Genomic DNA, 241,039 nt, shown 5'->3' with positions numbered 1-241,039 from the left:
TTAACGTTATTGTGAGAACAAGAAGTTTACAGAAGAGTTTCATTTATTTTTATTTTTTATTTTACAATGTGCTTCAGTCTCCTGCAGGCAGCTACAGCACAGATCTGCACAAAGGTGTCAACTGATGACGTCACCATATGGAGGTACACAGACACAGCGCACCTCTGCACAAAGGTGTCAACTTATGACGTCAGCAAGTGGATGATACACAGATACAGCGCACCTCTTTACAAAGGTGTCAACTGATGACGTCAGCAAGTGGATGATACACAGATACAGCGCACCTCAGCACAAAGGTGTCAACTGATGACGTCACCATATGGCGGTACACCTCAGTCAGCGCTTCTGTCAGCAGGAAACCTCGGCAAGGCCCATGGATGCCTTGTACTGTCTGTGTATTATGCAGGTAAGCCGGTATAACATGAGTAATCAGTAGACAATGCGTAGCTTACGCCAGGGGGTTAGAAACATGGTGGGGAGGCTGGCCCTTTATTCTCGTCGTGTGTGTTTTAGCATTGCTCCACTTGTTATCCATGTAATGTTAGCCGCTAAGTTAACGCGTGTGCTTCACTTGTTGGTACTCAGACATAGCCTACATCGTACTATAGTGGCAATAGAAAGTATGGACAGGAACATGCAACCATGGTTGGCTTGCAGTTTCTGTGTATTTTGCAGAAATACCACACAAAAGAAGACAAATCATACAGTCACACCTCGTCTTTATTCAAGAGTGCATCAGAAACCTGATGTCTGCAGTGGGATCAGCGGTGCTCCTGAGAGGCAGTGTGAGACTGAAGCCTCACCACACAAACAGTGGACAAGACGTGAAGCTGCTGATTATGGCTGGGACTGCATGCTTATCTCCTGATTCAGCACTATCTTGATACTTGGGTGCTGATCAGAAATCCTAAATATTTCATTGATTCCCCAGGAGAAATTGGGTAATTTGATATGTGATATGTGATTCGATATGTATTATGATTCTACAAGTGTTGCGATTCGATATAACAATTTACTACGATTTTTGTTTTTTGAATTATCCTCTAGTTTGTGTTTGTAAAGTTTCACGGGGCTGTGGTTATCCTAAAGGTCAGAGTAGGTCATTTGATACAGTGATGTCAAGTTTCAAACAGTCGTCTCACTACAATGAAATGGCTACTATGGGAGCTAATGTCATCACACATGAATAAAATTGGGCTCACTGAATCCATGAGTCAAACCCCATTTATGCAAGAAGATGGAGATAGGGTTAGGATGGAGGATGGAGGTGAGTGGGCTGAGTGTCTGGCCTGGAGGTCATAGAGTCCCTGCAGTATGGTCTCTTTGTACCAGGGGCACAACACCCAGCCAGAGTACCAGGGGAACATGGTTTTTCTGCCCAGTACTCTGAATTTCAAAGCTTAGGGTTTTTCGCTGAAGTCCAAGCACCAGAGAAGGGGAGATAGGCTGCCAGTGTCTCTGTGTTTTTCCTTCTCCCAGTAGGCAGAAAAAAGGATCAGGAGTTATCTTTAGACTATCATCATTGTTATTATCGTTGTTATTGTTATGTGACAGTTGTGATTGTGATTGATATTCTTTAAACAAGAGTTATCTTTAGACTGTCGTATTTGGAGGCTCCATAGTTCACATCATTTTAATATAATTTTAATATAATTTCCTTGGGATGAATAAAGTATCTAACTAACTAACTAACTAACTAACTAACTAACAGAAAGACAGTGTAAGATACAATAAAACATGCATTTAGTGAAGTAACACTGTTATTAGAGCTGTAAGGTAATAACTGAAAATTAAAATTAAAACATCATATGAAACATGATCTCTTCTGTTGCTTTATTTTGAAACGTCGTAGTAGTAAAACATTCCTATGTAAAGCTTTACTCCCAACACTTTGAATCAATGCAATTCATTCATTCCATTTAATATAGTGACACAGACATAGAACAATAGGCAGTGAATTATTTTAGAGATGCATTTGTTTGTATTTTTAATTGAAGAAAAACAGAGGTAACTGAGTGAGGGAGTGAGTATGAAGGCGTCAGTGTGTCTCCGATGGACATGAACCGTTTGTGTTTCTTCTTTTGTGGGGTCAGGCCTTGTAACACGATGTGAAAATGTGGCTTTTTTACTTTGACCTACTTTTAATTACATCAAATAATATTTAATTGACTAGTGAATTGACTAAAACTGCTTCTACAGCATGGCTGGACTTAGGCACCAGCTCCTCATCCAAGCCTACAGAGGACTTGTTGAAAGCGTCCCCACCAGCGCCATCACAGTGTGGCACGGCAATCCCACCCTGAGACAAGCTCAGACAGCGCAGGCCAGTGAGGGTCAGTGGCCACAGGACCGCCTCCACAAGAGCTGCTTCCCAGCTGCTGTCAGACTGGTGGCACAGGACATTAAGGAAGGAAGGAACTACTTCATGCCACAACTCACTCCACACTACAGATAACTTATGATGACAATGTGCAGTATTCTTACATGTACACATTAATGATGTGCAATATGGGCAACATTGAACTGTTTACCTTACAGAGTTGCCTTCCAGCATTTATAATGTGTATTTTTCATTTTTAAAATTTAAGTTATTCCTTATGACTGTTTACTTTCTTTTTTGTTTGTTTGTTTGTTTGTTTTAGTGTATTTAGGTTCTCTTGACTCAGGGAAACACACAAGAATTCCTACCTGTACTGTGATGTACCTGTGCAAATGGCAATAAATTCTGTTCTCTTCTATTCTTGAAGGAGCTGGGCAGATCAAGCAGGGGCTCGTCCAGTTCTGAACCCGAAAAATGTCCAACTCTAAGGTAAGTTGGAGTTGTGTAATTGGGTTGGGAGGCCCACAGTGACAGTGTCCTCTGGGTTCAAGATAAGCAGATAGGCTTGGGGCAGTAAAGCTCTCTGCCATGTTAATTCTGGGATAGCCTCGGCCACGAAGGATACACTAGTTGTGTCCTCCAAGTTCAGCCAAAAGAGAGCCACATTTCTGCACCGCGTTTGAAGGAGCCTTGGAAATCATTTCAAATGGGACTTTTCAATTGAAACAATGGAAACCAGCCATATTTGCACATCATCACCGCAGTGGCGGATACAGAACATGGCTAATGGGTGGGCCTAAAAAATTCTGGATTGGCCTGTTATTTCATTTTGTTTATTTTTTTAGATAGACATGTATAAAATGATATGATGAAAGAAAAAAAACCTCGGTAAACGAGCCGAGAGGTTGTAAACGAGCATAAAATACACGTTGGAAAAAGGACATTAAAACATTTATTTGTTATTTTTTGGTGTTGAATCTGATAGGGTGGGCAAGCTGTCAATCTGGGTGGGCCTACGCCCATCCAGGCCCACCCGTAGATCCGCCTCAGCATCACCCTAACAGGCTCCGTGATGACAGGTGTGATCATCCATCTAAGATAACATCCAAACGTCAAATAATAGAAAAAACATGTAGAAAAAGGCAATAATGGCAGAAATCATACTTCCCAATGTCAAATATACATCTTATGTATCAGCATTGTTTCAGTATTATATATCCCAAAATCTACATCACCAGTGTTATGTAAGAGGCAGCCTTCAGTTATGGAGCAGAGATTGTGTCAGTAGACAATCATCTACATAAATGTAACTGATTTGAATAATTATGGGAAATTGTGGCCACTGACCTGGCAGACAACTGCCTGTGGAAAAGGAGCCACTTTTCACCTCAAAGACAGAATGAACAGAGTGATAGGGCTTTAATAAGGTGAAATGACACCACTTAGGAAGGTCTATTCTGGGAAGATGGACAGAAGTAAGTGGAAAATAAAGGAAACTCTGGGAATGGGGAGACCATATCTGAGTGACTGGGGTCAGGATTATTTCGAGCCTTTGATCACTGTCACAGGATCTTAACTAGAGCCCAAACCCAAATCTCTGTGAAGCCTGACCTCTAGTGGTGAGAAGTGTTAGAGCAGCAGGTGATGTCACCTCCTGTTCACACATTTGCACATCTCAGTACATACTGTAAGTGCTGATCTAAATCACACGTTTGCAGACCTAATGTCTTGGTATGAAGACCATATAAATTCATTGTCAGTTTGTTTCTGTTAATGTGGATACAAAGGCCATATGCCATTTAAAGGCACTCACTTGGAAAATAAACCACAGCTTGCACCTAAGAAAAAAAGTATGTCCTGTTCCAGCATTTTATCATTTTTTATATGGACCGTATTGGTGTTTATGCAGGAAAGGAGGAATAGAATTTTGCCATTTATGGATATAGATTACTAAAACTAAAATAAAGTACGATGTACCTCTACATGAATGTAAGTTGGATTGTGATGTTTTTTTTTTTTTTTTTTTTTTTTTTTTTAAGAGATTACTTATTTGGCATTTCTGCTTTATGTGACAGTCACAGCAGAGAGAGACAGGAAAGGCAGGGCAGAGAGAGGGAATAACATGCAGCAAGGGGCCTGAGATTGGATTTGAGCCCAGCACTCTGCGATCAGGACTCAGCCTAAACACATGGTACGTGCTCTTATCCGGTGTGCTACTGGGGTACCCCCGCTTGTATCATTTTTAAAAAGTTGGTTGCTAAAAAACCTTGAAAAATATTTACTGACAAAATTGTGTGGGATGAAGACACACCCTGACTTGATGGGTGTGTTTGATATGATACATGAATACTAGGAATGCTCCCTACATGGTTAAGATATAATTGCTTTGCAGAAAACACAGTATGACATCCAATCAATTTGACCCCAGGATTTTTTAGCTGTATAAAATATAAAATAAATATCGACATTTTACACACACTTGTTTTAGTTGTTTTGGACACTGAAGAACTACAACATGCCATTTATAATATTCAAAAAACTTTCCTCTGCTTTAGAACATAACCACACTGTAGTAACGTAACCACTCATGTAGTCGTGTGAGGACAGTCCAGTTCATACACAGTTTGGGAGGGAAAAACATGATTCCCATCAAAACTTACATGTATACGGGTGGGCGGCGAATGAGGGAGGTTATGTTTTATTTAGAAGCTGTTCAGGTCAAAAAGACACATAAAGCACCTGGCACATAAAGTTGGGTAACATTTTTTATTATCATCATTTTCTTGAAGTTTTAATCGCTGGACTCAAATTGATGCGAATTTATTTTTTAAAAAAATGTTAATTTGAAGGTAACAGGAGGGTCAGTTTGACTGGACTCTACCTTTTGTGCCAGATATGAAAGAAAGAGAAGGCAGGGTGAAGCTAAGGCCCTTGGTGCCAGCCAACTATTTAGTGTGTATGTTTGTGTTGGTCAGCTGCTGAGTAGAGTGATAGAGAAACAGACAGATCTTTTACGTGTGTGTGTGTGTGTGTGTGTGTGTGTGTGTGTGTATGTGTGTGTGTGTTTGGAGTTGGCAGGTTCTTATCATGTGTTACACATGAAGAGTTAATTGTCGTCATATTTGTGATGCAGATGAAGGCGAGATGGACAAATTCAACATACAGTACCAGCAGCTCCATGACGAGCATGAAGCTGTGAAAAGAGAATAACAAAACTGAAGGCTCAAGCAGCCCAACTTCGGCTTGGATCCTGTAAAGGACATGTTGGTTTTTTTTCCACTGGTCTACAGTCGTTTCAAGTTTTCGTGTGGCTGTTGAATCTTGTAAAAAGAGGCAGAGCCGTGCATAAGGCTCAAGGGTTAAGCTGGGAGAACCAGCTCCTTTTGGTTGTAATGAAAGTTAGACTTGGACTCATCAACACAGATCTGAGCTTCCAGTTTAAACTGAATGAAAAATCTACGAGAGTGGACACCCGTGTTGTCCTCAATATTGAACCCTTTGATAATGTGGCCCCATCAGGATGCAGAGAGAGCAGACATAACCAAGTGCTTTCAACATCCATTTCAATACTGTTGTTGTATTCTAGACTGTACAAAGATCTTGTGCCTCTGACAACCTACTGATTTTAGCTTCTCGCTTTTTGGGAAACGTTTTGGGAAACTAGGCCATGAGGTCCTTGCAGATGCAGCTTTCCTTGTCAGAGAGGAATCGTCTGGTGTTGGAGCAACATTAAGAATCTCAGGTTTCATTAAGGGCACAGTAAGTCTCAGTTGCCTGATTTTTGTCTTGACTCCTCATCCCAGTTGTCAAGTGTGCACATATATCTAATTTCACATTGGTTGGGAGTTCATGCATGCACTGACAGTATGTTTTACATGAGTTTGAAATGCAGTTCAATGAAAGTAACATGTCAAAATGAAACATACACTGTTTAAAAAAGGTTTTTAACAACGACAAATAGGAACAAGATCAATGGAGAAGCCAGTCCTGATGTACTGAGAGAGCCTCTTGCAGTCTCTACACCACCAGTGTCATTCTTTGGTATGAGGAAATCCAAAGTGGAAAGCTATTGTAAGATGACTCTTTGCTGTCTTTGCTGTTGTTGCAGATGCTTTTACAACTTCTCCTTATTACAATGAATGATTTACATTGTTTGAATCTAGACACACCTGTCCAGCTAGCTTGCTGTATCTCAGAGGTTAGGGTAAGAACTATGCCATAGTGGGGATCCACTTTTCCAGACAGCTTGAGTGGAAGGGCAGCCTTGGTGTTTCACTTGGCCTTGGTGTCGAACATAAGGTCGTTGTGGACAACCAAAGCAATGACAACACTTGAGATAATCCCCTCAATTTGTCATTCTTCTTTTTTCTTTCCTTTAAAGAATGTTTCTCCTAAAGAACGAGTTAATGTGTTAACATTGATGTATCAGTGAAATGGCATCAAATAATGACCAAAAATTTTACCAATTTGAGATCAAATGAAGAGGTAGTTGTATGTTTTTGGGATGAATAATAGTCATGGCAGAGTGAGAATAAAAAAAAATATCAAAGCAGAATTTTATTTGTAATTTATTTGTGGTGTAATTTCACCATGTTTAAACAGTACCTAGAGTAAGAAGTCTCTACATGAGCTGACAGCAAGATTTGACAAGAAGCACAAAGTCATTCAACCACCTTTTGACTGAACTACAAAAACACTTGTAAATGAATTTCTTCAGTACCCTATAACCCACCATTTTATGATTTTACATAGTGGCAAAATCATAATATTAAAACATTACCTCATCATGGGGGGGTGTGGCAGGATTTTGTCACCAGGAATGTGGAACATTGCTTAACATATCTGGTAAGGAAATTCCTTAAGGAGTCTTAAAGAGAGCACTTTGTTTCTGACACGTTTCAGGACAACTTTGCAGAAAGGTGAGTGATAGCTGATGAACATTGAAGTGTAATGTTTAGAACGCAGTGCTAAAAAGCACTAGTTATTCTAGTTATGCATAATTGTTTTGCTATTATTGTTAGTTTTCTTACTGTGTTGTAATGATGGCTAATGATGTAAAGTTGAATTTTGTGAGTGCTGGGTATTACCTCGAATGTACAAAATATGATGAACATTTTCTGTTTTTATGCTTTGCAAAATCAACATATCCTTATCCCATGACTGGCATAGATGTAATAAGGGGTAATCACTTTCACCTGATTAATGTTATTGGTGTTTTTCAAGAAGAGAAAATCCACCTAATATTTTGTGCATGCAGCTTACTTTCTCAGTTCCTGATTCATTAGTAAAGGTTGACACATTTAACAGATGTCAGCTGCCATGAAATCATCCAAAGGCCACCTGATCCTTCAGATCTTGGGATTCATGGCTCTCATCGTGCTGTCCATTTACCATTGGGACATGTTACAAGGGAAGAGAGGTACAATGTGTACAGGCTGTAGGCCACCTTGTGTTTGAGTTTGAGTTTGCCATCGCTGACAAGCATGGTGAAGACAAGAAACACAAAACTATAAAAAATGTTAGACCACTTGTTCAATTAGATTACATGACTGACATCTCAGCACTGTAAAAAATACAGTTGAAATTTTCAGGATCTTTATATTTTAAAATGTACTCTTTTTGAAAGTGATGTCTATTAAAAGCTGAACAGTTTCTGGCAAAGAGCCACAAATGGCTGGTGAGTTATTATACTGTCTTATATTTAACTGATACAAAAATTAATTTGTAATTTCTGACGTGTTTGACAGTACAGTTAGCTGCTGAGTTTTTTTTTGTAATTACTGCTGTCATTGTAGTTGTTGTTGTTGTTGTTTTCAGGGTTAGCTGTTCTGCAACAGCAGCAGGAACAGAGAAAGCAGTTGCTAAGAGAGATGTGTGGTGACAGAGTGACATCTCTTGACAAGGAACAAATTTTAGCAAACATGCCTAAAAACAAGCTAAAGAACCTGATAGTGGATGACAAACATGGGATCATCTACTGTTACATTCCCAAGGTAATGTAGGTGTGGTTACATACAACAGAGGTACAGTATATGTCTGTTGACATAATGTCTTGATTTTGAGTTCCACCAGCTGATCTGTCCGCTGAAGCCTTGGACATTCTGGTTTGAAAAATGCTAATCAAATTTTTGTTCCTTTCTTTTTGGTCATGTACAGGTGGCATGTACCAACTGGAAGAGGGTTTTGTTTGTCCTGAAGCAGACTGAGCCATATCAAGACCCCATGAACATATCTGGAGATGTAGTCCAACACCCAAACACATTTAAATTCCTCAACAGCTTCCCTTTACCAGAAATGAAGGTCAGTTCATATTGCATTTTATTAAGGTATAGAGATTTTACTCACCTCTTTGTGTGGGTCACAGGAATAAGCCTACAGTTGCCATGTCTATGTAATGAGGGGTGGTGGTTGGTTGGACCCAAACGCAGAGACGAAAACTACATACATACATGTAATAAACCATTATGTTGGATTTGTTTTTTGGCATCAGGCAAGGCTGGAACACTACACCAAGTTCTTGTTTGTTCGGGACCCGTTTGTTCGTCTCATCTCTGCCTACCGGGACAAGTTCCAGAAGAACAATAAGTACCACTACCATAAGTATGCCTGTGACATGCTGCGTAAGTATAGCAACCAGTCCAATCCACCAAAGTCAGCAGACAAGGCCTTTGCGTTAGACATTCGCCCATCCTTCTACAACTTCATTCAGTACCTGCTGGACCCGCGGACAGAGAAGCATAGACCCTTTGACGAACACTGGAGGCAAATGCATCGGCTGTGCCACCCCTGCCTGATAGAGTAAGGCTCACCGACTTGATTCACATTCCTTTGATACATTGTTGCATTTAAAACCAATAATAATATAATAAAGTAAGCCAATAAGGCCATTGACAGGAAGACTGTCAGCCTCTGCTGGCCTCTAAGCTGCATTTTACATTGTGACTCCTCAGATTGGATTTCATGAAAAGTCTCCTGGATTGCTTTTTGGCACAAAACAGGACGAAGGTCCCTGCTCTTCCAGTAACAACCTCAATAATATCACTTTTCTTAACAATGATCTCATTTTCCACGGAAATTAGACATATTGTAATTAAGTTGACAATTTTTTGTTTTTGTGTAAAAGTTCCACACATGGCACCTTAAATTAATTTACAGGACAATGCCAGTTCTTTGACATGTGACTTTGTCCCATTGTCTCCATTGTTTTTCTCACTGACGTTTTAATCTCTCTTGTCAGGTATGATTTTGTGGGTCATCAAGAAAGTCTTCAAGAGGACGCAGAACATCTGCTCAGGATCTTGAAGCTGCAGGATGTCATCAAGTTCCCTCCGTCCTACGACAACATGACAAATGCCAGTTGGGTGTCGGACTGGTTCAGAGTAGTGCCTCTTGAGGCCAGGAGGAAACTCTACAAGCTGTATGAGATGGACTTCAAGCTCTTTGGCTATGGCAAACCAAGCACACTGCTGAATGACTGACATGAAGTTATGGTTTGGACAATCCTTGTCTTTCTCAGAGCAAGGATTAGGATGTTTGCCTTTAGAGCTAAATGCTAGATAATGATTAGCTTAGACTCAATTAGAATCCTAACAAGTTTTCTGCTCTGCTTCAGCTAAGGTAGTTGTAAGAGAAAATGCTTCTTGACATATTTTATAATAAGCATGCTGAGATTATGTCCTGAACAGTTATCAGACACAGTACATGTCCTAAGTATTGTATTGCTATACAAAGGGAACAGGGAATGGTGTACTTTGATTAGTTACCATGGCAGCTTGCCAATTTTGTTTTAAAGCCAACCAACCTAACCATGCCTTTATGGAGCTTGATTTGTGAAGTGGGGTACAGTCATGCTGAAAGAGAGAAGGGCCTTCCCCAAACTGTTCCCACAACGTTAAGTAGAGAATTGTCCAAAATGTCTTGGTGAGCTGAAGCATTAAGATTTCCCTTAAGTTTTACTAAAAATTCATGCAGGATATATCCCAGGGATGTAAAATGTCCCAAAATTATAGAATGACCCAAGTAGAGAATTGTCCAAAATGTCTTGGTGAGCTGAAGGGTTAAGATTTCCTTTCACTAGAACTAAGGAGCCGAAGCCAACCCCAGCAAAACAAGCCCATTATCATTACCCCTCCTCCACCAAAGTTTACAGTTGGCACAATGCAGTCAGGCAGGTAAGGCTCTCCTGGCATTCACTCAACACATCCAGAAACCAGCTGTTGTGCGTTCCTTTAACAACCTTTGCACCGAAACTGCCTGTCATTTTTTAGGTAATGTGTAGTTGTTAAATGTCAAATAATGTCAAAATCTGTTGGGTAAAAAATAATGTCAAAATCTGTTGGGTAAAAAATACCTATTTCTATTTTCCACTAACATTAGTTATTGGTTCAAGAGAACTGACTCCAAAAATCCAGTTGTATCCTGTTGCTCGTTTTATAAATTTTGATGTATGGCATTAATGTGGGTGCAGGTAGTATTTTAGATTTTTAGGTTCTGGTGTATAAAAAGTTTTGTGTGACATCATGTGTTAACTGTAGTTTGATTATATATGTAATGGATATATTGTGTGTGCTGCTATATTAATTATGTTCTCTTGAATGCCCAAGACAAATTTCTCCTAAGGGAGACAATAAAAGTGAATCAAATCTAACCTAAAACTCCTCGGGCAACACACTGGATATAATCTTTTAATACCGTGTCTCCACACAGTGAAGAATTTGATATGAGACCTTTCCCGGGGTTGTTGAACCTCTGCTTTGTGCTGACTCTTTGCCTTAAATGGCTGATGAGCGTTTTTCACTATTGATGATTGTGTCTTCACCTGTTACTTTTCAGTTTAACCTGACAGGTTATTCACCCAAGTTAATATTTATTCAAACATGCATATACTTATTCAACTTGTATCTAACACTTGTGTTATTCTTTGGTGATTTGTACTTTGTACCTTTTTGTACTGACTCTCCCACTTTGTATATACTCATAAATAGTGTAAAAATGTTTATTTGAAACAATTAGTACCAACACCTGAATGGTTTTGGGTGGACTCTATACAGGGCCGGCTCTGGGCATAGGTGGTGTAGGCGGTTGCCTAGGGCGCCATCTGCTGGAGGTGTGCCGCCAGTGCCTGTCACTGTCGGGAAAAATATTGTTATGTCGGGGAGGAATATGTAAGGGCGCCAGGGAGCAATTTCACCTAGGGCACCAACATGGGTAGAGCCGGCACTGAGTCTATATATAGACCTGCTGGGCCACAGTCTTTACTAATACCTGATGAAGACTCCATGTTGAAACATCATATCTATTTGATGTTTAAATAAATGAATTGGGAACACTGACGTATTGTGTGGATTTACTTTATCTTTCTTTTTTTATAACTACACGCCTGGCTAGTGTTGGGATGTGTCTAAACATAGTCCCATTTCTTGTTCAAGATGTTATAGCCCAAACCAGTTTTTCATATTAAATACTATGAATATGCCATTTCTTAATTTGACGGTTACACTCTGTTGACAAAAGCATTGGGCCACCTCCACCTACAGGAGCTTTATGACATCTCAGTCTAAATCATTCATTCATCTTCTAAACTGCTTATCCTCTGGTGCTGGAGCCTATCCCAGCGCTCATAGGGTGAAGGTAGTGAAACACCCTGGACAGGTTGCCAGTCCATCACAGGGCAGACAGACAAACACTGACATTCACAAACACCTAGGGGCAATTTAGCTTCTCTAATTCACCTCTTTGGACAGTGGGAGGAAACCCACGCAGACACGGAGAGAACACGCAAACTCCACACAGAAAGGACCTGGGGTGGGAATCGAACCCAGGATCTTCTCACTGTGAGGCGACAGGGCTAACCACTGCACCACCGTGCCACCCTCAGTCTAAATACACAGGAATTAATATGGATTTGGTCCCTCTTTTGCTGCTCTAACAGTCTTCTGGGAAGTCTTTTGGGAAGGCTTTCCACCAGATTTTGGAGTGTCTGTGGGAGTTTTTACCCGTTCATCCAGAAAAGCATTAGTAAGGTCAGACACCGATGTTGGATGAGAGGGTCTGGCTCACAATCTCCATTCTAGTTAATCCCAAAGGTGTTGGATGGGGTTGAGGTCAGGCTCTGTGCTGGCTGGTCAAGTTCTTCCACACCAAATTCAGCCAACAGAACTGTGCCATCATGTTTCTTACCTTTTATCCAGCCATTGGTTTCCATTCATTCCACTGTGATAGGAAAATGAACTTCCAGAGATTTCCACACATGTACTCCATCTCTATAATAAAGTCATCATATAATCAAAATCAAGGGATTTTGACTATATGTTGTGAAATCTTTAGAACCCCTCTTGATTTACAAAATGGTTTGTTGTAATGTAAAATGTGGGTAAACTGAAGTAAACGGGCCAAATATTCAAAATCACTGTTGTGGTCCTTTAAATCCCCTGTTCATTACGTCGTTATTCAGATGACTGTCCCAAGCCAAATATTTGCATATTACATTGTGTAGCACTTTAGGCATGTAGATTGTACTTTTACATTGTGAATATGAACAATACACTGATCTGCGTATCATCATCATTTTACTCACATGATTATTGTTCATTGCCCTGATGGACTGGACTATGGCAGCAGCAGGAGTGACTGGCGGTGTGTTCGGAGTCAGACATGTGAAATCCATGGACTATAATGCTTCGTAGAGAACCCTACTGATTTTGGTGAGCCCAAGCCCCAGTCTGCCACAGTGTGAGAGGGCTTTTGCTGGAGAGTGAAAAATAGGAGGCAGACTCAATGTTTCCCATCAAGGATGGAGTGATTTAATGTTAATAATTAGTGCTTGAAAACATCAAAGATAGAAGAATACAATAGACACATTTCATGTAATCAAAAACTAACATGGCATTTTGCAAAATAAATACATAAATAAATAAAAATAATAATAATAATGATAAAAGCCAGGTACAGGCACTCAAGTTACTTTTGCAGATTAAAAAGTGCTAAATTCATTCATAAAAAAACAGTAATTAATAAAATAATAATAATAATAATGATGATAATAATAATAATAATAATAATAATAATAATAATAATAATAATTAAAGCTGCAAGCAGCGTTGGACGGGCCCTCGCCCCCCCGTGCACGTCGGGGACGGCGCGCGTGTCGAAGCGCAGACAATTCGTCCATGTGTTCCAGTTTTAAGGGTATTTTTCGGTGCTTTTATTGTGAAAGAGTTTTGGGCTTTTATTTTGAAAGGCAGCGGAAGTCCTAGTGTGTGACCGACAGGAATACTGGCAGCTGCTGCATGATCACACCAAAATGCAGGCACACACACTCACTCACTCACTCACTCACTCACACAAACACACACACACACACACACACACATACGCACGTGCACACACACACACACACACACACACACACACACACACACACACACACACACACACACACACACACACACGACGCCAACAAAAACCCACTGGTAGTACATTCGCTGCTGGTGCCCCTCTGGCCACTAGCAGCGCCCCTCCAGCAGATGGCGCCCTTAGCATGTCCTAGTGTGTGACTGACTTGAGTACTGGCAGCTGTGGCATGATCACACCAAAATGCAGGCAGACAGAGAAATCCTCATTCAATCTAATGGAGAAATCCATAAAACCCACCCCTTTTTGAGGTGTCACAGCTCGGTCACCGTTTAAGTGACAGACTTGATTCAAAGTTTAAACGAGTCATGAGACTTGAATCTATAAATCTCCCATTTACATGATTTTGCTATCTTTTACCGTTTTTGAGTTATGGCAGTTTTAGTTTGAGAGTGTTTTCTGCTCCCTCTGAGCTCTTACAATGGGTGTGTATTGCGCATTCCTGAGGCAGCTAGAGTGAGTCACATGTCCAGGCAGAGTGCAGAGCAGAGCACACCAGAGTCAAAAACGTTTGAAAACTCTTCACAGCTCCCACAAACTTGGTCCAATCCATATCAAAACTACATATTTTTGTATTTTTGTCCTCTTTCCATCTGCATAGTTTTCAAAGCTGTCAGACTTTTACTTTAGACTCCAGGGGCTTAATTAGTGCCAAGTGTCAGCCTCTTCACACCAAACTCCATGGGAAAAAATGAGGTTTTGGCTCTGGCCACTCCGACTTTGAGGGCTTATAAAATCCAAACGAATCGAGTAATGACGGAGTCTTTAGCAACTGTTGTTCAGCACTGTGTCCTCTGTCATCTGTTAAATTTTCAAGCCGCTGACATTTACGGCCTGGGAGGAGATAGATTTTGTTCAAAGCGGAATTTTGTGCGTGAACGTGAACATTCCAACGCAAATTGCGGACTTCCTGTTGGTTTTAGGTCGGGGGTGTCAGCGCGTGATTTGTCGGGCTTGATGAGACCTACATTTCGGTGTTGGTTTGGTGTTTCTATCACATTCCTGTGGGCCGCAGCGGCTGCCTTTGTATGCCTAGGTGGCGCTACCGAGCCCATTTTTGCACTTAGGGGGTCCGTTTGTCCATTTTATCAAATTTTTCACCAGACCTGGCCTGCGTGCCGAATTTGGTGAGTTTTGGAGCATGTTTAGGGGGTCAAATTAAGGGTTATTTAGACGTAATAATAATAAGAAAGGAGAAGAAAAAGAAAAAGAAAAAACACTACAATAACAATAGGGCTTCGCACTGTTCCAGTGCTCGGGCCCTAATAATTAATAATACCAAATGAACACATATTAAATGTGTCAGTCTTCATTTTTAATATGCCAGTGGCTTCTCTCAGATACACTGGCAGAGGAGAGGAGGTGATTGAAATCCCCTCTTACTCCTGAGAGAAAGTCTTTACATTTTCACTGTCCAGAGCCTTACACCACGCTCTGACTGGAGAACATGAGGTGTGTGACGACCTTAGGCCTTAGGCTAGTATCTGCCTCTGCTTCCCTCTGCACGCACTTCCCCCTGATGGTGGGGGGCTGCGGTCACCTGCTTGGAGCCTAAATTCAGCGTTCACTTTAAAAATACTTTTAAAAAGAGTCCTTTAAAGGAACAACAGCTTTTATTGTGCAGAAGACCAGGAGTGTGGACATTATCGATTCTTTCTTTCTTCCTCTCATTTTCTTTCTTTCTTTCGTTCTTTCTTGCTTGCTTGCTTCAGTCATTCGTGTAAGAATAATGTAAACTACAGCCTGTTGTACATACTCCGGTGCAATAGGTGGCAGTATTGCAAGCCGCCCTAAACGAGAAGAAGAAGAAGTCTCCGACTAATGCAGCGTGAGTGAAAAAGATACAGAACAAGCAAGGAGGTTGTCGCGGTACCCGTGTTCATTCGAGGTAACCTTTTATTTCTTATTTCAGTTCACTTTGTTCAAGTTGTCTCCGACTCCATATCGACGACATGTGTTATTGAGTAAAACAACAGTTCATTTAGAAGATGTTACTTTTGGCTAAGTTTGCCGAAAGTCCTTCGACCCGATATGATCTGTTTCCTCGGGGCAAGCTCGACAAAATTGGTGCATTTTATTGATGATTTACTTTGTGGCTAAACTACAGTCGTGGTAGAGGATGACTCGACACCTTTTTGTGAATGGCTGGCAGCTGTTGGTAATTTCTGTTTCGATTCACCATTGGGCTGAAAGCAAAGGAGACGCGAGCGGCACACAAAACTTGAAAACATTTTGATTGTATTAAAGGCGCTCAGAAGGTCACGTGATGTAGGTCACATTACATGGACTTATTGATTCGTTTTTTTTTTTTTAGTAAGATCAGTTCTTTATTGCTCCTCAAGGGGAAATTTGGTTTGCAGTGCAGTACAACATTCAAGGAACAGCCCTGACAACCAAGACAATGACATCAACAATCACAACCACAATACAGTCATGAATAAAATGGATCAGATCGAGCTGTCCATAGAAATAAATCAATAAAAAGAATTATAACAATACTAATAATTAAGTTTCAGGACCTAATGGAGTGCTTTTAGTCAGTGCAGGCAAATTGACTAACTCTGTCAAGGCTCAGTGCAAATTGAGAAAGCTTATCGCACTAGGAATAAAAGAAAATTTAAATATATTGTTTCTGACCCTGGGGAACTTATATCGCTGCCCAGTAGGAAGAAGAACAAATTCTTCTACAAGTGGTTGGTCATGGCTTGCCAAAATCGTCTGCGCCTTCCGCAGGACTTGTCGATTATAGATATCTGACAGTGAAAACTGTTGTGTGCCAATAATCTTGCTGGCTACCTTGACGATATCTGACAGGCGATTTTTGTTCTGCACCGTGAGGTTACCATACCAGCCAATAATACAGAACGTTAAAATAGATTCAATAAAAGATTTATGAAATAAAACCATCAGAGTCTTATCCACATTAAAAGTGTTTAGTCTGCACAGAAAATAAAGTCTCTGCAAGCCCTTATGGCAGATTGCAGACGGCTGCAAAAAGGGCTTGCAGAGACTTTATTTTACGATGTAATATTTTGGATTTCTGTCATACAAGCTGCCACAGCAGTGCACTGCACTTTAGTTATAATTCAGGTATTTAGTGCTGAACTTGAGCTATTCAGAGTGTGAAGTTGTAAATGGTAAATGCATTGTTTGTTTTGTGTGATTTTCTTAAAAGTGGGCTTTGAAGGTGTTATTTCCACCAACTCACCATCAACTTACAAAACAGATTAATGCTGAAGTTTAACCATCTAATGCAACCCAGTATTAGAGTATGTGAACTCTTTGATAAGTTGTGCATGTGTACACAGGGGAATATATGGAGCATGGACATCCTTAATGGGTTTGAGATCTACATCCCCAGAGAGGCTGAGGTGAAAACCATCGCCCTCTGGAGTCTGCCACGCTCAATGTTAAAGTCGATGGGCCTTCTCCAGGCTGACAGGGAGAGCTCCAGGAATCTTGCACCCTCTCCAGAAGCCACATTGATTTGTCCAGCGGTCGTACAGAGGAGAAACAGCCCATCAGCTGATAATACAGCGGAGGCAGCCAAAGAGCACATGTCAAACCTGCTGAGCAGAAAGATTCAAACACCGCAGGGTCCTTTCCAGATGTCTTTTGTGTCCTCCAGCCAGGCAGCCTACAGGGTGCTGGACGACGTCCTGCGCGGGAAAGACATTACCAAACGGATCGGCAGCAGCTCCCCATTTCCTCTCGGGCCCAACCGCCAAGATGCGGTCGTCATTTACTGCAGCCGGGTTTACCTGTCTGTCAAGAGGCCCAAGCGAGTCAGAAGTCAACGAGAGACACATGAACTGAACCCCGCTGGCCAAGCATCACCCTCTGCTCCCGAGAGCCAGAAGACAGTAAGACGACTTGTTTTCCATTGCCGTGTAGAAGTTATTCTTATATATAGAAACAACGGTTATACCTTAATACAAGGCCAGCCTAGGCCCCCGCCTCGCTTTTTGGATTCAGTAGAGCCTTTTTACAGCAGCCATGGAATAGAAACCTAAACACAGGTGTTACTAATAGCACCTGTATTTAAAAAATGCTCTGAAAAAGGTGTATTGTTGGGCATTATTGGTTGGCCATACAGTGAAGTAACTGGAAGCCTATACATGGTTTGCTGTGCTATAATTTACTTTTTGTTATAATCCTCTGTGTTCATGGCAAATAAATAAGGCGTTAACTGCCAAGGCACAGCAGAGTGGTGAATCACAACAGATTTGAAGCAGACAGTTTATGTCTGGTTATGGATATTTAATCTATTGTGCACCCTTCATTGCTTTTAGCTGCATCTATAGAATATGAACATGAACAGCAACTGTACCATTTGTAGGAAGGGCTGGGTGATATGGACAAAATCAAACATCACGATATTTCTGACGAAATACCTTGATGATGATATTGTGACGGTGACTATTGGTGCTTTCACAAAATATTTACACAGTGAGATTTTTGATAACTAATCATCAGTAATCCCTATATAATAACTAAGTGGATAGAGGCACATAAGAGAATAGTCAGGTAAGTTTAGAAAATTACATCATTTGACTGTAATGCAGTTTTTAAAATCAGGACAAGACACCACTTATGTTATATCACAATATTACGATATCTATAATCCCAGCCAATATGAAGTCTCATGTCATGATATCAGTATAATATAGATATAATGCCTAGCTCTGTTTGTAGAGTTATTGATGTTATATAATAATGAGTGTTTTGTTTTTACCTCAGGAGCTGTTGAGGAAGAAAGATGGAGTAACAGCTGCTGAAAGCAAGGAGGAGTTTATGAACAAGGACAGGAGTTTGTTCTCATCCAAGGCAGCATGTTGTAGCCCTCATCACAAAGTGGACAGCCTCTGCCGTCAGACTGCTAGAAAGGATCTTCGAGGGAAACGGGCGCTAGACAAAGATGTCAGGGAGCCAGCTGGTTTTCAGGAAAAAGGAGAGCCGGAGGAGGTGGTGTTGCCCAACAAAGCCGGTGCTGCTGCCATACCCACAGGTAGCGGGGAATCTCAGACGGATGACTCAGGCTGTCATGAGGCTCGGAGTTTGGATGAAAACAGCGAGATGGATTTGGAGGTCAGCCGCAGTGAAGCCAATGATGCGGCTGCCGTCAGAGAGGGCAGTAACGTGCAGAGCTGGACTGGGGCAGCGTCGTTTGGATTGGCTTTCGCATCCACACATCAGGGATTTGACTTTGAGCAGCTGGCACAAGAGGAAGAGATTTCCAGGATGAGAGCCAAAGTGAAAGAGAGTGAAGCTGCTCTGAACACTCTGCAGTCCTCAAAATGACACTTCTGTCTGAGCTAATCACATCGTGACTGTAAAACTAGTATGAGTTGGAAATGAGACCACTTTTGTTTTCAAAAATATATAAAAACCAGCTTGCATAGACATACTGCTACACTGATGAATACAATCCATCATTTTCAAAATCAATGACTGTTACGCTGTTTGCAAACATGCCCACGCAGTAGAGCTGAATATGCTTACAGAAAATCACATTGTGATTAATTTTACAGATATTGCAATTGCAATATGATGAAAGATGTTAGTTTTTATTAGATGTTTATTTTTTCATCATGAGTTTCATTTTCACTTTAAAATAATATTGAAATGATGTGAAGATTTTATTTCGTTTTATTTTTTGCTGGGGTCTGAATCAGTCAAACATGATTTCTTACATCCGGAGGATACAGTTTATAGGCCAGGGCATCTGTGGAGCACCACCATCACTCATTTCATCAATAGTATTTTTCCCACATTGTACCTTCTTCATCTTTGCATGCAATTCCTGCAAAATGAAAGAATTTGTTGTCTTTTATTCTGGCATTCATCCTTTATTAGACAGTGCAGCAGTAAAGATGTGTGGTGTTGGGAAAAAAAGAAGGAATGACATGTCAGGGCTGCATTTTAAATGAGGATGTACAGGTTACATTGTGCGTGCCTGAGATCACAGAGCCACCAGGGTTTCCCAAAATACAGTTATTTCTCACAGGACAGTAAGTACACTGACTGACACTCTTAAGTTGTGATGCAAAATTATAATAGTTGTCTCACTTAAAATGATGGGATTATGTTCTTCTGTGCAGCAGTATATCTCTATGAGCTGTTTTTAATGGAGTTTTGGAAATGTTGGGATGATTTTCCTACCATTTACTCTAGGCATTAAGGTGACCATTTTATTATTTAAAATGACTTGCAGAGATTGCCAAAATCGCAGGCCAAGCCGGTGTGCCCTGACACTATTCCTGCAACTGTAGAGTGTGATCCTTCAAATGAAAGCTAAAGGGAGAGTTTATTTATTTTTTATGGATGGAGTAGAGGAGAGGGAATGATTTCTGTCAAGTGAAGTGGCTGGGGGCTTTTGGCCTGGAAGATAACATGCATGTTGCCTTACTTAGCTCTTTCAGATGTTTTTTTTTTTTTTTTTTTTAATTTAAGACCACAACCAGTAAGCACCAATTTGCGACAGACATGCATTTGATTGTGCAATATGTGAACATGAAGGTGTTTAATCCACTCAGTACCGTGACCATGATTTCGAACTGATTTCATTTTCATGACTCAAATCCAAAAAGTTTATACCACACACAAACAAGTCAAAGCAAACTGTTCACTTTGGAGATCACCTGGTTTCACCAAATTGGCAGGCTGCATGTGCTCTCCATCTCCAGCTCACGTGTTGTTATCAAAACTTACTGTATATGTCGAGTATAAACATAATTTGTGTTGTAAGTTACATTTGTAACATATTTACATTACAGTCATACTGTTACATTTTCAAATTGCACAGTATTTCATTAGTTTCAATTTCTGCAATAAAGAAATATGCTTATAGCATAGTATTGCAGCAACTGGCTTATTGATTTCCTGCATGTTCCTCTTGTTACTATTAATGTGCATGCTTTGACAAGTCATACAGTTACCATTTCAGCTATGTCAACTCCTCTAACCACTGCTTCCACTACTGCTATACTGCCACTGCTTGTTCAGCTCTTTCAAGTGCAACTTCAGACCATTCCTCCACAAAAAACAGTGCTACTCGTGCTTGCAGTGGTAGTATTTTGTTGAATGCAAACTTAAATGTCCATCTTCACCTCTATCAAGGTACTCATCACAGTCCGCATGATTACAGCATTCATTACAAACCATATTATCAATTTCCTCATTGCAGATCATTTCATCAAAGCTCTCATTACAGACCATATTAATAAGGCACTCGTTTCAGTTTTATTGATTGCCATATTATGGAGGATAAGCAAAAGTGAATTAAAGAAAAACACAATACCTGCCCTGGCTGAGGTTATAAAGATAAAAGCTTATTTTATTGCATTAGAAACACCATGAATGGACTCCATCTCTTCAATAAATTTGGGGTTTTTGAAACCTCAATCAATGTGCTGTTTGTTCCATTTCAATTGCCACAGTTTTGGTGACAGGCTAGTTAGCGGGCGTGTGCTTCTATACAGTGTAATACTGCTGCTACAAACAGAATTTAGAGGAAGTAATTTTGACTCCTTCCCTCCATCCCTTCAGGTGTCAGAATTTTGGCTCTTGTGGGATGTCAGGATGCACTATTTCCCTACCAGCTTGGAATACATCGTTCCAATATATTTTTTTTTTTTTTAGTTTTGAGCAGAATGGATGCGCGTTATTGCCCACCTCTGTGCTCCACACAATTCCTCTAGCAGTGTCTGGAAGCTGGGGGGTTAATCTGCAAACATTGCCTTACATGCCTAAATAATGCCTCATTCGGATTTAGACACCCTCCCGCCCCTCATGTACTGTGGCCCTAAAACCACTAGGTGGCACAATTTCTAATTAGCCTCCTATAAAGCCACCGCAGTGATGACTGGTGAATAGTGAAATACATAACCTCACATCTCTATGTTCAGTCTTCCCTGTCCTGTTTATTGTCGGTTTTAACTGGTTTAACTTTAACTTGTCGGTGAACCAGTGTATCTCAGTTTGGTTGTTTGGTAACTCGTGCGGCACTTGGAGGTCATGACCTGGCCATGACGCCCTCTGCAGCTCCCAGTGGGCCGTAAGCGAATTATTACAAGAGTGTGTGTGATTGGCCTTCCAGCTCGGCCACACTGCATCAATAAATTAGTTCAATTCATAATATAATCAAACGGGGGATCGTTTCCAACGTGATGTGCACCGGGCCGGCCACAGGACACACTCTGTCCGGCGGGGATAGCACTCACGTGGGTCCTACATGACGACATCAATGGTTGAAACATTGTTTAGCAAACATTATTAGTCAATAATTGATTTAATCGGTTAACTTCCCGGATTGAAATCCAAAGTCACTAAGCCACATTACATTTGAGGCACCACGTTTCAAAACACACTCCCTAAACCATTGTTGTCACACGTGCTGTGTATTTTCCTGGGCGAACTATTTCAACGACAAATGCTCCGGCGGCGCACCGGGAGGGCGGAGTTGGCCTTAAATTTTGACGGGTAAATCAGTTGTGAGGTGCCGCGTACCCAGTCTGGACAGGGCGGGTACATCTGAGAAAGACCACACAGAAGAGAAGACATTAAAAAGACAGCCGGCATGGCACAAGGGGCGGTGTTCATGTAAACTTTAACTTTTGGTTTCATATATGACACCAGTAGGTTACGGTAGCTTCCTCGCCCGCCTGGGTAAAAACCGGGCAGGTCGAGAGTCAAATCGAGCGCCCCCTCAGACGGTCAGTGGCAGCTGAGCGTTAGCTTACTTTGCATATACTCAATGTCATAACATATAGCGACATAGCTATCAAGCGGTGATACCATCACACTGATAACTGCATATCTCCGTGCGAGGCGCTGAAGACACACAGGTATTGGGACAGCATTATTTTCATCTATGTGTGTGTGTGTGTCTGTGTGTGTGGGAGAGAGAGAGAGAGAGGGAGAGAGAGAGCGTGTGTGCTGCTGAATAACCAAACGGAGGCTCTGTCTCTATTTGTCAGAGAGACACGAAATTTTTAGATCCGAGTTCATCCGAGGTAAACGGTGGAGCTAGCCCCATTTTACCTTTTGAACGTAACTCATTGTGTTTTCCCATGGTTTATGTAGAAACCGGTTTACTAACGTCATTTTATGGTAGCGGTGATATGTACCAGTTATGGTAATACCTCAATTTTAACACTGATACAGGCCTATAGATACTTTATGGCATCTGCACCAGGTCAAGTACAGCATTTTTGAAAGGTATATTTAGGTAATGATGATTAATTAGTAGTACTGTGGAAAAACAGCCATGGTCCAGAAACCATGGTTTCCGTCTAAACCGACTGGCCCTGGGCTGAGGGGGGTTGATTTACATACCACACAGCCTAACCCTAACCCTAACCCTAAGTCAACCCGCCACACTGTCCAGTTAACAAACTCAGCCTAATGATAGGGATGCGTGGAGCCACTCCACAGGTATCACTGCGCGGGTACAACATTTAACCTTGCAGTAGAATAGTATGAGGAAAAATAGTGCCTGTCTTGAACATGGAATATAATGTTTTACATACATAACATACAAATGAAAACGTTTTCACAACAAGTGGATGTCTAACATGCTTTTAGTTAATGTTTAGGTCTCGTGAATGATCCAAACCAGCAGATTTGATGGGGTCTGTCAGGCTCAACTTCATAAACATGATTGATTGAGCCTTAAAATTAGTGCAGACGCTGCAGAACTGATGAATGTTGAATGATGTCCCTCACCCCCATTAATGGAGATGCTAGTCTGACATTAACTTTAACCAACATTTACAAGCTCCCTTGTTTCATAAAAGTTAGTCAAAATATGGCAAATATCTTGCAGCTGTAAGCACACTCATGATTATGGAGGACCCTGGCTTGAATCAGGGAGACCAGTACTAGGCGTACAGGTTTAATCGGACATGAATAGGAAGTTCCAATTTTTAAAAAAATCATTTAAAACACTTCAGTCAGAGTGCACACCTAATACAGGCTGCTAACCATCGGATAAAAATCACAACGTCAAACACATTTTGTTATCATCAGATATCTGACACTGAAACAACACTATCACAGTAACTAATAAGGCAGCGCTGACATGCAGTAGAAAGTGTTTCACTGTTACGTAGTTCTGCTGGTTATGCTACTTCACTTCCTTCTGCAGCAGCTTGGCAACTCCCAACACATTTTCTGAGTGCATTTGCAAAATTTGCATCATTTTCACAGCACTGAATTGCAGAAGATCTCCACACATAGCACCAGCCTTAGTTTCTAAGTGCAGGCAGTCTGCTAAGACAGACCAGGTTAAGTGTTCATTCAGTTATCATCATATCAAATATTTTTGCCTGAGTGACTCCATCATTTTTTTGGCCTAAAGGCAATAGTGTTTGTATAACTGCCAAAATTGTTAAATATTTAGCCAACTAGTTAGCCAACTATAACTCTGTGAGACATTGGTGTTCTCACTCAGCTCCTGTTAAAAATTTAATGTCCTAGACTATAAGCATGCAAGTTCACGGAAAAAAAGTTTTACCTCTGTAGTTTGCCTTCCCCCCCTTTTTTTCTGTTGTGTTCCTTCAATCTTTTCATATTTGTTGCCTAACAGGGTGTCCTCGCCAGCTGTAACATTTTCTTTGAAGAACAGCCTGTTAGAATTTAAATTTAAATTGAATGAGCCATTTGAATTCTCTAACAATTTTGAAAATCATTTTCCCTATCATTTTCTAGGACCTTACCCCATTGTAGGGTGGACATTTTGCAAATGTTAAATGTGAAAATGAAAGAGTCAGTCAATCCAAAAATTTAAGACAATACAAAAATTTTGTGGGTCATATTCTGAACAGATGGGCATTTGATCTTAATGAAGATTCATGTGATCGAAACAATGATCAGAATCATTAAATCCTGGAGCTTTCTACATTTCAGTGTACAAACTGTGTTTTTCATATTTTGAATTGAGCATCAGGGCCACCAAGGATAATGTGTCTAAGCAGGGGAAATGAACTGATCTGACTTCTGGCCTATCAGGTCATTTATGATCTGCCATTCATGTGATCTTGGAGTGGGACAATTTCAAAGTTATGTTAAAAAATATCAAGGCTCCAGGAAGTGCTCTGGATCATGCAGCACAGGCATGTTCTGAAGGCGTGTCAGTTCCACACTCCCTTTCACAGAAATTATTGAACCAGCCATTGTAACCATATTCTCGGACACCACCGCCAGTCTTGGTTTAATTCACCAAGACAGCAGTACATCAACCTACCACTCTGAGGTAGAGCATTTTGTGCATTGGTGTGCCTCTAACCAGCTTGTGCTGAATATGAAGAAGACAGAGGAGATGGCATCTGAGTTGGCATCTGTGGTGGATCACAAGCCAGTGATCATGTACAAATAACTCATTGCTCAGGTCTCCCTGTACAAGTTCCTCTGCAATGCATATTGATAGCACACATAGCTGGAGGGTAGGCTACGGGATGCAGTTTCTAGGTGTGCTCAGGGTCTTCAGAGTCAAACAGAAAATGGTGCAATTATTCGACAACACTAGAGTATCATCAGATATTGGGTAACAGTGTGCTATGGAAACCTGTGTGTGTGTGTGTGTGTGTGTGTATAATTTTTTTTCCATTGCTACAGTGTGTTTATGTGTTATAAACAGTCTGAGATCAGCTGCAACTCTGGTGGGAGATTCAGTATTTCCCAGAATACAGCAAACACTCATTCCTGCTGGTAATAGGCATCCTAAGACACTATTGGCTTCAGAGGTTGTGCAATAAATTGGTTAGTGACTAAAACTGTTACACAACAGTTTTTTGGGGTGTGGGTGATTACTGATCATGTGTGGGATTGATTGCTTTAAAATACTGATTGTTGACTGGCCTTGTTTTTTTCTTGTTTTTTGTCTGTCTTGCTGTTTTTATGCTGCTGTGCATGGAGTCTGATAAAGTTTCCCCACAGGGATGTAGCAAATTATATACAATATATGCTCTCTGAACTCTTTAAATGATCAGGCTTTACACCATGAGGATCAATATGTTTAGCAAAAAAAAACAAAAGCTGCTCCGAGTGCACTCAACACCCTGTTTTCATGAAGGTGCTCTGCACCAAACAGGGCCAGTAAGTCACTGATGCAGTGACATTGTTGTGAAGTGCAGTGATGGATTCTCCTCATTTTGTTGCATTCGGTATTTTGGAGATGTGTGGTATGCTGAGGTGGTTGGAGAGGTGCAGTATTCTTTATTAATCTAGTGAAACATTTGGAGCATTTCTGGTGCCATGGATGATTTGCATCCCTTGATGCCTGGCCGCTTGGACCAGATCAACAGTGTGACACTCCGGATTGTGTGTAGTTAGTAGAGGCACATCCAACTGCACGTCTCTGAAATCAGAAACTGCCAGTTTTGTGTTTTTTTTTTTTAATCTTTCATTTGATACGAACCTCAAGATGAAGAAAAATCTGCTTTAAGTGAACACAAATGTGACGGGGGTTAACCTGGGTCCTCACAGAACATAGATTAACTGATCTGATTCTTTTTGTTCACCATCAAGTGTTACACATCACTTGATTGAAGGGAATCTGGACTTAATTCCTGATAAAGCAGTTAAGGGTTCAGTGTCTTGCTCAAGGACACTTTGACACGCTCTCTGGAGGAGCCGGGGATTGAACCAGGAACCTTCCAATTACCAGACAACCGCTCTATCTCCTTAACCATGCTGCGCCGTTGACCGTGTTTGTGGTCTGGTCTGCATGTGCAGGGTGGGCTGGGTTGGAGTTAGATTCCCAGCCTGAATTGCTGTCCCAGTCCAGCCTTCCAAACTGCAAAAGGCATATACCCCTTACCTTTAGTAAGGGATATTTGCCAATGGTAAGGGATATGTATAAAGTTGAGTGAAACAAACCAAAAAATACTCTCTAAAAGGACAAGAACCACTTTTGCTTTGGGCATTTTGCCAAATTTGATGTCTTTTGGTTTTGTCTCATCAGCAAAAACATACAAAAGTACACTGTAGAAGTTGAACATTGAATGATGTTTTGAAATTCTAGACTACAAATATTTAAATACCCTTTTTACTTTTGTTACCCTTTTTATTGACTGAAGTAATATATATATTTTTTAAATAAAATTAAAACAGAAGTTTGTCAATTAAATTATTAAATTGTGGTCCCAATCATATTATCCACTCAGACAAACACAAATATTTGTCCACAACATTTTCAGGGAATAACAATCCACAGTGCACAATTCGTAGTAATCCATGTCCACATTTGTTTTGTGTGCTGCTTGAACTGAGTGTCTACTGAATGTGCCATTCTCTGCAGAATGAAGAGAGGTACCTTATCTCGGTTGCTCCTCCTATCTGTCAAGAACACACAAAGTTTGTAACTGTTGTCTTCTAGCAAAATGTTTAGGGATGTGGTGGGTGTTGCTACATCAGATATGAGACTAAAAACAGTAGTGGAGGTCAGAGCCAGGAGGTGGGTTCAAGGCAAACGCCAACACTATGGCCAACCCTTGTTTGGGATTTTAAATAAATTAAGTTCCTTCAGTGGCTGCTTCAAATAATTTTTGCTGCTAGTGGTAAGGTCTACCAATAACTAATAATTTTCACCATTTGTTGGCTTTGTAGGACCATTGAATCTTGTATTGTGCAAATGTATTGACACCATGGCTTTCCAATGTATTGTTTGGGCCTGTATTGTATCATGTTGCATTGTGTGTCTATATAGCCCTGTGTTTGTACTGTATAGACCTGTGTCCAAGTGCATTTAATAGTAGTCTTTATCATCCCTGTGTGCAGTATAAGACATAAACATGCAATTACATCAAAGCATAGCACATGACACAAGACATCACAACCACAAGGCTAGACAAAACAAGTTTAATTAAAGAAAGAACCCCCAAAACAACAAGTGCTTAATTGCAGAAAAATAACAATAAGATATAAAGACACAGTGAATGAGTCAAAGCCGTCCATCACTGCAAAAACAGCTGTGTTTATTTGCCTTGTATTTATAAATATCTATTGTATTGAGAGAGATTTTTTTTTTTTTTCGTGGAATTTTAGTTGCTTTTGTAAAGTCCTGACCAATGACTATGTCAACTGTGTGAATTGTATGTGTTTTTTGTGCAGGTGGCCCACCCAGTTTCTTCTACTGGGCATAGATAAAGTGCAGCTACTGTATCTGACACTGTAAGGTCTGGTAACGTCTTCCCATTTCTCCTCTCAGCATGTCAGGAGCAGTGGTAGTTGGCGTCGGCATAGCAGGCTGGGTGAGGATCAGAGACTTGCTGGCACCGCTGCCTGGCACCGCTGCAGAGACACTCAGTATCAAAGGATTCATATCCAGGTAAAACACGCACAGACACACACACACACACACACACACACACACACACACACACACACACACACTCATGCACATACTATTTAGCATGGACAAAGGGAAAAGGGAAAACCCCAGCTTGGGAAGTTAAAGCAATAGCCTACTTACCCATACCCATAATGCATAATTTCTGTATCAAATACTCACCATGTTCTGCCTTTAATCTCCGACAGAGAAAGCATTGCAACCCTTCATGGTAAACAACACTTCTGTCCCACCATAACATTAACATATCCCAAATCGCAGGCAATACCTATCACCACACTGATGTAACATCAATTTATTGTACAGCTCTACATTTAATATAAGTTGAACTGCCTCAGAAGTTTCCCCTTGTTTTCCCCTGTATGTTTTGGTCATTTTTCCTAATATTGTGTGATGATGATGTTTTTGATTGTTAGGAGAGACTTGGAGCCTCAGCAGGGGGTGAATCGGATCTCAGTAGAAGAAGCTGTGAGCAGAGAGGACATCCATGTGGCTTTCATCTGTACGGAGAATAAGGCGCATGAGGACGGTATCAGGTACACATTTTCATATTACCATATCCAAAATCCCGGTTGATATCTACAATACAATATCAACAACATCAATATATTATTGCCCAGCCCTGGTTTTAAGCAGCGCTGTATCCAGTTTCTCCATAGAGTCGACTACAAAGTTACACTTACCAAGACTAACCAAACCCAAATACAGAATACTTTAACTGCCTCATCTGCTTCAAGTCTGTTTTATTTAACTCAGCTGCCGCTTCAGTTACTTTAATCTCTTAAACTGCTGCTTCGCCTACTTCAACTTCAGTACTGATTTTCTTTGGTAATGTAGTCCTTCCTAAGTATTTGCTTATGTAATTACGTCTGCTTTGCGTTTTCTCTCATCTCCCATCTTTAAAAATATCCTCCATGATATAATTAATATATGTATGAGCATTTCTAATTTGACCCATTAATATCCACTTCCCCTTCAGGACTTTTCTGCAGGCGGGGAAGCATGTCTGCGTGGAGTATCCCATGACCCTGAGCTACAAGGCTGCTGTGGAGCTCTGGGATTTGGCCCAGCAAAAAGGTTATATTAATTTCTTGCAGTATTCATTGACCCTAATGTGCGCTCCTTTGAATAATGTCCAAGTGGCAATTACCTCTTGGACAGACTTAAAGGTCGCATCTTACTCAGTTTAAAATGATTTTTGTTTTCAGATAAATTATGGCAGAGGATAAGCAATTCTTCATTACCTTAACAGTGTCTAACATAGCTGTGATAAATCCTTCAGAGGACATCAATTTGCCTATAAATTGAGAAGTTAATGTTCTTTTCTGATGAGCTCTGCCCCTGTGTGCAACAGACACTGTTGAGTTCAATTAGTCTGTAGCTGAAACTTATCAAAATAGGGCACATGACAACATTAGAGAGATCTTTGTCATTATGCTGCTATGAGTGTTGCTTTTAATTTGAATTGCTAGCAAGAGTTTCAGTCAATTCAGTATCAGTTCAGTCTTTTGGAGGTTCTATATACATATATAATGTAGTATATAAATAAAAGAACAGGTTAGGCATTCATTAAGAAATCAATATTGATTAAAACTTAAGAGTTGTTTAGTCAGTGTGATGTAAAACTTTTAAAAACCTGTTTGAATCCAAAACAAATCTGTATTGAAAAAAACTGATCTTGTGTGTAATGATGATGATTATGATGATGATGATGATGATGTGTGTGTGTGTGTGTGTGTATGTGTGTCCAGGAGTGATTCTTCATGAGGAGCACATAGAGCTGCTGTCTGCAGAATACAAACAGCTGAAGAAAGAGGTCGCGGGCAAACGACTGCAGGAAGGAACCCTTCATTTTACTGGTAAGTGCTATGAAATACTTTTGTCCATCTGTTAGGATAATATAGTTTTATTTTCATTAGTTTGTATTCTGATAAACTGAAACTTTCATTTCAGTGTAGTTTCCTATAGTGATAACTGTTTTCTCCCACATTTATTTTAGTTTGTATTTTTCATGCTTGATATGAGAGTTTTATTATGGGGTCAGATTTGAAATAAATAAATAGATAGGTAGGCAGATAAAATGAGATAAACACACAAAAAGGGGCAGTTTTTCTTAAAAAGATTTGTCTTTTTAAGACTTGGCTTGCATTTATTTTGAGTATTTGAAGCAATTCTGGCAACATGTGCAGAGAAATCCCCCTTTTTTGTTTTAACTGGGTTTCTCTTTTAACCAGACATTTTTTTTAAAACATACTTCTCACTACCAGCCACATTACTCTGACCAATCACAATCATGGATATCACAGCAGCTACAGGAGATTTGTTCGCCCAGTAATGATCTAAACAAAAACAGCAGGGCTCCAGTGCTGCATGCCTGGACCGGTTCACATGCAGTAGAGCAGTAGGTTGACTGTTCATAACAATCACTCTGATAAACATTGGGAAGACCTCGAGTGTGTTAGCAACAGGTTGCTTACAGCAGTCACCCTGATAATAGGTGTTTGTGTGTTTTCTAGGTGGCGCTCTGAAACCCGGAGCTGGTTTCTTGGGCTTCAGTGGCATCTCACGCCTTACATGGTTGGTTGATTTGTTTGGTGACCTGTCAGTAACCGCAGCAACCATAGAGGAGGATCCCAGTAACAACTACAGCAAAATGACTGCAAAGCTCGTAACCTCCGATAACAGGTGAGAAAAAAAATGCTGCATGCATATTAACCAATTCAGTGGAATCAGCTATCTTTCTCATCACTAGAAACAAGAGCAACACAATTAAAAGTGAAATGTAATAATGGCTAAAGATCAGCATGTTTGAGGTTGTGAGCGACAGATTATCACCAGTCATGGTAATAATGATGAAAACAGACCACATTGACCAGTTATTTTTATGTGTTTGCAAAGCCTCTGCAAAAGTCTGTAGCTGGAGCTGGAGTGATCCACATCTCTCGATGTAAAAGGGATGATAGAGGGATGCAGATGCATTCAAGTGGATAATTTCATGTTGTTCATGAGCAATGAATAAATAGATAAATACAAACTGCCTCACAAAAAGTTGATAATGGACAAGAGAGAACCCTGACTGCACTAATATGCCATGTAAAACGGTGAGAGCAGTTCCCCTCAGGTCATGGAAAATGCTGGAGAATTAGGAAATCCTATCACACGTGATAGGATTATTTTTTTTTTGTATTGTGCATTTTTGATTTTGAAACACAACACTAATGTTGCATGGCAAAGCTTTGTAGAAGAAATGTGATTTTGTGTTTTTCCAGTAGATTACTGAAATGTAATGCACCAAAAGGTTAGTGTCACTTCACACGTATAGCTGATACTACAAAAGCTCTACAGTTTCCCTTTTGTTGGGTGACTGCTCAATTTATTTGGTGCATCAGTTTTTCACAAGTGTGACCCATATGTTTAATAAGTATGTGATGATTCATACCTACAGTGGACCAGTTTATGAAGGCTCTAAATGAGCCCAGCCTTAGTCAACCTCTAATGATTTATTACATTCAGCAATGACAGCTTGTCTTTACATTAAGGTATATAATTACAAATTTCTAGTTTTTCATATCCCTTTACCTTAAAAATGATACCATTTAAATTTGACTTTTTCACTTTATTTTTAACAAAGTAACCATTGGAATCAAGGTAGAGCAAAATTTCTCACAGTGTATTAAAAATGAAAAACTGAAACGCTTCGCTTACTGCAGGCCCATTTCATGCACCATGGAGTAAAGGCAAGTTATAAAAAATGACAAATGATATGAAAAATGAAAAATGATAATCTTGAGATCTTTATGAACTGCACCTCTTCAATCATAGTGGTGAGGACATTTCTGCATTTTCTCCACCAGCCTGCCCTGCAAACCCCTCATGACTGAAATAACAACAAAAGGAACACAAAAAAAACACTTACCTGAAATCATCTGTGTAGGCAATTAGTTTGCTTTTTCATAGCAGTATAGAACACATCATACTCGTGGGCCAATGAACCAAACACTGCTGTGACAAAAGACGCGTGTCTGCACTGTTTCAGTTTCATAGGAGGTGTACAACAAGATTATGTTTTGCAAGATGTTCAAAATTAAGTCAACATAATAGAAAGTGTTTGTATGTATGTTGGTCCTACATTGTATAAATTAGCCTTACTTTCCCATTTCTTTATAATTTACCTGTTTAATGAATAAACAGATAACTTGCTCACATCGTAAGACTTTATTTGATGATTTAGTGAAACTTTAAAATGTGATTGTTTGATCTGTGGACAAAAAAAGAACATGTCTGTTTCATAGTCTGAAAGCATCCTGATGGTGTGTGTCCTTACCAGGCCTCTGACGTGGATCGAGGAGCGGGCGCCTGGCCTTCCCAGGGCCAAGAACATCAACTTCCACTTTGACTCGTGCACCATGACCCAGATGCCGTCAGCACCCAGGGAGCCCGTGGGCCTCTTCATGCAGGACCTTGTGCTCTTCTCTGGGAAGCTAGCAGGCCACGTTCCCCCAGAGGAGCTCCACAGAGAGAAACGCAGGATTCTTCACTGTTTAGAGCTTGCTGAGAAGATGCAGCAACTTTGCCAAGGTTAGATAGGAACATGTATCATTTTTAATGTTACCAAACTAAATTAAGTTTCCGTATGATTGTTTCTGTATGAGATGTCAGTCAGAGGGGGGGAAAATAAAAATGGTAGTATAACTTCTTCACACAGATGGGGACTGTTAGCTGGAAGCTAATAAGTCAGTGATTTGAATAACAAACTCAAACATTTTGAGCATATCGAGAAATAATAAAAGAAAAAAAAATAATTTAAATGTTGTTGCAAATGGCAATGTATAAGGTCCAGCTAGCATGAGAACTTAAGGTAGCTTTGATGCTCATTGAAGAGATTGTGAATTCTGAAATTTGTGATTGTAAATTTCAGTGGAGAAACAAAGCCTGGGTTCTCTCAGAATTTCAAATCACAGTGTGAGCCCACATGTGGGATGGTTGAAATGTAGGTGAGTAAACACTGACACTGTTCACACATAGGACTTGAACCCAGGACATTTGTATCCTCAGGTCAGGTGGCTTACACTATGAGCCATGGAGAAAATGTTTTTTGTTTGCCTTTTCACATTTTGAATGATCATATGTTGACACAGAATGTAAGAATGTTGCTACAATATTTTATTGTGTGTAATGCAAGTTGTCATGTATATGGAATATTCTTTTCTTTGGTTTACTTTTTTGTTTAGCTTTTAACATTTTAGGCTGTTCGTTGCCTAATGTGCCTATTTGCTTTCCTTGCTGTTGCCTCTATCAAGGACCACAGTGGAAATAAGTCTGGGACTGTATCCTTGACAGAAGTTTAAGATATGTAAACATCTTGCTGATATTGTCTAATAAAGTCAAACTCGACTGAAACTGGCACCTAGTTTTATGATATGGTTTGGACGGACGCCAGCTCTATATACCCTTGACTCTCAACTACCTTTTTATTAGTTTTCTAAAAACAGAGCAACGTATTACTTTGTATAACATAAACATTAAACTATGATTAACATCTCTTCTAGTGATATTCATAAGTGAGACATTAAAAACTAAAAAGAGCAATTTTACAATTCCTCTTAAAGTAAATGTTTACTTTTTGACACAGTGTATTTATGGGCGCTGGCCTGCATTACTATAAATCCCACTGGAGTTCTGAACAAGATGCACCCATCAGCGCTGTGATTGGTCACAGATTTCGCTGGCCTGATGCCTATTCCTTTAAACAGGTTTGGCATACAGCCTCTCCCAAACATAATGTGGGTTTATCTTGCCCTGAACTCTGATGGGCTTCATAATAACGCAGCTCACTTTCCTCTTGTCCAATAGTAAACAGAGCAAGTAGCTCCCCACCACTTCCTCAACCATATTTATAGTAATGAGTAATTCTCAGTTATTTCATTAGATGTTTTTTTACGTCCAGATGGATAGTACTGCACTTTTAATAATGTTTCAGTTTCTAACTGTACAAAAGAGAAAATAGGTGTTCATTCTGTTAAGGCACATCATCTTCATGTCACCCTCTCTGGTTGTGAAAGGGTTACTGAATTGATCTTATAATAACAATATCTGGAGGCTGTGCTTTAAATTAAAATGAGGTCACACTTTCTATGGATAAAGAAACACATCATGTTCTTGGAATAATCACATGGAGTACAGGCTAGGTCTCATGAAAATAAAAGAGGCATAATGTAGTACTTAATTTGGTGAGACAACACAACACATGAGCTTGAAATGTTTAATGGAGTAATATGGAGTAATTAATGGAGTAGTACAGTAATATCACATCAAGCAACAGCCATGGGGAGCACTTTAAACAAGTCTCAATGCTTTGCTGTTACCAGCAACGAGTTGTGAGCACAGGGATATTGCTTGACAGATATTTATGAGAGCAAAGGAGAAAACAATAGCAGTGTATGGTCACACAGATATGTATATACAGATACATGTAAAACCTAAACATTAGTTGCATGGTTGTTATTCAAACTGACTGAACAAGTCTGGCCATTCAAGAGCTTAGTCATGCTACCCTTTTCCCTTTTCCACTACTTGTGGAAAAAGATAGTATGACGACAAATGGTTTTTGACATTGACAGAAAACATTTACATACGGCAACATTTACATACATACAGCACACAGCGAAACACAAAATAATATAGTTTTGAGAGGAAAGAAGGCTCCATAACACAGAACAATGATTTATCACTGTTTTCAAGTCTTGGAGAGGATAATGTTTCAAATTTTTTTTTATGCCTTTGTAGAAAAAAAGCATGGGATGATATTCAAATTGTTTTATTGTACTTTTTTCCTTTCTTGCTGTAAGTAGTCCATCATAATGGTGAAAAAAAACAGCAAGCAGTAAGAACTTCTAATATCTGGCAATAGCCTATAAAAAAAATTGGACACAAAACTGCTGAGCATAGTTATAAACGTCCTCATTCACAAAATGCTTCCTTTTTTTTTTTCTCACAACCGAGCCTTCGGTGAATAAAATCCAATGTCACTGATCCACCCTGCAGTAAAGCAGTCACATTGACATGAGACGGGTTTTTTATGCAGACATCCTCTATTTATCCAGGTTTCAAATAGTTTTAGCTTTATCAGCAAGTGCTTTTTGTCTCTTCACACTGTGAGACCTTGACCCTGACATGTGGTGCCTCTTCTTTTCAATCACTCTCTACCTGCCAGGGTCACATGCTTGCTTCACAGTGTGGCGTTATGCCTGTTACACAGTCTCCACCAAGGACGCATACACCAGCTCTTTGCTTACATAGTACATGCACAGTTTGACTTCCACTGCTCCAGCTTGAGGTTATACAGATTTCTTTTTTTTTTTTTTTTACACACAGCGGAAACAATGGTAATGTTATGGTAGAGATGGGGATTTAAAAGTGGCTACCGTGGATGAATATTTGGTTTTACATGACTGCCAAAAAACAGGTTTGCAAAAAAGATGGTAAAAATAAATCTGCCAAATTGACAAAATATGCTACCATTGCCGCTTGATCATACAGGAACAAATTAAATTACATCTTCTTTTTTGGTAGCTGCACTTTACTAACAATTTTCATTTGGTTTCTTTGCCTGAAATGCGTCACATTCTAAGAGATGTTTGCATTGCGTTGCGTATTTCAGATTCACATTTTGGCTACAGAAGAACATGTGGAACAGCCCTTGCATTGCCCTCTGTGTTTCACGTAAGCGTTTCTTGCATGGACTATGTAACAGGCTTTATGCAAACTTGGCACAGCCAGGCGGTCTCCTGAGTTCATCTTCATTTGGCTCATGAAACCACCTGGCGATGCCCCAGGTGAAGTGTCATTGGAAGTCCCAAAACAGCCAATCAGCATCCTTTGAGGAACTGCAGATGTGGCTTTGGAGATGACAACAGTGAGAGGATACAGTGCAATCAATTTGAAAACAGAAGCAACAGGACATCAATGTAGATTTTCCTTACAAAAGCAGTAAGAATCTTGTACCAACTTGCTAACAAGCTGGCAAAATGCTTACCAATAAGCTTTTATCTTCACAGTTGCTGTTGTTTGTTTAGCTTTGGCGCTCTTGTACTACATCATATAGTTCATTTTTTTCTGATTAGATGAGTTAGCTAATGATAGACAAATGGCTGATCCTATCCCCTGCTACACATTTTTGTAAACGGCTGTTGCTGCCAACAGTTTGAACACAAGAGTGCCAAAACTCTGTTTCGTGAAGTGAACAACAGAAAAGAAATCAGAATAGCTGTGATTTTCTTCGCTCTATGCTGCACCCTCTCCTTTGACTCCCTCCTCCGGTGCAGACTCCTGGGTGCTGTTGAGACGACTGGATTTAGGTGACATGGGATGGCACTGCAGCCTGAACAACCGTCAGACCTCTCCATGTGATTCTTTCTCCGGTGGCTTAAGCCTGTGAGCTGCTCTTTCACCTTCTAAGCCTCTGGCCACTGTGCCCTCCTCTCACCAATCAGAGCTGCTTGGACTTGTTCTTGACAGATTGCTAGGCAGGGAATGGAGTTCACAGGAGCCCCAGTGGAGACTTAGTGTCCTGCATAGTAGTGCTAGGAGCCACAGAAAACCAGGAAGCTCTGTCATCAGACAGTCCCTGGAACAGCTTCGCTGAGCCAGTGGGGGCTGGGGTTACCTTTGAGAGCTTTCATCTTCTGTGGGGTGCTATTTCTGTAAATGTTCTCATAGTTCATCCCAAATCTTTCCACACTCTGTGGTGCTACACACACATCTACACGTCCACTGCTGTCAGGATGGCTGGAGACAAACTCATACAGCCACTCTTCAAGGATAGTCACTGGCTGGAAGCTCTTGGAACCCCTGCGCACTTCCACGGTGCTGATCTGACTAAGATCGAGGGGAAGGGGGATGGGCTCGGGGTTGGGGGTATGCTGGTGTTAAGAAGCTTGATCTATTCTGACACTGTCTTGACCTCTTCAACACCAGGAAGCCGGGAGTTTCTCTCTCCTTCATCACCAGAAACCCCCCCATCCCCACATGAGAAACTACCAGCAGGGCTTACCTCAGAGATGACTTGTATTTTACCTTGAGGTTGCCCGTCACATGAGGAGGCCACCACCTTCATCTCCATCTGATCCTCTATCCTCTGCTGCTCCAGGCCAGTTGTTGCCATCTTATTATAATTGTCTTCCAGGCACTGTACATTAAGGTGTAGCGAACTGGCTCTGTTAGAATTGGGCTTGTCCTGGTCAGGAGAAACCAGCTCGGTCAATTCGTGGTACGGTATTCGCTGAGAGCGGGCTGGGCTAGCCCCTTGTGCATTAGCGTAGTGTTTGTGGTAGCTCCAGCGGCTGGGTGACAGGTGATTGTCCGCATGACACTTGTCCTCTGCCTTTTCCACCAGCACATCTGTAAACTCCATACTGCGGGCAAAGGCATCCTTAAAATTCACGGAGACGATACTACCGGTCCTCTTCGCTCTTTCAAGAGCTTCTCTCCTCTTGATGGCCTTTTCCTGCCTCTTCTGCTCACGGTAGAATTCAGAGAAATTGTTGACAATGATAGGAATGGGTAGGGCAATGACTAACACACCTGCAATGCAGCATAGCCCCCCTACAATTTTCCCCAGCAAGGTCTGTGGGCAGATGTCTCCATAACCAACAGTAGTCATGGTAATGGTCGCCCACCAGAAGGAGGCAGGGATGCTGGTGAATTTGGTGGCATCCTCATCCTTTTCGGCAAAGAAGACCAAGCTGGAAAAGATCATGATACCCATGGCCAAGAAGAGGATCAGCAGCCCCAACTCATTGTAGCTCCTCCTCAAAGTGAAACCCAGAGACTGGAGTCCTGTAGAGTGTCTGGCCAGCTTCAGGATCCTCAGGATTCTCATGATGCGGAAGATCTGAACGACACGACGTACGTTTTGGAACTGCAGCACACTCTTGTTGGACTCAGTGAGGAAAAGGGTAACATAGTAAGGCAATATAGCCAGCAGATCGATGACGTTCAGTGGGGCTTTGATGAAATTCCACTTGTTGGGTGCCGAGAGCAGCCGCAGCACATACTCCATGGTGAACCAGGCGATGCAGACAGCTTCCACATGAGCCAGGCTGGGATTGTCATTGAACTGGCCAAATTCATCCACCACCTGCAGCTCTGGCAATGTGTTGAGTGACAGTGAGATGGTGGATATGATGATAAACAGGATGGAGATCATGGCCAGGACCTAGGAGAAAAAGATAGAAAAGACTTTTCATTTGGTGGTCAATTGCATCTTTAAGATTTTGATATACTCATATATTGAAACTGTTGTGATATAGATTTTGATGACATGCAACAATGGTCGTAACCTATGTTCAAACTGAGTGGCACCTGTTCTGGGATTAAAGTCAGAATTCTGACGTTTTTTCTCAGAATCCTGACTTTAATCACCCAAATCTGACTTTATTCTCAGAATTCCGAGATTAAATGAGAACTCTTTTTTATCATTACCATGTGGCTCTGCCTTAGGGTCACGTTTTTTACTGTAAATACTGCAGAACATTTTGTTAAAATTATTATTTATTGCCAGTTGATATGTCAGGATGTCCCACCAGCACATGACAACAGCATAATAGTTACGACTAATGGCTGCTAATGACAGAAACTTCAGAGATCTTTGGGCCAAGGGCTTCTGCAGCTCTCCACCACATTTCTAACACGTCCAGCCTGAACTTTCAAACTTATCTTGATGGAGGACACACAGAAAAACAGCCAAAACAGCCAAATATGAAAACATAACTTTTTATTATGTTCGGCATAAGTTTTATAAAAAAATATGGTCTTAGATGGCATGTCACAAGTTTGAAACATAACAAGTCGCCAATAACTGAGGATCTCCAAAATATCCTATCCACCAAAGTACATCACCTGAAAACCCTCTATATCAGTCCATCCAATCAACATCCACCCATCCATTCATCTGCAGTAGTAACCTACAACAAGTTATTAAGAGTTTTGGCTCTTGCATTTGCATACCTGTACTTTATGTCTTGCTATAGAGGACCACTTTCCAGACATAAAAAATCATATACTACTACTCGTACGTGTGTGACCAAGGACATAAGTCATAAGAATACTATTTACCATGAATACCATTTCAACACATTCAGCAATTTCACTGCTTCTGGTGCAAAGAACACAGGAGTGATGGTGAGAGCCTACTGAGTTGCTGCCTGTTCAGAAAGACAATCTGTTATTTGCAGAGGTGGAAAACGTACTGACATTCTGTACTTAAGTAGAAGTAAAGATACTTGTGTGAGAAAAGACTCTGGTAAAAGTAGAAGTACCACTTCAACTTCTTTACTCAAGTAAAAGTAAGAAAGTAAAAAGTAAAAAGATTTTTTTACCATTAATGATACATATACCTTTTCGATAACTTTTTGACGAAAAAAGTTCAGGGCACACAAAACAGGACCTTTTCCTCTTTTATTAACAACCTGCAAAGTGCTGGTACAGTTTTGCTGCAAGCCCACTTTCACACAATAATCAAGACTGAACTGCCCAGAGGTCTTGAATGAGTACCTTGATAATAGCTTTGGTACTCTCAACACTATACCTAACATATATGACTTTTAAGAGATTTTTTCTTGCTTCTCCGACTCTGTTTTTTTGTCGGCTAATGTTATCTTCCCTGGCAACTGTCTTCCTCCATGTCTCCAGATTTCTCTTTATGGTTTTCTTTTTCTTAACTGCTCTCACGCCCCGCGCCCTCTCTCCCTTTCCCTCTCTGTGCAGGGTTTCCTCCAGGATTTTTGGAAACTGTGGGGGAGGGCTTCAGCGTTAATGTTAATAATTTTTACCACGGATCTTTTGTAGCACAGAGGAGATATGCTGCTCAAACACTCAGTATGTAGTGTTGGTGTATGTTTATGAGTTGTAGAACATAATAAATTACCTTGAAGGAGTAGATGTTTACCAGTAAGCTTGACTCCAATAATTTAACAATATGTTAAATTATTATTTGTTTTAAAAATGTAAATTACTTATCAAACAGACCTAACAATTCAACTACCAGTGAATGAGCAGTAGTATGCATGTGATAACATAGAATGAAAAATAAGCCAAAGTGATACCTCTTCTCTGAATAGACAAGCTAAGCCAGTGTGCTGCTGTTAGCCAGTGAAAATATTTCGGAGTGGCGACTCTTCACTTTGTTACACAATCTATGTCAGTGCGCTGCTGTAGCCTGGAAAGTTTCTCTGCTTTTTGGACTCGTACGGTGCCGGTGCAGGTGTTGTAATGTTTTTCTTGGTGGTAAGGAGCCCGCCCGCCCCCACCAAAAAGAGAGAGAGAGGGAGAGAGAAGTAACTGTTTTGACAATGTAAGGAGTAAAAAGAACAGATATTTGTGTTCAAATGTAGGGAGTAAAAGTAAAAAGTCGGCAGAAAATTAAATACTCAAGTAAAGTACAGATACCTGAAAAATCTACTTAAGTACGGTAACGAAGTATTTGTACTTCGTTACTTCCCACCTCTGGTTATATGTATCAACTGGTTATTATTTTCTGGATCTGTGCAGCAGCTATTAATCTCTGCTCACAAATACAAACCCTAACACACACAATTGGAAGAGAAAGCATGAAGGGAGGTAGGAAACATGAAGACAGAAAGATCGCTAGAGTCTAGAGTCCTCTAATTAGTCTTTGTAATACATAAGGCTGTAATTAGCAAACCAAACAGACTGGAACCAGCTCCAGTGTTGATTTGGGGAACCGCTCTGTAAATGTTAAAGGCTCCTCAATGCTTCCACCCATCACAAGGCAATCTATTTTTGGTGCTCACAGAACCAGTTTTATGTAAACATATTATCATATGTTTACATAAACTATAATGACATTCACTATGCAAACACAAACACAATCACAAATAATTATTTGTGAAAGTACTATCAGGTTGTTTCTTCCTGGTGCAAGGTTACGTTTCACAAGTTCCTGGCTACTTGCAGGATCTACTTTCCAATTCAAATAGGAAAATAAAGAAAAGAGATGCTTAATTTCCTCAAAAATTAATACCGGAACTTGTTGGTTTTTAATATCGGCATAATCCGCTTTGTTGGCGTTTTGTTTATATACTAAAAATGTTTTTTTGGGAGCTGTTATGCCGCATTATGGAAGTGAATGGAGAAACAGAAACACAGTATTGTGGATTAGCAGCCCCAGGGGATCACAGAGCAACTAACGAGGATATTTCACCACCATGTGGACTCAAATAACACCCAGTGAAACTACATAACCCAACACTCATCGAATTGTTCAAAGTTCAGTTTTGCCTCAATGTTTGTGGGCCCCTCTTTGGAACAGCCTGCCAGAGGATCTGAGGAATGAGGATGATGAAGAACCTAAAGCTGATTTTTTTTATCCTAGCTTTTACCTAAGGAGTGGTTTTATTATAAGAATTTTTAACAAAAAAATTATAAATATTGTATTTATATATTTATTTTAAAATCCTTGTTAGTTTTTGTTCCCTCTCTACTTCTTTTCTTCTCTTTATAATGTCAATTTTTATTGTATTTTGTAAAACACATTTTATGGACTGACTGACTTATGTTGATTGAAGATTATTGGAATATTCATGGTAATAATTGGCAGTCTGATCACTAGTTTCATGTACCATGTGCAATCTGAGCCTGTAACCTTTTCCTGACACCTTACTTCTCCTGCTTCCGCCCATCCCTCCCTCCTTCCTGGTCAGATGGTGTACAGATTATTCAACCTGGTAACAGTTAGTCTATTTGCAGTAGCCGCCCTGGTAAAAGCCCCAAAGGAGATTAAGTCACAGTCCTACCTCTGACTTTGACTCCCCGTCTGTGAACAGTCATATTAGGGATAAGGGCAGTTTGCAGTTGGTTTACACCCAAACTCACTCACTCTGCTGGTTTCTATTACAAGAACACATGAATCCAATCCAAGTGTTTATCCACACGTTGTGATTTAGGTATTGTACACAAAAGCTTGGATTTTTTTGTCAGATGTTTCTTACTTCTGTTCATTACAGATTTGATCATTTGTCCGTGCGTTGAAAATTCCTCTTGTGCTTAATGTGATTTACTTTGGATCGGATGAAAAATATCACTGTGTTAGTTTGTCAAATGTCAAATGGAATCTATCGCCATTTTTAAAATGATTTTGACTTGTTTAAATGGGGCAAAGAAACTGAAGCTACTTAATCCACCATCATGTGATTTCAAACCAAACTAATCTTACAGTTTAAATGAGTGTGTGCGTGTGTGTATGTGTGTGTACACCTAAAATGGTTCGCTGCATGATTCGCAAAGCATTAAAAAAAAATCTTACAGAGAAAAAAAGATTACACAGATTAAGTGAATAATACTTATCTCTGTTAAATGAGCATTTAATTCAGACATTATCTTAAAATAACAGCTATTATGAATGGCAGTCCATCTGGAGTCTAGACTGCATTGCATGTGTGTGTATGTGTGTGTGTGTGTGTCTATGTGTGTTCTGTACTCAGTGCCATGTTGCTGCCAATGTCCAGGTGATGTTTCCATTCCTGTCAGCGGTAGTCACATGCTGAAGAGACCGGCCTATTGGCTAAAGCCTGAGCTGCATCACTGCGACTGCTGTTAACTCAAATCTTCCCAAATACTGATGAGGACACGCACCTATTTGCGTGTCCAACTTAAAGTGTGCATTGTTTTGCTGTTTGTCTTTGCAGTCTGTTGTTTGGCAATGGCTGCTTGGTGTTGTAGGCCCTTGATTCATATTTAAAAAGTAACAAACGGTCAAGTCAACACATGATTGTTCAACATCGATAACACTGCTAGGTCCTCCCGAAGGTCCCTGGTACTCAGGGTTTAGTGTCACCTCCTGAGCAGGGCCCAAATCAGGCTCCATGAACTGTACCTGGAACTGTTGTTGCTGCCAGTGGAAATGATTCCAGGATCTGTGAAGCAGCCTTGATTTTAATCAATTTAAATGAAGTCTATTCCTGCCAAGATGCATCTTGATGATCACAATGGCAAGCAGTGCATGCTCATAGTGAGACAGTATTCCCATAGTACTCCTATGATATTTGCACAGTCATTCAATAGTGCCACTACTGCTGCAAATATGCACCCCAGATCATGCCCTGCCATAAAGAAAAAAAAAACATTGATTTAAAGACATTAGTACAACACTTGTTTCAAATCAAATTTTTCCTGTCTGAACCAAAAAATAACCTTAATCCACTCAAACTATTAAATTAACAAAGTTTGAGTTTAATAATGGGTAGCTGAATTATAACAGCACAAAATGGTATGAAAAAAAAGCTGCTCATTTACAAATACATGTCGGCTATGTGCTGGGAGGTGACAGGTGCCTGAAAGATTTGTGAAATGTGTGTAACTGAGGTTAGCAGAGGAAAAGAAGCTAACCACAACATTACTTGCCAGCTACCATTGAGTAGCTACTCTGGAGAAAGTTGTTATTGTTGTCCTCCAACATGCATCCATGTGATAAATGAAGAAAACAAATGAAAACAAATTCCTTTCAACTCTTAATCTTGTTATATTTATGTATGACGATTGTAAAGGGTAAAAACTGACAATTAGTAGGATTCATTCATTTATATTCCCTCTCTTTCAAACTAGATCCTGAATGAGCACATCCTAAAGTCTCTCATCTTGTCTTATTTTGTTTTGTCTCCTCTCCTGTGCTCTTACATCCTGGCAGCAGTACCTCCAGTTCACTTTATCCAATGCATCTTGTGTTTTTATCTGAGAAAAACAGGCAAAAGACAAATGCTTTGCATTTTGCTCAGTCTGCTAAAAAAGAGAACGATTTATATGAGATAGTCAATTTACTAGTAATGGAGCAAAGTCCACTGCTATCCCATCAGTTCATTTGGAGATAGATAAATGGTCTGCTTTCCTTGTGTTCTGGGAAGCTGGATAGTTGCTGGCTGCTGTGCAGCAGGCAATAAAACATGTACAGTTACTGCGCTGGACAAGCAGAACCAGCGGTGCCAAATGCTGTCAGACATTTTACTGAGTTAGCACTGAGCACTGTGCACTATACAAACGCTAAAATACATGAATGGCAGCGGCACAAGATCAAGCCTGACATGTCATGATATATCATGATGTACAAAATGTGTAATGGACTAAGTCCAGGGTTTTATTTTCATTTTCATCTTGCATTGACAGTTTGTGCATAAATTTTAATCCAGATTGTACGTGAAGAAAGATGAGCTTCTCGATAAACAAATGAAATACTATCAGTGCCAAAAATGAAAAAAAAAAAAAAAAAATCATGGATGAGAGTATATTCCTTTATTCCAAGACTAAAATTCACTACAAATCAATCTCCCAGGTAAATTCACTTATGTGAATGTAATTGGTAATGTCCTGGTAACCTGTTTTTCATTATTTGTTCTATACCTAGACTGCCAGAGAATCCACAACTGTAATGGAAAATTACTGATGCTACACTGTATGATGTTACTTAGCCTTTGCCTCTGCTGGACTAAGGTTCAGCCCCTGTCCTGTATCGTCTGTAGCATCTCCTCTTTGTCATTTTACTGACTGACTCTGTTCTGTATTGATTTGCCTCCTTTGCAAAGGCTTGAATACTCAAAGACAACTTGGTTTCTCAACCCTCATTTCAGATTTCCACAACACATCATTAATAAAAGGGTAGCTTCACATTAATGAAGCCTCCACTGTAGTACATACAATACAGTGCCTGCAAGCAAGTACAGAGGGAAGCATAAGAAAAGGTAATCAATCTTCTTTTCTCTCTCTCTCTCTCTCTCTCTCTCTCTCTCCCTCCCTCTCTCCCTCTCTGTAATTACTTAATAGGTAAAAGAGGAATAAGGTCTTTATGGCCTGTGGGATTTTCATTTGATACTTGAAGAATACTGCACACACTTGATGGATGTGCATAGTATTGGTAATCAAAGCTCAGAAGACAGCAAAAGACAGCAGAGCAGGATGGAATAGAATAGAATAGAACAATACATATTTCCTTATCTTTTGTTCAGTCAGTATTTAAACATAAATCCTGCAACCTTGTGGACGCCGGAAATTGTATGAAATTTTCCATCCAAATGAGCCTTTTGGTGTTGCAGTGCAAGGGGAATAAATTGGAAAACACTCTTAATCAGCCATTAAAATCAGCCTGGTCAACATGCCTGTGCCCACAAATCACTGCTATTGATAGTGGTAAGAAATCCTCCCTTGTTTCCAGCTTGTCACAGACGTCTTCATGGTTTACCATACACACTGTTCTCAGGTCATACACACTGTATTGTTCAGATGGTAAATCTAATTTAGCTATCAATTTTTTTCCTTTCAGTATATTTGTCGGACTGCCCGATCAAGGCGGGCCCATGCCCTAGCCATGATTTTCTTTGTAATTTTGTACCTGTGCACATACACACAAATACACACTGTAGGACCGGGAAGTTGTTCAGAACTTTCATTGATTCGAGTTGTTGTGGTGGTCTGGTTTCAGCTTGGTTTGCCCAGTCTTGATTTACCTTTGAATGATCCAGGTAAGTGTCATTTCTTGTTTGTAGCTCTGAAAAATACTGGGTTCTATTTTAGAGTGTGTGCACAATGTGTATTTTTTTTGTTTGTTTGTTTGTTTTTTGTTTGTTTTGTTTGTTTTGTTTTTTGTTTTTTTTACCTTTGCAGCTACTGATGAACTGGGTTTCTCCAGCAGATCCCAGAGCTTCTGCCTCTTGTCGGGACAGCAGCCGTGGCTCTCCTCCTCCCCGTCCTTGTCCCTCAGCAACTCAGCCTCCCTCCTAAGCTCCTCGTTCATCTGCTCCTTCTTCTGGTGATACCGAGCTTGGCAGCACGACTCCAGGTAGATCTCATCGATGCCCCAGTAGTCCAGCTCCTGGCCGAATGATAGGGCGCACATCTCCTCCATCATGTGCAGCTTTCCTGTGCGGTAGAAGTTTAGGATGGAGGAGAAGGCACCCGGGTGCCGGTCAAAGAAGTACTCATTGTCATTGAGGCTGTAGTCATCACAGATCTCCAGCAGTGACTCGTGAATGTTGCAGTCTCTTAGCCTTCCCAGGCGGGTTCTGGGCAGCCGGTCCAGTGTTCTCCACAGAACTTCATGGATTAGGCCTCCAACATTAAGCCTCACCCGTCGGGAACGGGCCTTCATGCGGATGATGTTGATTGGCTCAGGAGGAAGCACAGGAGCCGTCTGCTGGTTGGAGCCGGGCATACCGAAGGTCACTCTGTCTGTCATGGCTGCTCTGTATGCCGGCGGCGTGGTAGGGGGTTGGTGGGTGGAGGGGCGGGGGCAGACTAATCCTAACCCAGAGCACACCCCGGGAGGGTGCTGAGTCCCACCAAGCTCAGACCTGCTAGCTCTGCTCAGACCAGTCTGCAGGTCAGGTCCATGGCTAGGGAAACAGGACAATATACAACGTCATAAATTATACAGGTGAGAATCTTGTCATGGTCAAAATGCTGGCACAACTAGAGATGGTAAACTTGGTTCAAATTGGCTTTTTGTTAATTAATATGGTACTGGAGACTTTTATTAATCAACCAACAAGATGTGAGCACTCCTAAAAACCAATAACTGTAATAAAATGAAGTTCTAGGGCTGCATTTTCTAAAGTAATCCTTTCCAACAGGATAACGATATTGTCTGGACCAACTGTCAAGCAAAGTGAAAACATCCTACTTGTTGCATCTGAAATAGCTGCGTCTCTTACTCTTGCTGCAACAATATGTCAGCAAATGTTTTCCTTGCAAAGACCTGCTAAAACTTGCTAAAAATGTACAATGGAGGCTTGTAGTAATAGAGGTGATGTGAGGAAGTCCATGATTGACACCATCACTAATTAAGATCCATATTAGATTGAAGCTCTTTGCCAGCCCTCGCCTCTTCTGATGTAACATTAGATTGGTAAAATAATACTCCAAGTAACAGGCTAACGGGTATTGTTACTTGTTTAGACGTGCACTTGAAGAGTCAATCAAAAGGGGGCGGGAGGAATGAAAAGTGAGGTTGTATTCTGATTGGATCACTCTGATCTTACATGTGAAAATAGCTTTTAATCTCCAGCGAAGCCACTGGTTTGACTCAGGAGAAATCAGCTGATACTCTCTCTCTCTGCACAGAAAGACTTTGGATCCTCACAGTTTCATGATGTCACATATTTTAGTTTACCATCCCTTTAAGGCTGCATAAATGCTAAAGAAATTTAACACAATGTTATGTATAGGCAGCAATAAGACACAAACAACAGTTTTTTACTTCTCATAAGGTTGAAATAGCCTGGAATGCATATTTATTGCTGCAGTGCAGGAAATTGTTGGAGGTAGATATAAATACCAAAGCCTCTTCTAAATATTCCAGTTTACAGCAATGTTTAGACAGGCCTATAGACTACTGTAAATGCTCCTTGAGTGGCAAGCCTTGACACATTTTGTATTGTAATGGTGTTCCTTTTACTGACTCAAAATTGATGGCTGGAAAACACTCAGTTTGATTTGATATCACAATATGAAAAAGAAAAAAACAAAACAATATTTAATATGGCCATTTGTAAAGAACATCTTGGTGATTAGGAGGTGTAACAGAAGACCTACAGGGTTTCAGACCAAAAGAAAAAATATGTGTATTTATATCCCAATGGCAGTACATATCAAAATAAAGGCCCAGTGTTATATCAGGTTGATATCAGGTTGCCCAAGCTCTTACTGCTCTCTAACTCCTACATTTCCCTGCACTTCATCAAAGTCAAGGAAACATGAACCTTGAATATATTCAGTCAATGACAACATCCTGGACATATCACTTTCATGAAGTCATTTCAACATGAAAGGACACGTAAGAGTGATCAGGTTCTCATTCGATTCATTTTCACAAAATAAATGTAATGTCAACCATGTTTCAAGTTCTCTGCTGGGCTATGAAGGCCTGTGTTGCTCCTCTGAGGCCTTCTCTCACCTGGTTCTAGCCGGGCTTAGATATTTATAGATCTCTGTCTCCTCTTGGGACACCCACAGGACAATTACGTCAGAAACCAAGTGCCTATACAGCTAATAAGGAAGATATAGGCCCTTACCACTATCAGCAACAGTTAAGACGACGTAATACTCAATAAAACATTTACATTAAATTCTTTGACTTATCAGCGTACATTTTGCACTGGACTGCACTGATTATGGATACGTTATCTTGTAATACCTTAAACACAGGCTATATTTGAACAAAGGGGATGAGTCTGCTTATTAAGGCAGACTAGAAGGAATCAGGACCTAATACAGAGTTTGAACCTTGATTAATATGCCCACCTTTTACAGTCTAAAGTAAGAACATTAATTAATCACTTGTCAAGATGTCAGCTAGTTGTCATTAAATAGTTGTTAAAACAAGAGATGTACAGAATTTTGAATTATGAAAATCTCTGACCCCACCTGTCAGCCTTAAAAACAAAAATGGAAATGTTGCAGGTTAACAGGCTTTACAGAAAGTTACAAATCAAACTTACATTCAGCTCAGCTCAGTGCTGATCTTTTCTGTTTCTCACAGGTGTCTTAGAAGTTCATAAAATAAGATGTAAAGCAACACAACAAAGTCGAACAGATTTTTTTTTTTCTGTACCTCTTTGCAAATGTTAATATTTCCTCTTCCAGCAGGTCACACCACTGCGTCCATCTGTCCCAGTTCGTACGGCTTCACCTCCCATCAGACCCCGACTGCAAGCCTTCCGGTAGCGGACACACTCAGTGGAAGGATCCCTGCTGAGGAGGCGACATCCCCCGGACTGCGGCCGGAACACCGAGCGCCACATAGGCTGCGGAAGTGCGATGAACCGGCTGCCCCGGCGAAACGGCCAGCGACTACCGGCTCAGCCCGTGAAGCTAAACGGATGACAGAGTGATGGAGGGGGGTGTGCAGGGGGAGGAGAGGGGAGGGGAGGGGGGGCTAATTGGATTGAAGCTTTCAGCACCAGGGACAGCTCCAGATCAAGCAGCGCGACTCTTCCTTGAACTCCCCGTTGCAAGGCTCACGCTGTTATTCAGTTCATTGAATTTCATTTTATTTATTAATATATATATATATTTATTTTTATTTATTTATTTATTTATTTTATTTTGGTGTGTTTTTTAACTTCTCCTGCAAATGAGTATAATCTCATGGCCACCGTTTTAGGTCCAGAGGAGCCTGCTGTAACATCCAGACTCCCTGGACTGACTCATGTGATGTCCTTCCACCTGTGTGGGTGGACAGGAGATTACACAACTTCCAGCCTTGTTTTAAGAAACTGCGTTTCCCTGTCACAGGACTTATAAATGGACCAGTTTTTATATGTTGTTAATGTACGGCAGTTGTAAAAGGGGTCTTGTGCCTGGTGGTCATCTGTTTGTGTTTCCAAATGCTTATTAAGAAAAAAAATAATGCTGTTCTCAGGTCGTCCAGGTGAAGAGCTGATTTCCGCTCCGGTTGTCCTTGAACGGACTCACTACCGTGTCCCTGCCCTCTGACCGCGTGGGCTGACCGGCGGCCGTCCGGTGGGAGGGACTACGGGGCGAGTGTGAGGTTTATTTTATTTATTTATTTATTTATTTCGATTCATTGAGAAAAACCTTTCTAAAACAGTACACTTTGTATGCAAAACAAAAAGAATGTATTTCTTCCACTTCAGTGTAACAGCCTTTAGAAAGAGGGAAAAAACAATTAAGACTTGAATAAAAACTCTTCTGTGATAGGAGCACAAAATATATTAATATCTGTACATTATGTGTTTAATGTAATGAGAAACTTTATTAGGCATTTATTATTAGATGCTGTTCCATTATTGATTAAAATGATCCAACTGAAATTTCAGTAACACAAGAAAGTACTTTTATCTCATCTTGCCATCTTCTCATCTTGTCAAGAATAATACCGGAACAAATAATACAAGGCAACAGTGCACATTTCATCTCTCTCTCTCTCTCTCTCTCTCTCTCTCTCTCTCTCTCTCTAATTAATTATATACGGTATATATTATAATCATGTCACTCCTGTATAAAAATAATAAACATATATAAGGGGAGAAAAGAAAACACAGACTTAATGAGGTAATCTAATAGATCTGGTTACATTATTGTCACAGGTGTTTACATTTAGGTGTTTCAAGATAGATCTGGGGTTTCTGTGAGTGTCGTGTAAGGCTGTAGTGTAAGATGGCAAGTTCCTCAAGAATTTCATTTTATGAATGCAAAAATTGGCTGAAATAATGAGAAAATTAATTATGTATCAGTCATTGCTGAAATTAGGATTATTGAATATTAATAACACATCAAGGTCTTAAAGTAAAATTTCCCCACCAATTTCACACTCCAAATTTAAAAGAAATCATTAAAAAATCATCTGTACGTCCTGGAGACTTGAAAAATTCAGGACACGTTGGCTTCAGTGAGACAAGGACCCACCCTGATTCTGAGTCCAGCACTGTCGAGGTGGGCAGCAGAAAAGTAAACCTTATGGCAGAACAGTTGGATTGGATTGTATGAGATTGTGCAGGTGGACCTAATAAAGTGGCCACTGAGTGTGTATTAACATTATTTTCAAAATGCACATCAGATTGTGTGAAACCAATTAGTTGGTCCTCATGTGGGCTCCAGCAGTGCCTCACTGCCACAACTCAGTCAGAACTGCTGTGGATAAGAGGTACTTGTCCTTTCTTTAGACTTTTGGTTTCCTAGTCCTATAACCCAGGACTTTGGTCAGCCTCGACTTAGACTTGTTCTTATTAACCCCATTGAGCCCTGGATTCACACTTAAGAAGCAGAACCCAGGGTTCATGTCCTCTGAACATTTGCAGGACAGTTTTTATTGGACACCAAATTTTCTGCTGCTTTTCTAAAGTATTTTATTGCTGCTGTTCTGACCTTTTCTTGACACTGCAGACCTTAACCCTGACTGTTTAAGAATATCCCCAGAAATCAGGGATAACCCTGCCCTGGGGCAGGGTTTAGTTGGGCTATGAGTGGGTCATGTGGGGTAGTGAGTGTAAAGACAGTTAGCCCAGGGCCCAGGGTGTTTTGCATCAAAACTTGTGCTCCTTTCATTCTTATAAAATAGTGTGTATTCCAATCATGTAGTAATTTAATATTATTCCTAGCTAAATGTTATTTTTTTCTGTTTTCCTCTAATTCTCCTGTTCATTGTGCTTCTCATTCTTTTTCCTCATCTTGTGTTCTTCATGTTACTATGGTGCAACAGAAGTCTGTTAAATCAGTGATACATCAAAGCCACTGAGCACACACCTGTTACCTTTCCTCTAGTGCCACCCTCAGGCCAGACATGGTTTGTACAAAACCCATTCTCAGTGGTTCAAATCCCATGGTGTCCAAGTTGTGCTGCATCTGCTTAAGTGCTTGTACTCAAAAACACTGCCACTTGCAGCTACATTTAATTTTTCTGTTTGGGATCTCTTTGCAAACCCTGGCCCCTAACCCTATGCAAACGTTTGCCATTTTATTCATCCAACTTTAAATTCTGTATTTTCATTAATTCATCAATTATTCTAATTTATTTTGTTCACTTCAGTATAAAAAAAGGAAAGAAAAGAAAATGTGTTCTCACAGAATTCTCCACATTTAAAGATTCTCAGTATCTTCACTTTTTGGTGGTTTGTCCTGCATGGTAGCAGAGAAATGTCTCCCTCTTGTGTGAGGTGCGTTTGTTTTCTTCTCCTGTGTGGTGTGCTTCTACTGAGGTGCAGCTTTCCCATAGCTGAAGTTCAGATCAGATCAAATCTGTTTGCTTTGACTGTTCACATTCATTCATTCATCAAGTCATTAAAATGTGCACCAGGCAGATTCCTCCTCTCACCTCTTTTGACTGAAAACTGGAAACTGGAAGGTCACAGAATTTGTCAACCAGTGACGGTCCAGTTTCTATTGCTTACAGAGAGCTGACAAAACCGGAACGCTGTGATCAGTGTGATTAAAAATGTATTAAAGTATAATACAAAAATACGCTACTAGTAGTATCAGTAGTACTGCTATCCAGTCACACTAATATGAGTAAATGTAAATAGTCATGTGCTTGTAGGTGACCGACATCTCACCTTAGAGTGAACACATTACACATCTCACCACATCTCACCTGAGAGTGAACACATTACCTGCCAGTTATTATGGTAAAAACAATCCCAACATAGCCCTGACATACTATAATATGACAATAATATGATATCATCAACTCACAAAATGAAAAGTCAAAATAAATGGATACGATACCCTTAATTGGTTAAAAAAATTAAATTGACAGTAACAGTACCTCTATATGACAGGTGGAATACATCTACAGTTGTTTATTGTCCCATTCTTCACTACAGCAATTTTTTTCCCATTTCATATTGTGTTGTACTATTTTGTAATGGTTTGTAGTAATTATTCCCAAAAGAAATTGGCTCTGCTATGTGTAGAATAAGTAGGAATAGAATTAGTCATCATGAACAGCGTCCATAAGCCCTCTTTATCCACTTTTTACCTGAAACAGTTTGTGAATAATGATTGTGTGCTGTTGTTTCAAAAAATAGGATCTTTTCTGTTAATATTTGCAGGTTGATTGTATCAAAACAAAGTATCCATTAGCCTGGCTCTGATTACTGCAGCTCTCCCTCAGCTCAGCTAGATGGCAGTAGACTGTCACAGTTTCCTACTGGGCTCAGCTCCCAGGCCACCTGGCGCCCAGGTGATAAAACACACGGTGTCAAGGCGTGTGATTGGCTGCCCCGGGGCTCTGTCCTGCTGGGCTGCAGAACACACACCGGGTCAGGGATGCTCTTTCCCCTCAGTGGTGCACAGCCAGAGCCTTCCTACGTTTTCTCTGACTTGACATACAAACTACAAACTGGGTGAGAACAGCTTATCGTAGATCAGTGGCTTTCAAAGTGAGGTCTGGGGACCCTCAGGGGCTCTCCAGGGTCCTACCAGGGGATCCTCCGCAAATGAGGCATAGTTTAATGCTTGTTATTTAAACATCTGATTTTAATAGCTGTAAAACTTTATTAATACAGCACTCTTTTATTTTGAAAAGTGCTGTATAAATAGAGATTATTATTAAATATAGCTGTCTTGTATTTTTTTTAAATTTTTAGGTAGTTTTTTTTTGCTAGTTTTCTGGTATTTGTTTCTCATTTTGTTGGGGTATTGTTTTTGTTTATTTTATTTTATTCATTTTTGGGCAATATTTTTGAACTTACATTTTCCATTTTTTTAAATTTCTAAAAATTTTCTTTTTTCTAATCTTCCTGTATTTTTTGTTTTTAATGTTTTACTTAACACCTGAAAATCTTTTGTTTATGTTTAATGAGTGTCCTGATAATTTGTTCAATGCCTTTTTCTCCATGTTCCTGATAGAAATTGAGTGAATTTGCTTGGGTTTCAAATGGTTAATTTACTAGACATTGCAAGACACAAAAAAAATTGTGAGTGATTATTTTACAATTATGTTTTAATGTCACCACTTCTAATTTATTTGACAGGTACGACACGCAGATAATTCCATGATTAACACAAACTAAAGTATCTTTCATATCAGAGTCCTGTGGGCAAAATCACTTTGAGGGCTTAACGAGAGGATTCAGAGCAACATAAAAAAGTTTGAAATGCCCTGTGTTAGACTGTGAGCAAAATATCTGAAATTAGCATGCTTGAATCTGATCTCCTTGAATGTTTATTTAGTCAGTTATGTAGGTCCTATGAAAATGAGCTCTATTTAGTCATTTTTATTTACATTTAATTAGTCAGTTATTGCCAAATTCCCCACGGGGGTCATTAAAGTTTCATCTCATCTCATCTTATTCAGATTTATGTAGTTAAATCTGATGCCAAGGTTATTGGTGGTCCATTAGTTTTTATTAGCATTTACAAAAAAAAGCGATTGAAACTCACAGTTTGAATTTTAAAGCTCGTTTTGTTGTCGGAGTAAAATGACTGAGCATCAAATGTGAATTCTGCTCTCATGGGTGTGGTGAAGAGAGCGAGTGTGAGTGATTGTGCATGCATGTGCATGTGCATGTGTGTGCGTGTGTGTGTGTGTGCGTGTGTGCCTGTGTGTGTGTGTGTGTGTGTCCATTCCTGGGGTGCAGTGGACCATTCAGGGAGTTGATAGGAGCTGAAGTGTAATTGTGTCAGAGCACAGACCCAGAAAATACAGAGAGAGAGACAGATAGATAGAGACAGGGAGAGAAAGAGAGAGAACGAGAGACAAGGTGATCGAGATGGTAAGTCAGCGAGAGAGAGAGACAGGGAGAGCAAGAGAGAGAGAGAGACAGGGAGAGAAAGAGAGAGAGAGAGAGAGAGAGAGGCAGAGAGTTTCCTCCACATCTCAAACTTCACTAAATGTCATCCATCAAGACATTTTACTGTTTTGCAATACAGTCTGCTGCACATACAGTCTGCAGTATTTCACTTTTATATATCTCTGATGAAGTCTGAAGAATGTGCCAGCAAATATAAATTTTTCTCTTTGTTTTAATTAAATAAATTTTCCTTTTTATTGGCATGATTTGATACAGTGAAATTGGGTAGAACAAACAAAGGCCAATTTCAAAGAGAACATGCACAAGGTAAACTCCTAAAACTAACTGTCTAAAATAATGAGAATATACACAATTATTACAGAAAAAAGAAAGACAAATACACAATATTGCTCTCTTAACGTTCATGCAATAGAAACTGGGTGTGGATGCAGAGACTGAATTGTTCTGAGTTGTGTTGAGCTGGTCATGGAACAGCAGCACATACGTACGATGCAACGATTAGAGCAATCTCTGCTTGCCCACACAATCAGATGTCACCCGCTCTCAGGGATGCACATTTTCACACGCAGTCTTAACGTTCAGATAACAGCGCTGACATGATTTTCTACCTCCACATATTCTGATCAAATCTGATTTCCAGTCTGGTTGTTTGGCCTTGGCAAAGCAACCTCACTGGGTTTTTAAATTGCATGAGAATATCATGGAGTTAATTACACACACACACACACACACACATACGCACACACACACACACACACACACACACACACACACACACACACAAAGCACACACTTTTGCTAACAGGGTCATTATGTGTTCCCATCAGCTCGTATCGATCTGCTCATGTCTGAGAAAATAGAAAATACATGATGAAAAGAGAGGAGGGAGGGTGCAGAGAGGGAGAGCTGAAATGATTTTTTCCCTCTGCTAATGTGTAGTGGAGTAATACCAGCCTGACTGCAGCCTTTGAATATCTGTGCAAGACAGAGAAAAAGAAGGACAGCGCTTGCAAGAGAGTGGGATGACAGAAGTAGGCATGGAATGACAGAGGCAGTGAAAAAAGAGACTAATAAAATTATGTTATTGACTTACATTATTTATCTGTTAATATTTCCTTTGGTTATTATGGGGCCATCTACAGCTTCATTTGAAAGATCAAATTGGGAAAGCTTTGGCAACAATATAAGCAACATCTTGATGATATCAATCTTGCCCCAGTAACTGCAGTTATAATAGCTAGATGAGACAAAATGAGACAATAGGAAAGGTGATTTGATTGCTTCAAAGTAATACAAATTCAGCAGGGTGGCATAGAGAGTGGGGAGAATGACTGTCAAGAGAAAAGGCAATTTCATTACAGGGATAAAAAGAGGATCACGCTGTGCAAATGCATGCCAAGTCAATGGAAGAAGGGGAATAGAACGAGATGGATGCAACTTTGCACTAAACTGTGACAACTGAGGCAAATGGGTGTTCGCTCAGCTGAAATTTTTCAGTTTGACTGAAAGCCAATCAGCTTCAAGCAAGGCTCTGTCCAGGCTCTGTAAACCTCTCTCCTCCTGTAGTATTTACAGTGGGAACATGTCCACTGGGTATTTGTGACATAATATTGACTGCACATGGCTGGTGCAGCCACCAAGCCTGCTGCAAAAGGATAGAAATGTGGCATGAGAGAGAGAGAGAAAAACAAAAAACATCTAATGTTGAAGCAGATGTCAGCCAAAACATTAAATCAAAATGAATATGATAACCCTGCTGCTTTCCATTGCTTGCATGTTGTCAAACCAGTTATGATTTTTCAAGCCAAGCAAGCAAACCTTTGCAAAGTGAAAGTTTGCCTTGCTTCTTGTCTGACTGTAGTATTGTGAGTGTCCTGAGTAAGTTTTCTGCATACATTGTTCACCCTGCCTGGGACAGACAAACATGGAGAGATGAGGCTGAACAGGAAAACCTGCCAGTTAGATAATGACATATTTGCTGTTTCCCATCTAAACTGGTTGTAGATTGAAGATCTAAATGTATATTTACTGTAGCAATAGGTAATGGTACCCAAAAAAAAAAAAAAAAAAAAAAGACTGAAAATGTCCAAAAAATTTGCATCCCTTCCCCCCAAAAAAGGCATTACCACCAGCATTACCAAACGATGATCAGAATATTAAAATAAATTAACAAATATGCACAAATTGCCATAAAATGAGCAGAAATTTCATGTAAACATATTTACATGAAAACTATTTTTAGAATTATTCTAATTTAAAATTAAATTGCAAGAAAATTATCATTTGAAAAACACCCCCACCACAAAATGAATAAATGAACGAATTAATGAATGAAAGTACAGTACAATAGGTAAATAAAAGTACAGTACAATTAATAAAAGCTATTTTTATGCTTGAGTATGTAAAACAAACCATACACAGTCAGCAATGTATCATAGAGTAGACCTTTATCTCCACGGCTCTTTTGCATTGAAACAACATGGTGTTTATAATGTCAAACGTTCTGCAGTAGAGCCTTTCCAGTGAGCCAGCACCAACAGCACCAGGATCATGCTATGTTAAATATGGATAAATTAAACTATAATATAACATTAAGAAATGTGTTGTGGACAAAAACTCTTGTTTTTCTCAGAATCACAAGAGATTTAGTGATTTATCTTTATAGCAGACAAAACCAAGCTGTTATCTCCAAGAGTTTATCATCAAATAACTGATGATGAAACTTTGATTTTTTCCTCATTATCAATATGAAATTTAATGTCATATTTCAGGCAAATAACATGATCAGAATTTTGACATTTAATGACAACTTATTTGTTTAAAATCATAATAAGTAATTGAGAAGATCATGATTTAGTTCTCTATTGAGAGTTGTTGAATCTCTATTTGAGACAAAAAGGTTGGTGTCATCTGCAAAGAGCAATGGGAATGTAGTTTGACCATTAACAAAAACATATTGTTCTGTATTAAGATAAGAGAGTGAACCACCAGTGTGACTGTCAAATAAAACAGAAACACTAAAAAAAAAAAAAAAAAAAAAAAAAAAATCTTTAAAAAAAAGAACATAGTTACTGAGCCACATATCAGCATCCTGGATCACCTACTTTAAATAGTGGAATAACTTAAGCCATTTTTAGGTTAGACGGTATGATGCTGGTTTCCATGGATAATACAAAAATGAATGTTTAAGGCTCAATGAGGAGTCATAACTTCTTACATTAGGGAGGTGCAAATTCCATCATGACCTAAAGCTTTTTATATATATATATATATTATTCTTATGTAATGTCATTCACCTCCTTAAAGTCAGGCAAATCAAAAATACTAGAAATGGGAAAAGAACCTTATATAATCCAATGGATTAACTTTACTCTATATCAAACGGATCAGTGAAAACAGAATTTCATCTGTAAATTTCCTGAAGGAAACTTCCTTTTTTAGTAGTAGCAGTAGTGTTGTATTCAGTCATCACACACAATATGATAAAAATAAACAGCATATACAATATACAGTCTGTTATACAGTAGGTATAAACTGCAGTAAACTGCAGACAAAGTAATTGAGAGTAAGAGTTAGGCAATGCCTGAAAAGGCCAGGTATAGAAGCATAATGCTTATATATGCCTGTCCCTTTTTCTTTGAAGTAGTTGATTAATAACTTTCCATGAAGCCTTTAAATTGCTTTCAGATTTTTTAACTGGTCAGTGAAGAACATTTTCTTGGCTGCTGTAAGAAGATTAATGTATTTGTTTTGTAAGAGCCATAGGTAGATAAATTTAAGGGAGCTGGAGATTAAATATATTTTTGGTAGAAAGAAAGTATGTTGATGTTCAAATACCGGATGTAACTGCAACAGCAAAGCTTGTAATTTCAGAAGATGACATTGGGCCTCATTCACCAATATCTTCCTAAGTTTTTTCTTAAATTTATTCTCAGGAAAGATGTTAAGAAAAGTCTTCATGGGATTCATGACGAGCTCTTAAACCGCAGAGTTTTTTACACCTGTGCTCTCATATGAATACCACTGCCTTTGTAAATTGAAAGCTGTGTTCCAGCTCACCCTAATTAGCACAGGGAAGGACATGAGACTGCAGGGCTGTGTGCACACACACAAACATACACTGAATCTGATCAAGGTTAGAGAAATCAAGAAAGTCCAAACGCAAGGGCATTGTGTGGGGCTGTCCCACTGGACTGCAAAAAAAAAAAAAAAAAAAAAAACTGTCGTACCGAAGAAAATGTTGGTGAATGCCACAATTTTCTTGAAAACTCTATAAGTGGGTTTCAAGAACAAATAAGAACAAATTTGGTCCTAAGAACAGTTGGTGAATGAGGCCCTTTGCTCTTTCTCATCATTGTCTTTCATTTGCTGCCACTGTAGCTTTCCAATGTGATATCTGTGCAAAAACACAATATGGACATAAACACAGACAACTGATTTTTTGATCTGAAAGTCTTGAAAATGCTGAAGCTGCATCTTATTTTCCTAATACATCAAATACAAAACAGAGATTAAACAATTGACACAACAAAATAAAACAAAACATATTGGTAGGCAGAGCCTCCTTTATAAAAATAGTTTTACATGTTTAGAAATATTTAATAGCAATACCACATCAAGCACCAGCCCTTGGAAAAAATGCAAACAAGTCAAAACACGTGTATTTGGGTTGATGATGCACCTAGCAATCTACACATGGTCAGGAATAATCATACATCTGTGATCATTTTAAAGAGCATCTTAAGTTAAGAGGGTTTTGGGAAACCTCTCTTAAGCAAAGAATTCTTATGTTAGCTTTCTAAGACGAATTCTACGATTCCAAGATGCATTCGTCTCAGAGTCTAACAGGACATGCTAACAGCAGGGGACTAGTTGCCGGAAGTGTGTTATTTGTCTGTGAGAGCCGGCAGCTACTTGTGCTGAACTTTCAGACGAGATCACCCGGGAAGAGCCAATCAAATTCACATGTTGCTGTTTTTATCACCACAGCATACCAACATTTGGTTCCTATTTCTGACATGGTAACAATGGATGACAACAAGCTAATACCAGCTGTCTGCAGTATCCCCATGGTTTATAATGTAAACCTGCATGAGAACAGCGACATGTTTGTGTCCCTGGTAACTTTTGAATTCAAGTCAATTCATTTTCATCAACTGGTAATGCCCACTGGAACCTCCGCCACCCAGCTGCAGCTCCTGCACTAGCTGATGATACTCACTGTACTGCTGGCGGCGCTGTAAAATGCGATGGACCCACACATTGTTAAAAAAACTGATTCTCCCCGCAAATATATGATATTCAGAGGGGACAAATGTAATTGGACATAAAAAAAAAATTCATAAGCACATCACAACCACTTCAAGGAGACAATTCAGGCATCACAACACATGGGAGGAACACCCACTTGTTTTTAAAAATGTGATAATATTTCAGTTCCCTCTAGCTGTTCTGTAGGACAGTAGTGGTGCTATCTTCCTCTCATTGTCACTGAGTGCTGGATCTTGGCTGGATGCTCCAAATGCTAACTGTTAGCCTCCTGCCATTGAGGTGGACTTCCCCCCAGCTAACAGTCTTAAAGGTTACTACTTTAATCCACTCAAAGATTTAACATCACTTTACAGGAGTCATTTTCTGAAACTAAAATGCACATACATTTATCAAGTGCACATGGAAGACAAATTCCAGTTTTATTTTGCTGTCATATGTTTTCTTTATTGAACACATGTACACATGTTACAGGACAAAAACTTTCTCCAGAGTGCTAAAAGATAGCTGGCTAACTTCTTCTTCTCCTCCGCTCCCCTCTATCACACACATGTCACACACCTTTCAGCACCTGCCAGCAGCATGTGGAGCATCCAGCCAGCACCCAGCACTGAGAGGAGGATCGCACCACCCCTGTCCTACAGAACAGCTACTGCACAAATGAAATAATATCCAATATTTCAAACTATCTTTTTAAGAGGATTTTGGGTCACAAGGCCCAAGTGGTGTGTGTAAATCATGACATATCCTTCTGTCACCATTTCTACTTTTCTACACACTAACAACAATGGAAAAGCCCTTAAGCTATAAATAACAGAATATTATGTCTAGATAATATTATATAAAAAAAAAAAAATAATAATAATAATAATAATAATAATAATAATAAAAATAAAAATACAACCACAGCCCCTCTATCCTTTGTACTGCTCTCCTCCATGATGTTATAAATACAACTACTGAAATGCACAGCTTGGAAAAGCCAAAAGACATCTGGCTAAAATATTGGCCCCCAAAAAAGGACAGACTGAGAAGCTATACATATAAATGTGTTAAGGGGGCTGTTCCTACTTTTTAATATTTTTATTAAACAGTGTGCAGAAGGTTTCCCCCCTTTTTGTTATGGTTGCCATCTTGCCATATTCATCCATGGTTATCTTTCCTATGTCTACCATGACATTAAAGTGCATTTGAATTTATTTGAAAGAGAGAGAGGGAGGGAGAAGAGGAAGAGGGGGATGGGAGGATGTTGCCATGACAACTGCCATAATAATCATCCTGATGATTGATGTGCTGCGCTCCATTTCTCTCTGTTTGGACTCTCTTTCTTTTTCTGTCAGTCTCTTTCTCATTATATATATGTACAAATATTCTTTCTCTGTCTGTTTCTCTCTTGTTCCTTTTTTCTGCCTTGGTACCATTATATTTGGAGATAGTCATCTGGTTATCAACAAACTAACAAGCGAGATAACAAACAAACACACCCAGTGATAGTGTGGTGGGATTGGGAGAAGAGAAGAGAAGAGAAGAGAAGAGAAGAGAAGAGAAGAGAAGAGAAGAGAAGAGAAGAGAAGAGAGGGCATTATTTAATATGAAGGGATGTAGCCTGAATCAATCTCTCTGTGTCATTGTGTTAGACCACTCAGGCGTTAGATATTTGCGTGTGTATATATGTGTGTGTGTGTGTGTGTGTGTGTGTGTGTGTGTGTATACAGTGTCATATTAAATAGCCCTGCAGTAGACTAAACACAGTAAATTGCTCCATAAATGTTAAAATGTATGAATTTCTGGCCAGTCTGGGCCAGCATCTGGAAAAAATTGGAATAAAATGCAGCACATTTCAGCCCTATGGCTTATTCTCAGATTGTGCCTGTATACTGATTACTTTCTATAGCATTTTTTTTCTTCATTTTCTTTTCTTTTCTTTTTTCTTTTTACTTTTTTGTGTTGCACGTAAGCACAATTTTTTAGGCAGTTCATTGTATTTTGATTAATTTTCTTTCAATGTCAGTGTATAAAATCTTTTCAACAGGCATTTATTCCCATCCATGCAGCGGCCAGGAGAAAATGTTGGCATTTTACATTTCTGCAAGCCAGGGATGCACTGAAATATCACATTTTAAGGTTTTGCAACGTCGAAAGCGAGGAAAAAAATGCTGACGTAGGCTTGGTGGTGGAAGGCACAATCAACAGGACTGTGAATCTGCAGATTTTTTTTTTAGTTAACCATGTCCTTTTCCTAACCTTAGCCATGATGACAAACCTTTTCCTATCCTTAACTCTGGCCTTTTCGTAAACATAACCAAGTAATTCTGGTGACTCGCTAACAACAGTAGCTAAAGGAGCTAATGTGCGCATGTTAGCCGGCATATGTGCATGCATGAATGTTAACATGCCAGGCTCCTGCACACTGGCTGTCAGTTTAAATGTTGATTTGCAAAGTATTTTTGGTTCATAAACATTGATGTTTCATCACAGAAATGTAAAATGGCAACATTTTATCCTGGCGACTAAATTGTTTATTCTCATATTAAGTCTTAATGAGATCGTTCACCCATTTTGGAAAAATCTGATGTTATTTCACTTCCTCCCAGCTGTTCTGCAGGATAGTAGTGGTGCTATCTTCCTCTCATTGTTACTGAGCGCTGAATACTGGCTGGATGCTCCAAATGCTTTTAGCCTCCTGCCATTGAGGTGGACTTCCCCCCAGCTAACTTAAAAATAATCACTTTAATCCACTCAAATTCTTAAATAAACAGTTTATCTGTGTCATACATGCATATCTGTCTTACACTGCTTGTGTCTGTCCTGCATAGCAGCTATGGGGTACGTGAAATAATATAATATTATTCAAAATGTGTGTAGTGTCCCTTTAATATCTCATTTTTGTCATCATTAGACAGAACTGTTAATGATAATGTTAGATATAGAACATAGTTATATTGTTTTTGAAATTTTTCTTTCAAAGATATCTTTCATCTAACAGCACCAATATCTTTGTTTTGCTTCTTTCGATTGGTTTATCTCTTTTTTTTAATTCTCTACTAATCCACCCCATCCTATAATGCTCTCAAAATAAGAGTCGTCCTCCCCACTACTCTGTCACCTTAACTACAAGCAATTACTTTAAAGTCATATAATCCCATTTGGATTTTGTTTTTCTCCCTGTTTTGTTCTGCATGTGTGTGTGTGTGTGTGTGTGTGTTCACATGTCAGGCGACCTGTCAAAACGGGGAAGACCTCATCACCACATTGTTGCCTATACAAGCTGACAGGCTGTCGGCAGCACTATCTCCTCTCTCTCTTCCTCTCTCTAACTTCTCTCGCTCTCTTTCACACACTTCAATCAATCCGTTTATCTGGCGATGTCAACCACAATGGCATCATTATTTCCCACTTTTCCTTTTTTTTTCTGCTCTTTCCATGTTGTTATCTATGTCTGTTCTGATTGGATGTTGTCGATGTTCGCCGTCACCGTTGTACAGTGCTTGGAGAGAGTGACCTGTTATCAGGAGGTCTCAGGTTTGATCCCAGGAGCAGGCACGTTGTGTCCTTGAGCAAAACCCTGAATTCCCTCTTGCTTGATCTACATCATCACAGATGTCACTGTATGGATACAGGGTCGTAGGGTTGGCTGATTTTAAATACAGAGAATTGTCTATACTCATCTCCACCTCTTAGTGGGGCGGAAACTTTTAACCTTAATCTCTTCAAATCTGCCGGTCCCATCGGCGTGTTTGTTATTGCTGTACGGCCAAACTTTGCTCAAACCCACAGAACTTTATTCCAAATTGTAGTTGAGATCACAAAGATCTAAAATATATCCTGCTGAATCACAGGGAAATGTGTGTAAAATGATGTAAAAGAGGTCTAACCTACATGCTGTATTTTCAGTTTGATGAAATACTGCAGTCATAAAACAATGGCATCATGGGTTCGAATACTTTGCAATACAAGTGCGACGTAGCCTCAATGAAACGCTGCTACCAGATCCAGGATATGTATGTGACATTGTTGTACAATACAGAAAAGAGTACAACTTTGAAGTTACTTTGGGAAAATTTAAGGGAACATCTGAGTTTCACGTGCCTTCTTTGTGATAGCCAGCAGGGGGCGACTATGCTGTTTCCAAGAGGGGTCCAACTGAATGGAAGTCTATGGGAAAAAAAAAACAAAACATCACTTCCCTCTTGACGTACTACAACAATAAACATAAATGTATTTATTTAATATGCAGATGCTTTAACAGCCATTTCTTCAAGTGTCCTGATGACACTGACATTTAGTAAATACTATACCATTATCAGCAAAGCATAGACTGAAGTAACCGCTATAGCTAGTTTGACACAAAATCCAAAGAGTGATATGACATGAACTTAATTTGTGCTACAAATATTTGACACAATGTGCGATTTTATTCTTAAGTTAAACACTTCACATACATATTATACTGGAATGTAAAATTAGAATCCAACACATGATTTTGTTTATTTATTTATTTATTTATTGTTCAAGTAGATTTCCTTTAGGTGAGGAAAGCAGGCTGAGGCAGTGGGCGTTGAACTCGAAGAGGAGGAAGTGGACTCCCTCAAGCGCTTTCTGTCTGTGCAGCCAGCACTTTGAGGAGGATCAGCTCAGCACAGACATCAAGACAGACAGATAAATCTGATGTACACATCACACAGTAAAATTTCTACATGCACCGATGTTTATTGACCTAAATTGCTGAAATTCAAACCCATAGTGCCTAATCTCTTATCTCCTCATCTCACTTTGCTCTTATTTGGCTCAAAAAAAAAAAAAAAATCTTTAAAGCTCTGTCAGTGGCTTCACACGCGCAAAGGACGACAGAGATGCCAATCTGCATTCGATACATTTTACTGAGGCAGAGGACATTTCACCACCCAGGCTTTCATCATTTTCCATACACAAGACTTCCTGATCCCTGCAAGGCTGTATGGAAACCAGGTATGACTGCATTCCTGATGACATTAGAGAGGAACAAAACATGTGTGACACAAAGTTACAGCAAAACATACAGAAGCATATACAAGAGCATTTATACACATACCCCATAAATCATTTTATATATATATAAAAATACAGATAGGTCAAGTGTTATAACAAAATAAAATATATATATATTAACTAAAAACTAGCTGTCACCACATAAGGCAAGGCTTTCTGGGTTAGGCTTAGCACTTAACAAACCAACAAAATCCTTTTAAGATCAGCTCCAGTATTGGGGAAAATAGAGTTTAAGGGACTCAGCAAAACTGTCATTTTCTGTTAAAGCAAGGTTTATATGTGTATTCATAACTGATCACATATAACTCCAAGATAAGGATGAAAAATATTAGGATTAATATGATAAGATTAATGTGACAGTAAATAATTGAATAATTTTGATTAAGGTTTATAACAATTTATTTGCATATAAAGATAAATATGATTGATAATAATAGGATATAATATCAGAACTAGTCCAAATAATGAATTAATGTATGCTTCATATGGAAAAGGAAGCCTAACGATAATAATATATAATTGACTTATGGACGAGTGGTGGGACTAGATAAGTTTTACTTCTTCCCACTCCTTTCCGGATATGTAAAATTAACTCATTATGTGTTGTTTTCATTTTTATGTTTATTTATTTTTATGTCTGTCTATTACTGTGTGATAACTTTTCTTTTTTATTTTCTTTTTTGTTTGCTTTTACTTACTCGGAATAAACAACTACTATTACTACTACAAACTGTGAAAAAATAGGAGTCCCGAATCCTGTGTGAGGGTGGTGCACAAAGCTGCCACTTAAACAATGGACAAATAAATTTGGGCTTTCTGTTTTCAAGGACAGTGACGCCAAGTTAAAAACTCACAGCTTCAAAATAAGAGTTCATGGGCGCCCTGGTGGCTCAGCTGGTAGAGTGCGTACCGTGTATCAAGAGTGAGTCCTTACTAAAAAAAATCTTAAAAAAAAAAACAACAAAAAAAAACAAAACAAAAGCAACAAAACAGCACAAACCGGTGGGTGACATTAAAACAGCCCCATCCACCTCTTTTATACAGTCCACGCTTTCACCGGAGGAGTCACTCTGTGCATTGGCGATCGATGGAGCTCTGGGCTCTTTGTTGGGGAGAGGTGAAGGTTGCAGCAACCTTGCAGCAGCTCAGTTCAATAACTCCACCTCTGGAGTTATTAAAGGAGCTGCAAGAATGGTATGGAGACCCAGAGGCCTGCCAGTACATACCATATATCAATTACTGTTTACAGTTCTTGGGGGTCTGGTGATGAAGTTATTACCTGACAACATCCACTACAGGAGACAGTTTGACCCTGACAAGAACAGCCATGTCACTGATTTCCTCTTCACTTGCCCTGCAAAAAATCCCAGTAAAATGACCTTGATATCCATTCATTTCCAGGGGACTCTCTTAACTCACTTCATTGAGCCAAGAGCGGCAAGTGTGAATGGGCAGTACACATTAAAACAATTAAGTGTCAAAGAAAAATCTCACTGGTGATAAAAGTACTCATTCAAATATATATGTGTTTTGAAGTAATAAAGTAGTGCACGGCTACACTTCAAAACTCAAAGGGGTGAATAGTTTTAATAACCACTGTGATAAATGTTCAACACCTGCAGTAGCAAGGCAGACAGTGATTATACTGTATATTCCATATATCAGTTCACAGCAGGCTCCATAATGAAGTGACTGCGAGGTCACCAACACTGTCCTGTTGACTCCAGATTAAACTTTTGCCACCTGAAGGGGAATAAATCGAAATAAATGACTCCATTATAGTCTTACATTATCTATGTACAGTATGCACCAACTGCACAGACTATGCATTTTGTTCTCCGCCATAAGGAACACTGAAAATGACCATCTCCATAGTTTTAAAAATTTTCTTATTTAAAAGTCTGGGAAAGTGAGATATGTGATTTTGTTCATTTAACACATGAACACATATTTGCATTCACTACTGGCATTCCCAACTAGTAAACTGATCATGCTCCTCAAACGAGGTGATCTGACCCGGCATAAGCAAAAAGTGGCAATTTGTTGGATGCATGAGCACCTAAATGGGGAATAGTGCATGGTGCCAGATATTAGTCAGGCAGTGACTGCACTAGCTATGCCACTGTGATCAATGTGCAACCAAATCTTTAGTCCATTTGAAGCACCAGAGGTGTGTGGGTGCCCTAAGGCCAGACCCGCCACATGTTGCCACGTGTTGCTGTTTTTGATGTCATCCGCAAAGCTAGCAACTGTTGTCATGGGAAAATATTACAATGTGTTACAGCTAAGACATGAATATTAATGAGTGTATATATTGAGTCTGAATCTGCTAACCAAGAAAATCACGCTGTTTATATTTAACAGGAATGGTGATAATTGCCTCAAAAGCCAGACACATCAACAAGTAATTATATTTTCATATCTGAGCTGTATAGTTCTATTTAGGAATTTTTTTTAAAGACTTTTAAGGAACAAAGCAAGTCTTTGGGTGATTGTCCCATTAGTCAGCCATCAAAGGACCATATCACTGATTTTGCATGTTAAGCTTACTATCTACAAAATGTACATACCTCAGGTTTCTGCTAGCTGTATTTTAGAACTCTGATATCATATTCACACCCTTTTATCCAGCCATTGGTTTCCATTCACTCCACTGTGATACGAAAATGAACTTTCAGAGACTTGAAACTTTTGGGCGCACTGGTGGCTCATCAGTAAAGAGCGCGTACCGCGTACCAGGGCTTAGTCTTGATCGCAGCAACCGGGGTTCGAATCTGACCTTAGGCCTTTTGCTGCATGTCATTCCCCCTCTCTCCCCCTACCTTTCCTGTCTATCTTCACTGTGGCTGTCAAATAAGAAAATGCAGAGACTTCAAACTTTCTTCACACCAGTATTCCATCACCATAATAAAGTCACCCACATTAGTTTTCCTAAAAGCAGCAGCACTGTTGTGTTTGATGACCTGAAATTGTGCGGAGTGAAAGTCACTGTGTAAGAAAATAGTCCCCAGGAAAACATTTGCTTTGCACAGCCGGTTATCAGTTCTGTGGTTTATGAACAGTGACAACTTTGTTCGCTGCAGAGGCAGAACATTATAAGGTGGGTGATTCAATGAAAAAATTATATTTGAAAATCTAAGGATTTTGATTATATGTGGCGAAATGTTTGGTATGCCACCTGATTTGCAAAATGACTTGTTGCAATGTAAAAATGTTGGTAAATTGAAGTTAATAGGCCAAACATCCATAATCACTTATGTGGTCCTTTAAGTTATGACATCAGACACACCAAAATCAAAAACGCCCCCATTAGCTCCGGTGCAGGATGCTCACTAGTAATGCCCCTTGCATTATCCAAAGTAAGAAGAAGACCTTCTAGTGATAAAAAATTGAATGTCATTTAATGAACACTGCAAAAGTGAGCAGGTTTATTTGCAAAGTATCTAAAGGTTACCAGCCATGTATTTATCTGCTGCATTAAACTCATCATTCAACAGTGTGTAAGCTCAAGGGTCAACGTAAAACACAGGAACCAATAATCTACCAGGGACACATGGTTGATTTTGGTGTCTATGTTCTAATCACTGGGCACATAAGTTATAGTCTTATGTGATAGTCTTCCAGAAAAGTGCATATTCCTTTAATCATTCCTTGTCATAATCATGCAAGCTCTGACAAATGACCTGAACCCATTCAAATCAGCTCTCCCCTCTGCTCTGGTAGCCTTCACGCTGTCGGACAGGGACTGACAGATGTAACGATCCTTCAGAGTCGGCCATCATTATGCACCTTTATTTATTCATATGAATATCACACAGTATGAAGGCACATAGAGGATCCAGGCTATGTTTAAGTAGACAAGAGGCCTTATCCATAAACTATTCTTCTGCCCATCATTACTCAAACATAATCTAGAAATTTTAGCAATATTGAAAACATACATATATATTTTAAAAGAACAACAACAACCGTTTTTGAGTCTGATTAGTCACAGCAATAGCATAAGACGTGTTTTCATCCAATGAGGACAAAATGAAAAGCCAATGACCTCAAATGTTAAAGCTGAATAAGAGAATTCAGCCTCAAATGTGCTTTTTATCTTACAGCAATATATCTACCGCTGTGTGTGTGCATGTGTGTGTGTGTGTGTGTGTGTGTGTGTGTGTGTGTGTGTGTGTTTGCAGTGCAGTGGCATAATAAATAGCCTAGTATGAAATAATGATGAGATTGGGTGTAAAACAGTGACAGCGGGGAAAAATAGCCCTGAATGATGCATCGACCCTCGGCTAAAAATGTGCAAATGAATTCAGTGGACTTGACATTCATCGAATACGAGATTGTCAGATCACAGGAGCTGTACTGTGTGCGTGTGTGTGTGTGTGTGGTTGGGTGGGTGTGTGTGTTTACAGGGATATAAAAGCTGAAATAAGAGAGAAAGAGAGCAATGTCCAGAGAGAGAGAGGAAGAAAGAGAGAAAATATGTGGCTTTGTACAGGGATCATAAAAGTTAATAATATGTGTTTGTCTGGACTGTTTTTTCACTCTAAGATCATCTCCTCTTCTCCCTCCCTTCATCATCCCCTGTCACTTTTGTCTCCTCTCCCCCACCCTTTTACTCTCTCCTTTCCTTTTCTTTCCTAAATTAAATTATTGATCTGCACTTGTAGCTTATAAACTTGATATTGACTAAATATCAAATACAGTTGAACCAGATGAATCCCATCTAAAGCGAATGTGAAGTGTGTCCAAGCTCAGTGGAAATATGCAATATCTGATGATTGCAAAGTTAATCTGAGTCCAGATTATGGACAGACATCAGTCTTCTTTAAACTATGGCTTGGGACCAAAAAAAAGGTGGGTGCATGGGCCATATTACAAAATATTAATCTCATGTTAAAGCAAAATTTAACTTTGGTAGCTGTGTTATATAGTTAGCTGGATGTGGTGTGAGTCTACATGGTGGTGAAATATCCTCATTAGCTGCTCTGTGCTGTCCTAGGCTGCTAATCTACAAGATTTTATTTATGACTCTATTCTCTTCCATAGCAAAACAGCTCCCAAATTAACACTTAGCAAATAAACAAAGCTGAACAAAGAAAATTATGCCTTATAAAAAACAACAAGTTCCAGCACCCATGTCATTTGTGTAATTATAATTATTTCTGAAGGGATTATGCGGTCGTTTCTTCCTGGTGCAAGGTTACTATGCAGAAGTTCCCTGCAGACACTACCTGCCGGATCTACTTTCCAATTCAAATAGAACAACAACAAGAAAAGAGACATTTTGTCTCCTCAAAAAATGGCTGCTGGAACTTGTTTTTCATATTGGCATATTCACTTTGCGTTCATTATGTGTGGAAAGTGATATTCTGGGAGCTGTTTTGCAGCTTCAAGATAGCAAGAGTCTAAGATAGAATTTTTCACTATTTCATGTTACAGATGCAAATCCTAACTATCTTCATGAATTCCATCTTATCTCCATCCTTAGCTCAAGTTAGGAAATCCTAAATTCTCAATGCCACATTGATTTTCAACTTTTATGTCTGTTAACAAGCAGCTGATGTTATTTTTCTCATCTTGTGGAGCTGAACATGACTTTGTTACTTAACCGATGGTTTTTCTCATGCCAAGAAACTTCACAGTTACAGGTAAGACTTTGGTAAATACTGGTGCTACCTAACTTCAATTTCTTAATATAATGGGCTGAGATATTTTGCTCTGTCAGCCACTTCACTTTGGAAATCTCCATTTGCAAAAAACACTTAGTGCATATATAAGTCGCAGCACAGCCAGGAGAGTCTGGTCGGCCTCTCGAAAGTGCAGGATCACAGCTCAGGGCAGGAGCCTGGACCTACTAATGAGCATTTTGTCATTAAACCACAACACACCGTTCAGTCTGCCATGAGCCTTTTGGTTCCTAAGTTTCACCTGTGAACATTTTGCTGTTTGTGCAACAGTTAGAAGAGTTTTGTTAGTGGTTGGGGATGTTAGGATTCCTGAGTAATACTCTTCCTGTCTTAACTTAGGACAGGACCAGTGACTAAGGAACTGTTAATCTGTAATGGCCTAATTACCATGGTTACCAAACATAGGACCCCAGGAAAACAACAATGCAAAAGCCCTGATGTGCACCATGACCAACTACAATGTCTGAGCAGATGCTAACATTATTCACATCTACAGTCCGCGGGACAAAATACCTCCAAGGGAAGATATTTGTTGTTGGTTATTTGATTTTGAAATATATAACAGCCTTCTGGAATCCCTACAAGATCCTTTGGAGGTCCCCGAATCCCGATTGGCTTTAGTTTATGGCTTATATTATACATTTTTTTCTGTGTATTTTCTGTGTAGCTTCCACGGCGTCTTAAAGATGAACAAGCTGTACAAACTTGAACCTTTATAAATCAAATGATAACACTCCTCCTTGCTTACACTGAGTTTGAATGAACCAGCCAGGATTTTCATTGCTTTAGCAAAGGAGAACTGCTTTTTTATAGTGATGATGGGCTAAAAACAAAACAAAAAAAACAACTTTATTTAAAGCAGTAAAACACTTCTTGCGTGTCAGTTGTTAACCACACAAGGTCCAAAATTATAAGCTCCAAATCCCTGTAACATTTTTGCAGACAAATAAACAACTGTGACCCATTGCACTGGCTGCTCAGTTTTTGAGATGATGACATCTCAAAAAGATGACAATAATGACAATAATGATGACAATAATGGCTCTGTATCTAACACTGGCTGCCTGTTGCACCAAACAGCTCTGAAAATGGATCAGGTGATTCAGGAACATTTTCTCCACCCTAAAACAGCACAAGCCCATAGACACTCCTATGAAAATAAAAATACAGAAATCCAAAATTTGGGTAAGACAATAATACAAGCTACACATTTAAAAATATTCCAATAACTACACAGAAATATTGAGCTGCTGAAGAGCCAAAGAGCTTCATAATAATTTCCAAGCTTTAAATAATCCAGTCTAATGATTTTTCCGCTTCAGGATTTCTTAACACACCACTACTACTCAAAGTTGAGGGTGCAAATGCTTCACTATTTGGATATAAAGATTATGTTTGTCATACAGTTCTTCTCTTGTTTAATATAAATGGTGCCACTTGTCATGCATAGTAAATAAAGAAATCTCCTAGTATTCCTGTTTCTTTTTCTTTTTTTTTTTTTTTTGATATGCCAGGTTTTTCCTCCCAGCAGTTCAGACTTAATGCACCTCTAACACCCGTTCATTTCTCAATGGATTCCTTGTTGCTGATTTTTTTTTTTTTTTTACTCTCTCCCTCTCTTTTTTTTTCATGCTTATCCAATTCCGTACAGCCATATCCCTAAAGAGCTGGCTGTTTTTTGCCCAAGAGTGGAATGCTAGCTATGAATCTATAATGTAATCCCCGACATGAGGAGACACACATCCTTCAAACATTACAGTGCATCAGAATTTCATCCCAGAAATGTTGGAAAGCCGAGGCATGGAAATCTGAGAACTGTGGAAGGTGCACAGAGAGAGAGAGAGAGACAGAGGGAGTGTGTTTGCATGTGTGTGTGTGTGTGTGTGTGTGTTTGCATGTGAATGTGTTATGCATGTCAACATTAGCATATATAATACAGAGTAGACTCAGTGTACAGTTTTGTGTGTGTGTCTATACATGCATCCGTGCCTCTGCATATAGACATGCATGTGAATATGATTGTGATTGTGATTGATTGGTTTAGTGTGTATGTGCACATAGATTAGTGCGTGTGTGTGTGTGTGTGTGTGTGTGTGTTAGAGTTTTGTAGAGAGGAAGTGTGTGTGTGGGGGAGGAGAACGTGGGAGTGAATTATGCCTTTTTCAGTGGGGGATGGGAGGGGAGGGGTGGATGTATGTATGTGTGTATGTGGGGGATGGGTGAATCACACACTGTATGTATGGATACTGACTGTATATGCATTAGATGGTGTGTGTGTGTGTGTGTGTGTGTGTGTGTGTGTGTGTGTGTGTGTGCGCAGAGAGAGCAGGAGAGAAACACAGAGCGAGAGTGAGGGAATGTATGAGAAAGAGAATGCATTGTATAATTTGTTTGTGTATCCATGTGTACATTGTGTGTGTTTGTGTGTGTGTGTGTGTGTGTGTGAGAGAGAGTGTGTTGGGTGGGTGCGTCATCGTGTGTATGGACATCTGCATGTAAGCACACGTGTAAGCTCATGTGAGTTTATATTGCCTGTACTTTTGTATGACTATGTCCATCTGGTTGTGTGTGTGTGTAAATCTAGATTCACATGCATATCTTTGTGTGTGTGTAATATCTATTTGTGTGTGCCTGTACAGTATGTGTGTGTGTGTGTGTAGGCATGCACAAGAGTGTATTTGGTTGCTGCTGATAATGGAAATGTTTTGTTGTGTCATTAAATGTCATCCAGACTCCAGACTGACAGAGAGCAACATTCAGCACTCTGGATGGGTTTGTACTGGAATTAATTCTCTCTCTCTTTCTCTCTCTCTCTCTCTCACACACACACACACACACACACACACACACACACGCACGCATGCACGCACGCACGCACGCACACACACACACACACACACACACACACACACACTTTTTCATCCCCTTTATCTCTACCCTGTTAGCCCCATTCACTGTCTCTCTTCCTCTTTTGAATTCAATTCGGTGACTATGACTTTTGAATTAGGCAACTATTCTTTTTGTTAGATTGAATTATGTCCGTGCAGCTTTATTTATTAGATTATGTATGAGTGGGCGGGACCGTAAAAACACATGAGTGAGTCAGTGAAGGAGAGACATGCCAAATATCTCTAGCAGTATCCGTACCTCTAAAAATTAAGGATGCATGGTACATTGTGCATCTTTGTATGTTTTTTTTTTTTTTTTTTTAATGAAAAAAGCTCAATCCCACCTATCAAAATAAAAAGGCTAGTGTATGATCCAAAGACTAGGGATTTATAAACTGTGAATCTATTCACTGTCATTTTGTTTCTGTTACTCTTTGCCCGCACCACTTCAACAAAATCCCTAAACCAGGGATGGGAAAACTTTTCGGATCAAAGCCAGCACACAGCTTTGAAGAACAGGTGAGGGGCTGCATTCCAAGTTGAAAATGTATTATGTTAGTCTGTGCTCAGCAATCAGCTGTTGTTATCATATCGATCTCTCACAGCCAGAGTTTCACAGCCAAGTATATTTTGCTTCAAAACACACCATCTCTGGTTAAATCTTATGACCATCTCTGCTTAAATCACAATACTTTTCCATCTTGTATGGATGGCACTGTTCAAAAATCAACATTTTGTTTTCCTTGAAATGTGTATTCTGCAGTGTTGTATTCTGTTATGAATTATTATTTATATCTACAGGCTGGATTAAATTGTCTGGTGGAGCTTCAGTTTGCCCATGACTGCCCTAACCTGTCTCTGAGGGGGATCTTGGGAAACTGGAGTGGCACTTTAAAGTTGCCAATCCACAACTTTAGTACATAAATAAATGCTCATTTTGCTACTGACTCACCCCACCTTCATGAAAGCTTTCTATTTGCTGCTCTAAGCACCTGCGACGAGTCTCTTTCACGGTAAAACCCCTCTGCTGTGAAGGAAGTGATACGTTTTACACTGACAGAGACAACAAGCAGTTTGTTGGGAATAAACAGGTATAGTAAGAGATATATAATGCCACAGCACTCACTGTCTATACTCACTGTCTTTATCATTACTGTATGTCGGGCCAGTGTCTTCAGTGACTGCAGAACACCAAAGTGATGCCTGCCGATCACCAAAGATGTCACTAAAATTAAGAAAAGCAGGATGTATTAATGCATTTATGTTGCTTCAAACCGTGTTTACGCTAACATCTCAGACATATTGAGATGAAACTGAGCAGACTGCTGTTTTCATTGTGAAAACAGTGATGCTTAGATGTCGCAGGTCTGGTTAGACTCAAATGCAGAATGCCCCCTACACACACACACACACACACAAACACAACAGGAGTAGAGTAACAGCTGTAACTTTACTTGAGGTAGAATAATCCAAGGTTCAAAACGCAGAGGCAGTCCAATAAGGCAGAGGTACAGAACTGAGAGGTAAGAAGTTAAATTGGATTAGAGGTGGAGATCATAACAGGCAGTGGCAGACAGGAAACACAGACAGAAGTGCAAGATAATTTGGGACTAAAGAGGAGATGATCCACAGGTGAGTTGGTGTCACACTGGGTCACTTACTGTGTCCAAGAAACACCTACAGTGTGGCCTAGATTTCATTTCAACTCCAGAAAAGTAGATTGTAGGTTGTTTCATTCGTGGTACAGTACATGGCGGTTTGTTATAACTGAAGTCATGGCTAGTTTGAGTTTAAGTTGTGTTTTGACGCTCTGGAAAAGAGTTGTTCCTGTTCACACGTTCACTGGACATAGGCAATAAGAATATACTAATAGCCTAGTTTTTAGAGTGTGCTTTATTGAATGACGTAGTGTAAAATGCATACCAATCAACCCACCACCCTCCTTAATACCACCTAAAATGTATAAATGCATAAACCCAAAATCAGTGTTGGGTAAGTTACTCAAAAAGAAGTAAGCAAATAAAGTTATTCATTACTTTCTACAATTTGTAATCCCATTACTTTATTATTTTCTCTCTCTAAGAGGTAATTAAATTACTAATTACTTTACTTTTATGTTACTCAGCTAATCACAATAATCTGAATGATAGTAATTACTCCCAACGCTGGCCAAAACGCAGTTAACTGTTTTAAGAGACCAAAAAGACAAACAAGCACATACATGTATAACATAAAAACTAAAAGGAAACACAGGTTCAGTCATAAAACTCAGTGAACAGCTGCCATGGCATGAGCTGGGTTTACAGTGACTCCTCCTCTAGGTGGAGCGCGTCCTCCCGGCCAGCTGCTCGGGTGGCCTCACGGGTGACAGTCTGTTTTATTTAACGTAATATTTCACTATAGAAAAATGATATTAATGCTGATAAATAATTTCCTTGAACTTTTTCATTTTATAGGCTATGACACATTTATACATAAATACAAATGGTCTGGTAAATTCAACCCCCCAAAATAGAATACTTCAAGACTAAAATGGACCCCACGGGGTTTCCTTAATGTAAAATCAATGCATATCTCTCCGTTTAGTGTGTTCCTGTTGTCTATGTTCATCATGTGTTAAATCGTTGGCAAGTAAAAGAAAGAAAAAAATAGTATAAAACTAGCTAGTCGGACTTTCAAAATAAACAACCTATTTGACTAACATAGTGAAATGCTTTCATTATTGGAAACAAAGCTCTATTTTCCGCCACATTTAATTTAATAATTAAAGCGTCGCATCTTTATCGTTGTATTTTTTCTTTTTCTTTTCTTTTCCCTTTTGCTTGTTCTCCCGATGCATATTTTCTTTATTTTTTTTCGCCCACCGACAAATTTTGTCGTTTTAGTTTGAAAGCGGAGTTGACCTGGTTTCCGTTTCGCCGTGTCTAACAATGGCGAGCTTCACGAGGCTCTTTGTATGACTCCGCGAGGCAGCACAGCAACGAGCAGCGGCGGCACAAACAGGGCAGCCGACCGGGTGACAACCGCTGGACAGACCGGGTCCAACCTCCTCTGTCCGAAAAACAGTGTGCAGCCTCTGGATACGGATAAAACGTCGTTTAGACGATTCCAGCCTTTTAAAGTATCTCGGTGACTCTTTTTTTAGTCTAGTAAAAGCGCATTTATCGCGAAGTTTTGTCCTCAAAGCAGCCGTTACCGGCGCGCAGACCCAGGGCTTGCTGTGGGGAGAGAGCATCCAGCAAAACTTCAGCGACACTTTCTGCCTCTTTTCTGCTTATTTTGCCGACTTAAACATAATTACTGACCCAAAGCAGTGTTCTTCAGTGTCAAATTATCTCCGTTCAGCCCCAGTCTTTCTTTCTGTCGGACAGCGGCTGTGTATCTTTTCTGTGTTGTCTCGAAAAATATTCAACTTTGCAAAAACAATAGTAAAGGTACCTTGCTGGCTCCTTCCCGCCGCGAAACGACCCGTCCTGGCTGTGAAAGTCGAAGCTGAAAGAGTAAAAGAAGAAAGAGAAGAGAAAAGGAGAACGGGAGGAGAAGTGGATGTATTTGAGCCATGGATGTGAGAGTTTACCCGCCTCCTCCTCAGCCGCTGGCCGCGTCAGACCCCACCAGACTGGGGCAGCTCTCCTACCCTGACTCGGCCTTCGGCACCAACAAGGTAAGAGGAAGAAAAACGCTTTTATTTTACTCAGAGATTAACTTAATGATTCTATTTTCTTTGTTTTATCAGTTTTTTTATCAGTTTATCCCCCGTCTTTCCAGCATTGTGAATTGAGTGGTAATTAATTGCTTAATTAGGCTCCAGCTAATGATTACAGCTCGTGTTAACTAGAGACTGTTCCCTTCTTGCCTGTCCATCTATCATATCCACTCATTAGGTGACGGACAGAAAGTAATTTTACTCAGAGCTGGATGTCAGTAATCTAACGTCAGCCCTGTGAGCTGAGTGGTAAATTAATTGCTGTATTAGTCTGCAAAGGATAAGTGCGGTGAACTGTAGTAAGAGTAAGAAAAATACATGACTAGAGAGGGTAAGACAGAGGGTATAAGCTTCAGATTTCATGGTATAATGGGATGAAAAATATGTTTTTGTTTGCCTCTTTTTGATATTTTACACCAGTGGCCCAGCTTTCTCTGATAATGCAATACACATGCAATAATTGGCCTCTGTAGAGAAATTTTGAGAGATTTTTGCCCGCTGTAGAGGGGGGTCAGAGGTGAGGTGATGCTACAAGAGCAGCCTGTCTAACGCTCTTTATCTCTCTCTATCTCTATCTATCTATCTGTTCACTTTGATGTGGAGTTTGGTGTTATGATGAATCATGCTCCAAGGGATGAGAGTAGCTATAAGTTAGGTACAAATGATTAACTCTCTCTCTCTCTCACCCTCTCTCTCTCTCCCTTTATGTAACATATAGTAAGCTTGCTGACTATACAGAGTTCATATCCATATCATATAGTGGATTTTTCAGCTTTAACAGTCAAGGACCCAAAATGAGTACTCTGACCACTATCTGGTTTTTAATCCCAGCCTTAATTCTCTGGCAGAGCTAAACTAGTCTCAGTAATGTTAACATAACTTGCCTGTTTTCTTCTGCACTTTATGACTGATTGACTGACCCTATCTTGTTAAATGTACCGATTGCTGTCACACATTCTGGTTTTAGCTGGTTTTAGTCCTTCCATGTGCTCTCTGTATCTTCTTCTAAATCGAAAATCGGGGTTCAGCCCCCTGTGCTGCCGGCACCCATCCACGTTTAAGTGTTAGACATTCGGTGCTTTGCTTAATGCCTGTGAATCCCTAACACTTGACCCTGACCTCTGATATCGTGAATGTCCTTTTGGGAATGAACAGAATATCACAGTGTTTTCAGACTGTTTTTTTTTTTTTTTAACTTCCCTATCATTTGATAAACACACCGACCGAGCTGACTGGCTTTTGCTAAGCATTTGCCTGCCTGCTAATTTTACTATGAGTCTATTACATATGATTCATGCTTTTTACACTGTAGCTATCATATCAGTATCTCTACACTGTGTTTCAGTGAGTGTGTCAGAAAGAAAGGTGGTAGATTGAGGCTGGGGATGCAGAAGGGAGAGAGAGAGAGAGCTAGTAGGTTGGGGGTAGGGATTGGAGCAAGAGGAGAGAAGGAGAGAGAGAGTTGTTGGGGGGTAGGGATGTTGTAGATGAGAGAGAGAGAGAGAGAGAGAGAGGAGGTGTAGAGGGGGTGGGGCTGCTAAGGTTTGTACTATATTTCTCTCCGTGTGTCTTTTGATTCACGGCTCTGTCGGCCTGATAGAGGAGATCATATTACTCTGCTGGGGAAAAGAGAGAGCGAGAAAATAGAGAGAGGGAAGGAAAAGGCGCATGCAGGAAAAGAATGAAAGAAGGAGAAAGAATAGAGAGGAGACGAAACAGAATGAGGAAAGAGAGAACACAGAGGAGCGAGAGGCTGTGTGGAAGACAGAGGGAATGTATGTGTGTGTGTGTGTGTGTGTGTGTGTGTGTGTGTGTGTGTGTGTGTGTGTGTGTGTGTGTGTGTGTGTTGGAGAGAGCAAACATGAAGTGAAAAGGTAGACACAGACCCAGAGAGCCCAGAATATGTTTGTGTGTGTGTATGTTTGTACTAGAGAAAGGGAGAGAGAGCAGTGTGTGCGTATGTTTGTGTAAGAGAGAGAGAGGTGTGGGGCATGTCCTATAGATATGTGAAATATAAAGATGTAATGCCAATCTTTTCCATTTAGACAATGTTGCTCTACATAATTGTAGCCTAGTATTGACTATAATAATGAACTACACTTCATTATTTAAAAGAAAATGAGCTTCCTGGACATTTTTGCATCTCAAATCAGCATCAGCTTTGCAACCCTCTAAATAAGCAGTGTTGCCTTACAATATTACAGCAGCAGCAGGTAGCAAGTCTCTAAATCAATTTTACTGTGGTCTGTGTAGACACTCCCTTAATACTATGGACTGTACTTTTCCTCAGGCTTGTTTTGATTTCACTGTGCCTGTAGAAGCCTGATTGATAGGGAGACACGCTATATTATATTTCTGTTATATATATTTCAGTGTGTAGTGCAGAGAAGACAGAATACTGTTGCTGCCATGTCCTTTGCACACTCATTTTGTCACTGATTAAATGAGTCTAACTGAGGCTACATCCACATGCAGATTTTCTGTCAGCTTGTCCACACGAAAACAGCGGCTTGGTAATTGAAAACGCAACTTTGGAAGACACTCTCTAGAGAGGATTTTTTTTTTTAAAAAAAAGTTCCTTTTTGGCATGTGCATGATGAAAATGAAATAATTTGATAATGCTGCTGATAATAATGCTGGCGTTACTTTGATCATGCAGTTATTTTCAACAACTTATATACATTTGTGACTTTTAGGAGGAACTTAAGCTCCTCTCTCCTCCTCTGTCCATACAAACCATTATCATTATCTTTCGACTTCTGCAGAGTTTTTGAAATTGTCAATTTTTTTTGTTAATTTTTAACCATATTTTCCAGAGATAGTTCCTACAGGGAGACATTCCACCTACAAAAATATGTGAGGCTACCTCTAGTTCACACCACAGCTCCACAGCAGTTCATATTACTGATGTTGAATTTAGTTTAGGAACCATCTTTTCTGGGTTGTCAATTATATGCTGCTGTGTTGCCAAATAAAAAGGGGGAGGGACTGGGGCTGGGTGTTGTTCAGACATTTTTGATACCAGCACCAGTAACAGTACCTTGACTACAATACCAGATCCTGAGCAATCATTTTTTCGATATCAATTTTAAAATAAATGTTATAACATCTCTGGGTGTCATGTAGTGTTTTTCTTGCATGCCTCTACGGTGTGTAATGTTACACAGCCAATCGCCAGCATTGTTAGATTTTGGTAGCATGCTGCATGTTTATAGGCTCACTTGAGATGGCTCAGATTTCGGTACCATGGCATTTTTTGATACTCGATAGTATTGAAGCAATTCAGTCAGTGCTATAAAAGTATGTACACTATCCAACCCTAGGATGGACAGAAATCCAAGTACATCCAAGACATTTCATCTATTCCTACAAAAGTTGTGGGCAGAGGAGCATCACTCAGTGGTAGAGCATAAGTTATCTGTGATGTAAATGTGAATAAGCTAAGTGCTGGAGTAGCTGTTTCTCCTGCCAGCAGCCAGCTCACTGTCACTGTCTGTAATGCTTGTGCACAGTCAAGTCACATGGAAAGCTGGATGTGAATAGAGGTGAATGAGCTGCACACTGAGCACTGATGGGTGACAGCGTTCATGGTGAGAAGCCACGGACGCCAATGGGAGCACTTCGTTTGAGATGAAGAGAAAATTAATTAGGTCTAACCATTTCAATATCAGGAAGTTCAATTTAGCATTTGAAATCAAGTCAACTGTTATTAGTAACTGGAGCTAAAAGTGAAGAATATAATTCTTAAATGTGTAGCCTTGAGAGTGAGGAAGAGAGAGGCAGACAAGAGGTGAATCAGAAGGAGAGAAGGGGAAGAGAGAGAGAGAGAGAGAGAGAGAGAGAGAGAGAAGGTCTAATGTAAACATGTGATTGTGAAAGCTGGGTGAGGTATTTCAAAAGCAAATAGAGAGGAAGAGAGAAGGGATAGGAGAGAGGAAGGCCTCAGAAAAGAGCAAGAGATAGCCTAAGATTGAAGGAGAGCAGTGAGAAGATTCACAAACAAGGAAAGGAAAGCATAGAAAGACAAAGAAGGGACAGAAGAAGAGGGATTGAAAATAAAGAAGAGACTGAAAAAAGAAAGGACTATATATTCTGTGAGATTAAAATCTTTCAGCTCTCAAAACCTGGTTGAATGGTGACAGCAGGCCAAGAAGACAAGTGGCCGAGTTTCTCAGACATGTGTATTGGTGATACTCACATCAGCAGACAATACGTTTGTAAGTGATTTTAAGTGAAAAGGGATTTTCTCTCTGAAATACAACTACAATAATGTTGTATCCTCTCAAACTGCAGCCACAATCATGGACGGTGTTCACAAACTACTTGGCTCAGTAGCTATATGTATTAGTCCATACACCCAGTTTTGATAAAATTCTTTCTGGAGCTAAAAGTAATACTGGGAAATGCAGGAAATCACTTGCTGTATTAAAGCAGAAGTAGCCAAAGCAAGTTGTGGGACAGGTAATAGATACACCAAAAAAGGAAAAAAATTGTACACTTTGTTGTAAAGAATTTCCTGGAATTAAACATCACAAATTGTTGATATCTAACATTTTAAGAAGATTGTAAAGCCCTTTAATTGAGGGCTCTAAATGAACTTGAACTTAATTGTGGATTTTCCCTTTAGGGATCCCATTCCAAAAGCACAAAAACTGTTAAAGACTGCTGTAAAAAATTATTCTGTCACCCTGTGTTTCTGGTCCTTGAGGGCATTGTTATTCTTGCCACTTGCCACTTGCTAAGACAAAAATACAACCATTTCTGGTCCACAAGACAAGACTGAGAAATACTTGTTTAATCGGGAGTGTATTGAGTTTTTCTCAGCAGTGTCATCTGCTTTCATCAGATTTTCTCACTGTTTTATGAAAAATTCCAGTTTTGGTGTTTACATGCATAGTAATTGATATGGTCTTGCATGTAAGCATATGCTGATTAACGCCCATGAAAACCCTTTAAAATCCATAAAATATTGAAATGAATATACAGAGGGGGGTCTTAATCCATGACAGGCATTTCTTTAGTGGCAGTGCCACACTTTGTGTAACACTATCCACCTCACCTGCACCTGGAATGTTTTATTTCTGACTTTGATTTTTCTTTACCCTCTTGGTCCTCTTCAGGGTTGCTGGGGGCTTGAGCCAAATCCACCATGCACTGAGCAAAACACATGTATTTTATGAAGGGTAGAACTCCAAATATTAAATCATAAAAATAAAGATAAATGATGAAAAATGAGTGATAAAAGTGCAGTTGAATTGATAGCTTTTATTAAATCAAATGTGTTTTCATTAAATCACGCCTGTTTTTTTAAACATATTTATAGACTGAATTTATCAAAACAATTACACTTTTATAACTTTAACCATTTATCCACAATATTTGCGTCACTGAATTTTTGTGAGTTCCACCCTAAAGATAAACACGTTGATAAAGTATGGATTTGATGAAAACACACTGCTAAAAGCAAATGAGTGCTTGTTTTGATAAAGACAGCAGATGCGAATGTGAACCTAAAAAAGGAAGAACAAATAAAGAAATACAGTGGGTTATGACCTTTTCAATGAGCACAACTCTGGTAAAAAAAAATACTCAAAGTATAAGCAAAGGTTGGTATAGGAACGGAGCAATGGAATAGGCTCTTCTCGTCACAGCTGTCTCCTCCTTGTCCTTCAGCCTGTTTTGTGGCCATCTAGAGTCTGAGCACCACTTTGTTGAAAACCAGAATCAAAGGCCTCTTTTAGCAGCCGTGGTGGCAGGAAGAATGCTTATTGCATAACATTTGAAAATGTTTGTTCCAGTCATTGTGTGTGTGTGCAGGATGTATATGTGTGTATTAATTCATGCTGATATATGGGGCCTGTATTTGTGTCTGATAGTGTGAATGGAGAGGAGCAGATAAATAGTTATCCAGTGATGTTGAGCAGAAGCTCCTTGTACTCCCTTTTCCCTGTTTTAATTTTCTGTGTTCTTTACTACTGGGCTACCAACAACAATAATGACACAGGAACAGGAGTGACTTAATTAGCTTTTAAACCAGGGATTCACTCATAGGGATGCTGCAATCTGATGCAGAGCTAATGCCAAGCTGAATAGCAGTGGTGGAAAGAATACCGCCATGTCCTATTTAAGTAGACATATTATTACTTTGCGGATAATCTGCTTAAAGCAAAATTCAACTTTGGTAGAGTGTTGGGTTATACACCTACCTGGGTGTTACAGTCCACATGGTGGTGAAATATCCTCATTAGTTGCTCCATGCTCTCCTGGGCTGCTAATCTACAATATTTTATTTATGTCTCTCCATTCTCCTCCATAGTGTGACAAAACAGCTCCCAAAATAACACTTTTAGCACATAAACAAATGCCAACAAAGTGGATTGTGCCAATATAAAAACAAACAAGTCCCGGTACCCATTTTTTTCATGTAATTACAGTTATTTCTGGAAGTACCAGGTCCAAAAGTCAGGTCTTTTCTCTCTGGCGCAAGGTTACTGCACCAGAAAGAAAAGACCTGGTGCTTTCTGGCGCATGCACCATTTAATTTACTAAAAATGTGGAAATTACCTGCAAACACCACCTGCCAGATCTATTTTCCAATTCAAATAGGAAAATAGCGAGAAATGCACCATTAAATTTACTAAAAACTATGGGCACTCGGACTTGTTTTTTATATTGGCATCGTCCACTTTGTTTGTGTTCGCTTGTGGAGCTGTTTTCCTATGGACAAGAATGAAGAGATAGTAGCACAGCATTCTGGATTATCAGCCCAGGGGAGCACAGAGCAGCTAATGAGGATATTTCACCACCATGTGGACTCGTATAACACCCAGTTAACTATACAAACCAGCAGTCTCTTCTCATTAAGTAGAGGTACTGGTGTAAATGTACTCAGCAAAGTACCCAATAAAAGTTGTTGAGTTACTTTTTTGACAAGATAACATTTTTGTCTTGTCTTAAAAAACAATGGCAGGGTCAGTGCATCAGTCTGCAAAATCGTCTAAAATTAGATCATCTGTATCACAAAACTGTTTTGGTCACCTGTTCCTCAGTCTCTTTGTGTGTCACACGCTCCCACCCCGACTGCAACTTTCTAAACAGCCAAAGTGTCGGCATCTCATCTAATTATCTGTCAGAACACAACCAGTCAGTCTGTCTGTCCGTCTGTTCATCTTGGCTGTCTGTCCTGCAATCAAACCCGTCGCCAGGGGATTCCCGCCTTCAACCCCCACGCCCCACACTCCCAGCCCTGACGCCCACAGACGATTGGGTGACTTTCAGCAGCACCGCTCGAGTCCCAACGTGGCCGAACACTTTTCAGTTGGCCGAGTCGTGGGGACCAGGCGACCGGGGGCTTCTGCCTTGTGGAGGGATGCCAAATGGAACAGATGGGTGGAGATAGAGCACTGCCAGGAGAGACTAATTATCAGGATTTCATTTCCAAAACAAGCATATTGCAATCAAATCACATATTGCAATCATTTCTACATTGTTCAATGTGTGTGTGTGTGTGTGTGTGTGTGTGTGTGTGTGTGTGTGTGTGTGTATCAATATCAGTGAGAACAACTTGGATCAGTTTACTGCTGGTGGAAGATTTTGGACCAGTTCCTGAAGCACTAAGGATTCAGGAGTTGTTGTTTTTCACTTTACTTCAGTGCGTGGCTTTTGTTCATGATCATGTAATCACAGCTACAGCATTCAAATCTGTCGCATGATAGTCCTAATTATTCTGGGTAGCTGGAAAATTGTCGCTTTTGTAGTGGTGCAAGGGAGGGCTTGTTTTGACCCTGCCTCTTACTCCCATAAATGAACCTTTGCCTTCAAACAGAATGTTAGCAAGTTGTCCGATTGTCTGTGATTTCTCTGCTGTTTCTGTTCAGTTTATACAGATGCAATTTATCTATGTATCTGAGGTAATAGACAAAGCAGCAGGTCATTTTTATTAGACCACAAAGAGCTAGTTTCTAAATTTGAGATAATTTTATTGTTGGGCCAGACGGGTCAAGGTTTTGACCCACAAGTTTATTTGTAAATGGCTGACATCTTAGTCCACTTGACCAGACTGTGTGCCTGGAGCTGCTGGATAGGTACCATGTGTTCAGCAGGACGCAGTTCATGTTGGAACTGATGGAGTTAAAGTGGGTAGGGGAAAGGAAGGCTGTGGAGGGAGTCTAACAGAGGTGCAATGATGGTAATGTGAAAAACACCACAATTCACCTTTTGATGCTCCACACCTCACTGATCTGTGTGTGTGCAAGACAATAGGAAAGACAGTAGATTTTGTTGTGTGCGTGTGTGCTATTGTTTCTGAACTGTGTCTTTGTGTGTGTGCGTGTGTCACATTTCTTTCCTTAGGCAGGTCTTTTTTAACTGTAGGTTAGAGGTGTGGCAGCTGTAGAACAACAGATATCTGGGTTTGGAGGAGCAAAGACATCACACCAAGCTCTTCTGCCTGTCTCACCGTCCCTCACTGGCACCGTTTCCATCCAGTTGTCACAAACATTTAAGGAAAGTTTTAAAAATAAAAGAAAGAAAAATATGAAAAATACATGTTTACATAAATAGAACTGCAAGTAATATACTTCCAAAATAAATTAAATAAGAGTGTTTCAAGAATTGGTTAGTATTAAGCAAGTCCTCGTTCTTTGGTGGACAGATGGTAGAATCATTTTACAGAAAGCATTTCAGAAAGTCCAAAGCCGTTTTTGAACTGCCTTCCATTAAGATTCGATCACTCGCAGGACCAGACATGACAAGCCGATGCCATTATTTATTCACCAAATGCATTTCTTACTCAAAATGTCCTGCCAAAAAACTTTGTGCCATCAGCATACACCTGATCAGTAATACTTGACTTTAATGGTTAGTTTTACACATTATAAGCAATATACACATGATGTGATGCAACATGAATCTGGCATGAGCAGGTTATGAGACTCTTATAATATATTTAACACAGGGACCCAGGCTGCATGTTTATTTGGCACTAGCCGTGGTTGCTTTGAGCCCTGTGATGTAACTGCACTAGGTCTCTTTAAAGTTTGAAGCCCTGCCATCAATATTATATGCATAGATTTTTTTCATGTTTCAGCTGAATCAATAGAGCACAGTAATTCATGGTGCTGTTAAAACCTGGCCCAAAATCATGTCTTATTTTTATAACTCATAAACTCATAAAATAAAATATCAGGGGCACTAAGTCTTTTCATGAAGCATACTGATGAGATGAATCCAGATAAAAGCTATTATAAAAACTATTCCTTTTTTAGTTTCCATAATTAGATTTATAGCAGTCACAAAAAGGCAACATAGGTAAAGAGAAGCTTGAGACAGTTGAGGTGTGGACTACGTAATAAAAGGATCTGCCACTAAACATTATTAAGATGTACCTAATAATGTTGTACATTCACTAGTCATAACCTGCGCAGGTCAGAGTTTTGATGATTAGTCATTTTTTTTGTAAATGTTTTGTGGACTAGCTTAGAGTTAGCAGTCTCCACCATTTCTTCTTCTTCTTCTTCTTCTTCTTCTTCTTCTTCTTCTTCTTCTTCTTCTTCTTCTTCTTTTTTTAAATGTTGAGGCGTGTAACCTGTGTCTGTCGTTGACATGTTGACAGTGTTTATTAGTGTTAACCAGCTAGCTTGTTAAATACCAGGCAAGACAGTGTGTTATAGTGTGTTGTGATGTCTGAACATCAGATGCAGTTGTGATGCAATTGTAATGTACTTATAAATGTGTGTATGATGTTTTTTTTTTGTTTTTTTGTTTTTTTTTTGCCAGATGTAAATTTACCATTTCCATTAAGCTTTCCCAATATGATGAGTCATAAATACTTGAATAGAAAGCCAGATCCTCTGCAGTCTCTCTTTACTTGAGGCTGACAAAAGTGCAAAAGGGAAATATTAAGAGTTTTGTATGACTACTCTTCTAGCAAAGAAAAAGTTTAGAAATCAGTGATTAAACAGCTGTCTCTGTGTAGAATGTCCTTCCATTCCTTTAACACACCCACACATATGTAAAACACACACTCACACTTACACACATGCATGCACACTCACACCCTTGATCTAGGTTTACAGTCATGGTGTATAAAATGTAGCCAATAAAACCTAGTTTATACTGTCGTCATGGTGACGAGCGATAAGTCAGATAAACAATCATGAATTTAACTATCACAGCTGTTATATTGTCATACACACACACACACACACACACACACACACACATGCACAGTGCTGTGGAGCCTTGGTAGAGCCAAATGAAACCCCTTTAGACCAGTCCAGTCACCCAAACCCAATGGTGTCAGAAAACATGCTGACATAAATTTAGGCCATAAATCAGTGTCTTGTTGCCACATTTCTTCAAAGACAACTTCACACACACCAGGAAATGGCAATGTTTCCACTCAAGACATACTGTAGGTTTGAGCTGAAGATGAAGCGAAAACCGACACAGCAATCACTTGGCCACAATCACTGTTGACTAGATAGCTCACCGAGGCTTTCATTTTTCTTCTCTTTCCATGGCACATCTGTAAAGTCCCCGCTGTGCTGTTTTCTGTTTAAAAAAAAAAAAAGGCTGTTCAATTGAGTTGAATTCTACAAAAAAATATCCAGTGTGCAAATTGTTTATTCTAATTTTCAGTCTTAAAATCTTAAAGTAAGAGAAAATTTTTGGAGTTGAGGTTTGTGTTGAGGAAGTGAAATATTTCCAAGTGGTTTCACTTGTTTCAGGAGTTCTGTTGAAACAAGGCAGGATAAGGAAATCAGTCAATTAGTGGAAATGACACCCAATAAACACTTGAAAATTACTGTCATCACTGAAAATGATTGAAAATTCTCTCACCTCACTGTCAGATTTTTTTTTACTCGTTTTAAGAAAAATAAGAATACTAAATGAACTGACTTGTTAAGACAGGAATTTTTACAGTATGTGTTGAGACGTTTAAAAAGCACAAATTAGTATACCCAATTCAATTAAACAGGAAATAACTTGACATTCTGGTCTGAGGGAGACGAAGGGGAATCACACTCCTCCAGCTGACATCTCTCTCTCTCTTTCTCTCTTGCTCTCTGTCTCTATACCTCCTCATTTTCCCCAATTCTCTGTCTTCTCTCATCTCTACCCTTCTTCATATTCTTCTTCTTTTCCTCTGTATATTTCTCTCTTTTCCTTTGTCCTTGTCTATCATCCTAATAGTCTCTCTCTCTCCCCCCTCTCTCCCCCTCTCTCTCCGACCCTGACCCACTTAGCTAGCTGCTTGTTATTCAAACCTTTGCTTTACACACATACATGCACACCAACACACACACACATGCACACTCATACACACAAATGAAGAGAAGGAGGAGCAGAGATGAGAGAGCAAGAGACAGAGGAGAGAGGGGGAGAAAGATAGAGAGAGAGAGGAGGGTAATTTGGTTTGACTACAAACCTTTCCGTGCTTCATGCTCTTCTCACAGTGAAGCTTTGGTTACATTCTCTCTCTCTCTCTCTCTCTCTCTCTCTCTCTCTCTCTCTCTCACTCTGTCTCTCTAAATTTCATTTTCACTGCGCTTTATTGGTGACAAGTTTATAGAATGGTGTTACCAAAGCATCTGCATTACATTTCATACGTACATTTGTGCAACATATTCCCGTGTATGTTGATCAAAATATGCTAACATATAATACGTCTTATAGTTTTCCCACAGCAAAAACTATGAACATTGACTCTTAAAGGGTCTTTTTCTCTACCTCTCTCTCTCTATCTCTTTCTCGCTGTCTCCCTCCCTCTCAGTCTCACACATACCCACACACACAGGTGCTGAAAAAGTACCCCTTAGAGCAGCAGTACTACACTGGAGATTTTCAGAACCGGTACTCTGTTTAGTCATATTTAGTCATATTTACTGGCATCATTTGCATAAAATTCACACCCACCAATGCAAATACATCTAAAAAATGTGTAATTTATGTGTTGTGATAGCTACACAGTGCAAAACGAATAAAAGAAAAAGAAAGCCCCGAAATTGTACTTTTTCCACAGGATTGCCCAGCATGCTGATGAGTCAAGAGATAGAAAGCTATGCTTCCATCCAGCTGTGAATCAGATTTTACAGATAACAACCTTCTGAAAAATAAAAAATTAAAAAAAAAATTAAAAAAAATAACAATAGGGCTTCGCGCTGTTCCAGCGCTCGGGCCCTAAAAAAAGGAGGGAGATGAATTAGGTGTATTTCTTGAACCACCAGAACTGTTTATTTCTTTCAAGAACTGATTAGTACTGGGCAAATTGTTTTTGTGCCTTAGTGTCAGTTAATGTTGGCTTCATTTTGTTCTGTCTGAAAACAAGGAAACACACTTGGCAATGTTCTCATGCATCATGGGCACCTTATACATTGGAGAGGGAGTTAATTTTGGCAGTGTGTTAGGGTTATGATTTTTCTATTCAGTTACTTACGGTAGTTACTGTTCTTATTATGCTGTCCAGTATTAACAATATTTTTTAAACATATTTAATTCTCATGTTGTATTTAGCCAAAGTGATCGTTCATGTTCATCATTATTATACATTTCTCTTTGTGCTCTAATTCTGCTTTCATCTGTTTCTGTTTTAGCATGTTTATTCTATAGAGTGAATGGCCAACATAGTGATTGTTATATCATTGTTTATACATTGTTGTTTTGTGTGGACAACTGACCTGCTGTTTAGGTGTGTTGTTTTAAAGATACAACATAAAGATAAAACCCTCACTCCCAATGAGGAAGTAATGTCAGTAGCCATGGAGACAAGCTCTCACTATCTAATAAACACTAGAGGTGAGATGGATAGAATGATTATCAGGTACGGATATTGTGTTTTTTCACATTTGTTTGTGGATGGACCAAGGCAGCTAAGCTCACTGTACCCTAAGGAGGAAGCATTTGGCAGGAGCTGGATCGGTTTTACTATAAGACTGAAGGCTATGAGCAACAGACTTATACTTCAAAACCTTTCAGAGACTTACGCTGTAATCCCAATATACAGGTCAAACTCAGCCAGCCTCTTTTTTGTCAAACATGACTGCCATATGTGGCACCTTTCATCGTGATTCTTAAGTATTTACATTTGTACATCTGTTATGTTACTATTTGTGTAAATCCCTTTATAACATTATATGTATTGTGTGTGTGTGTGTGTGTGTGTGTGTGTGTGTGTGTGTGTATCAGCCTTTATCAGGGGTAAATGGATAAAGCCAATTTGACAGTGAGGTCAATATGTCTCCTCTTGTCTTCTGTTCTTCTCTTGTCTCCTCTTTGCTTCTGTTTGGTTTGGAAAGCTCAATTTACTCACAGGGAGGAAGAAAACCATGAGAGAAAGAGAAGAGAGGAAAAGATAGAAATCTCATCACTAGCTCTCAGCCATTTCAGTTATTGTTGATGTTGTATGGATTTGTGGAGCTGTTCCATGTAAAACATTAAAAATTCACTATTATAACTATAGGCCAGACACTGTGTGTGTGTGTGTGTGTGTGTGTGTGTGTGTGTGTGTCTGTGTGTGTGTGTGTCTGTGTGTGTTACATGAGGTCACCTACGACTGTTTTGGCTTTCTGTTGACTCTGTAAACTTACACCTCATTTGCATGATGCCCAGCAGCTGGCAAGTGGAGAGGGAAGCTACACCTGTCTATCCACCTGTGTGTATGTGTGTGTGTGTGTGTGTGTGTGTGTGTGTGTGTGTGTGTGTGTGTGTGTGTGTGTGTGTGTGTGTGTGTGTGTGTGCGCGCGCGCACGTGTGTGGGGTTGTGTGTGTGTGAGAGTCAGTGTGTTTTTTTTTCTGTCCACCTGTTCAAACGTCTTTTTATGTATTTGTCAACCCAGCCAATGATTACATGTCCATCATACCCAAGCAAAAAGATTATTTGAATATAGTTGAATATGTTTTGAATATGGGTTCAACTATTTGTTGGAAGATCACTTAGTTTATCCTCAACACTGAAACAGTAGAGTTTACAGGGTTCTGAAGGTGATACTAATGTTTTTGGATTCAGTACCTTTAAATGTGACAATTTTTCAGCAAAGTTGGTCAGAGGTTGTTTGAATATGTCATAAAATGCTTTTAGTCACATATAATGGATTATGTGATATGGCGATATGACCAGCTGTCTGTCCACTTAGCTATCATGCACACGAACACAAACACAGGTAATGCAGTGAGAAGGACAAATAGGTAGGTAGGTAGGTTTCATAGAAGAAAGTGGAGCGGAAAAAAGAAAGGAGGAGTAGAACAGGGTTAGAGAGACAAAGAGGAACATGAGACAGAGAATATGCAGATCCTCAAAAGGTCCTTAAATGTCTTAAATTAGTTCACCTTAACTCAAGGCCTTAAAAGTACAAATATACTCTCAGAGATCTTAAACTACTGTACCAGTGATTTTGAATCTTTGGCCCATGCACTACAATTTACCCACATTGTTCATTGCAACAAACCATTTTGTAAATCATGTACTACTACGTACTAAAGATTTCACAGCATATAATCATATAATCGTCACCATTCATAAACCAAACGTTTAAAAAAGCAAACGTTTCCCCACAGACTATTTTCTGGTGGACGAACCGTTTCACTCCAATTTCAAGTCATCAAAACACGAAAGTGCACTGCTTTTAGGAAAACTAATGTGGATGACTATTACGGTAATGGTATGCTGGTTTGAAGAAAGTTTGAGGTCTCTGAAATTTCACGTTCATATTGTGGAAACCAATGGCTGGATAAAAAGTAGGAAAAATTATGTCAGAGTTCTAAAATACTGTTCACTTTTCATGTTTACTTTTGCGATGAAAATGTGCTTGAACATTATTTTAAGTGACATTAAAAAGGTTTTAGAATGGGTTAAATTGAATTTGCTGTAACCTGCAGACCTGCAGACAGCATAGAGGGAAGAGGATGAGAGGTTCTGTATGGCATTCACTTAGCACTATTCATACAAGAAGAATTTTACTTGGATAAGACAGTTGTAAAATGCCCATTGACATTTACCGGGAGCATCCAGTGAATCCAGTCTGTTATAACTGCAGAGGATTTGAACAATTTAAAAACTGTGTGAATCTGCCATTCCTGTATCCTGTAAGTAAAATTGTAGGTAGCCTAATTCTGTGTGGATAAACAATTTGTTTTTGGTGTAGCATTTCTCATCATTACCCATCATCTATTAGATAGATAGATAGATAGATAGATATAAACTTTATTAATCCCCGCAGGGAAATTACAGTGCCATAGCAGCAGAAAAAACAGCCACACACAACACAATAGAGACAGTAAAACCACATTACAAACAGACTAAGAAGTGCAGTAAGATAGATAAGTGAATAAATAGTAAAATAAATAAAATACAGTGAAGTAAAATAGTAAAATAGTAAAATAGTAAAATACGATGAAGACCAGAGGCTGAGGCACTATAGGCGATCGATGGGGCAGTAACTAAATAAATAAAAAATAAATAAACCTATCTTTTTAGAGCAGAGTTGAAGAGCCTGACTGCACTGGGTAGGAATGATTTTCTGTGCCGCTCTGTTAGGCAGCGGGGCAGTATCAGTCTATGGCTCACATTGCTCTTTTGCCTGTTTATTATGTCATGGAGGGGGTGGCAGGGGTTGTCCATGATGGTCAGTATTTTGGAGAGTTGTCTCTCTGCCACCACATCCTCCAGTGAAACCAGCGTCGAGCCAATTATGTTTCCAGCTTTTTTGATAAGTTTATTCAGTCTGTTGGAGTCTTTTGCAGTGGTGCCACTGCCCCAACACACAACAGCAAAGAAGATGACACTGGCAACAACAGACTGGTAAAAAATGTGGAGCATTTTGTGGCAGACATTAAAAGACCTGAGCTGTCTTAAAAAATAGAGCCGACTCATCCCTTTCTTGTGAATGGCAGTCATATTGGTGGACCAATCCAGTCTGTCGTTGAGGTAGACTCCCAGGTATTTGTAGGAGCTGACCAACTCCACATCACAGCCCCTGATGCAGACTGGATCAGGTGGGCTCCTTTTCTTCCGGAAGTCTACTACCATTTCTTTCGTCTTGTCCACATTTAACTGGAGGTGGTTTCTCGCACACCAGTCAACAAAACGGTCCACCAGGCCCCTGTATTCCCCCTCCTGCTCCCCCTCCACACAACCCATCACAACAGTGTCATCTGAGAATTTCTGCAGATGACAGGCCTCCGAGATGTAGCTGAAGTCTGATGTGTATAGAGTGAACAGGAAGGGGGACAACACAAGTTGAAGCCCAAATCTTACCTTTCTGCTGTCATGAAAAATGGAGGCAGTTGTGGACATGCATTCTTATTGGATGCATTTCAGGTGTAAAGTTCAAGTTTTGCTCTGATAAATCAGGACTTCACAAATTGTAAAATCATGACCTAATAATTGACCCTAACCCTAATTAGGGCCACCAGTGATCACTAAAAATGGAGCAAAACGTGCTCACTATTCAGAAGTCATTTGATACCTACATCCTGGATTCTGTGAATACTGTGCACCTCTGATATGCCGCTACTTCCATGTTGCACTCTTTTTTTTCTATCGGTTTTGGCTTGCGTGTTTGTGCTTACGCTGTTTTGCCTTGAATTGGTAGCTCTGCTCATGTTGTACTCTTGTTTGAATTGCTGCATGGCCCCTTTTTATTGTGCACTTGTGTAAGGTGGAATGGCAATAAACTTGAATTGAGCTGAAATGAATCCTGGCACCAATCACACCAAGTCACATTCCTGTTACATGGAGTTGAGCTTGAATATAAAAGGAGATTTACCTTCTGATGCTCAGTGGATAGTATCTCACACTTTATTCTTCCCCCACAATTTATCTTTCTTTACTTTGTGTCTTTCCTTCCCTCTTCCTTCTCCTTTCCTAGTTAAAACCATAAACGCAATAAGACAGCTGCTTGTTTGTCTATTTTTCTCATTTTACTTAAAGATAGACTTGCAGTTCAGCTGGGCTCGCAATGACTGCAAGAGTATCTTCAATTTGTGGTCACCAACATTGAAATCAACTAGTAGTATGAAGTGCTGCTTATGCCAGGAACTGCTTACTTAGGCGTACTTAGACAGATAAGAATATCACTAGGTCACAGTACCAGACCCTTTTCCAGTCCAGACAAATGTCAAGTTGTTCCCACAAGTGGAAACATGAATGTCTGATGAAGATGGTAAAGAGGTGACAGACAATTACAGCATGATTTTAAGTTTTGCTCAGTTTTCCAGCCCTGTATTGTGTTTTGACATGCACACTTTGATTTAACATACTTGAAAATCACTCTTGCTTTATGTCTTCGGCTCAGTCATGCCCATACCAGTTTAGATGGCATAGAATACTTTTCATTTGGTCAGTGAAGATAAATCATCACAAAGTTGTTTCAGAATGATATAAGCTGATATAAACTGTTTAATATTTATGCATATATTTGGCAAAGCAGAGAAGATACCAGTGATACAAAAAGGATAATCTTATTTCTGGCCTCTGATTCTCTCATTTGCACATTTCTCTGTTTAAAATAAATCTTTCAGCTGTAGCTAATGTTTCCTGTGTTTACATTAGGACTCACTGTCTGTCTTAAGCCAACACACCTACTGTACAAAAGCAGCTTGCTTCTTCCTGCTACAGACTATAATATTAAACTGAAAATAAAGCTAGATGTTACACAATTTAAAATTGGCACCCTCTTCGTTACTGGAAACGTCTTTCAATTTTCAGACAGGATTTATTTAAAAATACTTACAAAACAGTAAGTATTTATAAAAGCCCTGGAAAAGTGTTTACAGTGTAGAGGAATTCAGGAAATGAGCAAAAACTCCAATAATGCTGGAATTGTCCTTTAAGGTCTGGCTGGTGCCCATAATTCTCCATGTCCATCTCTGCTTATTGCCTGTGTTTGCTGACAGTAGATTATAGTTTATTGACACTGTTGCTCTTGTTTTGCTTACAGTTAGACGGGGACACCATGTTCCTGGGCATGCCAGAGGCTAGCCTTGACTTTGCTTCAGCCAATCAGGTTAGTGTGTGTGTGTGTGTGTGTGTGTGTGTGTGTGTGTGTGTGTGTGTGTGTGTGTGTGTGTGTGTGTGTGTGTGTGTGTGTGTGTGTGTGTGTGTGTGTGTGTGTGTGTGTGTGTGTGAGTGAGAGAGGCTGGGTGGGTGCTCTATGATGATATTCAGTGCCATTCCCTGGTTTGTAATTGCAAAGAATCATTTCGTAAAGCATAACAAATTACTTGTGAATGTGTTAAATTATTCAAGCAATAAAAATGGATTTGTATTTTCAAAACATTTTTTGCAAAAGTGTAACTACTGGCCTGCAAATTTGGAAAAAGGGCAAACATGAAAAACAAAAACATGGAAGTAGTGCACAAGATTCACAAATGACTGACTTTTAATTTAATTTCCAATTACATTGGTACACTTTAACATGTGAAATTAATTTTTCTTGCTCAAATCATTTTGGCAGGGGAATGCCTTCATAGAGACTGTTTGCTAATAAGGGGTAGGAGGTCCAGGGGACACAAAACATATATTTTAATTAATTTATGTACATGTGTTGTACAGTATATGTGTGTCTGTGCTGAACAATGGGAAGGAATTAGCTACAGTAACAGTTTTCAAATAGCAAAATGGCACCCTTACTTCATTAGTTTGTAATTGCCTGTAAGACTTGGTAAGAGTAAAATGAAATAAACATGGAAACATGTTTGCCTCTGTCTACTGCCTCTGTCAGTGGACAGAGTTTTATTCCGCTGTCTTCTTTTGACGGCATGGTTGTGAATGCTGTAGTGTAATTAAACCAGTTTGTCTTTAGCGCACTGATTAACAGCCTGATTTACACAACTGACTTAATTAGCTACAGAGTCCCTTAGCAAGGTATCAAGGGAGGGTGGTGTGTTCGTGTGTGTGTGTGTGTGTGTGTGTGTGTGTGTGTGTGTGTGTGTGTGTGTGTGTGTGTGTGTGTGTCTGTGTCTGTGTGTCTGTGTGTGTGTGTGTGTGTGTGTGTGTGTGTGTGTCTGTGAGTAAGAAAGAGAGAGCGAGAGACTGTCCAACGGAGCTCCAGCCAAAATGATAGTGCTCAAAGGAATAGATTCTACATTTATGATATTTTTTATTTATTTGTTTATTTCTTTAGGAAGATTAGACCATGCTTCTTTGGACAACTAAAGTCTCCTTTGGCTATTTCAATTTGTTATTTTCAGTAGCATCAGACAAACTTTTCTCCCATCCAGAAATCAATATCACTTACTAACACTCAACCTGAGGCACCTGAAGCTTTCCAACGATTTTCAATCTTAGGCTTTCTCTTTTCTTAGACAAATGGCAAATTGTTTTTTCTGCTGTTGAGGTGTATATATAAACTTATTGAGCTCTGTGTATGGATTGCTAGAGCTTAATGGTTAAATGTCATTCTGATAAGACTATAAATACAGTTCCCTTATCAGAGGTAGTGTTTACATAGGATTAGTTTGCTCAAAGAACCAATTAGATGCATTAATTCCATTCATTATTATTTTATTTGGTGAACAATCCTCAAAAGCTGTTTTTGAAGGGATATGTGTCAGAGCTGTCGACATGAAAGCTTGTTCCTCCAGTTTTGTGCTTTTGTTTGTTATGTTTGTTGCTGGTATAAAATAAATGATATCTTATATTTTCTCCTAAGGATTCACAAAAAGTCCAAAAAGGATCTGAATGTTTTTTTTGTTTTGTTTTGTTTTTTTTTTTTTTTTTCATTTTTGTTGTCAGTTTGGCAGTTTGACAGTTTGGCCACTGCAGGTTTGACTGCAGTGGCCAAACTGTCTTTGTGTGGCTCTGGGTCTAACCACATTCAGTTTGTAGCTTTCAGGGGCCTAGTGAAGCCTCCAGAGAGTAAGGTGTGTGTTTGTTAACACAGTATTCCCTCACCACCAAGCAAAGCCCATATTAATAAGAGACACCAGTGTGGATACATTATTCATAGAGTACAGTATAGGGAATATTGCGTGGTATAGGAATCTATGATTTGATGTTTTATTCATTGTGTTGTCCTATAAGAGGATAGGGAAGGGTGTGTGGAATAAGAATTTATGGCATTATTATTGCTTCAATAAAAACACAGGATGCTGTGATGAATGTGACCAATTTCAGTCCAGTCTGACCCTCTTCCTTGTAATTTTCTTTGTTGTTACAGAGGAGTAGTGTGATATTACTGACTTCAGGCTAGGGACAATGTCATTGCCCATTGCAAGTGGCTAACAGCCATTGACCACTATGCCTTCTGCCATCATAACATCGTGATTTAAATGCCCCTGTTCCAGACAAAAAACGTTACAATTCCAGCATCTGTGCTTTACCATAAAAAATGTGTTTGTTATATATTTATTACTAATTTGTGGTGATTTCCCCAGGGATCTAATTGAATCTCAGAATAATCTTCATTTATCCTGCATGAGGAGGCATAACATTCAGGGCTAATGGTGTCCTCGGACAGAAAAAAATTGTGTTTGGGATGGACAGACATCTCCGGGAGGGGATGCACGCTTTATGGACAAAAAGGGGAAATTTGGGGATTTTAATATTATTATTGTTATTATTATTATTATTTGCCTGTCATTTAGAAAATGACACATGAATCAACATGACACTGATTGTGGCTACAACCAGTGTTTCCCCTGAAGGGGCTGACTGCAACTGAGCATCTCTTCTCTTGCTGGTACTGTTAGTAATCACTGGCTGTCTCCTTCATTGACTGAGGCATGAGACCTGTGAGAAATATATGATTCTGAAATGTTCCCGTGATGGAAAATGAGCGAGGTTCTGGTCAACTCTCAGAGTGAAGGAGATCTCAGGAGATTGCGATTTCTTATGCAAGACTGTGACTGTGTGAGACCGTAATTTCTCATGTGGTGTAATACCACACCAATTCTGATTTTAAAGGAGAATCCTTACATAATTGTGTTGGACATCAACAGCTCTGTGTTCATGAAAGGCGCCAATCTGCCTGGCCTTGTCTCCCTATGTCTGGCATGCCCCAGACTTATGGTCTTATGCCCCTTTTCCACTAGTACCTACTCAGCTCGACTCGGCTCGACTCTACTCGGTTTGAGAGCTTTTCCATTAGGTGGTAGTGCCTGCTAGCAGGTCCCATTTTAGCACCTACTCAGCCGGGGTTCCAAGCGAGCTGAGTCGAGCTGAGTCGAGCTGAAAATGTGACGTAAACGCCGTGCAGGCAACTGATTGGACAGGGAGTGATGAGAGTGACTCCAGCACGAAAACAAAACCCGACATTTAAAAAAAAAAAAAAAACGGCAACAGCGGCCGTGCGCATTGATCGTCAGTGAAGTTGTCAAAGTCGGAAAATGGCAAGCACACCGCTACCGCGGTCAAATAAAGACGTGGAGACTTTTCTGTGCTTGGCAGCGGCCCAAAGAATCCAGAGGGAGCTGGACGGTGCGCCGCCTTGCTATGACGACTCCACCCACGGCGAGGTGCTACTCAACTGTAATGGAAAACCACCTAAACCGTGTCGAGGCGAGTAGAGCCGAGCCGAGTCGGGCCGAGTAGATACTAATGGAAAAGGGCCATTAGTTGCATAGAGACAATATGTCTTATCAGTGCAGCTCAAAAAAGCCTTAATGTGACCTACAGCTACAGAGAAAATTCCTTCACAGTCCCCACGGTAGCTCCCCAGTCACAGCAGAAGTAATACCTGTATTTAAACAGAGTGAATGGAGGCACTGTCACAGATGACACACAAACAGACCGCCAACACAGAAAAACAGAATCTCACCTGAGTCAGAACAGAACAGAGACAAGGATCTATACCTAAAGGTGAGGAAATAAATGATACCAACGATTCCACTGTCCATTGAGATGTTTCACTGTGGACATTATCATGTGCCAATTCAGTTGACATTGCCCAACACTACTTCAGGCTGACAGAAGGAGAGAAACAGAGAAAGAGAGAGACAGGAAGTACAATTGTAAATGGCAGCAGACAGGCGTATATAAAGCAATGTAGGTTAGTAGGTTAGCAGACTAAAAACAGGCTTTATAGTCAGACAGATCATGCTATGGTTTTTTCCTGCAAAGTCAGCTTCTGTATGGAGGACAAATGTTCATAATAATATCTCTGGAGGAAACATGTAACTCCCCACTGTGGCTGCATAACATTTTCAAGATCTAATCAGTCCTTGCCATAGCCAAACCACAGCTAAGATAAGAAAAATATACTAGACACTCACCTAAAAAATGGTGCCATTAAGTTTCTGTTTTTAAGTCATAATTGAAGTTTTTACTGTGGTATTTGCTACTCCACATGAGGGTAATAGATCCTCAAAGTTTGACCCATCAGCTCCTCCCCTGTGCAACTAGCGCTTCACCAGTACTGTTCTTTTCCAGATTGAATGAAGGCTACCTGGCCCACCAAACAACATCATTTTGAGCAATGACCCAAAGCTGAAAAAATGTTTTGAAGGATGCACAACACACATTTGTTTGGGATTCATGATTTATCAAAATGCTTTTGTTGCCCTGTTGCTTTTTACCTGGTGGAACTACTTTGTTTCTCTCACTATACAACAGTTCCCCTCAGTGCTCTGTGTTTGTAACCCTCATGGTATGTGAGGCAGTTGCATAGTGATACAGACACAAAGTAGTTCCACCCAGGTTAATATAAATAAAATAAAAATATATGCTACAGTCATAAAAACACAGTTTAACTAAAGTAGTCATCAGGTAGACATGCATCATGTCATCCTGTGTGTGTGTGTCTGTGTGTGTCTGCGTCCCTTCATTATAACTTCACAACACTCAATGTAACCTTTTCTTATCAGGGATTAGGTGTGGAGGGAATGAACAGTTTATTTGTTTACAGCCTCTCTCTTTCTCTCTCTGTCAGCTCAGCTCACTGGCAGCTGAAAGGAAGAACGATATTTCGTTCTGTGTGTGTGTGTGTGTGTGTGTGTGTGTGGAAGTAGTGTTTGGGCAGCAGAATATCTGTCTGTCTGTGTCTCTTTCTCTTTCCTTCCTGCTTTGTCCTTGCTCTTCTTTCTGACCTTTTTGTTTGACCTCTGACCTTTTCCTGACCTCTTGGCCCATTTGACCCTGTGTGTGTTTGTGTCCGTGTATTTCTTCCCATAGTTCCGAGTGCCACAACCCCCCCACCACTCGACCAAGGCTGCGCCTGCTAACGCAACCTCACAACACTGGAGGAGGGACGCGCTCACCGTTGACACACACCGACTGCCCTGGGTGAATGCACACACACACACACACACACACACACACACACACACACACACACACACACACACACACACACACACACAGTGTCTTCTGAGAGAGGTAATTTAGTTTTTTAGTGGCTGCAGTAGCTATGACCTTGATCTGAGCTTTTTGGTCCAAAATTTCTCCTCTCTCTCACATTTGTTTTGCCAGTTTTGTTCATTTCTTGTTTGCTTTTTGTTTCTTTACTTTATTTTATGATTTCCTAATAAGCAGTCGGTTAGAGAGTCAAGAGTAAAGAAACAAAAGTCTTTTTGCTTGTTTGATTAATCCAATACCATGTGGAAAATTTAAGTGCAGGGTTTTCCCTGCCTTATAATTTCTTAGGCGCACCGCCTAGACGTTTTCACCGACCGCTTAGATCAAATGAACGAGGAAAGGGGGAAAACGCATATCGACATATTCAATCTGCAGCTCCTTTAGGAATCTGTTGTTGATGCTAGCTTGGATTGTCCGGAGGGAGTTAGGCGGGTTCTGGGCCATACGTCATGAAATACTGACAACGGAATTAACCAATCACTGCAGCGAATAGCGTGAAAACTGCGGGGATGGCAGCTTTCACGCTTTCACACATGTACCTATTTTGTCAGTATCTTAGATCTTGCCATTTATGTATGTGTGTGGAGACATTTGAGAAAATAATTACCCCCCACCCCCACCACCACCACTACCCCCCCGCCTAAGACCTAAAATTGGCCAGGGAAAACCCTGTAAGTGTATTTAATAATCCTAAACTTTGTGAGTCGCTGATGTGTGGAGATGGTTGGAAGGAATCCCCTAGCGCCCACCCTTAAACACACACACACACACACACACACACATTCATTCACATTGCAGGTGTGTACATGCTCTCTCATTCTGTTCAGTTCTGTTCATCTTGCTGAGATGAACATACATACATAGAAAGTTTAAAGGTTTCAGTGTTTTTATCTTTACTTTGCATTCTCATGTACTCATGTCACACAAAAACACATCTCTCCCTCTCTGTCTCTCTCTCGCTCTCTCTCTCTCTTTCGCGCGCCCGTGCTCTCTCTCTTGTTCTCTCTCTCTGTCTCTCCATCTCTTTCTCTCTCACACACACATGCATTTTGTATCAGACAGCATTATTAATACAGTGCTATCTTTGATAGCAGAGAACTGGGGTGAAACAGAATGGAAGAACTGTCAATCAAATCCGTCAGCGTGTGTGTGTGTGTGTGTGTGTGTGTGTGTGTGTGTGTGTGTGTGTGTGTGTATGTATCTTGGCATGTGGTTGAGTGTGTATTTACAGTATTTTTATATGTTTCAGTGCGTTTGTGTGTTTCACTAATAGCACTGATCTTCAGAGCCTCCTACCAGGCAAATTAGTATTTAAGAGTCAGTGAGAAATTGTACCTGTTTTCAAGAATAGGGACCATTCTGACAAAGTCTCCTTCAGGTCAGAGGATCATATAACACAAAATTTTAATAGTTTGAGCAGAGTAGTTGGGTCATTGCAATGGAAAACTGTATAGGATGGGGGAGCAAAAAATAGACATGTAAATGTGCACTGGAGGCTGTTTTCATGATCACCACCAATAGAGAAGATATACACATGTATAGAAATACCTGCAGACCACCAAATGCACATTGATAGCTATTCTTGATATCAGATACAACTGTGCATAAATAAATGCGTGGGATGTGTGTTTTCTGCATGGAAACAGATCATGGTAATGTCCAGAGAGCAAGTGCAAAAAATCAACTAGAAATAGACATTGTGTTTTGGAATGAGATTATTGATTAGTCACAATGATGAAAGATTTTTGATCAGTACTAATAAGTTGTAGAATAGTGAATATAAGTCCACATGCATATACACATATTGTGTTTGGCAAGTATTTTGGTGTAGCCTATTTGTAAGTACTTTTATATGTGTAAATCTGATAATGTTAAAAGCTTACAGTGCACATTTACACATATTGACACATTTTTTACTCCATTGTAGGATATTTGACTCTTATCTACCTGATAATGTGAATAATTTAAAAGTACCCTTTATTCTCGGTGTGTTCTTTTGTTGTAGTTATATCATTGTACTTTATATTGGTTCTGTATTACCCATGCAGTACTTTTAAAATGGTACCTCTGTCTAAGCGGTGCCTGAACTGATATCTTCTGGAGCACAGAGCATTCAAAATTTAAGGACTATGTGTATGTATTTTTCTTTGTTTGTTTTTTGTTTTTGTTTTTGATTTTGTTTATTATAGTGACATTCTTTAAAAATTGCATATTTTTATGTTTTTTTTGACTTTTTTAGAAACCACCTACAAGTGTCTCTTTTGTTTTTGTCTATCATTTTAATTACTGCCACAATGACCCAATTTTCCAGTGATATAGTGGTGGATATACACAGGTGAACACTCATAGCGGGAAGAGTACCCACTCTTTGTAATCTACTTACCTACTTATCACTATCGCAACATCAGCGAACACTCCATCCCTGCAACTTCTCCATGAAATCATTCAGTTTTGTTTATTCTAATCTAATTTAGGAAAGTCACCATCAATGCCCAGTGCTTCCTCTGACATCCAGTTTTCCGTAATATACCCTTGATAAAGGCTTTTAATCCCCACCTTCTATATACACAGTTGGACACCTCCTTGAGTCAATGTTGATATGCAAACACATGAAACACATTCATGTACAGCAGTCATATCTGCTCATTCATATTTTGTGTAACAGTTGCCGTGTTATGAGCCATGGAGTTGTGAGAGGTGTGTTTGTAATGTGAACACAATGTGTCTGTGAAAGGACTTAATCCTGACTACATTAGTCTTTCTAGAAGCTCCCAGTGCACAGGGAACAGGCTATTGTATCGACATGAATGGAACAATAGAGGACTACAGAGGGAGAGAGAGACAGGAGTAATTTATGCGGAACTTGGAGAAATGAGAGAGAGAGCAGGAGAAGGAGGGAGAGAGAGAGAGAGAGAGGCAGACAGACAGCAGACAGACAGAGAGCCTAATTTATGCAGAGCTCTGAGCTCCAACAGGAAACTGTTTCAGAGCAAGACTCTGCAACGGACGGTTGGTCCAGTTAGTTTGTCAGAGCTTGGTACACATTCTGAGAATCCTGAAAATGTAAAGACTATGTTTCCATTCCACTTCCAGAAAATCATTGAAACACTTGAAGACTGACTTTATGAGACTAGATGGCTAGATTGACTTTAAAATGACACAAATGACTACTGTACTGTAGCAGAACAAGACGAGTTGACAGTTGGGGCTCTAGTTTCGCAGACCAGGCGAGGCGGGGGCGTAGCGCAGATGCGCTTCGCCAACTGGGTGTGGCCAGGCGGATTTTCCAAGTTTGGCACGCCGTTCTCGGTGGCGCAAGTACTCCGCCGTCCCTCCTACCGGCGCAAGGGAGGAGAGAAGGCGTGGAGTGGGTTTGACACAGCCGATTCACATTTAACCAATCAAATGAGCCCCTGTCCTCGCCTTTAAAATGCGCTGCGCGAAGGCGTAATGAAAGTTTACACAGCTGACAAGGAGGTCTACTGCCGCAGGCGGAGCGGAGCCCAGGAGACCGGCGCGGAGCGGAGACCGGCGAGCAGTGCGCACACGTCACCAAAACCTCACAGGCAGGCTTCCGGGATGTCAGGCACATGAACAATGCAATAAATACCGAAAAAAACACTATTCAATGCTACGATCACAATCAGCACATACATATATCTCCATATCAACTGTCCCGTCACAGCTGATGTCAGATCAAAGGAGATTGGCACCGTTTATGCTGATTGTGAGGTTTTGGTGATGTGCGCCAGCCAGCCAAACTTCCACTGCGCCGGCTCCGCTCCGCCTTGCGCGGAAAGTAGACGTGGTTTCAGGAGGCGAGCTTTTGGCGCACCTCGGCGAAGCCTTTTGGCACAAAACTGTCACTCCGCCAAGCCGAATCTGTCGGCACCTCCCCCCGCTGCGCCACCACTCCCATCTCCGCGCAAGTCCGTCTGCGAAACTTGGAACCTGTCCGCCTCTGCCGTTTCGCCGGTCGAAACTAGCTCTGCGCGGGGTTCGCCTCACTGCGCCACCCCGCGCTGCGCCGGGAAACTAGAGCCCTTGGTCTTAATTACAGTCTTTGAATTAGATTAGAAAGATAAACTGTACTAGAAAAGTATGGATATTTATGAAGTTTAGTCAGTTTGCTCTATAAATGATTTTCTAAAAAAGTTTTAGAGTAGGTTATACTAAACAAATCAAAATAGATTGGTGAGAAAATAAGCAACCGTATAATGCTGACAGTTGCCATGAAATTATTCCTGATTCTTGACACTATTAAATACAACAGTTTATTTTACTGTGGCCATTCTCTCTTTGATTTTCTCTGTTTGTAAAATGTCTGATCATTAGCATAGGCGGAGGGAAAATGATTAAGCAAGAGAGATGGAAACATGTTCAAGCAGCCCTCTTTGGCCGTCAGCTCTGTGACTGGCTGTCTGTTAAAGTCACAAGGTCATGGCTCTGGCTCACTTGGGAAAGACCTACAGATGTTTGCTAATTTTGGTGCCAGAGGCATTGTAAATGGGGTTGGTTTTGGAGGAATAGTAGCGGCTGGTATCAGTCATAACAAATAAAACTGGTTCCTCCCATCCCTTTTAAAAGCAGTGTGCTCCCTGCCATAGTACACTGACAGTTTGATATTGGAGGGGAGAGCTCATACCATTTTCTCCTAAGAGGAAACTAAATGTCCTTGATGAGGAGGAGCAGAGTGGCAAAGTGCAATTACAGGATACTCCAAACATGCTGTCCCTTTGTAAGTTGAATTCATGTTTCTGAAGATAGTGAAATCTTTGTCACCATGATTTTTGTGTGGAATCATACTCATCAGCAGTTTTTTGTTCAAAGATAGTGACTCTTACAATACAGTTAATATTCATATAAATACAGTTAAGTTTGTTGCACAGTACATGTGTTTCCATTATTTTATCGGTTGTCTGTAGTTTGTTTTATTAAGTGATTAAAATGGTTGCATTCAGTCAGGCATAGCTGCATAGATGCACACAGTAATAGTAAGGCATTAGTCTGATTAACCCACTTACATGATTGCATAAACTGACAACTCCCAATAATAATCTAATTTACATGAGCGAGGAGTACTTCCTTTGATTATCCAGTGGAAGGTTTATAACTACTTTCCTATCGCACGACTGTCAATTTTCAAACACGTTTGTTGCATCCAAAATTTCTTTCTCTGTCACTATTTACTAGATTGGAAATTCTGTGTTGTTCACAATATAATACACTCTATATTATGTATAATCCAAAACAAATGAACTCTACTTTTGTAGTCTAACTGTGCTATTGCTGTCATTCAGATAAAATGTTTTGTATGAATGTGTTTGTACTATTTCAGTGTTAAAACACAAAAAAAATATTAGTATAAAAAGACAGTAAGAAGACAGCTGGTTTCAGAAGATATCAAAATACCACTGCACAATGGCTGCCACACTAAATACTGGACTTAATAGTGGATGGTGAACGATTCAGACCCAGATGTTTCGCAACCATACCAAATGATAAAACCCAGAAACCTCTACAATCTATACCATTTAAATTGATCATTTTTAAGAATAGGAGCAGCCAATGCCTATATTGACCGTAGTGAAGAAAATGTTGACTCTCTATACCTGTACAATTTTGTTCACAGTACAGCATTGAAACAACCCTTTATACCTATACCTACCTAAACTTCCAAATATATAGATAAAATAGATAAAGAAATATATGTTTTTTAAAATACAGTTACAAAATGCCATCCTTCAGACACTACTTTTGGGAAAATTGATAGAAGGAGATGAGTCATGCGGTTGTTGCACTCCAACAACCTGGTATTTTTGGATAAGGATATAGAGCAAGGACTGGTGGGACCAGGTGGTCTGAGGGGGCTCAGTGATGTATAACAGAGTCCCTCTGCTTAATCCCAAATGGTGACAGGGACTTGCACTGTGTAAACTCGTTAGTTAAAGCTAGCTAGCTTGCTGTACACAAAAGCTCCATAAAGACTTGTACCTGTTTTACAAGAGCATAGTGCCGAGATATAATCAAGACACCCACATTAAATACGGTGCATTTAACTGTGTGGCACTTTGAAAATGCACACAACATTCATCAAATTATAGGCAGCAGATGGAACACACACACCTGTGCTGCTGCCTTCAGATAGCTGTAGACATTTCATCAAGCAAAGGCTAAGGCCCTCAGATACAAAAGATTGTGGATGACAGATACTGCTTAAAATCCATACTTAATCTAGAGTAGTACAGACTACATTTCCCTGCTACCTTTACATGGGCAACTTGACTACGGTTTAAGAAATGTGATTACATGTACTAACTGGTGCCTAATAACTGATGTGTAAAACTATTAACCCTCTGAAACAGAGCTGCTTACAACCAGGAAGTCACTACAGTGACACTTGTGAAAGTTGTACTGTGGTTGATATCTAACCATGTAAAAAATTATTTTTTCAACAAATCTCTTAGTTACACTGATATTGTTCATGCGGAGTCGCCTTTTCGAATTGGTCTTGCTGATTAAAAAAAAAAAAACTTGTGTGGGGTACCCATTTGCGACTGGCAGGGCTTCACTAGTAGTTAAAGCTACACCTTCAAGTGAGCAGCCCTGTTGTAATGGAAACGCAAATCCCAGTCACTCTGGGCTGTCATTCCAAGTCAGACCGAGTAGGGCCTGGTCAGCACATGTACAGTACAGGCCAAAAGTTTGGAGATGGTTTGGGGTGAGCTGGACCGCAGAGTGAAGGCAAAGGGGCCAACAAGTGCTAAACACCTCTGGGAACTCCTTCAAGACTGTTGGAAAACCATTTCAGGTGACTACCTCTTGAAGCTCATCGAGAGAATGCCAAGAGTGTGCAAAGCACTAATCAGAGCAAAGGGTGGCTATTTTGAAGAAACTAGAATATAAAACATGTTTTCAGTTATTTCACCTTTTTTTGTTAAGTACATAACTCCACATGTGTTCATTCATAGTTTTGATGCCTTCAGTGAGAATCTACAATGTAAATAGTCATGAAAATAAAGAAAACGCATTGAATGAGAAGGTGTGTCCAAACTTTTGGCCTGTACTGTATATGGGAAAACGGCTGTGATCTGAACAGTCAGAGGCGCATTATGATAACAAAATTGTGTACTCCATCAACCATTTTGGTGCAAATCATATCATAGTAACACAAAAATAGGCAGGAAAAATGCGTTTGCCAGTTTGCCAATGCCTATTGAAATTGCCACTTCACCATATGCATGTCACTTTTCCTGATCTGTGTGAGCCTGATTTTAGAGTCCCTAAATTAACAATGAGAAAGACCCTGGAAGGAGGGTGGGTCAAGGAGAATTAAGACAAAGAGGAGGATTGTGATGGAATTCATAGATGGGTAATGAGTGGATAAATATTTTTTTTGTTAAATATTGAGTTGTATGGTCATGGATGATTTTCAGTGTTTTGACTTTGACACATTTCATTGTTTAAGTGGTACAATTATGAAGTCAAATGGTTTGCTCTTATTTAACCCTTATGCAGCAGGCCTATGACTAAGTCAACACAGTTTTAGAGTAGAAAACACAATAAACAGCGAAAGACAGAGTGAGAGACATGGAAGAGAAATAGAGGATGAGGTCAGAAGAAACAGAAAGACCAAGAGAGGGGAGGAAGGAGAAGGAGAGGGAGAGATCGGTGTGGCCAGTCAACCAGAAAAGGCTGTCAGTCTCTATAAAAGATCTCCTCTGTCAGATTAGTATGAAAAGGGCTTGTCTAACGCTACCTCTCTCTCTCTCTCTCTCTCTCTCTCTCTCTCTCTCTCTCTCTCTCTCTCTCTCTCTCTCTCTTTCCCTTTCTCCTCTTTTTTCTCATCTGTCTATCTCTCTTTGCCTCATTCTCTCTCTCCATCTCTCTCTCATTTGTCTTCACTCTCCGAATAATTCATTATCATATATTGGATGGCTGCTCATTTTCTGTTGGCATGTCAGATCAGCATTGATGTATTTTTACACACAAAGATATGCCTGTGTGTGTTCTCCCATGCAAAGGGGGCTTGTACATATAAATTACCGTGTCGTTTCACTGGTGAATGAGTGAATGTTTGTTCACAAGGCTCTCTTTCAAGGCTGGGAATATCATTAGTGATAATTAGTCTGTGATAAAAGTTCTGGGTGGGGAGGAATGGCTGCTCTGGCATAAATGACTTTGAAGAGCCAATTCAAAGCCGTACTGTAGACAAGCAACATTTTGAGATAATGATGATGGGCAGTTTTCAGTCTATTATTACTGACAGTAATGTTTCACGAAACTTTTGTCTCTTATAGTCCCGTGTGTATTAGTTGCCGATTTTGTCCAAGTTGTCAATCTCTACTGAAGGCAGTGTGACCCATTTACCCCAGCACTCCATGTTGCCTGTCAGGGCCTGTCAGCTTCTCTGAAACTTGAGTTTGGTTCCATGTCCCACATTAGTGAAGCAATCCTTCGTGTACGTAATCACATTACCGAAATACAGTAACTGGCCATAATTTGAAAATGTGATTTGGCAGTTGTGCTATAATTTTACTAACTCTACTCCTGTCTTTTTTCTTCCTTCACCATCCTCCCTTCAGTCGTACTCAGTGGGTGGCTTGGGTGATGAGGATTTTAACATCCCCCCCATCACTCCCCCAACCCTGCCGGACCACATGCTGCCCCCCCATCCTCCCCACGACCCTGCCCCTGGACCTTACCACCCCCTGCCTCCCCACTCCATCTCAGCCCCGCACCACCCCTACCCACTGCAGGCAATGGACCTGCCTGCCATGCCTGGGAGCCAAGAAGGTGGCGCTGTGTTGAACCAAGATGGTGGCACGTTCAGCCAAGATGGTGGCCCAATGACCAGTACTCTTTCAGTGGTAAGTGGTGTGTGTGTGTGTGTGTGTGTGTGTGTGTGTGTGTGTGTGTGTGTGTGTGTGTGTGTGTGTGTGTGCAAATAGATAGATAGATATTTACAAAACCTTTAGTCTGCCATTGGGTCACATGGGTGGTTAAAAAAGCCCAGGTCAATAAACAGTCTCTTAACCAATTATTTAAATTAGTAAATAATTGGACCTGCCATGTGAAGGCCTGGAATATGGAGTTACTGTTGTATTATTATTTGAAAGGGAAATGTGTTGCAGGGTGTAGAAGACCAAAGGGGTCATGGTGAAGGTGCACTGTGACAGATGAAAGACTGATCAATCCTATAGGTTCTGCACTGAAGATGACTCAATGTTTTGCTGAAATGCTAACTGTTAGCCTCCTGCCATTGAGGTGGACTTCCCCCCAGCTAACATTTTTTTAATACAACTGCCATTAAAAGAAGGGTTAACTTCGCTTGCATTGTTGCATCCCAAAACTAAAAATATCAACATCCAGAAAGATTTCCAATTTCTGCACTTCCTGTATAACTCCACACCAGGGGAGCAGTAGCCACCACAGAAACAGATTGTTTGATTCTGCCATCATTTGTTTTCTTCACTGAACACATGTACACTGACTTAGCACACTTTGAAACATCACCTTTCATCACACTCTTACTGGAAGTTGCCCAGTACAGCAACACTTTTTTTGTGGCCATTGGTCAGCTCCATTTGAAGTCAGGGCTCTCATATAGGTTGTTAGAGCAGAGAACATTACTTGTATATTTCCTCCATCCAGATTTTCCCAGACAGTCTGAAGATATGAACTGGGAACTTGCTATTCAAATAGTAAGCCAAAATATAGTGTACCATTCTTTTTTTAATTCTTTTTTTAGTCAGTTTAATGATATGTTTAATGATACATAACATGGCCCAGAGCCATGTTATGTGAAGGGCAGTTATGGCAGATGGTCACTGTGACATTTTTCTTCATATTTCAGGTTTTGAATTCTCAGTAAAGTGAAAATCACACTTTTAGCTGTGACATTCAGATGTTCACCATTTTGACTTTCTCCTACAGTACAGAAATGAAAGCTAGACTTTAGTACTGCAGTTTATTCAACTGTCACAGAAACCTAGGTCTTCAATTGAGTGGTGGAGGGGTGTGTGTGTGTGTGTGTGTGTGTGTGTGTGTGTGTGTGTGTGTCAGCAGTGGAGATTTCTCTCATTTTATTCAGAATGAAACTCTCACCTCCCACTCCTGATCTTTTATTTTTTTTCTCTGTTTCTGTCTCTTGCTATATTATGAACAAATCTACAGTCTACAATATTAAGTGTCAGTACCAACTGGCATAAACTACATTAGACCACAGAGTCAAGCCTCTGTCTTGACAAATACACATGCTCACTATAGTTAAATCACCTAGAATATTAAACAAAACAGTGTAGACTAAATAATTTCAAAACTTTAAAACTGTGACAGTTAATTGCAGTTAACCTGCCTGTTAACTGGACAAGCACAGGTGTGTAATTATTTTAGTGTCCTGCTGAAGAAAAGGTTAAAAAAATATTCAATACCATATTCAATAAATGCAAGCATATGAGCATTCAACTCTGTCAAGACAGAGCCCCCCCCCCCCCCCCCCCCCCCCACACACACACACACACACGCACACACACCACCACCAGTCTCTCTCTCTCTCTCTCTCTCTCTCTCTCTCTCTCTCTCTCTCCCCCTCTCTCCCTCTCTCTTTCTCTCACACACTTTAATATTCTCACACTAACATCCATTTACTGCCAACCCATGAATTATGGTTGCTTGGCAACCATGCCTGGCTCAGCCGAGAGAAGAGGGAGGAGATAGAGGGTGGGGGCTGATAGAAAGATTCAAGTCAGCGTGTGTGTGTGTGTGTGTGTGTGTGTGTGTGTGTGTGTGTGTGTGTGTGTGTGTGTGTGTGTGTGTGTGTGTGTGTGTGTGTGTTTGTGCTACTCCTAGAGGAGGCGAAGCTACTCTGTAGTAGATAAGATTCAGATCTGGATTGCTCTCCTTGATGTTATGTGGATGCTGTCTGATTTATGATGGAATATCAGAAGCAGTTGGATAAAGAACTAAATTTGGTCTTTTCTGTTTGTGGTTTTGTTCTAAGTTGGTTTATAGTAATAATCCAGACATTTTGCTCATAACATCATATAGAAGGTCTACCTATATTCAGTTCATGTAAGGTTTTACATTTGTTGTTCTTAACACTCAGTGTCTGGCTGCTCTTTCCTGGGCAAAATCCTCTGCTGCACAGGAAGTGATACTTTTACATTTGTGTGAAATGAAGAAGAAATGGGTTGTTAGAATGGTCAGCAATAGCCACTATAGCTGAACGGACAAAGAAAAGAGCTCCACCTACAAAAACTCAAACTTTATCCTTAGAAAATCCAAGGAAAAAGACGCTACAGTGCTGGGCACGCTGTTTGATTGACAGGTTAGCTCTGGGAAGTACAAAGCAAAAACACCACTGCTTAGCACCAGACAGAAAAAAACAAGGTACCAAAGGATTCCCACTTTAAAATTAAAACTTGTCAACATCCATTTTCTTTTGTCTCAGATTGTTTTTTCCACATCAAATTCATACATTAGTTGACAAAAATCATCAACAAATGATCTAACTTTAAGTCTGCCCCAATACTCAGACTTTTGGATGTGAATACATTAATTGCCAGAAAATTATTGTCTGAACACTGTTTACTTTCAACAGCATATTAACATTCAACAAGCCATGGCTCTTTTTTTCTGATGTAAGTGAAAGATTCAGTCTTCTCAGGTCTGTTCACTAGTGATTTGCCTGGCTGTGTGCCAAGAGCAGGAAAAAAACAGACCTCGAGTTTCACCACTCTGCTTTTCATATTGAAATTCAGACATTAACCACACCTATGTGAAGAGATGAGCCTCCTATGTCAAGCCAGTTTTTCCCTTCACATGTTGCATGAGTCAGTAGCGGGCGAGTTATTCATCAGGGTTTTCCCTTCCTGTTCATCTCGTAGGTCACCCCGTAGATGTTTTTGTCTGATCACTTAAAGGAAAATCTGAATTGTAGCTTTCCATTTGTAATGTTTCTAGTTAGAACAGTCTTTCCTGACTCAGTTCCAATTAGGGCAATATGGCCAAAAATGTCATTGTGTTAAAATTTTACACATATTTCAGTATATATCAAATTAATGTTTTTTTCACATTTTAAAGGATAGTTTTTGTTTGTGCATGAAAGGTGAAGTAACGAAAAGCTTAATTATAGTCCAAAAATATTTTTCACTCTTTCTATTCCAGACTCTGCTAGGCCTAGGTTAAGTGAGAATTAGAATATTTAAAAAATGTTCAAGAAATGGTATTAACAGAATAAAGTAGATAAAATCTATATTCTGGTCTAAATATCTTGCACAGTCTCCAACTGTTTTCAACTCAAGTGTCTCAGTGGAGAAAAGCAAACAAACAGGCAAAAGAAATCCCCTCTTTCTTGTTTAGTAATCGTACATCTTTTGCAAGCATGCTGAATCGTACGGAATTATATGCAAAACATTTCAGAACATGAGAAACTAGGACTACTTAATAGTGTTTAAGGTGATGGGAAATGTTTGTGATGTTTCCAGGCTTAGTCGGCAATGATCGTCAACAAAGATTTCAGTGCATTTTGCTCCACTTAGACATTACAGAGCAAAAATATTTCCATGTTGACAGTGTCCTCTGTCACCTTCGCTTACTTTCAAATCTACAAAGACATTATGCTAATCTCCTTTAACCAAGCACAACAGTACAGTGTGCAGTTCCTGTGTGTGTCTTCTTGCTCGTAACTGGGTGTGCTGCCAAACCGTCCTCTATTCCTTCCACTCTTGGCTGTTTTCGTCATTTGTGCGCTCGCTGTAAATTCTTTCCACATGATTTGCTATTTGTGCCTCAGTTGTTGAATGCTAATATGCTTGCATTTATTGAATATGGTATTGAATATTTTTATTATATCGGCATAATTATTTTTATTGGTTTATCACCCACCCAGATTTCCAATAATCTTGTATTCATTCCGTTTATGTTATGTGACCACTGAGAGACTGAAACCTCCTAACCCTTCCAGACAAACCAACTACCCATGCCAGTGGAAATCTACGTCATTGATGATAATTTAACTTTCTTTCACCTCATGAAAATATCATTTTTTTAAAAAAATCCCGATGTGGCCCACTGATACAAATCGGATTAACTATTGTTCAGCATTTCCCTCAATGTGTGACCGAGATCTGCTGTTTAATCATGCCATGTAAGTAGAACATTGGATGTTGAAGTTTCTAAAGGATAGTGGCAGTGTCATTTTGTTATTTGTCATTTGATCTAATCCAGTCCTAACCCAACCGGCACCAAACCACATCAAATACTATTCAGCATTTCTACTGCAAAGTACGTCAATATGAGACCCATCTCCATGTCAGAGAAATGTCAGCCAGTGTTACATCTAAATACCACAGCCATATTCAGACGGGCGCTACCAGTAAACGAGTTCATGTAATGTGTTCCTGAGAGGGGCAGCCAGTACACCTAACCACATCCGTTTATTATTCAGCACCTATGAAAAGGAAATTCTGAATACACGCATCAGCCAAGACCCATCTTAATATTTCTGACAATAGGTGTCAATGTTCCCAACGTGAGGGTGTTACATAGCAGAGAGTTTTGGTTTACTAAGAAATGGGGACGCACATGGCACATTTCAGACTGGTGAAGCTCAGGTCAAAGTGCACAATAGTTCAGATCTTGGTTTAAACTGAATGACTGGTCTTTGATAAATGCTTGTCATGTCATTTGGAAACTGTTTAGACAAGAAAATCCCACACAAACATGAAAATGAGTGCTCACACAGTACGTGGTCACTGAAAAGCGTTTTCTCATTTTGTCCAGAACAGTCCACCTTAAATACAGAATATAATGGTGGCTAAGAAACTTTTGTTTTCAGTTTTTATTACAAAGTAATGAGTTTTTCTCCCTCAGTTGATACTTCTTACTCAAGAACACATCATTTAGAACTGATATGAATCAATAGTTTCATATTTCTGAGAAATACTTGTATGAAACTGAGATATATGTCACATCACATATTTCACTCAGCTATTAACACATATATGCTGTTGATACACAACGGAAACTATTTTGGTCTTTTAATAAATAATACCAAACATTAACTGAATTACTGTGGTCTTCTGTGGGTTATTGCCCTTAATGTTCATACTTTAATTTTGAAAAGGACTTCCAATGAAAAATATTTTGCAGTTTAACCCCAGTGAGCATCTTTGGAAAGATAAAAAAAAATGGATTAAAGGATTTAAAAAAAAAAAAAAAGAAAAAAGAAAAAGACAAGGTTGGTTTTATAAGGGGAGGTGGAGTAATGTAATAATTACCGGAGCATCTCCACTATTTTAGTCCTGTCCTAATTAGCCATGTCAGTAACTTTTACGGACTGCACACTGTAAAGTAGTAGTTTTCCTGGGACTTATTATGGAGCTGCTTTATCTTGCATTACAGAGGTCCTGTGATCATTATTACTTTACAGACTTTGTCCTTTTCTTTATATAACAACATTCACATCAATAAATCATGAGGAAGTGGCTTGACTTGCTAAGGATTGTCACTGTTGACAAGGGATTGGCTAAATTCATTCTTGTAACATGATTTAGGCAGACATATTGGGGAGGAAGATGGATGAAAAGGAGAGTGAAGGTTTCAAGAGGAGAGAGAAGAAATGAAAGGAGAGCAGAGGAGTGGTTAAAGAGGATCCTACAAGTTTCTAAACACACCTGTCCACTTAGCCAGGTGGATTACCTGCCTAAGGTGTGCGTGTGTGTGTGTGTGTGTGTGTGTGTGAGAGAGAGAGAGAGAGAGAGAGAGAGAGAGAGAGAGAGAGAGAGAGAGAGAGAGTGTGTAGGGTGTCCTGAGGCCTTATTGAGACACCTGTTCAAGTCTGTTGTATCAGATAAGATGACGGGTGCACCAGAGAGAGTGAGCACAGAAAGAAAACAAAATTAAAATGGCAACTTAATTAACAGCAATTCATAAACTGCTTGTAAGCCTACCTGTATATGTCTTTACTAAATTCACTGAACAAGGAAAAAAGAGTTACAACTCTTGTCACTCAGTAAACAAAAGCATTTTTTCAGTTTTGCAAAAGAAAAAAGTGTTCTTGCCTTTATCCATTTCCTCATGGATGTGGTTTTTGACTCACATGTCAGGTTCTTCAATGTCTCACATCAAATAACCTTACTTTTTCTTTTCAACCCAGCTGATCTAAACATGCCATATTTAGATTTCTAAAACTTTTGACGCCTGTTCATTATAACCAGCAGACGTAGTAGATGTAACAGATGTACAGGACACTTTCTTCATGGGGTGACCTGCATGTCAAACATAAACTTTTAATAGTTTCTGCATGAAAATACCTTGGGCACACACACGGCCAAGCTACCATGGGACCTCTTTCATCGGTTTCTAACGGTGTTTTCCCACAGTGATTTTAAACCAGATTTATTCTTTGTAAAGCTACAATATGCAACTTTGACACAAAAATAACAATCAATGAATAGAACATATTATGTATTATTAGTGTGTGTGACCCTGTGCATATATGTGTTAATCCAAGGTTTGCCTGAAATTGGTTCTTCAGTGATGTTCAGGATGTTTTGGACCTAATATTTGCTGTGGGCATGCCCAGCAGCTGTGGCTTGATTGTGGCTGCTAAGCACACAAAAGTCAAAGCAATGACAACAATGGCGGGAAGCCCCAAGAGAAGCTAAATGTGTCAGGCAATACCTGTTAAAAGTACGGGCGAATACTATCCTTGCTTGTTTTATCGGAAAGCCCTTTCTTTCACTGTCTCCTTTTTCACTTCCTGTGATGGCTTTACAGATGCCTTATGCTTACCTCTGCTAGTCACCATTTCAAGGTCGACAGCTCATCTAGAGGAGTGAGAAGTGTTGGCACAAGAACCAACTGGGGGGGAGGAGGGCAGGAGCAACTTACTACATAAGAAGAGGACCAGCAAGCAAACTGAGGAAGCAGATTCACATCTCTGCCCTTGTTGTGGTCCTTTGTTTGAGGAGAACTTAAACAATGCCATCATCCAAAAAAACAGTTCTGCCCTCCTAATCCCCCAGTTGCCATACTGTGAAGGAGGACACATGATTCAATCATGTGTCTTGTTTTAGGTGTGCTAACATTTAACAAAAAAAACCTCATCAGGTCCTTGATCTGCCTTACTCTCCCTACTGTAAGCCTACTGCTTTCATAATCACATCTGATCGCATCTTGTTTTTGCACAGATGCAGCAGATGGTGAACTCTGATTCGCGGTTTACCAGTAGCCAGCAGCCAATAGAAGCAGCCCTCGGACCCAGAAGCCAGTCGGGCATTGGCCAGCAGACTCAGTTGGCTACTATCAATCAATCCCAGCTGGGTCTCAGTGGGAACTCTGTTACCCATAATTCCCCCTCACCCCCAGGAAGTAAATCGGCCACACCTTCCCCCTCCAGCTCAGCACACGAGGATGAAAATGATGATACACTGAGGGTAATAAACGTACACACACACACACACACACACGCCACCCACTTGTTTGTTTGAGTTATTGAGTCATATCTCACTGCGTTGTAGCCTCCATTTGTGTGTGCGCGCACATGCAGACAGTGGAGAGTTGTTATGTAAATGCTTTATGTCATAATAGGCCCATTCTCCATGCATATCAACTACATGGAAATTAGCTCCCTCACTTTACAGTGAGGTCTAGAAGTATTTGGTCAGTGACACAATATTCATAATTTTGCCCTTGTACACAACCAACAGTGGATTTGAAATGGAGTTATCAAGACGTGATTGAAGTGCAGATTTTCAGCTTTAATTTAAGAGGTTGAAAAAAACATGGCATTAACTGTTAAGGAATTACAGCCAGTTTTATACATTGTCACCCCAATTTTAGAGGCTCAAAACCTATTGGACAAACTACATAACATACATAACTGTAATTATAAGGATTATATTCAGTATTTAGAGGAAAATCCTTTGCAGTTTATGACTGCCTGAAGCCTGGAACCCATGGACAACATCACCAAATTCTGAATTTCTGAGTTTCCTTTCATTCTCCACACTTTTCTGTGTGGAGAACACACTTCTCTTCCCATCCTTTCACACACTTCTCTTCCCATCCTTCTGGTACAGTCTGGTAATCTTTGTTTCATCTGTCCGAAGAACCTTTTTCCAGAATTGGGCGGGCTTTTTTAGATGTTTTTTTGCAAAGTCTAATCTGGCCGTCCTGTTCTTGAGTGACACCAGTGGTTTGCACCTTGCTGTATACCCTCTGTATTTATTTTCTCACAAACATTTCTTGACTGTAGATTTGGACAATGATACTCCTGCCTCCTCCAGAGGGTTTTGGACTTCCCTAGACATGATGAATGGGTTTTTCTTCATCAGGGAAAGAATTCTTTAGTCATCCACTTTACATGTCTTCTGTGGTCTTCCAGGCCTTTTGGTGTTGCTGAGCTTATCAGTGCATTCTTTCTTTTTCAGAATATACCAAACTGTTGATCTGGCTACTCCTAAAGTTGTTGCTATATGTCTGCTAGATTTTATTTGCTTTTTGAGCCTAATGATGGCCTCCTCCACCTGCACATGCACCTCTTTGGATCGCATGTTGAGGGTTCTGAGAAACAGCTACCAAATGCAAATGCAAACACTTGGATTGAACTCCAAGTCTTTTATTTTCATAATTTCTCTTGGAATAATGGCTGAAAAGGCCACACCTGGCCATGAAATTGATTTTTAGTCAAGTGTCCGGTTATTTTTGAGCCTCTGAAAATGGGATGACAATGTTTATACCTGGCTGTAGTTCCTTACAAATTTTTGTTCAACCTCTTAAGTTAAAGCTGAAAGTCTGCGCTTCAGTAACGTCTTCATTACTCCATTTCAAATCCACTGTGGTGGTGTACAAAATTCTGAATACTGTGTCGCTGTCCAAATACTACCTAACTATAGCTGTCGCACCCCGCATCCCCCCAAACAGCAACTCGGCACTTAGCTAACTCTTCACATTCTTTGGAAAGTAAACCACTGAAGTCCTGTTCAATACTGTTTACCACTGGTATCATTCTTACGGTTTATATGTAGAGCTACAAGTAAACTTGCTACATCATGGGCAACATAATAATCCAAGAAACTGGTTTCCTCAGAGATGAGGATTAGTAACCAAGATAAACACGATGTTGGTATCTTAGTGGACTGTAAAGAACAAAATCAATATAAAAATGTTATTGGTCATTAGTCCATAATGTCATCTCTGTATGATCGTCTTGTTATGGTCAGATCTCCTCTAGAATGGAGTGCAGGAGTTCCCTGTAGTTTATTTTTTAATTACTATGTTTAGTTGATTTAACTTAATTCACAAGAAATTATACTAATTAGATTGTAGAATGACCCTTTTAATTGTTAATTTCACACTCACCACCATTAATATCTATGTCAGCAGAATATAATTTCAACTCAACAGCTAGAAAAATCTTCTCATTAGGGTCCCTGGAGCAAAACCCTTTAATAAAAATATTGGGGCTTATTGTGTGTGTAATTGAGGCTCTGTGACATGAAAACATATGAGAACCATTTTCTGCTTGTGTATTTCCTTTACCTTGCCTCATTACTTTTGCTGATGATTTTATAATGTTATTGGGTTCTTTTTATTTTTTTTATTTGCAAATTTAACTGTTCTATAATTAAAGGTTTTTATTATTAGTTGTAGTAGTAGTAATATTATTGTTATCTGTAGTAGTAGTAGCAGTAGTGGTGCTCTTTATTAAAATTAGAAACACAGTTTCTTGCTTTGATTGCGGGATGCAACTGTTGGCTTTCAGAAAAGCCATTACAGGGAAACTTGCCCCGTCCATCCATTTATCCAGCCCCTTCTCCACATAAATCCACCTCTTTCCCTCCCCCTTCTCCTCTTATCTATAGAATATTGGAGGGGAGAAGCGCCCAGCTGCACTGGACACCCCTAAGAAACCAAAAACACCAAAGAAGAAGAAGCGCAAAGACCCCAACGAGCCAGTGAAGCCGGTATCTGCCTATGCCTTGTTCTTCAGGGACACTCAGGCTAACATCAAGGCCCAGAACCCCAATGCCACCTTTGGGGAAGTGTCAAAGATTGTTGCCTCCATGTGGGACGGCCTGGGGGAGGAACAGAAACAGGTAGATTCACTGCTATTGATGTTGGTATCCATGTGTATCCATCCTTGCTAGACTTTACCTACCTTTTTAGTCAGAAATGTTTACATATATATATCACAGCAGTTACAGGGCTCAAGTGTGACCAAATTGGTCATATAATTTGGTTCCACAACATAAGATTTGACTGGGTTGCATTGATGCCAATAGAAAAGAAAAACATTTTTTGAATGAAAATTATAAAAAGTAATGTATAGTTGTGGAGTTGAGTACATGGCTTTGGAAATAAAGGTTAAAAGTAGTTCCAAATGGATGCTCGATGGTCTTGATTTAGACCTGCTATTACAACTATCAAGCCCTTTAATTATGTGTCCAAACAGCTGTTTTGTGGTGGCTCCAGCGTTCACTCTTCGTCCCAGGCCTTGGTATCCTGCTGGCAGTTCAATCAAAGTTGCAGTAGTTTTTGTTTTCCCAGCTCGCAGAAGCTGAGAGCAAAAGCTAATAGGAGTTTGTTGATGACATTGACTCCATGCTCGTGCACACAGCCCACACACTGAAGTCTTTAACACTGGAGAAAGTCACAGCCAGTTTTTTTCAAATCAAGGGGATGCTAAATTAAAAGATGGGCAGTCATCAGCCTTTTCTGTATGGAAAGCACACAGAGGTCAGGTTTTTATCACAGTTGCAGGTGCATAAATGAGTGCAGCCAAAGTAGATGTTGATGTCACCAACTGATGCAGTTATTCACTCTGGTGTTACCAGTAGACCACCTGACAAGAAAATTGGAAACATATTGGAAGAGGGCCGTGTATTTCGAGTGTAAATACAAGTAACATTTTCACAATTAGCGGTAAAGGTAGATGGTTGAAGGAGTGATGATGGAAAATCACTTGTATCATGTTTGTCCTCAGACAAAGAGAACAAACTCACTCAGAGCGACATCAGGGCAGAGAAACAATTGACTGTGTGTCAAGGGAAATGCAGTCTTAATTGTGACTGCATGAACAATACTACTGTGGGAACTGTAAACACCTAATTACATTTAATTTGACAATGATATATTGATGTTTAGCGTACAGCAAATGCTACTGCACACTCATATACAAGTACAGTTTATCTCTGGGTCTCTCACAAACCTTTGCTCAAACACACAACTGAGTGAGGATGTTTGACTGAAAGGAAAGGACATTGTGGTTCCTGCTGCAGTGTATGTTGGGTAAATAGCGACAGTTCATAGGGATGAATATCCATGAGAAACATAAGCCTTTATGTTTAGAGGATTAGACAGTTCAGTAGATTGTCACCTGATTCATGGTATGGCTGCTCATTGGGGATTGTGTTGTCAGATATTGAAGCTGTGTTATGGCTTTATTGCAAGTTTAGTTTTCAGCGTCATCTGCACATAAAACAGTCTTTAATTGGTTTACTTAAATGTTATAATGTGGAAAGTGATTTACCTGTGGTGTGATTAATGTCTTCACACCACATGCTGCACTACTTCTTGGCACACAAGCCAGCTGTTTCTCAGTTGCACTATTTAGTCATTCTCATGTATAAATGAAAAATGAATTGAATAGATGCCCATGTTTAAGATTTTTCCTTTGCAATATCAGTATGGATTTGATGTTTGAGCAGTTTAGATCTCATCAAAATGATGAGGAGTGTGGTTGTGTCTCATGCTACAGTCCCATGGGAATGAACTACTAAACAAGTACAGATTGTGACCAGTTTTCACAGCGCCGTCTTGGCAGTGATCTCTAGTTATTTCTGAAAATCGCTGACAGGATTTTTAGATTTGTGTGAGAATTCACAACTAAGGTTCACAGAGAAGAATTTGTATACTATACCACTATTACTTACTTTACCATTAATATTCAGACACTGCCTGATGATTTGTAGAAAAAGAGTCTCATACTGACCGACTGACCTGAACTTCCTTCTTGATGATGAAATTTAAACAGAGATGGGCTTTTTTTTTCAGTCAGATGACAAAGCGGATCCTCAGGTCAGATTGGTCAAGGGTGTTTGATATTGTGGTTGGAGTGTAATGCTGATCTTACCACAAATATTTGGCTTTATCTCATCATTAGAACTGCCTACTAATGTGATATTCATCTGCTAGCTTCAATATTTTATTTAGTTTTTAAATAGTATTTTATATATTCTCTTTCTATCTCAGATATACAAGAAGAAGACTGAGACAGCTAAGAAGGAGTATCTGAAACAGCTGGCTGCATACAGGGCCAGTCTGGTCTCACAGGTACTCCACACACATACACACACACACACACACACACACACACACACACGCTCTCAATTCAAGTCCCTAAAATTAAAAAAATGGTCATTATGGAGATCAAACTGAACTCTCTCTCTCTCCCTCCCCCTCCCTCTCTCTCTCTCTCTCTCTCTCTCTCCCTCCCTCTCTCCCTCTCTCTCTGGCTGCCCCCCCCAGTCCACCCAGAGTTACAATGACCCATCTGAGATGAAGCCGCTCCACTCGTCCTCTTCATCCTCTTCCTCCTCTACCTCCATGTTTACACCCAAACCTTCAGTCTACCCTGGTCATCCAAGCCAGCACTCCTCCCTCCACTCCCTGTCCCACACTCACCCTCTCACTCCCTCCCACCACCCGGGCATGTACATGCCCTACCCACCCCCATCACACCCTTCTCATGCCAGGAGCCCCGACCTCGGCCCCCACCTGCCCCCTCCTCACCCCCAGATTCACCCGCAGCTCCAGGCCCTGTCCTCCAGAGGGACTGCTCCCCGGCCCAGTGTCCCCCACCAAGGAGCGCTGTCCTTGGGCAGTGTGGCGACAGCATCCCCACCTCCTCTCCAGGTCAGCCCTCCGCTCCATGGCCAAGCACACCTGGGCGGGCTGCACAGTCCACACCACCAACATCAGCATCTGGGCATGACACACTCACCTGCCATGACACAGGTCAGACACGTGTTGAGTATACATCTTATGTCACATCTTGGGTTGTCTGTGTGTCAGATATGACACCACTGGTCTGATTCTGACAAAACCTAAGTGAAAGATCCAGTTTACCAATGTGTGTTGCAAGTTTGGTTGTCTCTCTCCATGAAAGCAGTTTCACTCAGGGACGTTGCTGCCTTGCTAAATGCTCAAACCAGGCAGAATGAGTCAAATGACAAAGGCACAATGTGCTGGGTGCAAGCTATGTCATCACAGAAATCACAAGGTTAGCGACCAATCAAGGTACGAAACTTTGCACACCGGAGTGGGGATTCCTGTTCCAATGTGCAGTGTTACAAACCAATTTCTGTCATTGTCATAATATTAAAAGCTTGACAGATAATTTTAGATACTGTCTGACTTATTCACTGATAAAAAGGCTGCTGTTAAAATCCACCAGCAAAAACTGCAATTCAGCAGCAACAAATCTGTACAAACTGTGCAGTAGTTGATGAATTTTCCAACATTTAACCAAATGCTAGAAAGAAAAGTCTAGCAGACAATGCAGATGGCCAACAAAAGGTTTTCATAACAGACTTGCAGCTTGCAACAATTCTATCTTTACATGAGTATAGGCATCCATAAATGGTAAGATACACCCATACACATCATACATGTCAGCCTGAAAATGAAGCTGTTGTTAATTGCCGCTGTTTGAGACACAAGGTTTTCCTCTGACAGCAACAACATACGTGTCTATCTTCCTTAACCCGACTCCCTTTCCTTCCTTTTACACACATACACAAAGACACACACACACATACACACACACATTCAGGTTTCCCATCTCTTCTAGGTAATAGCCATCTCGCAGGCTGTGTGCCGCTGATTTAAAAGCTGCACAGAGGTGGATGGAGATGGATGAATACATCAGTGGAGGAGACAAAACACACACACACACACACACACACACACACAGAGTGAGGAAATGAGATGGGTACTAGAGAGGGAGGGAATGCATCAGCATCTCCTTGTGGACTTGAATTGAGTTGAATGGAAGTGATCTGAAATGAACTGAATCCACGATATTCTGGTGACATTTATCATCAACCATTTTGACCCCAAACACTGATCACTGATGGGTGTGTCGCTACATTAGTGAACCTCTGTAATTTGTTGTCTACTTATGAAAATGGTTGTGATGTGAATTGGCATAATTGGAGGAATAGACGGGATGTTAGGAGGTAGAAATAAACAAATACATTGAAATTGCTGAAATAGGAAGAATTTGAAACTTGTTCATTACAGATTCAATGTGGAACCAGGTTTTGGCTGAATTTTTGTTGCTCCTGTCCAGTCTTTTTGATCTTTATGTCTGTATTTCTGTCAGTCAGTCACTCAGCCTGTCATCATCTTGGAAGAGGATCAAGAGAGCAGACACTTGCCTCTGAAAGGATTATAAATATGAATTTGTTGAGTCCAATGTGAGACTTATTGAGGTGTGATAGCGCGAGTGTGTCTTCTGAATGGTTAAACTGTGTCTCTGGTTGGGTGGGGGGCTGGATTGCCACTAAGTCTCCCTTCCCATTTTATCCCCCTTTTTATGGCGCACTTTTAAATCCCACACTCCCATAATCCCCCCCTCTCTCTCCTCCATTTTGCATATTTTGTAGGGGAAAGAAGGAGAGAGAGCAAACAAAAAGGAACAGAAAAAGCAAAAAAAGACAGAGCTTCAAACTTTTTCATTTTTTTCTCCCTGAGTGAAGAGTGGGGGATGACGGGGGAAGGGACAGAGAGAGAGAGAGAGAGAGAGAGAGAGAGAGACAAAAGAGGCAGATGGGGTCTTTGTGAAGGAGTGAAGGAGAAGAATTTGCTCAACAATGGATGAATAGGTGAGGTAGAGGAGGAGAGGGGGAGAACCCAACCACCTGCTGTCCTCCTCTTTCTCTTCTTTCACTCCCAACACTCAGATTAACTCCCCTTTCAGCCTCTCTCTCTCTCTCTCTCTCTCTCTCTCTCTCTCTCTCTCTCTCTCCCTCTCACACACACACACATACATAGACTCTCTCCACACTCATTTTTATTTTTTCTCTCCTATTCTCCCTCTCTCCACCCTCCCACCCCCAAGTGTCCTAGAGTTTGAGTAACTGTCGTTGCGCCTCCTCACCTCCTTTTACCTCTCTCCCCCCTCACTCCCCAAATTACACCCCCCCACCACCACCCTACAACAGATGATAACATCAGTGAGACACAGAAACTCTCTAATTACTGCTGATAACCTGGACCTGATCCCTCTTTTAATTCAATTCAATTCACCAAATTTCAAAGTAGTGCTTAAGCTAAATTTGCCTAAACCATTTTCAATTATTTGGTGTGAAAACATGTACTTAACATCATTCCAGGATCAGCAAAATTTATATTTATTTACTTTTTATTGTTTATTTGATAGGGACAGATACAGTATACATAATCTGATGCAAGTATCACAACATCCCAGCTGCAACAGCTGCTAATTTGTGACACATATCACAAGAAGGGCTTTTGTGAAAGTAAAGGATTAAAACAGTAAACTTAAAAAAAAGAAGAGCAAGGAAAACAGATAGTACGATAAGATACAAATACAGACATAACCCTAAACATGAGTACAAGTTTTTTTTTTCTGAATTAACCAGGACTTGGCAACACTTAATGAAATGATTAGAAAACATGCATTTCAAAACAGTATATAATAATATCTGTAACAATGCATGACAGTTCCATAATTGAGAACATGTATTAATGCAAATTCATGAAAAACCAGCAAGAATATACTGGCCAGGACCATTAGAGCCAGAGTTTGTGTGTGCATTAGTCTTATTTTCCTCTGTCCCTTTCTTTCTCTCACTACTATTCTCTGGTCAGAGCTTTAGTTTTTTCAAATGTTTCAGTTGCTCTTAATATTTCCAGACACCTCAACAGCCTCAACAGTGCTCTCTTCACTTGCAAAAGAGTATAAAAGGACATTTCTTACATTCTATTTTTTCCCAAGTATTCAAAATATATTGATCTAGTATTTTGCCAAGCCTGTCTGCTGTTCACTGTGCTGCTGTGATACATTTACCATTGATTTTAATGGCCTGTCTGTTAAAGCTACCAACAGCATTGTTGAGCTGCAGCATTTCAGGCAATTCTCTAACAGTGAATAGTGAATTCTATAAAGAGTAAATATAGATTCTCTGAATTTTCATGGCTCATCGTAAAACCGTCTGACTGTGGCAGGTGTTTTCTTTTTTTCCTCAGTGTGATCTGCTGTTATTTTGTACAAACAGCCCGTCTCACAACAGAATCAAAAGCTAGAGTTCCCTCCCTCCACCTTAATGAGGACCAGGTGAATTTGTTTTGTAAGACGCCTTTTAATATTGCCCCCTTCCTTTTCTGCAGGGCTACCACCCCTCTCACCAGCCGGACTACCAGCCAATGGGAGGAGGGATGCTAAATGGTGGCACCGTGATGTCATCATCAGTGGACTACCACCAGCTGGGTCGGCCCACACCCAACCACCACTCAGCCCTGGACTGGAGTACCGATTACCAAGGCAACGGGTAGGTGGTAGGGTTTGACTGCCGGATCTACTTTCTAATTCAAACAGTAAAATAACAAGAGAAAAATTGTTAAATTTCCTCATAAAATCTACCCAATATCTTGTTCTTATATTTTCATTTTTACTTATCATAAAAAGAAACATATAAAGCTTACTTCCCCAAAACAATCTGTGTGCTCCTTTAACGGTGTCACATAGACAAGTGTAGTCTTGTAGTGTAGCACTGATCAGTTACACAGGAGGTAACCAATACGGCTATATCGTACTGAGTGCAGTAAGATTTTCAGTGTTTTGATTAGAGACTGTAGCATGTGAATTGTCCTAACCTATTTTGTTCTTTCTCCTGTCCGTCTTCCAGAGGCATTCAGAGAGACAAACCTCTGTTCCTTAGCTAATCGAAGGATCAAGTGAGGCCAAACCTTAGTCAAGCCCGACTACTGCCACACCTAGTAACCTCTAGCTTCACCTCACCTTTGACCCAGCCAAGCCTAGCTCAAACATAGGACCCTTGGAAAACTAAACCAAGCAACTGGATCCGCACTGGACTCAACCACAGTCCAGCACAAGCCACCATCACCCTAAACTAAACCTCAGTTAGCCACTTATAAAAGAAACCTGCCCTCATAGTAACACCTGCTCAGACACCACTGACTGTTCCCAAGCCAGTCTCACCCTCATTCCCTCATCAGCCCTGGACGAGCCACGTACTGGACCTCAACAAACTTCAACCATCCCCTCTGTACATCTCATTTAATCTAGTCTTTCAGGCATTCAGCTGTTAACCAGAGTCTTGCTGTGGGTTGTTTTCATTTTTGCACCATTTGGCATCCCCAACTACTGAGCACCAGCCAGAGGGGATGCAAAATGGCTGCACAGGACTGCTGCGATGTCATGTGCACAGGAGGGACACAACAGGACGGTGTTAAGATCAAGGATTGGAAATGGTTTCTCCCATGTCCCATAATTAAACTATCTGGTTTTATTTGAAGCCTGGCTGATCCCTGCTGTGGCCAAATTCTGTTGTATATTCTGCTGACCGTTAACTGGACAAGATACGGCCTGCTGTGATTGGCATTTGATTAGAAATAAATAAATATAAAGTGTATACGGAAACATATTCTGTCTGCGTGCCCAAAAGGTCCCCTAGCACTTACCTGGTGGAGTTTGATGTAAACACATGGCTACATGTGAGCGAAAAAAAAAAAAAAAAAATCTTTGTTTCTTGTTTTGTAAAGACGATGATGATGGTCAGCTCCAATCGGACTAAAATCCTGTAACATAATTGTTTGCTCTCATTTGTAGCCATTTGAAATGTTGCTGTCTAAATTCTGTGGAGCTGATGTTTCCCACTGGTTCTTTGATTATTTCTACTAGTGGGAGACTGGAGCAAATAAGACCCAGAAAAGAGTTGTATTACGTGGTGGCACACAACAAATAAATCTATGGATGGGATACGGTTGTGTAGCCCCTCACACAGTTTCAACTGAAGTCCCCCCTCAATGTCTGTCGACTGAGTTAGGCAGAAAAGTTCCTAACAAAAGCAGTGCTGAATAGCAGAGTGATAATTACACTGCTTATTCAGCTAAAGAAGGGAAACAGCAGCCGGAGCCGCTTGTTGCCTTTTAACCAGGCATGGAATTGTGAATAATTGTGTAAGATGAAATGATTTTCATTGTTTTCTTGCAGTAAACCTCAGATCTGCAGGGGTAGAACCTCATTGTATTTTAGTCCATGAAAAAAAAAATGAAATGGTTAAAGAACGCTTTGTTGAATAAAAGAAGCAAAAATAATCCTTTGTATGATGACAGCTCCTCCTCCTGGCATATGTCTGTCAATGATATTGATTTGGATCCAAACTGTGTGCACGCGCGCGCGCGTGTGTGTGTGTGTGTGTGTGTGCGTGTGTGTGTGTGTGTGTGTGTGTGTGAAGCCTATTAATGAGGAAGCGGAGTACAGGCTGTTGTTAACCCAGATATCTGGTCTTGTCATCTTTCTATCTCTCTCTGCCCAGAGACTATTTAAGGAACTATAACTGTTGCTGGGTTGATTATGTTTTATTATTGCTGTTTTTTTTTATAATATAAAAATTTTTGGTTTTAGTGTTGATGATGATGATGATAAACATGTCTCTTTCTGTATCTCTTTATATTAATGTGTTCTCTGACAGACAAAAGGACTCCGTGCAAACAACCACAGGAAGATTTTCTTATTTTTAGATTCTAATAATGTGTTTGAGAATAAAGTCGGCGCTGCATTGATGTGCAGTCATCACTCCAAGATGTGTCTCTTCTTTATTTCAGTGTTTTTGTTATTGTGTAACTAGCAGTAATGTGCATTTTAAAGACCTCTGTTTAGCCCATGCCCCTGGTTGTTCTTGAAAAACAAATTTCTTTGATAATTCAGTTTACACAGAAAGATAAAATTTCTGTTTTAACCCATTTTGATATGAATGTGATCTTTTCAATGTGGTTTCAGGAGAAAAAAAAATCAACTTGTAGCTGTTCTCGTGTATCTATTCACATCAAACATGGGTCTGCTGGAGTTGTTAGGGGTGCTACATTTAGCTTTTTAGCATCAATAAATGATCACCACATTAATTTTGATTTTTTAAAATTATTTGATTTTACAAACGGACAAATAAGTCCAAGGCCATACTTTGTCCTTAGTTTGCATATATTTTTATTTGGTTCAAGGTGGAAAAAACATTGCAACATAGAACAGATGGCGCTGTGACCTGCTCGAACATTTCCTCTGCATCTTTGCCGTAGCATCGTGGGAATCAAGCTGATCATCACAGGAATTAAAGACTGAGAGAGAAAACATGGAGACCCATGCTGCACCTACACACTTTAATTAAAAGTATTGAGAAACTTAAAGGTAACTTTAAGGTAAAGACGAGTTGGACGTGAGCACTGCCTTATGAAAAGTCACCAAGACACAAGAAATGTTAAAAGGTCAAAGTTAGTTTGACTGATGAGCTCATGATAAATGTCTTTGAAAGTATGATTTAGCTGCTTTCCTTAGGCTACTGTTTTTTTGTTTTTGTTTTTATCCAAAATCACACAATATCATAATATAATTCTTACAGAATTGCAATACCTAACAAGTCAGCATCCAAGTACCGTGAATCATGTCATATCATATGAGGAGGTTGCTCCTGCTTCCTGTCCTTACATCTTTCTCTTTGTTACTGTTTTATTCACTCAGGTCCCATCAAGCTGTGGGAATAAGGTGCGTTCACATGGCAGGATCACTCTTAGTCCAGTAATTCTCATTTTAAAGCTTACTGGCCTGATTCATACTGTAGCAAGCCTAATGATTACTAATCAATAGCATCGATCAGCAGCTATCAATATTCACTCACATCAGTCGGGCGACATGAGATGAGCTAATGCAGTGCACTGGCTGGATCGGAGGCGGGGTGCCAGCAACAGTTACAACAATATGTGCGTGTCACAAGTCGTTTCTATACGTTTCCACTTCTCAGCAGAAACATGCGTGCATGCAGTGTGGAGGCGGGCCAGAGCTGCAAAAACTCCCAGCAGGCATTTCTTCCACACGGCAGTCAACATTTGCATTTCACACACAAATGCCCAGGGACGAAGTTAGAATTAGTTGTAACAATGCAGGCTTGTGCTGGTGAAGGCCTGGCTGGGTTTTGGGGAAACAGAGACAATACAACAGTGTGTATCAGAGCTGTGCAACAAACAGCCCTCTGGTTTCTCTCTGGTCAAACATGCAAGTGTCTTTTCAGTGCTTGAAACTTGGTAACCCCAAGTGTCTTCCCTAATCAGGAGGAGTTGTATGCAATGGAAAAGAGGAAAAAGTCAGAATCCTGACATTAATCTCAGGATTCAGACTTTTCTCTGAGAACTCTGAGATTATTGTCAGAACTCAATTTTTACATTTTTGTGTGGCCCCTAATCCTCTTCTGTGGGAGTGGATGGGAGTCTAGTGCTGATTGTTGCCTCCATCAGTTAATCAGTTATCTAATGAATCAAACAGGGCACCATGGGGTACCTTGACACATCAGAGTTTCACCAAGTGTGAAAAGTTTCTCCATTGAAACTTATGTGCGCTTGGAAACTGTACTGGTATTGAACTGTATTTTACCAGTACAACAGCAGAAAACAAAATGTTACTTACACATGGCAGATGATAGCAAATGTCAGTTAACACCTGCAGTGCAGGCCAGCCGCTGCTGAGTCAAAAAGTTACTGCTTATCTCTTACAGATCCCTCCCTGCCACGCAATCAGCACTAAAATGCTGGTGAAAGAAGAAATAATGTCCATCCAGCATCCTTGTCATTCCATTCTATTAATTTTTGCTATTTTTTAACTTATATTTCTGTATTTTTTTGTTAATTTGCCAATAGTGTCTTAATTGCCCTTTCTTTTTTTGTGTTTTTCAGAATGAATTTACAGGTTTTAAGGGGTTAAATTCATTTTCACTAGTCAAGTGTCCTCAGTACACAGCAGCAGGTATATACTGCCCTCTGGAGACCAGGAGATGCAACCTCCCTGAGCCTCGTGTGTAGTTATCTGAGCAGGGATCCGCTGTGACTGTCGGGTATCAGCTCATCAGCTCAGTGTGTGAGGGCTGTGTTTGTGGACTGAGACTGAGTCGTGTGTGTGATGTGAGAAAACAGCAGCCGGTGACTGTCCAGCCGGCTGGGACTGGAAACACACACCTCAGCTCAAAACCACAACGCTCTGTGTTGAAAAATGCTCACTAAATATTTTCCAATCGTTTCAATCAGCCTAAGTAGCTACTGAATATATAAAAATAACAATTTGACTAAATATATTTACTATTTTTGTCTGAGAGTTTTATCATCCCAGGATAAAAGTTCCAATTCAGAGGCTGAGAATAAAATTCGCAGGACATTTCGATTTTTTATGTATGAAATATTGAATATTTACACAAAATATTCATCGTCTACAGCTTCAATAGTAATATTGATATGTGTGATGGACTCATTTTTAGTAACTGTAACTTCAGGATAGCCTTAAGGGCATCAGTCTGTAAAACGTGCAATAAAATGGTATTTTCTTTTATTGTTTTGCCTCTAAAGGTTCAGTAATGGGTTTCAGTAATTCAGTGTTCAGGCCGGCTCAGCTAACAGGTTTATTATCGCTGGCTTCAGATGAGAGGTTTAGTGACGGCCTGAATGCTGTTTGGAGTAATATTCTGTGGGAAAAACTGAATCTTTGTACATTTTTGGAACTGTGTGAGCTTCTCAATGGTCAAATAAAAATGAAAATAAAATCAAGACAAAAATATTGGTATTGGTTTCATTTTTCAGAACCCATGTTAGTCAAACCCTGATGTGAGGTTTTCACGGCTGCTCTCTGCCAGCAGGTTCACAGCTCCTTGATGTTGTTATTTCTTCTCTCAGAAAAGCTTAGACCTGCATATCAGACTGTAATAAAAAAAAAATAAAGAGTAAAAACACGAAAAGCAAATGATTCAGTGAGATCTTAAGTGATATACCCATCCATTACATAATTCATTGTTATCACACATTTAAAATACTGTTTGATTATGCCAATATTACCAATTTATTTCTAAAGTGAATATCTACTGAAGCATTTAATTCACTTATTATGTTAACAAGCTGTCTTATTTTGCTGATTGCCTTTTCAAGAATTAAAATCAAGGGCATAATAAAGTGCCGTTTTAAATCTCATATTAAAACCAATCTTTTTAAATTAGCTCTTAATTAATTTATTCCTTGCTATCTTTTACTATTTTCCTTGAAACATTGTTTGTAACCTTGTTGTTTTCTGTGTTGTACCTCCTGCTGTTTTGATACTTGATTAGAAGTTATAAAGCTATATAAATAAAGTTATTATTATTAATTAGCTTTATAATTTGTATAATTGAGGACATTTTCAGGTTTTTAATTTTAAGGCGCACCAGCAGTAACAGCACCACTGAGAGGTAGAGGAGACCATTTGTCTTGTTTGCAGTCATTTTAACAAGCTATCACAGTTAATTTGACAATGCTGTACTGATATTTATAACGCTACATGATATTTAATCAGTAAATCTGGGCTCAGTACATCCGGGAGCTGTGACCTCTGCAGCGGAGGGTCGAGGAGATGAAGAGCCCCAGAAAGTGAAGGCGTGCAGAGTGTAAGCTGAAGCCCCTCAGGCGGCGCTCAGAGGTCAGCGGTGTGACCTGTGAAACCCAACACACTGCAAAGAGCCGCCCTGGTGCCAAAGCTGAAACCCGACCTGCCGTGAAGCCTCCGTGCAGCTCCAGCCTCGCTGCCTGTTTCCTGTCGACTTTGACCTGCTACCTTGAGCCCTCAAGCGGACACGTTTGCTCTATGGTGCTGGCCTGCAAATTCCTGTTTTGCTCTCTTTTTTTAAAATTTTTTGTCCATTTTTGATGTGAATGCTCATCATTTCTTCCTTGCAACTCCCAGAAATCAACTGTCAGTCAAACGGTGTGCCCAGCACTGTGATGTCTTCCATCTTGGATGCTCTGCTGATGGAGGGAGGCTGGCTGGGTGGGTGGGTGTGTGTGTGGGTGTGTGTGTGTTTGGCAGGTGGTCACTGGGGGTTCAGGGTTAGGGTCAGGGCTGGGTGTCTGGACTGGAGGTCATGATTGGCTGGAGGCTGGTGGTCAGTGTCCGACCTGGAGGTCATGGTGTACTATGACTTTAGGTGTACCAGGGGCACGACACAGTACCAGGGGTTTTCAAGTGATTTCCAGCCAAAGTGAAGAAATTCAATGAAGTTTTTATCAACCAAACTGCTGGAATGCATGACTGATACAATTTTGCTGAAACCGAAAAACCTCTCCAAAACCAAAAGTAAACTTTCTTGGTGTTTGAACCAAAATCAGCCGGCAGGTTCATCCAACAAGTCTTTTAATACTCATAAGGCCTCTCAACAATTTCAATTATAGACAAAGATATTTACAAAATATGTTATTTTAAAAAATCTTCCATTGTATTTCTTTCATAACACTAAGTAGTGAAAAAAAAATCACATTTATAAAAAAATAAAAGTAAATCAAACATTTGCAAAACACCCAAAAAGAGTCACAGTACACAGTAACATTTTGGTGCAGCTCATAACACTAAATGCCATGTATGTGTCTTGTAGGTGATGATGTGCTTCTCACCGCTGGTTTACAGCAAAGTGACATGCTATCTACAGCCGCTGGTCAGCAGCTACAAAAAGAATGGCTTTTGTTTGTTTGCTGTGAACTATCGTATTTTCCTCTCCAGCGCCGTGGGCGGTCGGCTGGACGTCTTTTCAGGAAGTACCAGCCTGAGCTTCCTCCTGGGGGAGGAGCCTCCTTCCTCTGACAGGTACTCCTGCTGCAGTAGTGTGGCGCCCCCTGCAGGTCCCTCAGCGGTGGCAACACCCGCACCTGCCAAATTGGCCGCCATTGCGTCTACAGGCCCGTCAGATTGGCTATTATTGTTTGACAGATTCTCAACAGTCACCGGCCCGGGAGGCTGAGGAGCCGGAGCGTCCCCAGCCAGAGGTCCCTGAGCTTGGGCCGGGACGGAGGGGCCTGGAGGTCGTGGGGCCTCCCCGCTCTGAGGGCCCGGTCCCTGGGTCAGATCAGGCCTGGGCCTGGAGTCTGCAGGCAGCTGGCTCTGGGAGAGAGGCTGGGCGTGTGTGGATGTGACGGCAGCTGCTACAGAAATAGAAGAAAGCGCTCCAAGCTGGGATGAGGCTGCTGGATGGGCTGGAAGGGCTGTGTGTGTTGCAGTGCCTTGCAAAGGGTTAGCGTGCACAGTGTTCGCTAGGAGAGAGGTAGCAGGAGAAGTGAGTCCAGCGTATGCTACGTTATGGCCGATGGTGTTAGCTGGATTGCTGGGGATTATTGAATTAGCTGCTGGGGCCACGTTGCCGAGCAAGTTCCCGCCCTGCAGAGAGAGGCTGCTGCCGCTCAGCTGTGGGCCGGCCAGGCCCAGCAACGACAGGCCGGCGGAGCGAGTCCTGTCTGCGGAGGGGAGGGAGAAAGCAGGCTGGGAGGGGAACTGAGCACCCAAACTGGTTCCACAGGGCTGGACACCGGGACCCTGCATGATCTGTGCTGGAAGCCCCGCCTGCTGTCCAATCACAGAGCTCCCTGAGACTTTAGTGGCGTCTGATTGGCCGGCTGTGTTGGCGGCATCACCAGGTGTGTGCTGGGACGTCTCCGGATGTGTTTTATCAGGCTGGTCACCTTCTGTACTGTCCGGACAGTCTTGCTCACTTTTAGACGTTGGCTTTTTCTGTTTAGAGGAGGTCTTGCTTTTCTCTCCTCCTTCTTCATCCCCGTCTTCTCCCTCCTCCTCCTTCTCAGTCGATGCTTTACTCTTGGCAGGTTTCTTCCCTTTCTTGCTGCTCTGTTTGTTGTCCCGACTCGAGCTGCCTCTCCCTTTCCCGTCCTGTCTCTTCTCTGGACTCTTGGACTTTTCTCTCTTGGAGCTGCCTCTCTCGGAGTGGCCCTGCTCCGATTTCTTCTTGGGATGAACTTTGCTTCTTTTTAGCGGATTCAGGTTCAGTTTGACCCTCACCACCTTGCTGGAATGAACCTTATGCCTCGCAGAGCCTCCCTCTCCTCCTCCTCCTCTTCTCTCTTTGTTTCGGGACATGCTCCCCTCCTCCTCCCACCTGTTGTCTTTGTGAAATTTTCCTCCCTCGAGTATTTTGGAGCTTTCCAGGTCGAACGTGACATTTCTCATTTCCCTCCTGTTGCCCATGTTCCTCTCCAAGTCAAACTGGCTGTAATTTGCATCCCAGGCCCTGTCACTCTGTCTGTAGTGAGGAGGGAAGCCATTAGAAGGAGCAGAGTGTCTCATATTGCTGTGAAACCTCTCCTGCCTGTCTGCTGGTCTGTACTCGTACGTCTTGTGGCAGCCCTCACAGCTTAATATCTCCTGTCCGCCTCTGCTCTGAGCCTCCATATCAATCCGGTAGCTGTCCATGTCTCTGTTTGTTTTATAAGCAGGCAGGCCCTCTGGTCTCAGGCTGCCCTGGGTGACTGTTTCTCTCTGTGAAGGAGGGTAAAAATTAGAGCTGCTATGTAAGAGTGGCTTTCTGTCGGTCACAACAACGTCCCTGGTTAACATCCCCTCTTGAGGGAATGGCTGCCGAGTCCCCGGCCTCCTTCGCTCCTCCTCCATCATCATCATCATCCTCACTCTCCTCCTCTCTCGCTCCTCCTCTCCCTCCATCCCTCCATCCATCCTGTTGTCCCGCCTCATCAGGTTCAGCCTGGCCCCTCTCGGTCCTTCAGCACTGCAGTCAGGACACCTAAAATGGCCCCCGCCCCCGCCTGCCCTGAACCTAAACTGGTCACCGCTGGTCTCTGTCCTCAGGTCCAACACGGTCGCGTCCCTGTCCCATGGCTGGCTGCTGTTGGCTGGCATGAGATCTCTCTTCCTCTCGTTCCCATCTCGGTGACTGGCATCATGGTTGGCGACTGCTCTCCCTCCCTCCTCCTCCTCCTTCTGCTTCTGTCGCTTACTTTCTTCCTGCTTCTTCCTGCGAGCCGCTCGGTAACAGATCAGGACCCCCAGCAGAGTCAAGCCAACGCCGCCTGCAACACAGCAGCACACCACTCAGAGGCTTTAGTGGTACATGCACTGCATGTCCAGAGTGCCTTTCCTGTCTACCGACCCTTCAAAGTGCTCATATTCATCTGTGCACACACACATTCACACACCGAGGCTCCTATGACTGTCTTACTGGACTCCCAGTATCCTCTGCACAGGGAGTTCCAGTTGCTTTAGCTTTCCTATAAGTGCCAAAACTAATAGGTACATGAGATCCTTCATCCCATCAGCTGCTGTTTTCTGGGGTTTGGACAAGCTTTAACCATACTATTATCTTCTGTTTTTGATTTCAACTCTGATTTCCTTATTAAAGATATTCTATACTAGCTCTATTCTTCCTTAAACAAACACTGCCTGATTTGAATAGTTGACAGTTAACAAAGAAAAATACGGCATGATTGTTTTTACTAGCGACCTATTATCTTTTTATTCTCTTCTGTTCTCACCGGTGAAGCAGATCACAGCGGTGATGGCCAGGTCTCGGACGTAGAAGTCAGTTGTCACACTATTGGCCGCCTTGACGGACGGGGCAAAGCTGGCCTTGGTCAGCTCGGGCACGGTGGTTACAGTCGGGATCTCAGTGCTCACAGTCACCATCCTACGACCATTACTATGGAGGGCCTGGAGAGACCAGAGGGAAAGGTGAGACTTCTGATATAATATTACACTCCAGTCATCCTATAGGTGTGTACATAAGAACAGAGAACAGGACATCCTGCTCATCTTTTTACAAGAACATACAACGCAACCACTTTTATTTACATTGGGTGTCTGTGTCAATTCAGTGTGTGTGTAGGTGTGTGTGTGTTACCTATAATGTGAGCCAGTCTGCGGCAGATAACATCATCCTCAGAGCCAACCATGCAGAGAGCAGGGCAGGATGGGAGGCGGGACGAGCGCTCAGCTCCGATGACTGACAGCAGCAGCAGCAGCAGCAAAATACCTAAAAAAATTCATAAAACTCAACATTTTTTCCTCAAATTAAAGCTGGCAGAATCTCACAATAATTCCAAGTCAACATTTTGGAAAGCTGTTTCATTATCTTATAAACCTACTTTTTTTTTTTTTTTTTTACCTGCAATGACAATGGGACAACTAGCCAGCATATTTAAAGTTGAAAAAAGTGACCATGCAAGACAAATTACAGCTTCTTATGAATAATGCAGGCTGTTAAAACATTACAATCAAAACTTACTGGTCATGTTGTGTTACAGCAGAGACAGCATGGTGAGGCGGCACGTCCTTCACAGAGCATCTTCAGCATCTTCCTCTCAACAGCACCTGGATCCATTCAAACATGTCACCCACAGTGTTTTCTCTGTCAGCTGTGATATTGCAAACCAGGAACCCCACTATCATCATCAGTCAACACCATCACTGCCGTCCTCAGCACTTCTTTTGTTTTTGCTCTGCTGCTCTGACCCCTAAGCCAGGATTCCCCGGAGCCTGGCTTATAAAAGCTTACGCACATACATATTTTCATTTTAACATGTCCACAGCAAGTCTTTCTAATTCTGCACAACATATCAATGAATAGCATCATGTATTTTATTTATTTATTTATTGGAAATCTTTGCCCAATAGGATGGAGCATTACATCAAACAGCATGTATATGGCCCCAGTGTTTGTGCTAGTAGTGCTGGTTTGAGACACAATGACATGATTAATAGTTTATACCATCCACACTGCAAAAATCTCCATCTTAATCTTAAAAATCTTACTATCTTTCATTTTTCCTAACACAAGTGAAAAAATCTGCCAGTGGAATGAGATAATCTCTTGATCCCAAAGCTGTTTCACTTGTTTAAGGATTTTTTTTGTAGGGATAAGCTGGTTTTAAGAAAAATAAGATTTTGACCCTGAATATGAGACTAAGTGACTCATAGAAAAGCAGATTTTTTTTTTTTTTTTTTGCAGTGTGTTATTTGACAATTTCTGTCCAAAACAGGGACAAGACCATCTCTGACAGGAGGAAAGTGGTTTGAATCACTTTTCTGTGCGCTGTCATAGAAAGCAGAAAAACACAGCACTGATGGCACTCTTAAGGTTTTTCCACAAATGAGACCCATGACTTCTGCTCGCTAAAGAAAGCAGAACTAGAGGACAGAGGTAGCTCTCTGAAGCCGCTGGTAGTTCAGTGCAGAGGAGGCAAAGGTTTCCATCAGCACCCGGCCACCACCACACAGAAATGCTTTACACCACAAACTTCCTTTTGACAGAACATCTGGGGGGAATTTATGCTGTTAGATACAATTAAAAAAAATCATATTACTGTCAATACAGTGGAAGAACGAAATACTGAGCATTACATATTGTCTCACTGTGCTGCTTTCTAAATGTTAACCTCTTCCTTGTTTTGCTGCGGACCGCCTCGCACCTCCTCAGCCACCTCACCCTGTCACCTGACCTCAGCTTGGGAATCACTGGGTTGGGTTGCCAGTTGCCATGTTTATTAACTCTGTTCTGAGTTGCTAGGAAATCAAACAGTTAAATAAACAGTATGGCAACCTGAGATCTGTTTGTGTGGATGCTACAGTCCCCCCCTCTAAAATTGTCTATGTGTGCTGGTTGGTGCACTGTACATCCTGAGTGTGTGTGTGTGTGTGTGTGTGTGTGTGTGTGTGTCTGCTTGCAGGCTGTCCCATCCTCTCACTACGATCCAGGGGCCTCCATAGGGCCACACCAATTCAGTGTCACAGATTTCACACCTGATACATATATTTAGATTTTAATATATATATATATATATTAATAAATAGAATGATAGTTTTCTTGTAATTAAAAAAATGCTTAATATGAAGTTTGTTTTTCTTTTGTTTTTGTTTTCAGGCTTTTCTTTTTTCTGATATTTTCTTCTTATTATTATACTAATGTTTTTTAATTTTTTTTTTTTTTTTTGCTAATTTGTTAATTGCCTTTTCCCCATGTTTTTGAATTTACCCCACTTTAACAGCCACTAGTTTAAAAGCAAGTGTGGATATGATGACCAAGCAGGTAGAGGCAAATACAGGTACAACAGACAATCCCTTCACTGTAATAAAGCTTTTAAAACCAGGAAAAGGCACCACTTACACCATATCACCACATTACCACAGTCAACATCCCAGTGAAACTTCTTACAATTACCAGCAACTACACACTATCATTTTGACATTATACTACATGTTGCCAGTATCCATGTTATATTTCTAAAAGGAGGGAGCAACATTACTGAGGGAAAACGTTCTGTACGTTTTAGACGAGAGTTCAAAATCCAGGGGGCTTCAGTGGATTTTACAGAACGTCTAAAGAGCTAAAAGACGGGGAGGCTGAAACCCACCAACACACTGCATTATTAATGTGATCTGCGCACCAAAATAAAGCCTCTAAAATGTGTGTGTGGTGCCATCAGGTGAGGTGCCAGCTGTCCCCGGAGGATGCTGCCTGGATGGATGACAGTCAGACAACTATCAGGTTTCTGTTAAAGCTCTTCTCCTAATGGGCCTTCCTCGTGTGTGTTTACTACCGGACACAGTGCGTTTCCTGTGATATACAGTTAGCGGGGGTGGATCATCGCCACAGCCGCCGTATTAAACTACATCGAAATGAAATCAAGTGCTTAAGAATTCCATTAGTTTGGATTTAATGGTGGTTTTAATGTCCCATGATGGTCTACCTGCTGTTTCAGGGGATTTCACACACTCAGTTGAATGCTGCTGTGAGGGAAACACTGAATCCTTTTGGGGGATTTTTTTTTTTTTTTAATCACCACAAGATATTAGTCACTGGCAGCTTCAGTGCCCAAACGTATATATCAGAATCATCCGCAAATTTCAGCAGAATGCTAAGTGGGATTTCTGCACTTTTTTAAGATTTCTTTTTTGGTATTTTTGCTTTATTTGACAGTTGCAAGAGAGAGAGGAAAGGCAGGGGAGAGAGATTGGATGACATGCAGCAGAGGGCCTGGGGTCAGATTTGAACCCTGGATGCTGTGATCAGGACTCTTGGCGCGTGGTGCAAGCGCTTAACCGGCGAGCCACCAAGGCGCACCTTATTTTTGTATTCTTTCTTAGACTGATCATTATTCTCTAATATTCGCTACTCAAACTAAGACCTCACCCACCTTATAATGTCCTGCTTCTGTGGCTAATAAAGTCATCACCATTCATAAAGCAAACTGTTTCCCTGGGGGACTATTTTCCCTGGCAGAGGGACCGTTTCACTCCGCTCAATTTCAAATCATCAAAACACAACAGTGCTGCTGCTTTTAGGAAAACTATAGTCTTGTATAATGTAATTTATATTCATTTTGCAGATTCTACACTAAAAATGCAATATCACTGGTACAGTCCTTTAATCTAAAGTCTCTTCATTCTGCAAGATAATTGGAAACAGTTACTGAGTTGCCCCAGATCAAACTGCCCACACATTTAATCATCGTTTCCTTTTCCCCAGCCGTCTGTACTTTACACCTGAAGCAGACTCGTTTTGGTTGAGGCGTTGCTGCATATACCACTTACAGCAGAAAACTGGTGTGGGACCGAATTTTTCTTTTAGCTATTTAATTGACCTGCCACACGTCAAGTACCTGGCTGCAATTTTTGCAGGCATGTCGGTGTATCACTTTCTCAGCTGATGGTCAGAGTAACATTAAACACCCGTCAACACACTTCTCACCTTTTGTGCAGAAGCCACAAGTCCACCTCTGCAGAGGAGATGGTTCAGTCCAGTTACATATTAATCCATAAAGATGAATAATGGAGCTGTGTAACTAGAGGTAGATCCACATACTGCTTGTTACAGTGCGAAACTACAGCAGATACTGAAAGTGTGTGTGTGCATGTGTGTGTGAGTGTCTCTAGGTTAGGTTACCTGGCCCTGAGTGGCGCATGCTCAGTGGAGTCGGCTGTCACCTGAGAGGCACAGATGTCATTTCTGACTCAGTTACTCAGTAAGGCTTTGACTTTATTCTTTCACCATGGTGTCAACGTTTAATCTGAGTTGACTTCCCCGGGTTTCGTTTAGCAAAAACGCCTTTCCTGCCACCACACATCTGACCTGAGTTTGTTACTCAGAAAGGAAAACAGTAACACACAAAGAAAGCACAGGTGAATTTAGTGAAATTTAAAGACATTTGAAAGCATTTGATTTCCAGCCACTATCTCTTGACAAACTTTCACACTCATTCATAATGTAAAGTGCAAATAAAATCAACAACTTCTTTCCATTTTCCATAGTCAGAAGAAAATCATCTTCATCAATTAAGCAAAAGTGCATGTAACTTTCCAATGAGAGGATCAACTTTGTCCACATCAGGAGTTTTAAACTGAATGAGAAACATGTTAGTGCTCTTGTCATGTGGGAAGCCAGCCGACAGTCCAACCACCTACTTAACCTTAAAAAACCCACACTGGTTAGTCCCAGCATGCCTCCCATGCGGTGAACTTTGACCCTTGAGTCGCTCACATGGTCAACACCATTTTCCCAGTGGCCCCGGGGCACTCAATGATGTCATGGTGGGCCTGGGCAGCCATGTCCAGAGGATACTGGCGGCCGACGACCGGACGCAGCCAACCGGCCTCCATCCCAGAGTACAGCGCCGCCCCACATTCGTTCTTCTCCTCCTGATTGGTGGACAGAGAGACACAGATATTTTCTTTAGGGAGTAAAATATCAGTGTCTTCCATTAACCTTGCCATTCCCATTGAAGGCAATGCAATTTTGACACTTTGTTCTGAAAGTCTTTCTCTGTAGCAGCCAGGGTGAAGAAACCAAGTGTGCTGAAGGGGGTTTCAGACTGTTTCATTTGGTTTTAACAAAAAGATCTGGGGTTAAAAAGGTGTTTCCCCTTTTTAATGTGCTGGCAGAAATATGCATCTTTCTGTTTTTCCCTCATTTTGCTGGTTACTCTGACTCTTTGAAACCCTGGAGCCTGTGAGCAGGTTCAGTTTCAAAAGGTTTTATTTAACCCTGTAGACAAAATTCACTTTATTTCTCTTTTTGAAAAGTTGTGGTAATTTTCTTGTAATTTGATTACAGGCTAATTTTCGTGTCATTTCTCCCCCCACAACCCACACAATTTTCATGTGTGGCTTTTCTTTTTTTCTCTCAGTAATTTGGCAAGTTTATCATAACTTTATCACTTTGATCATAAAAGTGAATTTTCTCAGGTTTCAAAGGGGTGATGGTTTTTCATTTCCTTTCAAAGACAATGAAACCTAGTAAATCTGAAAGTGTGTGTAGGCCTTTGATATCCAGTGTATGCAAAGCTTTTGCATAATACCGATTACTCACAGCCGATATAAATGTGTGAAAGAGCTTGTGTTAAGATCTCTGCTTCCTACCGGCGTGGCGAAGAAAAGGGCCACTCCCATGATGCTGCTCTCTTTGATCATGGTGTCTCTGGGGTTGATCTCTATTGAGCCTCTGCTGCCCACCACCTGCAGGCCAAGCAGCACACAAATGTTTCACATTCATGTCCATATTATTTAGATTTATATTATTTATGTTTATATTGATCTGTACAACCGTCCTACTGACCGTAACTCGTCCTCCATAGGCCAGCATCTGCAGGTCCTTACTGAGGTTGACGTTTGACAGCATCTCTACAATCACATCAATACCGCGCCCCTCGGTAGCTTCCTGAACACACACACACACACACACACACACACACACACACATGTTCTTGTCTTTATATCCTTGTGAGGACATTATATTGACTTCCATTCATTTTTACAGCCTTCTACAGCTTTTCCCAAATCTCGCAATGCATGCCTAACTCGAACCCCAATGTGATGAAATGACCTCACATGACTTCCACTTCTGTAAAACAGTGTCTTAAATAGTGACATCGTCCTGCAAATTGCAATTTCAACTAATAAAACCCTCACAAAACTTTAAACATCAAATAAAATTGTGTTTTTTTTGGATTTCTCTCTTTATGTGAAAGTGAATAATCTGATATCCTGTGTGCATGTAAATGTTGTCTTTGAGAGGAAGATTAAAGTGAATAATCTGCAGCAGGCATTTTCCCAACAGGTTAAGTGTATCATGTCAGTATAAAGCATTGGGTTCAGCGATTTCAAGGCTTTTTAAGGACCTGCAGACTCCCTGTAACAACGACCATCAGCAAAACCAAGACATCTTTCCCCTAGTAAATGCAAAAACAAATAAATGAGGAAGCAACACGTTGGGTTTGCAGAAATACTGTAGATGAGTTCATCCCCTGAAGCGAGAACTGATTTTTGAGTGCCTTTATCTCACATGCTCACGCTGTTTTGAACTGCCAAAATAAATAAAATGTGAATTAGGTGTGGCACGGTTGAAATGAGTAAATGGCCTTATCAGAGAGCACATTCACAAGGAAATTAAAGCCTTTGAAGAATTATTTGGCATTAGCTGTTCCAGCACTGAAATGACCTTTAAAATACTCATCTGGAGGCCATACAATCACAATGGAGAATTATACAGAAAAGAGAATTTAAGTAAGCATAAAGCCTTTTTTGATCTTGAGGAAACAGTTATTTCTGTGGTTAAATGCTTGGTGAACCCAGTTCCTGTCCCTTCAGTGCTGCTGGTGTGTGTGTGTGTGTGTGTGTGTGTGTGTGTGTGTGTGTGTGTGTGTGTGTATACCATGATTTTGTCTGTGTAACCCTGCTCTCTGTGATTGAAGGCCAGATGAGCTCCGTTGCTGACAACCATCTTCATTCCCTCTGGTGTCCCTGCTGTTCCCAGCACCTTCAGGCCCAGAGCACGGGACAGCTGACACGCTGCTACACCCACCTGCACGCACACACACACACACACACACACACACACACACACACACAGTCAGTGTTGACAGTCTACATCACAGTAAACAACATCTAACAGTATCAAGTCAGTTATATCAGGATAAATTGGGCATTTTAACAGGAAATGCATAAAATAATATGGACTTTTGTTTACAGTGGTGTTTGTTTGCCTTATGGTGAAGTCTCAGGTTATCCTCCATTTTATTTAACACTCCATCACTGAGCAAAATGATTTTACTGTCATTCACTGGGAGAACAACAGACAGAAAGAAAGAGAGAAATGTGACAGAGGACAGAGAGGAGAGAGATGGCCTCACCCCTCCGCTGGCACCGTGGATGAGGACCGTCTCTCCTGGTTTGGCGTGGGCTCTGCAACATGCAACACAACAGGCCAAACCACCGGTAAGGCAGAGGCATTTGGAAATAAGTGCCTTGCTCAAGGGGCAGATGTTGAAATGAGTGTCTGGACGAGGGAGGAGTGTTAGTCACTCACTTTCAACTAGCAGAGAGTTAATCTTTTCATGGTGTTTACAGCTGAACCATCAAACGTCACAGCTTACTCTGCACCGTTCATTTTATGGAGAACAACAAAAGTTCCCTGCATTTCTCCTCCTAAATTACTTGAAGATACACATATATATATATATATTCCATAGTTTTGGAGGGAATACCAATAATGACATTATTACCACAAAAAATGGATGTAACATAATTGTAGTGGCATATAAAGTCCACTGGTTACACTGCAGAGACAAAATCACAATCATTATCAATCATTTAACAGTCCTCCCTGCTGCTGATTGCTAATAATAAAAATAATCTGAGAAGATAATTTTAAAATACTTTTTAAAGCTGGTTTTCTCATTTGTGTATCCCATGTTGTGGCATGCTCCTCAGCACCGGCGGGGGCTCTGACACTAAACCCATGGAGCTACATCAAATAATAATACAGTTGCACAAGCTGAACTGCAGGATCGTTCACACACACACACACACACACACACACACACACACACACACATACTGGGCCGCTGGGGGCTTACTTGTGAAACAGAGCTCTGTAGGCAGTGAAGTAAGGGATGCCTATGGCGGCTCCCTGAGTGAAGTCTAGAGCGTCGGGCAGCCTGTGCACAGAGTCAGACGCTGCGACGGCAAACTCTGCGTAACCCCCCGACTCTGTGGCTGTGGTGAAAACACGATCCCCTGCCTGGAAAACACACCGCCATGGTCATGTGAAAAGCTCCACATATATTCTTTGTAATTAAATGCATGATACTGTAATCGCATCTCCATTCAACTAAAAAGGTGATCAGGACATCACAACTGTGACATGCAAACACTTTAACTCCTTTCCTTAAAAAAAAAGTTAGTTTTGATGGAGCTTGCGTTAAGATTTAGATGGTCCAAGTCATACTTTTAATGTGGAGACTCCCTCTCCGACAGCCTCCACCACCCCGGCTACGTCGGAGCCCGGTGTGTATGGCAGGGTGGGCTTGCGGCTGTAGGTCCCAGCGCGGATGTACGTTTCCACAGGGTTCACACCGCATGCACGGACACGGATCAACACCTGCAGCAAAGCACACACGGCACACGGCACGACATCAGCAGATTATGCCTTTAAGAAGCTTTAGAAGGATGTTACACAAGTATTAGAGAGAAACTGCAGGCCCAATGGAGATATTATAGTGTCTTTTACCCAATTTCCCCTCAGGATCAATAAAGTATTTTTGATTCTGATCCTGAAAATACAGAAATTATTAAATTAAGGTAGCTGTAAAGTTATGTACAATACAGTGAAAAAAAAACATGCCGCAATTATCCTGACAGACATTGTGATTGCAGTATGATTCACAATTCAGTAGAATAGTTTCATTTTCACTGGAAGAAACTACTGAGTTGATGAGGTGACTTTTTTCAGGGGTATGCACCAGACAACCATGTTTTTTGACGTTTGGAGAATAAAAATCTGCAGGCCAGGACATCTGTGTCCCACCATAAAACTGCATTTATAATGCTATGTTGTCATACTTAACAAAAAACTCCTTGCAACTCCTGTGATTTGGATATTGTACTTGGCAATATTGTGATATGGATTTATTTTTGTATTTGACTTGTTTATGTTGCTTGAATAAGACCCACACTCTTAGTTACCTGAATTTGTCATTTTAATGTGTTTATTTTTCCCCTTTAATTTGTCCCTTTTTGTTTTGTGTGAGGAATTTATTTTTTCATATGGGAAAACATACACTTAATTGAAGCACTGGCTTTAACTAACACTCAACATTAACACTTAACATTAACATTAAGTGGCAGGTATGAGGTATGCTTTATTTACTATATGGAACATCACACATGTAACTGATGGGACCACATTATCAATTTCCTGCTTTTTAATTCTATTCCTATCCAGTGTTTGTCTGTGGTTCCTTATTGTTTTTACCTCCAACAGTATCCCCATAATTATTCTATAATATTCCTGTAGTTACTTGCAGTGTGCCTCGGGCTGACACTTGTACTAAATTCACTGAGAACTGATACATGTTGCCTTAACTGTCATAATGTATTAACTTATCGCCGACGGAGTGACTTAGTTATTACTTTGTCTGCACCGTTAGGAGTCACTCTTCAGTCCGGAATGGCCTACAAATAATCCTGACTATTTAAAAATTAACTTTAATGACTGCTTGGAACTGTTTCATGCATGTTATTTTGGAGGAGGACGCTTAACAAGTGAACATGAAGATAAAGCAGACCAAAAGTTTAACTTAACTTTTGGTCTGCGAGTGGATGCCGAAGTGAAGAGCGGTTTCTACTAGTGTAGAAGAAGTTTTACAGTCATATTATTTTGTGTAAATTTGATAACAAACGAGGAAACGTTAAACTGGCAAATGAAGTTTCGTGTGGCAGGGCTAGGCGTGTTGCGCTCGTGAATTTGTCGTGAATTTAAGCTGCAAGTTTGTGTTATTGACACAGAAACTCTCTCAGTGGTTGGTCATTCAGCCGTAAAGTCCGCAGGAAGCGGTCTGGCTGTTTGCTCACCTGTCTGTGTCCGGGTTTTGGCACCTCAACATCAGAGCACAGCTTGAGGACGGACGGCGGCCCGAACTCACTGACTCTGATGGCCCTCATCAGCTTGGAGGTCGACATCCCTTCTGGCTCAGGAGAAACTGGAGAACCTGGAGCCACACGGATAGGAGGAGGCTCAGCAGGGAGGGACAGGGAACTGTGGGCTGCGTCTTGTTCGCTTTTATAATTTGAAGCAGCTCAGAGGCTTGTAGTCATATGACTGCCCTCTACAGACCAAAAATAAAAACTTCAAAATCAAAATCAAAATCAAAAACGCAAAATCAAGTTTCATAAGTGTCAAACCAACTCCAATAGGTTTGTTTACATCTCCCACAACATCCCCATACTACTACTCCCCCCAATTTGTTTAATAATTTCTACACATTAATATTTACACATTCAATAGCATTGCCACAATATCTCAGAAGTCCTTAAGCAATTTCACCCTTTAAGTGTTCAATTTGGGTCCAAAAAAGAAAAAGAAAGAAAGAAAGAATTTCTTGTGTGTGTGTGTATATATATATGATTATACATAAACTTTCAACACTGTGAGGAACAGAAGTCCCAAACCATCTGGCATGTTTGTAGATGGTGGTGATGCTATTTAAAATAATGTGCGATTATTGTAAAATAAAAATATAAACATTAATGGAAAACAGTTGAAGAAATAAGATAAAAGAAAGGATGAAGGTGTTAACCTATTCATTTAGATAGTAATTTAGGTATTCATCTGGTATTCTGGTAGAGGCAGATTTAGACTTGTGGACTCCACTGTCTGTGTGACTGATGCCACAGATGAAGACTTCCAGTTCTTTACCAGGTTTCCCTCAGAGGTCTTCATGATCTTCTGATCCTCTGATCTCTCTAATCCTATTGTCCTGGAGAAGTGCGTCAAAATAACCAAACCCTATTTTCTCTGCTCTCTTGGTCTTTAGATCAATGACAATCTTAAGGTGAGGTTCCCGTGCCTTCAATACTGAAAGCAGAGACACTATTGAGTTATCTACCTCTTGTTCTGGGAGAGGCCAAAAGGCACAAGCTGGCAGAGATGGTGACATTAGTTTCAGTCGTGGCTTTCCTCATCCCCTGCTGATGTCTCAACCTGTTGTCCTCCATTGGTGGTGACATCACCTGCCGCCACTGACCTGCTGTTCACCAGCAGAGGGCAGGCTTCACAGATTGTTGGCTCTGGGGTCTCATGACTCTCTGGGTCATTCTCTGGGTGCTGCACAGACATGAGGGTGATGAAATATTTTTTGGTGAACTGTGACTCAACACCAGCAGCAAATGTCTGCTGCACTGCCCTCTATGGGTGAAACTTTAAAGACTGCCATGCTTCTGGCCACACCCAGCAGGTGTTTTTAGCAGCTGTCAATGGACATTTTCTACTCTTCCACTCTTCAAACTCTATTTCAAATGCAGCCTCCTTTTTATTTTCACCACTATTATTTATTGTTATTATTATTATTTCTTACCAGAAACAAGACCCTGCCCTCTGGCCTCCTTTAGGTCCAACAAACCAAAGTGAACATGGCTGATTTCATCATGCACACTGATGTTTTATTAGAAATCCACAACAGAAGCAGGATGAGAGACACATGGAGAGCAGCTGTGTAACAAGCTGGTTACCAAACAGACACAGCCAGTTCACACATGGTGTAACCCCCTCACTGGGCACAACATCCCTTTAGTGGCATGATACATGGCAACCCTACACCTGGTCTGCTCCTTTATCTCATAGCTTTTAATGACAGGAGTTATTATAAGGACAAGGGCATTTGTTTTAGTTTCCTGCCTGTAAAATTGGCAATAAATACTGCACTTAGTATGGTAAAGAGTTGGTGAATTGTTCAGTGTATATACTGTTCTACATATATATTATTGCCTGCTGCCAATTTCCTCCCAAGTTGAAGGGAAAGCTGCCAACCTTATCGCAAACAGACGTTGCCATGTATCATTTCCAAGAGCCAGAGAGAGACACTTCACCATTATTCACTTTTGTCTCTCAGTGTAATTTTAACCATTAAAGAACCAAAACTGTATATTCACATATATAAAGAGACAAACAGACCAATGGACTGACACAGACAAAATGAGGTCAACTTGATTTCACCAAGGTCAGTCAAAAACACAGACTGTTAATAAGTTTGCTAAATCTTTTTCACTGAGTTCTTACTGTTTTGGATTCTGACGTCTAGTGTTTGTTCCAGTTTGAATGAAGAACCGGCTGGACAAGAAAGACATTTCACTTGCTTGAGGGGTGGGGTAAAGTATGAAGGGAGTGTTGTGATCAAGTTTGAAAAGGCTATAGGCCAAATCACAAAACACAACAAAACTGAACATTTGGACAAGATCAGATATAGATAGATAATATTTTTGTCAGTGGAGATATTCAACCGTTTCTGACAACTGTTGTTTTTTTTTTGTTTTTTTTGTTTTTGTTTTTTTTGGTTTGTTTTTAGACCAGAACCAGGGCAAATCTAAAGCTGTGAAATCAATATTGCTTTACTCTCACAATCTGTGTTTGCTGTTAGTCCTGTCATCATTGGTCTGTTGGCTACAGCAGAAATGGATGAATCTAAACTACAGAAAATAAAAAAAAAAATTAAAATTAAATTAAGCCCTTCCAGTACCTCTCTCTCTCTCTCTGGCTGTACTCTGTGATGCCAACAAGTGGTTGACTTCACTGAGCTGTCCAGTCTCAACTCAAACCTCATTACACCATAGGGTCACATACACTTCTATTATCTTTATCATTATTATTATTATCTCATAATTGTATTTACTTTACAATAGTTCTTTTATATAAACATAACAAAGGTCAAAAATATAGGAAGGGTTGAATATTCAGTATCCTTTAACAAAGAAACAAGTCCTTCACTCACAAGTCCAATGGTAATGCTTGGCAGTCCATGTGATCACCATGTTACCATCACAGCGTCATCCCTGCATATGGGAGCCATCATTCCCACTGCATTCTAATCCCAGATTGAGGCTGTCCCATGCCGATCAAAGGCACTCCTGTCATAAACTCTACTGTTAACCATTTAAGGCGTAATCTAGAATCGGTGTACCAGCTCTGGCTTTGTGTTAAGACAGAATCTCCTCTGTTGTAAAAGTCAAATTAAATATGAGATCCTACCAACCACAGCTACACCTTAAAGGCCCATCCCAGTGATTCTGAATGTCTGGCCCGTTTACTGCAATTTACCCTCAGTTTACACTGCAACAAACCGTAATAAGTTGTGTAAAGCATGTGTTTCCCCAGGGACTATTTTCTGGTATCCTAGTGGAATGAATGGAAACCAATGGTTGGATAAAAGGAAGGAAAATTATATCCGCGTTCTAAAATACGACTGCAGAAACATGAAGTGGGCCCTAGATATTCATTTTGTAGGTATTATGCTGCACATGCAAAATCACTGGTCTGGTGCTTTAATGAGAGATCACTTTTATGGCTAATGAAGCAATATAGCAAAAATTGTGCAAGCATTCAGATTTCCCTGTCGTCACATAGCCACTGGATTCTTCCCTCTTCCAGATTAGGCCTTTAATCTGCTGATGGCGTCTTCTCGTCATCAACATTTGTCATCATCTATGGCAGAACACGTCGTATGAGCATTAAAGGTCTCATGAACCTCTTCACTGCTATACATGCTTTTTTTTGTCTTCACAAGGTTATCAGCAATAACACAAACGGAGGTGAAACAGGTCACTGACATGTTTCTTGTGCAGTCAACAGCTCAAGTGTAAAGACAGTGAGCTGAACTCGTTCTTTTTTTCGTTTTTTTTTTGCTGGTGTCATTGTTTCAACATGGTTTGACAGCAAGTAAGTCCAACCTTAAGCTCCGTGTCCGAACACTAAAGCTATTGGCTGTGCATAATAGTTCAAACACGCTGAGACAATTACATCAGACGGTACAGAAGGACCAACACGACCACCTTGGAAACGGAAGTCAGCGAGGCCAGTTTTTCATTCGACTGAAATATGTTGAAGTAGAACACAAGGTTATTCAAAATACAAACCATGCAAGTACGTGTGCTGCAGAGCACACACAGTACTGTCTAACTTTTTTGCAGCTTGTTTTAGTGCTATACGTCAGCAAGAAAACTCTACCAATTGATGTTTTTGTGCCACTGCATTTTTCAGGTTGGAATAGTCCACAGTGCATTGTTCAGTAAAAGGAAATGGTGAGAAATGGTGAAAACTGACAGTCTAACTCGGGTGATTTTCAATTTAAGCCTTTTCAAAATTGTCCATACTATCCAGAATTTGACTGAGGATGAGAAGATCATAAGAGGATATTCCCCACTTGGCAAGTACTCCAAATATTTGAATCCCGCTCCTGGAGAGAAATGATTTTCTTCTGTTATGCCCCTTTTGCAATCAGTTGGAAAGTGATTCATGAGGTTCTTCATATCGCATGGGGCTTGTTGGTGACTGTAAATCCACGTGAGCCGAGGTGAGAGCACGCTGCCGTTCAGTTGTCAGCCTGGTGCCAGCCTGTAGATCGTTCTTGGATACATGCAACCCAAAGTGTGTTATTGGTACTGTCGGTGCTGGAGAGGTGGTGGGGCTCTTTAGAGGCGGCAGCACGGTGACATTTTGAACTCTGAGGCCAGCTCTTGTCTGATGTATTTACAACATGTTGAGTTTGATAAAGACATGTGGCATGTGGCAGCTGGCAGGATGGCAAACAGGATGCCTCTGGTATGTACTGTGCTTGTGTTGAATTTCAGCCACATTGATTCTTTTGATTGGATTGTGTAATACTTTACACGTGTAAACTTATCCTCAGGTTTTACTGTGTCTCATCAGTGACATGAAAGCATCTATCTACGTCTATCTCCAGCCTCGGTACAGGTGAAGACAATATTCTGTTTGTCTCGACCCAGTGTTGTAAGAAGACAGTTCATTCTTAGGTCTTTTCACCAAAGAGCTTTCTTTCTCTCCTCTTGCTTTCAAGAAAGTTTAGCTTCCTCAGCAAAATACACGATTTTAGCCATGGTGATTATTTAGTCATTTGAAATGACCGTGGAGGCATTAGCAGTGCTGTACTTTCCAATCTTCCAATCTTTTTCTGGATTTTGTCAATCAGTGGTTAGTGGTAATCACTAAACCAAATCTGAGTGATGTTTGAGGAAATATGTGTTTCTTTCTGTTGCATTCACTAACCTGCATAACCGTGGTATAGTAAGCTCAAGTCAAAATGCATTTGAGCCTGTCTCTCATTTCAGTCACTCTACTGTTCTGTTCACTACCATTATTACCTTATAATGATTATACTGCATCTTGGATAGGGAACTGTTTAATGAAGCAGAATAGTTCTGTTTGATTTACAGCAGGTTTTCTTAATTTTTTTGAACCCAACAAGAAATTTATTTACTCTATGACCCACGCTCATTAAAACATGGTTAATTTACACAGCAGGTCACACACCTGTGACTCACTTTGCATCCCTACGCATAGTTTTAAGAAAACACTATTTACAGTGTTGGCAAGGCCAATAAAACCCAGTACAGAATAGGAATTTAAATCTCTTATGCAGGGTTGCAAATGGACTGCCGAGTGACTTGTATTGCAGCTGGCACCGGACGATGATGGTGTTCGCTGTCACTCTTGCACTGAAGTACTCCCACCTGAGATGATTGTTTTCAAGTAGTGGATCAATTAAGACAGAGTGAGGTGAATTTTTGTGGCGTAATGGAAAGTTAAGAGACAAGAGCCAGGCTGTGGGCTGGCGCTCGTGTGAAGCGCCTCGTCGTGATCAATGACCGTCAGTTACAGTGGTCGCCTTGGCTACGAGGCCCATCGTTTCCTCTTTGGGCGAGTCTCTGTTCAGTCTCAAACACTGACCCATAGCCGTGCCGCAGGATGGTACATCTGCCAGGAGTTTTTTGTCTCTTTTGGCATGATGAGACGAGGACAGTGTCTGTCCATAATGTGTGGTGTATTACTCTGCCTGATGATGACGACAAAGATGATGATGAGGATGGAGGTGATGTTTCTCTTAATTACTGGCCGTTGTTTTCCACTGTGATGAGACTGACGATGATGAAGGTAAAAATGATGTCAGTCTCTTACTCTGTGGCTCTGCTGTTACATGTGCAGCTTTGTGCTCCTCGGTCCAGCTTCAGCAGTTCACATTAATGTCACTGTGTTGACCTCTGATGGCGGTGGGGAAGGGAGGGAGGGTCACTGCTGTCCAGTGTTCGCTGTGAGCATGTGTTCAAATGTCCGTTCACATGGATGCATCATAGTTTCTCCTACATGCGTGTATGCAAGTGTGCATTCAGAGCCATTGATGAATGTCCAGCCACTGCAGTTTTCAATGGCAGCCATGTTGGCTCCAAAATCCTGCTTGGTGGCTGCTGCCTAGCAAACGGTGACTCTAATCCAACTTAATTTTTTTTTTTTTTTTTTTTTTTTTTAAAGATGTTGGGCGTCTCATCACAATGAGACCGTGGGAGGCCTGGTTACATGTTTGCAGGCAACACTTCTTAGTTTTAGAGAAGGGGCAGCAACATGGAGCTCACACTACAATCTGGCCAAACGATCAATGGCTCTGGCTTGTGTGTCTATCAGTGCTTGTCCGGGTCCCAGTTTGGTAGTCTCTCCAGTAGCGCCTTATGGTCCACACCGACACTGGCCAGCAGTCCTTGCTTGTTGGCCTCGTTCCCACTGTAGTCGATGTGCTCTCCGTGTAGGGTTGTCATCTGGCCTCCTGCAGCAACAGAGATTACATGTTACTGAAACTGTACATCACACATATGCATTAGAAAACCATTAGAAAGCACATTTACTGTTGCTCTTAAGCACAAATTTTTATGCATGGGTGATGTGATTTGTATTCTGTATTTTAAGCTGCAACAACATCGCCTCTGAACTGAAATCAATCTTTCACATCTCATTTAGTAAAATACTAAATACTCTGCTGCACATCCCATCTTAACCATGAAATATCTTGAGAAGTAGCCAAAGGAAGAACTGATGATTGTTCATGTAAAGAGCTGAAAGTGCTGAAAGAATGTCCAGTGTCTATGCTTGAACAATGTGACTGATTGGAAAATCCTCAAGAACGATAAAATTTACAGTTAGAATTTATAAAAATCCTGGCAATTCTCAACTCAATTGGCTGAAAAAAGAAAAAAAGAAAGACAGAAAGAAAGAAAAAGCAGGCTACAATACAGTTATAACAGTTCCCTTTCACCTCAAGTTCACCTTAACTGTCTGACAGTAATGTAATTACCCAGAGCAGCCAGCAGAGCGGCGCCAGCACAAATGTCCCATTTCTTAATGTAGGTGACGTGGATGTAGGTGTCTGCCTGGTCTGTTGACTCTATTTCACCTGGAGGAGTGTCTAACAGTGACAGGACCTTATATCCTGAAAGAGAGAGAGAGAAGGGAAGAGAGAACTTAGATCAGAGTGGCCATAGGTGCTCTGTGTAGCAATTTTAGGGAACAATAAATTATGATATCTTGGCAGATAAAAAAAAAAAAAGAAAAGAAAAGAGAGCATGGTTAGTACAACTGAGACTCTATCTCATATCAATAGTTGATCACAATTCCATTAAACCCTAACACTTCCTGCTTCAAAGAGGATGTTGTTACTTATTCCCACTCCCCAATGTGTTTTAAAGTGAACATGTTGACTTTTGAACATGTGACTTTTTTCCTCGGCTTGTCACTACCTCCACCATTTGCCAGACATTCTCAAGGCTGTGATGACACTGGATCTGCTTGACAGTCCGCTCTGGTCTTCATGTACACACACTTACAAGCACACCGACTTTATGGTTAGCCAACCTGCCCTGGAAGAAAAGGCAAAATAAATTTCCACTCACCCGCTCCGCCTGCTGGTATGATGGTAGTGCTGTTTCCAAAAGCGTCCTGAATAAAACTTTTGACTTTTCCAGCATGGGAGCGTGACACAATCACCTTTGGGGGGCTCACACTGTAGGATGTCCGGGGACGAATGTTTGAGCCCTGGCCAACAAGCGCCCACGCTGGGAGAGGAGATGAAAGGCGGAGACAGAGAGGTGAGGAAAGGAGCATATGGTCACAAAATAATTTAATTTAGATATCCTAATCAACTGAGGAATTAACTTGAAAAGCTACTCAAATGTCTCATGGTGCCCTCAAACGGCAACAAAATTGAGTTTTGAAGTGAGGAAAAAAAAGCTACACTGTCTGCCTTAAACTGTTAACCCAGGCAATAATTATTTCTTTTTCCTGTTCTGTTTACCTTTTTGGGTTTTTTAACAACACGTGCGAAAGATAACTTGTGACATCTTTTCTTTTGGATTTTCTATCTCTGAAGTTTGGGTCTCTATAGGTGGCAGTCTTTTCCTTGTTCAGCCATGGTGACTGTCGCTAAAACTAAAACACTTCCTGCGTGCCAGGTGTTCAGAGGAGTGTTTGGAACAGCAAATAAAAGGTCTCATGAACCGAGTCTAGGATGACTCATTACTGTGACTGGTCACAGAGAGCAGCAGCACACACATTCACTTCTATGAAAACGTCACACATGATTACTTTGATTTAAAGACACACTGCCTCAATTGGCAGCTAGTTCCCAAGTGTTCTTAAGGTGGAGGAATAACAGCAGGCAGGTAAAGGTACATTCACACACATACCTGTGTATCCAGTGAATGGTTTGTGTATGACGCCTATGACTGGTTTACCATCTACCGCCACACACACCATTGTGGTCACATACTGTAACAGGTTCTCTGTGGAGAGAGACAGATGAAAGAGAGAGACAGGGGGAGGGGACAGGTTGGATAATGTTGGATAATGTTGAAAGACAGAGGAAAAATCAACAGGGAAGATACAAAGAGAAAGAATATGATCAGGGTGGAACACGGAGGAGGAAAGAAGAGGAGGTGAAGGGAGAATAGAAGAGAAAGCAGTGGAGATCTGAGTCAGTGTGTCAGCAGCGTAAAATGATCCAGGCCAGCCCAGCCTCTAACACCTGAACAGGAAAACAGATGGAGGAGATATCACAACATGCAAATATACACTCGTAACACCTGACCAGGTTAGGTTCAGCCAGGAATGAAGAACGAGGCAACTCAGGATTAACAGGATTAAGTAATGTCAGGTTAGCTGCATAGGGGATGTAACACTTCACATCTGTTTGGTGGATCACCATGAAACAACACTCATGGCTAGAAGGATTAAACCTGAAACGCTGGGTGACCCCAGCGGGATATGTGCATAATCAATAACATGCTTGTTTAGAAACACACCCGTATATTCCTGTGTGGCGTCTAGAGGGTCAATCCATACGGTGATGCTCTCAGGAGGAACCTCCTTCCCTTCCTCTATTTTCTGCAGGATCTCAGCTGGGATGTCCCGGCTCCAAACCGCTCCCTCATTCACCGAGCTGTCATGTTCCTCACTGTTCACCTGAAAGCACATGCATGCACGCGTACATGCACACACAGCTAAAAATGCTACCCTGTCTTTACTAAAACAAACCAACAAAATACCAGGGTTTGACTGACACAGGCTTTCAGGACTGACACTAATATTTTTAGATTTAAATTGCCAGTGCCCAATATTTTGTGCCAATATTTAAAGACCTTTAATCTTCACTACACAAATGGAAATGAACTTTTTGTGTGTGAATCGAACTACAAGGTGCATGCAAACCAAAGGGGCAGCAGGCAGCCCAGATTTGTCAAGAAACCACTCACAACAACCACTTTTAAAATTTAAAGGAAAAAAAACAACATAATTATAAAATAAATTAGAATAAAACAAAAAACAATGTTTTTGTTAGGGTCCATTATATATAAGCACGTGCTAGTGACCAGTCCTAAAGTTTGAAAAAAAGCTTTGATGATTTGCATCATGTGAGAAGATATTGTTCATACAATCCCAGTAAATTCTTTGAGCGAAAATTCACCATGTAAAATGTATTTATTATTTATGTATTATTAATTCATGTTTTAGTTTATGTGTTTCTTTGACAAAAGATGTGAATTCTTGGAAAACAGAAAGATGAGTTTTTGAGCTGGCATACCAGCCAGATGGCCGAGTGAGGACATTGGCTGCATATGGTGCATTACCGCAAAAAGCAATATGCACACTAGGCATGTAAACCTGTTTTTGTATGGAAATTAAAACCTGCTTATATTAACAACAGATTAACAACAGGTGGAAGACAGTGCTCTGGTTCACTCAGAGTACAACTTTGTAATGGTAAGTGGTTCGGCTTCCTGTTCAGACACACTCAAATTGAAAAAACCTTCAAAAAGCTACCTTCAGTCTGCACCCATGGGTGGCGACTCTGTAGCTGGTTCAGCCACTATCAAACTATTTGCACTGTGGTAGAAATGGCTGATAAGAGTTTAGACTCTCAGCAAAAAAAGAACATGTACAGTGCCTTTGGGGAGTAAATGCAGCAGCTTGACAAGAGGAGGAGATTTGTATCTTGCTTTGGAGTCTTTTGTCTGTCTGGGCCGACTGATCTGAGGCTTTCTGAGTAAACTCAGAGTCTGTTAATGAAAAACCAGGTGACTGCCTGCTCTCAGCTGCACATCCTAATGTCTCAGACCTCACAGGCAGGATGTTTCTTAAAGTGAAGCCAACCCTTACTTTGAGATGTTAGAAGACTTCTTCTCTTTTTCTTTAGAAAAGTAGTCCGAGAGAAGTAGTTACTTTATTTAGAATTTTTTAAAATTATCTTGATTACACTGCTCTTGACAAGCTCAGCTTAGTCTTAAAAAAACAAATTCTTTTTAATTTAGTGATTTAGTTAACAATTATAATTCAATGTTTTTAAAATCCAGTGGTGATACCTTGATTCTTTTTGAGTATTTTAAGATATTGTCACCTGTTCATGAAACATCATATTTTAAACACTGACAAATTTTTCAATTGTTTTAAAAAAAAATCACAATTTTAACACTTAACATGACAAGACTCAAATAAGGGTCTTGTTAAGACAGATGTTTTTTTCCAACAACACAGACACTAACAGATACTTTTTAGCGTGCATCTCGCAATATTTCCACTGGAAAAATTAACACACTGTACCGCCAAATGTGTGTTTTCCCGAAAGACTTACAGCAAACCATTTCTTCACAGTCTAATAAATGACAGAATTTCCATTTTTAATTTTCTGTCAATTCCTGTCAAGAGCGGTACAATACCATAGAAGAAGTAAAGCAAATGCACAGAAAAAAATGGACTTTCACAACAGCTACATCTGTCAGCTTCGCCCCTTTGGCTGAGCTTACCGTGAGCTCCGGGTAGGTGTTCTTGATCAGGTAATACATCTTCTTATGAGACTGCAGGTCGCCCAGCGTGAGAAACTCATTGGCTCCCTCTTTAGTCTTTCCCTTTGACCTCTCCTGTAGGGTGTTGTCCTCACGCACCCTCTTCACCTGGGAACACCAACAGGGAGGACAGAAATACTCAAACTTAAAATCAGATCAGGACCAGTAGTATTTTTCCCTCCAGGAACTGCAGTAAATAAGTTGCAGGAATTTCCATGAAGTTCTAGTGTTTTTAAAAACTGCTTCGGGACATAATCTGCCTTACAAGATGACAACAATGGGGTCGACTGGGATAAAATGCTATTAAAAAGGTAGTGACTGTTCAAAATGGTCTCATGTGATGTAGTGGTAGTGCTGACATGAGTGAAGTGGCTCATCATAAATCATTCACTGACTCAAGACCCAAATTTAACTTTCCCTATTATGTAAAAACCATTAAAAAGAGAGATATGAACTACATTGCTGATTATACTGTGCTATGTTTTCTCACCAAAATGTTACAAAGTTCAAAAGTTCAAATAAATGACTTGTTTCTTTCAGGCAATACCATGAAACACCCATAATACAGTCATCCCATTAGAATGAGAATCAAAATACCTGAAGACAGAACTCAATAACCAGACAGCAGTATGTGAATGCTTACCTCTGGTATCAGGTATGTGAGGTCAATGTGTCAGTCATCCAATAATTATTATCAGTCTAGTAATACTACACTGTCTGTTATGTGCTGCTGCACAGAGCTGACCATGCACATCTGCTTACTTTCATTTTCTTCTTTTCTTTCATGTCTTTTATTCTAGTCATCTTGTTGGGATAATAATCTCTTTTTCAGTCAGAGGTATATACAGGAATATACACTTGCTATAGGTATTAAAATCAAAACAGCTAATTAGTGGATATTGGTTTATCGGTTAGAGGTTACTTAGTGTTTATACATCCCTACTAAGCATGTTTTTGCTGATGTTTTCACCTCTATGCCGCCTTTGATCGCAGCCTCCACTGACAGAGCCAGCAGGTTCCTCAGATCCACTTTTCTCTTCTGTCTGGAGAGAGGGACGGATGGAGGGCAGAGGGGACGGACCATCGCATGGAGGCACCGGGAAACACGGGGAAAGGGAAAGATGGACAATGATGGGAAAGATGGTGAGATCAAATCAAATCAAATCAAATCAAATAAACTTTATTGACCTTGGCAGGAAATTTGTCTTGAGCTCCGAGTGCTGATATAGTTGCATACAACACACAACACACAACGTGATGGGAGGGAGGGAGACCCACCAGAAATACAGAGAGGATGGGAAGAAAGTAAGAAAGCAAAGATAGAAACCAGACAATTAATTCCCAGGAGCCATAAAGTTATCAATCAACACGAAAGCAGAGAGGAGTGTGGGTGGGAGAAGTGGAGGGTGGGATGAAGGGATACAGATGGAGAGGGACAGATGGGAAGGGGAAAGTGATACATTTTGTTAGTTCACATTGAATAAAACAACAGGAAGGGAGAGACAGCGGGAGGGGGATACAGAGGAGGAGGAGGAGAGGTCAGGAAGGTGGGATGAAACAAGACAGAGATGGAAGATGGAGGAGAGGGACGATAGGAGATGGTGTGATGGAAAGAGAGGGAATGGAATGGAAGCAGAGAGAGAGAGAGAGAGAGAGAGAGAGAGAGAGAGAGAGAGAGAGAGAGAGAGAGAGAAAAGGACATGGTTGAAACGTTGACTGGTGAAACTTTGCACAGCCTCTGCAGTGTAACAGTCTGACAGCCCATCACGCCTTATTCAGCAGCATCCAGTCACAACATCACAGCTCATGTTTCGCCTGCTAACAGTGGCCTATATTATCGCTAACACTCAGCTCTGTTATGACAAGCACTCTCCGACACGTAACTGCTGCAGTGTCAGGAATTACCACACGACTACACAAGAGACGGGGTATTATCTCAGATGTATGTTCCGACATAATGCAACCTTCACTCTATGGGCATATAATGTAATCCCCTAATGTCAGCCTAATCCAGTGCTGGAAAAAATTATCTGACTATTCGACTGATCAAATGACAGGAAATGTATCTATTACAATACTATGCACTGAGTACTGGGCACTACACTTTAGCACTATGCACTTTAATCAGCCCCTCGACATATAATTTAGTGTTTAAGCAGTGAAATGCGCATGCTCCCCTGATCCTTGGCCTGTATGTTTCATGATCAACTATGCTGTTTCTTTCTTTCTTTTTTTTTATTCTATTGTGTATTTCAATTTTATTATACAACCTGTTGTATAATGACCAATAAACTTCCTTGTATTCTTGTATTATTAATAATGTGAACACTATGTACAATACCAACCTGCCAATGGGACTAGAGATGGAAATTAGCCGCACGGCTATAATCTCACATGTTTACATGTATATGTGCATTAACATGTACTGTCCCATTTCTTTTAAAAAATAAATAAATCTACAAATAACTTTTAAAATCACTTAGTTGCTTTAATAATCAGGTAGATACAATGAACAGTTGCTAGAACCTAACAATGGCTGAGGTTTGTGCTTGTCTTCTATTCATATTGTTTTAAAAATGGACACTTCGTTTTTTTTTTTTTTTTTTTTAATACATTACCCATGGTTCTGGTAGCTTGTGATAGGACTTCATTTTGTGACATTTGATAGACAAAACATTCAGTTAGTCTTACTAAATTGATAGATAGATAAATATCTGATGATAGTTGCAGCCCTGGCCTGATCATCGTTGAAACGTGCTGTAGTTGTGGGGTCGTGGTGTTTTATCGCCCCTCTCAGTGCTACACACAACACCTGGCTGACAACACAAATTAATGTTAGCCATTAATCCACCAAAGTGGCTCATGTGAGAGATAAGTTGATATCCAGAGCAGAGAAGAGCTTGCCAACTGGTGTCCACATGCAAGTCTGCCAAGACACGAAACCCAACCCTCGGATTATCTCTGGGGTCAATTTGACCCCATTCAATGTTTCACATCTCTAAATACATGATTAATATCTTTTTTTTGGTTTTATATTTAATGACTTTTCCAATTCAACTGGGACAAAAAAATGAACATGATGATAGGTTTTCAATGTTCTGTACACATTTTGTACGCATCAGTGTTTGTTTGGGGTCTATTAGACAACAGGATGTTTAAGCTATATAAAATATGTATGAACTATCAGCATTTCACACACACATTTGTTTTAGTTGTCTTGGATGACACTGAGGAACTACAACTATAACATGCCATTTATAATCGCCAAAAACCTCCCCCCTGCTGTAGGGCCCTTACTGAACAACCCCAGCTGCAGTGTGGAGAGCCACTGGTAGTTTTCCCACAGGAACTGTGATGGACATAACAGAGAGGAGTGGCGGAGCTTATGTTTTATTTACAGAGCTGTTTAGTTAGACAACAAGACACATAAAGTACCTGACACATAAACTTGGGTGACAACTTTTCCTGTAATCACTTTCTGGAGGTTTAAGTTACTGATCCCAGAGCAATAAAAACTATTATTAAATTTGAGTGTGACAGGAGAGTTGGAGAAGCAAAGGCATGACCTGAGAGGACAAGTGGCCAGCCTGTGCAGTGAGGGCAGAGCGGAGCATGGCTGACCTGAAGGCGGACAGGCGGTTGGAGATGACTCCGGCGTACAGGTGGTAGATGACGCCGAGCCCCAGCAGGAAGAACACGGCCACGCCGAGCGGTGACAGCCGGATACCCATCGGAGCCATCGTGGCACGTTTTCAGCTGGCGGAGAAAAAACACCCTGAAACTAGTGAAGTGCGAGGCAGAGCCACAACACAACCACGGAGCCAGCAGCAGCACCGCTCCGCGCAGGTTAGCTGAGGAGGCGCCGCCGTCACCACCGAGCTGCACACACACACACACACACACACCGCTCTCTGGTTGATTATATCGACCTTGTATTGGTCCTGAAACACACCGGGAGCTGTAATGTATGAAGCAGCTGATAAGGAACCGAGGACGTCCAAGAAGCGACACAGGCTAATGTGGATCAGACGGCTAGCCGCTTAGCGTCGTCCCAAGTCTGTCAAACGGAGCTGGCCGCCACACCGAGCGTGTTTTCCAGCCGTGCTGACATCTCCTCTCTCGGACAGTGTGAAAACACTCGGTACGCAGGCTGCTCACTCGCGGCTGCACACCATTTCTCAACTTGTGTCAAAGAGAAGCCAGAACAATCGCATCACTGTTCTGCGTCCTGTCATTTTCAATACGTACGCAAGGGGAGGGGCTCTAGGTGCGCCGTGTTTCTCTTCCGGGTTCCCACCTCCGCGTCATCAGCTGCTGTTTTTTTTTTTTTTTTTTTTTTTTTTCTCCCCACACCGACACAGTTAAAAAAAAAAAAAAAAAAAAAAAAAAAGACAAACAAAAAAAATAAAGACGAACAGGAGACAAGTGAGGACGTGGGGAGAAATGAGTCACATGGTTAAATTTTTTTTTAAATTGAAATAGACTACTTAGGATTTATGAATAATTTACACAAGCCATTTATGTTTTAACACAAGTGTTCTATAGTTTCTGGATCTAATCTATATTTCTACGTTTTTTGCACATATTTATTTTCTCTTATGAGGGAATATGTATAGTCAACAAAGTATTTCTGATTGTGATCTTGAACGACACTTGCTCCACCTTGTCTCTACTTTGACCCAGCTTGTCCTCCACAGAAGGCTCATTCACAAGCTAAGACAAACAAACTGAGTGCTGTTGAGACTCTTAGTTCACATGCTGTCAAAGTTACTGCCTTCATCTGTAATGATCCTCTTTGGAGTAACCTCACACTCCTCGCAAAGTGGTGTTGAACTGTCTTTTAACGCACAAAACCAACGTATTCCTGTAAATTGCCAGCCTACAGTCAGCATACAGATTAATAAAATGCAATTTCTAAAAATGGATGAAGGGGGCTATTGTCTATAGTAGATAATCTGTTAGTGTCTGCATGACCTGTGCATGAGAAGCGGAGTGTTTCTCCTTTAAAAGACGCTGTGACATGTAATGACCTGGTTTCATGAGGTTACATCAGTGAGTTCTCACGAGGTCACTGCAGACAGCCGGGTGCACTGCACACATCCAAGACCACTGGCATCGTGCACATCCATGATCCTGCAGCCAGGAGCATAGCCCGCAGCACGTTCTCCATCAGCTGTGTGTAGAGCTGGTCATCGCTTGGCCTTTTCCCAGTCAGCCATGTTCACATGATGACTCAAGTGTGCCATAAGTCTATTAAAACAGATCCTGTCTGTTCAGTTTTAGGCCCATATTTAGCCCGTTCCCTGGTGAGTGGGTGTGACATGCACCAGAGTTTTTTACATGCAGTGTGACTTTGTGCTACTTAAATTTGCTTACCTGCTGGTGGGCAAGTGTGAACATGGAGTTTAATTTAACATTATACAAACATACATACAGTACAATTTACATGTATGCTCTCTTTTCATAAACCAAAACACTGAGTTTACCAATTATAATCAAAAATCATATCCACAAACAACTCACAAAGCAAAATGTATGAAGCTGCTGATACCCAACATAGTGAAATTTAATTTTTATTGTAACAAATTTCTTGTATTTACTTAGGAACTCCCTGGAAAACAACATATTATTTCTGAGTAGATTTTCCTGGTGAAATAAAGTTGATGATGAAACATTCTCCTTCATTGTTTGAGCCAAACATGTATTCTTGTCAGAGCATTTAGACCTTCATGTGACACTGAAACTCTCCACTGAGAGCCAGACCGATGACGTAGCAGCTCCTCATGGCAGGATGACCACCTGCTCAGTGGCAGGGAAAAACTGATACAGTAGTACTTTTAAATTAAGAGTGCATGTAGAGATGATTGCTAGGACATAAAAAAAGATAAAATGTGCAAAGAAAGTACAATTTTATCGCAGTTTTTGCAAAGTGTGTATGGTGCTGCGGTCAGAGAGGGACCTCCATCGTATCAGAAGTTCAATATTGGCCTCACGTGTCAGTTAACTGATATATCGATCCAGGCCGAGCCACAGAGCCCTCCATCTCCTCCTCTATCTCCTCCATTTCCTCATCCCTGTTAGAGGTTCAGGAAGACATCATCGTCTCCTCTAACATCGTGGCTCATCTCCTCCTCACTCTCCTTCTCCTCCTTGCGCCGCTGGCCAGTCGACGGAGATGTGGTACGACTTCAGCTCCTGCTCAGATACGAAGTCTGGGGCGTGGCTCATGAGGTCGTGACCCCGCACTGACTTCGGGAAGGCGATGACGTCACGGATGCTGGGGGACCCGACCATGATGGACACCAACCGGTCCAAACCTGGAGAACAGTGGGCGGCAGGGTGACGTGATAAACAGCTAAATATAGAGCTGTGACATTTTTAAAAAAAAAATTAAATATGCAGTTTCAGTATGCTGTGGTACTTAACCATTTTATGCAAGTGCACATATTTTGTGGATTTACAAATAGGTTTGTTCTTTTTGTAGAAAATACACTAAGAATTGCTTTTAGAAACTGACTTTTGGCAAACTAAATAAAAATATTCATACTGAAAGAAGTATGTGTATGTATTACCAATTTGTGTACAGATGGGAAACTCCTTGATGTTTGCATACACAATTGTGCTAAAAAAAACTGTAATGGCGTTTTTCTAAACCCTAACATTTATTACAGCTACTGACTTACAGAAACTGTCAAATGTTGGTGGGTGATGAAGACAAGAATAAAGGTTAGCACTAAATACAAAAGTCCTTGTTTTTAAACTGGGTGTGCCATCCCTTTAATATTGATAAAAGCTATACAATTCAAATGAGAGACACACCTAATGTGCAAAAGTAAACACCCATGTTGTTTGATTTGGGCTAAATTTCCTTCATGGTAAATACCACCAAGCGGTCAAGCGGTCAAGTCGTCTTACCCAGAGCAATGCCTCCATGTGGGGGCGCTCCTGAGTCCAGAGCCTCAAGCAGGTGGGAGAGGAGGGAGGCATCCTCCTGGAATACACACACACACACACACACACACACACACAGTAAATGACTGAAATGGAAATTACTTAAAACAAAAATTGTAAAAAAAATTTAATAAAAAATGATTGCACTAGACTTGATGCTTTAGTGATGCTTACAGGATAGAGGGCTATTCAAACCAAATGTGTTGCTTCGCTTCAGCCTCCAACAGCCCTGTCTATTTCTAATTTTCTTTAAGAATGTTAGTTGAAGTTGAAAACAAACTGATGGGTTTGTCATGCGTGGTCCCATCAGAGGCAGAAGTCCAGCATTTCATTTTGTATCCTGACACAGTTTGAGAAACAGCGGGTTACATCTTGACGTACTCATGAGCACATCACTGACCTGGAGGATGTTCACCAGGACATGCAGCTGCTCCGAGGCCTTGTGGATCCGGATGGAGCCTCCTCCGATCTCACAGCCGTTCAGCACCAGGTCGTAGTGCTGGCCGCGCACCTGGGAGTGGAAAAACACCGTCTGAGCATTAGTTTATTTTTCACCCTCAGGGTAACTTTTCAAAGTTTTAGAGTTTGAGCAAAATGCACGGAGTCTGTTGGTGGGCTGACTTGCAGTTTTATGTTTCTCACTCTTTATGTGGGATTCCACTGCTTTTATTCCCATCATGCTGAGTCTGAAAAACTTCTTGCACAAAATACAATGCACCTTATATACATTTCCTGGTACCGATTTCAGCCATGCCACAAAATCTCGGTTGGAAAGCCACTATGCACTTGAATTTGAATCTGTCATCCAGGGTACAGTGACAGCTAGCTGGCGATAGCAGATCCGCTGCTCTGAGCCTCCTGGCTGCAAAAAAATATGGGCGTTGTTGGTTCCACTATCCTGATCTGTGAGATCTAACGTGGGAGGCATTAGGTAAATTATTTAAAAATAGATGTTAAATTATTTTGAGGTTTTAAATTGCAACACCAGAAAAAAAGTATTGCTGAAATCCTACTTCCCATGTCTTAGCATTTTTAAGACTTTTGAAAGACTGATTTCCTCTTATCTTTATTTGGATTAATAAATTCAATGCCTTTTAAGACTTTTTAAGGAGTAAGAGGTAATTGGTTGGAAAATGTGAACTTCAGTACTCAGAAATCCTGTAAAATGAGGTCAGTGAACTGCACACAGCACACTGATGTTTACCGCCCTGGCTGGTCTGTGATGTTTTATTCCACAGATGAAAAATCAATATCTGCAGTCAAATGGATGTTGAGCAGTCCTGACCCTGTGTGGCTCTGTGTAGAGTAACTCTGCATCCTCAGGTACAGGAGCGGTAAACGGATGATGGGCTGACTCCAGCTGCTCCGGGTCCTCCTCTTTGGGCAGGAAGAGGGGGAAGTCGACAACCCACAGGAAGTGGAAGGCTGAGGGGTCGCGGATCGAAACGCCACGAGACTCCAGGAGCTCGGCACACTGCAGGCGGAGTTTACCGAGCAGTGGGCGCTGAGAGAGAGAGAGAGAGAGAGAGAGAGAGAGAGAGAGAGAGAGATGGATGGATGTTTGATGTAGGACAAGGAGGGAGGGAGGGATGAAAAGAGAACAGAAATTAAAGAGCAGAGGATGAGAAGCACTCTGAAAGGTTGATAGGGCAAAGAGTTTCTGCAATGAACTTGCATTTATGAAAAATAGCCTCACAAAATACATTTTCATTGCAAATTCTTAAAATGTTTTTCAAACTGTATCAGGTCAGTTAAGTTTGAAATTCCATACACGATATTCTATATTCTACATAATTTAATTCAAATATTTCCCCTCAACATCTCCCACTGTTGAAATTAGTGTATATGCATGTTGACATTATCCTCTTCTGCCCTATTCATTGTTTCCATTGTCCTTGCTGAGTTCTGGTACTACTTTTCTGCAACGATTCAGTTTTGGGACAAGTGAAGTTTGATTGGGTGTTAGTCCCGTACCACAGTGTTGAGGGGGCAGGCTGATATCAGCAGTAGGTCTCCTGGTTTGGCTCCGGTCTTTTTCATCAGCTGATCTGTGGCTGCAGCAGACAGCAGCTTCCTGAGTGGAGACTTCAGAGTACCGTCTTCCTTCACCAGCACCAAGCTGAGCTCCTTGGATCAAAACACACACACACACACACACAAAGGAAAGATGAAACATACATGGGTAGATAAAGGCACATAACCACACAAACAAGTGAACGCATACAGATGCAAAAACACCCATCATTAGAAGCGGAGGACAACCAGCCACCTCTTGTCTCATTGCGTGGGCATTACTAAAGCTGCACTTAGCAAATTTTTCAGGAACGACTAAATGAAGAAAAACTGGAAGCCTGTAGAGCTGAATTCTCTAACAGCGTCACTTCATTATTGAAGTTCACTGTGTTGTCATAACAGGTGCCAGGTAAGGTAAAATAACGTTCGCATGAACCAGGCATTACTTTCCCACAGTCATATTATATATGATTGTGACAATGAAGTCATTTGAACTTGTAAAAATTCTAAGATATCTACTGCTGCCACTCCTGGCAGCAAAAGGTATAAAATTAACTTGTGGAGCTTTAAAAGATAGAAAACATAACTGGGGTCATTTTCTCTTTCTATTCAAAACCACAGCGTAAAACAAATGCACAATCCATTTATAGATCAGTAAGCATTTCTTGTCTCTTTCTTGACAGCATAGATGTGACAACCTTCTCGTACAAGTGGTATGACTGATTCTGTGTCAGAGGCTCCTGAAAAAGTGCTTATTGACTTGAAAGACATAACAGCATGGAGTTCATCCAACTTTAGTGCCCTTGTCCCACTGTGAAACCTACCTGGCCAAACTGAGTCTTGGCTGTTTCTTTCAGTTCTTCCAAATCTTTACCCTTGAAATGTTTCTGTATTGAAACAGAAGAGAGAAAAGGTAATGCTATTATTTTTTTTCCAAGTGTGAGGTGAAAACTTTCATTAAGTTTCAAGGAGGCATGGAGGGCAATCAGCATAGAGCAGCAAACCCATTCCATATCAAATAAACGCTATCCTTTCTCCTTCAGAAAGCAAGTCAACCGTGACCATGACGTCCCCTATGATTGGTGCACTGGTGCAGGTCATCCTTTTATTTGGCCTGTGTGATGTGTAGTGTCTGACACACTGCTGATTCAACCTTGAGTATTCTTTTGGCCTGTTGGCGATTCTGTATTGGGCCAATCAAACATCATTCTCCAAAGATTTATCAAATTTTACCAAGACATACTGTTGGACACTGAGCATGTCACTGCTGGTTAGCTGGTGGTTTTGGAGTTGCTGGTGGTCATTTTGCTTTTGGCTTCTTTTTGACTGCATTACATTTAGCACTTTCAAAAATTGTGCATGGTTGCAAATATTCTACGATGATATAAGGACTAACAGGTCTTAGCCTGATTCTTTACTATGTATTCGTTTTTTGTGTGGTTATCATCTTACCACTCCATCGGGGACACAGACAGCCTGGATGGAGCCTTCTGGTTGGCTGAGAGCTGATCTGAAGAAGCCAATGTCTGTGGTCAAAAAAATCTCGCTGAGGTCGATCAGCTGGACAGACAGACAGACAGCAGAGACACAGACACAAAGACAGTCAGATGGGCAGGAAGACAGTTGGTTAAACAGGCAAAACATTGTTCAAACATAGACAGACACAAAAGACCACAATGTGCTGATTTTGGTGCTAAGAGTATATGCATGGCCTCTGTTGAACACAGACATGTAGCCACGATATAAGTCATATTTTTTACAACACAGAGAAGCCCTTCCAACCCTAGATACACCAAGAAACACAAGACGTCGAGCAATCCACCTCACCCACCTTCATACTGAACCTGGTGTCAGGCTTGTCCACACCGTAGTCCCTCATGGCCTCTTCGTACGTCATGGTTTGGAAAGGAGCCTTAACGGGACCTTTCTCTTCAGGCCAGGAGTGTTTTAACAAGCCCTCCACCAGCGCCATCATACCTGACTGGTCCACAAAAGACATCTCTATGTCCACCTGGGAAAAGACCATCAGAGGATATCACAGTTTATTTTCCATGTGGTTTTTGGAGAACACAAATTGCAGCAATAATCAAGACCATCTTAGTTTGGTCCAAGTCTATTCCAAGATCAGGTCCAGCTGAGTTCAAATTAAGATCAGGTACAAAAGACGTGAGACCACGGACACCATAGGAAGGAGATACTACAAATACATCACCTGCCATAGAGCTACATGTTGCACTGGTGTCTATACACTGAGTAATATCTCATTTCAAATGCAACCAAAGACAAAACCATGACCATAAACAGTACATATAAAGACAATACCTATGGAGTTACTTAAGATCTACTATTAGATCTACTGTAGCTCTATCTGTGTGACCAAAACCCATCAACATCCAACAAATCAATGCATGTAGGTTTGAAGAACATCCATACAAAGGTTTATCAAAGAAGACAGGCCCAAGATATTAATGTTTGTGGTCCTGTGAAGTCTGCGGCTGCAAGCGCTGGCTACTTCTACACTGCATTAAATCCACAAGGGGGCTCATGCAGACTTTAACTTAGATTTTCAGAGTCAATTCAATGTAATTACACGTTTTATTACTCATAGCAAACATACACTAGATCTGCAAATCTTTTCATTGGGCTTGTCGTCCAATTAGTATTTCTTTGGCTCAAACATCCCTGAAGATGAGTAAGTCTGCATGAGCTGTGCCTGCTAGTCCAGAAAGTTGACATTTGATCCAGTCTGTATGTGCGATCTTTGTGTAATTTGTGGATTACATCTTTCCATCCTTCCCTTCCTCCTACCTGGGTGAACTCAGGCTGCCTGTCCGGTTTGGATCCCTCATCTCGGTAGCATCGCGCCAACTGGAAATACCTGAAACATTGGAGGGGTAAAACTCAGGGACAGAGAGACTAATATTTTTTGGATGACTACAACTATTTCACAAAGTGACCCATATTTAATACCAGTATAAACTGATAATGATGTTTAAAAGAGAAACAGTAGCGAAAGCTGTAATATCTATTTTCATTTTTAATACATCAGTTATGGAAGGTTCCATCACGTTTTGACTGAACTGATGCATGTGGTCCATGTGGTCCAGATCTGAACAGATCAAATGAGCCTCTTCAAGGTTTTTGTTTTTCATAGATTCCAAAACATAACGTCTGTGTCACATGTGAGCGGGAAAAGTGTTGATCTGTGCAGATCATCAGAAAAGCATTCGTTTTCTTCAAGACACTACAAGTGGTACAACTTGGGACGAGAATGAAAAGTGTGTGTGCATATTTGTGCGTGTGTGTGTGTGTGCCCACCTGTCTATACCAGCCACCATCAGGAGCTGTTTAAACTGCTGTGGACTCTGGGGCAGCGAGTAAAACCGACCCGGCTCTCTGGACGGAACCAAAAACTCTTTGGCTCCCTGAAACACACAGGGACAGAAAATGTCCAGGCATTAAAATGTGATAACCAGTGACGGGACAGATTGTATATTATCTTGAAATATGCAACTTTTGACCTAATTTTGCCTGTGGCTTGGGAATATAAGAAGACATTTGACACAAACACACAAAATCGTCAGCAACAACACAACAATTATTTTTGAAAACTGGAAAGTGAACGCAAGGCCAAGACTGTGCTAGGTCTTGTCCACTGTGCACTTGAGGTCAGGTTCTGTCAAACTGCTCTCTGTTGAAGTCTTGAAAAACTTCCAAAATGGGATCCAACATTTGAGAAAACTGACTCCTACTCTTACAAAATAATTTACACCAATTAACTGAAACAATTTTTGGTCCTTATGGTAACTTAAGTCACCAACTGACAAAACAATTCAGGTCAGAGTTTATATTTTAGAGGTTTTAAATGGTAACAAAGACGATTTCCCCCCAAAATAAATATTGTGGTTTGGAGATGAATCCTTCAATTTGGCAGATAAAGGTGACTGTGACTGTGATTCTGTGCTAATGAACTTATGAAATATGAAGGGATCTTACCCCTGGTGTCCTTTTGAACAAGGTAGGAGTTTCCACATCCACAAAACCTGCAATTTAGAAAAAAAAAAAAAAAAAAGACACTGTGAAATCAGCATTTAACTTGAGTTGCCCTGTCGCAAACTGGACCTGAATTAAATGCCTGGCCTTGGATTTTTTTGGACTTTCTGGGCATGTTTTCTTTCCACCAAGAGTCAAAAGACATGCAGGTCATAGCTGGAAACACTAAGCTGTCCAAATGTGTCCAAATTGGCGACATGTCCAAAGTGTTTCCTTGCCTTCCACCCAATGTATGTAGCGAGCAGAGAAAAAGAAGGGAATAATGGTTATTGTGGAAAGCTCTCCATACCGTGGATGTTGCAGAGGTATTCTCTCATCTTCATCACCAGCTGGGATCTCAGCCGGAGGTTGTACTGCATCTGGGAAGAGCGCAGGTCCAGGTAGCGATACTGCATCCGTAATGCCTCTGATTTCTGGAAAAACATCAACAACACTCCAATCAATTGTGAATGTGAGACACTGAAGCAATTATTATCATCAGGAGCTCAGCTACACAGAATATTATGATCAATGGATAAACGAAAGTTTGGAGCTCAATGGGCAGAAAACAGCACTGTTAGAATATTAAAAATGGATCAAAGCTGTTTGAAATACATAGGTATACAACATTACAGGTAGATAATAAAGCCACTTACTTTGACAAAGTCTTTAATTTCAAAAGGAAGCTTCCGGCACGTGTTAAAAACCTCCACGCTCTCAGCCAGGACTTCTATTTCTCCTGTTGGCATCTCCTGCCATGTAGACAACAGGGTGAGAAGATCGAGCGGACTAACTGTTTTGAAAAGCAAATTTATCACATCTATCAGGCCGACAATTACACATAATACACCTCTGCAATTTTCTTCAACCCTGGAAATCTTTATATTCCTTTATTTGTGGTATTATTTACGCAAACTGCTTTTGTGGTAACTAATTATGTGTAGTATCATCTTTAGTGCTCTTGATTGGTCTTATTCTTATGTTCATCCTATTCTCTGCTGCTATAATGAACCAATCATGCCATGGAAATCACTGTCACTGAGCTTAATTTAACACACACACACACACACACACACACACACACACACACACACACACACACACACACACACCTCCACCCTCCCACCTTGTTCTCTTGGCCTGCTGGTCTCCGTCTGACTGTTCCCGTTACCTTGATGACGGACTCGGTCGTGAGATCACACAGTGTGGCTTTCACATTGTGCTTAGACTAAAAACACAGAAAAAAACTGTCAGCCAACAGCATTTACACACATTTTCTAAAAGAAATACTCTAGTGACGTTCTTGGAGCTATAGTAGTAGTAGTAGCAGTAGTACTGGCAGTAATGACGTTAGTAATAGTAACAGTGATAGTAATTGTGACGGTGGTAGTAGCAGTAGTACCAGCAGTTTATATCTACAATGCTGAATTTGAATTTGTGCATCCTTACTTCATCCTGAGGAATCAGAACTTGTGTCAAGCCGCTGAAATCTCGCAGGATGACAAATAGGTCTTGCCTGTTAGAGCAAAAACATACAACAGAGAAACAGTCATTTGGTCAACACTTATCAGATGAATCTCACAGGCAGCCTACTGAGAGCATACTGGTACAAAGAGCGGCCCTGATATTGTCAGTGCCTTGTTCTACCCACTGAGCTACACAGGGAACAGACCGCACTTTATCCCTATAGCTACACAGCACAGGACTCTGATCTGTGGGACAAACAGCAGCCTAATTATACTAAACATCCAACTGACCCCCCTTCATAACAAGTGACCAATCACATCTTATAAGAGCAACATCCAAAACGTCTTCCAAACAGCAGGGGGCGAGTACTCTGTCCGGGGTAGAGGTGGGCGATATGGTCAGAAAAAATTTGATGTGGTTGACTTTTCACCAACTACAACCACTAAGTGATGAAGTGAGGCATGATCACGCAACTGGTGATTTGCACACGATTGTGTGAGCATGCACGTTCTGTGCAGATGAGTGAACTGTTTGGCTTGTTTGACAGAGCGCTCAGCTGCTTTTATAATGGTACAGCAGACGTGGTCAAAAGCTCGATTTTACAATTCAGCCATTTTTTTGCACCGATTTAAAACATAAATTCAAATTAATCAATGTAATCGATTTCTCACCTGCACGTTTTGCTCCAGCATCACAGACAGCCTGTCTGGTGAACATGAGCATGCTATGTGCAGTTTACTAGCAAGTTATATTATTTCAGGTGTCTCTCACTGCCATGTAGAGCTACCGGTGTGTGAAGTTGTCTGATGCAGCTATAAATTCTTAATTCGTCTCATTCTGATAATAAACATTCAGTCATCATATGTTGATTCAACAAAGTGGGAAGCACTGTGAACAGCAGAGTGATACCTGAGGTACTGCACCCAGCCACACAGAGTGACCCTCTCTCCTACATGCTGTGGTGTCAGTTCTCCACAGGTGTGACTCCTGAATGTCAGACTGCTGGGACCTGCAGACAGGACAGTTAGGCTGAACACAACACACAGCCAAGACCCTCCACAGCAGGGACACACTTTAATCACACGACTGCAGAAAGTTTTGCTTAGAGGGCTGTAGTATTCTGCTTGTTTACAATGCAGAGTTCATGGATATGTGATGAATCCCAAATACCTGTGGTGTGTGCCTCCAGCCTGCAGACGCTGGAGGAGCAGCTCACACTTCTGGAGGACCTCCTCAGCAGCACATGTCCTTGACGGGAGGTCGCCACCGTGCTGCGAGGACAGAGTGTGTGTGCTCTGAACGCACACAGCGTCCTCTGCACAAGAGCTCTGCTTCTAGCTGCCATTTTCTCCAAACACTAAGTGAGGCACCCGCGGGTTTGACTTGGTGAGGCTGTCAGGATCATCACGCCCTCCAGCTGCTCAGCCCTGCAGGGTGAGAGCAGCACATGGACGCTGGGCTTCCAGAGGAACGCGTGAACTGACACCCATGACTCTCCTGATGCTGTGTCACGGCTGCAGTTATTATAGACGAGAGCAGAGGACAGAATGACTTTTTAAAAACCTGGTCGTGTTTGATCCACTCAAGCCTTTGCTGTTATTTCATTTGATAGTGCTTCCGCATCAGCAGCCGTGTGGAGTTGCCCCCGCTGCTCTCCAGCCATGTGGATGGGCTGTCTTCATGCACTACACACTAGTTCACTGCTAATCCGCTCACATAGGAATCAGTACAGTGAAGCCCTTTTGCGTAAGGCAGGGGTGTGACGCTGCAACTCCGTTTCGACCCAGATAGTCAATCTGCGAAATAATCGATCACAGTCACAAAAATTTTGATTTAAATTCGGCGAGGCTTAACATTTAGACTTCGAGGTCGTGTGTATATATATTTGTGGTCTGTCAGCTGATGCACGGTTTGTGGTTCCTGGCTGAAACATGCTGTGCCACCGATCGACGTGGTGATTGGCTGGTTTAAACCCTGTGGGCTTCTGGGAAAGCGCGGTATTCAAAAGTTTCCTGATTCCGGTTTGATGCTCAGACATGGAGCGACACAGCAGGTAATGTTTACATCAAGTATATGTCTGAATGTTTCCACCTCCTTTTGAAACCGTGTAGTTTATTAGATAGATAATTGTTTCGCACATCGCCATAATGCAGCGTGAGGTGAGAGGCTCGGTTTTGCAAAAAGTAATGCGTTTGCAACTTCTCGGATACGTAACGTAACGTAGCGTAACGCCAAAGTCCGTTCATAATTCTGGCCTTAAGCTTGCCTTGTTTATCGGCACACACACACGCTTCGTAGGGCAGGACTTGAAACGTTTTATGAATGAATAAAAGACATATATCATTTCGGCTGGCATTCAATACATCAAACGTCACCTGTTTTACCAATATTTAGTCCTATTCCACCAAAATATTGTGGAGAACACCATCACCAGGGACAGTCACTTTGGGTTTGATTACGTTTTGGTTCGCCCAGCTTGATGGATACACAATCAAAAGATGTGGCTAGAGATTTTGTTTTCACAACAGCTATTTTGACATGAATTCACAGAGTCAACATGGGTGTCACTGCTAATGACTTGGGTCAGTAAGGTTCATAGAGTGCATAGAAGCAGAATAAATATCTACATTGACACTGTTAAGCTATTGTTCCTCTGCTTAAATATCATCTAGGCTCACTAGAGGTGAGCTTCGTGGTTTTCAGCGGATGCTTTTGAGCTTAACTACACGTCAAGTGAACCTTGATTTGTGTGATTTGGAAAGTTATTTTTAGGAGAGGATTAAAAAACTGAACCATAATCCCCTGCAAACAGCCATCCGCCTTACTCAGATTAGAGGAGGTGGCCTAAGTACCAGAGCTTTTCCTGTTGTATTGCCATTCTTCGGAGGATGAACATTTCCACTGAAATTTGGCTTTCTAAAAATCCTAATAAATAAATAAATAAATAAATGAAATGAAATGAAATGCTGGCCATCTAACATGGTGACAAAATAAACTGATTTGTTGCTGTCTATGCAGTTGGTCTGTGTGTAATTAATCCTGTGCGGGGCAGCATCACAGAAATAGAAAGATTAGGCTACTACTGCAAGAAAATGTGGGAAATAACAAAGTATGTTGAATATAATTGACATTTTAACAATAGTCGAGCATCCGCCTGGGAACAGGTCAGTGCCACAGTGAGCACAAGAGGAAACAAAATCATACTATCCAACACCCCCCATGTAGTAGTTTTACAAAAAAAAAAAAAAAAACACGGAGGAGTTTGCTGGTTTTGACCTGTCTGTCATGTCCAGTGTTGCAGAGACTCCTGTCAACAGCGTCATGGTCCAGAGGAGGAGCGGCAGTAAGAGCTTCCGTCAGTCTTACCGCAGTTGTGTTGGTGCTGCTTCTCACCTCGGTTACACACCAGGGCTGACCACACGGAGGCTCACCACCAGCAGAAGAGCTCCCAGGTCTCGCACTGTCACTGTGAGTGAACTCCCACTTGCCCTTTGCCTAACCTGTATTCTTCTGATAAATCTGATATTTCTTTGGTAGAAGCCCCAGCTAAACTCACATCACTATCATTTTAATAGGCTTTCCAGTTAAAATGAAAATTATAATGCAAAAACTAGCATTCATACAAGATTGTCACAATATGATTACTATACTATGTTGCTCATGGTTGTATCCACTCCTTATTTGAACCACCCACACAAAAATATGTACACTCTGGTACTTGAAGGTGCTTTGTTTTGATAAACTTTGACACTAAGAGTGGGAGAACACTCGCTGTTCAGAATTGTCTTCTTCTTTAAGACTTTAAGTGACAAGGAGGACAAGAGTTTGATCAAAAAGTTGTTTGTGTCTAACTAGTCTGACATCCTCTCCCTTATTCTCTTTCTTCAAACTGTTCTCTTTCTTTATCCACTGCTTTTCCTCATGTTCCTGTTTACTTGACCAAGTGATACCCCTACCATCTCCTCCTCTCTTCTCAATTTCCATGCTCATCTCTCTTTCCTTTCTTTCCTTTTCCCTCCCCTGCCTACCTTCCCTTTTGCCACTCTTCTACCTTACCCACAGGAGAGCGTTAATCCAGAGCAGTTGTCCTTGCTGGTGAAGAAGGAGTGGCAGCTGTCGTATGTCACCCCGCTCCACCACTTCAGACACACCCAGCTGAGGAGCTACTCCCGGCAGCTCTTGGCGTTTATTGTGGCAGAGAAGCAGCAAGGTTTGGCAGTGGCACTGGAGGGAGCAGAGAGCAGCCTCAAGGTCGTCTTCTCGGTGGTGGAGGGGATGGCGACAACAGATGACGATGCTGACACAGTCCTCATACAGGTAGGCACAAAGTCCGTCGACTTTTCCTGGCTCCAAAATGAGCACCGACTCATTTCAACCAGGATGTTGTTTCACCCGGTCAAGTTTATTTGTAGAGCTCTTAATTGTTGTTAAATTCTCAAAGGGCTTCACATTAAAGAAACAATGAATGAACACAACCACCACAAAGAACAGTCCTCACAAGACACTCTTTCACCAGAACTGAATTATCATCCCTGCACCCAACACTGACTATCACAAGAGATAACATTAGGTTTTGAAAAATACACCTATCATGAGTGCAGAATGACAATATCTGTTGTCTGATAATCACAATATTATTGCCAGACCCCCACTAGCAGGGGGAAGGCCTAGAACAGGGGTGTCCAATCATGTGCCATGGAGGGCCAAGAGGCTGCAGGTTTTCATTCCAATGAAGTCACCTGGTGGAGGTCTTGGTTGGGATGAAAACTTGCAGCCTCTTGGCCCTCCATGGCACATGATTGGACCCCCCTTGCCTAGAAACTTGAATGTCACTTACTGACTTTTTTCAGCTAACCTTGTGGAGTCTCCTTGTGGTGACAACTAACCATTGCTAGGGATGAGGCAGAATTATGAGTGCATCCATTTGCAGCCTGCAGACTGGTACAAAACAAACCCACATCAGTATAAGAAACACCCACTCCACTGAGGTTAAGGGACCACACCAGGGCAGGTTGAAATAATCCCTCAGCCAGTAAATAGTCCCCGGGGAAACATTTCCTTTACACAGCCAATTATCAGTTCTGTTGTTGTTTATGAATGTTGACATTATAAGCTGAGTGTTTCAATCAAAAAACTCTAATTTGGTTTGTTGAAATGTAAAATGTGGGTAAATTGTACTAAATGGGCCAAACATTCAAAATCACCATTATGGTCATTTAAGCTTAGGGAAAATGATGGAGGGAAGTTTGTCTTGCACTGGTACTGAAGGCTGCAGACAGATGTCTCTCCTGAATGAACCTACTGGTCCCATAGTGGTGACAACTAAACACTGCTAGCACAGCCCTGACTGCTGTAGACTGGATACTGATATTCCGTTCTTGTTTCTTCATCCTCTGTCCATCACAGATCCATTCGAAGTCTGTGTTTGCCAGCCAGGATGATCCCCGGAGGTTAGTTTGGAGCGGCTGGCTGACCTGCATCAACGGCAGTCCCGACTACGTTCGCTCCCTCCCAAAAGACTTTGTTTGCCTGCCGCTCCTGTGCAGCAGTGGAGCTCAGTGGCTCACTTCTTTGGTCAAATCCTGGCTGGAGCGAGCCTTCGACTGTTGCATCGGCTCTCTGGACATCAATTCTGTAAATCTGCAGTGGTTGGCGGCGCTGTGGACAAACTGCCATCCCGAGTCCAACATTGGGCAGCTCAAACTCATGTGGACCCTCCCGGTGGATCCACCACTGGAAATCGCCTTCACCGTTCACCCCCAAGATGCCTGGGAGCTGTGGAGCAGCATGAGGGGGCAGCTGCAGGAGGAGGAGCAGGAGAATGAGGGAGTTGGGGAGGGGGCAGGAGACAAGGACAGTGTTGACATTGATGAGGTGACGAGGTTCATTGATGGGCTGAAGAACCACTTCTACAGACACTTCAGGCTGGATCTGTCGGCGGGAACGCTGAGCCAGGTCTCCACAGCACTGGGGACAGCCAAACACAGCGGCAGGATCAAGGTAAAATCCCAGCCTGACTGATGGTGATTCTCTCTAGATGGGAGAAAACAAATACTCAGTGTGATGAGAGTAGAGTGCTAAAGAGACATGTTAACTATTAAATGTTTTTTCCTTTTTCAGATCTCCAGCAGTAGCTACATGAACGCCACACTGATGCTACTGACAGAGTGTGCCCTCCTCAAAATGCCCGTCTGAACAGAAAATACTCAGGACTCCTCATGATGAACTGTTTTGGAGTGGCAGCATCCCCTCCAGCTTGGGCGCTGGGTGTGATTATTCCTCACAGGCCTGGACCATCCAGCAGGAGCTCTCAGTCTCCAGACCCTGGACGTTTCTATGAACTCTTCACACCAGTGTGCACTGCCAGACTGGGCTGGCCACTGTTATAAATCGGAAAACAATATAGGAAGAGACAAAGATGGAATGGAAGAATGCTGGAATGGAAGAATGCTCCCCTAATCAAAATGCCTGCAATACTTTTATTGGGACTGAGAGTGTGAGCGTTTCACTCATGTGGGTTTCTCATTGGCTGATATTTACATAGCATGATGGCTGATGGCCACGCATCATGTTTTTTTTCTGGTTTTTCCACATGCTTAAACACAACAGTTTAATAACAATCAACTAAATAAATCACATGTAATCAAAAAACTAAACTTTGTATTTAAAAAATACAAAGTTTAGTTTAGTACATAAGCAGCATTTATCAGCAGGTCGCAGTATCCTTGTTTCTGAGAGAGAGCGAAAATGTGTAAACTTACATAAGCATCTCTTTGTTTTGAACATTTTTTAATGGTAATGTTTTATTCATTTGAACACAGAAAAATATTTGAAAATGGAAAATGTGCATTGTTTCTGTTTGCTTAAGTTCATCTGCACACTTATTTTAAAATTTAAAAAAATATTGGCCTGATTAATCAGTTGACACCTGCTCAATAGTGACTTATACAGACATTTTTTATGGTATTTTGTTTAACTCTTCTATGTTATCACTATAATATTCCTAACTTATTCCTATGGAATATTATATATTGTTTACATTTCTCTATGGCTGTGTGAAATAACTCATGTATGTGTTATTTTAAATTGAAATGCATGCCATTTATTTTAAATAATTTGCTGGAAAACCGCTTCCTGTAAAACAAATCTGCTATAAATGACACCAGATCACACTTTTTTGCCATTGTCCAGGCAGTAAGTCTTTTCCTGTTATGTCAGAAATGTAGAATGGGGGTCTGCTTGTCTCATCTGTATATAATGTAAATGCAAACAGAGTCCTTAGCAAACTAAATGTCAAAACAAGTAGGATGTCAGAGGTACACTAAAGTGTAGCGGTGTGTGTGTTTAGTGTTAAGTTCAGTTATTGAATTTGTTCAATCTTTTTTTTTCTCTGCACCACTGAGAAACTGACCAGTCCTTACATAGTGATGTGGTAAGTAAATGCCTGTAAGTTTCATAGTTTGTCACTGAAAATGTATCACAGTGCCCAATATTTTAAAATTCAATTGGCTATGAATTTGTGTTGGATTTTTTTTTTTCACTATTGCCTCTGTATTGCTGCCTTTGCATTATCAGTGTAATCATAAAATTGGAAGAAGGTATTTTCGGCGTTTGAAATTCATTTGACGGCTTAACTCTCCAAGTATGATGTGGTGACTTTTACTTTGAAAGCAGACTCAGAGCGGAAGTGCTGGGTGTCAGACGGAAGGAGAAAGAGCAGCGAGCGGACGGCGGGTCGGAGTGGGAACGTGGGAGCAACTTTTAATTTTATTTATTCAGACAGACTAATAAAACCATTGCTGCGGCTCCAGTCGAGTCCCCAAATCCAACATGTTCAACAGACAGACGAGCCTGTGGATGGGTGATGTATGTTGGTTTTCTCCGCTCCTGTCAGTGTCGCAGTTTTAGCTAGGCTAACGTGAGGTGTGTTGCTAGCGAGGCACGTCATACAAACTCCATTAAACATTAAACTCTGCTTTAGCTTTCGGCCAAGCTGGGCAGACCAGGCCTTTAGGTCAGACTTATGATATCCTGGAAGCAGTGGAGGATATCGCCATTCAAATGGACCTTTAAAAAGTTGTTATTTTGTCGATATGTAACGTTGCACGACGGGCTTTCCTCCCCAGACGTCCTCCACACATAACACAGCGTTAGGCCTAACTTTGGTGCAAGACGACCGGCTAACGAGGCTTTAAAGTTTATATTTAAGCAAAGAAAATGCTCCTCGTTTTAGTGAACTCACGCCGAAATGGAGAATGAACCCTAACAATTTACAAGGTCTCAGTTCACGTTCATAGCAGGCTCTCCTGCAGGCCAGGCGACAGGAGCTGCAGTTTGTGGAGGAAGTTTCTGTACAAAGAGAGCAGGGACACTGGCGCGCAGTGTGGCGGAGCTACAGTCTCTACAGTGTGTGGAAAGTGATGAGTGACTGAGATACGTTTTGACTAACTCAGCCAACACTATTCAAATTGATTCGGTTCATACGGCAGTTAAATACTATGTGGCATTAGGGGATATTCACGGTAGTGGCAATAACCACCTGTTGCGTTTAGTTTTCTCATTTAAATCATACATGACTGAGCTTGTATGCGGGTAGCTAGGTATACATATTCACGTCAACACGTGGACCTTGTGAAAAAACAGTAGAAATTCTCATTAAATCCTGCTGCTTAGGTATAGTTAACTAATGGACTATTATATCATGCCCAGATTCCTAATGTTACATGGGAAATTTCATCACATTGATCTTAAACTGTGTGTGTGTGTGTGTGTGTGTGTTTAGTTGGACCCATACATGGATGAGAACTTCATTAAGCAAGCTTTCAGCGCTATGGGAGAAACACCATTTGGAGTGAAGATCATCACCCACAGGATAACAGGGTACTACTGAATGTCTGGCACCATCTTGTCCTATTTTAATGTGTTTGTTTCTGTATTGTTTTATTTATGCACTTTACTGCATGAAGTCCCTCTCAGGGATAATAAAGTTTACGTTGAAATGATTACTAACATGACAGTAAAGATGGTGTTATTAGAAATAGCTCTGTCTCATGTTTAACCCTTTGAAATCAGAAAAAAAAAACAAAAAACATTTTTTGTCCATAACTCCTCTGTCTTGTGTGTGTGCAGCGGCTCAGCGGGCTACTGCTTTGTGGAGTTGGCAGACGAGGCGAGCGTCGACCGCTGCGTTCAAAAACTCAACGGAAAACTGGTCCCCGGATCAAACCCGGTCAGTTCTTCAGGGTTCTTACAAAATATTCACTCATGTTCCTCTGATTCAGTCTTTACTGCAACTTTTCATCATTGTTTCTCCACAAATATTTATGATTGACAATTAAACACCACCTTCCATTTTTTTTCCAGTGTTAGACTTATGTTTTCCAGCAGCATTTATTTGTTGTCTTGACTGTGGACAGTGGAGCTCAACTAGTCTGTGCCACCCTTCCTCAGTGTAATATCACGTTCTCAGGTCGCACCTCCTCGAGACAGACAGCTGATTTGCATTGACAGATGCCTCTGATCTCCTGTTTACAAGTTGTTTTTGCTTACACTGTCAGGCCGAGGCAGATGTTAGCAGTAAATCATATAAAAGACAGATGACCCCTGTTGGTTGGCATTGCAAAGACAGCTTCTTGAGAGTCAGGCGATCCATAAAAACCTTATAAATTTTTTTGCTCACCCGTCGTGTGTAAGTGTGTACGCTTCAGCTGTGGGCTCCCATGGTTCGATCCTGTTGGCCCTGTGAGGCGGCCGAGCTGCTGGGCTCCTCTGTCCACATGTCTACATGCTGCTGAAGGTGGCTCTGAGGCTGCTTGTATATCAATGTACTTTGTTTGAAGCTGGTGAATAGTCTCTGATAGGAACTAACTGAGGAATGGGCTAAAGGCTGGTCTGGGTGGTGGAGGTATGTAAACCCAAATAACCACAACCATAATAACGCCACTCCCTTTATTTCCCAGCAATATTAGTGCTATACTACACATCTTTGGTCGTGTGAAGCTGGCTTAGTGTGTGTGTTTTCTGTCCCCCCTGCGCAGCCCCGGAAGTTTAAGCTAAACTATGCCACCTACGGGAAAAGGCCGGAGGCAGGGTAAGACTTGGTTTAAATCTGAATCTTTTGCATGGTAACTGAATACTTGAAATTTTGTGTGACTTAGTTTCAAAAAGTGTACATCCTGAACAGCTTTTCCTTGAGGCAAATCAGTGGTTCTTGCAACATCATATCTGCAAAAAGTACATTTGCTTAACAAGGTGGTGTTAAAGTCACCACCCAATTAAAATAGCAGCACAGGGAAAAATGTGGATATTAATAAATTTGCAGTACAGTGATGGCTTGTTTCCTGCTCTTGTTTGACTTATATGCACACCTTTGTTGGAAAACGTTGGACAAGCGATTGGTGAAGTCAGGCTGATTCTAACAAACAGACCAGGGCAGTTTTCTAGTGGCCCTAGTTGCAAAATTAAATTAAACTTTTGTCAAAAAAAACATTGCCCAGTCAGTTTTTCAGCCGATAAATCACAGCTGTTTTGGGCAACACCAGACCTGTATGACTTGCTTGAAATTTTTTAAAGTGAATGTTTGATTTACAGGTCTGGAGCCGGGACAGGACGGTAATTTTTGCATCAATAATTTTCATTTTCACTGGAAAAAATCCTATTAAAATGATGATGATGTGATTTTCACTGGGGTTTGCAGCAAACAAACATGTTTTTTTTTTTTTTTTTTTTACATATGGAGAATACAACCTGATGGCCAGAGCATTTGTGTAGTGCCACTGTCATACATTTTAAGGTTATAGAAAAATGTCTGCAATTTCAGTACTGGACATGCCTTAATGCTGAAAAGAGAGAATGTTGTTTATGCTGGGCCATCTTTTCCCCCCTTCTCTCAGGCCAGAGTACTCAGTGTTTGTGGGCGACTTGGCCTCTGAGGTGGACGACTTCCAGCTGCACCAAGTCTTTAAGAAGTATCCTTCCTGCAAGGGAGCCAAAGTGGTCACTGACCAGTACGGATACTCCAGGTATGGCAGCTCCTACAGGAGGACACGGCACACTTAGGACTTCCAGACAACAGAGCAATGTTAAAAACATTCCTTTTGATATGACATGATTTCTCAAACTGTATTCTCTGCATGTCTACGAATGCCTTGAATATTATTCTGAAAATATACAATGTTGAATATATTCATATCTGATATAGAGGCTTGTTTCCTTGATGTAATGTGGATATCACTGCTGTTGTGTCCACCAGTACTTCTACATCTATTTTCCACAAAAGGGTGAAGAAATGTTTTCTTGCCGTCTTACGCTAAAACTATTGTTTTCCCCATATAGGCTAAGCAAGAGCAACTCACAATTCAAGTGATGCTACCTCATGTTAAAAGTAAAACAACAAGTTTCAGTTCTACCATAATAATACCCATTATATTCTGTTTCTCATTATAAGTGGCTATTTCATGCCGAGTATGGAGAGAGAGTGCTGGTGGGGAGAGGAGGTGTAACTGTTGTGTGATCTGCAGAGGCTACGGCTTCGTCAAGTTCGGGGAGGAGAGCGAGCAGAAGAAGTCGATCGAGGAGTGCCAGGGAACGATGCTGGGGGGGAAGCCGCTGAGACTCAGCATCGCCGTAGCAAAGAGGTACGACACTACCTCTTTGAATACAGTTAAACCAAAAAAAAAAGCTTAAACTCCTCACTAACTTTTAAATAACTTTTTTGTTTTAATGGATTGTTTTTCAGCCAGAAGATGAGCAACTACCATGGAGGGCAGGGCCAGAACTACCATAGCAACTACAGCCAGCAGCAGTCGAGTTACTATGGCAGCCATGGCAGCGGGGGCCAGGGGGGCTACTACTCTCAGTGGGGGAGTTACGACCAGTACGGTGGCTACAACAGCAGTGGCTATAACAACTGCTACAACAGCGGCTACAACTACAACTATGGGCCCTATGGTTACCCCCCACCAGGCCACATGATGGGGCCACCACCACCCATGGGGATGCCGCCTATGTCCTCTGACATGTCAGGAGGTGTAGAGGTGAATGACGTTCACACACGCACGCACAAGTTTTCCTTCTACACATGATAAACTATTGGATGCTGTAACGTAGACTCAAATAACTACTTATAGTTATTTCAGTCAACATTTTTAAACACCTTGTCATATTTGGATGTGTGCTTAGTTTTTTTTTTTTTTTTTTTATCCCTGGAAAGGCCTCTTAAGGGCTTTTCTTTTCATTTGTCTTAAATTTAACTGTTTCTGATGACAATTTCTGCTGTTTCTTGTCTTTCCCCGCCTGTCCCCTGCAGAGCCACGAGGAGGCTGAAGATCTAGAGGAGGAAAATGCAGAAGGTAAGAAGCTGCTTTCACAAAACAGCCTTGTTTTTTTTTTTATGTGGTGGAAACTTTGTACACCACTGGTTTCTGCAATAAAGTAATCTGTATGTACAGGGGTTTTGAGTAATCAGAGTAAGGAAACATGTACATTACCCAATTTCGTGCAGCAACCTGTTTTCTTGTGTGAAAGAACAGAAAGAAAGAGACCAGGTTTCTTTTGTGGATGTGAATGCAGTAAAGGGCAGGACGTTCAGCAGCTGAAGTGCCTCCAATTTTTCCCTTTTCTTTATGTAACCCTTTCCACGCATTTTTGTCACGAAAACACAACTTTTGAAACATGCTCTCCACAGTAGATTTTTTTTTAAACACCATTTGCCTTTTGCAGTGTGGACAGAGAAACATTTGTAACTCTGAGCAGAAGCCCCACCTTCTCCTTTGTCCATATAATCTCACCTTGTTTTTTTTTTCATCCAACTTTGTTTTTGTTCTTGCATTTGTAACCCAGCCACGTCACCAAAATGCTTCAGTCATTCCTTAGCGTCTTTGCACAAGCTCATGTAGTGGACATGTCTGTTTTTATGTAAAGAGACTTCAGACGTGCAGAAATAAAGTTTTTTTTTTTTGTTTTTGAAAAGATCTGTATAGAGGTTTCCTGGGTCAGGATCTGGACAAAGATCCTTGCTGGAAAATCCCAGCATCTTTAAAATTTCAAGCTTTATTTGAAGTTAACAGCATCCTGCCATTAGCTAGGTATATCTAATAAGGCGTCCACAGGACTTCCTGTCACTGTGGTCAAGTAACATATAAAGAAGAAAGGGACAATATGTCTTGACAACAAATTTGCTCTGCTGCCAGATGTTGGTGCCACTGATATTGAAGTCAATGGAACTGGCATTGAAAATGCCACTATAAACAGTGTCTCTGCTGTTTGAATTTGGTCAAAACAGAGATTAAACTATATTACAAAGCACACTTCATACAATGCAGACTGGTGCATTCCTTGTCCTTGTTACTGGTCTCAGAACATCAGGAGTCTGTCTGCTACTTGAAAGTATACAAACTGATGTATGAAATATGAGCTAGTTAGCAACAGACAAATTACTCATATGTCTGTCTATGTTTAACAGGTTAGTGCCTGGGGCACTAACCTGTTAAATAAGGCATAAGTGGAGGAGTGGCAAACCCATTCAAAACAAGGACAACCACACAGAATCATTTCATGCATTACTCAGTGATGTATTGTCCCTTCGTTCTTTACACAGCAATGCTCTGGCCCACCGCTTTTATTTTCATGTTCCGTATCCACAGCCATATTGTCTATATCTGCATGAAATGCTTGATGTTAAATCTTCTTTTTTCCTTGTGTTCAGAGCCCATCCCTGAGTACGATGTGGACCAGTGCAACAGAGATTTTATGCAGCGCAGCGAGGAGCTCTATGATGCCATGATGGACTGCCACTGGCAACCTTTGGACTCCATCACCTCCCCCATCCCATCCCTCTCTTGATGTCCATTTGTTCTGCTCCTCCTCATCCTCTTTTAACTCCTCAGTCCCTTTATACCTCCTTTCTCCCGATCTATGCCACACTCAAAGTGACACTGTAAAACAAAGTAGACCAGTTTTTAGCTCAGCATCTCAATACTTAACCCAGGCCTGGCTGAAGGCTCACATTTGCACACACAGTCAGTAAGTAGTTTGTCTGCAAATACCTGCAGTATAATTCCAGGTACATATAAATCCTGTTTACTGTGTTGATTTATTCAGGAAATTGGTCACCAAGCAGTGTAGTTGGTATATTGTTGATTTGTAATAACGTTCTGTCACCATTTCTAACTTTTCTATGTAGCACAGAGCGGAGTGAGCACGACTGTCAGTGGTTTAAGTATTGGAACAGTGCTGACGTTGCCTTTTGTGCTGTTGACTGGTCTACAGTGGATGTGGCATTGGCTTCAGCACTATACCATGTGATAATGCCATTAGAGGAAAAAAAAAAAAAAAACTCACTGTCCTAATACGAGATGGTCCAGTTTGGCCATGTGCAAAGTTTCCCTTCATTGGCCCTAACTCACGAGGAAGAGATGCTCTTTTCAAGACAAAATGTCACACAACAATGCCTTTATTCGCCATGTCTTCCCAGTCCAGGTTGGTAGCGAGAATTTGTATATACAGGATGTCAGTTTTTTTTTTTTAATTGTTAATGTTTTTTTGTTTTTTTTTAATGAAGGAGTGCTTGAGATAATGCCTTTTCCTCCTTTAAACATTTTTTTTTTGTCAAACTCCAGTGTTTGTTATATAGATTTCATGTACATTTTCTGGATGGAATTTAAAGCTTTGGAAAGTTGAAGATAATTATATTGAAGCCACCAAAAATATAATTTATCACCATTTTCGAAGCAGGAAAACAAAAGGATTTTCTATATAATAGATGACTGATACACACTCTGTAATATATTTAAACTGTGATACCGTACGTAATCAGTTTCTGAGGTTTGGCCTTATTTGGCTCTATCAGATGTCAAGTCGTCATTTGTTAACTGGTGTCTGATGGCTGATATTTTGTGTAAATGTTTTATCAATAAAATGATTTAGGGGGAAAAGGTCTTAAGTCTTTGTTGTTTATTATCTGAAAAAGAACAGTCAAGAGCTTGGCTGCAAAGTACAATCAGCTACTGAAACAGACATAGGACTTCAGTTTACACTGCTGCTTTGTAACTCTAAATAAATGGTGCTGAATCTATACTCAGGCGTCTCACCATTGCAGCTACAAAGGCCGTTGCATGATTGCCAACACACTACCAGAATGTCTGTTAAGGTCTTTATGGTAAGATTCCTTTCTCAGTCATGTTCAAACTCTGTTTTCAGGATTATAAAAGACCGCAATGAGAAAAAAGCATACACTGGTATTTGACAGTCCTGCTTCCACAGAGTTGCTGCTCTTGCCCAAATTGTCCATTTTAGTTCTTGTTCATTTTGGTTCCTATGAAAGCGTCTGACTTGTGCTGTTTCTCATCAGTCCATTAAATGTCCATCTTAGCTGTGTAGTAGCTCTTTCCATCTGGGATGTGGGTTGGTTGGTTGTTGGTTCAGCCTCGGAGAAGACAGCAGACGTCCTGTCCCGGGCCTGTAAGCTTATGAAACATTAACTTGTGTGGAGAACCTTAAAAAAAAAAAAAAACCCTGCATCCAGCACTTAGTAATGATGAGAGGAAGACAGCACCACTAACAGCTTGAGGGAGGGGTGAGAAATAGTATCTTTTTTTTTTTTTTAAATGGAGGAACATACGTGGTGAAAACAACCAAGCAGTGGCTTGTTTTCCAGAAGAATCTGCAAGTATCTTCATGGCATCTTAAGAAATGAAGAACATTATCTTCTCAGTTCCTCTCTGTATCAGTTGAAATGCTTCCATCCTTCATGTACTTCCATCCAAGTATGTCTGAACAAAACTTTCCTTCACTGCGTGCGTCTTTATTGTTTGTGTGATCCATTCAGCTGATGATACTGACCTTGTCTCAGCTCCCCATCCTCTGCTCCACCACTTGTCTTGGTGTTGAGCAGTCCTAGTCCAGGTCGACCGGGGCAGTACCAGCTGGGTCCCAGTCGGTACCAGCCCTGGTACAGGCCCCTCCAGCTGAGGCACCCCAGGGCGCCCCCCAGCAGCTGAGTGGGGAATTGAGGGAAGTAAGCTAAGAGACAGAGGAGCAGGAAAATCCAGAGTCCCAGGAGGAGAACACAAAACAGGAAGAGGATCCTGAGAGGGGCATCTGACGTCCCACCCAGACTCAGATAAGGACCAAACACAGCGATTTCCTCAGCTAGAAGGAGGCAGCAGAGACACAGGAGGAAGACGTCTTCTGAAACTTCGTACCCTCTCCAAAGCATCCTGGCCCCTAAGCATTCAGACTTGCTCTCCCCTTCACGCAACAGCAGGAGAGGCTGCTCGGCCTCAGGAGTGGCTAAGGGTTCGTAGCAGCTTCCCGTGGCATTCTCCAAAAGGTCCAGGAGTTTACGGAAACCGAGCCACAGTCCACCGGCCGCCCCGAGCCGGGAGAGATGGCGGAGGGAAAGAGAGAGGGAGCGACGGATGGAGAAGGAGAGGAGGAAGACGAAGGAGCCAGCAAAGATGCAAGTCCACCCCCAGCCCGAGTTCAGGAACAGCCTGGATAGAGATGAGGAAGAGGGAGAGAATGGAAAGAGAGGAAAGGAAAAGAGAGATAAGAGGAGTAGGAACGGGAAAAGGAGAAGCGAGAAGAAAGGGAGATGAGAAGAGAAGTTGGCACAAGACTTGGGCATTTGACACAACTACCATTTACATTACACAATGAAATCTGATCACTTCATTTGTCACGATAATTGTATGGAGTATCTTTTCTAAGTTCTACATGCAGCGTTTTAACATCAGACAATCTTTAGGATATGCTTATAATAAAAATCACTTTGGCATGCATACATGCATGACTAAGTTCACAAGCATTTAAAACTATTCTGGACTTTGCTGAGGACCCCCTGGGGGTCCGCAGACCCCATGTTTAAAACCACTGGGTTATACCAGGGTATAAATGTTGAAATCTGTAGTTTCTCCAAGTTCCTAATTTGTCGTCCACTTTGGCAGAGACAAGTATTTGAAATAATGTTCACACCCCAGCAAAGAAGCCATAGAAGCCAGTGCACGCTGTCAGGCAGCTGTTTTTAAGTAAACTGAGGGGAGGTCCACCTCAGTGGCAGGAGGCTGGCTTAGTGTTTGGAGCATCCTGCCAGTATCCAGCGATACAGTGACAATGAGTGAACTACCCCTTTAATAAACAATGGAAGGCCAGAAAACCATTATCACCTAATCTATTGTACATTTATGTCACCAAGTGGTCGTTATTCTGTTTTAAATAGAGATCATCCAGATTTCAACTAGAACTGAGCAGCCATTTTAAAAGCACAGGCGGCCATTTTGGCAGTTCCTCTGAGACTGTGGTTTGGGCTCACAAAAGCAGGTGACGGACGAGTTTGACTGAGCCCTCCCTCTAAAATGCCCTTAATTTAATCCTTTCACGTCACCTACACCCAAAAGTTCCCTTGCTACATCAACTACCATTCTTATTCTCATCTGCACCATTAATAACCATGGCTTTAAATGCCAAAAGACTTCTGCTATCTATATTCATTTCCTCATCTTGTCTCCGCTGCTCTTTCTTCCACTGATTCTATGACTTTGTTCTTTCCTCAGATCTGTTCACTACCCTCACCCTCGTAACCTTGTCCTGAACAGTCATCCTTACCACATCCTCCACACAGCGACTCCTCTCCTTCCCAGACGTCACTGCCACATGCTCAAACTCTGACACGTGTAGCACCAAACTTTGCCCTGTAGTAAATTCCTAAAGGACCCAACCCCAGTAACACTGATTCACCATCCTGTACTTTCCCTTCTCTATGTCTTTTCAACCCGAGTTTCCACTACTCCCTGCATCCACAAAACATCTGGCTGCCACTGTCAGCAGAAACCTGACTGATGTTGCACATATTGAAACCGAAAATCCTTGTCATGTCATACACCGTCTCACGTTCCAGTTTCTCTCCTTACAAATCTTTGAGTTCATGAGTGTTGCTGAATACAATATTTGGCTCCCATCCAATCAAATCCCACCCAGGAAGGCAAATTAGCACCCACCTGCCAAATACACATGAATATCTACAGTGGCGAGCTGATTTTTTTTTTAGTCCACCAGACAAGGCGGTATTAAATGAAACAGCCAGCAGTTCTGTGTCGACACAGAGCCGGTGTGAAAAGGCCTGCTGAATCTACAAAAACAGCAAGCAACAAAAACAATCAGAAACGCCTATTTAATGAAAGGTGGCCGAAAAGAACAAAACATGACGATGTCATATCCGCTTTATTGAGTTTGTCTACAACAAAGGGCAATCTAATTAACTTGTCATCGGGACAAAAAAACAAAACAAAACAAAAAAAAAACATAAAATTGGAACTGAGCAAATGAAACTGAGAAAAAAAAGTACAAATGACCAGAAAATATTAACACATTGTTAACAAAACAGAAAAATTGCCTGAAAATTAGCAAAGGAAAAAATTACAAGAATTGTTTTCTTGTCATTTTAAAGAGATCTATTTAAATGTCATATTATGTCAGATTTCTTGCGTTTAAATCAGGCTGTTATCAGACACCTTTACACAAGCATTTAAGGACCATGTGTAACCCAATAGGTACGAGACATGCCTGTTGTAAACGTATAAGGCAAAAAGTGTCTGGTAAAAAATCTGAGTAGCTGTTAAAATCTGCAGATCCACCAGAAGCTGTGGCAGGTGGACCAAAGAGTTAATCTGCCACCCTGATGACATCGATCAATGTAGTCCAGCTTAGAAACATCAGATCACAACTTTCTCAGTTTGGAATATTTCAGGATGTACACAAAGTCTGCTTCAGCACACTCTGCCTCCACCTGGTACGATGCTGTATGAGCGAGTCAAAGTACAGACATGTTTTTGCAGCACGCAAGGCAAGGCTTATCCTACCTTTGTATCAACTGTACAGATTTCAATGACAATACCACAACCAACAAGGAAGCAAACAGGAGGTAGTCTCACCTGTAGAGGAAGTGGGTCCTCTTTGCAAAGACGCTGTACTGGGACACCCAGAAACTTAATATGGGACCAAACACCAACATCGCCGACAGCAGGAGGTGGAAGTGCCGCCGAAACAAGGTATTACCAAACAGCCGGGCTGCCAGGTCCGTCAGGACCACCAACACCGTGTTGAGGAACATCTGGATGCAGAACCACGCCTCTGATCAAATCTGGACTTATGGGAAATGAAGAAATATGAAAACAGACTGCTGCTGACTCTGAATGCAGCAGTGCAATCAGTGTCAACCTCAAACCTAACAGTGTGCACCCTCTTTTATGTAATAATCTCCTCTAGAACAGATTTGACATAGTAGTTATAACTGTGGATTACCTCTCCAGCATATGGGAACAGTTTAAGATCTGAACTACTGACAATCCAAGAGGCACTACTCATATACAGCAGCACTAACCAGAAGACTGTCAAGTCTAGCAGAAACTAATCAGTCACTGTGACTCAGTTTTCCAAAGATTCAGGTCCGTCCAGAGATCCAGAGGTGGACTCAAGGAAGATTAAAGTAGATCCTCAAATGCTCTTGCAGAAATCCAAGTCTGCTGACTTTGTGGACAAAACTGTTGAAGTCCACTGTTGTTATTCAGCTAGCTGGCAGTGCTCAGCCCTTATGAGGAGAATGTGCATGACTTGGCTTCAAGCATTCCACAGATTCCTGTAGGTAAAAAATGTACACATTGTAAAATCCCCCTGTTCGATTCCTTAGTCCAGTAGTGCAGCCATGCTTTGGTGTATCCAGTAGCTGATTGAGTGTTACGCCCCTTCCCTTATGATTTCCATGCATTTGCAGAATACTGAATCACTGTTGCTCACAGTTTGGGTTTACCGCACAATTGAGTGAAGACTTTAACTCGCAAAACATACGATTACTACTTGACTATAGTTTCTTAATGCTCAGTGTTTGAGATCGAGTGGGTTATTCTTGCAGCCACAGAATGGCGAGTATCTCCAGTCTTCTCTGACCTTGAGAGGCTGGTTCCCAAATGCGTCCCTCCTTTCCTCTTCCTGTCACCGGGATGACTGTCACTGGTTACCCCTTTATTTCTTCAGCGATGGCTGCTGTTCCCACACCTGCTGTATTTCTCTCTCTCTCTCTGGGAGACTCTGCCCAACAGTTGCTGCTTCAACTGCAACCCTCCCTCCCTCTCTCTCTCTCTCTCTCTCCCAGAAATTGTAGCCACTCTCCTCTTCGCTCTCTCATTGACACCCACCCTTCCAAACACACAGATGTATGTTGTCACCCCTCCATATGTCCCCTGGTCTTTGGAGATATCGCATTGCTCCTACTGAGAAGATCGAAGGTTACAGAAAGGGGAAGCGACGACACTGCAGCCTTAGTCTCTGTACATGCTGGGGAAAACCTGGTAATCAAAAAGAAGTTAGAGGCTACAGCTGTGAACTACGTTGAGCAGTGTTGACGTAAATGGTGCTGCTGGAAAGCCATTATTTTAATGTGTCAACAATAGCCTGAAAGTAGAGTACAATCTGTGCACATCAGTGGTAAATGTCAGGTTTGTATGCAGTGTATTAATAGCAGTAACCTCTGTACTGTATCTGTGCTGAGACTCAGCTGTTACTGAGAAGGCCTGTCTCTGTCAATCAATGAACTGCCTGCCTCTCTCTCTCTCTCTCTCTCTCTCTCTCTCTCTCTCACACACACACACACACACACACACACACACACACATGCACGAACGCACGCACACACACACACACAGGTCTATTTTCAGTGGTTAGGGTCAATGTTGAGACTATATCCATGAACTGCATATAGGTTGGATAACCATTGTGTTATATGAGTCAGACAAAGGAACACTGATTGATATGAACATGCTGTGGATTATTACTTTAAATCCACTTAAATTTTGAAGGGATGACAAGAAGGTTGAAGAAGTCTATATGCAGGCTATATGTATAATCTCTATAGTGTGTTTCTCTTGCATTCTACTGGTCTTTATCCTACCCGTTCCTTTTGCACCCACCACCCCCGTAACGTGTATCCCTGGGATGTCTGACCCACATGAACTCCTGTCTGTCCGTTTCTGTTTTGAACCCATCTGTCCTCTGTCCTGAAATAAAAGCTGACCTGGTTTCAAAGTGTTAAATGTCCCCCCTCTCTCATTCCAACTGCGTGCCAATAAGTTGAGCAGTCTATAGTTATGCTGACACCATCATTTAAAGTCACGCAAAAAAAAAAAAAAAAAAAAAAAAAAAAAAAAAGGCACCAGGAAATTATCCCTAAAACAACACAACCCTAACGGATGAAATTTTTGTCAAGACTGCCCATCTTTAAAATCAAGCAAAACTGTCAACACAATAATCACCCGTTTCACCCCTTTTGCAGTTACAGTTCATTGCTTTGACACAGCTGACAGTTTCAGAAATTACATTGTTGTTAAAGCTGCTGTAACCATTTTTGATATTTATATATTTCAACACAATATTTAAGAACCACGGTTGGCATCATAGAGTTTGCCAAAAACGTGCACAGAACTCATTCAGATAAAGGAAATCAGCTGAGCAGACCAAACCTGTGGGCATGCAACCAAGGATATGTCAGCAATTGAAAATGTACACACTTTTACTCCACTTATGACAACATGACAACAAATTTGTGTGTATGCCAAACCGTGTCATGAAGCTGGCATTCCACCCATGAATACAATAATAACCAACAAGGCAGCTTATAAAACAGTTTCTGAAGCAGTCCAGCTAGTCAGATTAGCTACGACAGCAAATCACAAATAATGGAAACTGAACAACTTACCAGTGATGCCTTAATGCACAACTGTCAGTTTGAATCCATATCCAGTTATGAAATCCAAAAATGTTATGAAATCCAAATTGTGGCTAGCCATGTCCAAATGAAACTGCATAATATCCAGTGTCCAAAACCCAGGCCGGGCTGCCTCTCCAGTAGTTGGGAAGAGAGGTCCTTGGGCTCCTCATGGCTCATCTCTTGAAGAGATTGGAAGAAATAAAACATAGGAAAATCACAGATAAGTTGTATCATGTTGGCAGTTGGTAATAGCACTGTGATAGTTTGTAGGCTGTCTCCCCTGTCAACACTTCTAAAACAATAACGAGGTTTGGAAAATACCAAAATATAATCATCTAGTAATCAGTCTAATCATTTATTAGCCTTGCTGATGTCTTCAGAGCAATGACCCATGTTACACTGCAATAACATATCAAACTACAGACCACAAGAAAGCACTGAGCAGCTACCACTTTGTGCTGTACTGGTGTTGTTCATATCAAACTGACCAGTTACGACTACAACAAAATCATTTCATAAAAACGCTGCTTACCTTCGGTTGTGGTCCCAGGAGGGGAATTCATTTTATCTCGGTTTCATACATTTAACTACTTTTACTTACTACAGCTACATTTAGTTACCTGGTTACTTTTCATGACCTTTAGTTACTTTAATTAGTATATTTGGGTACTTTTGGCTCTGTGTTATTACATTTACTTATTTTAAATTGCAATTATTTCAATTTTCTTTTAATTTCAAGGCATTACATAAAATTATGCAGCTTTTATGCATTTAGTTACTTTTCTCTATATTTATTTATTTTAGTTACGTTTAATTGGGCCTAAATTCTGAATTTACAATTATTTAAATTAGATTTATTTGCAGTCACTTTTAGTTTGATTTATTTACTTTAAGTTATATTTACTGTTGTTACATTTAATTACGTTTAGCTGAATTTATTTGTGACCTACTTTCAGTTACATTGAGTTCCTTTAACTTACATGCTTGTCAACTTTTAATTAATTCCATTTATCATAAGTTACGTCAAGTCCCTTTCAGATTTTGTTATTAATTCATCTTAGTTACATTCAGTTACATTTAGTTGCTCTGATTTGCATTTTGTTTCTTTTAGTTGCAGTAAGCTACTTTGAGTCATATTAAGTTACTCCAAGTTGCTTTTAATTACATTTAGTATCTTTTAGTAACATTTAGCTACTTTGAGTTAAATTTAGTTACTTTGGTAGCACTGATTTATTTTTAGTGACATTCAGCAGAGTTTTGATACATGCAGTTGCTTTAACTTAAGCTTAAGTTCCTTTCAGTTAGTTTTAGTTACGCTTTCAGTGGCATTTTTACTTTTACCCACTTTTAATTATGTTAAGTAACATTTAATTGACTAGTGAATTGACTAAAATTGCTTCTACTGTTGTTACTATCGCTGATTCAACCATCTAGTAGAAACTTCCAAATACTCTCCCTAGTGCTTCCTGTCAACCACCATAAAGCACCCTAGCAACTGCCAACTTCACCATCAATTAACCACAAAGGAACACAGGTGGAGCTACTTACAGTATCAACAGCCTATTGTAGTTACCACATACAAACATCCTTAGGAACTCCATAGCAACCACATAGGACACCCAATAAAACACATAATACATACTAGCAACCTATTCTATCAACCACCAAGACACAGAAGCAACCACTTACAGCAGCGTTTCTCAACCGGGGTGCCGATAAAAATTGCCTATTCTGACATTTCATATATAAACTTACGGATGAAAACAAATACATTTATTTAACACATGAATGAATAAATAACAAAATAAACATGTTCGTTTTAAATAAATAAATAGAATTAGGCTAATCATTTGCACACTTTGGACTGCTGTGTGCAACGTCCCAGGCTCAGGTCTCCCATTGATAGTGAGTCAAATCTCTCTCTCTCTCTCTCTCTCTCTCTCTCTCTCAATTCAATTCAATTCAATAAAGCTTTATTGGCATGACTGTATCGCATACAATATTGCCAAAGCATGTTTTGGTGAACAATAACAAAGGAACATAGAAACATTCAAATAAAACAGAGCAATATTCACAGTCATCACATGTAAAAGAAAGAAAACAGAAAAGCAGGAGGAAGCAGAGTGAGTGAGCAGGTAGAGCTTGGGTTGTGAGCAGACTGTCCTCATGTGAGGAGCAGCTTTTCTCTCAGGCTGTGACAGGCGTCCACATATTTTGCTGCTTCTACAGCGCTGACTCTGTTTTCTCCAAGTAAATGTTGGATTTTCTCCTGGTCAGGGAGTGTGTCAAAGTTTTGGATTCTATATTTAATTTTAGTGAAGAACTTAGTTCTTATGTGTTCATATGCGCTGCATCTCAGCAGGAAGTGTTGCTCCGTCTCCACCTCCCTCTGTGGACAGAGCCGACACAGACGCTCCTCTCTGGGCAGCCACGTCTGTCTGTGTCGGCCTCTCTCTGAGGCCAGGCTGTGGCTGCTGAGTCTGTACATGGTTAACCTTTTCCTCAGTCTCTGCTCTGTGACGGTGCTCAGGTAGTCTGCTGTCGAATACTGTCTGTTTAGAGTCAGATAGAGTTGAAGTTTGCTTTGGGTTTTTGTGATACTTGTCCAATAGTTGATATAATTTTCTTCCTCTTTGGCTATAATTTGGTTGGTGTGGATTGTGTGCGGGCGGTCCTGACGCCCTGTGCTGTTTGGGGAGGCGAGCCTCTGGACCAGCCGGCTGAGGGGACTCCCTCCCCCCCCCTCCTCTTGGCAGCGCAGAGCTTTGTGGTGGTAGGAGTTGGGGTCGCTCGCTTTGAGGTGTTGGTAGAATCTGATCGCTCTTTTCTGTATTCTGATTAAAAGGGGAAACTGGCCGAGTTCAGCTCGGCATATGTTGTTGGGGGTGTTTCTGTGGACTCCGAGAATGCTCTTGCAAATCTGTGTGTGCAAGATTTCAGTTGGGTGTTTGTCCCATTTTTCAAAGTTTTGGTGTACAAGAGGACCCCACACTTCACTACCATAGAGTATAATTGGTTCGATTATTGATTTAAATATTTTGAGCCAGATTCTAACGGGTATATCAATGTTTGATGAGTTTTTTATAGCATAGAACGCTCTTCTTCCCTTGTCTCGGATATCATTAATGGCCAGATTGAAGTTTCCTGTTGATGTAATGTTTAATCCTAAATATGTGTAGCTGTCTGTGTGTTGGATGTAGGCAGAGTCCAGTAGGAACTTGTTCGGGTTTTCCTGATACTTGGGTCGTTTGTGGAAGACCATGGTTCTTGTCTTGTTCAAGTTAACTGTTAGGGCCCAAGTCTGACAGAAGTTCTGCAGATGATCCAGCTGCTTTTGTAGAGCCTCCTTAGATGGAGCCAGCAGGATTAGATCATCTGCAAAAAGTAAGCATTTGATTTCGGTGTCATAAAGGGTGAGCCCAGGGGTTTTTGATTCTTCTAGTGATTTTGCCAATTCGTCAATGTAAATGTTGAACAGGGTGGGGCTGAGACTGCAGCCCTGTTTCACCCCTCTACATTGGGGGAAGGGGTCAGTTTCCATATTGCCAATTTTAACAGCGCATTTATTGTTTGCATACATTGTTTTGATTATATCATAGGTTTTCCCCCCTATACCTTTTTCAATTAATTTCAGGAACAGACCGTGGTGCCAAATTGAGTCAAATGCTTTCTTGAAATCTACGAAACAAGAGAAGATGTGGTTCTTGTTTTGGTGGACATGTTTATTGATGAGGGTGTGGAGGGTGTAGATGTGGTCTGTGGTTCTGTGTCGTGGTGTGAATCCAATCTGACTCTTGCTCAGGACATCATGTTCACTGAGGAAGTCTTGCAGTCGGCTGTTTAGGACGCTGCAGAATAACTTCCCCAGGTTGCTGCTGACACAAATGCCTCTGTAATTGTTTGGGTCATATTTATTTCCATTTTTAAAAATAGGTGTGATAATTCCTTTGCTCCAGATGTCAGGGAAATGTCCAATGCTCAGAATGAGGTTGAATAATTTTAAAATGGCAATCTTGAATTTATGGTTGCTAAATTTTAGCATTTCATTTAGAATACCATCGGGGCCACTTGCCTTCCTTGGTTGTAGGGCCTGGAACTTAGGCATCAGCTCCTCCTCTGTGATTTCATAGTCTAGGGGATTTTGGTTGTCTTTAACGACTGTTTCAAGGATTTCAAGTTTGTTTAGGAGATTATTTTGGGCCGAATTCAATGTAATAGGACTGTACAGATTTTCAAAGTGTTTCTGCCATATTTCACCATTTTGAATAGCCAATTCTTCCTTGTGTGGTTTGCTGAAAGAGTGCCATTTTTTCCAAAAATTATTTGAGTCAATAGACTCTTCAATTGCATCAAGTTGGTGTTGTTCATGTTGTTTCTTTTTAGTTTTCAGTGTTTTTCTATATAATTTCAATGTTTCCCAGTATTGGAGGCGGAGCTCAGGGTTGTCAGGTTGTCTGTGTTTTTGATTTGATAGGTTTCTGAGTGTTTTTCTCAGATGCCTGCAGCTTGTGTCAAACCACTTTTCATTGGCTGTTTTTTTTGGTCCGTGATGACAAGACTTTTTCAAATTGGCTAGAACTGCTGCATTGTCAAATATATTATTAACGTCCCGAATGGCCTGACTCATGCCGTCATTACTGTGGGGATACGAGGTGGAGAGAAAAAGGTCTAATTTAGATCGAATTGTTGTGTGTCTGATTGCTTTCTGGTAGTTATCTTTGCTATTGGTTGTCCATCTGTAGGGCTGTTTTGAATGGTTCAGCTTACTGGGTTCTGTTATATGAGGGTCTGTTGGTGTCTTTCTAATGTATAGGGTGATTTTACTGTGGTCGGATAAGGGTGTTAGGGGGCTGACGGTGAATGCTCTTAAACAGAAGGGGTCTAGGTCTGTAATACTATAATCTACTGTGCTGTTGCCAAGAGGAGAGCTGTGTGTGTAGTGGCCAAAGGAGACCCCTCGAAGCCGACCGTTAACCATGTACAGACCCAGTGTTCGACATAACTGTAGTAGTTGGTGCCCGTTCTTGTTGACAGTTTTATCGAAGTTGTTCCTGTGTGGATGTGCAGGAAGGGGGATGTTGATTTGGCCAGGTATATGTTTGTCTCCCTGTGGGTTAACAGATTCTGCCTCTGTGCCGGTTCTGGCATTAAGGTCCCCACAGATCAGCACATTTCCCTGGGCTTGGTAGTGACTGATTTCATCTTCAAGAATGGAAAAACTGTTTTCGTTATAATAAGGGGACTCTGATGGGGGGATATATGCTGCACACATGAATATGTCTTTGTCTGTCGAGACAACTTCTTTTTTTATTTTGAGCCAAATTGAAAAATTGCCTTTTTTGATTAATTCTACTGAGTGTTCGAGGTTTGCCTTGTACCATATCAACATCCCTCCTGAGTCTCTGCCCTGAGTTACACTTTTCCGTTTTGTGGATGGGAAGACTATTTCTCTATAGCCTAAGGGACAACCGGTGGGGATGTCTCCTCTACTCCAAGTCTCCTGCAGAACAAATACATCAGAATCTCCTAGTTCTCTAATAAAGTCTGGGGTCCTGCTTTTTAGGCCAAAAGCAGAAGATCTCAGACCTTGGATGTTCCAGCATGAAATAGTAAATGATTTGGATTTCATTAGGTTAACAACAACAACAAAAAAAGAAAAAACTCAAAAGGTTGCATTCAATGTTAAAATGAGATAAACTCCTAAGCCTATTGCTGTCAATGAGGAAAACAATTTGGGAACAGATTAATATAACGGGTTTCCATCCATTAATATGACAAAACTTTAACACTTTTTCATATTATAATGCTTCTGAACTGTATAAAAATTATAAAGATAATAATAATAATAACAACAATAATAATAATAATATGTCTGAGCTATCTATTGTGGTACTTGGCCTATCAAGTGAGAGCAGAGCAGGCTGAGCATCTGCTGGATGTCACTCAGCTCGCTGTGTGGGGGTGTCTGGGTGGTGGTGGTGGTGGGGGGGTCTGCTGCTCTCCTCACTGCCTGAGCATAGCTCAGTGGGTCGGGGCGTGGCTCCTGTTGTCGGGGCCGGGTTGGGCCCCTTGGGAGCAGGAGTGGCTCTGGTCGGGTTTGAGAGGGTTCATAGCTGCCCTGGTGGAGTCTTCGTGGGGCAAGATGTGGAGGAAAAGGAGGCTGGTTTGGTCTCCATGTGGGTGGTCTGGATGGCGGTCTAGTCGAGTGTGTTGTTGGTCTAGAGGGGCTGTGGGCTGATCTGCTCCTTCTGCGGGGGGTGGACTGGTCTCTGTTGAGAGCGACGTCCTTCAGTGTCCGGGCGAAGATGGGGACCGTGTCTTTAAACAGATGGACGTGGTCGTACAGGCAGTTGGTATCCAGGGTGGGGTGGTGGGCCAGGTGGACGTTGGGCCTCAGGATGCAGTCTCTGGACATGCTGCTGTTGATCCTGTGGATGGTGTCGGGGTGGAAGTCTTTCCTCGGGAGCAGGGTTGACATGACCACTCTGCTGTTAGGGAAAGTGGAGGAGGCTTTCTCTATCACTCCTCTGAGTGACTCTGACACTCTCTCCTGCTGGGTCCTCAGGTCGTTGGAGCCGGTGTGGATGATGATGTGGCTCGGGGATCCCAGACGCTCCTCTGACAGCAGGTCCATGGCACGTTGGGTGTTTGGACACCAGATTTTGGCCACTCTGTGGTTGGGGAAAAGTTTCTTTTCATTTAAGAACTTGCCATTGGAGTCAATGAGGAGGATGATGTCTGGCCTCTCTCTCTGCTGTGCTGGTCTGGAGGGATGAGGGGTGGTGTTGATCTGTGGGCTGGGGGAGGATCTGGGTGTGGTGTTGGTCTGTGGACTGGAGGTGGAGGTGGGGGCAGGGGGAGGCTGCTGAGTGGGTGGAGCCTCTTGGACCCGGTCGCTCTCGATGGGGCTCACAGGGTTGTGGTCCGGGTGTGGGTCCAGCTGCTCTGTCAGGGCCGGAGTGTCTCTCTCTCTCTCCTGAAGCTTCTCTGACAGGGAGGTCAGCTCTCTCCTGTAGCTCTCTCTCTCCTCTCTCAGCTCCCTCACCTCCTGTCAGAGCGGTCAGAGCTGCCATGTGGTTCTCTCTGTCCTGTTGCAGCTCTCTGATCTCAGTCCTCAGGGTGGTCAGCTCTCTCCTGAGGCGGTCTCTGTCCTGCCTCAGTTTGGGCAGCTCTGCGCTGAGGGTGTCCTGCTGTGCTGCGGTGTCCTCGGTCGGCCGCTGGCTGATCAGCTCTCTCAGCTGTACGAGCTTTCTCTCCAGCTCAGTGAATTTCACCTTCATGTCGGTGATGGTGTGGGTCAGCTGGGGGTCCTGGTCCCGTTCTGGGCCGGTGGGCTCGGTCTCCTCAGGGGGCTGGTCAGCAGTGGGGCAGGTGGGAGTGGTGGTGGTGTCTGTGTCTGGCAGGGTGTTGGTGTTATTAGGCGGGGACTTCTCCTGCTGGGCCCTTTCCTTTATAAGGAGAAAGTCCAGCTCAAACTGCCTGAGGTTCCCCTGTACCATGACAGTCCCATTCTTGTATATGTTGACTGATGTCATGTGGGTGTCTGGGTCTTCTGCCTCTTTTATTCTGAGTTTCCAGCCATTACAGATCCCCTCTTTCTTTACGGATGGGTAGTGAGCACTTATGGCGGAGTGCCATGCTAGTGGCTGGTCTGTGAGGAAGATCAGGTTGCTGACTTCTCCACTCTTGTACGAGTCAGAGAAGAGTGTCTCTGGTCTTTCCCTCAGGAGTTTTTGTTTGTATGCCTTCCTGGCACTGTCATTTTTGATGTCTTGTGGGTACAAGAGGAACAGCCTCTGTAGGTGCTGTGTCTGAGGGCCCGGGGCTCTGCTGATGCTGCATGGCTGCTGTTCCAACTCCTTAGCAACCGTTGCTATGGCTTAGAGTCTTGTTTGCTAGCTGTTAGTTTTGACTCAAAGCTAGCTTTAATTTATTTGGTATTTAGTATTTATTTAGTGGTTTTGTTGTTATAAATCCTTTCTCAGGTTATATTGTCTCTGGTGTTCTCACTTACTGAGGTCTCTGGCTGTGTTCCTCTGTGTTCCTCTTCCTGTTTATTGTCAGCTGATCCTCAGGACAGGTTCGCTAACTGTCCGTTTGTCAGTTGGTTGATTTTTCTGCTGGACTTCTCAATTGAGAAGTGTTTCCCCAGGTTTTCTTTGGTGTTTTTTTCCTTTCAGGGAGGTAGTCCTTCTAAGGAAGTGTTTCTTCTTCAAATTATGACAGAAAATTAAAAGTTTATCTCATTTTAAAACAAAAAGGGAGAACTTCTTCAGGAGCTCATGGTGGTGCTGCTAACCTCTCAGAATTCTCTCTCTCTCTCTCTCTCTCTCTCTCTCTCATGACACACGGGTCAAAACAAGCAAGGACTCCATTTCACTCCAGTGTAGGCCTACAGTTCATCATAGGCTCTGACAGTCGAGCCGCTCTGTTCTTTAATACTCGCTGCCTATCTGAAATAAACAGGACGTTTGCATTTTAAGTCAGATGCAGTGTCATTTTTAATTATATATATATATTTCACACTGGGGTGCAGTGAGATTTTTTGCACTTTTGAAGGGTGCCTTTACTGAAAAAAGGTTGAGAAACGCTGACTTACAGTACAGCCTAGCAACCACTTAGCAACACCTTAATTTTCACTTAGTGTTAACTTAACTGCCAATTCAAAGTTAGGATTCCTTACACTTCCCAGCTGCTTGCAACTTGCACGCCTGGTGCACCAATCAACCTCAAAGAAACACACACAATATCAACAGCCTAGCAATCACATAGAAACATCCTAGCAACCATGTAGGACACCCTATCAATACATCCTAGCAACCACCTGGTCCAATCAACCACCAAGACACAGCAGAAACCACTGAGACTGTAGCCTAGCAACTGCATAGAAAAACTATAACAACCATATTAGCAACCCATTAGCAACACCCTGACAATCCCTTACATCTCCACCTTAGCAACCGTTTACATATTAGAATTCCTTATACTCGCCAGCTACTTGCAGCGTGCACACATATTTTCTCAGAAATATATTTTCTAGCTACATCTAAAATTTTACCACAAAGCTTTACAAGTCCATGCAGTTCAGTCAGTTCAACACTGAGGACTAACAACAGTTATACTAAGACCTGAGAATATCACAACAGCTGGACTACTGTTGTATGATACACATCTAAAAACCCTGTCATTTACAGGCTATAAAACACAGCTACAGTCTCAGGGGTCTCTGGAGGAAGGCCACTGCTGTCATCCTCGCTGTCCCTCTTCCTCTGGCCGTGTGGCGCGGGATGGGAACTCCACAGAAACCTGGCACCGGGGAAAGAGCAGAACACCAACACCATCATGTTCCCTTCAGGGGTGTAAGTCGCTCACCCTGCACCGACCCACCAGCTCACCTCGTGTCAGGGAGACCACTAAGGTTGCAAAGGGGCAGAAAATTTCTGGTAAATTTCCGGAAACTTCCTTTGGGAAGTTAAGCTGGGGAATTTCGGAAATTTCGTTTTATCATAAGCAGGCATGCATGCAAACTAATACAAATTATAAAAATGACATTTTGGACATTGATTTATGTATTTTTTTATTTTAGTAGAACTTAAAAAAAAAAAGTAAAATTAAAGCATTTTCTCTCAAGCCTCTGATTTCTGCTTTTTTTCTCAGTCCTTTAAGATTGATGCTGGATAAATGAATAGAAATAGGCAAGATGAAAAGCTGAACACTCCTCAATCAGCATGCTAAATCAAACTATAACCTACATTCTTGTATGATAACTGAATGTGTATGAAAACTGGCCAGCAGAGAGCAGAAGAAACAGCATCACAAGTGGAGCTTGCTGGCACCATGGTAGTCAGCCTCTTAAATAGCTTGTGTATAAACACATTTTGACTTATTTTTTTGTAGTTAAACTTTAATACTATATGTCAAAAACATTTACCCCAGTCATATCATCAAAACTTACTTGACTGGATGTTGTCTTTGGGCTCAAATGTAGGCCTAGTCATGTGGCTTCAGTCATCCTGCTGCAGTGAGCAGGATTCTAGAAATGATCTGTGCATGGGATGGAGGAATGCACGGTGCGGGGTAGAAATTCAACTGAATTTGCATTAAATCTGATTGCTTTACTGCAAGATCTTTTTCCCCCCCAACTAATTTAAGCTCCCTTTTATAGGCTAACCTGCAATTATGCAAATTTCGAGTTTATTCCTGTGAATTTCTGTTAATTCCCACATATTCCCATAAATTCCCATATATTCCCGTTAATTCCAATGGAAAGTTTACAACTTTGAACATTCCCAGAATTTCTACCCTCGGTACTGCACGTTGAATTTGTCCATCTCGCCTTCATCTACAACACAAAAATGACTACAATTAACTCTTCATGTGCAACACAAGAACCTGCCAACTCCAAACACACTAACACACACACACACACACACACACACACACACACAAAAGATCTGTCTGTTTCTCTATCACTCTACTAAGCAGCTGACCAACACAAACATACACACTAAATAGATGGCTGGTACCAAGGGCCTTAGCTTCACCCTGCCTTCTCTTTCCTTCCTATCTAGCAAAAAAGGTAGAGTCCAGTCAAACTGACCCTCCTGTTGCTACAGTGTGGTTATGTTTTCATATATACTTATATATATATATATATATATATATATATATATATATATATATATATATAAATTGCATGTTATAGTTCGTCAGTGTCCAAAACAATTAAAACAAATGTGTGTAAAATGTTGATATATATTGTTATTATGTAATATAGCTAAAAAAAAAATCCTGGGGACAAATTGACCCCAAAGAAACACTGATGTGTAACCAAATGTGTCTAGGACATTGAAAAAATATCATGTTCATTTCATGTTTACACATTTCATGTCTACCCCATTAACTTAAGGGGGAAAAAATCGTTAAACGTGTATTTAGAGATTTTAAACACTGAATGGGGACAAACTGACCCAAGAGATAATAGGAGGGTTAACATGGTAAATTAGTATCAGCATATTAATAGAAAACGATGCAATAACATTATGAAGGCCAAACTAATAGAGCTTATTAGCTCAGCTGCTAAACAAGCTACCAAAGCAGGTTAGGATATAAGAACTGATGTCTTCATGGCCACATATACAGGACATGACACACCTTTGCTGTCTTGGGTGTCTCGGGTGCTGGGACAAAAAACGGAGGGGACAAAATGTGGACTGTCTCAATCCATGGACGGTTCTCCTGATAAGACAAAGAGAAAAGAGCCGTTCCGCTAATCGTTTAACCATTAACACTTTGCTCAGCTGTTATGAGCAACAACAACACACAAACAAGCATCAGTGCTAATTCAGGGTGAAACAATAGCGCACAATTCATGTAATCCATGTAAAAGCTGCGAGTAGCTGTCTGAAGTACGGAAGCCCTAAAGGGCCATACATAAATATATTTTATTTCCTCTGTTTTCTCGTGATAACGAGATAATTCCTCCGTTTTCTCGTGATAACGAGATAATTTTCCTCCGTTTTCCCGTGATAACGAGATAAATTTCCCTCCGTTTTCTCGTGATAACGAGATAATTTTCCTCCGTTTTCTCGTGATAACGAGATATTTTCCCTCCGTTTTGAATGAATGAATGAAACGTGATAGGCCTGAGATTTCCATCATACGTGACATGTCATGCTGACTGACGTCTCCTTGGACACATAAAGCAGGGGTCACCAATCATGTGCCATGGAGGGCCGAGAGGCTGCAGGTTTTCATTCCAACCAAGACCTCCACCAGGTGATTTCACTGATCACCTCACCTTGTATCAGAAAGGAGGAACTAATCAGTGAAATCACCTGGTGGAGGTCTTGGTTGGAATGAAAACCTGCAGCCTCTCGGCCCTGCATGGCACATGATCGGTGACCCCTGACATAAAGCATAAAGCTATTTCAGCCTGTGTCAGGCCTTGATTGAACAGATATGTGATGCGGTGATCGATATTCTCCTGCTCCTCTGACATTGCTACACTGACTGATGTCTGCAATGCTTTAATAAACTAGACAATCGCTTTGTTTTCTCGATTTAATTATCTCGTTATCACGAGAAAACGGAGGAAAATTATCTCGTTATCACGAGAAAACGGAGGAAATTTATCTCGTTATCACGGGAAAACGGAGGAAATAAAATATATGTATGTATGGCCCTTTAGGGCTTCCGTACTGAAGACACCTGTCCGTCTGACTCTCAGCTTGAACCAACACACCTACCAAGCCACGCAGCTAGCACTGAGCAACACGTTAGCATCGGCTAAAAGACAAACAATTAGACGGCCAGCTCGGCCTGGAGCCGCTGAGCCAAGCCAACATTATTTCGCTTAGCTATCGTCGCTGTGACTCACACGCCATGCTAATTTACTAACTGCCTAGGTAACGGTAGCTAATGTTAGCAAACAAAGATGTAGCAGACACTTGGTGGGCGCTGGACAGACCCGCTGCCCTTAGGACCACCGGGACTTTGCTTCATGCTTGTTTCAATAAAACACTGAAATCCGGAGCTTGTTAGCTTTGTTGGCTGAAGCTGCTCTGCTTTTTTGTTAACTGCAACCAGAGTCCTACGTCCGATTTGTGAAGCACATGAAAGCAATGCCTTTTTAGGCCAAGACGATTAGGTTTTCGCAGGGGTTTCATTGTTTAGTAGAGGAGTCTGGGCCCCGACGTCTTCACCCTCTTCTGTGTGTTTTCTGGCAGATCACAAGCCAAGTTTTGAAGGTGCACACCGCCACCCACCATATCATGGCATCGTTAGCATTGGTATCCATGGCATTTAACATAAACAAAAGAATCAGAAAGGCTGTACTGATCCCGAGGTATATATGGTATATATACAGTGATTAATCAATTATTATTTTTTGTTTTAAAGAAAAAGACAATTACACACCCAAATGTGTTCCAGTTGAAAGTTGTATTTGCACAACACCGATCGGTATGGATCAGGCGGTTAGGAACCTTACAATGCAACTTATGAGGTATTCGCGGTGGTGACGTCATACACTCCATTATCAGGCACCTTACAATGCTACGTATGAGGTCATCGCAGTGGTGACGTCATACATCATATTGTCAGGCTACTTACATTGCAATGTGATGTTATCGTGGTTGTTACCTCATACATCATACTGGCTGTAAATTCAGAGCCACCTTTTAGCTAGATTGCCCTCTTGTTAATCGTTTTAGACAAGAGCGCAACGATCTTCAATCATCTCAACACATCTCTGAAATAGCAATATTTCCAGAGATCCAGTTCACCACCTCTCCACTTGTACATTGTCTGGACTGTTTCCATGGAGACACATAATCCACAGAGAAGGTGGAACCCCAAAAACCTCCCTGTGCATACAGGTAATGGGAGAACGAATCCCAGACCATATTCCCAGCAACACAACCCTAATGGGCCTTCAACCTCAGGCACTGCTGCAGCTGTAGGAAAGCAAACCTGGGCGACCACCTCTAGGTTCAGCCAGAGAGCTCAGCTACACCCTGTCCTCACAATCAAAAAGCAAACCCTGAACCAAAATGGTCAGGGTATGACTGGGCCACCATGTTCCCGGCAACAAACGATCTGGGTGACTGATGCCAGGGATCTGCTGAGTTCCCGCTCACACCCCAAGCAAAACAGTCAGGGTATGAACAGGCCACCATATTCCCAGCAACAAAACCTGGGAGATCAGTCAAATTCTGGCCACATATGCACAGATCAAACCCTGAACCAAAACGGTCAGGGTATGAACAGGTCAGCATATTCTCAGCAACACAACCCTCATGTGCCTTCAGCCTCAGGCAGAGCTGCAGCTGTAGGAAAGCAAACCCGGGCGACCACCTCTAGGTTCAACAAGAGAGCTCAGCCATATCCTGTCTTCAGAAACAAAGATCAAACCCTGAACCAAAACGGTCAGGGTATGACTGGGCCACCATGTTCCCGGCAACAAACGATCTCGGTGACTGATGCCAGGGGTCTGCTGAGTTCCCGCTCACACCCTGAGCAAAACAGTCAGGGTATGAACAGGCCACCATATTCCCAGCAACAAAACCTGGGAGATCAGTCAAATTCTGGCCACATATGCACAGATCAAACCCTGAACCAAAACGGTCAAGGTATGAACAGGCCAGCATATTCCCAGCAACACAACCCTCATGTGCCTTCAGCCTCAGGCAGAGCTGCAGCTGTAGGAAAGCAAACCCAGGCGACCACCTCTAGGTTCAACAAGAGAGCTCAGCCATATCCTGTCTTCAGAAACAAAGATCAAACCCTGAACCAAAACGGTCAGGGTATGACTGGGCCACCATGTTCCCGGCAACAAACGATCTGGGTGACTGACGCCAGGGATCTGCTGAGTTCCCGCTCACACCCCAAGCAAAACAGCCAGGGTATGAACAGGCCAGCATATTCCCAGCAACACAACCCTCATGTGCCTTCAGCCTCAGGCAGAGCTGTAGCTGTAGGAAAGCAAACCTGGGCGACCACCTCTAGGTTCAACAAGAGAGCTCAGCCATATCCTGTCTTCAGAAACAAAGATCAAACCCTGAACCAAAACGATCAGGGGATGACCAGGCCAACATATCCTCAGCAACACAATCCTCCAGAGACATCAATCTCAGGCAGATTGCTCCCTGGAAGAAGACCATCCTGGGGGAACACCTCTTGGTTCAATCCTGAGAATAACTCATATTCTAACTTCAGACACACGGCTCAGACCGAGAGGGAACCTTTCCAGGGTAAGAACTGGAGAGCAAACTCCTGGCAGGGTAAACCAAATCATGGCTTCAGCAGCAGTGACACGACAGCAGTGGCATCCACCGACACAAGCATTCCCCAAGAGAAGCTGTCAAAGAAGAGGAAGTGGGAGACAAACAATGATGCAATGCAAGGCCCACCTCCAAAGAGGGCAAGGATAGCCAGTCCAGTTTTGCCTGAAGTTTCACTCAAGTTTGAGAAAAAAATCCAAGAACTTATTTCTCAGCTGGAAGTGCTGTCACTCAGCTGATAAAGACCCGGAGGAGAAGCTGATCCCACAAATGGACACGACAGCAACACAAAGCATCTCTTCAACAGCTATCTACGACTAGCTCTTTCCAACAGCTAGCTTTTCTTCCTGAGAATGTATTTTCTGTTGCAAAAAATAGAAATAAAAAAAAAAAAAAAAAATCCAACACATATACATATATATATTGTTGTCTTTATATTATTTGTGCTTGGAGTTGTTCATGAAACTGACAAAATTCCCTTGTGATGACATTTGTCTTTTAAATGATGTAGGCTGTCATACTGTGTTTTCTGCAAAGCAATTATATCTGAACCATGTAGGGAGCATTCCTAGTATTCATGTATCATATCAAACACACCCATCAAGTCAGGGTGTGTCTTCATCCCACACACATTTATCAGTAAATATTTTGCAAGGTTTTTTAGCGACCAACTTTTTAAAAATGATACAAGCGGGGGTGCCCCAGTAGCACACCGGATAAGAGCACGTACCATGTGTTTAGGCTGAGTCCTGATCGCAGAGTGCTGGGCTCAAATCCAATCTCAGGCCCCTTGCTGCATGTTATTCCCTCTCTCTGCCCTGCCTTCCCTGTCTCTCTCTGCTGTGACTGTCACATAAAGTAGAAATGCCAAATAAGTAATCTCTAAAAAAAAAAAAAAAAAAAAAATGACGGAACCATCACAATCCAACTTACATTCATGTAGAGGTACATCGTACTTTATTTTAGTTTGAGTAATCTGTATCTATAAATGGCAAAGTTCTATTCCTCCTTTCCTGCATAAACAGCAATACGGTCCATATAAAAAATGATAAAATGCTGGAACAGGACATACTTTTTTCTTAGGTGCAAGCTGTGGTTTATTTTCCAAGTGAGTGAATTCAAATGGCATATGGCCTTTGTATCCACATTAACAGAAACAAACTGACAATGAATTTATATGGTCTTCATACCAAGACATTAGGTCTGCAAACGTGTGATTTAGATCAGCACTTATGTACTGAGATGTGCAAATGTGGGAACAGGAGGCGACATCACCTGCTGCTCTAACACTTCTCACCACTAGAGGTCAGGCTTCACACAGATTTGGGTTTGAGCTCTAGTTAAGATCCTGTGACAGTGATCAAAGGCTCGAAATAATCCTGACCCCAGCCACTCAGATGTGGTCTCCCCATTCCCAGAGTTTCCTTTATTTTCCACTTACTTCTGTCCATCTTCCCAGAATAGACCTTCCTAAGTGGTGTCATTTCACCTTATTAAAGCCCTATCACTCTGTTCATTCTGTCTTTGAGGTGAAAAGTGGCTCCTTTTCCACAGGCAGTTGTCTGCCAGGTCAGTGGCCACAATTTCCCATAATTATTCAAATCAGTTACATTTATGTAGATGATTGTCTAATGACACAATCTCTGCTCCATAACTGAAGGCTGCCTCTTACATAACACTGGTACTTTACTTATTTAAATTTTGGGATATGCAATACTGAAACAATGCTGATACATAAGATGTATATTTGACATTGGGAAGTATGATTTCTTCCATTATTGCCTTTTTCAACATGTTTTTTCTATTATTTGACGTTTGGATGTTATCTTAGATGGATGATCACACCTGTCATTACGGAGCCTGTTAGGGTGATGATGTGTAAATATGGCTGTTTTCCATTGTTTCAACTGAAAAGTCCCATTTGAAATGATTTCCAAGGCTCCTTCAAACGCGGTGCAGAAATGTGGCCCTCTTTTGGCTGAACTTGGAGGACACAACTAGTGTATCCCTCATGGCCGAGGCTATCCCAGAATTAACATGACAGAGAGCTTTACTGCCCCAAGACTATCTGCTTATCTTGAACCCAGAGGACACTGTCACTGTGGGCCTCCCAACCCAATTACACAACTCCAACTTACCTTAAAGTTGGACATTTTTTCGGTTCAGAACTGGACGAGCCCCTGCTTGATCTGCCCAGCTCCTTCAAGAATAGAATAGAAGAGAACAGAATTTATTGCCATTTGCACAGGTACATCACAGTACAGGTAGGAATTCTTGTGTGTTTCCCTGAGTCAAGAGAACCTAAATACACTAAAAAACAAACAAACAAACAAAAAAAGAAAGTAAACAGTCATAAGGAATAACTTAAATTTTAAAAATGAAAAATACACATTATAAATGCTGGAAGGCAACTCTGTAAGGTAAACAGTTCAATGTTGCCCATATTACACATCATTAATGTGTACATGTAAGAATACTGCACATTGTCATCATAAGTTATCTGTAGTGTGGAGTGAGTTGTGGCATGAAGTAGTTCCTTCCTTCCTTAATGTCCTGTGCCACCAGTCTGACAGCAGCTGGGAAGCAGCTCTTGTGGAGGCGGTCCTGTGGCCACTGACGCTCACTGGCCTGCGCTGTCTCAGCTTGTCTGAGGGTGGGATTGCCGTGCCACACTGTGATGGCGCTGGTGGGGACGCTTTCAACAAGTCCTCTGTAGGCTTGGATGAGGAGCTGGTGCCTAAGTCCAGCCATGCTGTAGAAGCAGTTTTAGTCAATTCACTAGTCAATTAAATATTATTTGATGTAATTAAAAGTAGGTCAAAGTAAAAAAGTCACATTTTCACATCTTGTTACAAGGCCTGACCCCACAAAAGAAGAAACACAAATGGTTCATGTCCATCGGAGACACACTGACGCCTTCATACTCCCTCCCTCACTCCTACCTCTGTTTTTCTTCAATTAAAAGTACAAACAAATGCATCTCTAAAATAATTCACTGCCTATTGTTCTATGTCTGTGTCTCTATATTGAATGGAATGAATTGCATTGATTCAAAATGTTGGGAGTAAAGCTTTACATAGGGATGTTTTACTGCAGTTAAACAACATTTCAAAATAAAGCAACAGAAGAGATCATGTTTCATATGATGTTTTAATTTTAATTAACAGTTATTACCTTACAGCTCTAAAAACAGTGTTACTTCACTAAATGCATGTTTTATTGTATCTTACACTGTCTTTCTGTTATATTAAAATGATGTGAACTATGGAGCCTCCAAATACGACAGTCTAAAGATAACTCTTGTTTAAAGAATATTAATCATAATCATAACTGTCACATAACAATAACAACAACGATAATAACAATGATGATAGTCTAAAGATAACTCCTGATCCTTTTTTCTGCCTACTGGGAGAAGGAAAAATACAGAGGCACTGGCGGCCTATCTCCCCTTCTCTGGTGCTTGGACTTCAGCGAAAAACCCTAAGCTTTGAAATTCAGAGTACTGGGCAGAAAAACCATGTTCCCCTGGTACTCTGGCTGGGTGTTGTGCCCCTGGTACACAGAGACCATACTGCAGGGACTCTATGACCTCCAGGCCAGACACTCAGCCCACTCACCCACCCAGTCTCCAGCCTCCATCCTCCATCCTAAACCTATCTCCAGCCCGCCCACCCACCCAGGCTCCAGCCATTCCGGACCTCTAAATGTTGATATAAGTAAAGCAGATTTGGGGAGGTCCCACACACCAGACCTTTTCAGAGGCTAAGCCATTTTTTTATTTGGCTGGCCTGCCTATAAGGCTGTAATGCCTATAAGCCCAAAAAACAGCAAGGTATGAATGCAATGCACTAAGCAAGATAGTCTGATAGTCAGTTTTAGGGGTCATATTCGAGATGCACCCAGCAGTGATGGCATTTAGCATGCAGTATACGTATTATTTTAACCTGTTGTAAAATGGTGTATCTGTGCATACTAGGGCCTAAACAGTTTTGGAGTTGCATAAATGGGGTTTGACTCGTGGATTCAGTGAGCCCAATGTCATTCATGTGTGATGACATTAGCTCCCACTGTTTGAAACTTGACATCACTGTATCAAATGACCTATTCTGACCTTTAGGATAACCACAGCCCCGTGAAACTTTACAAACACAAACTAGAGGATAATTCAAAAAACAAAAATCGTAGTAAATTGTTATATCGAATCGCAACACTTGTAGAATCATAATATCGAATCACATATCACATATCAAATTACCCAATTTCTCCTGGGGAAAAAAATAAATGAAATATTTAGGATTTCTGATCAGCACCCAAGTATCAAGATAGTGTTGAATCAGGAGATAAGCATGCAGTCCCGGCCATAATCAGCAGCTTCACGTCTTGTCCACTGTTTGTGTGGTGAGGCTTCAGTCTCACACTGCCTCTCAGGAGCACCGCTGATCCCACTGCAGACATCAGGTTTCTGGTGCACTCTTGAATAAAGACGAGGTGTGGCTGTATGATTTGTCTTCAAAATACACAGAAACTGCAAGCCAACTATGGTTGCATGTTCCTGTCCATACTTTCTATTGCCACTATAGTACGATGTAGGCTATGTCTGAGTACCAACAAGTGAAGCACACGCGTTTACTTAGCGGCTAACATTACATGGATAACAAGTGGAGCAATGCTAAAACACACACGACGAGAATAAAGGGCCAGCCTCCCCACCATGTTTCTAACCCCCTGGCGTAAGCTACGCATTGTCTACTGATTACTCATTTTATACCGGCTTACCTGCATACCGGTAATACACAGACAGTACAAGGCATCCATGGGCCTTGCCGAGGTTTCCTGCTGACAGAAGCGCTGACTGAGGTGTACCGCCATATGGTGACGTCATCAGGTGACACCTTTGTAAAGAGGTGCGCTGTATCTGTGTATCATCCACTTGCTGACGTCATCAGTTGACACCTTTGTGCAGAGGTGGCTGTGTCTGTGTACCTCCATATGGTGACGTCATAAGTTGATACCTTTGTGCAGATGTGTGCTGTAGCTGCCTGCACGAGACTGAAGCACATTGTAAAATAAAAAATAAAAATAAATGAAACTCTTCTGTAAACTTCTTGTTCTCACAATAACGTTAATTTTATGAATGAAACACATGAATGTCAGGAAGCTGATTCTGAGCTGATGGGGGCGGGGCTACCAGGGCAAAACTCGTGACTCGTGATGTCATGGGTCACAACATTATCATGGGTCAGAACTGCATAAAACAGCCCTCGGACAGCCCTCTACCACCCCTGACCTTAACGTTAACCATGACTTCCACAAACAATACCTGCAGTCAAAACATGGAGGCGCTGGAACAGCAGCAACATGTGATGACTTTAAAATACAAGGCCTCTGAGGCAGGAGCACTTGTCTCCCGCCCAGAAAGAAAAGGCCTGTCCACACAAAGAAAGACAATTCATCAAGAAACAGAGGAGCTCATGCTCCGGAAAACGAAGGCCCTGAGGCTCATAGCCCAGAAGGCCGAGAAGGCACCCCAGCAAAACCTGGAGGTGCAGCAAAGCCTCCAAAAAGATCTAACCTTGAGAAACCAGGAACTTGACAGTAAGCTCAAGGCAGAGATGGAGGAGAAAAATGCCATGGAAAATCAGAGGCAAGTGCTTCACCAAGAAATAGACAGGCTAAAAAACCGTCTGGCAGAGACAATCAAGTGCAACAATGAGTTCAGTATGAAACTCAAAGCAGAAATGGATACGAATGAGGACCTCTATTGGAAAAACCTTGTACTGGAAGAGAAGGTAAAAATCCTGAGAAAGAAAACAGGAAATAACAATGAAGAGCAGGAAGAGGTTACAGAGTCCACTGACATACACCAAAAAAAGAGTGAGGAGGTGGATAAACTCCAGGAACTTGACAACAACCTCAAGGCACAGATGGAGGAGAACCAAGCACTCCACCAAGAAATGGAGAAGGTAAAAGAGATTCTGGCAGAGAAAACCCAGAATATAGAGAAGCTCAGTGTCAACCTCGAATTGGAGAAGGAAGAGAAAGCATCTCTGCAGAAACAGATGGAAGAGCTCACTGACACTCTCCAAAAAGAGAGGGACATGAGCAAGAAAGAGCAGGCTGCCATGCACATGGCATTGGAGATGGAGGTGGCATTTTGTAAAGAGATAGGGGACCAGAAAATACTCCTTAAGGAGAAGGATTTGAAACTTGATGAGCTGACAACAAAACTCAGCACTGAGACAGAGGAGAAGGAGGCCATTGGTGAACTGAAGGCGACCCTCTGCAGACAAATAGATGATCAAGCCAACAGGCTGAAGACATCTGAAATGGAGAGGGAAGCTCTCAGTCAACAGGTAGCTGAGCTCCAGGAAATAAAAACAAGCTCCAGACAGAGATGGAGGAGAAAACAGGCCCTGGAACAAGAAAGGCAAGTGCACAACCAAGAAATGGAGATGGTAAAAAAGGTTCTGGTACAGACAACCGAGAGAATAGAGAAGCTCACTGTCACCTTCAGCTTGGAGAAGGAAGAAAAAGCAGCCCTGCAGAAAGAGATGGAGGACCAGAAAATACTCCTTAAGGAGAAGGATTTGAAACTTGAAGAGCTGACAACAAAACTCAGCACTGAGACAGAGGAGAAGGAGGCCATTGACAAACTGAAGACGACCCTCTGCAGACAAATAGATGATCAAGCCAACAGGCTGAAGACATCTGAAATGGAGAGGGAAGCTCTCAGTCAACAGGTAGGTGAGCTCCAGGAAATTAAAAACAAGCTCAAGACAGAGATGGAGGAGAAACAGGCCCTGGAACAAGAAAGGCAAGTGCACAACCAAGAAATGGAGATGGTAAAAAAGGTTCTGGTACAGACAACTGAGAGAATAGAGGAGCTCACTGTCATCTTCAGCTTGGAGAAGGAAGAAAAAGCAGCCCTGCAGAAAGAGATGGAGGACCAGAAAATACTCCTTAAGGAGAAGGATTTGAAACTTGAAGAGCTGACAACAAAACTCAGCACTGAGACAGAGGAGAAGGAGGCCATTGGCAAACTGAAGGCGGCCCTCTGCAGACAAATAGATGATCAAGCCAACAGGCTGAAGACATCTGAAATGGAGAGGGAAGCTCTCAGTCAACAGGTAGCTGAGCTCCAGGAAATTAAAAACAAGCTCCAGACAGAGATGGAGGAGAAACAAGTGCTCCACCAAGAAATGGAGAAGGTTAAAAAGATTCTGGCAGGGACAACCCAGAGCAGCAAGAAGCTCAGTGTCAACCTCGAATTGGAGAAGGGAGAGAAAGCGGCCCTGCAGAAACAGATGGAAGAGCTCACTGACACTCTCCAAAAAGAGAGGGACATGAGCAAGAAAGAGCAGGCTGCCATGCACATGGCTTTGCAGATGGAGGTGGCATTTCGTAAAGAGATAGAGGACCAGAAAATACTCCTTAAGGAGAAGGATTTGAAACTTGAGGAGCTGACCACAAAACTCAGCACTGAGACAGAGGAGAAGGAGGCCATTGGCGAACTGAAGGCGACCCTCTCCAGACAAATAGATGATCAAGCCAACAGGCTGAAGACATCTGAAATGGAGAGGGAAGCTCTCAGTCAACAGGTAGCTGAGCTCCAGGAAATTAACAGCAAGCTCAAGACAGAAATGGAGGAGAAACAGGCCCTGGAACAACAAGCAATCAGGCAAACTATGACAGAGTTGTCGAAGATCAACAAGAAGTCCATGAACAAGAAGGAGCCGGCTGTGATGTACACAGCATTGGAGATTGAGGTGGCACCTGATCCGGCCAACAGTCTGAAGACCTGTGAAACCGAAGAACAACAGCTCCAGAAAAAGTCAAAGAAACCCTCCTTCTTCAAAAGATGCATCAAGGCCTTGACTCCACGAAGGAAGAAGAAATCAGGAGAAAGACAGAAAGAAGAGCTCTCTAATCAGCTCAAATGTATGAACAGCAAAGCAGAGGTGACAAGCTTTGAAGAAGAAGATAACAAAGATGGAGAAAAATGCCATGAACAGATCCAGAAAGAGACAAACAGGCCCCCCTTCTTCAAAAGATGCGTCAAGGCCTTGACTCCACGAAGGAGGAAAAAATCAGGGGAAAGACAGAAAGAAGAGCTCTCTAATCAGCTCAAATGTATGAACACTGAAGCAGAGCTGACAAGCTTTGAAGAAGAGGATGACAAAGATGGAGAAAAATGAGAGACCCTCACTTTTCACATCTTACCAGAAGCCCCCCCCCAACACACACACACACACACACACACACACACTCCCTCACTCTGACCTCTGTTTTTCTTCAATTAAAAATACAAACAAATGCATCTCTAAAATACTTCACTGCCTATTGTTCTATGTCTGTGTCTCTATATTGAATGGAATGAATCAATTGCTTTGATTCAAAGTGTTGGGAGTAAAGCTTTACATAGGAATGTTTTACTGCAGTTAAACAACGTTTCATAATAAAGCAACAGAAGAGATCATGTTTTATATGATGTTTTAATTTTCAGTTATTACCTTACAGCTCTAATAACAGTGTTACTTCACTAAATGCATGTTTGTTTGTACTTACTGTTGTATGACAATTATGTGAACTATGGAACCTCCAAATATGACTCTTGTTTAAAGAATATTAATTATAATCATCACTGTCACATGACAATAACAACAACAAGAATAACAATGATGATAGTCTCAAGATAAGTGTTGTTTAAAGAATATTAATCATAATCATAATTGTCACATAACAATAACAACAACGATAATAACAATGATGATAATGATAATAAGAATACTACGTCCACAGGACATTTTCTGAACATCACTGTTGGGTCCCAGTAACATCCCATTGTAGCATAAAGTTACTATTTCACAAGGTATTTGTTGATAAATGTAATTCTTGCTCTTTACCCCTCAATCACCTCTCTCTCTCTCACACACACACAGAGAGAGAGAGAGAGAGAGGAGAGAGAGAGGAGGAGAGGAGAGAGAGGAGAGAGAGAGAGAGAGAGAGAGAGAGAGAGACGAGAGATGAGAGAGGAGAGGAGAGAGAGGAGAGGAGAGAGAGAGCGAGAGAGAGAGATGAGCGCGAGACGAGAGAGAGAGAGTGAGAGTGAGCGCACACAAAAACAAACCAAGAAACCCAGCCTTGGTAGTTTTTGGCTAGATTACTGGGTAACCATTGGACCAACCACTCTCTGGGTTAATCTAACATGCCAGATGGGTTGAATATTCAGCCCAAGTGCTGGTTCATATTTACTAGAATGCTTGGAAAATGCAACCTCTTAAACTGGTTAAGAATTCGATCCAAGTATGTATGTAAGCTTGCAGGGGTACAGCCTCGCTTTGCTGGTGTTCCACTATGTTTGTTCCAACCTGAGCCAGAAAGAAATCAAGAAAGAAAGAAATACAAAGAGAAGAAATTAAAAGTTATGTTGAAAAGCAGAGAGTGAGCATGATAATAGTGTTAGGTTACCAAGCTGGGGTGGAACAGTATTGATACTGAATAAAAAAGTTAGACAAAAGAAATACAGTTAAGAAACAAATCTCCTTTTCAAAATCAGTGGCATGGAAATACTTTCATATGAAGCTAAAAATGTGAATGTTGGCAAAAGCAACAACAGTGTGCCATGTGTGCCACTGAGCACTGTAAACACTGATGCTTTCTTGCTCTCTGCTGCCCTCAAGTGCTCCTTCAGGGCATTTTCTTCTCCTGGCAGCACCACTTAAACCATTAACTTCCTCTCTCATCCCACTGCTGGACAAAGCAGAAACAGTGACTCTCTGAATCGGAGAATATATGAGATGAAAATCAGCATGACTGTTTCATCAGTCAGCAGATCTGTCTGGCCAGGAGGGGAGGTTCACTCACACACACACACACACACACACACACACACCCTGTGACCCTGAGAGCTGTGTCTGGAGTTTCTGGCTCCTGGTCGGGGCCCCCACCTTAAACTGCTTTCAGGTGAGGGGCCAGACTAAAGGTGGTCCATGAAGGATGAAGTGCACTGCAGCTTTCCCAGACTGGGGGCCACACCTCAGGGCTGGCAGGCTGGCCCCTGGTGCAGGGGGAGCCTGCACTGTAACGGGAGATGGCCCGCCACCTGCTAGACAAAACTGGATAAAACTGGAATATTGCGAATAATACCGGAACATGGTGTGCATATGGTGTGCATGTAAATGTACTCAAAGTGTAGGGGTCACATGCCTCTGCTGTGGATCTGGCACTGAGAACCCCCCCTACTGGCCCAGAAAGGCAGTGTTTTTTTCCTTGTATGTACTGAGGGTCTGTCTTTGGTGAGGCTGTGTAGGAATGATTGGCTTGTTTTGAGTTTCCATGACAACCAGTTCATCAACTTCACAGACGATGCACTATCTGTGGTGAAAAGGTGAACTTCCTCCCTGCACTCTGAGCCCAAAGTACATATATGTGCTGCTGTTCAAGAGCTGGTCTGTACGAGGATTTCACATTATATTTACTAATTTATTTTTTTTAGATAAAATAGTTTACACATGGTTTCTGACAGCCATAACCCACTTCAGGTAGTAGCACATGGATTTTAAACTAGTGTCATGGGGGACCAGGTGAGTTCCTCCTCTCTGCTTGAAGGTGAGGTGATCAGTGAACTCACCTGGTGGAGGAAGACTGACCAAATCCACCAAAAAAGTACCCAAACCTGTTTTGACCAACAGACCACAGAGAGTAAGAGCTAATGGAGTTCTGTCTGATGAGTGGCTCTCTTCTACAGGCTCTCCTCAGGACTGTAGTCCATCCCCGCTACTGTGCATATTGTACACAGATGACTGCAGGAGCCTCTATGACAATAGGTATATAATAAAATATCAATAAGTCATTGTAAGTCTGCTTCAAAATGATGAGGACGGGCATGGAAGGGTCTTAAATGATTTTGTTGAGTGGTGTGAGGCAGCTTACTTAAATGTAAGCAAAACAAAGGACAATTCGTCAGCAGTCGGTTGTAGCCAATAAGTCTGTCGAAATTGTTAGCACCTATAAATATCTGGGCACAGTTACTGATGACAAATTTCAGAGGGAGGAAAATTCTAACTCCATCCACTCCAAAGCGAAGCAAAGCCTGTTCCTATTGAGGAAATTCAATTCTTTTAATGTGGATGAACCAGTCCTGACCTTGTTTTACAGATCCTTTGTTGAATCTGTTTTAACTTTTGCTTTAACTTGGTAACCTTAAAGAGAGGTGTAAAGCCAAATTACAGAGAGTGTTGAATGCCTGTTTTAAGATTTAAGGGGTGCCCCAGCTTAGCCTGTCTGCACTATACAATAGACACCTAATCAGAAAGGCCTATCCTCGCTGACCCATCACCAGGAGTTTCATCTTCTGCCCTCTGGGTGGCGCTATAGAGTGCCTGGGCTCAGGAGTTCCAGAGCTCAGAGCGCTTGTATTCCTAAGGCCACTGTGGCCATTAACCAACTCAGATAGGTTGGATTTCCTCCCTTTCACTTGGTAGGTTTTGGTGAACAACACGTTCATTTGATACAAGGGTGGTGTCACACTATATAGGAACGTCGGGGTACAGACTCAAATTTATCCTCCACATACTGACTCGGAGGCCCAACCTGTCAGGTTTTAACTAAAATAAATAAAAATAAAATAAATTAAAAAAGGTACACAGATTTTGTGTAATTATAACAATAACAATAATAATAAGTACTGCACATAATCTTTTACACATATACATATTTCTGCTTCACAATTGACCCTGTTACACTTGCTAAACCCAATTTTTCTGCAGTAGGCTTGCATTGTGGACTTGTGTTTTAATTTGTCAGTATTGTGTATTTGTGTATTTCCGTGTTTCCATGTGGATTTTATGTGCTTCACCTGAATTGCCCTTCGGGGACAATAAAGATTTACAATACAATACAATACCCCTGAAAAATTGCTGTGGAGACGTCACACTGTTGACACTGATGTGTGTTTCTCTTTTTCAGAACAAACAGGAAACACTCTTTCATTGAGAGTTCACAAATGCTGCTTCAGGGTTAAAGATAATACATGTGAATTATCTTGCTGCTTGCAGCTGCTTTTTTGTCTAAACATTTGATAAAAACCGACTTAACTCTCTCTTCAGAGAGGATTGTAGAATTGTCAAGTTAAAGGACATTGCCCTGGTTATTGTTTTAATTATTATTATTTTGGTAAAATGCTTCTCATTTTCTGGTCTTGTCTTGTAACTCTGTTAATTTCTTACTGGTTTTGGAGTAATTTCCTGCTAATTTGCAGTGGGTTAAGATGTCTGAACAGTATTTAAACACGAGATGCATTACAAAAAATAAATAAATCAAAAAGATGCAGTAGGGATTTAGCTCCAACATTACAATGTACTACATCAAAGAGGACAGGCACTATCAGTAACATGGTAATCCAGCATGCCTGCTGACAGAGAGTTTAAAAAATAAATTTAACAACAGGCCTGAAAACGTTTGTTAATCTGGAGGCTGGAGTCCATCTCTCTGCTTTTCTAAATGTATTTTATAGTAAATTTCTTGTCATTTGATTTAAATCCACATTTCTAACAATTAGGAATCATTTGCTTGTATTTTTTTTTTTTAACTTTTCTGTGCAAATTTTCTTTTCTACTTTCTAACTTTCGGCATTGCTATTTTGGTCATTTTCTTGTAATTATCTTGTTGTCGTTGTTGTTGTTGTTGTTGTTGTTTTTCAGGTCATCTCTTGCTAATTTGCTCACTCCCTTTTCCCAGGCTTCAGTTGGTGAACTTGACATCAGCTCTATGCCAGTGTTTTCATATCTTAACAGCTGACCCAGAGTCATGCAGCTCAGTGAGAGGACAAACTACTCTCCAGTTAACACTTGCCAAATAGCTGGGAGTGATAAAACCACACTTCTCAGTATAAACACAACTTTGCTGTGATGACTGATGCATCAGTTCAGATGTTTCATTTCCTACTGAAATAAACTGAGTAACTGAGGCAGCCCACGGACCTCAGACAGTTTTTACTATCAAGCCCCAGCAGAGTGGCTACAACTAAATATCAATAATTTCATTAACTTTGCAATTTTTGGAACTTGTTTTCACTCCTTTGTACCTCACCTGCTGTGGAGGTGATCCAGGCGATAGAAATGGTGAATAAAACACACAAGAAGGCATTCAACCAGAAACAGTCTACACAGAGAGATATGCTACCTACAAGAATATGTGAGGCCGCCTCCAACCTGTGACACCGAGCGATAAAACTGCACTACACACAGTCAAAAGAGCAGCGGTGAATGGGACGTTTCATAAAGTCAGTGCTCTAAATTGTTTATTATTATTATTATTTATTTATTTTTTTACTTTGTATTGGTGAAAATGACCAGATGCTGGTTAAGAAGATACACATTTCTATGTGCTTAGATTGATGAAATGTGGAACCAGCCACTGGACCCCCAACACTAGTGGAAACTCACAATTTTACAACCAAGTACAACAAAGTATGACCGGAATACCATTACAATCAAAATACAACAATAGCGACAACAACATAATCAGAAATTAGCGTAAACAACATCCTACAAGTAGGCCAACACAATCATGATGGGCAACCTCCCTCCTCCTCGCGGAGTTGAGGAGGGAAATGGCTGTGCGGATGAGTGAGTGTCTGCATCTCTCTGTCTTGACTGACAGGAATCTAAAGCGGGTTCCAGAGGGTGAAGACTCCTGATGAAGAGGCTGAGTGCAGTCAGACAGGGAGGAATTTGCCCACTTCACCACCTGACTGTTACACAGAGCAGACAGGCTGCTCCGGGGGACACCTATCATTTTGCTGCTTGTATTCACTATTTTAGGCAGCGCATTCTTGGAAATAGATATTTAGACTGCCATACCAACAGAAGACAGAATATGATAAAACTGATTCTATGCAGGATTTATGAAAGAGACATCGGTGGCCTGTCAACATGAAACTTGGCCAATTTCCACATGATGACCTTACAAACCATTTCAGTATAACATTCAAAAGTGAGATTGTCAGTTGATCGGCTTGCTCTCTAAAAGCTTTTTATTCAGCTTGTGAGGGATACACAAGGGATTTGTGCAATGACCACTAATTCAAACTATTCATTGCATGTCTCTAAAAAGGAGAATCTAATTTGAATTTTTAAAAAAATCCAACATTCTGCTGAATTTAGAAAAATTTACATTTTTCACGATTTAAATTTCCCATTCCTTTTCATTTAATGAACTTTTTTCTTTCTCTCTCTTCTGTATATGTAGTGGTATGTTTGTTTTATTTATCCAGTTTGGATAGACAAGAGCAGCTCAGATATGTGTATGTTAAAATTCAGATCTTTGCTGCCTGTGTAATCCACCTCTATTTTTATAGCTGAGCAAATGACACTCATCCAGTGTGGGTATTTTTATTGCAGTGGAAACAACAGACCAAATGTGATAGTAGACAACACTCCCTCATATTTGTTCTATTTCTGATTCACTTCCATGATCAGCTTCTGCATTTGATCCTCCAAATCAATTTGCTGGAAAGAGCAACCAGTAATGAGGAGAAACAGTTTGATAAGAATTGTGCTATTATTTACTAGTGTACATACTAGATTTTCCATACCTTTACAACCACACAAACATTTTTTTTTTTTTGTTGCTTCTGCGTATCATTTTTCTAGTAAGACTAATCAGTTGCTGGATACTATGTAAATTAGCCTAAAAAGCATAAGTACCTCGCTCCATAACCATTTTACTCTTAATCACAGAGTGTCAAGTCCTGCTGTATCTACTGTATGAACTCTTTTCATCTCTTTTCCTTATGTAGATTAATAAACCAATGAGGTTTTTTTTAGCACTTCAGGATTGCTCACCTGTTACATCATGTCCAAAATAAACTAGGGCCACTCACCTCAACTCACCCCACACATTTCCTGTTGTCCTGCTAACAACCCCCCTCATAGAGTAATACATTTATTTATATAGCACCTCCCCACACCAGTGAAGTGCTAACATTTTGGAAGTTACAAGTTAGGCCCCAGGAATAGGATCTATTTCAGTGTCTTAGAAGTATTGTTTATTGTATTATGTAATCACTTCTCAATCTCATCTGCGATATTAATTTAATCAGCTTGGTGAATGCACTCCCCCAGGCCGTGCTGGTACTGTCAGTGTGGGTCCATTAAAAGCTGTGGTATCTGTGATGTTCAGGCAACAAAGGAGCTGTCAGCTGAAGGATTTCACCTCTTAATCCTCTATAAAACTCAGAATGACAACACAAACAGGTGCCCTGCCCGATCTGCCCTGTCCTGTAGTTGAAAATGTTCCAAAGTGGAGAGTCAAAAGAGGAGGACATGGACGGACAAACTAGGAGCCTCGTGGTCATTCCCACTGGAGGACACAAACATGTCACTGAGTGAGACTGTCTCGAATTAGAATATAATGCCTGATGACTAGAAACACTCTGAAAAGTAGCTGTTTTGTTTTAGACACAGGCATCAAATAGCGTAAAATAGGAATTACAAGTGGGTGTTTGTGTTAAAGACAACATTTTTGCACTCATTCACTCCCACCCAGTGCAGTTTTCCCTGTTGAAAGTGACGCACCCTTCCCATTCAGAATTGTTAAAAACTTTGTGGAATATTATGTAACTTCTGTTGGTATGCCTAAATTGGTTGCTACAGAATATGGGATGAGTATTTGCATGATTCCATGTGTGGATGTAGACTCAAAATTGCACTGTTCACTGCAGCGGCTGCTGGAACAGACAGTGTATTTTGATGGGATGACGGTATGATCAAACGGTCTGTGGCAGCCATCCTGTGGCACCAGCCAAATTACCATTCAGGGAATGGAAAATAATACCTGAATGGTCCATGCAGGTTCTGTATCGACCTGTTGTGGTTATTTTCTCCTCATGAGCACGACTATGTCTGTGTGTGGTTCCCCACTGGTAAAAGTAAACTCTTATCTCCTTGGTGGCTGTCAGGGTGAAAATGCCACTGATAACGCTGCCTGTAAGGAGACTCAGACACACTTGGTGTGGTTTGCCTGGGGACTCTGACTCACTGACAGGCCTGGGTGCTGGAGGGCAGATGATTTGGCAAGACCAGGGCAGGGTGTCCAAAAGACTAAACATACTGGTAGAGCTGGGACTTAACTACGACAGCGTATTAGTGTCATTGAAGGGAGAAAAAAATGAATGGAGCTGGGAGAGGGGGATAAAATTCTGAGAAAAAACTCAGAATATCCAACATTAAAGTTGTAAATTTATGAAAAAAAACCCCTCAAATTTATGAGGAGGACACTCAAAAGCTCTGAGACCACAGTCACCAATTTGCGAGAAAAAAACTCACATTGCTTAAGTTGCTGCCACTTGGTGTGTATCACACCTGGAGCTGATGACCTCATCAAATTATAGGCCCAAGTCACAGCAATGACTCCTCAAAGTGCAGAGACTTATGATAATATTGAGATTCTGGGCTAAAATCCTTATTACTAAATCCAATACTATAAGAGAAACTATTTTTCTGAGTTTTGAGTTTTTTTCTGATAAATTTGCAATTTTGATCTCAGAATCTCAGATCTCAAATCTGTGACTTTATAGTGTCAGATTTTTCTTCTTATAAATTTGTGAGTTTTTTTCTTTTTCTTTCTAGGAATAACCCCCCACTTAAAGGTCTGGTCTAATTTTACTTTCTTGTCATGTTTTTATAGGCAAAATAACTGCAACTGCTGCCAACTTGTAGTTCACCTGTGCTGCTACTTTTACACTTTTTCCTTGACATACAACAGGTGCTCAGCTCAACCCTTCCAGTCACTGTCCTGTATTTCCAACAGCTTGACAGCCCAACAAATGACACCCCGGTTACAATGAACATTTTATTGTGCTCTGTCTTTTGTAAACTAGTTTATTATTTTACCTCCATTCTCAGGTCGCAGAGCTACCTGGGTAGTCATCCTCCCAGTCACCAGTGGGGTGACCAGCCTCATGCATTTTATTTATTTATTTATCTATTTTTTTTTTTTTACATCATAACCAATAATGTGATAAAGTTGTGAAATCTGGAGCTTCCAGCAATCATTGCCAATTAGGATCTATGTCTTTTTGGTGTTGCGAACAGTTCTGAGATCTCTACCAAAATCATGAGGGCAATTATGAAAACAACTCACCTTCATGAAGTAATTGATGGGGCTGCAGCTCAGATATAACTTGGTGTCATCTACATGAAGTGAAAGCTGATGGTATGAGCAAGAACAAGGTGGTCCAGTAGGAACATATGAGTGGACAATAAAATAGTCCCAAGGTTGTGGCATTCCACATAACCTGCAACAGAGCCTATTAAAACCTTCTACATACATATAATAAGGAAAAATGGATTCTAGGCAAAATATGGTCAAAATTCCAGTCACATTTGCATTAAGAAGAAAGGGAAGATATAAAAAAGATTAAAGTTCCTTTATTAAAAGTGACATATCAGCAAGGAGTCGATATAATAAAAAGTATGCAGAAATCAAATAAAGAAATAGTAGAAGAAAAGTCAACACATATAAACAGATAAATGTGTAAAGTTATCTAAAATCAAAGGATCCAAACCCAAAAGTCATGACACAAAGAAACTTGATGAGAAGGCTATATAATATACATTATAAAACCTGATTTGGGCCATAATACATATGTATCCTATGCACTTTGATGGTCAATAAACTGTGCAATATCCACTCAACTGCAAAAGCATGCTTATTTAGCTAACAAGTACACAAAGCTAACCAGCATTTAAAATTGCTGTTTCAAATTGTCAGTTTAAGTGATGACCCTTTTTGACTCAACAGGGGAAAAAAAACATGGAATAAGCTTGTTGAGTCTACATGTTTTTCATCACTGGCCAAACTCACTGATGTTATTCCACTTTGTTCAATTGACTTTAAAGGTTCAAATCAGCCCTCTAAGGTTCCTAATTAGATATAAAACATCCAAATGAAAGAGCCCTACAGGCAATGGAGGCTGTTCTTTTGAGGCCCACAGGGGACAGTAACTGAATTTACATGTGAAAAAATGACAATGAAAAACAAAATGTGAACCCAGTTGGCAGTAATTCCTCACCCTAGTAGCAAATAATTTTTACCTCTCTTGCTACTCTCTGGCCCCCACTGCTCTCCGCAGGCAATAAAAGGAATTTGGTCTCTAACCATGACCAATTCCCTCTTGGGGAAAAAATCACAACAGATGACAGAGTGTGGGGGAATTAGAGATAGAGAGGCTGTGTATGGGTGAGTGACAGAAGTTATCTGTGAAGAGATTCCTGGCACATATCCCAAAAATCACATTTTTTGGACCTGAGAGGCAGCCTAGAGATAAACAAATGTGGAGGTTAGCCAGACATCATGAGAACTGGAGAGCTCTGTCATTTTGGAGTCACAAGTGGTGTGACTGATGGTGATTACCACAACGTGTGTGTGTGTGTGTGTGTGTGTGTGTGTGTGTGTGTTAGTGAACAGGTCAGGGTGGTGCCCTGGCCTTGTAAGGTAGGGCTATCAGGGGTTATATATTTAATCATTGCCTGCTGAGCAAATTTAGTAGCCGCTCCTCATTCACCTGGACTTAGTGTAGGTAAGTCTACAAAACTGTGTGTTTCCATCCCTGTGGCTAACACTCCATCACCTGTGGGTTTGTATTTGGCCTTCACTGCCTGTTGTCTTTTTGCCGAGTGTATCTTTACATTGCTCAGTTGTGTTGCATTCTGATAGGATTTTAACAAATCAAGGTGACTGGGGGGTACAGAACTATTTTGACTTATTTTTATTTAAAATCTAACTAACAATGGAGTGACGTACAATCTTAGAATTGCTGAGGTAGATGCCACACCCCTTCAAAATTTCAGTATAAAATATTTTAATGTGTTGCAGTTGTCTTAGTACTAATTCAGAATCTATGGTTAATGATTCTACAAGAGAAACCTGCTCTCTCCTTTAATGCTGGTCTGAGTGAGCAAAGTCAGACGTTTTACTATAACGTTATTATCTTACCTACAGTGCTGGTCTGCCCACTGCTGGGGAACAGTGAACATAGACTGAAGCCTGATCCGATCTCATATCTGACCCCATCGGTAAGTTCTTCTAACCAAATGATTCAAAAAGCATCATATTATAGGGCTGCAGTTATTTTGAGCAGTATAGCTGATGTATTGTCATGTAGCGCATAATGAATTACGTTTTTTTTTTTCTTTTTTTTTTTCAAAATACATTTTTGAATAGATTTTAGATTTAGTTGAATTAAAAAGTTCACAGCGTACTAAACAAAGATAGAGTGGCAGTAAAGTGATGTTTTCCTTCAAACATATATTTTATAAGAATCACAATACAGATTTTGAGATATCCCAGAGACAGAGACTAAACTCCAAACCTCTGTCCCATAAGTAACCGTCGTGCAGCCATGGGGGATGCAGAGATGTCTGTTTTTGGGGAGGCTGCCCCATACCTGAGAAAGTCGGATAGAGAGCGTATGGAGGCCTCGACACGGCCCTTCGACATGAAGAAGGAATGCTTCGTCCCTGATGTGGTCGAAGAGTTTATCAAAGCAAGCATCGTCAGTCGAGATGGGGATAAGGTCACTGTGGAGACAATGCATGGGAAGGTCAGTGATTAGATAAAGAAACCAATCTGCTTATACAAATCTGGGCCAATTTCATAATAAAATACTTAAACAAATTGGCTTGAGCACCAGCTATAGTCTATCTGGAGTACAAGGTTGCAGGCTATGTTCAGTCTACTTTTAGGTATTTTTTAGTAACTAAGTTCCTTACCAGGGTCAGTGCATTTTGCAGTAGGAATACATTGCATGTGATTTTGAGTGTCTACATAAGTGCAGACACTAAGTGTCTACATGTCCTTGTCTGGAGGCAGGTGTTAATCTGAGTGTAAATCTGTGTGTGTTTTCAACTGTGTACACTTGAGCAAGTGTGAATGAGTGTCCAAATGGAGCATCAGTATAGGTGTAAATAATTGTCTGCAGTCAAAATATTAAATGGCTGAGTGATGAAAAGAAGCATTGGCGCCATCTGGCTATAACAATCTCTGGCATGCTTTGTAATGCTGCAGAAGCAATGTAAACAATGTTAATACACACGGTTGAAGGTGGAAAGAGCATTACAAATTGCTACTCAAATAGAAGTACTGTTACTTTGCTGATATTTTACTTATGTAGAAGTACTGCTGTAAAAATCAACTCAAAGTGTGATTTTTTTCCACGCAGGTATAAAAGGGTGAGAGAATACAGTTCACACTAGAATCTTAGAAGGCATATTCTGCAAAATGTTGTGGGTTAATTGAGGTGAGGACCCTGTAGACTCATGTAGAATAAGCACATAATATGATGGTTGAGCCTACATGGTTCTCATCATCACGCCAACTCACTGCTATTATTCCCCTTTATCCAAAATTATAATTAACATTTTGCCGGTTACATCTAAATGGTCCTCGCTTCCATCAACCACCTGCAGTTTTTCATTGTGCTGTTTTTATTGAAAATTTGGAAATGACAAAAAGTAGAAACAGAGTAGAGGCAGATTCCTCTTCTCATCGATGCTGACTGAGTGTTTTACTGTAAAGGGTTCCACAATCTGTCATTAGTCATTTATATTCTGTACACAAAAAAGCTACTCAATAACAGTAACATGAGTAAATGTAATTAGTTACATCCACTTCTAATTTTCTCTAGACCGTGACTGTCAAAGAGTCCCAGCTTCTGCAACAGAATCCTCCAAAGTTTGACAAGATTGAGGACATGGCCATGCTCACTTTCCTCCATGAGCCTGCTGTGCTGTACAACCTCAAAGAGCGTTATGCAGCATGGATGATCTACGTAAGTACAAACTAATAAACAAGATACAATTTAACATTAACCTGAGCATTATTTAAAGAATTACTTTTCATACACTGTTTTCACTCACAATTCCAAACTGAATTTATTATTCTACGAGCTGAGATCTAACCAGACTATTTTAGTCTCAATAGTGAGTTCATAGCTGGTTTTGTGCCAATAGTTAAAGAAATACCATTCCACTGGCATAGTGAGAGATTTTTCCAGCCCTCTGTGTGAGATCAGAACAAAAACAAACAGAAAATAATGAGTTGTAAAACCAATGTACCAGATGCCCTAACCACATTGCCATGTGGAGGAAAAAACCTGGAAGGTTCTTGAAAATTGTGGGGAAAGGGTGGAGTTAACACGATTAACCCAACATCCTTCAGTTGGTCTCCTGAAATGTCTATCAGAATTTGAACAGGAAAGCCCAACTTGTACCAACCTGTACTTGTACCAATGTACCAATGTCATATACAAGTCTTTTCAATGGTAGCTACATATTTTGCAGACCAGTCCATGCAAATAGGGGAGTTTTGTCAAGGCTAAGGATCCCCCATTTAGAATGACAGGGAATAGTTTGTCCAAAAACTAACTGTCATGTCTGAAATCATAAAGAACAACAAAGGTAATAAGTGAACAAAGTGTCCATTGTTGCCATCGCAGTATAAAAAAATGTAATTACATTTTAATTGTTTTGTTTTCTGTGTTTTTCAGACATACTCTGGGCTCTTCTGTGTGACTGTCAACCCCTACAAGTGGCTGCCAGTCTATAACCAAGATGTGGTTCTTGCCTACAGAGGAAAGAAGAGGAGTGAAGCTCCTCCTCACATCTTCTCCATCTCTGACAACGCCTATCAGTACATGTTGGCAGGTATTGGCTGATAAGATATGTTTTATTACGTTATTAATTTTTGTCATGTATAAATACTCTGAACTATGATATTAACTGAGCTGTATTCCACTCACACTTGTCTTCCTAGACCGTGAAAACCAGTCCATTCTGATCACGTACGTAAGATATTTTATCCTGGTACAGCATCCATGACACTGCAGGCAATGAAATGAACTTAGTTTACATTATGTCATTAATAAAACACTGTAACTACTGGTAACTATGTGATTCCAGCGGAGAATCTGGAGCAGGAAAGACTGTCAACACAAAGCGTGTAATCCAGTACTTTGCAAGCATTGCAGCTGGAGGTGTTAAAAAAGAAAGCATCACCAAAGACAAGGTAATTCACATGCTATGTCCAATGAGCCACTGTGTTTGCTGTAAATCTGCTCTAACTGAGACACCACAGATTAGTTCTATCTGCCAAAGTTAATGTGTGTTGTCAAATATCGACACTGGCAGGACATCTCTGTGCTCTGCTGTCACCTGGGATAACAAAGTCCAAGTTACCTATTGCAGCTTTAATTACAGGAATGCAATATCCCTTTTACTATAATTTATTTCTACACTACTCCTTATTCCGCTAATGTAAATAAATCCAGTTTCATTTTTACAGTAATGATAAGAATAACAATGTATTATTATTATTATTTTGTTGTTGTTGTTATATTGTTTGTAGTTGTAGTAGTAGTAGTAGTTTTACCAAATAAGATTGCACAATGTTGCTTTCTGACAGGGTACTCTGGAGGATCAAATCATCCAGGCTAACCCTGCTCTGGAGGCCTTTGGTAATGCGAAAACTATTAGGAATGACAACTCCTCCAGATTTGTGAGTGTCTTATCCTTGTATAACAAAAAGTTAATAAACAATTTTTATTCAGTACCAAACATAAAAAAATAAATAAATAAAAATAAAGACTATTTTATTAATGCAGAGTTTATCCTTGCAGGGTAAATTCATCCGAATTCATTTTGACACCAGGGGAAAGTTGGCCTCTGCTGACATTGAGACATGTAAGAAAAAACCCCCTTACTTACAGTGAGAGGAGAAATCCAATTCAAGCGGCAAATCGTAGTTGAAAGTTTCACTAATGACAGTATCTCTACCCCCTTTCATTTGACTCCTGTCAGACCTTCTAGAGAAGTCTCGTGTGATCTTCCAGCTCAAGGCTGAGAGAGATTACCACATCTTCTACCAAATTCTGTCCAACAAGAAGCCTGAAATCCTGGGTCAGTACAGGACAATGCCTATGGTGAAGAACAAACAAAAAACAAAACAAAAATATTTGCCTAATTTTCCACCAAAAGACTATATCAGAACCAAAACTTGGACCAAAGAAGGGTGGAGATGAAGCTGAAAGCAAAATCAACATAAAAAAATAGGAATACTATGGCAATCTCTGGCTCTGTAGTGTAGTGGTTTGTCCATCTGTCTGACCCTGTCTCACTCCCTCTCTGTCCTCTAGAAATGCTGCTCATCACAAATAATCCCTATGACTACGCCTTCATCTCTCAGGGGGAAACCCAAGTGGCCTCCATCTGCGATTCAGAAGAACTGATGGCAACAGATGTCAGGATTTTAATCACTGTTCATATTACAATTCATTCATTAGTTTTGCTTTAACCACCAAATGTTGGAATGACTGTAAATGGACTGTGATTCAATCCAACATGGGGATCTTTAAAATCTTAGACATATTTAAAATCTTACACAGTTTTTCAGTAGTCTGAGATATTATGATGGTTAAAATCTTACTACTTGGGACACATCTGTTCTCAATAGTCAATGCTCTCCATAGAATGCCTTTGATGTCCTGGGCTTCACACAAGAGGAAAAAAACTCTGTGTACAAGTTGACTGGTGCCATCATGCACTACGGAAACATGAAGTTCAAGCAGAAGCAGCGAGAAGAGCAGGCAGAGGCTGATGGCACTGAGGGTGAGAGAGGCATTTTTGTCAGTAGGCTCAAAACCAAACCCAGAGAAAGAGAGAAATTCGTCAAATAAGACCTGTTGGTTTTTTTTAAGCTTTTGATTTTCTTCTGCAGATGCAGACAAAGCTGCATATCTGATGGGCCTGAACTCTGCTGACCTCATCAAGGGTCTCTGTCACCCAAGAGTCAAAGTTGGAAATGAGTGGGTCACCAAGGGACAAACTGTTGACCAGGTGAGGGCGCAGTTTACTCTATATATAGTATCATATACATAATAAAGGTTGGATTTCAAATGGTTACAATTTGCAATATGTGTGTGCATCAAATGAGTTTGAATCAAATGTGTTCGAAACTGTGTGTACCAATAATGAAATGGGATTTTCGCCTCTGGTGTATACCAAAGGTGAATTATGCAGTTGGAGCTCTGTCCAAAGCCGTTTATGAAAAGATGTTCCTGTGGATGGTGGTGAGGATCAACCAGTCTCTGGAGACTAGGCAGCCCCGCCAGTACTTCATCGGTGTATTGGACATTGCTGGATTTGAAATCTTTGATGTGAGTAAAGCCCACTTCAATGATATGTATGAGTGAGATGAAGAAACACACTTAGAGAAAGAAACACCATGAACACCATGAAACACCATGAGAAAGCCTAGCTGATAAAAAAAAAAGCAATTAATTCAAGAAGTGCTTCATGGTGAGAAGAATAGTGAAGAACAGAAACAGAAACATTTCTGTTTCTACACTTTGCTGTTTTGTTCTATTTCTCTCACCATGGAGCACTTTTTGAGTTAACCCCTTTTCATCGGCATCGGCAAGGCTGTCCTATGAAATCAGTGTGCAAGTTTCTTTGTCTCACGTAATGCGACACTCAGCCGCGGGAGGCAGCAGTACGCGTATAGGCGTCTGGTCTGCAGGAAATACAGAAGAAGAAGTCTTCTTCTTCTGTCGCTATTTCTGTGTTTTCTCCCATCGATATACTCCATGATATTTAAGTCTTTCATTAGCTGAAGGCAGACTGCAGTCTCCTGGCTCTTGCTGCTGTTCGCTATGTCGTTCTCCCCGCTTGCAGTAACCATAGCAACAACAAAGATGCCCCAGGATTCCTTGTGAATCGAGCATGCACAGATGTAACTGAATATTCCGGTACGAGGCATTTTCTGATTAAGGTGTTTACATGGCACAATATTCTGAGGGCAGAGGCTACCATGCAAGGTGCCTAGCCGTTCATCAGGAGTGGTGAGGGGTTCAGTATCTTGCTCAAGGACACTTTGAGACACTCTGGAGGAGGCAGGGATCGAACCAGGAACCCTCTGGTTACCAGACGAGCGCTGTACCTCCTGAGCCACGCCGCCCCTCCCCATTTTGGAATCAAATGCACATGAAGTACAAAAAATAACATATATGAGGACTTTTTTAGATGACAGACTATCTTCTTTGATGGCACATCTGCTCTATGAACATATTTAAATAAATGTTCTGTTTTTGCAGTTCAACACTTTTGAGCAGCTCTGCATCAACTTCACCAATGAAAAACTGCAACAGTTTTTCAACCACCACATGTTTGTGCTGGAGCAGGAAGAGTACAAGAAAGAGGGCATTGAATGGACTTTCATTGATTTTGGTATGGACCTGCAGGCCTGTATTGACCTGATTGAAAAGGTGAGAGACTGGAATAGATTATATCAATAAAGATGTATTAAATACCTTGCCATTAATTATTTTTCATCAAACCACTTATCTTCTCCTCAGCCCATGGGTATCATGTCCATCCTTGAAGAGGAGTGCATGTTCCCCAAAGCCAGTGATGCCACCTTTAAAGCTAAGCTTTATGACAATCACCTGGGGAAATCTGCCAACTTCCAGAAACCCAGGATTGTTAAAGGGAAACCAGAAGCCCATTTTGCCTTAATGCACTATGCTGGCACTGTTGATTACAATATCAACAACTGGCTGGTAAAGAACAAAGATCCACTTAATGAGACTGTGGTGGGACTGTACCAAAAGTCTTCCCTAAAGCTGCTTGCCCTGCTTTTTGCCAATTATGCTGGAGCAGACTCAGGTACAATGGAGTGAATATCTTTTGTTTTGTTTGCTTTCATGTATAATTACTTCGTCTGATTAATTTTGTCTGACTCTAAGATGTCATGATTTTTCTTGAACAGCTATGGCTGAAGCTGGCAGTGGTAAAAAAGAGAAAAAGAAAAAGGGATCATCTTTCCAAACTGTGTCTGCTCTTCATAGGGTATGTGATCACTTTTATCACCAGGTTTGCTATTTCATAAACAGAACTACGATAGTGAACACATATTACATTAATTATATATACTGCATTCTGTAACAGGAGAACCTCAACAAGCTGATGACCAACTTGAGGTCTACTCACCCTCACTTTGTACGCTGCATCATCCCCAATGAGACCAAGACTCCTGGGGCCATGGAGAACCCTCTGGTGATGCACCAGCTGCGCTGTAACGGTGTGCTGGAAGGCATCAGGATCTGCAGGAAGGGCTTCCCCAACAGGATCCTCTATGGAGATTTCAGACAAAGGTATAGATAGTCTCACGAGACTGTAATCTCACGAAAACTGTGTATCATGTAATAAGAAACCTAGAATAGAATAGAATCTTTTTTAGTCCACCAAAGTAGACTGACTTCACCACTTGGTACATTAAAAACATACCATAGAAACACAGTACATTAAAGTATGCAATACCATACAATGACAGTGGAATACGCAACAATACAGTACAACTAGTGGTGTCAAATTATCGCGTTAATTGAGATTAATTAATTACAGTCATATTTAGCGCGTTATGTTTTTTAATCGAGTTAATCTAATTTTTAATCTCTAACTTTACTTTTTATAAAATCGGTTTGTAGGCATTGGGCTTCCTGTGCTCAAGTCAGAGAGACAGGCCAGGCCAATCAGAGGCCAGCAACCTGTGAAGAGGTCAAGACATGATTGGTTTGTTTTGATTAACACCCGCCCCAACAGTCCGAGTCCGTTGTAAACAGGCAGCGCATGTTGAGGAGGGGGTGTCGCGACTCGTGTGTGTGTCTCTGACTGTGGAGGAGAGGAGAGGAGAGGAGGTGGAAGAAAAGGTTGCGTGATCGAAGTTAATACATTACCGTATTTATCCGAATTTAAGACAATTCCATTGAAAATGCCCTGAAAAAACGCCCTCGTCTAATATTGGGGGTCTAAGCAAATACACATGTATTGTGCATATGTAAACCAGTAGGTAGGCTCGCCTGATGCCGCGATTACCGGCGAATGGCCGCATTGCGCAGTCATTGCAGCCGCGTATGAACAAAAATTGATATGGCAGTAGGCTATGTGTGCGCCGCTCACCTGTCAGATCCGGCAGACCAGACCCGGTGCCGCGGCCGGCTCGCCTGATGCCGACCGGTGGCTTTTTTATTCAAACAAGATTTTGTCCATATAATTTTTTTTTTTTTTTTTTTTTTCCAAAAAAAGGGTCTTGAAAAAGGGGGGTCGTCCCCCCGACCCGCATCGGACTGATCTGCTACAATAATGTAATGAATTTAAAGGGAAATACCTCAAGTTGAGGACTTTTCTCAGCAATTTTAGGTGAGATTAAAAAAGAGATTAATTAGATCAATTAATTACAGATCATAATTAATTAATCTCTCAATTTTTTTAATCTCTTGACACCACTAAGTACAACACAAAAAATCTATCTATCTATCTATCTATGTTATAGATACCGTATACTGAATCCTGCTGCCATCCCTGAGGGCCAGTTCATTGACAGCAGAAAAGGAGCTGAGAAACTACTTGCATCCCTGGATATTGATCATAATCAATACAAGTTTGGACATACCAAGGTATGATTTAACACTATTGATAATGGGAAAGTAAGAGTAGAGGATGCAGAAAATGACAAAGTAGTGATTACATAGCCATTGCTATTGTCAGGTGTTCTTCAAGGCTGGTTTGCTGGGTCTGCTGGAAGAGATGAGAGATGAGCGTCTGTCCAAAATTATCACTGGAATCCAGGCCAGATCCCGTGGTCTTTTGTCTCGTATCGAGTATCAGAAGATGGTGGAACGAAGGTACCCTTTCAGTTTCAGGTTTCACTGGACACCAAAGGTTGTATTTTTGTGCAGACAATTCTCATTACTTTAATATTTTTTTCTAGGGATGCATTATTGGTGATCCAGTGGAATGTCCGTGCCTTCATGGGGGTCAAGAATTGGCCCTGGATGAAGTTGTATTTCAAGATCAAACCTCTGTTGAGATCTGCTGAAGCAGAGAAGGAGATGGCCAACATGAAGGAAGAATTCCTCAAGTTGAAAGAAGCCTATGCAAAATCTGAGGCTCGTAGGAAAGAACTAGAGGAGAAAATGGTCTCCCTTCTCCAAGAGAAGAATGACCTGCAGCTCCAAGTCCAGGCGGTGAGAATGACACTAACTCATCTTTTGAATTCTTGAAATGAATTTGAATTGAATTCATTTTTATTGTTATCATACACTAATAATATGAAATGGTTGGCAGGAGCAAGACAATCTCTGTGATGCTGAGGAAAGATGCGAGGGATTGATCAAAAACAAGATCCAATTGGAGGCAAAAGCCAAAGAGCTGATAGAGAGACTTGAGGATGAGGAAGAAATGAATGCTGAACTGACTGCTAAGAAGAGGAAGCTGGAGGATGAGTGTTCTGAGTTGAAAAAAGACATTGATGATTTGGAGCTAACTCTGGCAAAGGTGGAGAAAGAGAAGCATGCCACTGAGAACAAGGTAATACACATACTTAACCATTTCTGTATGACACACAGTAGCGACTTAATGAAGCAATTAAAATAGTATTGCTTTTCTTGGTCCACAGGTTAAAAACCTGACTGAGGAAATGGCATCCCTGGATGAAATCATTGCCAAGCTGACCAAGGAGAAGAAAGCCCTCCAGGAAGCTCATCAGCAAACGTTGGATGACCTGCAGAGTGAGGAGGACAAAGTCAACAGTCTGACCAAGGCCAAGGCTAAGCTGGAGCAGCAAGTGGATGATGTAAGAATCTGTATAAAATAAACTACTTAAATGACATTCTAATTATAACTGGTTGAATAATTTTGAAAAATTTCTAACTATTTGCCATTTCAGCTTGAAGGATCTCTTGAGCAAGAAAAAAAGGTTCGAATGGACCTTGAAAGAGCTAAGCGGAAGCTCGAGGGAGACCTGAAATTGGCCCAGGAGAGTGTAATGGATCTAGAAAATGATAAACAACAGCTTGAAGAACGTCTGAAAAAGTATGACTTCATGATGACATTGTGTCCTAAATAGGAGCCATCCAATCTTATTGCATAGTCTTACATTTTATTCCGTAAAATTTAATCCTTACTCTTACTTAATGATACACTGCAGGAAGGACTTTGAGCTCAGTCAGCTGACTGGCAAGATTGAAGATGAGCAGGCTATAAACAGTCAACTCCAGAAAAAGTTGAAAGAGTTGCAGGTAAAAATATATCAACTATGAAGGAGAAATAAAATTCTTTTCTTCCCAAAACTTTATAATGATGAATTATTTTGCTCTAACACTAGGCCCGTATAGAAGAGCTTGAAGAGGAGCTTGAGGCAGAACGAGCTGCCCGAGCCAAGGTGGAAAAGCAGAGAGCAGACTTGGCCAGGGAGCTGGAGGAAATCAGTGAGAGGCTGGAGGAGGCTGGTGGGGCAACAGTTGCCCAGATTGAGATGAACAAGAAGAGGGAGGCTGAGTTCCAGAAACTCCGCAGAGACCTTGAAGAGGCCACTCTGCAACATGAAGCCACCACTGCCACACTCAGGAAGAAACAAGCGGACAGTGTTGCTGACCTGGGGGAGCAGATTGACAACCTGCAGAGAGTCAAGCAGAAATTGGAGAAAGACAAGAGCGAGCTCAGACTGGAACTGGATGATGTGGTTTCCAGCATGGAGCATGTTGTTAAATCTAAGGTAAGTGCACATATAGAGCTGCAGATTAGTTGGTTCATGCTTCCTGCAGACACGGCCATGGATGCAAGTCACATCTGTAAGTCATTCTTCTCACACTGTTCTCTTTCTTACTACCTAAGTAAACTTGCTGGAACTCTAATTTGTTCTTGCCCACCTGCTCTCATCCTTCCCTCCCCTTTCTGTTCAACTAAGTGTTGCAGGACGTGTTTGTGCATCATTGTGACCAATGTCTGTGTTTCAGTTTTCGGCTGGTGCATGACCACACTCATGCCATCCAGCCAGGTGTGTTCATTCCTTAAGTGACATTGGCTGCTCACAACTGATCATATCCATGTCCAAGAGAAGCATGAATCAAACCTAAGCCACAGCTAGGGTGTCCAGCTTTCTCTGGAAAGAGTGTTTGATCACTGCTGGTTTAGGAGCACGTTTTGTATTTTTCAGTACCTCACTTCTTGTGTGTTGAGATTTCCTACAAGTGACCATACCTGGCATGAAAATCAGATTTGGGAAAATAGAGTACGGTAAATTTATTAGAGGGTACAGAGTACAATGCTCTGTACACTTCATGAGCATGATCCCTCACTATTCTACCTGAAATTCTCCATTAAAACCTATAGGAGAGAGCTCTAAGCTCCTTGTGCATATGGTCAAAACCATTTTTTTGACCTTCAGGTCGCTACACAGGATATTATAAAATGGGTTTGAATAGCAATGTAATATGTATGTAAAATGTAATAAAATTAACATTTAAAAACTCATGAAAAGCATTCCTTGGGTTCTACCATACAAGAACAGTTTCAACATCTAAAATTTAAAAGCAGTCATTTTCATGATAGCATGGGTTCTGGAAGAGACAGCAACAAATTATTTTGTCTACAACAACAGAGGACTCAAATGCTTACATTGGGACCCAGGAGGCTAGAGAGGAAAATTACATTAATTGTTTAACCCACTTTAAATGTTGCTTCATACAGTATTTGTTGGACAATGGCAAAGCAATAGCGTGCTATAACCTGTGAACTATGGCATTTATTTTTTTAAGACAAACTTGGAGAAGACCTGCAGAACAATGGAGGATCAATTGAATGAATACAGGACTAAGTGTGATGAATACCAAAGATCACTCAATGATTTCACCACGCAGAAGGCCAAACTTCAAGCTGAGAATGGTCAGTATAATGCTCTCCTGCTGGAATAATAGTCAAATTTAACTTAGAATAATAATATGGCTTTAAAACCTGACGTGATTTTCCAGATGAGCTTTCTAGACAAATGGAAGAGAAGGAATCTCTTATTTCTCAGCTGACAAGAGGAAAGAATTCCTACAATCAACAACTTGAAGATCTAAAAAGACAACTAGAGGAGGAAGTCAAGGTATGAAACTGGGAAAATTTTATTCCTCATTAAATCTCAAATGTAGTGGCCTGCTCATGAGAAATACCTACATTATTTGTTTTCAACCAGGCCAAGAATGCACTGGCACATGCAGTTCAGTCTGCTCGTCATGACTGCGACCTGCTGAGGGAGCAGTATGAGGAGGAGCAGGAGGCCAAGGCTGAACTTCAACGTGGCATGTCCAAGGCCAACTCTGAGGTGGCTCAGTGGAGAACCAAGTACGAAACTGATGCCATCCAGAGGACCGAGGAGCTGGAGGAGGCCAAGTGAGGAACACATTTTCATGCTTTTGAGTAGTAGCATGGTTTTTGTAAAGGCTTACTAGCATCTACACAATCAAACTATATCAGCAAACCAACTTCAAAAAGTCAATTAATTTATACTCCAGAAAGAAGCTGGCTCAGCGTCTGCAGGATGCTGAGGAGGCTGTGGAAGCAGTGAATGCTAAATGTTCCTCTCTGGAGAAGACCAAACACAGACTGCAGAATGAGATTGAAGATCTCATGGTGGATGTGGAGAGGTCTAATGCTGCTGCTGCTGTCCTGGACAAGAAGCAAAGGAACTTTGATAAGGTAGAATTTATTATAAATTATTTTACTGCAGGTAAATCATACAGGCTTTATTCAAAATACATACTGTATTTCAGATCTTGGCAGAGTGGAAGCAGAAATATGAAGAGTCTCAGTGTGAGTTGGAGAGCTCCCAGAAGGAAGCCAGATCTCTCAGCACAGAGCTCTTCAAACTGAAGAACTCCTATGAGGAGTCTCTGGACCATCTGGAGACCATGAAGAGAGAAAACAAGAATCTACAGGGTAATTTGTCAGAAAATATGTTTTGACAGGCAATGCATACACATTGCATCTAACTGATAATTGCTACCAACACCTAACTGTAAGTGTTTCTTTAAACAGAGGAGATTTCTGACCTCACTGAGCAACTTGGTGAGGGAGGGAAAACTATTCATGAGTTGGAGAAGGTTCGTAAACAGCTAGAGCAGGAAAAGTCTGAGATTCAAGCAGCTCTTGAGGAAGCAGAGGTAAAAGTGAAACCTTAAATCCTTACTTCCTTGTAATTAAGCTCTAATCAAAATTTTGAAATAGTAACTATACCAAATTGTGCTATAGTTCAAAAATTTCTGGTTTGAGAAACTTCTGATGTCCATCCCAGGGCTCCCTTGAGCATGAAGAGGGTAAGATTCTGAGAGCCCAGCTTGAGTTCAATCAGATTAAGGCTGAAATCGAGCGTAAACTGTCAGAAAAAGATGAGGAGATGGAACAGAGCAAGAAGAACATGCATAGGACAATTGAAAATCTGCAGAGCTCTCTTGAGGCAGAGACTCGCAGCAGGAATGAAGCCCTCCGTCTGAAAAAGAAGATGGAGGGAGACCTCAATGAGATGGAGATCCAGCTAAGCCAAGCCAACAGGCAGGCAGCTGAGGCCCAGAAACAACTCAAGTCTGTTCATGCTCATCTGAAGGTAAATGTATTCTAAAAAAGCACATGCACATGCAAATT

The 241,039-nt window shown here is 41.0% G+C and overlaps 12 protein-coding genes and 1 long non-coding RNA gene across 22 annotated transcripts in view; 7 read left to right on the top strand and 6 right to left on the bottom strand.

Moving 5' to 3' along the window:
- Positions 1-7,717: 7,717 nt before the first annotated feature.
- Positions 7,718-9,798, top strand: LOC115375468 (carbohydrate sulfotransferase 12-like). Its single transcript, XM_030074871.1, has 5 exons — positions 7,718-7,739; positions 8,138-8,313; positions 8,477-8,620; positions 8,811-9,118; positions 9,558-9,798. The coding sequence occupies exons 1-5, from the start codon at positions 7,721-7,723 to the stop codon at positions 9,796-9,798; spliced, it is 888 nt and encodes a 295-aa protein (XP_029930731.1). The 5' UTR covers positions 7,718-7,720.
- A 5,746-nt stretch (positions 9,799-15,544) lies between these two features.
- Positions 15,545-19,563, top strand: LOC115375897 (uncharacterized). The gene is made up of 3 exons (XM_030075489.1): positions 15,545-15,620; positions 17,041-17,595; positions 18,473-19,563. The coding sequence occupies exons 2-3, from the start codon at positions 17,056-17,058 to the stop codon at positions 19,031-19,033; spliced, it is 1,101 nt and encodes a 366-aa protein (XP_029931349.1). The 5' UTR covers positions 15,545-15,620; positions 17,041-17,055; the 3' UTR covers positions 19,034-19,563.
- A 2,887-nt stretch (positions 19,564-22,450) lies between these two features.
- blvra (biliverdin reductase A) lies at positions 22,451-33,570 on the top strand. Its single transcript, XM_030073535.1, has 8 exons — positions 22,451-22,578; positions 27,942-28,061; positions 28,499-28,618; positions 29,062-29,159; positions 29,834-29,941; positions 30,599-30,767; positions 32,410-32,660; positions 33,001-33,570. Exons 2-8 carry the CDS (start codon positions 27,943-27,945, stop codon positions 33,078-33,080), a joined length of 945 nt encoding a protein of 314 aa, XP_029929395.1. The 5' UTR covers positions 22,451-22,578; position 27,942; the 3' UTR covers positions 33,081-33,570.
- A 760-nt stretch (positions 33,571-34,330) lies between these two features.
- LOC115375613 (potassium voltage-gated channel subfamily B member 2-like) lies at positions 34,331-48,932 on the bottom strand. The gene is made up of 3 exons (XM_030075074.1): positions 48,694-48,932; positions 45,742-46,477; positions 34,331-38,298 (listed from the first exon to the last, which is right to left on the bottom strand). Exons 2-3 carry the CDS (start codon positions 46,318-46,320, stop codon positions 37,024-37,026), a joined length of 1,854 nt encoding a protein of 617 aa, XP_029930934.1. The 5' UTR covers positions 46,321-46,477; positions 48,694-48,932; the 3' UTR covers positions 34,331-37,023.
- A 27,224-nt stretch (positions 48,933-76,156) lies between these two features.
- Positions 76,157-127,083, top strand: tox (thymocyte selection-associated high mobility group box). 3 transcript variants are annotated; one of them, XM_030073641.1, is made up of 10 exons: positions 76,157-76,890; positions 94,872-94,937; positions 100,043-100,153; positions 108,811-109,095; positions 116,422-116,667; positions 119,098-119,331; positions 121,487-121,567; positions 121,772-122,251; positions 125,651-125,811; positions 126,169-127,083. In XM_030073641.1, exons 1-10 carry the CDS (start codon positions 76,786-76,788, stop codon positions 126,203-126,205), a joined length of 1,806 nt encoding a protein of 601 aa, XP_029929501.1. In that variant the 5' UTR covers positions 76,157-76,785; the 3' UTR covers positions 126,206-127,083. The 3 variants fall into 3 exon arrangements, with proteins under 3 accessions (XP_029929501.1, XP_029929502.1, XP_029929500.1); XM_030073640.1 differs by having other exon boundaries at positions 76,160-76,890; positions 121,763-122,251; XM_030073642.1 differs by lacking the exon at positions 94,872-94,937 and having other exon boundaries at positions 76,159-76,890; positions 121,763-122,251.
- A 13,378-nt stretch (positions 127,084-140,461) lies between these two features.
- LOC115374645 (quinone oxidoreductase-like) lies at positions 140,462-146,386 on the bottom strand. Its single transcript, XM_030073646.1, has 8 exons — positions 146,199-146,386; positions 144,574-144,726; positions 144,203-144,366; positions 143,477-143,528; positions 142,999-143,148; positions 141,904-142,005; positions 141,708-141,803; positions 140,462-140,987 (listed from the first exon to the last, which is right to left on the bottom strand). The coding sequence occupies exons 1-8, from the start codon at positions 146,304-146,306 to the stop codon at positions 140,826-140,828; spliced, it is 987 nt and encodes a 328-aa protein (XP_029929506.1). The 5' UTR covers positions 146,307-146,386; the 3' UTR covers positions 140,462-140,825.
- A 1,830-nt stretch (positions 146,387-148,216) lies between these two features.
- bpnt2 (3'(2'), 5'-bisphosphate nucleotidase 2) lies at positions 148,217-161,778 on the bottom strand. Of its 2 annotated transcripts, XM_030073645.1 has the most exons (9): positions 161,467-161,778; positions 161,136-161,270; positions 158,485-158,557; positions 157,476-157,622; positions 155,478-155,637; positions 154,863-154,958; positions 154,071-154,232; positions 153,476-153,610; positions 148,217-152,950 (listed from the first exon to the last, which is right to left on the bottom strand). In XM_030073645.1, the coding sequence occupies exons 2-9, from the start codon at positions 161,252-161,254 to the stop codon at positions 152,808-152,810; spliced, it is 1,035 nt and encodes a 344-aa protein (XP_029929505.1). In that variant the 5' UTR covers positions 161,255-161,270; positions 161,467-161,778; the 3' UTR covers positions 148,217-152,807. The 2 variants fall into 2 exon arrangements, with proteins under 2 accessions (XP_029929505.1, XP_029929504.1); XM_030073644.1 differs by having other exon boundaries at positions 161,136-161,778.
- A 1,123-nt stretch (positions 161,779-162,901) lies between these two features.
- On the bottom strand, positions 162,902-173,672 carry dars2 (aspartyl-tRNA synthetase 2, mitochondrial). Of its 2 annotated transcripts, XM_030075010.1 has the most exons (18): positions 173,541-173,672; positions 173,148-173,404; positions 172,887-172,986; positions 171,960-172,026; positions 171,637-171,738; positions 171,167-171,262; positions 170,821-170,944; positions 170,475-170,521; positions 169,797-169,903; positions 169,287-169,356; positions 168,310-168,489; positions 167,931-168,038; positions 167,303-167,365; positions 166,440-166,592; positions 165,751-165,969; positions 164,866-164,976; positions 164,430-164,505; positions 162,902-163,831 (listed from the first exon to the last, which is right to left on the bottom strand). In XM_030075010.1, the coding sequence occupies exons 2-18, from the start codon at positions 173,320-173,322 to the stop codon at positions 163,647-163,649; spliced, it is 1,983 nt and encodes a 660-aa protein (XP_029930870.1). In that variant the 5' UTR covers positions 173,323-173,404; positions 173,541-173,672; the 3' UTR covers positions 162,902-163,646. The 2 variants fall into 2 exon arrangements, with proteins under 2 accessions (XP_029930870.1, XP_029930869.1); XM_030075009.1 differs by having other exon boundaries at positions 173,148-173,659.
- Positions 173,673-173,877: 205 nt separating this feature from the next.
- On the top strand, positions 173,878-179,526 carry cenpl (centromere protein L). Its single transcript, XM_030075011.1, has 5 exons — positions 173,878-174,030; positions 175,271-175,445; positions 176,040-176,294; positions 177,384-177,977; positions 178,098-179,526. The coding sequence occupies exons 1-5, from the start codon at positions 174,014-174,016 to the stop codon at positions 178,170-178,172; spliced, it is 1,116 nt and encodes a 371-aa protein (XP_029930871.1). The 5' UTR covers positions 173,878-174,013; the 3' UTR covers positions 178,173-179,526.
- A 138-nt stretch (positions 179,527-179,664) lies between these two features.
- trnau1apb (tRNA selenocysteine 1 associated protein 1b) lies at positions 179,665-186,872 on the top strand. Of its 4 annotated transcripts, none has more exons than XM_030074556.1 (10): positions 179,665-179,843; positions 180,760-180,857; positions 181,107-181,206; positions 182,015-182,067; positions 182,568-182,588; positions 182,870-182,998; positions 183,497-183,613; positions 183,715-184,012; positions 184,282-184,327; positions 185,683-186,872. In XM_030074556.1, exons 1-10 carry the CDS (start codon positions 179,808-179,810, stop codon positions 185,817-185,819), a joined length of 1,035 nt encoding a protein of 344 aa, XP_029930416.1. In that variant the 5' UTR covers positions 179,665-179,807; the 3' UTR covers positions 185,820-186,872. The 4 variants fall into 4 exon arrangements, with proteins under 4 accessions (XP_029930416.1, XP_029930417.1, XP_029930418.1 ...); XM_030074557.1 differs by having other exon boundaries at positions 179,666-179,843; positions 184,285-184,327; XM_030074558.1 differs by lacking the exon at positions 182,568-182,588 and having other exon boundaries at positions 179,666-179,843.
- Positions 186,873-186,911: 39 nt separating this feature from the next.
- Positions 186,912-203,750, bottom strand: fitm1l (fat storage inducing transmembrane protein 1, like). 2 transcript variants are annotated; one of them, XM_030074561.1, is made up of 5 exons: positions 203,690-203,750; positions 202,927-203,040; positions 193,723-193,913; positions 190,907-191,115; positions 186,912-188,470 (listed from the first exon to the last, which is right to left on the bottom strand). In XM_030074561.1, exons 4-5 carry the CDS (start codon positions 191,083-191,085, stop codon positions 187,780-187,782), a joined length of 870 nt encoding a protein of 289 aa, XP_029930421.1. In that variant the 5' UTR covers positions 191,086-191,115; positions 193,723-193,913; positions 202,927-203,040; positions 203,690-203,750; the 3' UTR covers positions 186,912-187,779. The 2 variants fall into 2 exon arrangements, with proteins under 2 accessions (XP_029930421.1, XP_029930420.1); XM_030074560.1 differs by lacking the exon at positions 203,690-203,750 and having other exon boundaries at positions 202,927-203,050.
- A 23,329-nt stretch (positions 203,751-227,079) lies between these two features.
- LOC115375749 (myosin-7-like) overlaps positions 227,080-241,039 on the top strand; it is a 35,801-nt gene continuing 21,841 nt past the window's right edge. For both annotated transcript variants that reach the window (XM_030075281.1, XM_030075280.1), the window contains exons 1-33: positions 227,080-227,103; positions 227,526-227,599; positions 227,910-228,126; positions 229,210-229,353; positions 230,071-230,227; positions 230,337-230,364; positions 230,483-230,588; positions 230,985-231,077; positions 231,199-231,262; positions 231,380-231,478; positions 231,715-231,818; positions 232,048-232,186; positions 232,296-232,414; positions 232,585-232,734; positions 233,671-233,841; positions 233,932-234,241; positions 234,345-234,424; positions 234,524-234,729; positions 235,908-236,031; positions 236,123-236,259; positions 236,346-236,601; positions 236,702-236,944; positions 237,033-237,209; positions 237,303-237,448; positions 237,564-237,654; positions 237,741-238,130; positions 239,173-239,299; positions 239,386-239,504; positions 239,595-239,791; positions 239,914-240,097; positions 240,172-240,337; positions 240,437-240,561; positions 240,693-241,001. In XM_030075281.1, the coding sequence (XP_029931141.1) occupies positions 227,926-228,126; positions 229,210-229,353; positions 230,071-230,227; positions 230,337-230,364; positions 230,483-230,588; positions 230,985-231,077; positions 231,199-231,262; positions 231,380-231,478; positions 231,715-231,818; positions 232,048-232,186; positions 232,296-232,414; positions 232,585-232,734; positions 233,671-233,841; positions 233,932-234,241; positions 234,345-234,424; positions 234,524-234,729; positions 235,908-236,031; positions 236,123-236,259; positions 236,346-236,601; positions 236,702-236,944; positions 237,033-237,209; positions 237,303-237,448; positions 237,564-237,654; positions 237,741-238,130; positions 239,173-239,299; positions 239,386-239,504; positions 239,595-239,791; positions 239,914-240,097; positions 240,172-240,337; positions 240,437-240,561; positions 240,693-241,001 (4,962 nt within the window). In that variant the 5' untranslated portion in view covers positions 227,080-227,103; positions 227,526-227,599; positions 227,910-227,925. The remainder of the gene's footprint in view (positions 227,104-227,525; positions 227,600-227,909; positions 228,127-229,209; positions 229,354-230,070; positions 230,228-230,336; positions 230,365-230,482; positions 230,589-230,984; positions 231,078-231,198; positions 231,263-231,379; positions 231,479-231,714; positions 231,819-232,047; positions 232,187-232,295; positions 232,415-232,584; positions 232,735-233,670; positions 233,842-233,931; positions 234,242-234,344; positions 234,425-234,523; positions 234,730-235,907; positions 236,032-236,122; positions 236,260-236,345; positions 236,602-236,701; positions 236,945-237,032; positions 237,210-237,302; positions 237,449-237,563; positions 237,655-237,740; positions 238,131-239,172; positions 239,300-239,385; positions 239,505-239,594; positions 239,792-239,913; positions 240,098-240,171; positions 240,338-240,436; positions 240,562-240,692; positions 241,002-241,039) is intronic.
- LOC115375752 (uncharacterized) overlaps positions 227,678-241,039 on the bottom strand; it is a 17,094-nt gene continuing 3,732 nt past the window's right edge. The window contains exons 2-3 of the long non-coding RNA XR_003929742.1: positions 234,566-234,708; positions 227,678-228,103 (exon numbers count right to left, since the gene is read on the bottom strand). This is a non-coding gene — a long non-coding RNA (uncharacterized LOC115375752). The remainder of the gene's footprint in view (positions 228,104-234,565; positions 234,709-241,039) is intronic.

Source organism: Myripristis murdjan, chromosome 17 (assembly GCF_902150065.1).
Source record: "Myripristis murdjan chromosome 17, fMyrMur1.1, whole genome shotgun sequence".
NCBI classification, from domain to species: domain Eukaryota; kingdom Metazoa; phylum Chordata; class Actinopteri; order Holocentriformes; family Holocentridae; genus Myripristis; species Myripristis murdjan.
This window is presented reverse-complemented; position numbering and strand designations above follow the sequence as displayed.

Coding starts and splice junctions, on each gene's coding strand:
- LOC115375468 (XM_030074871.1), top strand. Junction 8,314..8,476: donor TCTACTGTTACATTCCCAAG/GTAATGTAGGTG, acceptor GGTCATGTACAG/GTGGCATGTACCAACTGGAA. Junction 8,621..8,810: donor TCCCTTTACCAGAAATGAAG/GTCAGTTCATAT, acceptor TTTTGGCATCAG/GCAAGGCTGGAACACTACAC.
- LOC115375897 (XM_030075489.1), top strand. CDS start 17,056: ATGGACATCCTTAATGGGTTTGAGATCTACATCCCCAGAGAGGCTGAG. Junction 17,596..18,472: donor CTCCCGAGAGCCAGAAGACA/GTAAGACGACTT, acceptor TTTTTACCTCAG/GAGCTGTTGAGGAAGAAAGA.
- blvra (XM_030073535.1), top strand. CDS start 27,943: ATGTCAGGAGCAGTGGTAGTTGGCGTCGGCATAGCAGGCTGGGTGAGG. Junction 28,062..28,498: donor ATCAAAGGATTCATATCCAG/GTAAAACACGCA, acceptor TTTGATTGTTAG/GAGAGACTTGGAGCCTCAGC. Junction 30,768..32,409: donor CTCGTAACCTCCGATAACAG/GTGAGAAAAAAA, acceptor TGTCCTTACCAG/GCCTCTGACGTGGATCGAGG.
- LOC115375613 (XM_030075074.1), bottom strand. CDS start 46,320: ATGACAGACAGAGTGACCTTCGGTATGCCCGGCTCCAACCAGCAGACG. Junction 38,299..45,741: donor GTTCATCAGTAGCTGCAAAG/GTAAAAAAAACA, acceptor TTTTTCTCCTAG/GTCCTGGCCATGATCTCCAT.
- tox (XM_030073640.1), top strand. CDS start 76,786: ATGGATGTGAGAGTTTACCCGCCTCCTCCTCAGCCGCTGGCCGCGTCA. Junction 109,096..116,421: donor TGACCAGTACTCTTTCAGTG/GTAAGTGGTGTG, acceptor GTTTTTGCACAG/ATGCAGCAGATGGTGAACTC. Junction 119,332..121,486: donor TGGGGGAGGAACAGAAACAG/GTAGATTCACTG, acceptor TTTCTATCTCAG/ATATACAAGAAGAAGACTGA.
- LOC115374645 (XM_030073646.1), bottom strand. CDS start 146,306: ATGTCGACCTCCAAGCTGATGAGGGCCATCAGAGTCAGTGAGTTCGGG. Junction 143,529..144,202: donor TACAGAGCTCTGTTTCACAA/GTAAGCCCCCAG, acceptor TGCATGTTGCAG/AGCCCACGCCAAACCAGGAG. Junction 141,804..141,903: donor CCTATGGAGGACGAGTTACG/GTCAGTAGGACG, acceptor CTTGGCCTGCAG/GTGGTGGGCAGCAGAGGCTC.
- bpnt2 (XM_030073644.1), bottom strand. CDS start 161,254: ATGGCTCCGATGGGTATCCGGCTGTCACCGCTCGGCGTGGCCGTGTTC. Junction 157,623..158,484: donor CGATCAAAGGCGGCATAGAG/GTGAAAACATCA, acceptor TGGTGTTCCCAG/GTGAAGAGGGTGCGTGAGGA. Junction 153,611..154,070: donor CATACCAGCAGGCGGAGCGG/GTGAGTGGAAAT, acceptor TCTCTCTTTCAG/GATATAAGGTCCTGTCACTG.
- dars2 (XM_030075010.1), bottom strand. CDS start 173,322: ATGGCAGCTAGAAGCAGAGCTCTTGTGCAGAGGACGCTGTGTGCGTTC. Junction 171,263..171,636: donor CAGCAGGCCAAGAGAACAAG/GTGGGAGGGTGG, acceptor TCTACATGGCAG/GAGATGCCAACAGGAGAAAT. Junction 163,832..164,429: donor ACATGGAGGCATTGCTCTGG/GTAAGACGACTT, acceptor ACTGTTCTCCAG/GTTTGGACCGGTTGGTGTCC.
- cenpl (XM_030075011.1), top strand. Junction 175,446..176,039: donor CCAGGTCTCGCACTGTCACT/GTGAGTGAACTC, acceptor CCTTACCCACAG/GAGAGCGTTAATCCAGAGCA. Junction 177,978..178,097: donor AACACAGCGGCAGGATCAAG/GTAAAATCCCAG, acceptor TTCCTTTTTCAG/ATCTCCAGCAGTAGCTACAT.
- trnau1apb (XM_030074556.1), top strand. CDS start 179,808: ATGTTCAACAGACAGACGAGCCTGTGGATGGGTGAT. Junction 182,068..182,567: donor GGGAAAAGGCCGGAGGCAGG/GTAAGACTTGGT, acceptor TTTGATTTACAG/GTCTGGAGCCGGGACAGGAC. Junction 183,614..183,714: donor AGCATCGCCGTAGCAAAGAG/GTACGACACTAC, acceptor ATTGTTTTTCAG/CCAGAAGATGAGCAACTACC.
- fitm1l (XM_030074561.1), bottom strand. CDS start 191,085: ATGTTCCTCAACACGGTGTTGGTGGTCCTGACGGACCTGGCAGCCCGG. Junction 188,471..190,906: donor AGGACCCACTTCCTCTACAG/GTGAGACTACCT, acceptor ATCTCTATCCAG/GCTGTTCCTGAACTCGGGCT.